The following is a 288,358-nucleotide window of genomic DNA, read 5'->3' as shown; positions in this document are numbered from 1 at the left end:
ATGACACTGGCTGGTTTAATTTGTTCTCATGCTCTCTTGATTTAATTCAGTGTAGTTCCTATTCTTGTTTCTATGTTGTTTATATGTACAGCGTTTCTTTTGTTGTTGATCTGGCTAATAAGGGTATGAAGGTGATCGGATAAGAAGTGATACTACAGAGGATGGGCAGCAAAGGCATGCATTGCTCTTAGTTCACTCAAAAAACTAATAATACAATAAAAATGTGTCCATATAGGGAATTTACAGAGAATCCACCCCAATCCGAAGGTCAGAGGACCCATTTGATGTGTGCATGACTGATTGGTGTTGGTTGGAGGGGCCAGCGGTGCAGATTAACACCCTCACTTCCATCAGTCTACCCCAGGGCAGTTTTGGCTAATATTGGTGCTTGCTACCACTGAGTATGGAGTGAATGATTAATGTGCACATATTATGCCATTTTCTGGTCTATGTTATAATGTTGTTTCCTCATCAAAAACATACCTGGAGTTGTGTTTTGTTTCATTCACACAAGCCTGCATATTTAGCCTTTGAGAGTTCTACTATCAAACAGAAAACATTCTGTTCCACTTTGTGATGTTATACGGTAATACAGGAAGTGGTTTACTATGTTTTTAAACTCCTTCACTACACCTTCACTGGAATCATTTGGATAATTTCAGAATTTCCAATCGCTTCTAAACAAAAGGTAAAAGGCAGCTCTTAGTTTGAAAACTACCACTTCATGACATCATCAGGTAAAAAGAGCATTTCGAGCTTGGGAGATGTAGAGAGACTAAAAATGCACAATTACTCAGACATGTGTGAATGAAACCATAAACAACTCTGGCTTTATAACTCGGCTTAAAGCTCACATGAGTCAATTTTGCATAATATAGGACCTTTAATGATCATAGCATTTTGAAGCGTTACAAGCCTATAAAGCACACGTGTAAAGCATTATTATTATTATTATTATTATTATTATTATTATTATTATTATTATTATTATTATTATTATTATTATTATTATTATTATTATTATTATTATTATTATTATTACACCAGATGCCTTCCTCTTTTATCCAGGCTTGGAATTGGCCCAGTGGTCCCGACTACAGAATGACTTCTCTTCTCTCAGCCCTGCTCCCTCTCTCTCTCTCTCTCTCTCTCTGTTTCATTCATCTTTTTCTTTTCCTCTCCTCCTCTGGCTGCGTTGTTATTTATTTACTCCAGTCGGCTGGTGTCTGTCTCAATAATGCGTCTCTGGCAGTGGGATAAATAAAGCCGTTTGTCTTTTATAGCGCCCCAGACACTTACAGTTAATGTCGGCTCAACTGCCTCAGCTATTTATCAGAGTGTAGACATGTGTTTACTGTGGAGGGAGTCCCCCGCGGCCCAGCGCTACACAACCATTAGGCTTCATATGGTGAGAATAAACCAGCACTTTAGGAGTAAACAATGTAAGCTTTTTTTTTCTTTTTTTCATACTGTACATGTTAGCGTTACAGGGTAATCGTACAATAAAATATTTTGTGTGATATTGGGTTCCCACAAGAGCGTAGTGATGGTGTGAGTAAATGGCTGCTACTATGGGCCATGGGCAGGGTACGTTATACAAAAATAAGTAAGGTTTATGGACATATTCATAGACATAATTACATATATCAAATTAATTATCTAGAACCAATTTCAAAATCCACATTAGAATCGTTATCATGTAGAGAGAGGCAGGACTATTTATCCCACTGTCCATCCTGATTTATATGTACACCAGAAATCTGAAATGTAAAGGGTTATACTGTATCTGATGCCTCCTGCCCAAGTACTAACAGACCAACAAACAAAAATTCTGGCAATAAGAAAACTTAAAGAGAAAATGCTAGCCTGAAAGAGTGATTCTAAAATTCATTGTACTTTGTCTTACAAATACAACAGAAAATCCATGATTAACAAATTTTTGATCAGATGTATTTTGTGCTACACAGACCAAAAATAGGAAATATCTGAGTTATCTACCAGTCATGTAAACACTGCAAAGGCATTTTACAGTATAGTTTTCCAATACCAGTTTATCTGTAAATATTGTTAAAATTGTCTGTGTTTTATACATTAAATAGCTAAATATCAACTTCTGTAGGTATTAAAGCCATTGGTGGAAGAAGAACTCGCTTCTGTTACAAAGTAAAAAGTAAAAGTATCACTTGAAAAAAATCTACTTGAGTAAATGTTATGTTATATTTTTGTTTGTTCAAATTATCTGTTGAAAATAAACCCTCAGCCTTTTCTGCTTTTCTCAAACAATAATAAAAAATACTGTTACTTTTCAATCTTGTTCAAAATGTAGTGGAGTAGAAAGTACAGATATCTGCTCTAAAAGTTAAAAGTATCCACTATAAAGTAGAGATACCTAAAAATTGTACTTGAGTATAGTACTTTACTTTTTTTTGTATCTAAAGTATATCCAGTTGTGATTTACTTTTGACCTCGTGGCAGACAGAGGCGCTGCTAGACAAACCCCTCCCCTCCCGTCCCTGTGTCTGATTAGAACCTTAAAATCTGATCTTCTGTATCCAGCTGTAACAAAGTGTGCTGAAAAGTTGGACGCTGAGTGATCGACTAAAATCAGTGGAATCTGAGCTCCTTGTCTCTATACTTAATCTCCTCTTGTTAGAAGCACCCATGGGACCCTTGGGTGACATTTTGGGGAGGTAAAAATCTTACTATGATGGTCTGGCAGCATCCTTTCACGCTCTGTCCAACACAGTTCGTATGGACATGCTTGACTTAAATCACCTTGTTAACAAAAACGGGTGGCGATTGTAGAAAAAAAAAAAAAAAAAAAAAACGTTATCTAAAAATGACTCTACTACCATGTAATTTTTCAAGCACATTTCTTTACCATAATAGCTGTCACGTTCCTCTGATGTACGCTCAAGTAGTGGGAGCTGCGGCGGCACGTAGGGTTCGACTCTTTTTTGCATTTTTTGAAGCCATCATTCAATAGCAGGATCTGTGTTGTTCCACATCAAACGCCCGAGACATCTGCGCCGTCACCTGCAGAGCCCCGCGCCAAAGGGATAAAGCGAAATATCTTCAAATCACTTGTCCAAGGCATTTCCCCCCATTAAGGCAGCCTCCACGCGGGTTTGAAGGCGGGTACAGGGGCCTCTTCAGATAAGCTTTTCCCGAACTCTCCTTGTGTCTCAGCCTGGAGATCACAGGCGCACGGAACGTTCTATCGCAAAACTCCCTGACGATGGCGTCCCATTAAAAACAAACCAGAACAAGCTAGGTCTTGGCGCGGTTAAATTGTTAGATTGCTGTTGTAAAAGAAAAAGGACCTAATGTGAAGCCATTATAGTGCACGGGCGCATTTGTAACAGAAGTGCTGATGCCACAAAAGGGAGCTACTGTCAGCGAATAGGCTACTGTTCAACACTGTTCAAACAAAGCTGAATATGTTTAACAGTTTTACACTTCATTCTGTGCTTTTTGAAATTCACAAAATAGAGCAAAGGGTCATATCGCATTGTTTAGCTTTGTTAATGTAGCGCAGTTTTAATGATGTCTTCCTATGGGTTCAGTGGTAGCACAAAAAGTAAGTAAAGTAAGTTTGAGACCTCCTGTATTCACATCATGGTAATGCCTAAATGTTATTACCTTTCTCTTCTGATCATTTTTCAAACCCTAACAATAGAACCATGACCGGTATTGTTGTAAGTTAACTCATATACTGTCGAGCATCCTCTCATATACTTATGCTTAAGTGTGATTGAATTATTCATAAATACTTCAGTGCTGAAAATCCCAAATACTTTGTTGCATTCGTTCACATGCACTGAACACGTTTGTCTGTAATACTAATATGTCCATGTGAATACAATACTATACATGTATTTATCTCATTATTAGTAGTAGTATTTCTGGTAAACTACTTTGAGTATCTGAACAAATCCAATCGAATTTATTTTTTTATTATTATTTTTTTTTTAGACAAGTTAAAGGCAAGAAAAATAACATTGAACACACTTTTATTTTTGTCCAAACACAAAAATCAGTACACTTTCGACCAGTTGTGTGTATGCAGGACTCCCAAACAGTGCGTATATGGTACAGTGCTGTGTGTGTGTATTTGTGTGTGTGTGTTTGTGTGAGAGTTGTAATCTCAGCAGCAGATCATGTTTTCCAGTCCTCAGATGAGGCAAAGCAGCTTTGGCAGCAGGCCGTTTCATCTCTGGCACTGGGGCCCAAAACAAAGAGAAAATGATTGATTGGATGATGAATTATTTAGAGGTGGAGGGCTGAGGAACCAACCAGCCTTAGTGGGGAGAACGAGCCCGTGAGTGGTCGAGAGACTAGTGCAGCCGGGGAGAGAGGGACTTTTCACTGTCTCTGTCTCTGCGCAGAAGATGGGAATCCGAGTAAAAACTTGGCCCTAATTGTACTAATGCGTGTCACCGCAAATTTGCCAAAATAAAATATTGATACGGACGGCGTGACAGGGCTGTGCAGTGCAGAGGGCTGATTGGAGCCGAGAGGTGTTTGCTCAGGGATCTATAGGACGTTTGAACCTACAAGTAACACTACACCGGAGCAGCACAGACAGGGGCACCTGCCATCTGCTGCTCTGCTTCACGTTCCTGTCTCTGCAGCCTGCTTCTCCCTTTACAGAAACACTAGTTAAGTGTTTATCTGTAAATAAGAAAGTGTCATTATAAAGGCAGCGTATGAAGCAAAATGCAAAATGCGTGAGTGTCTGTAGGTTCTGCTTGATGTGACCACAGGGGGCGCTGCTGTGATATGTGAGAGACAGTGGCAGAGAATAGGAGACAGGGAGGGAAGGAGAGGAAGGGAAGGAGGCGGGAGAAGGATGCAATGAGGCAAGGCTACAGGGATGAACGCAAAGCCACTCGCTGCCTCCACTTTTTCAATATCCCCTCCTCATGAAATTTCATTTGGATTGTAAATGTTCCGTAATTTACCATCATAAATGTGTAATGGGGCCCTGAATCCAATGACATTGTGCTGGCTAATCAACTCATTTGAAAATGAATATAGATCTATTAAAGAGAACTGAGCATTTCCCTTTTGTTAGCGCTGGCATGCTGTCAAACACGGGGACTCTCCCTAAAAGACGCTTTGGGATCCTCTTGGGGGAGACGTAATCTAATCAGATGTTTTGATCTTTAATGGAGATGATGAGTTAGATTAGAGCCTGCGCTAAACTCTGATTTGTTTTGTCATTACAAAATCTGACAAGTAACCGACTTAAGAGAAAGAGGCTCATTTAAAACCCCATCCACATAATAAGAGCTCTGATACAGTTAATGACACTTCATTTCAGATGGGAAAATACAGAGAAATTAAAATTTGAAACACTTTCGGGCTGAAGCAGAGGAGCGCCTCAAAATCCCAGCAAACACATAGCACAGTCACAGCAGGATTGCGACTGCTTATCTACGAGAGACAGGGCTGCGGGCGCCACCTAAACACAACCAACTTTTACACTACCACAGCCTTACAGTGACAAAACTGAATTAAAAAATATTATTCTGAAAGTTAGTATGTTGGTCTCTAGATACAAAACCACAGTGTTCCCTTCAAACACTGACTCAATTTTAAAGTAAAAAAAAAAAAATGTCACTTAAGGGTCAGTTATGAAGGTTGTACCTTAGATAACAGAACCTCATTCACTGGGTTGGAAGAAAATGGTAGTCATTTCTGGGTTAGCTCAAGTTAGCCACGGCTTTCATAAGGATAACAAATTAAGATCATTGCCTTAGCAAATAACAATTTAAAATGAAATATTATATCTCCTGAATGGTGAAACGTCTTTAAAATGTTGCTTATGAAATCTGAAACCATGGATAGCTGCTACACATCCCTCATCATTAGGAATGTCAATGAACAATTCACTTAAGGGCAACTTTGATATTCAAGAAACACTTGTTTAAACACGTTTGAGACGGTAAAGACAAATGATTTTTCTTGATACAAAAGGAAAAAACTAACAACAAGAAACAATAGATATGTGCATAGTACCATGTATCTAGTTTAGCCATACAAAGATTTTAGATTAGTTGCTCAGGCAAAAATACAAGAAGGAAGTTTAGTTTTGGTTGTACTACTACCAATTAATCATTGTAATCCTTACTATTTTATTTCAAGTATTTCATAACAAAGTGTTTGCCCAGTCCCGCACGGCCTCCTTCTTTACAAGAGTTTCTTGCCAACTTTCTATCTCCACGTCCTCTCCCTCCCTCCGTGCTCCCTCTCTTTTCCCATTGCCCTTTCTTGGTCGTGATGCAGCAATCAAGCAAACGCCGTCATTTGTGGTTTCTGATGACAGCGGGGGGTGTATTGTGCACAAGGCCGATCGCTCAGTTAGCTTCTATGTGTGTCTTTAGGCTAGTGCCCCGCTGTAAGGTCATTGTAATTAAGTCTTGGCTCGCAGTGGCCAGCCGTGCCTTTGAGCTCCAAATGTCTTTCCCTGACATCCCCACAACTCCTTCCCACAACCATTCGCTTCCAAGATCCGGCAAAAGACTCATCCAACTCTAAATATTAGGCTCCGTGTGTGAATATTGATTTATCTGTGCACAGCAATGGGTTTTGAATGAGTTAGATTCCTCCAACTTCCTGACTGATTACTTTGTGGAAATAGAATATTAGACTGTCAGAGATGGCAGCAGATAGACCGTGCAGTGCTCGACCTAACACTTAAGATTGCTAATCTGGGGCCCTAAACTTGCGCTGACTTCAATTACAAGGCTCCATAGTAAGGAATGGAAGATTGATGAACTATTTAAAGTGCATTTGGATATCTTTTAGTCCCTTCCATATCTTCTTTCCTTTGGGCCTTTACATTTTAGAGTTGGTACTGCCTCTCAGTGTGAAGTAATTGGCATATTTTGTCGAAATAAGTTTTAAACTGAGGGATCTCACTGTTTATCTGGGGTTTAGTGTGCCACAGATAGCACATTGGCTTATATTAATCATGTTTGAATTTATTCTATAATGTAATAATAATAATAATAATAACACCACCAATAATAATAATAATAATAATAATAATAATAATAATAATAACAATAATAATAATAATAATAATACATAAATAACACTTGTATAGCACTTTTGATGACGTTCAAAGATGCTTCACACAGTTAGATAGATTTTTTTTTAAAGGAGATGCAGTTATTTGAAAGCAATTTTAAACAGTTGAGTTTTCAGGGCTTTTTTGAAGATGATGAGTGTGGATGAGGATGGGAGCAGTAGCAGAGAAGGCCCTGTCCCCAAAGGTTTAGCCCTGGTGGGAGGAGGCAGAAGGTTGTCATCATCCGATTGGAGAGCACTGGTGGGTGTGTGGTGGAGGAGCTCAGAGGTAGTGTGGGCCAAGTTATGGAGGGAAAGTTTGATCAGTCTGTCGTAAGATACTACTTGAGTTGAAAAACATTTTGCAGAACTAAACTGATGAAATTGTCACTCTGACCAACACAGAGAATTTGCAGTACACAACTTTGCCTCATTTAGAGCACTGGGTGGCCTGCACTGTTGAATTACAATTTATAATGAAACAAAATATAGAAAAGAGTGAACTGACTAAATGGCTAAATCACATTAGAATCATTGACCTTAAGATAATGAAATACCCACCCCACAAATTCCGTCATTAGTCTGGGATTAAATTCTTATTTTAGAAAACATCTTAAGCAAATGTGGATCTCCTCATAAGCATTCCTCCCTTTAGGCACCGTGGCCCAGATGTTTGGACTTTGCCACCAAGCGCTCACTCTCTTTTTCCATCATCATTCGCTTCTTGTTGCTTTGACAAATAAACACTTTTCCATTTGCTTTGCCCTACCCTCCAACCTGTGCACTGAACCCAAATATTTCCTTTTGAATCTCCAACTTTTCACCCAGCCGACTGAAGTGACATAGTCTGTGTGTCAGCCTGACTGTGGCATGTCTCTGCTCTTTTGTTGTGCTGCTGAAAATGCTCATTATGACAGTTCAAATTCAGCAGTTTTTTTGGTCATTTGAAGCTTGTGGCACAGTGTTATTGCGAGTATACTTTTTAAACAAAAGAAAATATTTTTTGGCGTTAAATTATGCATAGCACGAAATCAACTCAAAATAGTCAACATTTGAACACTATTTTTTTTTTACATAAACCAGTTCACAATCTATTCTCTAGTAATGAGACTGAAGGGTTTTAATACAACACTCTTCTCTTTTAACATTAATTTCATGATGATTATTTATGTTTGATTTGTTTGTGTTGTGATTGCAATGTCTTTCTTATTCTATAAAGCACTTTGAATTACGTTCTGTACAATTTGTCATATAGAAATAACCTTGTCTTGCCTTGATGGTTGATCTATACCTCAATATATATCGATACTGACTGAAGAATTGAAAGAAAGTATTTATTTTCGTGGAAAAAAATGTGGCTGTTTTGAAATAAATAGCTTGGATTTTGATTTATCTGGAAATAATTAAAGTTTTATATCAGTGAAGGAGAGTGGGTGGGTGCAATCCTTTCATAGAATTACTTGGTATTTGATCAAAACAAAAAATCACCAGTGTAGCCCATCATTACTATTCATCAAAAACAAATCTTACTGAAATGTTCTACTTTTTTCTGTTCATACTACAAAATTCTGCAATTTACAGTGTTATATTACATTCAAATTTAATACTTATTCAACAAAACACTGCATATTTTTATTCATTGTATCAAACAGGTTTTAACAATTGAATTTTGATCTTTGTGACTCCCCTTACATAACATGGAGGTTTGGAACGCTTTCCACTTCTCCCTCAAACCTCCCTCTCTCATCTGACACAGGCTGCATTTCAACCACAGCAGTGTACTGTGGCGTATCTTTGAACAACCAAACAACTCCACTCAAGAACCAGTAGTCCTTTAAGCACTTTATCCTCTGAGCTTCATTGGGCAAGAAGCACAGAAAAACAAGACAGAAATGGTAATGAACTCTCTGACATTCAACATTCAGTTACCAGAAAAGAGGATGTATAAAATGTTTTAGGATGCTAGACACAACTTTACAACAACACAAGATTTTGAATGTTCCTTTTGGAGGCACTAGGGACTCCGCAAGTCTTGTTTAGAACGTATTAGCCGCCAATGACACAGCCGGTTCCTTTGTATCGCTGGAGTTTTCTTGTTGTCAGGGAAAGTGTCCTAAGGCAATAACATCAGCAGCACTCCTCCTCCTCCGCTGCCTCCTACATCTCCTCTTCATGCCGAGATACGCCACAGCCTAATTTTCCATCAGCAAAGCATGAAATCAAGAGCGAATGCTGCACAACAAGCATTCATAAGAGAGGACACTTTCACAGTTTGCCTGCGATTAAGTACAAACACCAACACAAGCGGAGAGAGGCTCGGAGTCGGAGGGGAAGGATCGACTCAAGTGGCCACAGAGCAGGACAATCAAACATTTAGATTCTCAAGAGCAACAAAGTGCTACCTACGAAAGTCTTGACGGGTTTGTTGTTGATACAAAGTGGAGTTTGATTTCTCATCGGGCATTCGTTTAGCCAAATCTGATTATATTAAATTCTCTTTCTGTAATGGTTTTAGTGGTTGTGGTGGGAGTTGGAGCGTTGGAGCTAACTATGATCTATCATGCACAGCAACATTATTATCATTCAAACAAGGTCAAATGACGAGGACATGGAGACAACTATTTGCACACAAGAGTTTGCCAGAATAAACCTGAGTGAATGGTTTTCTACTGGTATAGAATTGGCATAGAGAATAAAACTCTATTTTGGTACTCCTAACCAGGAAGAGGGAGCATGTTGCCCCAACTGCATTGAAGTTTGGCTCAAATGCAGAGGATACATTTCCCTTCTGAGACAGTACCTTAACCATGACTGACTGTTCTAAAACATACTGAGGTTGGCGATTGAAATTATTTGGTAAAAGTTAATTTGCATTGATTAGCATTTGGCTATGTGCTTCCAGAGACAATCCTTTTCACTTATCCAGGCTTGGGACAGATTCACAGGCTGCTTCACACATATCTATTGCGTCTAAACTAGAACTAAACCCATAGCTAAACCTGGACTATATGGAGCGACAGTAGCTCAGTTGGTAGAGTGTTTATCCACTGATACGAATGCTGGCGAATCCCGCTTTCAACATAAACATCACTGGTATCATTCCAGCTCCTACAAATGAATACTGTCGTTGAGTCCTTGGACAAGACACTGAACCCACCTCGCCCCCGGTGTCTGTGTACTCTGGTATATAAATGTGTGTGTGAATGGATGAGTGGTTTCTTGATGTAAAGCTCTTTGAGTGTCTAGAAGGTGGAAAAGCGCGATATAAAAATGTGACTATTTACCATTTCCTGTATCGGGACTAAAACATGACTAAAAGGACCAAATGAATCAGAACTAGGGTGAACTAAATCCAGAGTACGTTTTGGTAGCACTGTGTTGAACTTCTGAACAACTTTGGCTGGGACTAATTTCAGTAATTAATTGTGGTAAAAAAAATATATTAAAAAATCAAGAATGAAGGGAAAATAATAAGGCCAACCCTGAACTAAGAGTAAACTATTAGCATTCAGCAGCCTTAACTCAACTCTATTCTGTAGCCCAGTTTCCCAACAACTGAAAAATAAGGCAGTTAGTTTTTAGGACACTGACAAACACTACAGAGAGGCGGAAAGCTCTTCTCTGCAGCACACAAACACAGAAGAGAAGATCGCACACAACTGACTGACAACGATGCCCTGCAATATAGATGACAAGAACAAAGCCTCCCATAACAAACTCCAGTCATATTGAGACCATTTCCTTTTCAATAATGAATCGCCATCAGCATCGGGCGTCAATACAGCGGCAGCCTTTGTGTGTGTATGTGTGCTTGTGTGCTTGTGTGTGTGGCAGAATACAAAAACAGATCTATGCTCAACAAGAACAAAACTTCTATATTTAATCTGCACTGAGAACAAGCAGGCATGGAAAGTCAAAAACAAAACGCTAGGATGGAACTGCGAGGTTTTCTGTGGCATGCAAATCACATCCCCATCACACAGCAGCGCACAGCTTATCCCCACATCTAAGTGATTGACAGGATTTTTAAAATGTGTAGATTATAAATATTTATAATTGACTTAATATTGACTACATTCTCTATGTTTGGTTGGACTTATAGAGGGAAAGAACAGAAGAAAAAAAGGGCTTAATTTCTGCACAATACCACATTCTGGTTCATCTCAGCTTCTCACAAATAACTCTCCCTACTACCCATAATGCATCTGTGTGAATTTTCAGTCAATGTTTTCCACTTGCAAAAATAATGAATAGCTTTTTTTTTGTTTTGCTCTTTTTTGGCAAAGGTTGATGCTGTGACTTTTTGGAGCAAGGTCGATACGGTCAGAGAGAAGTCACAGCTCAGTTACACAAGGTGGCAGTTGGAACATGGACCGGATCTGCCCAAGTTTCCCCCATAAAAGTACCACAAGTGAGGCCAATCATGGTCTGGACTCAGGCCCAGTCTGGGGAAGCAATGGTGTACAGTGGTGCTGCCGGGCAAGCAATGTCCATTCATGAACTTATGTAATAAATAGTGTTGGGCTGGGCAATATGACAGAAAATAAATCACATTTTATTCCTCAAACTGATGCAAAAACTCACTCAATTATATTCCATTTTATTTTGTCTGATTTGAATAAAATGTTTTTAAATATTTCAAAACATAAACAATACAGACTTTTAATAACTGCCACCTAACACAAATAAATAGATACGTTTCTCATGACAAAAGTATGAACTCTGCTCAAACCACATGCTTCTCTTGAGAGATGACTGGCTGTGAACCTCTTGATAGACCTAAACATATCATTGGCAATTAGAGAACATATAAAAATGTCTTAATTAAAAGTAAATTGAACGTTGCCAACCCTATAGTGACTGAAAACCTCTTTTGGAATAGGCTACCTGGTTGGTTGTTATCATCTCAGTGCCTTTGAAATGAACTTACTCCTAAGTTTAGACAACTAAAAGCATTTGGAACATTCCCCATATTTTGATTTGACAAGATAAAACCAAGGTGTGTATGCAAGACGTTTCCAGTGTGGTTAGTAGTGCTTTTGATGATTTGATGATCCAGTCACAATGAAAATGGTAGAGAATAGTTAGTAGAATAGAAATTATGTATAGGTCTGCCTAACTTGTTTATAGCTCTCAATAGCCCTTTAACACGTTGCTAGTATTCACATGCATGAATTGCATATGCAGCTTTAGAATAGCTTTTTAGAGTTTCCATGTATCCTGGAAATTCTGGAAAACCAGGGAATTCTGGAAAACCTGGAAAAGAATTGTTCTGGAACACATGGAAAATGAGAAAAATGGCCAAATGCAATGGAAAATGTATATTCTGTCCTTGAAAAAATCTCCACAGTTTGCTTTGCTGTATTACTGGATATCAAATTAATAGAGACTTTTACTGCCACCTAATAGAGTAGTTTGTTAAAATCCTTGTCTAAAATCCACCAAAATGCAGGAAGTTAAAAAGTCCTGAATTACATATTTGCAGTCTATGAGATGCAAAAAGGTGACATACATGTGGCAGCTAACAGGGTAACATGTTGATATCATTTTCACATCTAAATCAGGGTTGAGAATAGGAACTGCATGTTGCATTTCACTTCAGGTTAAAGTTGTGAAGGTGTCATGACTTGGTGCAGTTGCAGTAGATTCAATGGGCTGCGAGGAGGCCAGCGTCAGACCAAAGTTCACCATCGACTTGAGCTCTGTGAAATTGAAATGGCTTTAGCCTTTGATTGAATTGCACAATGTGGGTCTAGTCTTAGGCCGGTCTACTCCGCCTGTGTCTCTGCCCATGTACCACATCAAACAGGCCATCTGCAGTGAAAAGGCCAGACAACTCATGGCCCTGCTCACTCCAGATCCTGCCCTCTGCCTCATCCATTTTACTGTTTGATTTCATCACATGAAAGTTGAAAACTTTTTATTTGGCAGGAGATAAGTTAGTACCACTTTATAATAACTACACCTTAATTAGCCGCAGGGGAATCAACATGGGGGGACAAAGGGGTCCCAGGCCCCAGGGTCTTAGGGGGCCAGAATTAGACCCTTTTCCAATTCATTTATATTAGAGGGGGGGCACTGTGAGACTTCTTGCCCCGAGCCCCCATTTTTTTTGTTGACGGGCCTGATTATAATAAAGCTATAATAAAGCATGGGCAAAGACTTATTTCATAATGAACAACTTAATTGAGTGGTTAGGATTAGGAGCTAGGGTATTAAAGAGCCTGTATCCAATTTTCTGTATATATTTGACCAAAATTAGTAGATATTGTATGAGCAGTTTTTGTTCTTGCTATGTTTTGTTGTCTGAAAATCAGGAAGACGACATTGCATTCTAGTTCTTGTTAGCTTTACTGTGATGGAGAAATTACACCCTGGCCTCTGAAAGTTGTGAAAAGTGCGTATAAACTCATTGTGGTAAACAATTAGGATGCTTGGAAAGCATAAGTTAAGTGCGGAATAACTTGGACCACTGCAAACCGTTTAAAGTAAACAAATTATATTTGTACAGCACCTTTGAGTAAGTAGATATTAAGCCTGAATCATTCATAAGTATTTGTTCATTATGAATAAAGTCAATGTTAATGCTTTTTTTTTAAAGTGTAGCCATTATAGTGTTACTGATAAGTCCCACCACTCCAAAAACTAAGATGATGAAAGTATAGGGGATTAAAAGTGTGCTACTAAACAAGGCTTCATTTTTCTGTCGCAATAATACAAAAACTGCCACCAATCCCGTGGAGTATTAGGATTTAAAGTGAGCATGAAACACCGAGCCTTCAAGCAGATTAAATTTCAAATCAAGCCGGCCATGTAAATGATGTGGTGACAGGGGGCCTGGTACAATTAGCATGCCAGGCTAGTGTTAAAGCAATTAGGCTAAACAGACGGCTAGAGCACAGGGCTAAGCGCAGCAGTGGAGGAAGGCCGGGTATTTCCATATTGTTCTTGAGGACATCGATGTGCGTCTGTGTTGACTCTGTGTCTGTGCATGTACAGTTTGTTTGAGCTCTTCCCGCTCTCCACTTGTTTGTGGATTTCTCCCTGGGAATCAAAGGTTAATGGGAAATAGAGTTTGTTTACAGACAGCCAATTCAGCCATTTTCAGGGAGAGCGAAGGGGGGAATTCTGAACAAATGGATCTTTCAACAAAAAAGACAGCAGAAATAGTCTCAAGCTGCATGGGGGAAATCGTAGTAACATTTAGCAGTAAACAAGCCCAGAGCGCAATGTCGACAACGCACTTTGAGGGAAGAGTCGGCGCATTTGTGTTAGTCTCTCAGGTGAAACCATCAGCAGCGGTTCGTACACCCGTGGTACAAGGGCCACCTGGAGACCAGCAATCACACTCAGTAACACAGAATTACCCACAACATGCCAGGCACAAGTGGCATTTAGAGCTGACGCCTCCCTGTGGGGAACGGAGCCGTGTACTGTTAGGTTTTATTCAAACAGTAACAAAAACAAACAGCTCACGTGTGGTTTTATGTACAGCTGGGGCTTATGGGATGGAAAATGGAGCAGCCAGCTAGTCGTAAACACCGGGGAACACTTTAATTGCTCGTTACTGCATAAATCAGGGTTTTCCCAAAGTTTCTGTCTCATAAATGTTTCTTGCGATGAGAATAAACAACTGAATCTTTACAATGCACTATATGTCAGAAAATAAAGTCTGTTATGGAATAGCAAAAGACAAATTCAATTCGGTCAACTGGACAAAACTTCTAGAGTCAAGAAATTTTGCCACAGATCCAAGTGGCTTCTTCAGTTCTGGTCAGATTTCTGGTGGACACTGCCTTATATCTTTATAAAGGGAGGAGCTAACTACACTGAAACTAACACACCTATTTGTTTCTGTTTGTTAGCTAAGTCTATTGAACTGCACTAAGTATGAACTGTCCCCGAGTCATATTTTGCATAATCGTTCAGGCTCCTAATGGGTGCTCTCACAATTATTTGCATACTGGCTATCACTATTGTTTTCCTTGTTTTGATAGGTTTGAAGATGGAATTATAAAAAATGAGATAAATGATGTCCAAGCCACCCTTTCCTGTTCAAAGATGGATTGTCTTTCCTAACAAAAATTGCCTCTTTAACTCCCCTCTCAAACCATTTCTTTTCTCTGGCTAAGATCCGTACCTCACTATCTTCAAAAGAGTGATTAGTTGTTTTGAGATGGAGATGTATGGCAGAATACTGTTATGGAGGATACAGATGATGTATTCCAGATACATATTTAGCTGTTAGGAGTTTCTATTTGAATTGGACACTTTGCAACTTTTATATATATATATATATATATATATATATATATATATATATATATATATATATATATATATATATATATATATATATATATATATATATATATATATATATATATATATATATATATATATATGCTTTGCACAGTGCTGTACGTTTATTCTTTGTTTACGATAAATTGTAACCACAATGTTGCACTGTTGGCCTTATTACTGTGACCAGGACAGGTTTGTGGTGTGGTTTAAATAAATGTGTTGTCTTGTTGCATTTGTATGTGACCTGATAACACGGAGGCCCGGTTGCTGGGATACAGGTTTTATCAGAGGTGTCAGCTAATTATGGGATAACATGTAGCAAGATGTGGTAAATAAATCACACCACAGTGAGTGTTAATTTAAAAGAAGTGTGTGTAATATTATTTGCCAAGAGGACATTTTGTCATCAGACTTGTTGGAGGAAAAAAAAGGAACCAAATTTGTGATGGACAAACCTAAAGCGTTTCCAGTACTGCCCATCTTATGAAATTTTCCTTCTGCAGAAGTCAGATCAGAATCTATTCATTTTTTTTCAGTTTTCTTTTGTGGTTGCCATTTTGAGGACTTTTTACCATTAAAAAAAACAACAAAAAAACGTTTTGAATTAAGGACTGTATATATAAATGGACATAGTTAACCTGCTAGCCGACTCGTTCCAAATAGGAATAGTATGGGTGCGCTTCAAGCTGTATCGACTCTAGCTCCAGTTCACTTCCTATTGAAAACCTGTTGGCCCTGTCTCTATAACTGTTGCTGTCAGGCTTGTCCTTTTGGTCTTAAAATAGTCGTATTAACCCACCCTACCTGATCCTAGTATTTTTATTTTGCTATTGTGTCCGTAAATCAAGATAGGAACATTAACAACAGACAAATCAGGTGCCTTCTTTCCCGAAGATCGCTCCCACTAGCATTAGCAACAGATTTGATTGTCAGCATTGCTAAGCACCCACTCCCTGCTAACCCAGTGGTGCAGGTGGGACAGGGCGTTACCTTCAACAGCCTCGCTCCAGATTGGCTCTTTGGTTGCTATGATACTCGTGGTTTGGATTCCTAATATAGAACCAAATTCGCCACAGTAACTCCGAGCCTTGATGAGCTTCATTTGACTGGAGCCGAACACTGTAGGTGACATCACACTTCCTCAGTCCACTTCTTTATGCAGTCTCTGTTTTGAATATATAGTTTGGAATCATTAGTTTCCATGGCATCAGTCACAGCTTCACAACACGCTGAAACCTATAGACAAGAGGTAATCCAAGTAAATAACAAATACTTCTGAAAGGCCTGATATATGGCAGACAATACATAAGGTAACAGAAATAAACTGAAATTAAATACTATTAATTACTTGTATATTTGGCCACTACACACAGTTCATTACACCTACCAATCTCTTTCCCATAACACTGGGACCAAATGATTAATATGCTACACACCACGGCTGCTCGACGAATAACCCTAAAGGAGACATTTTCTTTTAAATTCCCTAATACAAGTCCATTAAGTAACATTTTATTTAATGGAAATTCCAGGGGTTGTAGGCGACTAATTAGTTCATCATATGTAGTACAATCTATCAGAGAGTGGAGCACCATATGCTCGCACTGGCCTGTGGGGCTGGGGAGACTTATTCCATTACGTCCAGGCAAAGCAGGTGGACAAATTACAGACAAAAGAAAAAAAAATCATGACTGTTTTTATTGGAAAAAAAAAAAAAAATTACTGGAAGAAAACATCATATTTAAAACATTTGTCAATTTGGGAGTATTTGGGGTCACTACGTTTAAGGTGGACTATGCAACTTTTCTGGTGGAGGTTTCGACGCAATTGTCTGCATAGAGATGTTATTGACTTATCTGGAATGTTCCACAGCATGGCATTAGACCTATCTATATGCATTCTTATCCAAGTGTAGCAAGTGACAAGATGCGGCCAAGAGTGGTATCCTGGTTACACAAAGCCTCAAGACAAAACAGTGTTTAATGATTCCTATGAGGGTTGAGATGTTCCTCCAGATGGCAGTAGACAGGAAGTGTCAAACCTATAACCATATTAGCATTGTTCACACTAAACAGGTAAGATGTGCCAATACACTGACTTATTTACAAGCAGCATATATTAGGCTATGTTATGAACAATTGGAATACATCAAATCGAATTAACATAGAAAAACAACTGTGACATGTCTGTAAATGTGTTTCGAAGTAAGGTATTTAAATAGGTTGTCCAATTATGAAATGTTAAACAATAATTGCAGTTTTATAAAGGGTTTATACATGTCTTAAAAATGGAACAGTATCACTTATATAATAATATAGTAATATAGTAAATAAAACATATCCTGAAGATCATTGATCCTAACCTAAACCATGATTGTAAACTTACATAACTTTAACCTAAATCCTTAACTAATTTTAAGATCCTACATTATGCAAAATTGACTCTGCTGCCGCCTCAAAAACCTAGCTGGACTTGTGTTTTGTTTTATTCACACTTGAGTAATCCTGTATTATTGGGCTGTCTACATCTCCAATGCTCTAAATGCTGTATTCCACCCTTTGATGTCATGTAGTAGTAGTTTTCAAGTTAACAGGTATTCTTTACCTTTAGCTCAGTAGAGATAGGCAATTACGGGCTGAAATTATCCAAATGATTCTAGTGAAGGTGTATGGAGTTTTAAAACACAATGGAGCACATCCTGTATTACCACATGACATTAAAGAGGAGGGTTTTCTGTTTGAGAGAAGAACTCAACATAAATATTCCGGGTTTGAGTGTTAAACATTTGTAAATGAAACAAAACGCAACTCCAGTTTTGTTTTTGACAAGGAATTTTGACAATGCTTTTTGACGCATATAACTTTTAGTCCCCACAATGTGATGAATGCCTATCATATTAATAAAGTAAACTGTGCATTGTATATGTATTATTAGACTTGGACATACTTAGACTTAGATTAACTTTTGCTTTAGTCTACTTCAACAAAGTCTTTGCTATATGCATTCAATTATATTCCAATAGAAAATGTCCTCTAGACTGTTTGCAATCCTAATCCTTTCAACACTGACATTTTGACCCAAACATAGACCAAAAACTGTTAATTTTCCCCAAACACGAACAAAAATAACTTCAAGGCAACATTTAGCTAAACCTGCAACGACTCTGAGACTTTGTTAAAATCACTCAAAAGATTCTTGTAGAGTCAAAGAGGGTTAGACAGCGTGTGTTTGCTTTCACCTGTCAGCTGCAGACATTCTCTAATTTCCCGACTATCATGAACAAGGCTGTGGCTCCGAAACAAAGGGCCCGCTAACAAAGCTTCCCATGGAGAATTGACTACGGACTCCACTGCTATTTACATACAGATGCACTGGAAGGAATTTGCATAATGTTTTTTGTAGCTGGGTGCTCAGGGGAACGGCATTGTAACATATTGGTGCCTAATGAACTCTGAAAAAAATTGATTTTCCACAGAGTAAATTAAGAAATGCATTATAGCTGTTAAAGCAATCTTGGGGGAAATGGGAGCCTTCCTTTGCTAAACTGCGCTTGATAAGTCATAAATTACACGTTACACTTATTTGCTTTAATTCATGCTAATTTTGCCCAATTAATGTATGACTGTTGTTCAGAAGCTAGTCACTGGAGATTTCATTATTTATCAGGGTTTTGGGTGTGCATGGTGTGGTATAGTATGGTATACACACACGCCATGGTTGGTGAATATTACAGAAATTAGTGTGTTCCTGTATATACAAGTTTTAGGATAGAAGTGGATCTAGTATAGTTAAATCCCTTGTCTATGGGGACTTCCTAGCGGTGGCCTGATTGTCTGATGCCTTCCGATCTTTTACACCAAAGAGAAAGAAAGGAAGAAGACGCTTTTTATTGTGTTTTTCGCTCTCTCTGACAGTTTGGCATGACTTTTGCTTGAGGTGACATTGGCATTCTCATCCTCATATTTGTGAAGACTTGATTAATGTAGGGGTGACAGTAGGAGGAGTCCACTGATCCAAAGGTTGGAGGTTTGAATCCCACGTTCGACATAAACCTCATTGATAGAGCAGTCAGAGTCTCTGACCCACAGTGCGCTTCCAGGTCCCACAAATGAATATTGTTGACACTTAACCCGCCTCCCCTCCAGTGTCTGCTTACACTGGTGTATGAATGTGTGGATGAATGGGAAAGTGGTTCGTTGATGTAAAGTGTTTTGAGTGCCTTGAAGGTAGACAAGGGCTATCTCTTTATATATATATATGTTTTGGCCACTGAAAGTTGAGAAAAGCACTAATAAATTCATAGCTGTAAATAACTTAAGATGCTATGAATGGATGCAACAAAGGAAGGAATAACATGGACTGCTGAAAAACATTTAAAATGAACTTGTCCTGTTTTTCATTTTAAAGACAGTGACAAATCATGTACAATTCTACCCCCCTTCTCTCTCTCTCTCACTCAATCACGCACACACACACACTCACGCACGCACCCCCCCCCCCCACACACACACACACACACACACGCACACACACACACACACACTTGAAGTGTCTGTGGCCTCCTTCCTTCCTCTCCCTCCCTGTACACTGTTAACTGCTGAGGGTGACTCATTGTTTACAGGCCTCTCACTCTGCTCCTATCGCACAGAGCTGACTGCACTTTTCCACTGACTCACAGCTCCACATGAGGGACATGACTCCAAACCAGGACGTTCTACTGGTCATTGGCCTTGTCCTCACCGATATGTGGCTGTGTGATATGTGGCACTTATCAAATCTTTTCAACTCTTTCCAAGTGGAATCCAGAGTAGCAACAGGGGCAAGTGTGGCATATGATGCAACTAAAATTACCACACTGAAACTTTAACATAACAGTTTTTATCTTCAAATAACTCAGTAACCATTGTTGCTTGTTGTAACGTGCACACAGCACCTACAGTAACATTGGCTACAGTACACTATTCTGTCCTGTGGAGGGGACAGAAACAGCTTACAGTCTGTGCAAGTACAAACTTTATAGAGGGACATGTGTTTTTCCTACAACTTTCTCCCATACACTGAATATATTTTATAAACCATATGCATGTATATTGTAAATCATATAGACTCTGGATTGTAGCCATGAGCAGCTGTATATTACAACTATATAGTAGGGTTAAGTGTCTTGCTCAAAGAGATAAGTGACAGTGAGCTGAGATTGAACCACCATGGAAAACTACTTTGCCACTAAGTCACCAGGGTCACCAGGGTGACTTATGATTTGTGATATAGATTTTTTATACCAGTATTTATACTCTGTTAATTTATTTTAATAGATTATTTTTTTCTGACCAAGGTTTGGTTTGTTTTCATACCTTACAGTTTTGCCTGCCCAGGTCTTCCTCAGAGTGATCACGTGATGTTGCTGTGATGTGTTTTGTGACATAGGTTTTGGCACTTTCTTCCTAGCGCTGGAGGCAGGACAACAACACCATCTGCAGTCCGACTTCTTCAGAACAGTGTCCCAGGTGTGCGAGAGTAAAAAGGCTCGTCGTCCCGGTTTAGAGTCCCATGGGCACATTTCCGTATTCCAATTTCTTTCTTAATCCAGTGACAATGTTTGTTGTCCTCTGTATCAATGACATTTGCGTTGTCCCAGTTCATAATGTAGTTCTCTCTTATATATACATCCCATCCCAGAACTGCCTGGTATGAAAACAAACTACACCTTGATCAGAATAAAGAATCTATTAAAATAAACAACTTATACTTAGCGTAACTTATGCTTTTGGAGACAGAATAGTTTAAGATGTAAAAGGTAAATATAAAGGTTAAGGTTAACAGTGTGATACCTTCATGTGAATGTAAACCCAACTTTATTTAAATGTACAAGTATACCAGCTTTGACTATACTGAACACAGTTTTTTTTTTTACTTAAGTCTTAAGTCAACCCCAATGTGAATTATGCAGCATTAATGCCACTTTGTTTCCTTGAAGAAGTCCCTGCTCTCACATCTGACACACTCTTTAAGTATCTGCACTCATCACTCCAATATTAAAAAAGCTTAACTGCCAATGGTTTTTCAAGTAAATTAGAGAAAACAAAATCTCTCCGATTAGTCAATTAAGTGGCACATTAGCCCGGGACTTAATTAAAAGATAGCAGGGCATACAGTCTTTAAGGATATAGCAAGGCGGTAGAAGTGTTTAACCAGCAGATTGAACAAATGGCACTTATTAAAAACTTGACTGGGAGTCACTTGACACCTGGCATATCCGCACACCTTCAGCTACATAAACACTGTGTCAGCTCCCTCGGTTCCTGCTATGCAAATCTCAGGGCTGAGCCAAAGAGAGGCAGCACATGCACTCCGTAAAGCGGCTTAGTGCCCAAAGCATCCAGAAACATAGCATCTACTATCTCTCACCAGCGCAACAACATCACTCCACTCAAGGCATTATCAATGTTTTTCAGGCAAAAGAGAAATTAAAGTCCTCTAAAGAAAGTTGCAAGGACGTTAGCTTTTATGGAAAAATACTGTTTTTAAAAGTGCTGAGGGCAAAGGTTGTGTGCAAAAGTAGACGCAATGTCCTAACAATAACAAAGAGATGGAAATTAATACAGAAAAAAATCAAAACTGGATGAATGTGGCTTAGGAATTAGAGCATTTGTTCTCTGATCATTTGGTCGTTGTGCTGAATTTAAAGTAGACATAGGCAAAGTATATTTCTCGATCACCTATGGGTCAACACTTTTCATTAGCATATTAGCATAGAGTTGTATATTAATTGGTTCGTGCATGCTTGAGTAATCCTGCATTGTCCTCCATTTGAGTTGGGTGGGATACAGAATATACACTTCTTCAATACTTGTGAATCTGGTCACCACTGAATACATATATATGAAAACAAATATAGATGCTAGATGCAAAAAATAGGAAAAGAATCAGTAGGTGAAGCACTAAACTCTGTAAATCTGAGGTAAGAGATATATAATTTTGTTTTCTAAATGATTTGATGACCAATGACCTCCTTCATATCAAATACATCACTGAAAAAAAAATCTGATTACACAATTATGTTTGGTTGGACTCAAGAAGCGACAGAGGGAGTGGAAACCAGACTGATATCCATCTGTATAAAAAAAAAATACAGAGAGATCTTGTTCTGGATTTGACTGGCAAACATTTGAGGCTTGAGCACTCAGGCCTACTGGTCTGGACTTGCTTGTGATTACTGAACAAGATCAGACTTTAAATGCAGATTTTAAAAAAAGAAAGAAAGAAAATGGATTGTGTAGCCATAAAAATAAATAAATAAAAACATAAAAGTAAATCCTCTGCTTACTACAATAGAATGCCATGACAGACAGGTCTAGCAACAGAGAATCAGTTCTGCAATTTTAAACAAGAAGCCAGTGGTCCCACGAAGTCAAAGAGGTACAGAATGACGGCGGGTAGAGTAGCGAGCCTACAATTGTCTGTACATTTCAAATGGATTACATCACGGAGACTACACACCTCTAGCTCATCACCGATTCTATTTTTCAATGGCAGAGCAAAGGAGAGACTTAACTTACAAAAGAAAGTTAGAGATAAGTTCCTGAGTTGGTTTGACTTGCAAGGAAATATGTTTAGTTTTTTTTTTCCCCTCAAGCTCGTATTTGCACAGTGGTGTATGTGTGTGTGCAAGCATAATGTCAACCAGTCCTTGAACGGCATCCTTAATTAAACCTTTTGTTCTTCCAAATTGACAAAAAAGCCGAGGCAAGCGAGCAAAAAGGCAGTTATTGTGTCAGCGCGTCAGAGTGAAGAACGCGGTACACTAAAACATCACAGTTCAGCGCTCCTGTTGCCATCCCAGCGTCACTCTCTATCTGGAACAATGCCACAGCCGACAGCTCGCACCCAAGAATTATCACGCTAAACTGAATTATTTCTGCCACGTGCTAATTTATTAACAACCTGTGCATGCTCTAATGTAGCCGCCATTTGCATATACATTTTTAACCTGCAAGCTCAATCGTCTTGAATATTCTTTCGGGGGGCTGGGAATATTTCAAACCACCTTTTGTTGCGGCGTGTTTGAATTTTGAAGAATGGTGTTGAAAAAAGAGGAGGAACGCATAAATCTCACACGTCCGCAGGGCACGTATTCTTTAAGGGCAGATCGTGCACTTCATCACCTTGTAACATATGAGATGTGGCGGTGCGATGTGCAGCCTCCTCCTCCTTTTCACTTGTTCTGTGCCGTGCTCCCAGCTCAAAGAGGCACCTCACTTCAAATACTGCAGCGCTGGCTTGTTTAGAAGGCACAAGAGCATATACATTCACTATTAATAAGGGCCAATGAGTTATTCATCGGTGTTGCATGTGGCTTAAACAATAATGGTGATATTGTTTTGACAAGAGAAGATTCATAAATTAGGTGGTATTCTCCTATAGCTTCTCTTCTTATATGACAATCTTGCATTACTTTGTTTTGCTTGACGGTCTGTGAGCTTCTGAAGGTGAAGGTGTGTGGAGAAATTCTTTGGACACTGGGCTGAGATGGTTGTCAAACTCATGGAGAAACATTGAAAGATGAATTGTTGGGTTCCAGTGGTGCATCTCTGCTGCTACACAGGCTTCTTAGTCCTCTTTTATTTATTCACTTTCTGTCCAACACCGTCTTATTTAATCCATGTGCGTGGTGATAAAAGCACACAATGTTCCCTCTATGTAAATACCTCACATTCCCATTGCGTCTGTTGTCATTTATATCGTACTTCTTGAAGCGTGGTCCAGATAAAACCTAACTGTATGACACACATTTAGAAAACACAAGCACCAAACAGATTTAAATGAATGTAGGTACAAAATTATAACATACAATTTCATAAATATAGGCCAGGCAACTAGAGAGTAACTACAAATAAAAAAGAAAGAAATGACAAAACGTCCTGTGGGTGATAATGTGACGTGGTCCTGTGTTTCTCAAACTGTGCTACTGCCCCATGGTGGAGCCCTATACAGTTTGAGTATTTAGAGACAAATCTATTAATGTATATCCTTTGGGCTAACCATTTAGAACCTTACCCGTGGTTTAACTTAAATTAAAATCTTGTTTGGACTCATTTTATACCATGTTTTGTCCAAATTTATTCCATATAAAGTCCGGTTTAGATCTTTTGGTACTTGGAAAGCCCAGTATGATCTTATGTTGCATTTGGTGTAAGGGTTTAAGAACAGGAGGGTGACAGTTGGGGTAGCAGTTGCATTTCTAGCTCTCACTGTTGAATGCTGTTGTTGTGTCCCTGGGCAACACACTTAACCCACCTCTGTGTACACTGGTGTATGAATGAATGTCCTTGAAGATGGAAAAGCCATATAAAGGTGTGACCATTTACCTACTACTAATATAACTGTTTAGGCAAAATGTACATCTTCAGATAATTTTTTCAATCCCACACAAATCTTACTGATGTTAACAAGAAGACTCTGAAACAACAAGCGCTACAAACTGTTTTCAATGAACAAAAAGTTTCCACTGAACACATCCTAAAAAAAAAAAAAAAATCTTCGCTCAAATCACAAAATAAACCAATAACATCCCTTGTATGTGCTAATCGAATGTGTGAAGCAGCACCGCCATCATACTGTCAACCCTGACTTACCCACATGCTAATTTACACTTTACAAACTTCCATCTTCTTCCCAATCAGGATGCAAGCAGATGTTGCCGATGCACACCTGTTAACTTTCTCCACTTATCCAATTCCCTGCGGCAAATATGAACACAACAATATCACAGCGCTCTAATCTCCGCCGCTTTATCTGCTCACAAGCATGTAAAAAGATGTGTTTATCAGTAGGGCAACAATTACACTAACCTGACATGGAAATAAACACTTTGTAATAGACTTAGAAGTGGAGCTATGTTGCCGTGAGACAGGACCCGGAGTAGAAACAGCTTTAGTAAACAGACCTGACAAACAATTATATCAATGCTTGTTTATGGGTAAAGGAAAAAGACAAACTGCTGCTTTTTTCTCGAGTTGAAAAGAAAAAAAAAAAAAGGTTGGTGGTTCAGTGTTTGATCTCATGTTGTTGTGGAGGAGTGTGTTTGTGTGTACGATGCCGACTGTCACTCATGTTAACTCAACGTGAAGAAGCGGAGCCAAGCGGAAAGTTAAGTCCCTGAGATTTGCCACAAAGGCTGGGGTTATTAAGACCTTGTGTGCTGCTTGGACTTTTTGGGGGTAAAGGGGATCAACATTTTGACTGTGGTTTAGCTGGAAGGAAAAAGAAACAGATACTGCAGTCAAATGTAGATACAGTAGCAGAGAATATATTTAGGAATGACAATAGCTAGGGCTCAAAATGCTTTTTCTCCAGATACTTCTCATTTGCAACGTTTCTGTCTTTATTTTTTTCTTCCTTATGAGTGAATGGCTTTCAACTTTAACAACAAGGATTTCCCAGATTCTATTACCAGTTTATTTTGCATGTTCTCCCTGTGTCTGGAGTTCGCGTGTTATGGATCCAGCAACCCAAAACACTCACAGTACCCTCCAAAGACATCGTGATCAATAACATGTATTGGTAAAGTCTCATTCTATCTTTACTTTTAAAAATGTTAAGTAGTGACGTGTTTTTTAGGCTGTTTTGCCAGACAGTAGGGGGCATAAGTTCCCCATACTGTCTGGCAAAACAGATACCGATGCTTTCTCCAGGATTGTGTCCCATGTGTGTTATGACGTGTGGGCTCCTTCGTCTTGATTTATGCTCCTTGGACTTTATTTGTTAATCTCAATTACCTCCAGCGGTGGTTTGAGGCTTCCAACACTAGATCAGAGATACCAAATGAGATGAGAGATCAAATAATGAAGCAACTCATTTCCTGGCCATGCTCAATATAAACAATAACACCAGCAATTGTGTGCTTCTCAAACAGGCAGTCAGTCAAATGGCATATTTAAATGACTGGAGGGCAGCTAAGACCTTGTTCATTTAAGCAACGTTAAGAACAAACAATCAAAAGCCATGTTCTCAAGGCGCCAGTGCTCCCATCAGCCAATGACATGCAACAATGGTGACATCTCATTTATAGCTCGGTGAGTAGAAGCAAATAAACAAGCATCCTTGGCCCTCGCGTCCGCCTTCATCTGCCTCTCCCATGCTCTGTTGCCTCCAATACACTACGTAGAGAAACAGAAAAAAGTTGAAAGTTCACAAGTTACATCTGATATCTTATTTACTACTCCAGGATGATGTTTCTGACAAGGAACGCAGGCATCCATAAAAACAATAGCATGCTACTGTAGAGAAATATTCATGTACATGCGCATATTAGGAGGCCGCCACATCTGAGCGAGGGGGATCTGAGAAAAACAGCAGGAGTTTTGTACATGGCAACAAAAAAAGAAGGATTTGAAAACATGTGTCTTTTCTTTCATTCATATCAGGTTGTCGCATTCTCCCAGGCACATGTCGTCAACAGCATCTTCTCTGGAAAACTTTGAACCCTGCCTTCTGCCCCCTTACAGAGGGGGGAGTGAGCTAAAGAGTTAAGTGTAGCTTGCCATCGTCGTGGTGACGCCTCAAGGTAACAATGAGATTAGAGACAGTCGGAGGCCCGTGTACCATAGCAAAGCTTTAGCAAAAGGGGGTCTTTAAATATTTAAGGTATGAGCACGATCACACGTTGTTACCCAAAGACGAAACCAGAACAAAGAATACAAATCTTTCACTTGGAAATAATTTACATTTTATTGCTCAGTGTTGAAATTTTGCTTAAAAAATGCACATTTTTCAAGATTTTGTGCAAGGAAAAATGGCAGTTTTCACCATCTTCTCTGCATCTCGTCACACTTAATGTAATTTTCATGCACATTGACATTGGGGAGCTCATCAATTATTTGTGAAATAATAAGTAAACAAATAAAATGCAGAATAAGAAGGCATGCATCCACAACCGCTTGTCAAAGTCAATTATGCTCCACAGGTAATGACCCTATTTGCATTGTAAACCAGGCGGTGTGTGCAAGGGCTAATGGGGCCACTAGCACTGCAGATTAATTGGAAGCGACATGGGCTGAACTCCAGCACAGCTCCTCTGTAAGATCACCTCATCTAATTTTAATGTGGACTCGTGAGTCTAAACAAGGAGGTCATGTCTCCTCAAACTTTGACACAAGTGGAGAGGTGGAGTGTTGGATACAGAGCACTGCGTTCAAGAGGGAACAGGCGCTGGATGTTCACTTTTTAACTTTGTGATTCTTTGTTCTGTACGTTCTCTTGAATAAAATGGATGGTTCAAACCGTGTTTCTAAGGCGGCAAATCCTCTAGCTAGTAGTGCTGAAAAAGATTCCGACTCAAGTGGATTTCAAGAATGGGTCAACTGCAGATACATTTTCCTAAAGAGAAATATTTAAAATTTTCAGTATCAAATTGTATGGTTTGGATACAATAAAAAAGGGCTCACATACAGAAAAAATAGCTGGAAAGGGTTTTGATTCCATAATACAGGTTTAGCCAATATCCAGTTTGGACCTATAAATTGAGATAATAAGATACTTTACTAGCTGTTGTTGGCCCAGAAAGTCTCGTAATATTTGAACTTTTATTCATGCAAAGTTGTTCTATAGTTACTTGAATAATAAATAACAGCTCCATGGCACAGTTTGCTCAGGTTAATCTGCACATTTACCACAGGTCGCTGGTATGGACGGGCTTGACCTGGGAGACGTGGAAGGCCGGGTGGATGCGGAGAGACGGGGGCAGTGATAACTGGACGGCGGACGGGTTAATGATGCTGGTCATCTTGAACGGGCCAAGAAAACGGGGGGACAGCTTGCGGGAATCGGTCTTCAAGGGGATGGTCTTGGATGACAACCATACCATCTGGCTGGGCCGGTACTCAGGAGCCGGGACACGGTGACGATCAGCCGCCGCCTTGGTGCGTGCTCCCGCTCAGAGGAGTGCGATCCTGGTCTTCCTCCAGATCCTGCGACAGCGCTGGAGGTGAGAAGAAGGCACAGGGAAAAAGGCGGTTATGAGGGTCAAACCGTTGGGACAGGACGGCCCCCACCCCTGTGTCCGACGCATCCACCTCCACAATGAATTGGCGCAAGGGGTCAGGTTGGTGGAGGATGGGGGTGGAGGTAAACGGTTTCTTGAGCTTGACAAAGGCGGATTGCGCTTCCGGAGACCAGGAGAACTGTAACGAGGGAGAGGTGAGTTTAGTAAGGGGTGATATGACTCGACTAAAATCTTTAATGAACCGTCTGTAAAAGTTGGCAAAGCCGATGAACCGCTGGAGCTGCTTGCGAGTGGTGGGAACCGGCCAATCGGTGACTGCCTGGATCTTCTCTGGATCGGCCCTGACCTGGCCCCGCCCCACAATGAACCCCCAAAAAACTGACCTCCTCAGCATGGAATTCACACTTCTCAGCTTTAATGTAGAGTTTATTCTCCAAGAGGCGTTGCAGCACCTGGAATTTATTTATTTTTAACTGTAATGTTGTTGAGGCCCCGGTAATCGATGCAGGGATGCGAGGACTTGTCCTTCTTGGCCACAAAGAAAAATCTCGCGCCCACCGGGGAGGAAGACGGACGAATAATATCAGCAGCCAAGGACCCTCGTATATACTCCTCCATGGTTTCGCGTTCAGACTTGGACAGATTATAGAGTCGGCAGGGCAAGAGATCAATCGCGCAATCGTACGGGCGGTGAGGGGGTAGAGAAAGTGCTCGACTCTTACTAAAAACCTCCTGGAGATCGTGGTACTCCGCCAGGACAGAGGAGAGGTTTGTGACGTCCGGGGACGGATCAGAGACGGGGCTGACCTCCCCCGCGGGGGTCAAGGCAGACTGAAGGCACTGGGCATGACACAGGGGGCTCCAGCCTGAAATCTTTCCTCTGGCCCAATCAAAAACAGGGTTATGTGCACGCAACCAGGGGTAACCCAAAACCAGCGGAAAGGAGGTGGTGGAGAGAACATGAAAACGCCAGGTCTCACGATGGTTGCTGGATAAAACCACCGTCACGGGTTCCGTGATGTGTGTAACACGAGCCAGGAAACGTCCATTAAGAGCCTGGGCGTTGAGAGGCTGTTCCAGGACCTCCAGCTTAATGCCGAGTTGTTCTGCTAATTGTACATCCATAAAATCCTCTTCCGCCCCGGAATCGACGAGGGCTGAGACAGGTAAAGTGTCCGAGCGCACACACAGGGTAGCATCCAGCCGCAGTCGGCGCCGTCGATGCTCCTCGGCCGATCGGAGGGTCCGGTCCAATTGCATAGGTTCTTCAGGGGAAGACGGCACAGAGCGTGGCTCAGGCCGGGCCGGGGACTGGCGACTCTCCCTCCGGCGCGCCCGAAGCCGATTATCGATCCTATTTGTCAAGGAAACGAGGGCGCTTAAATCGGCTGGCTCGTCGCGGGAAACCAGCTCGTCCTTTAAGCGTTCGATAAGTCCCCTCAGAAAAGCTGCCCGCGATGCACTATCGGTCCAGTTGACCTCTGCGGCGAGTGTCCAGAACTCGATGGTGTAATCCGCGACGGACCTAGACCCCTGGGCGAGGCTTAACAGGCGGGCAGCAGCATTGGCCTGGTAGTGGGGGTGATCAAACACTAATTTAAAAACGGAAACAAAGTCATTAAAGTTCAAATTGTCCACAGGTGTGTACGAGAGCCGTGCCTCTGCCCACTGGAGAGCCCTTCCCCGGAGTAATCCACAGATGTAATGTATTTTTGAGAACTAAAACGGGTGGGGCACTGCTGGAATACGAACATACAGTGAAACAGGAACCCCCGAAAAAGGCTGGGCTGACCTGAATACGGCTCGGGGTCCGCGCCCCTCGACTCTGGAGGGTGTGGTGGCGCCGCGGTCCCGGCGGCAGCAGAGGTGGCAGGAGGAACTGCAGGCGTAGTGGTGAGCAGCGCGGCGACCTGGTTAGTGAGCTGAGATACTTGTTGAGTCAGAGTTTGGTTATAATCCAGCAAGGTCCGAATGGATTGGTTGTGCTGCCCAATGATCACACCGTGGTGGGAAAACGCCTGGCGCAGCGACTGGTCCGGTCCTGAGTCCGCTTGGTCCATAATGGCCAGACCGTTCTGTTGTAATGGCAGGTGCAGGTGCGGACCAAGGAGTTCAGACTCGGGGCAAGTTCACAGTGTTTATTCACAATTTGTGCAGAAATATGAGTCAATAGTTCATTAATGACACACAGGGAGCGGGAGGCAGACCAGACGGGCGTAGTGCAGAGCGGGGATGGGAAAGCCAGGACCAGAGCGAGGACAGGATCGGGACGAGACCAGGGCAAGCCGAGCAGGAGTAGTCCAGAGAGCGGGGGCCAGGGCAGCAGACGGGAAGCAAGCCGGAGACCAAGACAAGACAGGAGGCGAAGGCAAAGGTTGGACTGTACCGGAGCTGGGGTGCGGAGTCAGGAGCAGGAACGAGTGGGAGAGCAGGAATCTGGAGAGTAGCAAAAATTCCAATTAGCATCGAAAAAGTCAAAATAACAGAATGTAAAAACGAAGCAAGAGTAGTCACGTTGACACGCGGACGGTCTGTCACCGAGTGTCTGAAGCTCGTCCATCTTAAGCTCCGCAGCAGGTGGAGGTGATTGCGCTGATGCGCTCCAGGTGCGCGCAGGAGGAGCCAGCAACTCCACCCCGCTCCGGACTCAGACAGGTGCGGAAGGGGGAGAACACACAGGGAGACAACAAAAGAGGCAGATAATGCGTGCCTCATGACAAAATCACATATTCATCTAAAACGACTTAAATAAAAAACACCATCACAACAAAGAGCCGTGTAGCTGTCGGCCCCTCCGATGGATAGCTGCAGATCACACTAGTGAGGAGCAGATTTTGTGTATCACTGATTAAGAAAATAAAACTCAAGAATGTCTGTAAAAGTGTGTAAGTCACAGTGGATGCCAGTGCCGGTGGCAGTGAAAATGGGGATAGATCGACAGTACGTATTCTTGAAAATAAACGATTAAAGATAGCTCAAACATGCATGAATCACTCCAAAAACAACTTTGAGAGGTTAAATGAGAAGGTAACAACTATAATATGGTTAAAAGCTCTGAAAAGTCAATGTTGCATAATAGGTCTGTTTTAAGAAATATGGAGGGGTTTGTGTCTTAAACGTGTGAATGAAACAAAACAGAACTCTGGGCATGTTTTTGATGAGGAAACAACATTGTAACATAGAACAGAAAATAGCGTGATATGGAACTTTTAATAAACATATCCCCAATTATTACAGTATGTTGAATTGATATATCAATTATACAGACATCTGGACTATATTTCTGGCTATTGTATTATCAGACTTGTTGCACTAGAGCAGTCTGCATAAGCTGCATTAAACCCCTAAGCAGAACCATGTTGACAATCCAATCTGGCACATGTCATAATGAAGGCAATTACGTGTATGATTCATAATACTATTCTAAACATATGAAATGTATCAAAGTGAATCACCTCCATGCTAACAGCCTGCTAATGACGGCTATTACACACTGTATGGGTGCATGGGTGGGGGACTCGTTCTGTCTTATTTTCTGCTGTTGATCAAAAGCTGCATTGATGTTACATGTATGAAATAAACAGATGGTGAATAAAAGCAGGTTGCACATTACAGACACCCCTCTTGTCCTGTTTAATTAGTCGTATTATGGCCACTAAACATACAACAACTGTGAACAGGAGGGGACAGGGGCGCTGGCAATAATGTGGCCATCTGGTTTTTCATATAAACCACTTCATTTGTGACTCAGAGACTAGAAACTCTGCAGGAAGCATGGGTGAGTGGGAGAGAGATTATTACTGTAATATGTAGTAAGTAAACAAGGTAATTACATCTAATTACGATTACAATTAAAGACACGTAAGCCCAAAACATCACTGAGGGTTCATTTTAGACAGTAGCGGTTATGAGAGATTTGAGATTATGAGAGACCATGCAGATTTGCCTTTTTAAATAGTGAGAGTTTGAAGTTAGTAGAAAAGGTTACAAACTTAAACTTACATTCAATATGATAATTAATATTAGTGCAAAGTTATTTAGTATTTAGTCTTGTCTTTCATAAAAACCGCTTGTGAAAACCTACCTGCTTACCTCAATACTATCTTTTATTATACCACAATGATAATTAAGAATATAATATAATATAATACAAAATAATGTCATTTTCAAAAATATTAACTGATAGGAAAGGATTAAACTCTGTGTACTAATACTATTACTATTATTAAGATGGTTTTACTTCAGTACCAAGAAAGATTGCTCATACTTCATTTTTATGCTTCCTCTGCCCATTACGCAATAGTGTTATTTTCAAATTAGATGGTCTTTTACAAGAATTGCTTACAGTAGCTCAGTTCACCTGATCCGAGGGATGGCCGTTTGAATCCTGCTCTCAACATAAATATCGCTGATACTTGTTGTTGTGTACAAGACACTTAACCCACCTTGCCTGAGTGCGTGCATGAATGGGTGAGTGGTTCCTTGATGTAAAGTGCTTTGAATGCCTTGAATGTGAAAAAGCGCTATATAAAACTGTAACCATTTACCATTTACAACTCCTGATTTCTTACTTCCAAAATGTGTATTCTATTCACAACACACACACGTTTCAAAATTTGGTGTCAGGTCTTTCCATCTTGTTTCTAACTCCAAACCTATTTCCCCTCAGAAAAGCTGGTGCTGTGACAAAACGGACCACCGGAGCCTCGACCCACTCTCATGTATTAAATATGGTAAAGACAAATGACCTTGAGATCACAGGAGCACCAAACAGAAACAATGAGGCCGCCCTAATAGAGACATTACAATCCGCTGCACAGTGACTGATCAGAGGGGGTCTGATTGGACGAGTGGAGAGGTGGGCGACATTGTGAAAAGGTCACCGCACACTCTACCTGAACATTTTAATATTCCCAACTCTCCACCGTGCACATGTTGAAGGAATAAAGTGAAAAGTATAAGAAATAAAAAAAAAAAAAAGTTCCAACTCCTCAGTGATTACAGACTTTCGGGGACGGCTGATATTTTTCCAAACGCATTAGTGAAATAAGATGGTAATTTCCAGTGGCCAAGGTGTATCCAGGCAGAAAATGATAAAAGGAAGTAAAGATAGGTGCGGGTGGGGTTGGGTGGGGGGTATACGGGGGTTAATTGAGGGGTTAACGGGGGGTGGTGTAGGTTGAAGGTCAGACTGCTGTTCGCCACGACAGGGGGTCCGTGCTCTCTGAGACCTTTTTTTGCAGTGGAGGTCTGGGGATGGTGTCGGGATAATGGTGCAGCCAGGTGAACAGCACGCCGTATAGATTACAGACCGGAGGGACAGGGGAGTTGTTTTTAAATGTATTTATACGAGTAGAATGTGTACAGGGTGGCAGAGGTGAAGCAAGGGAAAGACATGTTCAGATATGCCAGATGTGATTGCGATTGTGAAGGTGTGGTTAGGGCACTTGTTCATCAATCATCTTTTTTTTTTTTCATTTGACTGGGGTGACGTAGCGCAGTTGGTCCTCTGATCCAAAGGTTGGCAGTTCGAATCCCACTCTCAACATAAACATCATTGGTTGAGCAGTAAGATACGATACGATTCCAGCTCCCACAGATGAATCCTGTCGTTGTGTCTTTGGGCCTAACAATGAACCCACCTCGCCCCCAGTGTCTGTGTACACTGGTCTAAAAAATATCTCTTAATCTTTTTCCACTTAATATATGTAAAAGAAAACACACTCCTGTTCTTCAAATTTCATTTATTTAGATTTTTAATTTTTTTTTTTTATTGTAATGTACACATTTTTTTTTTTACATTTTTTTAAATCTAGAAACATTGAGTCTCTGAATAACATTATAATAACCAGGTCATAAACTGTAGAAATGTCTATAATTGTTCTTTTGGATCAAGTCTTCACATTATCTGTTTGAACCATTATAACCAGTGAAACGTGGGTTAACAAAACAGAAAATGAGGTTGACTGTTCAGCACATCATGAGTGGAGCCTATTCTATCTCCCGAGCCTATAATAAAAAGCAGATTTCCTAGCAAAGAGTGTATATGATATGTGTATATGACAGTAGATGGGTTAGTAACAGGAGTGGACAGTATCAGTTAATGAGTCCAGTATTCAAAATAGAATCATTACAATAAAAAGAGGATCACAAGGCGGAACAGGAAACAACTCATGTACAATGTGACACTCTCTGCTTCCTCTGAATGAGTCATGGCCAAATCTCCTTATGAAGCAACTAACCATTCCTATCACAGCCTCAGTTACAGAGTCCAGCAAGTCACAAGTATACATACAAGTTCATTTATCATGTGTAATATTTGATTTGTTGTAAAACATTTTGCATTATTTTCCAGTTTGACAATTGATTTAGAGTGAGATGAATTAGTCATATTTTCATTGACATGTTTTGAGTGCAGTTTTTACTTCAAATATCATGGTTCCTAAGAAGAGATTAACCTGATAATGGTTTCATTCCTACTGTAAGTACTCATGCTGATATTTTGCAGCTGATGACATCAACATCCCCAGTGCCTTGAGTTGCCTAACTGAAGGCACTGCTCAGTCTGAAGCTCTATTACTCAAGTTAGACTTTAATCTCAGCTTTATTTCAGCACAATCTGGCCATAAACTACTAAATTGGAAGTACAACTGGTGATCTTACTTTGTACTCTTAAACAAGGCCCAGCTAGCTAGCTTGCAAAGGTTTTTCAGATGGTGACTTTCAATTTTTGTGTCAAACACCTAAATTGGACCATGCATGTTTATATTGATCACATGATTCTGAAAATGTGTTGTTTAAATCAATTTTGTATTTTTTTCATGAGTTTTCAGATTATCTTGAAAATTTTTTGGCACTGTTCACTACTGTGTGCTTTGAGTAACTTCTGAACATTCAGTCATAGACATTCATTCAGTCCCCCCCAGCGTGATATCACTGCAGTATATCAATTGTACATATCTACGGTCGCTCATACCTATATCCGGTCTTTAACTGTTAACAACTGTGTAAAACTACCCTAAAATAAACAAATATTCCAAAATCCTATACAAGACTTTAATGAAAGTATTCAAGAAAAAAGTGAGACTTTTCTACTTTGCCCTGATTGAAATTTCACAAGTTTGTTCTACAGTGCTATAACAGATTGTTTAAGATAATATCTATTCTATTGCATATGATTTCATCTAAGTATCACATACAGAGCTCAGGAAAAGTATTAGCCCAGCAGTCATAAAAACAGCATTACACATCTAAGTTTTTTATTACTTGATACACATGAAATTATTTTACTCTTAACCCAATTTAAATTGTTTATAAAATGGAAGCAAGTTCCTGCTTTATAACAGGTGGTCTAAACATTTCCCAAGCTCTATAAACCTACAGTGTTGTAAAGTCATCTTCAAGTGAAAGATCCATTAAAGTGAAAAGGATGAGTAGGCTATGTTAAGTGTACATATCAGACCTACAAATACAAAACCAAAACATTTACAATATAATTAGATTTTCTGTTAAACATAACTATTTAAAAGAAATACTTTTTTCACAAACTGAAAACATGCTTCTCTATTTGTTTTCTCTCTATGCTGTCTATATCATTTTCAGTCTTACGCCATAAGGCAGACCTCATCATACTTTAGTTTTTTTCCAGAACGTTAAAGGATAGAACTCCACTACTTCAGAAAGGAGACCCTCTAACCAGATGGTTGGTGATTCATTACTCACTGCCGGTACAGCATACTGATATTGTGTCACATACGATGTATCATCATCAATATCATTGTGATTGTACACTGCCTGGACAAAAAAAAGTCGCCACCAAATAAAAAAAGGCCACACCAATATTTGGTTGTTCCGCCTTTAGCTTTGATTACAGCACGCATTCGCTGTGGCATTGTTTTGATAAGCTTCTGCAATGTCACAAGATTGATTTCCATCCAACGTTGCATTCATTTTTCACCAAGATGTTGCATTGATGATGGAGTCTGACCTCTGCACAAAGCCTTCTCCAGCACATCCCAAAGATTCTCAATAGTGTTAAGGTCTGGACTCTGTGGTAGCCAATCCATGTGTGAAAATCTCATGCTCTTTCACAATTTGACTCGGTGAATCCTGGCATTATCATCTTGGAATATGCCCGCACCATCAGGGAAGTAAAAATCCATTGATAGAATAACCTGGTCACTCAGTATATTCAGGTGGTCAGCTGATCTCATTCTTTGAGCACAGACTGTTGCTGAACCTAGACCTGACCAACTGGCGGAGGCTTGTACCTATTTGCTTAGTTAAATCCATGTGGCGACTTTTTTTTGGCCAGGCAGTGTATGTTTGGTATTAGTAGCATGTTGCTTAATGAGGCTTTGGGTTTCTAGGAGGTCAGCATAGTTCTAATTATTATAAGGTCTGTCACTATAATTACTATATTAAAATACTGATTTATCATTGAATATTATAAAAGATGGAACAATCACTATTGAGACTTAGCTGTAGAATATGTCACTTCTATAACTCATAAATACTAACACTAGTACTAAAGTGTTCCATTCTGGCATTCATTTATTGCAACAGGGTCTGTGCACAGCAGCAGGCTAGCTAGCTCACTGTGTCTCTATTAAACCTTTATTACAATTGGAAAACATAAAATAAATAACCTATTAAAATTAAAATTCATTAAAATTAAGACTACCCAATCATTTTCTTATGTAGAATACTTCCGTTTGTGGTGTGTTTTAATATTTATTATGTCTCAAAATTAGCATTAACATTAACATTGAGACACAAACTATCTGACATCTATTCGCAGCTCCCTGTCCACTGGGTGGGTGCTGTTGTGCACAGAGCCTTTTTTTTTTTTTCTTTTAATCAAATTGTTAATTAAAAAAGTTTACTGGGATTATCCTGCTTTAAGAGATTGTGTTGGTCAATAACAGCATTTATTGCAATATTTTCAACATTAGTTTTATTACGCCAGGCCTTATTATCATGGGAAATATAGTCTAGTTTTGTGGATTTTTAGTCCATCTGCTGTGTTTGAGAAGCACAGAATCTTTAGTCCATCTTCAGTCCACATTGTTTTTGTCACTTTTGATAAGCCTCTTCACTTTGTTGTGTAAGTGACCAGACTTCCATTCTCCTCATTGTCCTATCTGTAGTCTATGTCTATGTAGGGAAGCAGATTCCACAGCACTCCATGCAGATCTCCAGGCAGTCGGAGGACTCGCAGCAGGCATCCATGATGCCACAGTCCATGTCACAGGGGCAGTTACAGTCATCGCCCAGGTCGTCGCCATGGCAGCAGCAGCAGCATGCCTCTGAAGTGCACGTGCCACAGGAGGCCTGGGCCACCACCATGTTACACAGGGTCAGGAACTCACAGAACAGACAAGCCAGGATGCAGTGCACGCAGCAGTCTGCACAGAAATAACAAAAAAAACAACAAAAAAAAACACACACAATGTAGGTTATATTATCCTACTCAATGGTTTCATCTTCCTGTTAAAAGCAAACATTTTGGGGACTTTTTTGGGGACTTAAAATAATATGATATTCTGTTTTAAATTGCTAATTACTGTGGTAACAATCCTATTTTTTATCCAAAACCCACAAATACTTTAAAACAATGAATTACTTTTTTACTTTGTTACCCATATGATTTACATAGTTTGAGTGTTATAGAAAATAATACAAGATTTGATTTAAATTGGCCACATTTTCAAATCACATATTCATCACATATTCATATGTACATTATATCTTTATTACAAATGACTTGGCAACTCTTGAGAATACCCACTTTTAGCAAAGACGTACTTAATAATACAACAAACAGTAACTACCAAATACCTGACCCCTACCCCCTAAACCTAACCATTTACTTAAGTTATTTAGTTTTACTTGAGTAATTATTTGGATTACTCATTTTGACATCCTCTTGGGGGATATTATTTCAAAGTAACAATACTGTGAGAGTTGACTAAAATTTAGAAGAATTTTTGGCAGCTCAACTCTGAACACATCACAATATAATTATGTACAAAAAGTGCAGTTGTGTTGAGCGAAGGCAGGGGGTTAAGAGAAATCAGAGAAATTCAAAGAACTGATTCCGGTCCTGCTGCAGTGATTAGCGGCATGTTAAATAATTGTGACATTATCATGCAAACTGCCCGCATGATCACACTAAAATGATTAGCACAGTCCGAGAGTGTCTCTGGCAAATAGGGCCTTAATGCTTATCAGGCTCACACCACTCATTAACATCTGACCTCCCCACTCCTCATCTCTGAGGCATGCCACTGAATTTTTATATGCTTTGTCAAAACAGTTTTTACAGATTTTTTATTTTTTATTTTTTTTGCAAATCCACAAAGCCCAGAGTTGGTGGTTCAAACCCTGATCTTTAAACAACATATTGCTGTTATGTTTTGGGGCAAGACACTTCACCCAACTTATGATATATGTGGTTGCACTGAGAAATACTCTGATTCATCCAGGAGTTGTTCATAATAGTAAAGGTTTCAAACTGATTAATCTCAAAAACCACTGTTCTGTTTACATGTTTCAGACAAATACCAAATATATCAAAGCACTGGTGTATTTGGTATTTGTCTCAATATCCCTCTCTCAGAGCTAACCTATCTCCTTGAAGCCCCCTAAGTTGCCGCCTCTGGTCTGTGCATTAAAGACATGATTTGGGCCGATGCAGAAAAATAGCATTACAAACAGGGAGCATTTGCATAACTTTCATCAGCCCATCTGGAGCTGTCAGAGCGCTGTTACTGATTGGGTTAGAGGGAAAGTGAAGGAGGCCAGTTGGAGGATGCCGCGCTAAAGCAGTACAGAGGACTGCTGGATGCTCATGTTTGATTAATCAAAGTGGAGAACATTTTTTTTCCTGCTTTTTCAATGCTCAGGGCTGCGGCACTGACCAGAAGCACCCGCTGCCTGTGATACAAACAAGACAGATAGGGAACATGAAACGAGCCAGTGTATGTGTCAGGGAGTCAGGGAGCCTGCCTCAAGTTTGAATGCATCTTATTATCCTTATCAGAGGCCGTAACACTGCGGTGATGGGGGATGCATTACAATTAATCTAACTTTCTCAACATCTTGCTTGAACTCACAGTCAGATCACACTAAAGCTGATTTAGGAGTTGTTTCAAGATGGCGACTGAGTTATAAAACTTCACTCTCTTTCTGCTGTGTACCGCCATCTGAACGTCTACAAAATGCCAATGGGAATAATGAACAGTGCCCGGGCAGCTCTGAGCACAAAACCTCAAAGTTCAGAATAACAAAGTTTGAGGGCCCAGAGGGCATAGCCATGGCAGCATTCACAATGTTACAGTCGACTGCCAACACCATCTAAACACAGTACATAGGCATTAAACAGCAGCCGGCCGGCTCCGCTATTCACTTGGATGTATAATTCAACAGCAGTGATTACTGTGGATCTTAGAAATGCCGGGGAGAAGGAGAGGAGCGGGGGGCAGTACACTGTACACAAGAGAGCTGGACACAAGGCACATCTGCAGCAGAAAACAGAGGAAGATGGACAGATGGACAGAAGGAGAGACAGAGTGAATCCAAGCAGCACACAGCACAGCGGCTGACACTGCTGCTGTTTAATGTCAGCGTCACTATGAAGTCCATGAGATCCAGGGCCAAAAACAGTCCGGCGCCTCTGAGGAAATAGTTTGAGACATCTGGAAAGCTAACATCAAAAAAGACACAAAACAAGCTGGATGGGCCTCGGAGCAGCAAGCTGTGCAAAACAGTCCAACTCACAAAGAGCACAGAAAGTGCAAGACAGCCAGACATCAACACACAGAGAGATTGATCAGCCAAAGCCTTGGTGGCCAAGGAAATGGTCAGAGCGCATACAGAGCCTGCAGTGGACTGCAGTCAAGTCCACTACATGCACTGTCAGAGCGCTGTATAATCAATAAGACACAAACTCCTGCCAGAACTCACTCAGCTCATTATTAGACAAGGCTAATTGTGCATGTGTATTTGCTCTATAGTTTACACCACGGATGAATGTGATTACACACAATTAAAACAAAGCAGCCTGGTGTTATCACAGCCAGGCTCTGGTGCCAGCAGCCTGTGCCAAGAAACACAGAGATCTGCCCAATCCCCTGAGCTAACCCCTGCTAGCTTATGCCTTTTATTTCCAGTGTTCAGGGGCTGTTTAGGAGGCTAATTTCACAGGCAAACAGATTATGTTAATCCGTGTAAACATTCAAACACAACAGCTTGGCTGTTTTCCGGGGGGAAATAAACAGTTGAGAGTGAACATATTGATTTGGAGAGGTGCTGTCTGCAAATAGAAAGACAAAAGCTGTAATGAGACAGACTTGTTTAGCAGTTGTTTTTTTGCACTCTCGCTCCTCTGTTCTTTATAAATTAAGATGTTCAAAACAATATGTCTGGAATATTAACGTAACCACTCTGTTTGGGTATTCCTCGATTTATGCATATTTCAAGTGGAATAAAGCTTTATGTATGGCAATGTGGTGCATTAACTTTTGACTAAAAACAAGAGTAAGCAAAAGCAAGTGCCTTCTTCTCTAAAACGTCGAGCAGAACCACCACATCAGAGAATACGTGTACACAAACTGAACAACAGACCACAGGTATCTCGTCAAACAGAGATGCCGAGGCCGTGTTAATGATAGCCAGGGTGGTGCTGACGGGATATGGGCACGTCAGAGGGGCCCACAGAGGTGTGAGGGCCACTCGAGGGCCCAACATGACTTTTAATAGGCCCCCTGTGCTCTCTGGACTCGTTAGATGGTCACACCTACCTCCCCAACACAGAGCCCAGCCAACCACCTTCATTACTGGACTCACCTCAGCCTTGCACCTGACAAAGTGACGGCCTCCCTGCATTGCAAACGCTCCATTTGACTTGTTGTTAAGGCAAATAAAAGTCCTATGAGTTGCCGGAGTTGTCATTGGTCTGACAGGAGTGATAAATATGAGAGGTCATGTTCTAACGTCATTAAAAGGTGAGAGAAGGTAGACCTGTGTCATCAATACGCTACAAATTAAACACATAGATAATGTATAAAGGGCTAACCTATGGCTCTTAAACTACATTTGAAATTCAAAGCTTCATAGAAAGTGTCGGATTATAATAAGACCTCTATGTAGACGTCAGATGTGGAGGTTAGTTTTGTGACAGTTGAGTGGTGGGGAGAGGGCTGTGGCAGAGCAGTGGCATAGCTTTGGTTTTGTCTTCAACTATTTTTTTACGTAGAAATCAGGGGTGGCCAAACTTTTTTTCCTTGATGGGCCAAATGAATACATATTAACATACCAAGGGCCAAACCTAACTGTATGTTGCATTAAACAATACATTCATGAGGTTTATGATTCAACTTTAATTATTGTGTTTTTTTAATGGAATAGACTGGTTTTGCTTCCTAAGGGCCACACTTTGGGCACCCCTTTTAAATCTTTGCTTTTGAGGTGTTTTTTTTTTTATTATATTTTTTTTTTTTTACTTTTTTTGTATTCTACTTTACATTGTGTTATGTAATTTTTAAATTATTATTTTATTGATCTTTTGATTATCTTTTGTTAAAAAAATAATACCTTTAAATAAATACTAACAATATTGTAACATAGTAGTTCCCTCATATACCTTCAGGTAGGGGAGGCTTCTGGGAGCTGCTTGAACTGGACTTGCTGCGGCGGCTGCTGTCACTATTGACCGACAAACTGGACCGGAGCTTCTTGTGCATCTTGTGGGACACAGAGCCAGAGGAAGGGCGGGGCTGTTCTGTCATGGTGGAGGAGTGCACCATTGCTGTCCGAGCTCCTGGACATGGGACGGTATTGAAATTTTGTGTTAGGATTAACCAGCCAAAATAATAATCACAAAAATGATTACAATTCCTGACCATTTAAAAATGTCATGGATATTATGGCTAATAATAATAATAATAATAATAATAATAATAATAATAATAATAATAATAATAATAATAAGAAGAAGAAGAAGAAGAAGAAGAAGAAGAAGAAGAAGAAGAAGAAGAAGAAGAAGAAGAAGAAGAAGAAGAAGAAGAAGAAGAAGAAGAAGAAGAAGAAGAAGAAGAAGAAGAAGAAGAAGAAGAAGAAGAAGAAGATCATCAATGAATAAGCTACTTGTTTAAACGACTAGTTTAAACACAAGTAGTTTACACTGAGACTATGGTGCTCTCTATTCACTTCCTCAGAGTGGCCATGCAATCACATCACATCATGAGTCTGGTCAGCTGATTTTGACGCTATCTTCAGGATCAGGAACACTAGTGAGCAGCTGTCAGGTCTAACAACAAACTAAACTTTGGTCTAAAAAAAAAAAAAGGTATCTATTCAAACTAATTAACAGAAGACCAGCTGAACCTCCTTGGACTACAACCTATAGTTACTTTATCATAATATTACAAACATAATTTGTATTACTGTTTTCTCGTTTAATGGAATACACTGAGAATTGCACATTTTTATAATTGAAAAAACTAGAAAAGAGCATCATGCATTAGTGGCTTTTTCTGGCACAATCTGGTGGTTTGATGACATATATCTTTGTTGCAGTGCAATGCAAAATGTACCACAAATATGATCAAATGATAAATATTGTTAATTATCCCATGCCTACCTGCCACTGTGCCATTTCGGCTAACATTGGCCCCACAGCTACATGTACACCCGCCTCCCGTCCCATTCTGTCCGGAGTGCATCCCGTTGCCATTACTCAAGGTGGCCGAGTCGACACTGTTTTGGTGAAACTCATTTTGGTCTTGGGTCTCATCTTTCTGGGCAGATTCTGTCGACGTCTGGCATTCAGATCGAGGCTGAACTGCAAAAGAAACATGAAATAATAAAATGATTTACTTTTTCAACTAAAATTTTAAACTTTGTCTGCAACCTCAATGGAACTCCACATATTAGTCAGTGCAGCTGTTCTTACAAAGTGAACCTGGAAACAAAATTCTCAGCAAGTCCTATCTCACAACTTCTCATCAAGAATATCGATTATTTGGCATTTCAATCGGGAACAACCAAAAGAAGAGGAGATGTGGACGTTTTGTGTGAGAGAAGCAAAAAAGCCAGCCCTGTAGGCAGCAGTCACATTTATGAAGCTAAGACGCAGGTGAGTTAAGAACCAGGAATGCGAGATTAATGCAGAGAATAGAGAAGAGGATCCTGTGATAGTGTGCGTATACAAAACCGCTGCTGTCTGCTAGCGTAATGATCCACTCCTGTGTTGAAGCTTCGGAGATGGCCTGAACTAGTCTTTTTGACAGCCTCAGACACTGGGAGACAGCACCGACCTGTCTGATAAGGAAGAAGTGAGTGAGGAAAGGAGGTGGCATTTCTCTGCACATTCAGCTCTACTGGGACTCCTCGACATTACCTTCACTCCAGATCACAGCCCTGGATCCTGCACGCGCCGCCAATGCAAGAGCAACTTCACATTTGAATTATTCATTCTTTTTAAAGTCTGACTCTGTTAACTGTTCCTATTCGGAATTCCATACTTTGGCTATATACCTTAAACAGATGGGAAACCTTGATAAATGTACCAAGGAGTTAGAATACTGTCAGAAATTTGGGAAGGTGATTCATAAGAGGAATTCACATCCAAATCAAAAGCTACATCTGTGTCCACACTCGTCTTGGTTTGGTCCTGGTTTGATCTTGGTTTAGTCCCCACGTAGACTTGATTCTGACCTAGCCCTGGTTTACTTAGAGCTGGTATAGTCCAGATTTAGTTTAGTTTCATGTGTGTGTGTGCGCGCGGGTGGGTGGGGGTGTGTGTGTGTGTGTGTGGGTGTGGGGGTGTGTGTGTGTGTGTGTGTGCGTGTGCAAGTGTCATAAATGTGACAAAACAATGGTCAAATGTGGTCCTTTCATTGATTCAAAAGTCTGAATATCACTGATGGTTATATATAAACAGGATCAACTGGAACTTTTTCCCCAATTGAAATAGTACATAATCCATTGAAAAACCCCAGTTATGGGTGGGCCAGATCACAATTTCAATTTTATCACAATTCATGTCAACTTCAAGTGGTTAAATCCAAATGCCACTCACTCAGGGCCTTAATAAAGCTGACCAAAAGTTGGATGCCTGGGAAAAGTGTGTTTGAGCATAAAGTTGCCTTCAATTGAAAATTTGTGAATCATGATGTGGCACTTCCACCAAAAAAATAGATGACGGTGATGAGCTCACAATTTGATTTTTATTACCACATTGTCCAGCCCAAACCCCAGTATCTGGTTCACACCAAATGATTTGTTATTGGTCTATTGCTTGTATTTGTTGTTCTTTTCATTTATTTTAACAATCTAAATAAAAGGACATGAGTTTGTTCCACACAATGACCAAGGGCATAATTTGCTGAATGTTTCTCCTCACTGTTCATCCCCATTTCACTCTGCGTACTGACCTTTCTAAACCAGCAAACGAACGGATTACTATATTTTAAAGACATAAAAAGAACTTCAAACTACAGCAGCTATCTGGGTTTTGTCTGCTTGACAACAAATGTAAGAGCATCAACTAGAATGGACTAGTGTGTGAATGGGCCTTTCTCAGCACATCAGTCTGGGAGAGGCCAGACATGGACCAGGATCTAAAACAAAGCAATTAAAAAGGCAGCAGCCCTCACTTCACTCTTCTGCATGCGGCTTCAATAAACAAATATAGACTTAAGGGATCAGAGCACCATGCCATTTGAATTAGACAACCAGCTACCTCCAGATCGAATTCATTATGCAGCGATTTAAAAGCAGACTGGATTAAGCTTTGAAAACAAAAGCCTTGCCATGACAATGTGTTGAGAGACTGACATCTGCTAACAAGGAGATCCATAAACTATATCATACACAAATCTCTTTGAAAATTAGGGCTGCACCATTTGAGACAAAATATGGAATTGTGATTTTCTTTCCACTTGCTATTCCATTTCTTTATTTCTGTATTCTTTTTATACCAGGGACCAGATACAAATATGATTTGTACCAGATTTAGCTACTGCTACTTTCCATCTGCAGTCCCTGGGCAGGTGGACACACATTAAAACACACATTTCATTACAATTACATTATAAGACTATCAGTTCATTCTTAACATTACAATAAAATGTCCCAATGTCCAATACATGATGTTTGTACAATCCATACCAGTATAACAAAAATCATTATGTGCAGGTTTTAGATTTATAAAGTACACATTTTAAATACATCCAGGAGAAGTGACAAAAAGACTGAAATGTCAATGAACAAATTAATACACGAGTGGTAATAAATCATGAATCACAATCAATTTCATGACTGACATTTTTAGTCATATACTTATGAAATTTCAAATTCACTTTGAAACTAACAAACACTGATTCTAAGGATGTCAACAAACTCATATGGGATGCATCGCCCAGTGTTTATAGATAAGGCGGGCCCCCTAAATTCAAAATTCCCCCAAGCCTGGACCATACATTGGAATAAAAAAATAACACTTTGTTGCCCTAAAACATAGAAAGTAACAATATTATAAATTAAAAGAATGCTTAATATACAGTAAATGGTTGCATTTTTATATAGCATTTTTCCACCTTCAAGACACTTCAATCGCTTTTCATCAAGAAAACACTCACCCATTCACACACACATTCATACACCCGTGTACACAGACCCTGGGGGCAAGATAAGTTAAGTGTCTTGCCCAAGGACATAACGACAGCAATCATCTGTGGGAGTTGGAATTGCACCAGCAACCTGTGGATTAGTGGATCTGACCACTTTAGCAATGCGGTTTATGTTGAGAGTGGGATTCAAAACAACAACCTTTGTATCAGTGAACAAACACACTACCAAATGAGCTACTGTCGCCCAGTCTCAATATGGGTATTAAGTGACCTTTATACTTCACAAATGCCCTGAAGAAGAGAAAGAGACGAAACTACATTTTAACATAAAACAACAAAATGTGAGAAACATGTTCTGAAAAGCTTGTGCTTGTTTTAACAGTTAATATTTCTGTTTTCTCTCCTGTAAAATTGTAAAATACTGAATCCCAATTTTAAGAAGATATAAAGTACACATATATTCCGATTTATACGTCAATTTTTCTTCCAAAACCATTGAGACCTATTTATTTTTACTTTTTATTTACCAGTTTTATACAGTTAAGGATATTATACAACATCTGTGTCTTCCTTTTGGCCCAGTCCTGGCCACACATGCACACAAACTGTTAGAATTGTGCTCCAAAAGGCCAGAGTCTACTGAAGGGCATAATTACAGTGAAAGTGTAGTCTTCAATTGAACAGCATAAATAGTTATTAGGAAACCGCTACTTAGACCGAGGACAGAGGCCGTGACGCGGAGAAGTGTGGCAGCTCCCTGGATGGATGGGCCAAGCAGTTGCAGACTTATTTTTATCCTGATGAACACGTTGACAAAGACAAATGGTCACAATGGGGTAATATTCATAATCATTGATCATAATAATGGTGATACTGTCAGGGATGGCAATGACAGACAGTAGAGCCACCAGCAGACAAATGAAGAAATAATGAGAAAAGCTGAATTAAGTCAGTCCTCATAAAACTCAGCCACTTTTACTGTATAATCAATTGACTGGAGTGTGCTAAATAGAAACAGAACAATGCCAAACGTAATTTACCAGCGCATTCATTCAAAACTACCTTTCTCAAAAGCATTTTATTATAGTGTACTAGAAAGATAATACGGATAATTGTGATTCATATTCAAGTCACAGTATATGAACTGAAAAATACTAATTGTGAGAATTTAATATATACTCGAAAAAAAGTAAACCTCTATCTTGCAGTTTATGCTACATTAACTTCAGAAGGCTGGATTTCATAAAGTTTACTTTTGTTTCTCCATGGCCTAGTAACAAAGTACATCTCCAACATGTTAGTGCCATATGAACCATCTCACACTCTGAGGACCTCAGGGTCCAGCCTCCTGCTGGTGCCCAGAGTCAGGACTAAACATGGAAAATCAGCATTTCAGTTTTACACAGCTAAAACCTCGAACAGTCTTCCTGAAAGATGTGGGACAGGCCTCTACTTTGACAATATTTAAATCCAGGCTCAAAACGGTTCTGTTCAGCTGTACAGATGACTGAAAGGTCTTAATTCTGCAATCTTCTCTTTTTAATGTTAATTTTATGATGATTATTTATGTTTTGATTTGTTTGTATTGTGATTTTAATGTCTTTCTTATTCTATAAAGCATGCAAATCTTACGAATCTTACAAATTGTGCTATACAAATAAACTTGCCCTGCCTTGCCTGGCCTACTTGTCACAGTCTGACTTTATAAATTTCTGTTGGTTAACTCAACAATTTTGTTAAACCCTACAAGGTGAATGATGTTGCAGTTTTAGAAACCTATTTTTTAATGTTATGTGGTCATGTTATGTGGTAATTTTGTAATTGTAGCACACATTTTGATATCATATGAAGGGATGGGACAACACTAATAGACAATATTCATTCATGGAACATTTTATATAAACATGACGATCGCCAGCAAAAAATTGCCATTATATGACCAGAATGTGTAGAAAAAAAAATACTCCATGATGTCTTCTTCTAGATCACTGTTGTTTTCACTTTTAACAAAGTACAATACTATAACAGCAGTTTAAATATGGAACTTATTCATGATATTAAAATTATAATGATTCATATCCAAAATATTTAAAAACTGTCAGCAGTTTTAATAATAATAATCACAGTTATTTTTGGCCATGATAGTCATGACACCAAATTTCAATATCATCCCATGCCTAATAATAAAACAATTTATAAATTAAAAATTCTAGAAAAAATATAGAGCAATAGTATAACTGTTACTATGACAACTGAACTGAATATTAAAGAATATAGTATAAACTTTGTCTACTACATAATATGAATTATGTAATAGGAAAACAAAATAGTAATAATAATAATATGTTGATGATTAAAAATAACACCTATGATCATGATAAAAAAGGACTACTAATGATTATTATATATACAAATATAAATCCAGAGGTAACCGTAAATATATAAAAACAAATGTATTTCTTCTGTATTGTATACTGTATATTATTCTTTATATGTGGAATTAGGCAGGCATAAATAAGCTTAGCTTCAGCCTATGCCTTTCAGTCACAATGAACAAATTCTATGTATGTGACTGTGACAATGTTTTATTTATTTTTCTGTGTGTGTCTGAATAAACAAACTAACTAACTAACTAACATGTACCAGCCCTACTGCATACAAAAACAGCGAGTGAAAAGTGACAATGAAAAAGCATTTGATCAAAACAAGTTCCAATTAGTTTATTTTTAGTCCGAATCAGCTGCTCGTGCAGTTTGTGGTGGCCTGGGGTGCTCCCTACTGCTCTAGAGCTGATAACTGAGCGGTGAGCCTGACAGTTTGCATTAAAACACGTGTTTGCAGCCAGAGCCGGACACATACACATTTCAAATTGGACTTGTAAGCGCCCTATTTCCAGCCCATCAACAACTGTTGCCAGTGTACATTTGTAGTTGAATAAAACATGCTTTCTCTACACACGCTGTCACACATATCACAAGGGAAACTAGGGGCTGAGTGCTTCTTGACTGTCTAAGCAGCATCCCAATTTGGTCCCAGTGTCTCGTAGTGGCTGACAGCCTCAAATATCTGGGGAACATTTTTAAAAGGCCAGTGTTTGATGGATTCATGAAGAACACACAAATATAATTGCCATTTGTCACTGCGTGTTGAGCGTCTGCACCACACAGGGATCGGGAGCGCGGGTACCCGGAGAGAGCGCAGCTGCGAGGGGGAGCGCCCGCTATGTAAAACGGAGCACATAAACACCTCCGTTTGTGTCACAGAAATGGGTCCTACAGGAAAGAGAGGAAATTGCACCCAAAAGACGAAGGCTAGAACTGCTGTAGATATATGTCAAAGCTGGATGAATCTCCCATAAGCCACGCAGCGGTAATATGCATGCACGTCAACCAATTCAGACCCATATAAACAAGAATCTAAAATAGTCCTGAACATGAAAATATAACAGAGAGGTCAAACAGGGCAGCTAGGAGATCCTCATTTGTACAGCGCTTCCTCTACAGTCTCAGGTATAGGCCGCGAGCCGACTCAACAAAACGCAAGCTGCTTCTGAAGATGGCTGCTTTTTAATATTAATGCCCCTGAGATGAGGCTAGAAAGGAGGAGAGAGGAGAGTGCTGTTTGCCTAGGCTTATTAGAATGCCCATCAGACAGAGCAGAACAGTTATTCAAATGTCACATCACGTCGGCCAAATAAACACACATCTGCTCTTCATCTGCTAATAACCATTATTACACAAAGCAGGAGTTTGGCTCTGATATGGGTTGAATATGACAGTAGGGTTGCATTCATTTTGCTCCAATGGAATAAATAGGTCTCCTTTCAGCATCACTACCATTATATTGTTTATCTTTATGTGGTGTGAATTAGAAAAACATGTATATTTTGTGCTTGACTGGCCATGTACCTGGATGATTGAAATGCTAATTTGTAAATGTGCAATGACCTAGGCAGGCCGCTCTTACCAGCCCCACTACTACTACCCCCCTTTCTCTGTCAAAACAGCCCGGGGTGTCATCTCTCCTCCCAACAAACAGGAGCAGCCCCAGCCTTCAATCCAAAGGGATATATTTTCTCATTAGAAATTATACGTCTTGCCTGTCCATATTTATAGACGCAAAACCAGGGGAATTATGCTGCGGAGAGAGGGAGACAGGGCCGGGCAAGGAGAGGAGCACAATGAATGTTATTACAAAGGCTTCTGATTGAACATTTCCTTGGGCATATCAAAGCCTCGTTTACCGTTTGACCTTCCAAACTCTAGCACAAGGACTTTTATTGTCTAATAGGATGCATCAGAATATACATACAGCCACTGGTCTATGGCAATTTCAAAAATACAAGGGAGAGTGGTTAAAGATGTGAGCAAATTAGTTCTGCGTCGTGTTGCAAATGCATATTAGCATACAAAAACTCACTGTTACCATAAAGTTATGATTTTTCTATAAAACTGAATGGGACAGTGCACATTCACTAACCCTTAAGTAAATTAAGTAAACATGTTTAAATCAAATGTTGCTTTTACTGATAACAATAATAATGGTGATTTACAATGAATTACAAAAAGCATTGGTCCTGATGGCCAATGTTGTCAACTGATATTTTGGTTTGAAAGATGATCATCTTATCAAAAAGCAGAATGACTAAAACTATTCCTGATCTGAGTACTCCAAATTCAGATCCTGCCAAATCTCAAAACTGAAACTCAACTTAACCATTAGATTAGATGTTGTGGCTCTAGCAGGATAAAGAACCATGGGGAAAGGACCCATGTTTTTTTTTTTTTTTTTTTTTCCCTCAAAGAAAAAAATAGTTTGTTTGGCAAAATATATCCCCACTTTTCTACTAAATATGAAACTGCCCTGATCATGCTGCAATCCTGGTCCTGTCAGTCCTCACCGTGATTTGCATTCATTCAAATCATAACGACATACATAAAGATGAAGACATGGCTACGATGATGATGATGATGGTATGAGGAGGCTGGCTAAATTAGCTCCAATATTGGATCCTCATCAGCCAAAGTGACAAGCTCTATGCATTTGCAGTGTGGGCGTGTTCCAGTACAGCGCAACACAAATCTACAAGCTGTCGCCACCTGTCAAGTCTGATCACACTATGGATCGTCTCATTTAGGCAGGAAATATCAACTTTTAGTCGACTTTTCAAGCCATCTCCATGACACCTCCCTCATGCTGTCACATGATTACAATAGTTTTCGGTTACATTCAGTTATTGGCACTAATGAGAAAAAGGCATTAAAGTAAAAATATATTTCTGAAACTATTAATCATGTTAAAGAAGGAGGTGAGTCAAAAAGCAATGCTTTGGGTAATGACTGAAAGGACAAGATCACAAATGCAAGGGGTCAAAATAACTTTCCTCCGCAGGGTGGCTGGGTGCTCCCTTAGAGATAGGGTGAGGAGCTCAGTCACACGCTGCTCCTCCACGACGAGCCCAGCCTGAGGGTCCCAACAGAGGAACTGGCGGAAGTGTCTGGGGGGTGAGGGAAGCTCGGGAGTCCCTGCTTTGACTGGTGCCTCTGCAACCTGGCCCCGGATAAGCATATAAAAATGTATTTTGAAGTTGTAAGTACAGTTCTTAGAGGTTCTCCTCACATTATAGTCACTAATTACCACATATATAACTGACCTCAAACTCTTTAAGCTGCATTGCCCAACATTTCTCTTGTAAGTCTGAAAAAGTTAAGCTTTGCATGTGGACAAAATATCATGCATGTGAATACTACTAATACGCCAGAAGGTTTGTGAGAGCTAAGAGCAAGTTGGACAGATTTAAATACCTGCTTCTGCTCTTATTTTTTTGTCCATGGGAAAATAATAATAATAATTAAAATATAAATTTCTTAAAAGAGGGTGGGAGTGTAAAGCTCCATAACACAGGTTTTTAAGCACTTTTAACTCTCAGTCATCCATATTTGGGTTCTTTAAGTGATACTTGAAGACACAGATTAATATTATTTTCCAGCCCCCTCCACCCGCTCCATCACTCCCTCCTCCTGACGAATGGGGAGTCAGGCGTCAGGGATTTGGTCGTTTCAGAATTTGCTGCTGATTGAGTGGAAAAATAACCCCCTCGGACCTTGTTCTGCTTAATTACATTTTGCAGTGGCGACGGCAACTTGAAAGAAAAGATCCTGATTTGACGGCATGAGGCTGGTGTATTGTACGCACGCTTCAAGTGTGTTGTGGACATGTAGTAAATTTATTTTATTATTATTATTTAATGGCCAGATTTATTTCGATACATTATATTGACATATTTGACAATATTATTTAATGTAAAAAGTAATTCTGCTATTTCATTAGAGCAGCAGCTCAGATACATTTAGGATAGTATTAAACTCCTGTTACTGCCAAACGATGCTGTTGTTGTGTCCTTGGACAAGCCACTTGACCCTCTCTGCCTACGTGGAATGTGTGAGGGTTAGAGTGAGAGTTACACTAAGTGAGACTGTGCGGTAAATCAGGGCATGTCAGATGTTTTAGGTGTTTGGAGAAGCTATTTATAAGACTAATGCTAAATATTTGATAATCTAATAATGTGTTTCTCAAACTTTCATGGTCCAATAATACAAATCAGAATCAGAAGACTTTTATTGCCATCGTCTGTGAACACAGTTCACAAACTAGGAACTTACTGCGGTGATAAAGTGCAACATAAAACACACTGAATAAATACAAATACAAATAAGGGCATGCACGAAGTTAAAAAAGATATGCTTAAAAATAAAATAAAATATTTAGAGGTTGAAAATATATACAACAGCAGCATCAGAACAACAAAATACAAACAAAAGTGTACATAAATGGAAAATCCTGTTAAGATGAACCCACCTGCTTTTCAAGATTAGTTTGTCTAAATGCTAATATTCTGCGTAATATTTGTATTTTTCTCTGACATGGATGACAAGGTGAAGAAGACAGCCGCAGACTCAGTGCTGGAGCAGCACAAGTCTCTGGTCACTGATGTGTGGAATTTAGCATGCTGCTAATTTGAGGCTTCTAATGCACCAGGACATACAACATCAGCCTGTGCTCAGACCATTACCATTCCTCCTCTTCAGTCCATTCAATTTTACTCACTCTATGAATTTTTTGTATTTAACCTTTTGATTGGTTTCCATGCTTCAGGTGTATGGGAATTCTTAACTGAAAATAAGGATCTTGCCAACAGTGCCTAATATTCTCAATTACACATGCATTTTTGATTCAACATATTCGATTAAATTCTGGTGAAAGCTTTGTGCAAGCATTATTAATTCTGTATGGGCGACATCGTGATATTGCGGTAGCAAAATTGCCTCGATATTGCTGTGGTCTCTTTTTGGTAATATGACATGTATTTGTGCCCAAGATAATAGTTTTGAGTTTGTATCAGTAAAAAAAACAAAAAACCAATATGACAACACATACTATGATCCTTATACCATGTCATGTATACCTGTCAGAGCCGCGGTTTGAGCCAATAGGACTGCATGCTACACGCTTTTGTGTTAACAACAACAAAACAGCGACACATGGATGGCGGCATTTGCGAAGAAGGAAGAATGGATAAAGAGGAAAGCTGAGCAGAGACACTGCATGCCCCCGCTGCTTTTAAGTCCCAGATGCATTTCCAGACCACAAGCACTAACGGAGAAAAGGAGACAGACGAACAACAGCACAGTAGTAGCGTTAGCTACTACTGTGCTGTGCTGTGTCTGTATCCTGGGGAAATACAAGGAGGACTCACTTGGCAAAATGACACTGAGAAAAGTTCCACAAATTCATCAAAAATAAAGTCCATTCCAGGCTAAAAGACTTCAGAGGAACAGAGCTGTGCTACAACACCTACAACAGCAGGTGGTACGCTGCAGAACACAGCCTGTGATTCACGTGTTTTCTGATGGTGACAAAAAAACTCAAATATAAACTTTACTACACAGTTTTATTGGACGGGCAAGGGGAAGTTTGTTTGTAGAGCACAACAAAAGTTGGGCCTTATTCAAAAAACAAGAAAGTGTTAAAACTATACAATAGCAATGTAATTAAAAGGTTTAGTTTAGTTTGGACATTCTTTTTTACTACTCCACCAGGCTCTTCATATCACAATTATCCTTAAGATACACTGGTATTTTGCATTGTAGAAAAGGTATCATGGAAAAATGCCTTATATTAGTGTAAGCGTTCCCACAATATTGCAATATCGTCCCATGAGGTTCATACCAAAATGATATCATACCATGAGATTTGGATATTGTCAGATCTTCACCACTGAATTTTGTGTAAAGAAGGGAAGTTCATTTATGCTGACAGAGAAGACGTTGAACTTTGTGCCAGTTTTGTTTGAATTATAGATATTAACCATAAACCAGGTCAACAAATGTGCAAGCTCACTGACCTGTCCTCAAGTCATTAATGCATATAGTACGCATATAGTTCAAAATGCATTTATTGTTGTAAATGCCGCGATATCACATCCATTTGTGTCAAATAATGATCAAGAATATGATTGCAGAATATGACTTTGATTGTATTTTGTTCCATAGTTCAGTAGCCCTGTTGTAAAGTACACAGAGCTGCCTGTGTTCTAAATAAACTTAATCTGTGTTTTGTCAAATGTTCACTTTCACTTGCTATTATCAGTTTGTTTCTTTATTATATCCAAGAGGGACAAGTGAATGTATGATTGCTGGATTTTTGTAAAATTGAGTACATCTTGCGAGGATTTAGCCCATACACAGATAGCTAACACATTTTTCTAGAAATATAAATTACGATGTGACTCAGAGGAGGCCTGAGGGAGCTGCCAGCTTCTGTACTCCCAAAAAGTGCTCCACCCTCTGCCTACTGACGGTTCACAACAAAAACCAAAGCAGAAAAGTGAAGTCAAGTGAACAGGAGAGAAGGAGGGAGGTAGAAGAAGAGAGGGAAAGGGAGAGAGAGCGAGGGAGAGAGAGACAGAGAGGGAATGAGAGAGACAGAGGATGAAGATTGGGAGAGAGAGGGTGACAGAAAGTGTGAGAGACAGAGAGAGGGAAGGAGGGAGATAGAGAGAGAAACAGAGAGAGAGGAAAGGAGAGGCAGAGAGAGAGGACTAAGATAGAGAGGACAAAAAGAGGGAGGGGGAGAGTGAGAGAAGGAGAGTTGGAGGGGTAGAGGGAGAAAGATAGAATGGGGCATAGACAGAGAGAGAGAAAGGAGTAAGTGAATGAGAGGGAGTGAGAGAGAGAAGAGGAAGAGAAAGAGAGAGAGGATGGAGGGAGTAAGGGAGAAAGAAAGAAGCAACATAGAGAGGGGGAGAAACAGAGGGAGAGAGAGGCAGGAATAAGGAGAGAAAGAGCGAGAGGGAAGGGAGAGAGAGGAGCAAACTAGGGTATTTTCAGTTTCAGTTACATCGATGACTCAAAAATTCCGCCGACTTCAAAATCTCCTCAAAGTACAAGTTGCACGGGAAAGTCTCGTGTTTGAAATTCAGTGGCAGCGGTTCCACACGCGCCGAGCCAGTGAGGAGCAGGAGCTGTACACACAGATACACTGAGACACAGACTTAGACACAACCACACACTAAATATACAGGCTGCACAGTTAGAACAGGCAGCCTACTATAGTCCCGTGTTAAATAAAGAGCATGTTCTTGAGTCATTGCTGTTCCTACTTGGACAATATTAGATGAACGTTGGCTGCTGCAGACGGTCGAGATGTTATGACCTAGTTAAGCCAACACAATATGTCCCTTGTCAAACTGTTTTAAGCTCATCCATTCTTTCTGCTTCCAAACAGGTAAATGTATTTATAAATATATTTTAAGCAACCTTTTTGGACTTGAAACAATTGCGTTAGGGTTAGGGTTAGATATTAGATATGTTAGATGTTACATATGGATATTAGTTAGAAAGTAACCGGTTAGCCTCTGTGCTGCCTCTGAACTCTTAATAATTGAAATCGATGGAAAAATGAAAATTTACAGAACCTGAGCAGACTGTCACTGTTGAGCCCCATACACAACTTTTGGTATGAACACGATGTACTTTTGGGGATTTGTTTGGGTTTTTTCAGTAGTGATGCTTAAAGATCTTGTATTACACATAATTGACTCTTTTGAGCACTAAGCCATGTTAAAATGTTGTTACCTCATCAAAAACATACCTCAAGTTTTGTTTCATTCGCACATGTTTAGGTAATACTTTATTATTAGTCTGTCTACATCTCCCAACCTTAAAATCTGCTCTGTTCCACCTTGTGATGCCATGTAGTGGTAGTTCACAAGTTAACAGCTACCTTTTACCTTCCGTTGAGTATTCAATCAATAGATGTGTAATTCCAGCATTGAAATTATCCAGATGATTCTAGTGAAGGTGTATGGAGTTAAAGAACACAGTGGAGCGCTTCTTGTATTACCATGTGACATCACAAGGTGGAACAGAGTGTTTTCTGTTTGAGAGAAGAACACAGCCTAAATATGCAGAATTGTGTGTTAAACTTATGTGAATGAAACAAAACACAACTCCGGGTATGTTTTTAATGAGAAAACAACATTATAGCATGAATCAGAAAATAGAGTAATATGGGCCCTTTAATACTACTCAAACCATGTGGGAGAAGACATTTCAATAAAAATATAAAACAAGTTAAAATTGGCTCGAAACAAAACACAGGACACAGATGGGTATATGGATCTTTAAGTGCCTTGAAGGTAGAAAAACGCTATATAAAAATGTGACCATTAACCAAAAATGTTACCACTGATGCAAAGCTTGAAGTGAATTGCTGAACCTGCCTTATTGCGATTCATTTATCTAAGATTTGAAGCTTTGCTCTGTGTGGAGGCCAAAATCCAGCATCACTGCAGGTCAAAGAGCAGGCAGACAGTCTATCAAACTCCCCCACATCAAGTTCCTTTTGTTTGGCCCGTATCAATCTGCGCATTAACCCTGTGCTAATGGGACAGCTGTGGGTCAGTGCCTCTCTCCTCTTTGTGCCAATCAGAGCCTTAAGCTGCAGATCAACCTCCAGGACCGGCCTGCTCGTCTGCCTCTCAATGGCTTCTTAAACGCAGAGACACCCCTATCGATTTTAGCTCTAGTCTCGGAGAGGAGGTGAGGAGGGAGGGAGGGATGTTAGTGTTGGATGCCTGTGTGTCTGGAGCTCCGATGGTCTCCCTTGGCTCTCCCCTGGCTCTCCTCGGTCACCCTCCACTGAGCAGGGCCTGTCAGACTGACCCCTCTCTGAGCCACTCAACCTGCAAACAGCGGAGGGGCAGCGGCCTGGAGCTCGCGAGGGCAACATCAACAGCGCTTGGGGTAATAGAAAGGGTTTTAACCTTAATGTTGGAGCCAAAACCCGGCTAGAGGCCAAGTAATCCCCCCAGCGCAGCACTTATTTCAACTGCATGTTTTTTCTCTATTCACTCGCTCCAAGTCAAAGTGAAAGACACTGACAAGGCTATGGTGGCTTTGGAAGTTGGGGGATTCAAATCAAGTTCACTAATTGGACCTTTTACTTGCTGGGGTTTATAACATTATATGGAATTGTGTATTATCTTTCTTAGCAGTTACCCATACCTCAAGAAGGAGGGCTGCAATGTTTGTTGCTGATCAATTATTCTTTTGATTAAACTATTAGTTGTGTAGATTGCAAAGGGCAGACCTGTCACAAAAACACATTTTGAAGCAAGATATATTTCTACAGAGAAATATTGCAATAAACAATAATGAAACTACTTTATGCCACTGATTCAGACAAGAAAAGTACCCCAAAAATCCTCACTTTTGCGAAGAAAAAGTGCTCATGATAAATACTGAGGCCCAAATTATATTCTTCCAGCTGCCATATATTATAACAATAAGTTGATACAGCAAATATCGTGAGGGTACAGCAAGGGGGTTGTAAATATGAGGGTTGTTTTTTGTTTTGTTTTTATACCATATGTCCCTGCCTAAGCTAAAGAGATGCCGCTAAAACACTAAATCTACTTCCTTGTGTCACTTTGATGTAATTACTGCTCTGCACATGGCATGTTCTGAGTCTGTGCATTGACAATAATCTAATAATCGTTAAATTGTAATTAATTAATTAACCTGTTTCAGCTACAGTGGTGGAACGAAACAAAGTCATAAAGTTCTGTATTTAAGTACAAATTTTAGGTATCTGTACTGGACTTAAGTAAAGTGGATACTTTTTACATTTACTTCACTACATTTGAGAGGAGATATCTGTACTTTCTACTCCACCGCATTTTTGAACAGGACCAAAAAAGTGAAAGCCTTTTCAGCAGGTCTCAGACAATAATAAAAATACTGAGTGGCTTATTTTTCACACTTTTGTAGTTTGAGCAAACAAAAACACAAATTAAACACAGCTTGGAAAAAAAAATCAATTCCATTGTCTCTGTTGAACAAAATTCAGCATAAATCTGTATCAAAATCACTACATTTGAAGTTTTATTAGAGCTGAGAATTATATTATTATATTATATGATAATTATATTTTTAAATGGGTACTTTTTTCATGTAAAAGTATCACTTTTTTCACATGATACTTTTACATTAACTTTTTTGGTCCAATATCAGTACTTTTAACCACTTTTCAGCTCTAACAAGAAGGTTAATTATTTTATGTCAAGTGTCAAACACAGCAAACATCGATTACCATAGTTTGAATAGCCAATAGCACGAAAAGGTTTAGTCCTAAATTGTAAGTATTGTGCAGCAGGGGTCCTTCATGGAAAAAGGTGTTTCCAAATGATTCCCATTTGCAGTAGACATATTGACATTTTAACTATGAAAACTTGATTATGATAATACTTCATAAAGCCTTATTGTTATTAATGAAGTGATATTTTTATTCTCATGTTATAATAGTTGCCATGTACTTTCTTACGTACCAAACATGAATGGAATTGTTCCCATTGTCAATATATTTTACAGTGTAAGAGCCACTTCAAAAAACGGTCAAAAGACTTTCAATAGTTCAATTGTCTGAACTAAAACGGCACACTACAGCTCAGTCTGCAGCAGCCTGTGTTTCCTGGTATCTAACATAGGCTCTTGAAAGCCCACAGCCTATGAAGTGAGGTATGCATATCTAATCATTGGACTCAAGTATTTTGAATATCTTCAAAAAAATTAACACTGAATAGGCCTGGCCACTTCGGGTAAAATATGCTAATTAACACACTTGAAATTTCCCATATGAAATCTATCTGCACCAAGACAATGAGAAAATAATTACAACAGAGGTAGAATTACAATGGCCATTTTAATCAACCCCTACACTAGCATTTCACCCTATTTATACCGTTTTTGATTCCATGACCCACTGGTAAGTAATCACTTGAAAATTATGGCTCAGTTTATAATAGGGCTACGCTTTAGACACATTATTTCTACAGAGACAAAGCTCCAAGGATTACAATAAAGATATGAATCTTGCATAACAACAATCGCCATGCAGCTCCTATAGATGGAAAATATTCTCAAAATGTCTGGGGTTAAAAGGTTGTTCACAACTTGAGGAACTTTCAAATATGTCTGAGGCAAACAGGGCAGTTCAGGAATAATAATTAATCACATTCAGCTCATCTTCTTTAGCTTACACAGGCAGCCCAAGCCTATAAACTGTGCAGTGGTCGAGAATTTGAACCCTCAACCTTCTCACTATAAAGCAGGAGTACAAACTGTTCTGTACCATTACACAAATGCCAACATTTGGGTTATCAATATATCCCAGTGTGGCTTATACAATTCTAAAGCCTACTGATAGTTGGCTGCTAAAGGCCAGCAGATAGTCTCCACAGAAACATGTGTGTTCATTGACCTTCTTGTCTCACCACTTCTCACCACAGATAAAAAACAGAACCCTGCTCTTAAGAAGCTTGTAAGGTCATCTTTATCCAGTTCAGAAGCGCTAACAACTATTTCAACAATCCAATGAATAATGTGACGATTAAAGTCCTCAAACCAGAGCTCTTTGATGCCAATTTATTTCATGGCTCTGTTTTTAGCAGATATCAGCCCAGCATGGTCTCCAGAGGAACCTCTGGATCTCCCACCAGACTCCTCCTCCAGAGAGGAGCTCGTCCTCAGGAAGTGCCCGCTGAAAACAACCTTAAATCAAGGGCACTCGTTCAACTTCAACTTCATTGCAATCTGGACACATTTATATTATATTTTTGAAACAATAACTAGGCTGAGTACACAATGAATTCTGATAGCTGCTAATAGGATTTAGCTGGAAGTTAAGCATGTCACCAGATAACTACTATATCGACTTATCATTCAATATATGAAAGCTGGAACAACATATTTGGGGCTCAATATTTATCGAGGGTACATTTTCTTTGCAAAGTAGGGAGATGTTTGTTATTTTTGTTGTAATACGATAAGACCTGAGCTGTAAAGGGTTGAATAAATAACTTAAATGGCTAATTATTGGTTTATCCCTTATTTTAAAAAATGGTTTGCAAAGATTATCTTGCATTATTGTGTCAGTGACATTAAGTTTTTTCAATATTAGCATTTATCACAATATGTCTTATTGTTTGAAATCAATGAAAGAAACCTGTCCAAAAGGAAAGTTCCTTGAAGACACAGGACAACATGCCCTGTCCACTTACAAAGGCCACACAAAGCTCTACAGCACTCAAATATTGTGTTATATTATATTGCCCAAAAAGCAGCAAAATAATAACAAAGATACATTGGCTGCTCATTATTTTCATAAAACCTTTGCCAAAATCCTCAGCTTCTAAAAGTTAGATTTAAAATGGACAGTTATCCATACAGTTTTTATATATTTACCCTTTTGTAAAATGCACAAACATGTGCTTGTCAAAACATGGTTATTGAAACATTATACAGGATTTATTCTTGTTGTAAAAAAATCTGTCTGCAGCACAAGGCTTCAGCATTCCCCCAGGTTCAGAGGGAGAGCTGGGGGGCAGGACTGGGGCAGGAGGATGATTTCATATTGATTTCCTGTTTGTGCGGTAAAGAAGACTCTCAATTATAGCTGTCGGCAAGGGATGCTACTAGATGCCTTGAGAGAAAATATTTTGGATTGGTAGACTAAATTTCAGGCTCATGGCATAAATACATTCTACAGGCTTCAGATCAGGTTTATTCACTCATTTACCTCCTTACACGGAGATCTGGGGCATAGAATAGCTATCAAATGTTTAGCACTTGTTTATATGCATTCATTTATATTTACAAGTTGTAGTTTTGACATAATTAGTAATAGGGATGTCAGCAATAATTTGCTTAATTGTTTCTGATTAATAAAATGTCTGATATTACAAGAAAGTGATGCAAAATTGACCCTTTAAGCCATGATATGTTACCTAATCAAAAACATACATTGTGTTTTGTATCATTCAAGCATTCCAGCATTTCAAGCATGTTTTTCAAGGTATTTTGAGCAATGAAACACCCATAATTGAAATATGAATAATTTCAATATCAGATTGTGAAACATTCAATGTAATACAATAACATCTCTATGGAGACAAGAAAGGGCCCTCAACCAGAAAAGTACACCTTTAAGTCCAAATATTTTACAAGCATATAAATCATATTTAATTTTCTCTTTTTTTCTATCACACAACATTTATTTTACAGAAATAAACTCTACCAATTTTAGATTTGTTCAATATTTCATGAGCTTTGTTACCTAAAGCATCCAAAATCCCTCCTCAGATACCTCAGACTGACAGAAGAACGAGAGAAAGTAGAGAATGTGGCGAGGATGACATCAATAACAACACAATAACGACACGGGGGCCTATCTGCTCACATAAAACACAGACAAGCCTCCAGAAGAAACACCTGCAGAGCTATAGGGACCTCCTCAAACATGCACGCAACATATTAGCAACAAAATCATTGTTCTTAAGCTTATGTAAACAAGCCATCGGCGAGACTTTCAACTCAAACCAGTGGAGAGCCAAGAAAGAAACGTATTCTGGAAAAGTTAACAACAGAGAAACAAACAAAAAGCAGTTACTTCAAGTTCAAACACAATCCACTAAAGGATGGAAGCAATCAGCTGCTGTTAGACCAAGCCAAACTCAAGTTAACCCTTCTCTGGAACAATAGACACATACAAAAAATATAGAATGTTTTCAGTGAATACATTGACACCCAACAAGGACAAAAACATACATGACCTTACACTACAGCCCGTATTTACAATTTACATAGATGTAAATAATATTTGCAAAATAAAAAGCTCCAGTTCACAGAGGTCATTTAGATTTAACTTGCTGTCATGTAAATGCTGTTTTAGAGAGGATTGCATTTCTCCAAACTCTCACACATAAATAATACTAATGCATTAGATTTATACAGCGTTAACGGTGCATTATTCATTCACTCCACATTCGGTGGTGGTAAGCTACTATTGAAGCCACAGCTGACTTGGGGCAGACTGACGGAAACGAGGCTGCCAATCTATGCCAGTAGCCCCTCCGGCCACCAATAACACTAACACACCACATTCATACTAGGCAATGTAGGTAAAGTGCTTTGCCTACACAATGTCAGTTTTTGCCATTAGTGCCCAACTGTGGCTACTAATGTTCTCAACGTTAGAATTCTCATTGTCAGAAATATACTATACATTTTCTAGTCAGATATATATCACAATCAAATCAAAATTTGCCATTTGAGTTTGTTGTGCAATTACACAAAGCATGAACTATTCATGTAATAGAATGCTTAGAGGTATGTGTGTATATATATATATATATATACGAAACGTGGACGCAGTCTATAAGAAGGGCCAGAGCCGCCTCTATTTCCTGAGGAGGCTGAGGTCCTTTGACATCTGCAGGACGATGCTCAGGATGTTCTATGAGTCTATGGTGGCCAGTGCCATCATGTACGCTGTGGTCTGCTGGGGCAGCAGTCTGCGCGTGAGGGACACTAATAGGCTCAATAAGATCATCAGGAAGGCTGGTCATGTTGTGGGGGAGGAGCTGGACTCTCTGACTGTTGTGTCGGACAGGAGGATGTTGACCAAAGTCAGGACTATTCTGGACTCTCCCCTCCACCCCCTCCACGAGGTGCTGGCCAATCTGAAGAGCTCGTTCAGCCACAGACTGTTACTGCCACGCTGCTCCACTGAGAGACACAGGAAATCTTTCCTGCCTGTCGCCATCAAACTGTTAAACTCCGTTCTCTAACCAAACACTTCAATACTCCAATATTCCACCTTGTACATAGATGTAAATAGTGTGTGATTTTGTGAGGTGATCTATTTATTTATTTTGTTTAACACTGACACTTTAGAAACACTGACACTTTATTTCTTATTGCATGACACTTTATTCTTATTGCACAATTTTATTCTTATTTAAATGACTTTTTATTTTTATTCTTAAATTCTATCCTGTGGTTGTGGCATCTGGTAACTAAGAGAATTTCCCTTCGGGGATCAATAAAAGTGATTCTGATTCTGATATATATATATATATATATATATATATATATATATATATATATATATATATATATATATATATATATATATATATATATATATTTTTTTTTTTTTTAATTAATTAATTTATTTTTTTATTTATTTATTTATTTTTTCAAAATTGTGCAGTTCTTACCGCATGCCCTTTGCCTTGAGAACATTTTTAGGGGGATTTTCACAACCTTATCATTGTAAATTTCCCTTTCCAAAACAAACACATAGGCTCGTCACGATATCGATTAATTGTTCAAAAAAAGCTGGAATAATATTTTTTGGGGGGGGTCAATATTTTTATCATGTTTACTTCTTTGCATCACTGGGAATTTTTTTGTTATTTATTTGGGAATCTGAGATTTTGAGTTGTGAAAGGTTGAATAAATAACTTCTATGACTCATTACACATGCAAACTAAGTACTAAAGAGTTTCATTCTGCTATTTATTTATTGCAGCTAATGGCTTTTTAACAATACTGCAGATTTAGAATAGCTTTTGTGGGATAAATCTGTTTTAGGGTTATTGTGCCAGAGGCATAAATTTGTTTCATTATTATCATTTGTCATCTATATTTACTTCAGCAATGTATTGCACTTCAAAATTTGTTATCGTGACAGGCCTACCAACACATTCATACCACAGAAGCCATCTTGCCTATAGCGATACAAAGTTATAATCAAAAGTTTAGTAAAACAGGATTGGACAAGTTAAGCACTAACTGCCAGTCTTACCAGAACCATTAAATTATATCTTTTTTTAAACTGTAAGCAAACCTTGCCCCTTGCATGTTCATATGTGACAACAAGCCCCCCGGCAGCTGGAAAATGTTAAATGGTGTCTGAAATTAGAAGTTCCTAAATTTAAATATCACCTTGCTTAACACTCACTACATGACTTAGCCATCTCTTTGTACAAGCCAACTACAGTAATTATTTTGACTACATTTTAACAGCTCATTTCTCATACAATCACTCAGAGATATCCTACAGTTTTCCAAGTTGTTAAACTTACTTCTAATAGGTTCGCAGTGATTGGTCTCCTCTGTCACATGACCTTCTGTGGGTAGTTTCCGGGACGGCAGGCTTCTTCCAGTTGATTCAATATCAGAAACATCTAGGGTCACATGCAACATTTGATAGTTAATAAAACATATTGAAAAAGTCTGTTTTAGTTTAGATATTGAGAGTAGAGCTGTGCAAGTAAGAAGATTGTAACTGTATCAAGAGCCAGTCATTTGAAGTTGTCAATGACCAGGTTGGATTTTATTAATGGAGAGGTTTACAGTCAAACCTCTACAAAATAAATCGTGTTTATATTTAAGAATTTAGAATGAAAATGTATTAGCTTTGTCCCACCCTGGTTCATAGAGGTCAAGGCATTTCAACTGACAATGTGAAAATAGGAAAGCTTTAGCCAGATGGACTCCACCAAATTTAGGTAAATATATTTTGTTTTTGGTGGCTTTAGTTTTGCCTGTATAAATCTGAGCTGGTTATGGCCATGTTTTTTTGTTGTTTTTTTTAACAACAGTGACTAAACCGCACTGTGTAATGCACAATGTGAGACCTAGGCTGTTCAGGTAGGCCCTGCCAGAATCTGGATCTCATTTTCTCTCCTCCCGCTGCTCCCGGGTGTGCTCTACCTGCCAAGCTCCTTTTTACTCCCATAAAGGCTGCATTCATGTGCATTGGAAAAAGTTAGTGAGCAAAGCTGTAGCCTGATAGCTGTGCAAAAACAGGAGAGACACATCCACTCATCCCTGTAAGACATCGACTTCAAAAATAACAGTTTTTTGGGGGGGGTTTTTGTCATTGAACACTAGTGCTCTGTTCTGTTCTGTTGTTATTAACCATTTCATGCCAAATTCCTGAACCCTGACTTAAACTTATCCTTTTGAAAAATACTTAGCTATGACTCAGCAGAATAGTGTATGCATAGTACTCAATTTGTTAATTTTGACAACAAATTTTAATTTAGCCTAATTTCAGTCGATGACAATGAGATGCCAATTTAGTCTATGGTAAATTGTATTGCATGTCTTCATGGGACATGTACAAACAAGTTCCCTGGATAAAAAAACAAAAAAAATCAGTACTCTTTGTCAACAAGTTTATTCATCATTTTAACTGATAAATATGTATGAAATTTTAGTAATAGTTTGCGCAATTACTTTTTTTTTGTGTTAGTCACCAAAACATGACATTGACGAAAAACCAAACAAAATCAACATTGGTAGCACTTCTCTATAGCTGCAGGTAAGTGTGTGATTGGCTTAGTACTACAGTGGTGTTTGTACGCAGTGATAGATGGCCAGTGGGATGAATGGGCCCGGCCTATGCCCTGGTTAGATATGGCACTTCTCTGAGCACAGGCCAGATTTGTAGACCTGCAGTGGCTTTAGCACCACTACTGTGTGATGCATCGCAGTATTTAGTGATCACACTTAGAAATAAATGGCTCTATTCTCAGAACATCTACAGTCCCCAGAGACAGAGGCTGGGACAGAGTCATAACTATGAGTGTTTTTGAAGGTTCACTGAAAATCCATTCGCAATCCAGCAGCTCCACTGATTGCTTACTCTGTCCTACTTTGCTATTTTTTGACAGTGCCATAATGACGCTTGGTATAAATAGGATAGTTAACAGTCCATTGCTTGTTGAAAAATAAAAAATAAAAAAAATGAAAAGGGGGTGTGGAATATAAGATTATTCTGCATGTGATAATCTTAGGGGCAACTAGAAAGTTAATTAAAAAACTATAATTGGCTGTGGTTACTGTTAATAGTCACCAGGGTTTATCCAGACTGAAGAAGTGAGGAATACAGTAAAAACATTAACTCTGAACACTGAGGCACAAACATAGGCTATGTTTAAATGTCTCATTTGTCTATACGACAGTGAACTTCCAGATATCTGATATTTTTGTTCAAGCATTCTGGTAATACCACTGTATTTAACTAAAACATGCATTTGTGTGTGGTAGAATTAGAATGATAAGTTTGCAATGGTAGCACAATGCTTCTCTAAGGCAACCATAACCTTGACAGTAAACATCCAGTCAACATTGTTTGCACAAGGGCCATGCAATGCAATGCACTTTTTCTGGTTGTTTTAGACTCACCGTGTGCAGTGGACAGCAGAGGTTTTGTCTCCAGCTGTGGGCCCTGTCCCGGCCCAGCTGGCCCATCCGGTGGACGCACGGTCTCCTTGGACATGGAACAGTCCTCTTTTAGGGACACGCGCGCACGAGTACCAGTTCCTCCTTGTCCTCACCCCTCAGCGCTATGAAAAATCAACGTTTCATGATGAGTTTAGACGCAGGGAAGACAAAGTAACACGACAGATCATTACTCAGGTTGAGAAGTAGTCTGCTTATTCACGCGTACAAAGTGACGTCGAACCGCAGTAAAACTTAGTGGAAATTTCCCTTCACCCGCTTTTACATAAACTTGTTGAAGGATTCCATATGTAGTCCAGATTTCGGTTCCCTCACACCCCCCTTTCCTTTATCAAAAACGTCCTAAGTGTTGTATATAGCCTGATCGGACGCACTGTTTATGAAGCGTAAACTTACCTTTCAAACATGACAACTCCCTCGCTTCAAATCTGAATTATTTCCATCCTTCCTTCCTCCAACGCGCGCGCGAGACGTTTAGAAGAAAAAAAAAAACACAAAGTAAGTGAAAGAGTAGCTCGTCCCAAAACTTTCTACAAGTTTAGTTGCCAGTGTGTACCAGTCCCACGTCTTGGTAACGCCGCTGACGCATTGAGAAATAACAACAATAATCGTCGCGACGCACTCGACGCTCAGTGGCGGTAGTTTGCAAAGGAAAGTTGTAGTTCTGAAACATTTTCATCATATCCGGATTCCTGCAGTAAGCTCCAGCCTCTAGCACTGCTCCGCTCTCCTGCTGCCTCCCATACGAGCAGCACAGACTCACACAGGCGTCTCTGGTTCTGTGCGCAGATTTACAAACAAAAACAAGGTAAACAAAGCCTGTAGTGGCCTAATTAAAGCTAGACAATTGTGTTAATATTAAGTTGTATTACAAATTCACGTGGGTAGTAGAAGTAAAAGTAATTAAAGCCGCAAGCGGCATCGAACGGCCCTCGCGGGCCGTGCTTCGCACTAGGCCGGCCCCGCACTCCCTGTGGGTGGCGCTGACGCGCCACTTGTCCCTTTTTTATTGCGGCTTTGGGCTGCACTTGTCACCAAACAAGTCAAAACACATCGGAAGTGCTGATGCACAAAATGCAAAAACATGGGTTTTCCAGGCATCGCCATGGCAACACCGTGCGAAATACAAACTTGGCCCGTTGGACTTTTTTGACGGGGACGACCTGAAGAATCACTGTGCCAAATTTGATGTTCGTCGTTGACGGTAATAAGTGGTTATAAGACTTTGAAATATACGAAAATTTGGAAATTTTCCCATTAGGATAACATGGGCGCTCTCGCGCATCGCCATGGCAACCCAGTGAAAAATACGACATGGGTCTGATTGACTTTTTTGATCAGGATGACACGAAGAGTCATGGTGCCAAATTTCACATTATTCCGTGAAACTAATATTTTTCCCATGAATGGGAAAAATCGGGAGGATTCCCATTAGGATAACATTGGCAGTTTGGCGCATCACCATGGCAACACGGTGCAAAAGACGACATAGGTCTAATTGACTTTATTGATTGGGATGACCCAATGGAATTGTGTGTCAAATTTGGTAACATTTGGGAAAACTAAATTTTCGGCCTTCCATACAAATTTATTACATGTTCTGTAGGGGGCGCTATCGCGCCAATTTAGTTTCTATCATAATGAGTAGCTTTAGGCCCGAAAGTTTTACAACTGATTCGAATTTGAGTGAAATTGGACTTTGCATGCGCAAACGGGAGCAAATTTTGACTTTTGAAAATTGCAAAAATTCTGATGGAATTTTGCGGCTTCGCCGCACGGAAACCGTAAAAGGGATCATCATAAATTGGATAACTTTTGATGCCCCACTTGTCTAGATGATGTACAGTGATTTTCAGCCCTGCAGGTGAAGTGCCTTCAGAGGAGTTGACGAAAATGCGAGGTCAGTGAAAACGCTGACTTTGCATTTTGGAATTTTCAATCCAAGATGGCCGACTTCCGGTGCGTCCGAGGGCGTGGCCATAATAATCTTTTTTGTTTGGCATCACTTGAAGAATGCGTGTACCGAATTTCGTGGCTCTATGGCAAAGTTGACGTCGGGACGTCTCCCATTGACGCAATGTATTTTGACTTTTGCAGGGGGCGCTGTCGCGCCATTTTTTTATGCCCAATGATGCACCACATAAAAAAATAAATTTTTCGGCAGACCTGAATTTTGGGCAAAATTTGGTGAGTTTTTGAAAATGTTCAGGGGGTCAAATTACTGCTCAAAGAGCAGAAGAATAAAAAAAAAAAAAATAATAATATTTTTAGCAAAAACAATATATCCGAAAACATTACAATGGCATATTATACGTTTTTTGAAAGCTCTCAACTTTCCCCACGTCACCGTGGGGTCAATGGCGAATGACGAGCGCTAACACGCTCGTCATTCGCCATGACGTCGGGGTCCGCCATTGACCTCCCATTGACTTCCATTCATTTTAGCAGTAATAAGTATGGCCCATGCCTGCGGCATGGGGGCTTGGATAGGGCTCAATGCCAGGAGTGTGTTTGGGGACATGAGCGCTTCGCGCTGCGTCAGCGTCAACATTGAGTCAATGGGCTTCGCCCATTGACTCAATGTTGATGCTGACATGCTAGCAAGAACAAATATGCATGTCCCATGCCTACGGCATGGGTTGCTAGGACACAGGAGTCTGTGCAAGGTCGCGGTGCTGCCACGAAGTTGCGCGCTTCGCGCGCAACTTCGTGAAGACAGTCTGCAACGATGAGTGCTTCGCACTCATCGTTGCGGAAGCAATAGGCCCTACGCCCTGTAGGGGCTCGGGCCTAATTAAGTTTAGCCTTTAGACATTTTATCTGAAGCATAATTTTGTGATTTTTTTGAGGATAATATAAAATATAGATTTATGTATATAATTGTACTGATTTATTTATCAATCAATCAATCAATCAAACTTTATTTCTATAGCACCTTCCAACAACCAAAGCTGCCCAAAGTGCTGTACAACATTAAAACACGATTAAAAACAATAAACATAATACAAATCAACAGAGCACATTACACCATTAAAATAAAGAAAAGTGTCACAGGGCCACTAAGTGCTAAAAGCCATTCTAAATAAATAAGTTTTAAGTTTGGCTTTAAACAGAGGCAGGTCACAGATGGAATGTAATTCAATGGGCAAAGAGTTCCAGAGTTTTGGACTGGCCACTGCAAAAGAACGATCGCCCCTCTGTGTGCACCGGGACAGCAGATGTTGCCCAGCAGATTGTAGAGCTCTGCTGGGCTGGTGAGGGGTCAAAATGTCACACAGATAAGAAGGTGCAAGACCCTTGAGTGCATTTATTTATTTATTTATTTATTTATTTGATTATTATTATTGTTATTTATATCTGTATGCAGGGTGGTTGGGCAGTGCCGCCAAGGAGAGGATCTCTTACATTACTTATACAGGCTGAGGCCAGACTGCAAAGAGTGCTTAGACTTGGGACTATTTGGATTTTGGTATAACTTTAGAATATTACCAAGAAACAGTACTTATACTTTGGTTTAGAGTTACGCCTATTTAACCCTCCCTGTGTGCCGTGGGTCTGTCTGTGGTATTGTTAGCGTCTTGCTGATTGCCATCATAGCCATTGAACTGTATTGGTAACAGTATAAGTGAGATTTGCGCGGGGCTAACATGAGAGTGTGCAGGTGATTGATGTGAAATATGCCCTCCCTCATTGACTGGCTGAACTCCATTTTCTGCTCCTAATGCAGAAATCACTGCGGGTCCCCAGCATAATGATTTACGATGAATCTGTGTCAATGTTGAACTCGGCAAACCCCACGTAATCCATCTTGCAGATATACCTAGCTACACCCCTCCTTACCCGTGCCTTAGCAATGGGAAGGTAAAGAATGCAGCCCTCTCTCTTTCTCTCTCTCTCTCTCGCTCCCTCTCTCTCCGTCTATAAGTGTTGAATCCATTACAAGGCTGATGTGTAATCACAGAGGACCCCAGTGCCCCTCAAACTGTAATTACCTGAATACAGATACTCCCTCACTCCAACCCCCAGAGCTGCTCAACGCCAAGAACTCCGTTAACCAGCATGCATTGCTTTCGTTTGACAATATGGGTGGCAATATATATATATTATATTTGAGAGACGAGGCCTCTAAGAAAAACTTATGGAGCAATATTGTAGCTAAAAAGAATGTGAACTTGCAGTGCTGGTTAACCCACCATCATGCACAGTACAATTCTGAGAACTTACTTCCAATATTAACCAGGCTCTAGAACGAGGGAGTAGTGGATATACATACAAGCAAATCACTTACATTTTTTTTCCTTTCTCTTAATTAAGTAATTAAGGTAGTGTCTTGCAAAAAGTTAATGTTACAGAAAGCCAACTTGCCAAAATTCTACAGTAGTTTAACTGACGGTAATGTTTTATAATAATAATAATAATAATAAATTGTATTTATATAGCGCTTTTCAGGACACTCAAAGTCACTTCACAGTGGATACAATAATAAAATATCACAAAAATTTACAACATAAAATCAAGCATTAAAAGCGATTTTGAACAGGTGAGTTTTGAGTTCTTTCTTGAAGGTGGGGAGGTCAGAGCAGTCACGGAGGGGTTTAGGTAGTGAGTTCCAGAGGGTGGGGGCAGCGATGGAGAAGGCTCTGTCCCCCCAGGTTCGGAGCTTGGTCCTACAGGGCAGGGACAGGAGGTTTTCACTGTTTTAAAGTATTACAAACAGCAATACAATACATTTTCCAATTGTACTTTTTGTCCTTGTAACATGTAAATTCTCTAATAACATGTTATCATACATTTTGGTGCTCATGTGCACCAATGCAATATGTATTGATATAATGAAAAAAACAGACTTTGAATTACTGTGCAAATGTCTTTAATGCCTCCATTTCATAAACCTTATTTTAGTTGTATCTAATTGATCTTATTTTGCCTGGCAATCAAACGTGAACATGCAATCAGATTTGTCTCTTTTCAGTGACACATGTGAAACAAAGGAGCTTATTGGTCACCTATGATTTACAAATTAAATCTAATTTATCTCACCTCAGATTAGCAGAGTTTAGTGCTTGTTTTTCAGCCCCCTGTGATATTTTTGTTTCCTTCATTTTTTCTGATATGCATGGACCATATGTGTCCCTGATTGGCTAATCCACCTGTCAATCACATTCAGGAAAACATCTGGTGACCAGACTCACATCTTTGTAAAGTATTATACAGTAAGAAGTGTGTATTCTGGGTTCCAGGAAAGGTCTTACTGGGAATTTGGGGAAGAATCCAACAGGTTCACGTTGTATTCTGCACCAACATTGTAACTAGATAAATAGGTAATATAAGAGTATCAGACTTGCCAAACCAATCTGCAGACACAACAGGACTAAGGGACTGGTGATTGTCTGAGGCGTCCCCAGAAGACGAGAGCCAAAGCCTAGTTTGTACGTTCTGAGCAGCACACGCAATATGACTCGACCATGAAATCAACCTCGTCTCTTTGTCTCTGTTACACGGCGATACCGCTACTGCCGCTGCTGACAAACATTATCCGCTGTGTGATCAAGTGCACCGTGTCAAACACCCCCCCCTTCCCGAATCCGAATCCCCCTCCCTGAATCCCCCTCCCTCCGCACCACGAGTCAAAGCAGTGGGCTGTCACACGGTGTCAACTTCAGTGTCAACACTGCTACAGTCACATCTCACAAGACACAAGGAGGAAGCATCTCTCTGTTGACTTCATTTGTTTGTTTGGCAGCCGCCTCCTGATTGCCAGAGTGTGTAGTGGGGAGCAGAGACAGTCTTGCTCACTGGCTGTAGACAAGCCTAATCCTCCTCCTTGGCTCGGATGGTGGGGCCTAAACAAACATGCGTCTTTTGTCTCTGCCACTGCGCTAATACCACACGCACAGCCCTAGACGCTCCCACCGCAAACCCCTGCATTTGTTATGAGGCCTGGTCCGATGTCTAATCCTCCAATCTGTCTTTAAGATGAGAAAGTTGTGATACTGAGTTCAAGTTCAGATACATTGACAAGATAAGATGGGCTGTGTTTATTTAAAGGAGACATATTTTGCAAAGTCCTTTATCATTAGCTTACTCGGAGTTGTATTTGGACAGATTCATGCATATGGTCACATTTTTATATAGCACTTTTCCACCTTCAAGACACTCAGATTTGATTACTCTAGTCCTGTACCGTCTCTTTGGAAATTTCCATTTTAACCTACCCCAAATCCCCGCCCACAGCTCTATACTAACTTCTAAATTTGTTGAAAAATAAAATGTGAAGAACTTATTATCTTTTCAGCGGGTGATTAGATGCAGTCCATTGTGGTCACATACAGACAGTATGAGATCAACAGGTCCTTGTCAGTCACGTAACACAAACTCTATGCTAAGAAACTGCTTGTGAATATTGGATCTGCTCTAGATTCACAGCTTTCACAGCTTGGAAGTCCATAAACAGCTGTCTGTTGAGAATGAGGATGCCAGCTGAGTGACAAAAGTTTGTGTTCACTGATAATGTATTTAGCAGTGAAAAGGCAGTATGAAAGTAAGGACATTTCTAATGGTTTTATTCCTCACCTATGTTCACTATAGATTCCTTATGTTTAGGCGTTGGCCATGTTAGAAACTGGTCACTGGCAGAGCATGCAGAAGGGAGCAGACTTGTTTCTTTTATTAAGTAACTTTACATGAATATTGTGATTTTAAATGTGCAAATTGTAACATAATGATCCATGGTGTCATAGATTATAGCTATATAGCAAACACAAGAAAAATAATTTAATTTAATTATTGCTTGAATATTGTTGGTTTGTTGTGTTTCTTTTATCATTGAATTTTCATTTACTTCCTTTTTTTTTTTTTTTTTTTTTTTTTTACAAAACTGCGCTTTGAGAAGCGAAGGCTCTATTTCTTTTAATGTGCTATATAAACTAACTTAGTACTTAGTAAGTAATACAAAAACTACACAGAATTCAAGCCAAAGTATATCTGCATTTTATTAAATGAGGCGTAATTCCTGCAGCCAAAACAAGTTTTATGTGGTCCTCCACCTGTGTCAATTACCACAAGCCTCTCATTTCACCACAGACTTGCACAAATTGTGGTGTTCAGTTACAACGTAAAACTTTTCCAGGATTTTTCTTAAAAGGAAACATGACTGTGGGGAAGAACAAAATACCTGTAATTATATCTAATGAGCTTTTCACTCTCTGCGGTCCAACAGAAATGCTAAATCTGACCCACACTGGCCTTCTCCTGGAGTTGAATGGTCGATCGTGAGATGTGGCATGGCTTTGAACAGCGAGGAGCAGCACCTGTACATGATCAAATCTTCAAACATTTTACACAGAGTCGGCCCGGACTGAATACAAGTTAATAAGTAAGGCCTTTTGAAGCTAACCGTGACACCGGCTGTACCCTAACGCCCTTGCATGATTAATAGCATTATGGCAAAGTAAGAGAGATTTTTTTTTTCTTGAATTGTTTGAGGCAGCTTGATCAAAACATTGAAAGCTTTTATTGGTCTGTGAAAAGAGATGAACTGGTTTTGGTTCAGTGAGAAAAGTCAAAAAAGCAGATGGATGATTAGATGATTTTTTTGATAAATAGATCTGTGATTCAAATGAAAGAGTTTTTTCCAAGTTATTAGAACAAACAAATAGATGATATAAATGATGATGATATGATGTATTTCTGTAATAAAATGTAAAACCAAAGCTGCTTTCAAGTAAAGATGAATTTAGAGGGTTGATTCAGAAAGGGCATCTGACATAAAATCAATATGCAAATTAAAGTGAAATTCAAGTAGAACTGAAGGAGGGGACAACTGCAGAGGACACATTTTTCTATATGGGACATCAAAGGAGACCGTACCTGATCCCAAGCCTGAATAAATGCTGCCTCTAGAGAAATACTAACCAAGGGGCATCTGATTTCTACTTTCTGATCTCTGTTATAATGTTGTTTCATCATCAAAAACATACCTGGAGTTGTGTTTTGTTTTATTCTATTCACACTTGTTTAACACTTAAAGAAATATTTAGGCTGTGTTCTCTCAAACAGAAAACACTCTGTTCCACCTTGTGATGGAATGTGGCAATACAGGAAGTGCTCCACTGTGTTTTAAACTTCAGCTTCACTAGAATCATTTGGATGATTTCAGACTTGGAATTGCCAAAAGGTAAAAAATAGCCTTTACATTGAAAACTACTCCTTGATGACATTACAAGGTGGAACAGAGCATTTTGAGTTTTGGAGATGCAGAGAGACTAATAATAAATTAAATTACTCGAACATCCATTCATCCATTTTCTCCCAGACTTCCCTCACCCCATCTTCCAGCACCTCCAGTGGGACCTCAAGGTGTGGGACCCCAGGCCTTGGGGTCCCACTGGTGGGACAACACCTTCCTAGAGAGGCAGGTGTAGATTGACCGGTAAATCTAGAGCTTTGCCTTTCAATTCAGCTCCTTCTTTACCAAAACAGACCGATATACTGCCTGCATCACTGCAAAAGCTGCACCGATCCACCTGTCAATCTCATCCTCTATCCCATCCCTCACTTGTGAACAAGACTCCAAGATACTTGAACTCATCCACTTGAGGCAAGGACTCACCACACCACACCTCACCACCCGGAGAGGGCAAGGCAACTTTGTCCGGTCGAGAACCATGGCCTCAGATTTGGAGGAGCTTATTCTCATCCCAACTGCTTCACATTCAACTGCAAACTGCCCCAGTGCCTGCTGCAGGTCCTGGCTCAATGAAGCCATGGACAATTGGAGAGAATATGTCTCTCGGCTGGCCTGGGAACACCTTGGGGTCCCCCAGAGCCAGTCTCCATGTCCAGAGATCAGGTCGTCGAGGCCTCAACTGCCAACCAGATCTGTCTGCACCAGCCCTTCACAGATCCTCTCGCAGGTGGTGGGTCCTCGGGAAGACAGACCCACGCCACATCACTGGGCCCAATGGGGAAAGGCCTGGCCACCAAGAGCTTGCAGTCAAGCTCACACCTCAGTCCTGGCTCCAGGGTGGGGCCCCAGTAACACCCGTCTGGGCGATATAGCTGGCCTTGTTTTTTGCTCTTCATGAAGGGCTTCTGTACCGGTCTTAGTCTGACCCGTCCCCAAGGACGTTTGCCATGGGAATGAGCTACAACATAGCTCCCAGGATCATTCTGGTGCTCAAACCCATCCACCACATTAACGTGGTGGTTCAAGGAGAGGTTACTCGAACATGTGTGAATGAAACAAAACTCCAGGTATGTTTTTGTTGAGGAAAGAACATTGTAACATGGCTTAAAGCTCACAACAATCAATTTTGTGTGATATGGGACCTTAAAACTTTATCAACAAATCCTCATACATACTTGGTACTGTGCAAGCTTCATTGCTCTGCCTTAATGCAATAATATCTTGTACCCTACACAGATAAGTGGACACAGTAAAGGCTGCTTAGATAATACAGTTCAAACAAGGCTTTATAAATAGAACTCACATACGAATCCATCAGTAGTGATATACCATACTGTAGTGGCTTGGCTCTTTGTGAATCCCGCATCACAATACAAACACATTATGCATTCTGACATTTATGAGTTAATACCTGCCACTTAATATTACACAAGCGCCATTCAGGCTTACGGGCGCATTAGAGACTCCACCATATTGTGACAAGTGACGTGATATGAAGCTAGTGACAGGATTGACGCTTCCATGGGCTGCTTATGTGATCTGAGCAGTTAGTGAGACGTTGTCAAGATTGCTGAGAGAAAACTCATTTGTTGTCATTTGTGTTGCCATAATTCTCAAGCAAAATCTTCCGGCATTTGGAGAAGTTTGCGGTTTATACTTTGTCCTTTGTTGCCTTTGTTGTGGAACATGGCAGGATAATCAAAAATGTCAGACAGCATGGATTTGCGTGATCCTTTTCAGATTTGCATAAACCGTGAGCTAAAGTGGCTAAAATGGCAGCAGGGGGCTTATTTGTTAAAGCGTGATATTTCATACGGCGTGTGTCCTGCTATAAGCCGTATCACATTGAATCGGGATGTACCTATAAGTTATGTTGGTAAACCGCCCTCAAATGTTACCCAAAGGCATGATCAGTCACAGAAAAGTGCACCCAAACAAAGGTATACAGGTAATATGTCTAAACTACAGTGACAGTATGTCCTCTGATCTTAATGTTGACAGTTTAATACCCACCCTTGACATAAAAAACATCATTTGTAGAGCAGTAAGGTCCACTGACCCGTAGGTTGACGGTGTGATTCTTGCTCCTACAGATGAATACTATCATTGCGTCCTTAGACAAGATATTTAACCCATCTTGCTCCCAGTGTCTGTGTACACTGGTGTATGAATGTGTGAGTGAATGGGTGATTGGTTCCATGATGTAAAGTGCTTTGAGTGGGTGGAAAAGTGCTGTTTCAAAATGTGACCATTTAATATTAAACTACTGAAGAAGTAATAAATATATTTCATTGCAAGCACTAGCCAAAATATGCAGTAACATTACTCATATTCTTTTGCTTGGGATTTAGAATACACACTTTTCAATACTTAATAGATAGCTATGAGTGAATCTCCCTGTTTTCAGATGGGTGTGACTGATGGGTGGATTAGCCAATCAGAGACACACATGGTTCAGCCGTATCAAAACAAATATGGCTGCTTACGAGGGAAAAAATTAAGGAAAAACACACAGGATTGAAAAACTATAGCTTTCAGCAGAATCAAACAGCAAACCACTAAACTGTTAATCTGAGTTGAAAGAAAAATAATTTTATGTATAAATGATAGGTGACCAATGAACTCCTTCATTTCACGTGCACGGAAAAATACGATCATGTTTCGTTCTGACTCACGAGGCAGCTGAGGGACTAGACTGACATCATTTTGTATAAAAAATGCAGAGAGATATCATTTTGGATCAGGCAACATATTCTTACCATTCTGTCCTATTATTTGATTTTAAACTTAATTTTAAACCATTTGTATTTATTGTAGCTTAGATCCATAATTATGAACTGGTACTTCTCTGTAATATTTGCAGTGTACTGCTATGCATATAGGCCCATAACAGCAGCAAAATTAAATAAAACGTGAATTACTCATTAAATGGCCAACAATGTTTTCTTTTGCTCTCGTTTTCTTTCAAAACACAAAAATATATTATTAATAAACCAGAATGCCATCGCTGGCTCTATTCTACAGTTATCATTTTTTATTACTCTATTGACTTGATTTTGCCTGAAAAACAAGACCAAAATAATGACTTTCTTTCTTGAGTTTTGTGTTTTCATCACTCTTTTCTGATGCAAGACTTCAAAAAAATAAAAACAAGGTGATGTAAACCTTACTTACGCCATCAAACTACAGCACTCTCTCTGCTTGCATGCGCTCCCCAGTCCACAAACACACCTATTCCTTGATTAATTGCACGCCCTGCCTAAGCTGCCCAGATTAGACCTCCACATAGGTTATAATTAAACAAGACAAATTCTGGAAGAGCATAAAAATCTCTCATTTCCACCACCCAAATCTGACTTTTAATTTACCGCATGCAGAGACGAACTGTGGTCACCTGCCGAGACCCAATTCACGGTGCATCACTTGGACCATCGTTAAAATCAAACCCCCAACGCCAATTTATGTGAACACCGCTCAAATATTTATCCAGTTGATGAGCTGGTCTGTGTGTTCCTGCCCGACAATAATTAAAGACAAACCAAAGCGAAAGGTGAGCAGCTGCTATGACACCGGCCCATAGTGCCCACTTGGTCCGTTTTGAATAAGATTATACAAGATGGCCTATAGTGTGTGGTGAGCTCTTTACTTATGCAGGCTAAGCAGTAAAGGTTGTTTGGAGGGGTTGTTTCTGCCTGTTATTGCATGTGCCAGTGCATGCTAAGTAAACAGTGAAAATGTCAGGGTGGCCTCCTATTCAAACTGTGTTAACCTGGCCCACACATGCGTCACGCTGGTAAACTGAAATAAATGAGTTTGCGTTGTTGATCTAAACCGCTCACCTCTGCAGCACACACATCTCTCACACATTTCAAGTCCAATGGGTTCTATGCAAAAATGCCATGTGGAGAGCAAAGGCCTGCTGATAGGCGAGTAAGGCCCTATGAGGCATTTATGGCAGCCCAAAAACAGATACTCCTTATAAAAATGTATCAAATGTGGGTTTGAAAAAGGTCTTGGGTTTGATTCCTGAACGTTGTGGGGCATTTCTGTAGTGTGAAGTCTGTATCTTTCACCACTGTATCTGGGTGGGCACCTCAATTTCAGGTCCTCTAGGTATAGTCCCGACCACATTCGAGATTTAGAGATGGGTCCCCAGGTGCTGGTTGCAAACTTCTCCTAACAGGTCAAATGCAAAGGAGAAATGTAACCCACTGGCAATCAATAAAGATATCTTAACCTTAACGGTGCAATTACCTGCTTGTCTTCATAGATGGTTTTGATTTGTCAAGAATATTTCATGGTATGGCATTAACTATCTTGGATATCTTGGATTTATTCCAGTTATACTTATTCAAGTTATTGGAGTTTCCTACTTCGTGTCTTGAGATATATACACGTGTAAACCCATCATTGTTACATAAGAATTTACCAATAAACTACCTTGAGCGAATTTGACAGCAAATGAAAATATCAGTTAACAATGTCCCTCATCCAGTGGTGGATGAAATACTCAATTATGTCATCACATGAAAAATGAAAAAAAATCAGTGTGGTTCCAAAAATGTAGTGGAAAAAGTAGAAATACCTAAAAATTGTATTTAAGTATAGGACTTTACTACTTGTGCTTTGTTACTTTCATTACCTATCTGTTTTTCAACTTACTCTACCTAAGATTTGTTGTGACAATTCCTGCATTAAAGAGGAATGTCAGTCAGCACCAATAAAACAGAAAAACAAAATAATTAATTCTGTCAACCTCATTCTGTGAGATGTGTGTGTTTTTTCATAAATGTCACAGAGACGCACAGTAATAGACACAACATTATGACATCCTGCCTGTTGTTGGCAGCTATAACGTCATATGCTGTTACCACCTGCCAAGTATGCATCCACATTATAAAACAAACTGCACAGTGAATACTTACACTTCTATCACAACAGTCACAGTGTTTTCAGCTTCCGTAGTAGTGTTGCAGTGTTGACAGATCAGTTTTAAAAGGTTCAACATTACACATTATTCCAGTTATGAAAAAAATGTTTTCAATACCATAGCACTGATTTTCATGTAGTATAACTTCACGTCCACGGGGGGCATCCGGACTACATCTGCTGAAGCACTGAATTAAACTGAATGAGTTCTGGAGCTAACTCATGTAAAGGAGACATTATGAGCACTAACATCTACAGAATAAGTGCTAGCTATTTTGTGAGGGTAATTTCCTGTGAGAGAGACTTTTTTAACACAACAAATCAGCTCACCTGTTATAGTTCCATTTAACCAGTCCATTTTGGTCAGATTGTGTTAAAACAAAGCTCAGATTAAAGTCTCAATTGAGTAACAGAGCTTCAATAAACGCCACCCAAATGCCGTGGTATCTGCTTGCTAGCATGGTTTAAATGTAAGGTGACCAGACAGCCCTATTTATCCGGGACAGTCCCAGTTCTGAGCCCTGTATCCCCTGTTTCAGCAGATTTATCCAAAACCAATGATTTGTCCCAGTTTTATGCAAGAAATGCCCCAAGTGTCCCTATTTTTGACAAATTTGATGCCCACCAACAGTATAGGGGGCAATATATTTAGTCATTTGTTTGGCCAAAATACAGAAAAATCATGCTTGAAAATAATCTTAACACAAAAAACAGGTGTGAACAAGTGCATAATAATATTCTTAATTACCTGCTTTTTCATCGTTTTATTATTACCAATCATTACCAGTTACCATCCAATCCAACTCGGGTGTGTCCCAGTTTTTCATTCTAAAAAATATGGTCACCCTATTGAACACCCTGCGCGATCAGTGACAACATGAGTACCTTGTGAACAGGCCCCTGCTTCACGGCCTCAGATTTGACCTGTTGTGAGGACTGTGTTTTCTCAGCCTGAGATGCTGCGTGTGTCCAAAGAAGCGCTCGGCACCCTGGGATAGCTTTGAGATCAGCGCAGTTGTGAAAATCAATAAACCGCTGGAGCCCTCTGGAGCCTCCGTCGTACAGAAATCAGCACTTGCCCAAGTCTATTTGTGTCTCCATCTCAATCTCACCATTCGCTCTCTGCCATCTGGTTTTTCATAAACATAATCTCATAAAAATCACATTAGCTAAAGCAGGTCATGGTATATTCTGTTAGTAAATACATTCTCAATTGCTTTTCCAAGTTGAGAATATTTTCTGTATATGGCACAGATAAATATGGCCTTATAAATGTCAAATCTAATCCACTGCCTGGTTGCATTAGCTGAAGATAGCGATGTGTGCGAGGAAACAAGTCAGGGCCAGAGAAAGGAGGGATTTTGCAAAGCTCCCATCAAAGTTGTCTAATTATGGTAATGAGGAATTCTCCAAATGTCAGTGTCATTGGCGTGGATGGGATTTGGAGATGTGATGACTGTAAACGATCCCACCAATCAGCTGGACCTCACTTGTAGTAGTAATAATAATTGTGTTAATTAATTAAAATGGGATGTACTGAAGAGGCAGGCTTAAATCACACACGCATTTCAAGTGCTGGATTAATATCAAGAATCACATTTTGGAAAGATAAATATTTGGCATAATTTGCATGGATAATGAACTTTAGCACAAATTACAGTATTTTTTTTAATCATTTACAAGTCAAGTTATCTTTATGCTTTTCAATCCTAATATATTAGTACAATTATCATAGTGGATAGCATTTTCCCCCTTTTTTTTTATTATTAAAGGCCCTGTGCCTGATTGTGTCCCATGTATTTGAGCAAATTTAGTTTTGCAACAGTACTGATATATTTTATAAGCAGATCTTGAGGTAAAAAAATGTCCACTGTATGCTGTCTGTATCTAAATATGAAGTGTATTATTGTCTGATAATCAGGAAGTATGTGTTAATATTACAATATATCACTTTTCCCGATGCTTTACAGTTTAGTGCATTATTCATTCACTCCACACCTAGCAGTTGTAAGCTACTATTGCATTCACAGCTGCCCTGGGGCAGACTGACAGAAGCGAGGCTGCCAATCTGCGCCATCAGCCCCTCTGACCACCTCCAACACTCACGCACACATCACATTCGCATTAGGCAATGTGGCTGAAGTGTCTTGCCAAAGGACACAACAACAGTTTTGTCACCGGCATGCCACTGTGACACTAGTATTTCCAGAAGTCTCCCATCCCAGTACTAACCAGGCCCAGCTTTGGTTAGCTTCTAAAATCTGACGCGATAAGGCTTTGACACAAAGGTTCGGCCTTTATTCTGAGTATCATTAGGATACTCAGAATGCATAAGGTAGGTGAGGAATAGTTTTGGACCACTGCAAACCATTTAATATGAACTAGTTCTGTTTTTCACTGTTTTGAGATAGCAAAAACAGTTAAAGTGATTCTTTCTTCCATTTCCAAAAAAAAAAAAAAATGTAAATAATATTATGGGAAGTTATACATTCAATCAACATTGCCAGAATGTGATACACTGCTGTGTGAAAACTGTGTTTTCTTGTTGTTAGCAACAGCATCAACATTTTATGTGGCATTGTGGTGAGGCTAATGACAGCAAATAGTTGCTAAGCCTGGGAAAGGACCTATAAATCTAACAATTGCATTTAAATATAATGTTAAAACTGTTAAACTTTTGTCTCATTCATTCATTACTGGGTGTATAATAATAACATATTATGAAATATCAATTGATACAAATTTCATAGAAAAAATTAGAAAACGAGACATTTGTACACATAGCCGAGTGATTCATTTGGATGCTGTTCTGTGGATTGGGGGCTGGGCTCTGAGGAGACATGAAAAACAATCAAGCTGTTTATTGTGTTTGCCATAATTAGATCTTTAACAGTGGGACGCCTTCCCTCTGATTCAATAACACGATACAGTAGCGTCTCGTTGCGGAGCCGCAGGTTAGCCACATAGGGAGGACGCATTAATCTAATCTAACACTTCATTGGAAACTCCAGGGGATAAACGTCTGCTAAGCGTTGCAATCTGTGACTATTCAATTACTGTTGTTGTTTGTTTCATGAAGAACAAATAGGATATGCTTCATAAGGGCTTTCCTGCAGCGGAAAATTGCACCGCTTAAACTGTGCGATGCTGTGAATACTCATATAGTCATGCATTACTGGATGATATAAACTGTATTGGGGCTCTTCCTGCTTTGGGTTACTTATGTAATCTATTTCTCAAGACTTGATGACTATGAAATAAAACTTAAAATCTTTATATAATGGGAGTATTTTTTCAACAGTATTTCACGTCAACATTTCACAGTGATGTAAGTAGCCTAGATTAAATCACACTGAAGAGACAGAGACACCACAAAATAGAGCAACACCATACAAAATAGTTTAGATGAAAAGCAAAAAAAAAGCAAAAAAATCAGATTCATAGTTCAAAATCATAGATATATCTTTAGGGAAAAAAACAACGCGATACGTGGTTACATTAAATCAGTAGGCAAGCACATAGAAGCACCACAACCCCAATGAGTCCTGATTCCCTAATTGCAAAAATCTACCTGATGAGATCAAGCTTTGACAAGGAGGTCTGGCCCAGCTAGTATTTTTACCCTGATGACAAAACTACACTCTGGCCTGGGAACACGTTGGGGTTCCACCGGGGGAGCTGGAGGAAGTGTCTGGGGTGAGAGAAGTCTTAGACTGCTGCCTTCATGACCCGGCCCTGGATAAGCAGAAGAAAATATATAGATGGAAGATTCATATGTTCTACATCTACACTTACTGAGAATAAGTGAAAACATATTTTATAAAACTATATTTACTAACTCCATCTAATACACCTATTTGCACGTACCACATAACAAACTCATATGACCCCCATAGGACACAAAAGCATACATTCTATTCCCCATACACAGTTCTGTGGAAAAGGAACATTACGGGTCATTTGCATCATTAGAAACACAGAGAGGCCCCTCCTGCTGCGGCTTTAACCCCTTATAAATATATTTAAATATATAAATATCATGAATAAATTAATCCTCATTGGCTTTACTGTTCTGCTAATGGCGTACTGTTCTCCTGCTGTGTCCCTCTCCCTTTCATGCTTTTGAGGTCAAATGAACATACACCTGGAAAGAACCGCACAAATAAAAATAGTCTGAGCTTTCTCTCCTCCCTCATTCCTCCCAAACACACACACCCTCTATAAAAAAAGAGCAGGTCTGACACATAGCGCTGTCCCGTCTTGACTCCACGGCGCAGCCCTCTGCCTGTTTTCATGGATCAGTGGAGAGAGCAATTACATCAGCTGTGGTCTGGTGGTCTGCAGATGAAGCGCTGTGTGACTGTGGGCAAACACCTGGACACAGGAGTAGAGAGAGGGCAGAGGCGCAGGAGGAGCAGGAATGAGCAGACAGGAGCCGGTAGGAACAGAGGCTGAGGCAGGGAGGGTAATAGAGGGAGGAGGATTGGGGAAGCAGATAGGAGCAGGTAGAAGGGTAGAGGCAGAGGGTGAGAGGAGCAGGCAGGAGCAGACAGCAGCAGAGAGAGGGGCTGAGGTGGAGGGTGAGAGAAGCAGACAGGAGCATAGAGATAGGCAGAGACAGAGGGTGATAGGAGCAGGAAGGTGCAGACAAGAGCAGAGAGAGGGGCAGCGGTAGAGGAGCAGGCAGGAGAGCAGAGAGAGGGGGAGAGACGAAGGGTGAGAAAAGCAGGCAGGAGCAGAGACGGGGTAGAGGATGAGAGGAGCAGAGAGAGGGGCAGAGGTGAGGGGAGGAGCAGCAGGCAGGAGCAGAGAGAGGGAAGAGGGTGAGAGGAGCAGACAGGAGCAGAGAGAGAGGCAGAGATGGAGGGTGAGAGGAGCAGGAAAGAGTAGAGAGAGGGCAGGGGGTGAGAGGAGCAGACAGGAGCAGAGAGAGACGCAGAGATGGAGGGTGAGAGGAGCAGGCAGGAGCAGAGACAGGGATAGAGGATGAGAGGAGCAGAGAGAGGGGCAGAGGTGAGGGGAGGAGCAGCAGGCAGGAGCAGAGAGAGGGAAGAGGGTGAGAGGAGCAGACAGGAGCAGAGAGAGAGGCAGAGATGGAGGGTGAGAGGAGCAGGCAGGAGCAGACAAGAGCTGGTAGGAACAGAGATGGAAGCAGGGAGGGTAGCGGAGGGAGGGGAGGTTGTGGGAGCAGACAGGAGCACAGAGAGGAGACAGGAGCTAAGGCAGATGTGCATGTAGACTGGCAAAAAAGATTTGAATACAAATGTGGGAATGGTGAAGAAATCTGAAGATAAATGATTACTATAATATTTGAAAACTGAATAATGTTATTGTAATGAAGAGTATTTTTAATGTGTGTTCACCTGCCCTGGGACTGCAGATGGAAAGTAGCAGTAGCTAAATCTGGTACCAATCGTCTTTTATTTTGTAAGATTAATGAATGAATTTGTATATGGACAAATAAAGAAAGAAGAAAGAGGAAAGGTCAATATGACAGTTTAAAATGAATTAAGTAAACTCATTCTCTAGGACATTGTTATATTGTGTTTCTGTGTTTATTAATGCAGCTCTGTATTCCCTAAAACTGTCAGAGTCAACAAGAAAACACAGATCTTTAAAGTAAAATCTTTAACCTAAATGTAGAAAAGGCATATGTGGTAAATGGTCACATTTTTAAATAGCGCTTGGCCACCTGCAAGGCACTCAAAGCACTTTACATCAAGGAACCACTCACCCATTCACACACTTCATACAACAGTTTACGCAGACACTGTGGTCAAGGTGGGTTGAATCTCTTGATCTAGAATGCAACGGCAACATTTATCTATGAGAGCTGGAATCACAATCCAACTGAACCCACTATAACATAACCTCATCCAAACTGCTTGGGCCTCTAACAGTTTGCTGATTCAAACTTTATTGTATCCTGCCATTGTATCCTTTAGCAATTCACAGGCATTGGCAATCCACTTTACATACTACACTCTGGCACTGCTGTAATATCAACATAGGTGTATACTGACATTTATTATTGTTAGATTTTACCAATAGAGAATTCAAGAGTATTTTCTATGCCAAAATAACATTGAGAGTGCTCCATTCATCCATCCATTTTCTTCCGGTTATCCGGGGCCGGGTCATGGCATTGAGAGTGCTCAAAAAATTTATTCTAAAACACTTACAAGATGTTCACCTAAATATAATAACTATTTCAGACCAGGCCACTTTTCACCAGGATTATTTTGCTAGAAGTGTGATGGAAAAGTTGCAGATTCGATTCTCACTAAGCGAATTGCATATATTGTCATTGTATATTTTATTTTACCATTAGGGGGAGTCAAGAGTCACCGTAGCGCTCCATCTTTCTTTGTCCAAACACAACTGTAACTTTCCAGCTTTTGCCTCAGTTAAGTGTATGTACAGAGCACCCAAGCCCAAACGTGAGAACCCACAAGGCGTGCGTGTGGATGTGGCTGTCAGCGAAGCCTTTAAACAGCCCCTCTATCAAAAGCAGTTAACATTACACTTCCTCACAGCTGCAGTCAAAACTCCAGCTCAGCCAAAGTTTGGGGCCATCCGTGCCGCGCCGTCTGTCTTTCCGCTTATTGACGGGGCCAGGGACATTTGCATTACAAAAGGAGGCTGTTTGAAAATATGCACAAAACATGTCATCTCTGATAGGGCTTCAAAAATGCTTCAAACATGCCCCAAAACACTGGCGCTGAATATAAAGAGGACAATAGGATGTTAAATAGATGCAACGCTGCCATTTCTTCTAATGTGTAGCTGTGGGATATTTAACTTTAAAAGAAAAGGAGCAGGAAGACAAGGGTGTGTGTAAGAAAGGCATGGGGGGGGGGGGGGGGGGGGGGGGGGACGACATAAGGCAGAGAAATAGGGCAAAGGGAGACTTAAGTGTACAAAATGTGTCTCAAAGTAAAAGTACTACCAAGGTTTCGTTTGTTTTCATATTTGTACAGTTACAACTGCTCAATAGTGGTCTTCCTCAGAGTGGTCACATGATATTGCTGTGACATGTCCGTCCATTCTAATTTAAACAGATTTTGATGCTGTCTTCCTACCAGTGGAGCAACTCAAATCGGTCATTTCTGAGCACATTATGGACAGGGACGGAGCAATGGGACAGAGGACAACAAACATCGTCACATGATTACGGAGGCAATTGAAATATAGAAACATGCCCACGAGACTATAAACCGGGATGAGGGGGGCCTTTTTACTCTCACACACCTGGGATACTGTCCTGAAGAAGTCAGACTGCAGTATGTCAGTGTGTAACATTCATTCTTAAATACAAATCTATTTCTTATAACATTTTTATACATTTATTTATCCTTTGGTTAAAGTACTAGCCCATTATTTATTTGTCATAAAGCTAAGTTAGTAAAAAACGCTATTCTAAATATAAATACAGTGTTTCCCAATCAGAGGTATGGGGACTTGGAATGGTTTCAGATGGAGTTCTAAAAGTATTTCCATATAAAATGTTCTCTGCAGTACATTTTACATCCTTAATAATGTTTCTGTATGATATTTTTGATACCAGCATCATTATCAGTAACAAGAAAATACAAATTAATTAGGTAATTGGATTTATAATTAATAAAGAAACCCTGGTGAGATATAATGTGTGAGACGCCATATTAGTGGATCCCTGTTCGGACTGGGGCCCTATTACATCTTCACATCTACGCTTATGCCACAGTGTGTAATTCCTTGTGTCGTAAGTAATGTTTTTAGATACAGTATGTAAAAAGGGGGATGAAAAACACTTACATAAATCTATCAAGTGAACTGAAAGAGTGTTGCGTGAGGATCATAGAGCTGCACTTTGACCTCTGACTAACCCGACTAACCTCAAACAAGCCCCAAACACATGTGTTAGCCATGTGTGCTCACCCTCCCTCATACCAGCTGATTTATTCACAAATGGCACTTATGTTGTGATGCTATGTCTAAATTATCTTAACGTTCTCCTCATGGTTCACTGATTTGTTTATAAAATCTGTTTTTTACATTGAATATATGCTTTTGGAACAACATGAAGCACTTTGGAGGTACATTTGATACAGACTTGAATACGATTTGTAAGTCTACCCTGTACTCTGTAACAGTATACGGCCTCGGATCCAGTGTTTATATGTGCATATTATTAAAGTCAGACACTGAACAGATGTGTAATAATAGAAAGCACTTGGGATGGATGTGACCGCAGATCTTGTACAGGCCTCATCCAGACAAGAGTATTACATAAAATGACAACATGCAGTATTTAAAGGAGGAAAATGACCTGGCACACCACCAAACAGAGGAAAGGTGCACTACTTCTTTTTAGATTCTCTATATGCAATAGAAACTAGAGCATCAAAACACGGACGAGAATTGAAGATTTTTGATTGCTACATATATGTTTATATTGGGTTTAGCTCCAATGAGGACTCAAAGGTAATGTGTACCGTGTATGCATTGGTGGAGGTTAGAGTTGACCCCCCCTGTCCTGTTTATATAAACTCGCAGCAACAGAAAATTACCATAACTAATTGTGAGCTTACAATAACATATAAATCCAAACCATGCACAATAGGTTAAAATCCCCCAGCAAAGATTGTCATGACCAAACCTAGTTCAAAATCTTCAGATAGGTCCCTGGGTACTGCACTGTGACATCCGTTGCGCCTGACTCCAGCAATATGAATGATGGGTGAAATGCGTGCATGAGTACAAATTTCCCAAATGGGACAGTAACCCAAATAAATGCAACTAATGCAAACATCACAACATGTTTTTGTGTTTGTTTTTTTGTTTGTTTGTTTTTTCTGAGAGATAGTGAAAAAGTTAGCTAAACCTGAACAGTTTTGAGTAGAGCTGCTACTCCTCCAACTATGTCAAGCCAGAAGGTCACTCACAAACTTCGATGGACCTTGTCTCTCAGCAAACTTATGAACAGCTTGAGATACCCTTTACATGCAGTATTCATCTGTGTTGTATGTGAATTTTGGTTGATGTTCTGCTCCAGTCACCATATTTTTACACCTATTGCATGTCCACGTGTCCCTTATCTCATGTCCTCTCTGTCTTTTCTTCTGTTTATCCTTTCTTTCTTCCCTTACACATCTCTCTCTCCTCCGCCATCCCGCAGCTTCCCTCCTCATCTCCTCCGAGCCCGCCACTGTGTCAAATCCAAATAACATCTTTAAAAATTCAGTCAACATTACCCCTACAAACAGCCGGGGCCCTGCTCTTGTTGTCTATTCATGTATTCTGGTGTACATTGTATCATGACGGAGATGCATTTGGAGCACAGGGAGCCCAACACAGTTATTCCATTAAAATGTGATGTATTCATTCATAGGCTCTAGTAAATGCTGTTTGTTTGCAGATAACCCACGTGTTTACCAGCAGGAAAGGCAGGGACAGACAAATGCAGAAATCTCTTATCGGACGCTCTGTGGCCTAGAATCTTCAGGTCTGTCAAACCACTTGTGGCCCCAATATGAGCCTATAGAAAAACATTGGCCTACATAGTTTGTTTTGAATTCATATTGCTGCAATGCTGTCCCGTCTCAGTGTATATTTGTCTGTGCACCTCTGTGACAAACACCATATGTTTGGACCAATAATCTCTTTCTACCTCCTTCTTCTTCTCAACCTGTATGGCGCATTTTAATTTGCCTTGTATTATTTTACTAATGTTATAGTCAGGTTTACGAATATATAAAAGTGGTTTGTAGTAGAGACAGTAATATATGGTGTATGATCACATTTTTATATAGTTCAAAGCACTCAAAGCACTTTACATCAAGGAGTCCATTCACCCACACATTCATACACTGGTGTATGCAGATATTGGGGGCGAGGTGGGTTAAGTGTCTTGCCCGAGTATACAGCAACAGCAGAATTGATCTGTGGGAGCTGGAATCGCACGTCCAACCTGTGGGTCAGTGGCTCAGACTAGTGATGCTTATGTCGAGAGTGGGTTTTGAACTGCCTACCTTCAGTGGACAAACACTACCAACTGGGTGCCAATCTACGCCATCAGCCCCTATGACCACCACCAACTCTCACACAAATGCCACATTCATCTAGGCAATGGGGTGCAGTGTCTTGCCTAAGGACACAATGGCAGTTCTTACAAGAGCCACTGCTACCCCACTGTGGCACCTGGTATTCCCAGCGGTCTCCTGTCCAAGTATTAACAAGGCCAGCCTTACTTAGCATCAGAAATGTGACATTATCAAGCACTGACAAGCAGTTATGGCCAATAGAGGTAGTCTGGCACCTGCTGGTCATCCTAACGTGCTTGTGGCCCCTATAGTGGAACATGAGCCAACAGAAAAGCATTGGACCACATGGTTTGTTTATATTTCATTATATTCCCCCCACCACCTCTGCACTGCCTCGCTGTCCGTCTCAATATATATTTGTGAGTGCACCCCTGTGACAAATACCATATGTGCTTGGCCTATGATTACCATCCTAACCCATATATCCTTGTCTCCTTCCCTAGTCCCTAGCCCCTACTCCCTCGATCACTCTGTCTTTCCTCTCACACTATTTACATCCTTGTTTAGTGTCACATTCTTGGGGTCAAGCTGAAGTGCCATTGCCTGGGGCTTGCTCTGAGGCTTGTGTACCAGTGTGTTTGCTGATGGCTTTCTCAGCCTATCACAGTCCACCACATTTCTGCTATGATGCCTATGATAAAATACACATTTGTAGTTAGATTTTATGTAAATCACACTGGTATCCCCCCTCCCCTAGTTTCCTCAGTAACTTCCTTGATCATTTCCTCCTTCCTAATATGTCTACCCTTCTAGCTCCTGATGCTAACTTCTCATCATGTCAGGACGCATTATAGGCATCAAAACATTTGTGTTTACAGCATTGCAGTCGTGTCAATTAAATGAGATAAATTATTCAAACATTTATCTTCCCCCACCATGCCAGGGGAATTTCTCATCAAGCATCCTATTTGCTTTAAATTAGCACAGTCAAGTGTGCATTTGTGTAAAATCCCTGGTATCATTAAAGATTTATCAATTGGAAATGTGTTTGGGTTGATTTTACTGTTAATTGGCTAGGAGGCGTGATGAGGCTCTGCACACCACTGCAACAAGTGCCTCCCTCTGCAGTGTGGAGCAGCAAGGCACAGACATCAGCACGTTCAGCTTGGAATGGCTAGAGTTTTAAATGCATTCTATAAAACTAACTAAAAAGTCAACAATGCAGAGTCAAATATTACAGGAAAAAAAACTTGCAACTTGCGGATTATTTATTGTTTTAGATTATACACCAACACTTTCTATTGTCTTGAGTTTTCAAAGGTTTTGTTTTTAGTTTTGCCATACTTAATGTCCACTATGTAACTTTGCTGCTGGTTCATCATCTGCTTATCATTTCGTTGCCTGGAATGTTCTATGGTATAACATTAAACTTGCATTTATTCAATTACAGTTGTTTTTTTGCCAACAGTATTTTGACAAATACGCATTCTTACTGTGATTGACTTACCTTTCCTCAGATCTGACCTGTAACTTGGTGGTGCCATCTGTTTGTCTCCATGAAGATCATGTACATTTAATGCCATATTGTGGAACGTAATAGGCAAAGCAATTACGTCTCCATAGAAACAAACATGGGAAACTAGAAAACTTGACACGATTGGCTAAAACAGTCATGGTAGAGGTAACTAGCTGTTAAAATTCCTTTGGGCTTTTATTTTATGGTCACATTTTTCCATCTTTAAGGCACTCAAAGCGTTTTACATCAAGAGACCACTCACACATTCGCACACAGGATTCAAACCACCAACTTTCAGATCAGCGGACTCACTCTACCAACTGAGCTACTGTCGCCCCCATTTGATCAAACACTACAACCACGTGTGAGCACTAGAGAGCCTCTGCCTCCAAGTCAGAAACGTAATTGTCACCATTTGTTTGCTCTTCCTCCTCTCAATTTATCCCCAACAACCACATAACAATTTCAAAACACGCAGCACGCCTTCAGTGTACCGCAGCCGAGAGCTAACACTTACACATGCATTTATGTTTCCTGACAATGTATTGGCCTCACATCAAAGCAGGTCTCACCTATCTCCACTCTGAATAAATGGTACCATAGACTTTATTAAGTCTCAGTCGATAAACATGCAGTGAGTGCTGTGGTAATCAGGAAACTGCAGCAAATAGCTCAACAATGTTTCAAAGCCATTGCTCCGAGGCAACACACAAACTCCAACAAGCATTTTATCACCAAGGCTGTTACTGGCATGAAACAAAACCAGGAGATTTAATAGAATAAAGAATGAACCTGGGTATAAGGCCTGGATGGGTGAGAGGGTGCAGTCACCATGTTAACTACGTGGGAACTAAAGGGGCGACGGTAGCTCAGACAGTAGAGCATTTGTCCATTGATCTGAAGGTTTGTGGTTCAAATCCTGATCTTGACATAAGCAGTGGTTGAGCATCAGTTAAGCATTCCACTGCAATTTAAGCTCCAATGGATGAATGTAGACAAGACAAGATTTAGCTTTTCTGGTGGACGGTCTGCTAGCAGTTTGTCTCCATTTAATATTTTGCCAGGAAATGTCCCACAGTATGGCATTAAACTTATCTACCTCAAATACAGGTGATTTTATTGCTCTATATATAGCAAAAGAAGTTTAAATCTGTCAACTGGAGAAATCATTCCTCCTACAACGGATTACACAGACATTGCACTATATTGTATCAAAAACAGGCAATCGTTTATGACTGTAACTGCCTCTCCACAGATATGACCTGTAACTTGGCCTGCTGACGTCCACTCCATGCAGCTAGATCATTTTCAAGCTATGCTGTGGAACATTCTAGTTGCATCATGCATTTTAAATAACAAAGAGGGAATAGAACAGTAATACAAAACAAATCTGACTTAAAATTGAAAAAAAAAGATACATGTAAAAAATGTAGCATAAAATGCACATTCTTTTAAAGGTGCACTCTGGAGACAGGTGGTGGACCCATAAGAAAAGTGACATAGTGCACCTTTAATGTCAAAACAAACAAAAACAAAGAAGGAGAGAATTGAGGTAAGAACATTTCTCGCTGCCAACAGAATACACAAGCATATGTATCTGATGTTGTGAAGTGTTTAGCATTGATTGAAAAAGTCCTCAGGGCATGCAGTGAGTCCACGATTTCATGAACTAGAAAAAGCATCATTTCCTCGCCGTGAGGCTGGGTTTAGAGGTGTGTTTTACAATAAACTGTGTTGTGCAACTCAACAAAACATTTTGCCTCCAGACATAATGCAAATATCTAGGAAAATGCTGACATGACAATATCAACACTGGATAGACTTTTGTTTGTGGAAGGCTTTCATGGAGTTTATGGTGAAAATAAAAGATGTGGAAACTGTGTGTTGATCTTATGGTTTGAGCACAGGGAGAGACACCAGGTCAAGCTGAAATCTGGAGGGCTAAGCTTTTGTGGTCTATAGGGCAATATAACTTTCCAAAGAGATAGAAAGAAAGATAGAAAGATAGATAGACACATGAAATTAGACTAAACTTTTGCTGTGTTCGATCAATTAGGATTAACAGAATTATTTCTATTTGCTAAATTCCAGAATAAGGAGATAATTTTTCATTACTTTCATTACAAAACAGGAAACATTTCGTCTAATTTCATGTTGGACACTGAGAAAAAAAATGTGTCTTTTTATATAGTGTAGGTAAACATCTGGTTTCAACTGTAGACAGACAGATGGACCCATTTTCTCCTCAACCGTACAATGTTAAAATGTTAAACTTGCATTAGTGATGGGAGTTAAAAGATCTGAATCTTTTGGATGTGAGAACTCATTTTAACTACAAAATAATCACTGAGAGAAAAGACCAGGGCTCAGATGTGTTTAAAATGGTTTAAACTGAGACTTTCCCATTGAAATTATGAATAATCTAAATAAAATATTGCACAATAATAATAATAATAATAATAATAATAATAATAATAATAATAATAATAATAATAATAATAATAATAATAATAATAATAATAATAATAATAATAACAATAATAGTTCACAAATCTCTCACTGGTGTTTCCTGCTCTGCTTCTGCGCTGATTCCTGTGATGATTTAAGGTTATTTACTATAAAAATAAAATACATACACATTTGAAAAAAAAAAAAAAGATTCAGTTCTTTTAAAAACTGAGATCCAATTCACATTAAGAAACCATTTAAAAGAGCTGACTTGTTCTCTGACGTCACATCATTAACAACTGAATACAATATTTTAGTGTCACAGACCTCACTGACTACTTGAAATCATTGCACTAAAGTGTGGCTCTTTGCTGATGCATTTTTAATTACATTTTCATTTGTTTTAATGTAATATTTTCAAGATTAGAAGAATTTGAGTTACAGTGTTTATATTTCTAATTCTATATTTAAAATACCAATTAAAACATAGTATTTAAATGTTTAGTTCACACCATTGTGAATTGTAATATAATTTTGAGTCTGTTTCTGATCATTAGAGAAACATCAACATAACTTATTACTTAAAACATTTGAAATAAGAAATCAATCCTTAGCCATACTCATCGTTCAAACTAAACCGATAATATACATATTGCATTAGATATTATGGATGCTAACAGGAGGTCAGAGGTCATGACTGAAGTGAATCCTCTTGGTATTTCCCTCAGTAGAGTTATGTCCTAAAGACCCAACACCCCGCCCCCCCAGAGGACCCCACCCAGGTGAGGCGCCGTGATTGAAACCCGCTCCTCCTTCAGCTAATTAGTTTGTGTGTGCGTCCAGGGGCCTGGCTGATATTAAAAGGAGATCTAGAGCCAAGGGGAGCAAGGGATGCTGGGAGGAGAAAGAAAAAGAGAGAAAGAGAGATGAGTTTACAAGCCTCAGGATGGGCAAGCGAGAAGATGCAGAAGAGGAAGAGAGAAAGCACGTGTTGAAAAAAAAAAATCTCATCCAAATAATTTCCAGCCCGTAGGCGCTAAAATGCAAATGCCAGATCAAAGAGGTTTGGAATGGAAACGGCGAGATTGGGGCGAATATCATCAGGCCAGGGTTATATATGTATGTTGTGGATGTGAGAGAAACATGGTGGACACAGGTAATGGGGCTGACCTGTACTTCAGCACTGCCCCCCACTGCCACGGCAACCAGCCCCGGGATACTACAGGATTACTGCAATATACTGTATACTATATAGATGTAACGCCTGAGTATTAGATTGTCTCAGCGCAACGGTGTGAGGGAGATGTCTGTATGAACGGTGAAGGGGAGACCTGTCAAGCTTCCATATGTGAAGAATTCTAATAGTTAAAAAAAAAAATGGTGATGTCAAAGGGTTATATTTATTTGCAGATTGGTTTGAAACTACAATGTTAATGGTGAAATGCAAGTTACTTTCATTCTGAAGTTCAGTTTTGTGGACCCCTCTCTTCATGTCTCAGTTCTGTAAATACAATTTTCTAGCAACAATTATAGCACTGTCCTACCTCAATGGGCTTGACCAGTGACTTTAATGCAAACACTGAAACATTGATAAACAAGCATGGGCATTCTATATGTTTGTGTCAAAATGCTATTTATTTATTGATGTATATATTTATTTGTCTGTTTGTTTATTCATCTCTTTATTACAATGGAAATAGAGCTTACTTTAATTCTCATTCTGAAAACACATTGGCTTGAAGTTTACTGCATTTCCCTCAAATGGTGTTTCATACTAATTTACATTTATCTCATCAACATCATGGGTCCCATTCATTGTGATGTATTGTAGGGTAAAAGTTAAGCAAGGTTAATATTATGTTGAAAGAGTTGCCAAGAACATACAGAAGAAAAATAATTATATCAATAATGTTGTAAAAAAGTTAATAAACAAAAATTATATAACACTGAAATATGTCCCATAGCTGGGGGAAGTAACTTCAAATAGACAACGGTGAATCCAGAGTGGAGATATGCCCTTTCTTCCATATTGTGTTTATAGTATTAGCATGGTGCTTTTCAAACAGGAAGGCACTTGACTTAATGGAAAGTTGAGTCATGAAGCGAACAAGTCTGATGTTTATCTAACTTCTGTAATATGTTTGAAATACTCAAGAGCTGTTTGATTCACTTCTACTGTACAAGACACAAGGAAATTGTCCCAAAATGCTCCACACTCGGAACAAATGGAAATATCAACATCCAGTCTAAATATGGGAGATGATACAGGACATGTAGTGGGCGGAGTCAGCCAACGTGAGACATACCAGAACAAGGAAGTAACTGATGATCTGGGTTCTGCTTGTTAATTAATGTTGTCCACCCATTAATGCATAATTATTTATTTATTTATTTATTTATTTGATAGGGGCAATGCACATTAATGACCATCTGTTGTGAACAAATGTAAATATGCCGGATTATAGCTACAGAGCTAATTTACATCCGCAGTCCCTAGGCAGGTCACGAGTACAACAAATACATGACATTAGTACAACATATGAAGAGTTAAAAAGTAAGAAGGGAGGTACATATTTTGGCTAATGATCACATGACTGATTTGATTTCAGCCAGAGTTTGAGTTGAGTTTTAAAAGTGGATAATGTGGAGCACTCTCTTATTTGAAGAGGAATGCCGTTCCAGATCTTACTAGCCTTCACAGAAAGAGCATTTTGTCCAAAGGCAGTTTTTCTATAGGGCACCTCACAGTCTCCTCTGGACGAGGCCCTGGTCCTCATGCTACGAGTGTTTTTTGTTTTGAAAAGGTCTGACATGGGAGGTGGGGCTAATCCATGTAGCACTTTGTAGATAAAACATGCATATTTAAAATGTTTAAAATTATCAAAACTAAAAAGATTATGCTTTTTTTAAATATTACAAACATGGAAAGAAAGCGGTTTCCTATCAAAGACCTTTAGGGATTTTTTGTAGAGTGATTCCATTATTTTGAGTGTACTTAAATTTGTTAAAGACCAACTTGTGATACAGTATTCAATGTGAGATAATATCATTGAGTGGAGAAACACTCTGGCAGCATCAAGGGTTATAAATGGCCTGATTTGCTTAAAATTTTGGAGATTGAATTTAACTGTATTGGCAATTCTTTTAACATGATTCTTAAAACATAAAGTAGAGTCAAGTGTGACACCAAGGTACTTAAATTCAGTTACATTTTGTAATTCTTCTCCTCTCAAGAATACTCCTGAATGTTTAAAATCTTGTGGCTGCTTTGTAAACATCATACAAACTGTTTTTTTAGTATTTAGAAATAGACAAGATTTAAGCAGCCATTCATTTACAGACTCCATTGCTGTAGTTAAAATGGAGGATGCCTCTTTTATACTCCTCGCATGCGTGTAAATCATGGCGTCGTTGGCATACATTTGAAAGTCAACATTTAAACAAATTGAAGGTAAGTCGTTAATATACAGTGAGAATAAAAGCGGGCCAAGTATTGATCCTTGAGGCACACCAACTGGAACATCTACAAGGGACGATTTGACACTGTCAATATGTACACATTGCTTCCTGCAGAGTAGGTATGATTTAATCCATTCAATTGCATCTGGAGAAAAATTGAAGTTTGTTAATTTTGTCAATAGCATGTCATGATTGACAGTGTCAAACGCCTTTTTAAGATCCAAAAACACTGCACCAACACATGTATTTTTGTCTAATTTGTTTTTCACCTGTTCAATAAAGAAACTATTTGCCAATTCAGTGGAATGATTTACACGGAACTCAAACTGCATCGGGTGTAGAGCAGAATGGTGTTCATTTATATTAATAGTTAAATCAGGTCTGGTCTATAGGTCGGTATCTTTGCCGAGATACAAAAGGTGAAATAAAAACAAACCAACAACAAACCTGTTATAATATTCATATTTTGGTCAGTATAAATTTGTTAAGTGACCAGTTTGTGATGTTGGAAAGTCTTGACTCAAACATTGGTGATTCAAAGAGTAATTCTAGGCAGGGCCGTTAGACTGGGAAGGAAAAGGGAACTGTTTACACAGGGCCCAGTGTGGGGAGGGGCCCATCACAAAGTCTTTAATTTGCATTTTTCATAAGGCAATATGTAGTGTGGCCCCCCAAGATTATTTTTACTTAGGGCCCAGAATTTGGAGCTACACCTCTGATTCTAGTATTGGGTTTATAATGAAAACTTCAAATAAGACTATAAAAAAGGTAACAAGTAAGTCAGACTTTTAAAAGAAGACTTTTTATAAGAATAACTGCACATAGTTATTTGCAACCTGGAGTAAATTAGTGTAAACATGTATAAATGTATTTCTAAAGACTATTTTACCTCTGCATTGGCTCCTGTCTCTCAGTCGTGTGCATTAGTGGCTCACATCACTTTGACTTTCACTGTCACTGTGTCTGCTCTGGCTGCTCAGCTAACCTGTTCCTCTCACTCATTGTCTCTCATACTTTTGAATGTAAATCCACTGCCCCGGTCGTTTCTTTTAACTATGTCCGTGTGTCCTCCACCTCTCCTCCGCTGTCCATTGCTGCCCTGTGTCACCTGCTCTGTTCTGTCATTACTCCTCTAAAGAATCACTATGTATATTTAATGCCATTTTTCTCTTGTGTCTTTCTTCTTTTTAAATCTTGATGCAGGGCGACTGAAGGCGGGTGGGGTTGCTCTCCTTGCATGTCTGGCGGATATGCCACGGCCGTGCTAATAAATGACAGCTGATTTATGCGTCTGTATTCTTTTATTTATATAAAAAAAATAGCAAGCGGGCTGATTTCTGATATTAATAATACAAGTGGATCCACTTTGATTAGGCTTCTGTGGAGAGCTGTGCATATTCAGCATTACAATTAAAGGCTGTGATGTGAAATAGGAATGACACGCTAATGAAGCGAGCTAGCGAGCCTGAACCGCGACTGTCCAACAGCATTACGGCCCATCGCGGATGAGCAGTAATTATAGCAGGAACACTGAAATGTCGTTAAAAATCTTCAGTAAGTGATTTAACCCACCATTCCTCACTAACACGGGATACTCTTTCTTCTCCAACAGCCCCCGCCATCATCCGCTCAACAAGGTTTGCCTTTCTTAATTCTCTTCCTCATGACCAAACTTTTTATTGTGCAGAAGTTCCACAAACATGAGAAAAGGGTAAAGAAACCTGACATGGGCTGGAATCTAAAATACTCTTTTTAAAGGGTAAAAGGGTGCTTTATTTACTGAGACACAACATAGATCCCACAACAGTTCACTCATGTCTATTGCTTTTTGTTTATTTTGTAATTCCAGCAAATGAATATAAATATGCATACATCATTTTGTGTTCAATAAAAAAAACAACAAAAAGGTTTGGCTGTAGATGCAAATTCAAAAGCTACATCTGAAGGAAACCATATTTAAACTGAATCAGAAAACTGCAAATTTGACTTTAGTTTGGGTATTTTATGTTGTAACCTCGTGCAGTAATTCTCACAATATCTGTAAGTTCATAAACTCACAGAAACCCACATTATCAGGCTCCCGCTGTTGTGATTCACAGGGCAGCACTGTGGTTTGGGTGCAAGTGCCTGAACAAACCAAATCAAACATGGCGACACCAATGGATGTACTTAAACTTATACAAACAAGCAGAGTGACATGCTTTGTGTATATGTCAATGGGAAATAAGTCACTGGATCTAACAAAAGTTTGATTTCTCGTTTTGTTCTGCTGTTGTGAGGCATCACCGAATGATTTTTAAATATTAGTCTGAATGCATGTTAGATTGGTAAACTGTCAAAAAATGTACCAGTGGCTTCTCTCTTAAACCCAAAGACTGAAGACAAAGGCGTCTGGTGGCATTGTCCTAATTTAATTGCAGAAGTGGGTGCCAGTGGTGCTGCTGTAATTGAAACGATTCCATTAGAAATTCCATTATGAATTGGTGATTAAGGCCAGATGTGATTACCATGGATTAAAGATGGACATTTTCTCTCTTTCTGAGCTGTAACCTCTGCAGCCACCTGCCCAAAACATGTTCCAACACACAGCACTGCCAACTCCCTGTGAGTTCATAAGAGGCCAAGTACCGAAAACAAGCACCGTATTTCTAAGCAGTTGTTGCAAAGAGGATTTAGCTATAATCTGATGATGTTTTTGATACGCCCATTTTCTGTGCCAAGTGATTCTGTGCCACGCAGCCCGGAGCGTTGTTGTTGTTGAGCAATGAAGGACAACAAAAAGAGCGATCATGTGAAATGCGCTCATCACGGGTATTGTGTGAAACAAGAAGTTGTGGAGGCAGATACCAACTCAGCACTTTTCCAGATCATTCCATGGTTTCAGTTGGAGACAAAATGAGAGTCTTGCTTACATTATCGCAAAGATGACAGTTCTAGGCATGATGTGAGCAGTTGAAAAGTTGAGTGGTGATTGCAGGTGTGTCCGGTCACAACACAGAGAAAACAGGGAGATTTAGTCTACTTTGAGATCATCCCAGGCAAGAGGTTTATGAGCTCCATGGTACAAAATTATGATATTATATAATATAGCTCCACCTACATTGAAAAAAATAAATAACAAACAAACTACTTGATCCACTCATCCTCTGTGAACCAAAATTGCATAGTTCCAAAAAGGTCCTCAGCCTTTGCTCAGACGTCCGTTTCTTTTCAAACCATTAGACAGTGGAACCGGCTGTCTGTAGATCTTAATAATTTTACAAGAAATTTTAAATAGCCCATTTTAGATAATCAGTGTGTCAGGTTGAGTGTTCTGTATTCACTGTAAAAAAAAAAAAAAAAATTGCACATAATGATTTTTAATATTTGTATGAACTGTATGAAACATAATGTACTAGACATGGTGACATTTTATTGTATTTTACTGCTAATGTTAATGATGAACTGTTAGACTTATAATGTAATTGTAATGAAATTAGTATTTTTAATGTGTATTCATTTGCCCTGGGACTGCATATGGAAAGTAGCATTAGCTAAATCTGGTACAAGATCTTTTCTTTTGAAAGATTAATGAATTTGTACATGGTCCCTGACAAACAAAGAAGAAAGAAAGAAAGTACACTGTTACAAGAATACATTTGCATCCCTATAATACAAGGTTAATACGTACATTATTTCTAAGATTGTTTTGAGTGGTTGACACCCTAGTTGTTTCCATGGAGATATTTAACTTTGCCTGGAATATCCTATAGTTCGGTAGTATAGAATTAAACTATTCTATCTCCATGGACACAAGCAGGTAACAGTTACAGGTTATAGGTCAGATCTGTGGAGAGAAAGCCACGCACAACCACACTGTCCACCAGCAATCTGACCAGAACTGAAGAGGCATGGACGGATGAGCAGCGAAACATCATCACTCAAATAACTTTTTGTCCAATTGACAGAATTTTTCTTTTACTATGCACACCTACAGCAACAATCCATGTTTTTCAAGGTTCAGCAATAGAAAACCTGCAATTGAACACATGAAAGAGTTTAATGCCGTACTGTGGAACATTTCAGGCAAGGTTTGGCAGATGCATATTCTATTTAGTGTGGTTAACTGTCCAGCAATCAAACTGAAATAATTATAATTCATATAAACACTGGTTTCGAAAGCACTCTGAGGTCCCATAGGAATCTTTGCTGTTTTCTATGACCCATTTGCAGACCATCACTTGTGCATGTGTGTTGTCATTTTGCACAATTATTAGACTCCTCCACATTTTTCCATCTTTGCATTTCTGTCACTGTAACCATGGTCACCTATGCAAATAATGTCAATGAAGGACACATGGGTATTGTCGATTAACCCAAACACGTCGCTGCCTTGACATCCTCTTGCATGAAGAAGCGTCCCCTCTTGTGTCCTGGGACGAGCTCGTGAAAGAGGGGTGAGACAGGAGCGCCAACTGTCATCTCTCTCGCCCACCACTGAACCCAACGCCATGCCTCCGAGCTACGCAATTATTTTTACTCTGCGTCCAATATCAACTTGAGAGCAATGCAAATTATTTAAGACGCGCTTTTCAGGCCTCGCAATTATAATAATGATGATCTCAATTAGCGTCGCCATTGCCCCGGACTATTTAGCAGGCAATTTGGCAGCCTGGGGGGCTGAGGGTCTTCTAAAGGGTCTGACACGCATGGTCAGGTTAGGGGGGGAAAAGGAGGGAGACAGAGACAGGACTTAGAGAGAAGTGTGCGATAGTAATCAATAAAGTCAGACTGGAAATATTTACCGGACTATACCGCCACGAGATGGTTCATAAATTGGACTAATTGGTTGGTGCTTGGGTTTAAATGAGGGAAGTGACTTATTCGGATGAGCAGGATCTAGTCCATTTAGCCCGGCCAAACTGTCAAAAATGATATTATATGTCTGTCTGCCTCTATCTAAATGAGTGTAGTTCAAAGTTAACTTTTCTTTCAGGTCAGTGAAACTGTAGAAGTAACCAACTTCTACTAAGACAAGTCTAATACCTCATAACACTACTAAAAATAACACTTATTCAATGCATGGACTGCAAAAGACATGCTTACATACGATATTTGAGAATCAGTGCACGGATCATAGGTACATCAGTCTGTAGCTTTGCCCTAAGATCCTTTTTTTTTTTCCTCCTTATCACTCTGTTTAAGGTTAGTTGTTTCTTCTTGGACAAGTGGTGGCACAGTGGTTAGCACTCTCAACGCACAGCAAGAATGTTCCATATTTACCCAGGCCTTTCTGTGTGGAGTTTGCAATGGGGCTCCTCTAGGCACTTCATTTTCATGCACTATAGGCAAAATCCCCCAGCTAAGGTAGTCCTGACCAAACAGAGCTCAAAATCTGAAGATAGGTCCTTGGGCACTGAAAGATGGGTCAAATGCAGAGAATTATGGTATTTATATAATTATGGTATTATATATTTTACTATGGTGACAACGAAGTCATTGTCAAACTAAAGAAATACTTTCATAAAAGGAATATATATGTTGGCATTTAACTATACACAATCATTTTAAAAGGATGTCAAAAAGCCAATGTGCATAGTACACTGTGTGCCTGCCCTTTAGTTTACCAAAGGAATCACAGAGTTGAAAATGAACTCCTCTCCCACAGACTGCAGTGCCACTGTACATTAGAGAGCCTTCCCTCTCCTCATCATTCATGTGGAAAGCGCTCGCACCAGCAGCCCTCCTCGCCTCTTTCTTTTATTCATCGCACTGTAAATAACTCCACTTTATGAAAAGCAGCCACTGTGACTCACCGATACCTCTCTTAACCACAAGCCATTATTATTTCATGGCCTTTGAAAAGAAGGGGTCTACAGTATGGGAGCCACTCGCGCACTCTCCCCTCTGATGTTGTGTACTACATAGCAGGGCCCTTGTTGCTCTCCCCTCACTTGAATTCACAAACACTTCCAAGTGCATAAATAGCATGGAGGAGCAGAGGAGGAAGAGGGGCCTCGCGAGTGATGGCTAATGCCTTGGAACGCCATCCCAGACGAGATAACAGGCGTCTGCTATGGCTCAAATGTCATTGGGGAGGAAGTGGAGAAGTCCTTTTATGAAAAATGCTGTTGTTTTGGTGCCTCTCATGGGACATCATATGGTAAAAAGAACATGCATGAGCGTTACGACTAAATGACTGGTGTCGTCCCCGGGCACCGGCTTGGAACGTGTCGAAGGCTCCCAACATTCAGACGGGCTAATGGCCAAGCTATTGGTCATGGTAGAGTCAGTTTGAATGGTAATGAGGATGTCAGAGAGCTGTGCTGTGTGCGGGGGGCTAGCTAACATGACCGACAAGGTGTGGTAGGCCTGCTGGAGTTGATTTAGCCGCGCGGGCCTGTCATAACGTTTTACCAGTCAACATCCATCAATCCAGGGCTAAAAAGGGCTGTGTGTTTTTTTCCTCTTTTGAAGTGTCAAAAAGCAAAGTAAAGGCGAGAAGATGGATGGAAAGTGCAGTGCGTCTGATGAAATCTTTGTTTTCTCTACATGATGCTGAACGCTAATAGTGGTAATAAGCCAGATGTGTTTTTGTGCTTTTACACAAGCATGACAACAGACTTAACAATGTGGCCGGTGTCAGAGCCACTTTAAGAAAGTCAGAGCTCCAGGGCTATGGACAAAGAATGGGCTTTTAATGTTGAATATTTTCAAAAGAAACAGAAAAGAAGCACTGGAGACAACAAACCTTAGTTAAGGCAATGGTGCAATCCTGCAATGGTGAAAACAAATGTGTAGAAGTGTTTATCACAGGTAACACTCTACACCATTATTACATTCTAATAAAAAGAGATGAATTAAAAGTCCATGAATACACAGTTAAAGATTAACATATGGAATATACATTTTAAAATGTATTGAATAATGAAAGCCAAATATTCTAATTTGCATTACTTTACTTTATTTATGTCTTTTTTATTATTATGAATTATTATTGATCATTATTGTATGCCAAAATTACTAATCTGACAATTAATGCACAATGATCTTTCTACATAATAACTACAGTTCCGGGGGGTGGTCAGGGCTCTGCTTCATCTTGCTCCTCGAGACCTCATTTTAGATGCCCACTGCTGGAACAGACGAAAACGTATATTAAACTGAAATGTGTTTTTTTTCCAAGTATGTAGTCTCTGTAGTCACTGAGGAGTTTGGAGGTCCTTTGGCTTCTATCTTTGTAGAATAAAGAACAGTTTTTGCACTCAGTTTTGGATTGATTTATTTTCATTCTGCTTTGGTTATATATATATTTTGGTTGATTTATCGTGATTGTTAATTCCAGGTCTGCCCACCATACAACCTCTGGGGTGTTTAATAGGTCATACGGTGACTAAAAATCAGTGAATCTGAACTTAATAAATGAATGCACAAGAGAACGAGTGTTTGTGTTATGCCCTGGTATATTCCTGCAACCCACACTACACAGACAGGATGCAATCACTCCCATCCTATATTTTCAGAAAGAGATTAAGAGGAGGAAAAATAATAGACACTTTGATGCAGGAGGTAGACAGTTGCTTTTCAAATTTCCAAGTTTTGGTCCTTTATTTTATTCAGCAGTGAAATGCCATGGATACAGAAAATAATATCGCCTTTTACAATTCTCAACCATGACCTTCTAATGTCTGAGAACCTTATGGACACAGTACACAGTAATGAAGAGTATCAAAAGAATGTATCTCAAAACGAAAGGAAAATAAAAAAACAGAAATAAAGTATTCACCAATTACATAAACATATTTCTGCTACAGTCCCAATTTACTGTATACATATGGGGGTCCGATTCCCATTAATTCGAGAAGGATAGCAGTAGAAAGGATACATGACTCAACTGCCAGACATAATGCTTGATAAAGTATGCACAGAGGTACAAGCAATAAATACACACATTAGGTTAAGCCAGCTACGCAAAGCAGATGCAGAAAAAGCAGGTTTGCTATTCTTAGCGAGCAATGAGAGAAAAACAGTAAAAATTCATCAGAAAAGAAACACAGATTTTTTTTTCCTCTTAGAAAAAATTTTATGGGTCCACCAACATTTTTACATAAGTATGCACAGTTATCAAAATACAGACAAAATCCAGAAAAATCCACACAATCCTAAAATCTAGTGGAGGAGCAGATCGCAGTTCTGGAGGTCTTTCTGGTATCATGTGCAAGCAACTATTTTAGACATTTTTTTACTTAATTTATACAAAACCCATGCAAATCTACAGATAATATGCATTCTGTGGCTGACAGGTTTCATCCCTCCCATAACAGTTTATCTGAGGTACTCTGAAGCATTGTACGTACATGTAGGCCATCGTCCCGAAATGTTTAAGTATGAAGCTCTATTATTATTTGTGTTCCCAGTCCACCAAATGGTTTTAGACATGCATTTTAAAAAGACAATATTCCCTTACAGGTTACTCTATACATTATCGCTCTACAAATGTTCGCAGACAATCCTAATACAATGCAGATCTTTCCATATCTCGACTCTGGGAATGTAAACGTTGGTATTTTTTGCGAGCCACGTTTCTATGAGACAAGTAGTATTATAAAGTGTAACGTTGACAGCTTTTGAGTGGCGCTTTGAGAATAACTCGTGCAATCTGTGGTCATTGTTCTGAATTGGTTTGGTGCAGAGGTAGAAGCCATTTTTTTTTTTTTTTTGGGAGAGTGGTAAAAGAACCCTTTTTTGTATTTTTTTTTATTTGTCAAAAGACGCAGCGTCCTTGGTTATTTGGTGTGGTAAGTTTATTATTAAGAACGTCGTCTTCAAGTGGTTCTGCGGACTCCAGCTATGTATCGATGGGATAAGCTTTGCTCGTTTGTTACGTTGTCTGCATGTAAATATGGTATCGTAAAGTGCTGTGCAAAAGTCTTAGACAATTTCTGAACCAAAAGGACTCACAAATGCAGAAATGGAAATCTGAAAAATTATTTTAAAATCTAATTATTATGAAAATTACACTTAAAATTACAATCAAAAATCCATATTTTTCACAAAAAAATTCAGTTATAACAGTGAGTGAAGTTCACGCCTTTGTTGGACAAAATTGTACAGGGGTCCCTCAAACAGCATAAAAAAAACAACTACATTTAAAGCACTTTCAAACCTTACCAAGATTTTGGACAAATTACTAAAACTTTTGCAGAGTACATGCTAAGTGTTGGTGCATTGTATATACTGTATTGTGTAATGTTAAGCTCTTAAAGCCAGTTCTTTTGGCTGAAACAACATCTGCACAGTGTTTCGTTTTTTGGTCAGAGCACCAGTTGTTTTGCTCATGTGTGCATCTGTTGCTGTTACAATTGTAAGTCCATGTTAATGTGTGTGCATGCGTGTGTACATCTCTTTGTGTGTTGTACTTCCTTATCCCATCCAGGGGAGGCAGAATTTTGTGTAACTTTGGTTTACTGAAAACAGAAATGACCCTTAAAGCAACAACATTTTTGTGGATGAGTGGATGAGTTTGCCAAGACAGACTCCCCCCTCCCTCTCTCGCTCTCTGGTCTGTATTAAAAAAGCAGGCCCTGTACATAAATAGTGGGTTTATTTTCTACCGTGAGTGAATGTAATGAGAATCTGATGAATTTAAAGCAAATATCACCTTGGAAATAGGTGACTTTTGACCTTAGAGATCCCCGTCTGCATGGCTATAATTAATTGCTTTGACACTGTAACCAAGCCATATCATTTCAACTTGAAATCATGACTTATTTGGCTTCACTAGATATTTTTTAGTTTGGTTAGTGATGTTTTTAGGTTTTCTACAATGCGGCTCAGAACATAAAACATCCCACTTTACATCACCAGAAAGCAAATAAAAAAAAAAAAAAGTAAAAAAAAAAAGTAAACACTGATGTGAATGTGTGATGCATAGACAAAATAAAAATAATCTTACAACAACACAATGACTCTGCACTTCCATTGAATACACAAATGTTTTGTTTTGGTCATAATCCACTTTTTAGCTGCGCTCTACCAGTCTAATCAAAAGTCACATCACTTTTTAACCTACAATACATCTGGCAGAAAACCTCCTCTAGTCTCCCAAGTGGACAAGTCAAATTACACATCAAAATGGTACCTCTCTCTTTGTATAGGGCTAAATGAAACGATCCCAGAGGTTTGTCGAAGGTAGTTAGCGGAACAAAGCTTCTTCTTCTTTGTACTAGTTTAAAGTTACAGAAGACGGACCAAGTAGAGTTTGGTGGCTTCTGTCGGTAAGCTATTGGCCATTGCTAGTGTTGGCTTTGGTTTCTAGCTGTTGCCTGTGACTGTTTGCAGGTAGACAAAGCTTTCGAACAAGGAGGTAAGAAGAACAGTGAGAAAAGGATGCAGAAATGCATTTGTTTTGTAAATGGTTTGTTAAACATAATTTTTTCCTTCAGCCTTTTGACAAAATCAATCATGTTAAAGACTTGAAGCTAACCCTTTTTTACTTTTTGTCTCTTTTTGGGACAGCTGCAAAACAGTCTTGGTACCGCCGTTCTGTGTTTGGGGAATGGCATTTACAGTTGGTGGTGTTGAAATGTATCTGGAAATCATAATAAAAAGCTGAAAATAATAATATAATAATACTGTTTTATAATAGCAACATACAGGCAGTGACACAAATTCTGAGACTACTCCTGTGCAAATGAGAACAGAGCAACAACTTGAATTGAACCAGCAATTGTCTCTAGACATTAACAACTACTGTGGGTTGGATTATTCACAAACATAAAACGTCTTCCTTTTTGGCAGTATATGAGGCCGCTAGCTTTCAGCTCAACATGTTTTGTTCATTTGTGTTTTCCCCGTTCATGAGTCCATCTTTATCCTGTGTGGCCACGCCATCTCTGTAACAGAGTCAGTTTTTCAGACATTTAATGCCTGTGGTGTTTGGGGCGTCCAGAGGGCTGCAGGACAGTTCCTGGGGACAGTTCCTGGGGACAGTCTCCGTCCGGATGCATGCTCAATAAATAGTCCGAGTGGTGCGAGTCACTGTGGTTGTGTGGAGTGGTTTTAGGAGGTCTGTGAGTAGTGTGGCCTGGTGGAGGGACACACACATGGGCCCTAGTCACTCCAGGTCCTGCCCTCCTCCGATAAGTTCCCCTCCTCCAGATCGCGCTCCTCCTCCAGCTCTGGACTGTGATTGGCTGTCGTCACCAATGACATCGGACAGTCCTCATCGTCCATGTTGAGAGGCTCCTCCTTCACGTGAACCGGAGGCCTGCGGGCAAGCACAGTTACAGTTACACACTTAAGTTGATTTATCAATTTTATGATTTCATTTAAATACATTAAATATGGCAGTTTCTTTTTGCATATTTCTGAATTTGCATTACTGAAATCTTTCTTGGTATAAAGAGTGGTCTAACATCCATTACATGCATTATCTTTTCCCAAATAACAAGCATGTTGTTGGGCAGACACTAATTCGACATGATGCCTCATGTCTACTGTAAGTAAGTGCATAAAAATTGCATGAAAAACAGGGCCCCTGTAAGGCCGATAAGCTGTGATGTTCCAGACATGTTTGGCATTTAAAAGTTTACTGATGACACCAGGTTGAAATACATGAAAAAGAAAAAAGGGAAAAAAACAGGCCACATGATAAATAATGGAGAATTTCTCATCCCTGATCCCCCTGGAGCAAAGGCAGAGGAGAGGCTTTTTTATCTAGTTAATAGAAAGCACAGCCACTCGTTAATATGCAGGGGCTGTGCGTGTCGCTCCTCAAGAGGAAAAACCGGCAGCTAGGTTCTGCCATTAATCAACTTCAGCTGCGGCAGTTGGCTCGGACACCATGATACATGTTTTTAACTCCAAATGGATGAATATCTTTAGCCACTGTCAATAAGCAGCGGGCAGGAGCTGGACCGCTGTGCTCTGGACGCCTCTGTCTTCACCACAACACAGGAGTGGGCGGAACAAGTGGTGTAGAGACCACTAACAAGAATAATAATACTGTCACATACAAACAAGGCACACTGTGATCCAGGGCCCGAGTCGCGAGAGGGGTTTGTGCCACGATGATAAATCTGACAAAACCTAATTATTTCTGACACATCGGATGCATCAGAAAATCCCCTTGGACTTTGAAGGAGGAGAGAGGGGAGCGGGCCAGTATGTTAGGACTCGCCTCGTAGCCGCTCTCCAGGGCTGTCTCCACCAGCGCTGAGGGAGGAGGAGGCCCTTTGAATTTGAAAATAATTTGAAAAGGTACAGATTTTATATTCAAAGCCAAATACTGTAAATTAATATTCTGATGTGGTGGGATGAACAAACCTCAGGATGCAAGAGTAGTGATAAAAAAAATCATGTTTGTGAGACCAGATTCACAGTGGTAGAAGAACCAGCTGACCTCGCACTACATATAAAAAACACATGATTGAAATGTAAAATGTTTTAATTTAGAACATTATTATTTATTGTTAATTAGTCATATTTTTTTATTCATAAAAGGCACAAAAAACAGCTAAATGTGACGCATATTTATATGTGTATAAATATAAAAAAATCCCTCTTTTTAGCTAGCCAATTTGATATGTTTTTTTTTTTTATTACTTAATTCAACTTTTAATGTATCAATAGATTACATATTAATACAATTATATGATTGATTATATTAAAAACTCTACTTAAATGAATAGAACATTGATTCAAGTGGTATTAGATGATAAATATGGCTCTTTCATTTAGTCAAACCGCAGCAATGCTTGGACATAGTTTTACACAGACTAGCCAGTGGTACTAGTAGTAGTGGTAACAGTGATAGTCGTGGACCGAATGCGTCACCCTGATAAACTGTACTGTACGCGTCTTGTGACAGATCAGGAGGCTGCTGTCTTGTCCGCTCCCGTGTGCTTTTAATATGCAGCTCATTAGGTGTTTGTGGGCCTTTGAACAGAAATATGCAGCGCCACATTCGCCTGACACTTTATTAAAATATGTGGATGAGCCATTTAGTACTTAATAGCCAGCTGCCATTATTGAGTCACTTAGGAGTAAACGCTGGACTTTGCGCTGTAATAAATATGATTTTTGTGTGTGTGTGTGTGGATGCGGCAGTCTCGCATCAGTCCAAGATTAGCACTAGCAATCATGCAGAGGTATGCCTGGGATGCAAATAAGGTCATTAGTCCGTGGGTGTAATGGTGGATCGTGGCTGGGGGCATGTTAGAAAGGTGCGGACGGTGGGGTGGGGGGGGGGCATGAGAGTGAGCGTAAGGGGCAGGAAGTCGGAGGCGAGGAGATCCATGGGCACAATCAAAGAAGATCTCACCAAGATTCATTCATTAACTCGGACCAAAGATGGAGGTCAAGACACAATTAGGCCTGACAGAGCTAGTCCTGCCTGTGAAAATACGCCGGCTTCAAGTAGATTTTTATATGCTTTATACTATAGAGGCTAACAAGACTTAAACGGATGTTTTAAGAGCACTAGATTGAAACATTTATTTTCATACAATTTACGTCATCTGGCTGTGGAAACAATGATGTTGTTTGTATTTATATTTTATTGTTAACCTGTTATAGATCATTCAATAAAAGTGGCATGACTGAGGAAGCAGTTTATGACAATTTATTAAGTACTGTACTTGGATCGACTAAAAACGGTCTTTTTGCCTGCTTTTCTTAAGTGCATTTGAAGTAATGCAACTGATTTAAATATGTAAATTGTGAAGAAATGTATAGATTGATCAGCACTCTTAAATCTTATAATGGTTTTATTGAGGATATATTTTTTAAATGTTTGATGTAAACAAATGCATTTAAATTTTTTGTTCCATGTTTGAAGTCGATCTTCTCCTCTGTAAAAGACTTAAGCGATAAAGTGTTGGTTAATTCACTTTCCCTGTGTAAGAGAGCATTTGGGTTTGAAGTGTACCCCTAAGGGTGAACATGTAAACACGTTGCCTAGCATGGCCCGGGGCGATCTGGTTTGGGTTTGAGATAGCATTAACCTTTGCACTGGGGGGCAAACCCAAAGTGAACGTAGTCTAATTGCTTAGATTTACTTGCTTATACCGGCGAGCCCCTCTCATGAGAAAGGCCTTCAAGGTGATGTGCTATTTAGTTTAGTGCTACAAGCCGTTACATTATTTAAAACCATCTCTGGTCATGGAAAACACATTTCTTCCATTTTGAGGTTGTCGTGGCTGTGTACGGGGAAGCGCGGGTGGGGTTGGGGAGTGGGAGGGCCAGTGTGACGGGTGCATCTAGCCTTACTCTACCAGTCATGTCAATGCCAAAGCTACGCGGACCCAACAAGGGGACCGAACTAGCACTAAAAGTTTAAATGGGAGAGGAAATACAGATTCTGTCTGGAGCTGTGCAGATTTTGCTTCACTGAACTCCCCATTTCAGCTGTAAACACGTCCTAATAGATTAATGTATATAGACGCGATAAACATTACTTTGCTCTCATGTGAACATAGGAGTGCATTCTTTGTCCATCTCCAAGTGCTTTGTGAACATGAGATTTTGATGGACAGCAGATATGTGTCATAAATATGTAATTTCTAAGTGTTTGTCTCCTTAAATGGGCACTACGTTAGCATGGCCCACTGTCACCATGGTCTGGCCCAGATCTTGTTTTTTCTCTCACAGTGGCATTACCAAAGCGATGGCAAGCGAGCGGAAGAGATTTAAAAAGTAATTAATGCTACGGCTGCTAAATATTAATAGGAACAGCCCTGCATAAAATATCGCAGCTAAAGCCCCGCAATGCATACAAGGGTGTAATTAAAGAAGAATGTGTGATCTGGACTATTTATAGAGCAGAGTTAAGCACGATTCAAAACATCAGAATCACCTCTAGTGCAGTGAAAGAGAGACAAGCTGTAAATTGAACCTTGCCCTCAGGTCCTTGCAAACCCCAGAAAATACAGCTACTGTGGGTTAAATATCAGGCAATTAAACTAACAAAGGGCACGAGGATGGTAAGTGGATTCAGAGCAGGGTGGAGGGGATTCGAAAGAAGGGCTCATAAAAATGTGAAGTGAAAGATGGTACGACAGAGAGATCCAAGGAGGTGAGTGAGTGTGTTTAAAATGTGCTTCCAAATAAAAAGGAAAGGCAAAAATGTACTGACTCTATAGTAGCATAGTCAAAGCATAATCGATACAGATACAAACTGATACCAAAACTAGTATCATAATACTCACTTGAACATTGATACTGAAAAAAAATTACATACACCATTCCTGAATAGTTTTAGAATGATCTTGATCAATATCAGAACTAGTATTAGACCAAACGGTACTAGATTGTGGTTTTTGTTTTTTTATGTGTGTTATTGTATTGTAAATTAATATTAAAGTTTTTGCTTGATAATTTAGAATCCTGTCAACAGTCCTGCATACTGTTTAGTAAACCAAGTGAATACATTATATTTAAGTATCATGAAGAGCTCTGTGAAAGTTATGCTTGTGAACATCTCTCAAATGTAGTCTATGTACTGGCTTAGGATTAATGTCGTAACTATGGTTACCTGTGGATGTTTAAAATATGCTGCATAAATACATTTGACTCTAAGGTTAATAATTTGTGAATAGTTTTTAGGATTTTAGTATATTTTTTGTATCAGTAACTGACACATTGACAACACAATGCTGTATCTGTGCACTCACATGTGTACAGGTGGGGAGTACCCGGGGCTGGAGTGTCCATTTGTGTCCAAGTGATCGAGCGTCCCGTTGAGCTCTTCGTGTGTGGACTGCAGCAGAGAGGGGGGGCTGCCTCTCAGAGTACCCGGCGGGCTGCCTCCTAACAGACCAGGAGGACTGCCCCCCAAGAGGCCAGGGGGGCTCCCGGCCAGCCCGGACGGATCTCCACCCAGCAGCCCGTGACAGCCCATGGGCCCTGTGGAGCCGCTGTTCATCAGAGCAGGGTTACCGAGCAGAGGAAGGGAGGTCTCTGCCAGAGCCGCCTGCAACAAGACACAGGACAACTTGAGACTGTAGAACTTTAAATAAGGAAACATACCCACGGCTGTGCTTTACATAGAAAGTGTTGAAATAAATCTCTCTAAGCTCAGACATTATGTACAGTATGGGCAGAATTCATGTACACTCATTCATTTACATTAGGGCTGCAGTTATTCTAGTGAGTGATTTATTTTTTGATTGCTCAACTCGTCAAACAAGAGCTTTTAAATATTATCGGCTTAACTAAATAAATGTTGAAATATGCTGACTGAAGGCTTCAAGATAGATTCTTCCCGAATAAAGTGGATTATTAAAGTAAATCATAAAAATATTGAAAATAGCAGTAGTATTTTGATAATCATTATCTGGACTATATAGACTCTAAACCACACACAAAAAAGACGTATTTATAACAAAGACAGTAGCATTATCAAAATATTACCATTACACATTTTTTATACTCAACCTGTCATGGTTAGTTGATAAATCATTTCAGCCCTATTGACAACTGCATGTATATATGTGGTAGTTGATTGAAACAAATCTCTCTCTCTTTATATATATTATGGTAGTTCATATCCATGTACATCACTCATTACATTTATGTTTCAGCCGTCCTTGTCCTTCTCCTATATATATGGAAATTAGCATTTTGCTAAATCTGGTGCAGCTATCTTTTTCATGTATCTGCATACTGTCCTTCAAATAAATAAATAAAATAAATAAAAATAAATACACACGCACACACACACCCACATATATATATACACACACACATACATATACATACACACATATATACACACATACGTACATATATATAATGCTTTTATATACACTAAATCTGTGCTGTGAAGAGAGCAGGCGCTTGTGACAGCTGTACAACTTAAGATTTGTGGAGAAATGAAGCATTGTGACACAGAGGCGAGTGGGATTTCAACTGTGACTTTATGCAAAGAAAGATGAATGTTTGATTAAAGTTAAACAAACATCGTCAGGGAGGAAGTGATGTCCGCAGCTAATAATGTAGGAGCAGACTAAACACAGAGATGCAGGTGTCAGAAAATGTTGAAGATTACTCAAATATTTAACAAAGTCATTATTAAAACACACTTGTCTCAGCACACATTTTTATTCTGTTGCAAGCTATTTTCTCTCCTGAGACATTTTGCTGACAAGCGCCTCCCCCAGGTGCCATTCAGATACCCCTGTGTGGTGTGGCTATTAAAAAAGTCCCCCAAAACTTTACCTCAAAATAATAAAAACTCCTGACACTTTCGCCTGCTGCGCATTAAAGTTATATACAGTGATTAAATTTTTAAAGTTTTTGCCATGAGCACCTCATCGGAGTACACTATGAAGCCAAATCATTTATGACAGCTTAGATAAATATTAATGCACATGCCCTTGCATTTGCACATCCTGCTATCAATCTAGGAGTGTCTGCTGCAGATGAGAGGAGGAGGAGAAGGAGGAGATGAGGGTGAACCAGTTTGGGGTGGTTCCTGATTTGACCACAGGGTGGCCTTGTGAGTCTCACCGTGGTAGTGAGGCAGACACAGGCAGATAAGGGAGAGGTGTAAAGAGAGAGAAAGAATGAGCGAAAGAGAGAGTAACAAACAAGAGAACAAGAGTCCAGCCTGCACATGAACTAAGGCTGTAGGTGACTAAAGGAATTATTGGTCGACTAAGCATCTCTGTACATTAATTAGTTGACCTCAAGGGGGACTTGTATGGTTCTGGTGGTGCTCTTAAACCTATTCTATATAAAAGTGAACTTACAAAACCACAAGAGATCATACAATTACAAACATTTAAGATCAAAACTACTACTACTATAAAACAGTGTAAAATGCTGCTAAAATGCAAATTAAAATCATAATTCACTCCAAAATTGCAATGTCAACATGCCTTCTCCTTTCTGTTGCGGATATAAATACTTTAAAATACCCCCCCAAAAATAACATTTTTTTTTTGGTTGATTAAGACACCATCTACTGATTAATCGACTAAATGACTAAATGTTTTTATCCCTGGCATGAACAAGAGTCACTCAGCACTTCTGTCTGTCACATACACACTGTGTTATGTTCACAGCTGAGGGCGCATACCTGTAAGCTGGCGTTTAGTGCAGTTCCATAACCAAGACTGGAGGGCAGGTTCTTGACAAGAGAAGGGCTCCTACACAAACAACAAACAAGTACGACAGGAAATGAGTCCAGAGTGCTCAAAGTGTACATTATATTACTACAAGGACAAGCACATACTTCAAATATTACAATCTGTACAGTGGATGCATTATGTCTGTATGTGGCATAATAAATAAGGAAACATATTTACAGCTGTAGTGCTTTACATACAAACTGTTTCTGTGGTAAAATAAATCTCTATAAGCGCAAAGAATTACATACAGTATGGTCAGAATTTACATGCACTCATACTGATGTACATTACTCATTAAAGATTCATGTCAGTCTTTCATATAATTAGATTATGTTATGGTATGAAACATTTAATATACACATTAAATTTATATTGTATGTCTATTAAACACTAAATATGTGTTGTGCAGAGAGCAGTTCTTGTTTTTGATCGCAGCCCTCCTCCTGCAGTCTCCACACAGAGAAACCCAGCCTTACCCTGTGATCTTCTGCGACCTGCGTTTCTGGTACTCCATCTCGTCCACGGTCCACACTGCGCCCTTCACGTTCTCCACTCGCACAAAGCACTTGTGCAGACTCAGGTTGTGGCGGACAGCGTTCTGCAGGCACAGGATAGACAGGTCAGAGCAGGGGCTAAAATGAATCACTTTCACTCATTAAACACCACAAAAAGGTCCAGGAAATAGATTTTTTTCTTGCATTTTGAAGAATTTCTCAACATTCACGCATCATTGATTTAATTAGTAAAAATTGAGTGAGAGCGAATGCTCTTACAAGTCCTGCACACAGTACATATCAATCAGAGTAAGTAGGCTAAAAGGAGGTAATCAGCATAGCGAATGGCTTATGGTAGTGACAGAAGTGGTAATGCCGGCCTTGATAATGGTGATGTCAGTAACCCTTTCTGCTCCACAAAAGCATTGCTCTTAATGGACATATCGCTGTGAAGATGACAGTAGAGCAGGAATAAAGACACTCATCAGGAACCTGGTGTGTGTGTGTGTGTGTGCGAGTGTGGATGTGTGCGTGTGTGAGGGCAGGTGGGGCTGGACACATCCAGGATTAGCCTGATCTGACATCTGTCCAAATATGCTCCTTCACACCACCTCTGCCCTCCCTGAGTATATGTCACACACACACATGCATGAACGCGCGCCCCCCCCCCCCCCCCCCCCCCCCCCCCCCCACACACACACAATGTCTATATCTGTCTATAAAAATCTTCATCTTGTCTTCATATTTTAATATGACTGCCTGTCCATAATTAAAACACATCAAACCTCACAAATAATAAGCTCAGCTTTAATATAGCTGCTGCCCATATTTATCATCTGCATGGCTTTCTGTGTACTGCTCTTCCAAGAGAAAAAGGGATTCAGAATAAAAGAAAAAAAACCTCATAAGCAGATCTCGCATCTGACCTGAAAATCCCAGGATTTGATTGATCTTAATGCCCATGGCTCTGAATATGATAATTTTAATATTAATGAGCAAATGAGCAGTTTTATTATGCATGCTATATAGTTAGAAGTAATACGCTTCTGGAGAGAGAAAGAGGAGATGTGGGGCGGGGGTAGATCCCTCTTTTCAGCTGATGAGACCAAGCCTAGATATTAAACTACCTTTCATTTGGTTCTTTTTTCAGACACATTCTCAGTGTTAATCAAATGACAAGCCCATCACTGATCATTGCACTAATGCTGACAAAGGACATTGTGGAGCCGCAGATGTAAATAGATCACTTTGGATATTGTGTGGGGAGGTGGACTCGTCTCACATATCTCTTTCTATTGTGGCAGGAGGAAAAACTTTTGTACCATTTTCATTAGTCATAAAACTCTAGAAACAGCAAGTCTTCTATGTGGCTGTGTTGTTTCTATAAATGTAACTACTGCAGTAAAGTCAGGGAGAACATGTCTTGTCCAAATATAAACTGTACCTAACAAACTGGAAAAGGGCACTGCTCTTTTTCGCCGGCCCTCCTGAATTGTGATCACACGCCCATGTGCTCATTTGCATCCCAAATCCAAATTAATTCACTTTGCTAAATCTAGTGCCGTGCCATGGTTTGCATGCAGATGAGAGGGGCTGCAGCATTCTCTCTCTTAGCGTGCAACAAAGGCTAAAGGCGCTAACATACGACGCACAGGGACCATAGGATAAAACAGAATGGACAGTGAGACGGGCTTCTTTATCTGCCAGCCTACATGCACCCGCTCCTGACATGGGGGGGGGGGGGACATTTTTAACATCTTTGTGTGCGCAGACAGGACAATAAAGTTGTACCGACAGATTTACAAATGACCTCTTTTGTGTAAGTAAATAAAGTATGTCTTTTTCATGACAGGCCAATTCTCACTCCCCTTCGTCTTTGGTTCCACGTGACCAGCCCCTTAACTCCTGTCTTCAGTCTATAAGCAGTATTTGTGTGTGGACTAGATGCTACACTATGCACATGGCAGGGAGCTGGTTAACATTCAGGCCGCCATCTTTCTTCCTAATTAACCAATGATATGCAAGGGAAGGTGGATCTGGGCAAGAGGAGGAGGGGTGATTCTCTTAACAAAAGGTGCTGATGATGGAGTGGCTGCTGTATAATTAGTGCATCAGAGCCCTCTCCTCTCCACGCCAAGCCCCTGCTATTAATTGCACTAAATTAGAAAACGATATCTGAGGCTGAATAATTCTTTGGGCTGTCATTTCCAAACAGAAAAGGCGTAATGGTGGAAAAATAAATAACAGGAAGATTGGGCTCTATTACGCCGAGAGGTTAAAGAAGGGGAGACGAGTGCTTGGAGCTTGCCACATGTTAATATCAGATTTCTTGTATTAAGATAAAGGGGCTATGTATTCGGTAAACTAGGTGCATTTGTGTTTAGCTGCAATACATTCATTTTTTGTCCATCTACACTTAAAGTAAAGAATGAGAAAATACAAATAGTTTTTAATTATTGTAAAATTCAGATATTTTGTGTTTAGTTCAGAGCTGACACCTTTTGTTGTTCTCGTAACTGTTTATGTGTTTTTGTTAATGTAACTGCTTTTGTATGTGACACTTTGTTGCTATGCCGACAAATTGATATGAAGGTTCTCTTTGTCAGTTACTGATCTGTTTTGGAGACTCTAGTGAGTTGAGACTGCTGTTGTTTTGCTCTTGTTTTGGCGTTGGTTACAGCCTACAATAGTTCTTGTGTTCAGAAACAACAACAAATGTTTATTTTCTTTCCAATTCCAATTTCCAATTCAATTTCCCCCCCCACATTTTTCAGGCAAATTAGTTCTTCCTGGTTTGAAGTATTTTGTGAGGACCATTCCCCATTCAACAGCTATAATAATTTAATTTAAATGCGTTATTTCTATAACAACAGAGGGCTGTTACAATGCCAAGTCGTTCAAATCAGGAAAGCGTTATGCTTAAAACCCATGAATAAGTAAACTTATTGCAACATTGGGCCTTACATTCGTAGTAAAATATACATTAAATATAGTTTGTGATTCCTAATTGTCCAGTGGATGACATCCAATGAAGTACAGTGTAATTGTGCATAGATTATGCCTGTGGTCTGTACTGCCCGATGAGTGATAGGTCATGGGAGTGTGGTGATGCAGAGGTGAAAGAGCAGAATTACCTTCCAGGTGGCAGCATTGCGTCTGAAGTAAGCGAACGTGCGCGTGAACCAGCTGTAGATTTCATTTAGCGTTAACTGCATGTCGGCAGAGTCCATAATAGCCTGAAATGAGATGACATCAAATAATGGTTTACTAACGAGACTACATAACCAGCACACACACACAAATGGACCAAGCAGCGCGCGAGAGAGCTGCCATGATTCATGCAGCAATTAATTTTAATCTAATCAGGCAAAGTTAATTTATTTCCCACTCACCTGTCTTATGAGGGTTGCATAAGTAAAAGGCGGCCTGACATCTGCGTTCTTATAAAACTCGTAGTTTGGGGCAATCTCTGGAAAAATAAATACTGTGTCACCACCTGAAATAATTGGTAAATTTTATTCCTTTAGGTATAGAAATTGCTCAAGGTTTCAACAAATTAAAAGGGGGAGGGGCTGGAGGGGAGAAACACAAGGGAGGGGGAGAGAGGAGGGGTGAGAGGAGCACATCAAATCAACATTTTCCATGTCTAACAAAATGCATTTTTAATTAATCTCCCTCACGAGAGATCTTAAACACTAATACATCCATAAAATGAGATCCATGTAGTTAGTTAGGCTGAACTTGAATAATTTATGTGTCTGCACGCTAAACACACTGCAAGTAAATATAAACATCAAAGACCAGCCGTTTCAAATGCAAAGCTTAACACACGGAACGTCTTAATGTAATAAATATTGTATTTTTAACTATTATTTGAACTTAATTAACATTCATGTAATATTTATGCATAGAGGAAGTTCATGTGTATTTACATATAGAGTGATTAAGCAGGCATGCTTTTATAAACCCAATAGACATCTCAGTACGTTAGACCAACTCAAAGCTGGGTCTGTGACTGTTTATGTCAGCATGTTTCACTGATGCATGCGCCGCCATGTTTGTGTGTTTGAAATCAATTATAGCCATTATCGGATGTGCAATATTTATAGTACAGTGCCCAGGGTGAAACTGGCTCATTTGCAAATTCAACAAGTTTGTATAAGAAAATTGAATAATGAAACATACATAGTCAGCACATTGGAATTTCAAACCAATGTTTGGACACCAATAAGAATTTGTGAATGAGAGACTAAAGAATATTTTAAGTTAAAGGCCCTATATTACACAAAATATGAGCTTTTAGCCATGATATAATGCTGTTATCTCCTCAAAAACATATCTGGAGTTGTGTTTTGTTTCATTCACAGATGTTTCAGTAATCCTGTATTATTAGTCTGTCTACATCTTCAAAGCTCTCTCTTTTCTATCTTGTGATGTCATGAAGCAGTAGTTTTCAATTTAACAGCCATATTTTATCTTTAGTTTAGTAGAGATCAACAAGTGAATGAGCTGAAATTATGTAAATTATTCTAGTAAATGTGTATGGAGTTTAAAAACACAGTGGAACACTTCCTGTATTACCACATGACATCCCAATGTGGAGTGTTTTCTGTTTGAGAAAAGAACTCCTAAAGAACACCTAAATATGCAGGATTTGTGTGTTAAATAATGAAACAAAACACAACTCCAGGTATGTTTTTGAGGAGGAAACAACAATATAACATAGATCAAAGAAGAGCCTAATATGGGCCCTTTAAATCTATAATCTCCACTTTTCTAAAAAATAACTTGAGTAAAAGGTCTTAAAAGATGAATGTGAGAAACGTCAAAGTGCAAAAGTCAGCTATTTGCCATGTTGAAACAGTCTGACCATCTGTTCATGTTTGTGTGTGCAGGTGCAGTGCTGAGTAGTTGGTCCTACCTGACGACAGAGGCATGGAATATTTGTCTGCGTGGCGTCTGCGCATAGCACCCATACTGGGCACGTTGGCCCCGCCCAACACTGAGGGCACCTGTGGCATCGCAGCCATGGGCGTGATGGGTGCTGTGGGCGTGGTGGGTGTCTGAGGTAAGTTAGGGGGCGACGCTGAGGGCAGGTTCTTTGACATGGTGACACTGGACACCAAGTTTAGCTGCAACGAGAGACAGGGACAGAGACAGGAAGAAAGAGAGAAAAAGAGAGAGAGAAGGAGCGAGAGGTAGAAAGTGGGAGAGAGAGAGAGAGAGAGGAGGGGGCAGGGGATAGAAAGAGGGACGGAGTGAAGGAGTAAGAGAGAGACAGATAGGGGCAGAGAGAAGAGGAAGAGTTATTTTGTGGTTCTCTGACAGAGCCGAGTGTGTGCTCCGCTCTGCTCTAACACAGCTGTGTTTCCACTAACAAGGCTTGTGGAGAGGAGCCAGCCCATCGCCACTAATTACAACCACCAAATTGTATCATAAGAATTCTAATTAGAGCACGCTGTTCGAGATTATCCAACGATCAGCCGGCATGTTATCCTGGCCCCATCTCTCTTTATCTCTCTATTTATCAGTCGCCCACAGCTGCCCCCCTCCCTCCCCTCTCCTCTGGCTCCTCTCCACACAGCCGTAATCCTTCCACTCGAGCAATGAGTCCAGAAAAGTCTTGTTTGCTGTAGATGTCAACTGGTCAGCGCGTGCTAGTCAACCACAGTCAACAATTTCAGGCCATCTCCTTCTGGACACTGAAGGTGTTGGACACTCTGAAGTCAACCCACTCACCAAGTCTACTCCCGGCTCAAACAAGAGCTTATTTAAAATGCAAACTATATATTTTTTTTCACTGGTAAGTTTCAGATTTGAATTGAATTAATCAAGCCTACACCTCCATTTACAGAAGCCATAACACGTGCACTAACAGGGACTAATAGGTTGGTTTAAAGATGGTAAACTATGTAACTTTAGGAATATGTTATTGCGTTGCCTTAATGTTTCACAGTATGGCATTAACCGTAACTATCTTGCATTTATTCAACTATAGGTGTTTTCATTTCTCCTAAATACCTTAAAAAATATTCTAATAAGTAGCAATATCGCTTTTCCACAAATCCTACTAGTAACTTGGCAATTGTGGCGTCACCTTCTTCAACATACAGTTAATGCAATACTATGGAACATTCTAGATAAATTGATAACCAAAGAGAGACACGCAGGTGATGGACGATCCTCCAGAAAAGTTACATAGAGAGATTGACCGAAATGTGTTTTTTCATGGCCGATGCCAATTGTTTGAAATACAGAGCAACGGATGACTGATAAGTTCTGCTGATTTTTTTGGGCCAATATATAGAGCTGATTTTGATTATTTTGCCTACATTATGTAATTTAAATTTTTGTAATTAAATGTTTAATTTTGTTTTTTGTTTTTGTTTTTTTCAAAAAACCTAAGTAGTATAGCACATTTTGTATAGTTGTCTCTTTGTATTAAAGTGTGTATCTTCTAGGCAGCTTATCGACCAAAACAAAATATCAGACTGTGCTGGAGATTTAAGGCTGATAGCCAATACGATAAAGTTCAAATATCGCCCCAATATATTGAAAAAACAATATATCGGCAAACTGATATATCTGTCACCTCTAACATGGTGCACCTTTAACATTTGGTAATACATTTAAAATCACCACATACAAATGAGAGCCAAGAAGCACAGACGCCAACAACCAAAATAAGTTTGCTAAAGCCAGCTGTCCCGGCACCACAATCACATCTTATCTTCATTGTTTTGTCTTCATGTCATCAGTGTCTAAAGTGCCTGCTAATTGTCCAATTTCTCCTCCACTTTTGCGTTCTTAGATGAGAGAATCTAACCGACTGGAAAAATCCTAACTGACCTTTTAGACTGTGCACTAATTTACTTTCGAATGGTAATGGCATTGTTACATATTCAAACCAAATTGGCCTAATTGTGAAATGCATTCCCTTGCAGGAGTTTGAATTAAAACCAAGATGAAAGACGGCGAACGAGGCAGTTTTGAGTGGTCATTTGTGCTGTGTGTTGATAAATAGAATCAAATGTCAAGTTTGAGACATTCCAGGGCAGATGGTAATTAGCTGACCACTTGGCGTTAATGAGCTGGTGCAGAAATAAATAGGGCTGACCGCATTTGGTATAAAGAGCTTTTGTTGAGTTGTGAGAAGATATATCGGTGAGGAAGCCGTGTGTAGAGGCAAATTCTACCAAATTAGCAACAGGTATTTTGGTTTTCAAAATGTACTTGTAATTATGTAAATATATAAAGGAAATGAAATACACAAAGTTTTAAAGATAAAAAAAAGCACTATTAAACTTGTAGTCTTACGGTTGGCTACTAGAATACACTCAGTTTCAAACTATATATGTATATATATATATATATATATATATATATATATATATATATATATATATATATATACACACACACACACACACACCCCCCCACACACCCCCCCACACACACACACACACACACACACACACACACACATATATATATATATATATATATTTTTTTTTTTTTTTTTTTTTTTTTTTTTTTTCAAATGTACAGATGTAAATGTCTTTGCCCTTGAACTTGCCTTTTCAAAATCTCTATTTGAAAATATTTTGGGTCATAATCTATTCCACCTTTTTACCGGATGCCATACCTTACCTTACTGTTGATTTACCGAGGCATAAGACATATCTAGATAACATTCTGTTATCTAGATATGCCGGAAGTTGAAAAAAGTACAATGTCACACTGTCTAATTTCCGTCTGCTTTTCTGCATATAACCCAGGTTTGGTCAGTGAGGGAGACTGGTTTGCAGAGATGGTATTACTCTAAACTTGCCGCATTGCTGACTTTGATTCTCATCCATCCATAGCATGGCCAAAAGGTAGCATTTAATGAAGTGCAATTCGGGGAATAAATGGGGTCATATTGGAGACAGTGCAGCTGTGGTGTCTAGCATTAGCCTAGCGTTGGGGAAAATAGGGCTTATTTCTTGTCCTGACAGTGTAATAAATGGAGACCTTTATATTTATCAAATGGCTGCTTCTATCTCGAGAAATGTGGCGACATGCGGGCAATTGAAATAGTCTTTTGTCTTAGGCCTTTTCACTTGTGCTGATGATACACTTGCAATCATCTAGTGCATTTTGCCTCCTCTTAAAAAACGGGGCCGCCTTAAAACTGAGGACTTTAACTGTGCGTTTAAGGATTCTGTCTGAATTGCCCCCACCATCAAATGCAATTAGCTGCTCTTTCATGTGTGCTTTATGTAATGCAATACTTCATTAGCATCATTCATTCATATTCAGGCTCGGATTATAGGCAGCAAATTCTTTATTGGACGAGATGGAACCAAGCTGCTGGAGTTTTGAAGATTAAAAAAAAGGCTAGAGAGAAACGCAGTGAGAGAGATTGAATAATAAAAAGGGAGTTTGATTCCTGATGGAATTATGGGATAATTATGCTGTGATTATCTGCATTCCATGATGAGAGGTGATGAGGAAAATTATTCTATTGAAAGTAGACACTTACTAAGCAGCAGCAACATGCTAAATGCAATTTAAACTCAAATATTTCAAAACATCTAAAATTGGAAGACTAATGTTTACAGAAACGAGTTGGTTGTTCGAAGTCATATAATTTAAAGTAAAATACAACAGAAAGAAACATTATTTGTATTACTTCAATGACCTCTTTGTATTTGGGATTTTTTTTCTTGAGCAACCAATTTCATCCAGACTGCGGGTTTACGTCAACACTGCACTGTCTTCAACACTTAGGTGTAATTTTCATGTGTTTGTTGTTAAAATGACATGTCTTTTTCTCAATCATTGCACTTTTGAGAGCTGCTGCGGCCAGTGAGCCAAACAGCTATCAGTCGCCAACAGGTTGTTTTGGCCATTATATCTATCACACAGAAATAACCCAGAGTTTGAGCCAAGGACTTACAGCTCTGCCATCTAATACACTTCTAAACTCTATTGTCTCCTAACAGCGCTAAATCACTGATAAGAAGCACATGCAAGTCGGTATTACAAATCCCATTCTCCTTCCATCTGCCTCAGCCGCTGCCTGCTTCAACTGTTCATTTTCCATCGTTCTGTCTCAGTCTGTTTATGGGGCCAGAGCAATATGCACTCACTGGTTTGGGAGAGGACTTGGGTTCCGAGGGCCGCATGTGCAAGTGGGCCATCATCGCCTGAAGACGTTCACGTTCCTTGGAAAGCTGATAAGAGAGGAGAAGAGAGAGTGCATTAGAAAGTATTAGGGTGAGAGGGGTAAGGCAGAGCGGGAGGGACACACAAAAATACATATCATGAGATGGTAGGACCTGAGATAGAGCTGGGGCAGTTTCTGTAGAATGAACAAAAAAGTTGGATGGAAGCCAAGCGTGAAACAGACATAGGCCAGTTCTCCTGGTGATGTAAGGAGAACATGAGAAGCCAGTGGGAGCCAGGGAGGGGGTGCCGACAGGTCAGGCAAAACAAATAGCATTTCATCTTTTTGTCAATAGCAGAATTTAGGTCAGCGGGGCCCTGACAGTAACAAGCTAGTTGGGCCATAAATTAGGCGGTCCTGAGTGTCTGCTCAAAGTCCTGTGGACACAGTTAGGGGGATGGAGCGCAGCCAGCAGCTGCTGAAAGGTGAAGGGGTCTTCCAAACAGGGTGCTGGGCAGCCCCGCCTCCCTGGTCCAGTTAGTGGCCCCAGCCATCGCCTATCATCAATCTAACTCAGAGGGACTGACAAGGAGTGGACCCTGAACGGCTCACCCCCCACACCCTCATAACCACCCTCATACACACTGTGTAGACCAGCGCATGTGCACGCTCAGAGGTGTGCACGGACAGAGCTGGGCCTCATTACTATGACGGCTCTCATGGAAAAACAAGAGGGAAAGAAAGGAAAGAAGGGAAAGAAGGGAGTGGGCAATGAACGAAAAGGGAAACAGACAGACAACACCAATGCACCACAGTAATTGGTCACACTGTAAGTGCAGGCTTCAGTGGTTGCAATGTTTTCATGAGTAAGATCACAGAATGAGACAGAGTAAACAACATGCTGCTCTGAGCTCCTGCTCTGCATTACAGTATAAGGGCATGACATGTGAGAGTTTGACCTAAAGGAACAGCTATGTACAAAATATAAGTCTCATACTTTAAAGAATAGTCTGTAAATACTTAATGGGCTTTTATAAATGAAAACCTCCAGCAGCTCCCAGTCAAATGCCTAGGTTTAAAAAGAACTCCAACAATGAGCCCTGGTCTTCTTTCACTGCTCATAATGAATACTCCACCTCGCTCTCAGTTTGAGCCCACTTTAAACATACATATCTATTTGTTTCTAAAGTCGACGGGCGCATGTTGGCAGTGCTGAGTAATAATGTCGCTCAATCAGCGCTCTCATTATCTCGCCAGCATGACTTCTTAATAAGGTCACGCTCCACCTACTGAAAATAGTTCCCTCCTTTTGAGCTTTCTTCAGGTGCAAAGTGCAGTTAATTAACACAGCAGACCGAGAGAGATGCGCTCGCTATTAATTGGATGGAAAAAGAGGGGGAAAAGAAAGCAGAAAATAAAGCACACATGCTTAATTCAATTAAAACAGCCATAATGGCTTTGGTTGTAAGGCTCAGGGATTCTTTTGTTTAGTGTCTTTGTTGGATTCTGCAGGTCCTGCTTGTATGGAGGTATTAGTCAGACCACATGGTGGCCATTCTCTGCTCATACAATAAAAAATATAAAGTTTGACTGGGTGATTAGGCACTTAAATTAAACATCAGCTTTGGTGAAAATGACACAATATATATTCTTTATATAAAACTTTCATACAAAATGTGCAGGTAGGAGATTATTGAGAAAGAACAAGGAAAACTCTTACTTGTATTTCCAGCTGCTGCACAACCTGCATCTGGACTCGACACTGGGCCGTGCTCCTATCGTCGAGGGCGTGCTCATTGTTTAAGTGTCTAAAAGAGACAAAAACAACATGTTAGGCACCAAGTCCTAAAGTATAGTAGGAATAAAAGAATAGAAGTCCTTTTCTTTTTCACCTGATCAGAAATGTGGTGGATGATAATTACAGTATCAACTCTACTATTGTTTTGTTTTCACAAGAATAAATCTATAAAAAAGACAATTATCTATAGGAACCAATAGGCACCATTGTCTCTGAGTGAAATAATGTAATTAGAAGTAACATGCCTGTGTAGTGCCATGTTTAACATGACAATAGGCCTGCACCAGTTTAGATGGCTAACTTCAGTGCCCCCCTGAGCGTAGCTTTCCACAGAGAATAAAAGATGCTAGCCCTGCAGAACGGCTTTGTCTCCTTCGTTTACCGAAAACAATACACACAATTTAACACCAGCAACATCTGACACACAAAGCAGCTCTTCAACTGGAGGTGCATTATCCAGAGGCAGACATATTAAATGTATCTGGTGTGTTCGCCTCATTAGAAGGAAAAAGCCAGTCACACAGCCATAACAGTCAATGAGGGTTTTTGTCTTGATTGGATTTTGTCTGTAGGACACAAAAGAGCCTAACCATTAAAACAGACCTCTATTCCTTTAGCACACATGCAGACAACACAAGCACACACACTACAGTGCAGTACACAGATATGGGGCAAAAAGGGCTTCTAAAGTGTTGTGATGCTGGGTAATGAGCCTCTATCTAAATGATCATTGGTGACAAACTCACAAAGCAGGCTTTGAGGAGGCCTATGTATGAAATGCCAGAGCTGCCACTATATCTGCAGTAATTATAGGTTAGCTTGCAGACCCTTCAATGATCATTTACAGCACTGCCTTCAGTGCATTAGTGAGTACAAAATCCTCCTCTCGCCACTTTTCACTTCTAACAACACACACTTGCTTACATTATTGTGAACTTGGAACAAGCTTCAAACACTCTGTGCCACAAAATACTCCTCATTCTTGTTTATCTGCCTTGTGCAAAACAAGACAACTGAGTGAGGAGGTTTCATGGCCTGCCAATCAAAACATGAATGCCGCCACTGCAAACACAATAGCCCTCAATTATAGAGCGCACATTTAAAACCACTACATCTGCTTTCTGTTACCATTTCAGCTCTAATGCGCAGTTATTTTTCATTATAAATCAAGAATGAGGTAGCCTTAAAACATGGAAAGTGGGTGGAGGGGGTGAAGGGTGGATGAGTGAGGGAGGGACAGACCGGTGGAGTCTCCAGCCCGCTGCCTAATTGCTGTTTCAGAATGCGCATGCAAAAAAGGGGCATTTCATTAATCATTTAATCACGTCCCTCGCAGGATGAGGGAACTAATGTTGCAAATACCCTTTTCATTTCACTGCCCATAATACTATCTTATGCACTTGATGTATAGCGGGTGTCATGAATTACAGCTGCTTCAAAAGCACAGAGCGAGCTGTGCGTGTCCCTGAAGAAACCTCATTACAAAAATACAGGGGGAAATCTTTATTAAGTTTAGCTCTTATCAACACCATGTTTTTGTCTGTTTGTATGTGAGTATCTGTGTGCTCATTGTGAAAGCAAAGCTCTCTCCAGGCTCTTCTTTTCCTCCACACACACACTCCACTAGCGGCCAGTTAGCAGGACGATTACAGGCAGATTACTACATGCATTTATAAAATATTCAAATGGCAGCGTGTCCTACTGTGCATTAATAATGCCACACAAAGACACAGGCAATGGGATGGACACAGATAGAACAGAGGAACGCCCAGGCCCTGGTGTGTGCACTCTATGTCTGAAAATGCAATTAAACTATAGGCCAGTTTTTAATTACTGCCAATTAGCTTTATGTGAATCAAAGGGGGAATATAAGGTGATTGTTTAATGACCGTGTTGCCAGTGGGGTTGCAACCATTTAAAGCTATTGGACCCTGCTGACTGCTGTTTATGTTTACAGTTTATGGCTCATTTCAGCAATATTGATTTCACTGTTCAAGAGGGTTACCCATGTGAAGACTGCATGAGGGCAGCAACACCGACTGAGCCAGATCTGGAGGCATGTTAGTTTTAGAGAAATCAAAGTAAACAACACAAAACACACATATACAAGTGTTTTTTAAGCTAACACATGGTTTAGACAGACATACGATACAACCACTTTTTTTCAAATCCCTGATATGGGCTTCTTTGTTATTACATCCTCATGTTTTAAAGAAAGGGGAACAAAAACATCTCATAGGCTTTTCCCCACAGCCTTGCGTATGAATATGTATACGCCATCAACATCCACTAAGGGCCTTATAATAAATCTACTCAAGCCAAGTGTGTACGGAGCATACAGCTCTGCTAATTGTCTGTGTGTATTATCAGGGGCTATTGCAACGGCCCCAGAAGAGGACAGCAACTTCCCGCCCCATACACAACAACAGAGGTAGCTTCAGGTCTGAATCCACACACATTCATTAGTCAAAGGTATACAAATGGACACCTATGCGACTACACAAGCATAATGGTATGTACACAAGAATCCACACACACACACAGATACACTCCCCCCATGGTGCTAGTGCATATATAATGGCCTTCGTTTTAAAGGTCTTGTCACAGTGCACAGACATGTGGAGGGGTAGAGGGGAGTGGAGCTATCCAGGGGCCAGGGTCTGTCTGCCTGCTGCCTGCCTCTGTATGTGTGTGTGTGCGTGTGTACGATATATAGAGACGAAGACACTTGGCTGCTGCCTTGTGGGTTTAATTAGCAGTGGGTTACAGACACTAGCGTTCAGGTTAGCGGCGGAGCTTGCCATTTTAACATGGAGCCTGCCTTCCTGCCAGTAATAAGGAGAGTGGAGTGGTGACAGAGAGTGGAAGAGTTAAGTGAGTGTGTGTTTATGTGTGCACTGGATCTACTGTTTCTCAATGAGGAGGAGGTCAGTGATTAAAGAGTGTGTGGGTAAAAGACAAGTGTGTGCTCGGTGATCAACAGCTAAGTAAAAAGGGCTGGGCCCATTTATACTTAACGTACCCTTACTGCCACAACAGATGCTTACATTATTTGACTTGCTTTTGATTGGTCAATAAATCTATTAATAAAGTAAATACAATCATCATATGCTTAAAACATCATTATGAGTTCAAATTAAAGGGGAGAAAATACTGTACTAAAAATTGGATGTATTTGTTTTGTATTTCATTGGGAGTTTTATAACGTAACTTTTCTGGTGCAGGTTCCATCACCTGCTTGTCTCCATGGAGATTTTGTTGCTTTGCGTAGAATGTTTCACAGTATGGCATTAGACGAATCTACCTCCAATGAGAAAAGCAGGTAAAGCAACCAAGCCCAGTTACAGTTCAAATTGGTGGAGAGACAAGCCTGCTCACAGTAAAAATGCATGTTTTTCAATTGTGAGCTCTAAAATACCTGTAATTTAACTGCAAAATAGATATTTTTAACACAGTGCTGTGGAACATTTCAGACAAAGCAATAAAATTTCTATGGAGACAAGCAGGTGGTAGACCTTCCTTCAGAAAAGTAACTCATTTCACCTTTTATCTATTCAAACCAAGATCATTTATAAGTTATTTTTAAAACAGGGCTGCTGTACTGTGTTGAAGTTAACATAATCTGATTGGCCGAAGGCATGCCCAAAAACACATTTGAAAAGCTGCTGCCTACTTATGTCTTAAATGCTGACAAAATAAAATGTATCTAAAAACAATTGAGGTTGTGCTGTTTTGCTGCATCTATAACAACCATAAAAGAGATCATGCACATACATTAGCATCTTTTCATTCTCTAACACAAATAGACACACACCCTCCGCACAAGAAACACTCCCGACAATATTATTTCATTTTGAACTTCAGAGAGATAATTCAGGGAGCCAGCCACCTCGCGGCTACCTTTTCCAGGTGAAAACACTTAAAAGAGCATTGAAGAGCTATTAAATGCTGATCTTGACAAGTTTCTTCATGCAACAAAACAAAAGATGACTAAACGTGTCACCGCCGCCGCGCTAGTCTCCTACAGCGAGACGCCAGCTCAACTCGCCCCCTCCCTTCGGCTCGTAACACACACCCAACTACCAACATCTAAACTGTCATCTGAATGTGACACCCTCTTTATGTAACCCCGTTTAAACTGTGTGTATGGGTGTGCGTGTGCGTGTGTGTGCTGGCATCTCCGACAACATGAAAGCCCTCCCTCTGACACCGACAATCACTGCTCCAAGGCACGCCACCGAGCAGCCATCTTTGTTCTGATGACGGAGCCTGCCTTCTTTGTTGGAGCGTGTTTTTCAAGTGCTGACTGGGTTACAGTATGGAAGCCAGCCTCTGACTTGCAGGGCTGCGTTGAAGGGGGGGCTCATTGTTCAGTTTTGTAGGAGCAAATGTTCTGCCAACCTGTGCTATCGCTGTGTCTTTTAAGTATCAAGTCAACCTGCGTTCTCTTCATCTGCCTCGTTCAACCACTCAGTCTGGCTATGCTAGGCCTGTCACGATATCACATTTTGAAGTGCGATACATTGCTGAAGAAAATATAGTTGATAAACGACAATACTGAAACAAAATTAGGACACTGACAATAACTCTAAATCAGGATGACCTCATTAAAGTTATTTGTAAGTTTATTCGTTTTTCTGTTACTAATAGATGACAGACGTAAAGCTTCTCTCCCCTCACCTGGTCTTTGTGTTTGCTCTCTGGTTTTCTTCTGTCAGGCCAAAGCTGGCACATTACCAGACAGCGGGAAAGTAGATAGCGTCTAGTGTTGTTATGTGAGAATACAACAGAGCCAGGTCAGCCTAATTACAAATTGTAGCTTTAAACTATGTTCTACATGCAATAGGGTTAAAAAAAAAAATTAGCTGAAATAAACAGAATGTATATATTCAACCCTCTACAACTCAAATCTTGATGTAGTACAGAAAAATATCAAAAAGTTCCTTAATAGTACAAAAGAAAAAGCACCTATGATAAATATTGACCCCGAAAAAACTCATTGTTCCATCTTATTGAAGTCGATATAGTATTTATTGTAACAGGCCTATTCAGAGTTGTGTCTTCTTGTGCAGTGGCTTACCAGCTTACCTGAATCAGAGCTGTACACCCATTGGTACAGTGAAGCTTTGCCCCTCACCTAAATAACCAGTTAAGCTACCTATACAGTGTATCCGCAGAGCACACAGGCTTATGAGGGTTTGTGTGCTAACAGAGCGAACAGAGCATGATGTCTTCTTTAAGTAAGTGTAGCGGGGTGATAGGACATGATACCGCCAAAACTGCTAATCCGATACAGCCATGCCGCCTCACACGTTTGCTGCTCCAAGCTGCAAGGCAAACTCTTGTACCTGAACTAGCGCACAAGCAGTAGACCGGACATCGTATTGTATGTAGGATTTTGGTTTGAGATTAAAGAGTGACTTAGAGAATCATCCCAGATTATTCCAATGAATGGGATGTACTGGAAAGTGTGTGGCGGATTTTACTCCCAGGATAAGCAAGGGCGAGTTTGAGTACTGGCTGCGATAAAAGTGGTTGCAGCAATTGTAATTCTTGGAGCTTTTGTGATGTGCTAATAAAGTGTTAAAATGCAGCTAATGTCCTGTCATTCTATGTTTATAGGAGCAATTTATTTGGCGGCTAATGCGGAATTAGCAAAACATGACCTAAATCCATACACTGTCTCCCTTGGGTGAACTAGTTTCGAGTATCACTTTTTTCCCCTCTCAAGCTTATTAACGTCACCACTGTAGAGAAATGCATAATTTGGAAAATATGCCAGAACAATGTCCTGATTTCGAGAGTTTATATGAATTCACATGGACATTTACAGCCTGTGAAAAACACTCACCAGATCGTTATTTCACAGTTAATTACAAATCTAATTAGAATATTCAAATTAAAGCTTTCCCTTTCTTTTTCTTCTGTGTGTGAGCAGGGGGCCAGGGAAAGAGGGATAGTGAGAAGAGACAGAGATGGAGAAAGAGGGGAGAGAGAAAGAACGGATATGGCAGCTAGACTCTGAGTGAGTGGCAACGTGATAACCTGTAATCGCCAACGCCGCAAACACCTTCTTCCTTTGATGTCCCCCCACGAACATCCAGGCAACAAAGCCGGCCAATTACAAATGAGCTAATTAACTAAATTGTTGATGGAGCATGAAGAGTTCATTCGCTCTGGCGCCTGCACCATGACAACAGTGAATGGGGGCTTTTGTTGAGGAGGTAAGTGTACGGCCGAGCAGGTTGCCATTGGCTTTTGACGTTGTTTTCTCACACAAACCTATCAGGGCTATGAACAGTGGGAAACAGATTTGTTATAGCACAAGCTTGACTCCTCACAGCTTATATTGAACTCTACAAACTGTTGTGTTGGGAGGTCAGTATGACTTTTTATTGATGTTTTTTTTTTTTTTGTGTTGGGAGGTCAGTATGACTTTTTATTGATGGTTTTTAGGTTCTCAAATGTGATGATGACACACTCCTAGATGGGGCCGGCTAAAATAGAGCCTACTGATTACCATTACCATGAAATTTCCAAAAAGTAAATTCACATATGCTTAACCTGATCATTTCTATTAGTGACTAGACCCAAGAACATGCTGCATTACACCAAATATCAACATTTTAACAATATTGGCATCCGTATTGGCCTATAAAATTTTATGATGCCCTCTGAAACTCAGCAGATTGTAATCGTGTCTTCTCAATTGTCATGAAAATCATCTTCCTTCCTTCAACCCTGCATACCCTCCCTGATGTGATCCCCTTTTGTCTGGGTATTGAGAATGTATTTATTTATTTGGCTATTACCTTCCAGGGGTTACCACATAATCGACATTAATTTGCATTGTAATTTGCCATAAGTTGTACACAGGAAAAACATCTTCAATATATCTGTGTAAGAAATAGTCCACTTCCTTGTGAGTCCGTGTATTCCCTTGTATTCTTAGAGTCCACCCATAAAATGTAGTATAGATTGAATTTATGGTGAACTGAAACATCCACTTACTTCAAAAACTGTCCAAAGTCCTCACAGATGCTTTCACAGCCGGGCCATTTACACACACCATGACCGTAAAGAGGGTGGGTTCCTCCATTTTCTTCATGTAGTGAACTGGAGACATAGTAAAAACACAGACATATAATAGTTAATAGGGGAACATATACAGTGAAATACAATGGATGAGGTTTCCTGGATATTTTAAGAAGGCTCGTGTCCACTTAAAATCAATAGAAACAGGTCAGAACACTTCAGTAGTTCAATAGTCAGGGTTACTAAAAGATTATGAAGAGCAGTTTAACAAAACGCGTAAGGAATCTGTCTTAAGCCTTCACTGCCTTTGCGCCTTGTAAAACCATTATGGGGAGGAGGGGTGGAGTCTTTCAAGTAAACATTAAAAACCCAGACAGCCATATAATTTTCATCAGGAGATTAATACTGTGTGTAACTTATGTTCTTTGAGGACGGGGGGAGAGATGGAGGGGGGGGCTTTTTCAAATGGCACCCAAATAAGTTACGACCCTGCCTAGACAGCTCATCCTATTAAAGATGACAGTTTAACCTTTAGGCTTGGCACGGGTGCGCGAGTGTCTGCGTTCTGGGATGTGAATGAAGCTGGGTAGTGTATGCTGGTTGTACAGGCATTTGTTGTGTATGATCTGTAAACACTGTGACAGAGCTCAGAGTGTGTTTTTCAAAGGGGCTTTCCCCACATCGATTGGTGGCATGTTAGTAAGCACCGCTCCTGACAATACTTCTTGTTCGATCATTATAAGACACCACACAACCCCCCGGGACATACGCTGCTAAAAACTGTCTCTCATTCCTTCTCTACCTCTCTCTTTCTCTCTCTCTCCCTCCTTCTCAAGATATCTTTTTCAAGCCTCCTTTTCGACGTAGTGGAGAGATAGCATCTACTTTAAACCAATTACACAGCACTTCCACCTTCAGTGCAGGTCTTTACTGAGCGTCTACGCAGACACACATGTCGCTACCCCAAAGTCCTTATTATAATATCGCCCAGAAAAAGCCTTTGAATAATGCATGGCTCAGATAGGCAGATGTATCAGTCAGTGTTTTGGTGCTGGCTGCGTTTATAAAAGACGCCATCACGAGCATAAACATCCCGGAAACGCCACTCAGGGCATCACGTATTCTGTTTACATGACAACCAAACAAGGAAGGTAATTTACAGAGGATAAAAAGAAGAGAGGAGGCACTAAATACTTAATGTACATGCGCTTACTTTGTCTTGCTTGTTGTTGTAGAGTGCGTCTGCCTACTGTTTGATATCTGTGTACAAGCTAAGTGTGTTCCTAAACTCCCATGGGGACTTGTTTTTGAATATTACTAAGATGCTAATAAACTATTGAGCAAATAAACAAAACATTCTATTTTCCCTGAAGTAACAGTGTCTCAGTTTTAACAACACTCGGGATGGAAAAATCTATCCTCAGATGTATGGCTTTTCTAAATAAAATAACATAACAGCAAGCTAAGTTTGAGTTGTGCGAACACGTAAAATGCACAAATAAACTTTTATCTCTTCTCTGGGAGCTAAAACAGTGGCTGTGATTTTTCTGACAAGTATAGTGATTGTGATTAGATTAACAATTTATGTCTAAGAAGTAAGATTCTGTTCAGAGTCCACTGACATAATGCAAGAATGCTTGTTGTAAAAAGACAGGATTTTGTTCTTTGGACAATTGGACGAGGACATTCTATTATCTAAATAACTGCAGCCTTTGTGATTTGATAATTGTGATTTTGATTGTGATAAATTGTGCAGCCCTAAACACTGGTGTACATTTGAGTTCCTTTACCAGCAGAGGTCTAAACTACAGGCTCAACAAAATTGTCCTAATAAAAGACAAGATATTTAGGTTTTTTGATGAGGAAATTCTATCTAAATAACTGCAACATTTGCGATTTGGTAACTGTGTAAACTCAAATTGCGATTTTGATTGTAATATACTGTGTTGTGTATATTTGAGTCCCTTTACCTCTCGCGCTCCCTGTCCCGTTCTCGCTCCCTCTCTCGTCTGTGGTTGAGGACGGGTGACTGTCCGTTGGCGAGGGTGTGGTGTGTGATGGGAGGTGAGGCTTTGGCAGGGTTGGAGGAGGTAGTTGTATTGGTGTTGTTGGTGGAGAGATCCAGCCCACCCGCTGCTCCTGGACCAGTGCTGTTACTGTGTTTGATGCCGTTGTCCTCCAAGCCGTGGCCACCACCTCCGGTCACGTCTTTCCACAACTGCTGCAGCTCTGCAGGACTTAGGCCGCCTGGACAGGCAGAGAAAGAAGGAGATAGAAAATGTTAAGATTTACTAGCGGCGCAACTAAGAATTATTCTGGTAGTTGACTAGTCAGCTTTTTTTTTTTTCCAATTAGTGTAGCAGGTAAGCAAGCAATTATTTCGACTGCACTTTGAGAAATATAATAATACAAGTTGAAAAGAAAACATATTTACAAATAAAGTGATTTTCTTTGTTGAAAATGAGAAAATGGGTATTTTATTTTGCTGCTGTCTATAGTCTGAAGTCCAGTTAACAATTACAATAATCAAAATATGATTGTGATTATTATATCAATTAACTAGTAATGATTATTCCAAAGTAGTATTAATATTAATAGTAGTAGTAGTAGTAGTAGTAGTAGTAGTAGTAGTAGTAGTAGTAGTATAGTAGTAGTAGTAGTAGTAGCAGCAGTAGTAGACGTAGTAGTAGTAGAAGTAATAGTTCTTCATAGGGAGAGAAGCAGACATAGAATTGTCAGTGCATCTCTGAATCTAGTCATAAGTTTATTCTTCTTTCATTACAATAAAAAAAGTTCCTATGATTTAGATGTGTATCTTTTTTGACTATTTTACTCACAAAACTACAACTAGGAAGTCATTTTGCACTGAAAATGGTGCCTCCTTTTCACCCAGTGCCTTTATATAATGTGTTTATTCTCTCTTGCTCTCACTGAAGGCAGTAAACAACAACAACCCAGAGAAAGCAGAGGAGGGGGGAGGGAGGGCTGGGGAGCAAGGGAATAGATATAGAAACAACAAACACGGAGTTGAGAGAGAGTTAGACAAAGATGAAGCCTAATCATAAAAAGAGAAAGGAATAAAGCAAAAACAGATCATGTGGAGAGTTAGGGACAAAGTGGGTGGCTCCAGAGCATACCAATGAGAGGTGCAGACAGACAGAAAGACACATGCACAGATAAGGCAGGGGCCACAGGTGAATACTGATGATAGAAACAAAGACAAGCAAAGAAGAAGACCACAAACATCAGTCCAGATGCAAGATGGAAATCTGGCATCAAGAACAGAAGGAAAGACAGTGACAAAAGCATTAGCATTTAACACACAGACACACAGGCCAGTGGAGCAGATAACTTCAGAATACCAATCACTGGTTGAAGAGTGACCAACTATAGTTTTAGTCAACTACTAAACATAGACAGATAATTCTCTGTGTATAAGAAATACTGTGAAAAAAACAATACATGCAGAGATGACAATTTGAAAATTAACAGCATTTTATCGCCTTGGTTGTGCCCTTGCCCCGTCTGAGAGATGGTCTGAGCATGCACAGAGTAAAAATAGTACGAGTGACCAGCTCTAGTGGTGCCAGCGCTGCAGGCCTTACCTGGAGGGGGCAGGGCTTGCCCAGGCAGTGCGGCCTGGCCGGGGGCGGGCCCTGGCAGGGACAGAAGGCCCTGGCGCTGCATGTTGAGCAGGTGCTGCTGCTGCTGGAGCTGCTGCATCTGCAGTAGCTGCTGCTGGAAGACGAGCTGCTGGGCGGCCAGCTGCTGCTGCTGCTGCTGCTGCTACAGAGACACCAGGCAGAGGGGAGATAGAGGGGAGGGAGGGAGAGAGAGAAATTACAGAAATTAACAACTAAGACAACTGAGTGGTGAGCGGAGGGAGAAGACAGGGACAGTCTGCAGCATCTGAACTCACTCAGCTTTGACCTGAGCTACCTTTGCTCCGTCCTCCTCCTCTGTCTGCTCTGAGCTCTCAGTTCTGTTTTGGGTTGTACCACAGTACTGTTGCCTATTCCTGTTTGTGTGTCACATACACACACTCCGATATACCCAGCCGTCAGTGTACGTGATTGTGCATGATACTAAGCCCCTGGTATAATCCCCATCCCACCCCCCTCCACACCACCCATGATAGTTAATTGTCTCGCCTTCGCTGATGGTCTGTTACAGCTTATGTGGCCAGAGGGAGCTGGTAGGATGAGAGATTTACAGTGTCACATGAATGTAAACGCATAGACACAACGACTAAACCACACACATATGTACACACTCCCTTCTCTCCCCTCCCTCTCCTCTCTCTGCTCCTCTCAGTGTGCTGTTTATCGCTGGGCCAGACAGACTATTGCATAAGCCCTGTGCAAAACAACAACAACAACAACAAAATGAAAAACATCAAACCTAACCACTGTGTCATAACAAGAAAAAGAGAGTGTGTTTCAGAAAGAGAACAGTCCTGGCTCTGGGCTATTTTAAGCATTATATTTAGCAATAACACTCCTCCTTTTGCTTAATCTTATAAGTGGAGTTTTCTATATCTCGGTCTTAGCTATCGCCTAGTGTATGTGCATTGTAATGTATATGTGCATGCAGCGTGTCAAACTAGGCGCGTTTTTATATCATAGGAGGATCTTGAAGTGAAGGGGGGGTGGGGGGGTGTAAAACTTGATGCACTCACTGGAAAACAGTCTGCATAATGTAGTGATGAGACTCCCCTCCACCCAGCCTCAAGAGAAATAAGGCAGCAATTTCTATTCCATATTTGATGGCGGGGGCCCTGAAAAACTCTATTCACAAATCCAAACAGAAACAAAGCCGCCGGGAGGTCAGACGCGGCGTTCTGTAGGGCCAGCATAATGGGCTGCTTGAGGAGAGGTGCGACAGACAGCGATAGACAGGACCTGTTTTTTTGGATCAATTTAAAGTGCCAGAGCTTGTGCATTATTTCCTGGATATAGCCCAGGACTCGGCGCTCCGGGTTCGAGAGAGGTGTGATGCTCCAACACGGCTATGCAAATATAGCTTGGGCTGTCAGGCTTGTCTCCTGTCCTCTGATAGCCGAAGACAACGGGACGGAGCAGTGTCTGTCGAGCGGCTGCCTGTCAATGTGATTTATGTGGTCTAACTTGAGCTGGAGCGCCCTGTTTGGGTGTGTTTGTCCGCCCACAGAAACACTTCATTAGGGGCCTTTGTCAGTGGGCTTTCTCTTAATAAGTAACTGGGTGTGCATATGGTTTACATAAAAGAGCAGATAGCTGTGTTGTTTCAGCTACAACTACGTCTTTTTGTGAGATAAACAGAATATGAGGCCAAATGCACAACTTTCCACATTTGAGATATGGGATCACAAGTGCTACAGTGTTACATACAGTATTTTGTACGGGCTGACACAATCAATACTATATCGGCTTCTTGTTCAATATATGAAAGATGGAAGAATAATTTATGGTTATATTTCTTCTGGGTACTTTTTCTTAGTGCTAGTTGGGAACTTTTAGTTATTTTTCCTGTTCTATGATTAGTTTTGAGCTGAAGAAGGTTGGACAAATAAGTTCTATGACTCATTCTAGATACATACCAACTACCAAAGTGTTTCAATGAGCTATTTATTTATTGTAGTTTGTGTTTTTTAACCATATCCTACATTTAGAATAGAAATAATTCTACTTTTATTGTATCAGTGACGTAAATTTGTTTCAATATTATCATTTATTCGTCATCGTGACAGGCTTAGTATTTTGTCCCAATTATTGTGAAATACATTGATGATAATTGACAATACAAAACAGAGCATTGAGCAACTCTTTGTGATTCACAAACTTCACAAACTTTGAATTGATTTTCTGTCAATGACTGTCACTGTGCATGACACAATCTTTGCATGACACTTGAACACTTAAACATTAACCATGGCAATAATCATATTTTATTTTTCTTTCTTTGTCAAATGGTTGAGTCTGGAAATTGAACCCACAATGCCAAGATGGTACAACATACGTGTAACGCCTTGAGCCACTATCCCACCAGTGAGCACAATTGTAAAGTTTGTAATGTCTTGTAAATGTTTTGATGGTTTTGATGAGTCTATTGCACTTCGATTGATGATTCTACTGCACTATTACACTGCGTATTATTATCCTGAGCCAGTAATTATTTAATCTAATTATTCAACCATTTGGTCAATATTTAAGTATTTAAATTTGTTTTTAAGTATACAATTTTCTGCTTTAAAATGTCCAACCAAAGTAAACTCTAAGTTATATTCCATACCACATAAACAAATATCAGGGGGCCGACTTGCTGTACCTCTTTAGCCTGTTTCCCGGGATGCTGCTGCTGGAGGAGCTGCAGATGGAGCTGCTCCTGTTGTTTCTTATAGAACTCCTGCAGGTGTTGCTGAGGAAACAAACACATTCACACATGAGACCACCACAAGCACACTGTCAACGTAGCAACGTGTAAACAAACTGTTGTGAATTTGTCTAACTAACAAACGGTGTGAACATAATGCACCAATTATTTCCAAGTGTGTCACAAAAGCGCTAGAGGCCGTGTTCTTATTTCATAAGCTTATTTTCAAAGCTACAATATGAACTAATACATGTCAACTTCATTTTTCACTTCTCATTGCAACTAGGCCTGTCACGATAATTACTATATTGACTTATCGTTCAATATGTAACAGATGGAACAATATTTTAGGGGGTCAGTATTTATCGTGGGTACTTTTTCTTTGCAGTAGAAGAAAAATGTTGATTATTTTTCTGTACTACAATGACATTTGAGCAGTAGAAAGTTGAATTATGAACTTCTATGACTCATTATAGATACAATCTAACTATGCTGCAACTCATATTAGTTTTAACAATACTGTGCATTTACAATAGTTTTTGAGGATAATTTTTCTTTATGATTTGGCTTCAGTATTGACATTTATCATCTATAATTACTTCAACAATATATTGCACTTCAAAATTTGTTAGTGTGATAGGCCTAATTGCAATATGAATACAACACAATTCAGTTTTTCCACAATACAAAGATTTCAAATTTAACTTCATTACCAAGAAAAAAAGGTTTGATAGTTGATAATGATTTTGATACCACACTAATAAAATAAGCACATTTTTTGGACAATAGACCCCAATTTCAACACATAATCATTTCATACTACTAGATCAAGGAATTTCTGACACTGTTCTAACTGGGTCCCTTTTATCAGATTCCTTTTCTGTAAAGATACTTATTCCAATGTGTTTTGAACTAGTTTTAATATAATTTGTTTTTTTATTTATTTGTTACCAATAATTTTCACAATCCTAATAGAATTACAAGTTAGCGCAGTAACCAAGTTGCGAGCCTGGTATCTCTTAATGAAGAAGAATGTGATTGACTGACGTTCTTAATTAAACAATTCTCTTTGCCTTAATCAAATCTTTGAATGAGATATGCATTTCAACTCCGACACAAGACTGCTCCAAGTGTGTGTGTATGTGTGTGTGTGTTCTGGAGCTGATTCCAAATATTTCATCATCCATCACCTATCATTCAGTGTGGTGTTCAGCCCAGTTGTGCCCTACTCTACGGTCCCTGATGGATGCTTGTCAGGGAATTGATCCTGTGACACACTAGAAACAGTTAATTAGAGGTGACATGAACAAGTACGTCAATTTTCATATTGCTCTCTGTAAACGTGTCAAGGACGCAGGGCTGTGGTGAGCTGGCAGGAGAGGAGTGGCCGCTTTATGTCCAAGGGTGACTCACATCTTTAGTTCTATGTAGTATGACTGTTGACTATGTAAGCTACATGGTGGTCAGCAGTAGGTAGTATCTATGTCAGCACTTTTTATTGCATTATTTTATTTATAAATGACAATGACAAATGTTCTCACAATTATATTATAAATGATAAATGAATATACTAATGCTATGTTTCCATGTATTTCAGAAATGGTGGCCATGTTCTTTCAAATTTTGTAGTCGAGCATGCAAGTGCACAACTTTTATACTGATATTAGAGTTCACTCTACAAAGGCAATAGTTAAAGTTTGATCTGACCCTGTGAGAATCCAAAATCTGGAGAATTGCTGTACTGTGATTCAGTGGTTTATTGATTTATTATTATTATTGTTTTTTGCTTAAAGCAGCTCTATATTCAAACTCATTGGTCAGCCTCCACTGTGTGAGTGACATACAGATTTACACAGTGAAATATGGACTCTCAGAAGAAACATAGATTTAGTAGGCTCTTAAGGCAGCACAAAGCCACTAAATGTACAATTAAAAAACTAAATTGTGAAAAACTCTAAGGAAATGATAATATTCATAATCAAAATGAATAGTGAGAAATATTGTGTTATTTTTTTTTTTCCTCCCTGTGGTATATATAGTTGATAATTTTCACTGCAAGAGTTTAAATGCAGATGATTTAAATAATAATGTCTGCCAAGAATTGTAACTTTAGGGTAAACAGGCTGTCACATTCACAACACTGAGCATCTGTAGCCTACCACATACAGATGGTTAGAGTATAGGTGTATAGTGTGTGTATTGTCTGCTCCACTGTTTGAGCCCTCTGTGCGTGTATACTTGTGTGTAAGTGTTTGTACCTGTTGTAACATCACAGCCTGCTGTTGCTGGAGCAGGGCCTGGAGCTGCTGAGGGGAGAGCACCTGCTGCTGGAGGATCTGCTGCATCTGCTGTGGGGTGATCACCTGGGGACTCATCATGGCCACCGACACTGGCACCTGCACAGATTACACAAAATGGACTTCTGTGAGCTTTAAGCCATGTTATAATGTTGTTACCTCATCAAAACCTGGAGTTGTGTTTTGTTTCATTCACATGTTTACCTTTACCCTTTATTAGTCTGTCTACATCTTCAAAGCTCAAAATACTCTGTTCCACCTTGTGATGTCATGAAGTGGTGGTTTTAAATAACATCTATACCTCAATGGTAGATTCAATGTTTTTGAAAGGACTAACCAAAATCTATGCTTAACATAACCTATACTTAATTATGAATTCCTTCTGAGGGTAACTGACCCATCTTTTAACCCATCCTATCCACCCATTGACAGTGCTTAGGGACCCATCTTCACATATTGAGCTCTGTTTCATCTAGACCAGAGGTCACCAACACAGTGCCCGCGGGCACCAGGTTGCCCCCAAGAACCACATGAGTTGCCTGCAGGCCGGTTACTTACTAATGAGCTGAATCTAAAATGTAATTTTATTATGTTGTTCTTTTTTTTAATCATCCTTGCATTTATATAGATTTAAAAACGACAATATCTTAAAAATATGTTCATTATACATTAAGTTTAGATAAGTTAAGGTGAACTCTGACCTACTCAGTTCAAAGGTTAAAATTTGTGCGCATGACAAAACCAGTGCTCAGCTCGTGAGCGCTGTGAAGATACAGTTTCTTACCCCAACAACATGGCAGAAAAATGATCACTTTCACAACAAACTTTATGACTGTAAAAGAAATCTACCTGTGTCTCATCTGCGGGGTGACTGTGGCAATGGCAAAGCGGCACAATGTGGAGGGACTTCACTATGTGTCACAAAAGCTCCACGCTAACTACCCACCAGGACGTGCACTACGGGCAGAAAAAGCCCTGAGCTAAAGGCAGCTTTGAGTAAGCAACAGTCTTTTTTTCACAAGACCGGCAAAAACGTCACAAAAAGCAAACAAGAATTATTTAAAAATATGTAAGTTGATTTTTCTTTAACATTACATAATTGATAACTTTTTGAAACATGGTGCAACCTAGTTTATGCTTTTTAAAAGTTTGTCTATGGCTGGTGAAAATGGCACACTTTGATAAGTGATCATCTGAAAATTTAACAGTTACTAAGATTAATAAAGTTAATGTGCTGAATGTTGATATCTGTTTCCCACCTTGCTGTCACTGTTGATGATTGTGAGATATCATTAACGTGATCAGTGTCTTCACATAGATGATTATCAATCATTATTAATAATGTAGAACTAAAGGCAAACTGAGCAAATGTGTTATTTCAGAAGGGTGTCTCAAACTGGTAGTCCTTCGTATAACTTAGTACCCATGAAGTAGCTCTCAACTTCAAAACGGTTGGTGACCTCTGATCTAGACTGATCTTGCTAATTGTGCAAGTTTTGGGAAGATTGGGACCATATATTTGCAATATTTGTCTGATCTGCTAATTCAGTTATTTAAACTGAAGTTTAATCTCCATACACCTTCACTAGAATCATTTGGATCATTTCAGCCCTGGAGTTTCCAATCTCTACTAAACTAAAGGTAAAAGGTAGATAGGCCCCTTCTCACCATCTGAAATTATTAAATTAAATGTCAAGAACCAAACGCATTCGCTGTAAAGGAAATATAAAAGAAAGGGTTAAGAAAGGAGAAAGTCGTAAAATGGAGCATAAGAGGTATATGTCAAGCCTAGTGGCATGGTTCTATTGGGAGTGTAATAATTGGTGAGTGGCGTTGGGGAGAGCGGGCCTCCTATGGTCGTGACGCTTGGCAGCCTGGAGGAGATGCTGAAGGACAGATGGGTGCTGTGCCTTTGTGTTCCTCGCCTTATTTTCCTTCCTGTGTCCCGCTGGGAACAGTACGGGATTTAAATAGATGTAGACCTTAATTAGCAGGACCCTTGAACTCCCCCACTTCGGCGCGCCTATCAGTGCCACTACGGCAGAACAGCGTGAAAATGCAAAAGTCTAAAGTTGATTAAAAGTACGCTGATGAAGTGGACAAGTGGCGGGCACAATCAGCGTGGTGGGGTCGGCCATGGCTGTGAGGCTGGGGTACATCCCGTGTCACTCATTACCTGCAAACTAGGGCAGAACATGAAGCAAAATGGATCATATGTTTATAAAATATAGACTGGTTGATCAAATATGAATGCATGCTTTTATACACATGTGATTAGGTTATGAACTACCTGTTTTTACTAAATCCACAAGCAATTATTGTTCACCTTAATAAAGAAACGTAAATGAACTCAAATGCAGCTAGCGCACATTGATGTAACATATTTCTAAATTTAGCGTAGTGCAAAGTAGTGGTCACACCGCTCTCCAAAGATAATTAAAATATCAACCTGTAGTAGCACCTTCAGTGACGCTAATTGTGCTGGTGTTTGCTGTGGAGCTAGCATGACAGTAGCTAGCCTTTATGGTGTGTCAAGGGGCCAATAAGACATCCCTGTCCTCATCGGCGGCTAATCAAGCTGCCTTGATTACTTTCCATGCATGTGTGTCCGCCTCCTCCCTCCTTTCTCTGCGCTCTCTGTCAGGCCTTGACACGTCCTTGTTTAGCTCTCCTCTCCTCGACGCCGACCCCCCCACCTACCCCAGGTTCTCCCCCCTCTTTGATTAGCCGAGACATTTGCATGGTCACTACACATTTTTCATTTTAGAAGTCATTATGCATTAGTGGCTCCTGATCGCCCGCCTTGACTAATCCTGATGAACTGAAAATCACAGCTGAAGGTCAACTTCCAGCCGGCCCTGCTGCACATTCATATTCATATTCAAACAAATCCTGCCTCCATTGTTCATTAGGGTCTTAGAGAGAAGGGACTCCATCGAAGGTAGAGGAGGAAGAGGAGGAGGAGGAGGAAGATGTTGTGGTACATCTCTTTTCTTCTCCGGACCCTCAATGCAAAGAGTGCAAAAGGAAATGCGTTCACAATAAGCTAGGCGCTGAACAAAAGCCGTCAAAAGTTGCAAATTAAACAGTCTGTGTGTAATTATGCAAATGTGGTGCTTACACCTTCAATGTTATTAACCCTTAAAGGTACATTTGCAAGGTAAGTAATTACCCCTGCAGTCACTCCTGGTTTTGTGTGGGACACTGTGACAATGGGTCCAATGCAGCTGAGAAACAACATGAGATGCACTCATTAAGGGTATTAATTGGATGCCGGCTTAGAGATATTTGGGCTTACGCAGAGATGCAGACCAGACGTATGCTAGTTTTAACACAAATGCTCATGAATACATTCAGTGGCATTAAACATACATTTCACATGCAACTTCAAACGCTTTCTTTGTTAAATGGTGAAACTAAATGAAACACCTGCGAATGAATAATGCAAGACACCGACCACATATGAAAAATAACAAAAGAAGCAAAAAACAAAAAAAGGTAAACAAAACAAAACTGCTTTTACTGTTGTATTAGCATGTGGAGGTAATGGCAAGTAATCATCTTCATTTCGCTGGATTTCCAAACAAAAAGAGGTTGAGGGAAGGAGTGGGAGAAGGCAGGATGAAGAAAGAGGAGTGCAAAAAGCCACTGGCCCACGTTCATTGTGAAGTGCAGTACAATGCTAATTCCAGCGTTTAACTGAATGCTTTTTCTGCTTGACGTATCAGAGGCTCCGAGATGAAAGCAGATAAGTAATTGCTCTCCTGGTTCTTATTCTTCACTGACAACCCATAAATTTAATTTTACACACACGTTCATTTACATTTTCGAGTATATGACATGATAATTGCAGGAATATAACACCTCCATTCTGCGGGATAGTGCAGGAGAACTTGATTGACGTGAGCGCTGAATTGAAAGGAACAGGAGGCTGAATTGCTTCTCCTAGAAATGATTTTGCCATGAAGGGTTGAAATTAATGAGCATTTACAAGATGATGGCAGTGCCGTAAACATGCACATGCCACGAATAGTGGTGGAGGAGACGCCATGATACCCAATAGAGCGCTTGTTTGTTCCTAATCCAAATTAATTTATTACTAATATGGCTGGACTGGAACTCGTTTATTAGAAAATTTGAAATTAGCTTCTGGTGATGTGAAAGCTGGAGATTTTAATAATGCAACAGGGACTCTTAAGTCCTTATTTTCAATTTTCAATAAGAACACATACTTGTTTATCTGCTTGGTTAAGATCATTGGAGATCATGACTTTCTATTCTTAGTAAACTATATGTGATCTGTTTATACCCTGACTATTATGTACAAGAATGATGGGCAGTGCGGTTGAACTTGTAGGCCTTGTGGTTTGCCCCTGAAGTTGGAGAGCAAAACAAAGGACCTTTAAATTGGCTCCTGATGTGAAAACATTGCTGAGGCCCACACCAGAACAAGCAGATCATTACAGCACTCATGTGACACCCGCAGCCTGTAATCAGCCTCTCCAATGGCTCGCCAAAGGTCAAGTTTTTTACTCAAACGCTCAGGTACTATCTCCTCCAGGCAAATCTGTCAAACAGGCCCTAGTTAGCGCTAGTTCTGGCATAAATACAAAATACAACCATATAGCAAGTTACAGTCACCAATAGAAATCTACTTCTTCCACAAAGTATGATACAACACAACATTGAATATGCACGGCAATTTCCCAGCCCACCACACTGCATATATTTCTCATACATATAAGTTTGTTTTTTTCTTTCTTTTTTATTACTAATATAATTTATCTTTGTTCATAATTTTTGTTTTTCTTCAGACCAAGGATGCGCTTGAAACACAATTTCAAAATTGGACTAAACTAGGACTAAACCAAGTACATTCACACTCGCTTCCTGGTTTGAGCCCAGTTTAGTCCTGGTTTGGTCCTGGTCTAGTCCCAGCTTTAGTCTTTGAACTGCACGGAATTGTAGGCTTGTCCCAATAGTAATTCACATGACCCATAATGCCAAAGTGAAATACAGGTCTTAACTGAGGTGTAGTATGAAAACAATTAAATCATCTATAGGTATTAGAATTAAAATAATTAGAACAGAAAGTTAGTATAGTTTTTATACAGATGCACTTGTTGTAATTGTGTTGGTATTGACTTTGCTATTTAAATACTGACATAAAAGAATCAATCAACGTCTTTCAGAAATCCATAGGCATTACACATAGAGTAAAATGAATGACACTCAAGTTGCTGTAAATTTTTAATAATCTTGCCCGCAATAACGCCTGCAGCCTCCTGATGCTTTCTCAATCACTAAAGTGTCCCAAGGGTGAAGGGACCAAACTCATCCCCCTTCACGGCTACAGCACTTTTGACCTCTACAGCCTCTTTACATTTGACTCTGTTCATTTACTAACCAATTACTGCCAAATGCAGCTAGGTTATTATTGATGCATGCCCCCCCAACACCACCGGACAATGTTCATATATGTAAAATCACCAGAACATATGTTAAGCCACACTCCCGCAAGTGAAGGCGTGTACTCAGCTTAGGCAGATCAATACCCAAGATTGTCAGGACTGAAGCTAAGTAGATTACTGGATGTTTTCCTAAATCAATTTTCATAGCAGTGCATGGGGATGTGTAATTTATCATAACATAAAGAACCATCATGTGCAAGGCAGTAATGAAAAACCTAAAGAGATTGAGATGGGCGTAGTACAATTTCCATATAGCTTCTAACTAACATGTAGCTGGCACTGATGAAGATTCTTGGGACCTTTGTACGACTATAATCAGTGGTAGTATTGTTACCATCGTAGTAACTGTAATTTTTATCATATCTATTATAAATGGTTCTCAAAATGTGGTAGACATATAGAAGAATGTGGAGATCTTTTTTACATAAACAAACAGCATTACATGATAAACAATTTCTGACAGTCTTGGGTCGAATTCTGACACTTTAAGATCATTTGCTCATTTATTCACCTAGATTGGTTCCGAATTGGAACTAAATCAAGAAATTAACTTAAACCAGTACTAGAACAGAGCCAAACCAAGTCCATATTAGGACTTTAGGGTTAAAGCGGGACTAAATGAGGAAGTATGAACACAGTCCAAATAAATTTATTAACCTACGTTGCACATTTTCATAGTAAACTGGTGGATGGTAGGTAAAAGATGTGATGCAGTAGTAGAGAGAAACTGCACAAGTTGTAGAAGTGTGTGTTAAGGTGGGGGCTTATGGAGGGGATAGTTCACGTTCCTCTGATGTTGCAGGTAATATGGCCTCCACTGGATCAGCCTCTTCATCAGTGACACACAGTAAATTACAAGTGCTTCAAGCAGCTCAGTGAATTATAGTTCATCACTTGGAAAGGCTTTCCCCTTCACCACCGGGGCCCAGCCGTATCAGATCTGCCGGTTAGGATCCAATTAACACCCTGGCCAGAATCATCTGATTGCATGTGTAAGGCCTGGTATAACTCGTTTATTGCAGCCATGTATCTTCTGTCACAAGGTAAATTTGTTGCTGCTACATCAAAGGTCTGTGCTAGTTTTTTTCTTCATATCCCTCCCTCCTTCTCACTTCCTCTTGATCCCCCAAACTCAGCTACCTCGCCTTGGGGTTGCATTTCAACTTCTTTTGCATCACAATGATGAACCTGCTCTGTCCTCGCAATTTAGCAATCTTGTCCTGTAGGTGTTGTAAATGCAAGTGAAAAAAGAGGAGGCAAGATGGGAAGCAAAAAATAAAAAATAAAATAAAAATCTTGTTTTCTGGTTACAAAAGCAGTAACTGAGGGTGTTTGACTTAAATGTGCTGACTTTTTTTTTTCTTTTGGTCTCCTTGAATCAACACAAGTTTTCTCATGAATAACATAATACTATTTTTGCCTTCTGTTGTGATTTTTATTTCCTATTTCCAGATGAAACCCGAGGGGATGCACTGGTAAAATATATTCCTAAATGTAAATGTGAAGATGCTTGGTTTAGCATGTGCTTAGTAATCAGCTAACCTACACTTGGAGCCCTTTTCAGCCTGTGCCAATACACAGATGAGTGTCACAAGAGATGGTCTTGGCTCAGAAAATGTGGACCTGACCTTTAAAATTGAGACGATTCAAAAGATGGGCCAGTGCTCAAAAACTGTTTCAACAAAGTCTTTACAAAAAGGGATAAAAATGACCAAAATTCCAACATGATCGGTTCAATATGGTTTTAAGAGTGGTTATCCTGCTCCTGGATCTTCTTACTAGACATAGCTGGCTTTACTCCACAGCATAAAGACTTAGACTTGAAAATGAATGTGAGAACAGTTGTTTGTCACATTTTTATAAATAGATTTAGTAATTTCTAATTGTCAATCATATGCTTGGGTCTTTTTTTCAGTAAAACCATGTGCTTTGGATCAGAGTTCAGTTTTTGGACGACGAAATGTGTTGTGTCAAATTGCAATGACTAAAAAATGTATATAGCTTAAACTCAGGAAATTAATATTGAAATTGGGATAAATCAATGTGAGGGAAAAAAGATGAGTCTGTTTCTTGTATGGTGAAAGAACAAAATCAACACCATTCTTCTCCATTCAAATGTTTTCATTCTTACTAAACCTGGACAGATGGGAGAGTGTTTAATGGTCACAGCTTGACAGTGTGAAGAGGGCAGTGGTAGGAGTTGCTACACTTGCATTCAAGTTTGGAAGGGCTAAGATTTAACTACCCAGAGGTGGATCTGGGTGTGACATCACATTGTCAGGACCCCCGTTTGACATGCTCCGAGCTGGGGTCAGAGGTCACAGGCTGTTTTATGTGTATGCAGTGACACACAATGAGAGCCGCAGGGTAACACGTCAGGAGGCAGGAAGTGTGGTCTTAAAATCTAACATGAATCAGTCAACCTTAAGAAGATATAGACCGATAAGCTGAAGCATTCCACCAATCTTATTTAAGTAACTAAGTCTGTAACAATTAATTGGAATAATCGTGACTTGTAAACTATTAAAATAATTGTAATCGTATCCTGATAATCATAACCGTTATCTGGACTCTACAGACTCTAAAAGACATGCCAAAAAATGTTATAACAAAGACAGTGAAATTATTAAATCAAAATGGTAAAAAATAAACAATTTTTGATTTTAATCAAAAATACACTTGTGAATATTCTATATATTCAGTCACTATATTTCATCCTTTGTTTGATTAAAAATGTATTTATAAATTTCAGTCTACAGTAACTGTCGACTAATAAAAAATAAAATTATATATATATATATATATATATATATATATATATATAAAAAAGCTGACTAGTCAACTACTAAAATATTTAGATCGTTAACTGCAGCCCCCTGGGTAACCATATGAGTTAAAAGCATTTGTAATTATACTGAAACAAAACAGTTTAAAACAACCTTTACGACAACATTTAGAATACTTTTTTGGAGCAAGAAATAATTTGAAGTCCATAAAAATATAGGCACAATCTCTGTAATGAAAATCTGCCTGACACAGACCTATATATACTTTATATTAAGCAATTCAACACATGTCAAATATAAAACTTTTACTTTGGGACTTGGTGTTTGTGCATGAGCATATATAGAATAGGCTACAGCTCGGTTGCATTATGTATGTATGTGTGTGCACAAATGAAACAACTGTCACATTCAAAGGCCTCTGTAATCCTGTCTGCCTCTCCTTGTCCGCGTTTCTTTATTTGTATTCCAAATGTCAGTGTATAAATGCTTTTCAGAGGGGGATATTGCCACAGAGAAGAGGTAGACAAGGGGAGAGAGAGCAGCTCACCGAGGCTGTTGTGTGCCTTGGGAGAGCCGTGTCTGCAGCATGGCACAGGCGCAGGGATTTACAGGGAGAAATAGGTGTTTATTGAGTGCTCCCGTGGGCTTACTGTGTAATAATAGACCTGTCACATTACGCAAATGTGAAGAAGCAGTCTGTGTGTGTTTGCGTGTTTGTGCCTCTGTTTTTTAGCATGCCTGCCTCCGCATCATCAACTCCTGAGTAGCAGCGATGAGCGAGCGGATGGAATTAGTCAGCCGAGAGCCTTTAGCTGCTAATACGCGTAATTAAAACTGCAAGCTGAGGCACTTAGATGCTTGTGTACTAAATAATTTACATGCCATGATCTATGGATCATTTCCCCGCTCTTAAATACCGAAGATGGGGAACAAGAGGAAAAAAGACTGGCAGAGGATTTATCAGTATCTGTGCCATAAGCAGGATGTCATGGTAATATTAATCCTTTCTACTGTGCTAATCGTACAAGGGGATCAATCCGCTTGATTCAGCTTGTGGAAAACATGTAACTAGATTGCTATTGACTCATCAAGCCTTAGAGCTAATAAAATACTGGAGTACAGCAACCACTGTGGCCCGATAATCTCAGTAAATAAAGCAGATTTACATGGTAACCTCCCTACGGGCATGATAAAAACTCTGGTCTGAGGTGCAAAAGAATACTAATAATAAAAATGGCTACTGTTGATAAAATGCTCTTAAAAAATGAGTGGATTAAAAGAGCCACTATAACTGTCCTGATCATACAGCAGCAGAGTTTTTGGTGACATTCCGTATAAGTAGGTTTAGGCAGTATGGTGATGAAAGTCAAATCGTGATCTGATCCCTGACAATCTGCTATCTTGATCATATCGGCATATCGTAAGTCACTATTTCTCTACTTAATGCAGCTATCTACCCAGACACTTTAGTCAATCACTATGAAGTGTGAATTGTGATAAAAACAAAATCCTAATCTGGCTCCAAGAAAATAATGATGTAATGTTTTTTGCCTTATTGCCCACCTTTTGTATAAGGACTTTTAGGGACAAAAAGGGGACATGTTAATAAAGGCTGGCTCAACAGATGGATTACCCGAAGACGAGGACAACCCAGTTAGCAGCCCTCCTATTCGTGTTGATTCATATCAGGCAAGGAAGGGGTAAGCAAATGTAAATATCTAATATTTACCATGGACCGCTGTTATTAGAGGAAGGGGCTTGGACATGGGATGACGGCCACACTGTTCTCTTTCAATATTGTTCTTTCTGCCATGTGTGTATTGAAAGCGATGGAGGCATTTGTAAACCAGGTGTTTGTATCTATTCACTAAACACAAGAAGCACAGTCAACCTAAACCTATGCTACATGTATATATTTGTACAACAACTTCAGGAGCTACAAAAACCTAATAAATAAAACTACTTCATAAAATGCTCATCATCTTGCCACAGTGGTGTACAAATATGATAACAATGCTTATGATGAGGTGAATTATTTAAAGGCATGGCGCTCTTATCGCTTTGCCAGTGCGTAATTAGGTACACAGGGGTGCGACTTCAATTGGAGGTGTTGCCATTGTTAGACTCTGCGAAAATATCAACGGGTGAGGTTAACGCCAATTTCCCTGTCATTAATGAAATGCACAGAGCCCCTAATGAGCTAAAGCATTTCTCCTTGATAATACGCATTAGGCAAAAGGAGGCCACAAACTCACACACTTCCATTTCAAAAAGCTAAAAATACAAGCACTAATAAAAAAAACAGAGGGCATATGACGAGGTGCTTTATATAATCAGTGATGAAAGTGTTGTTGACTAAAAAGTGTGATTTGACAGTGCGGAGTGAAGCTTAACACCATAAAGACACGGTAATGCAGGTGGCATATGTGCAATGTGATAATACAGATGTGAGAGTGCAGGGCCGCTGTGTGCCTGTGTACAAGTGTGACCTTTTCCAAATCACTGACAACAGAAATAGACAGCTTTACGAATCAATAAGGTAAATTAGCGTTGCAGAGTGGATGACAGGCAGTTAAAATTAGCTGTCTGTGTGAGCTACTACTCAGCCTGACATGCCTTTCATATAATAACTCTCCTTGTCAACAATGTTATACATGCACAGATTAAAGATGTCCCCTCATTTGTCAGTCTATCATATGGATTTTAGATCTGCTTGGGAGAGTAATTGTCCATTTCGAAAGATAAGTGAGCATCAAGAGACAGGAGGGGAAATAATACCAGAAATGACGGTGGCCTTTAATAAAACTTGTGTTTTCTTTGTGTCTATGTGACGCTTAGCTTTCCAGGGACCGGCTCGTACAGCTTTCGGATTCCAATGACAGGTCCGAGGATTGCGCTGGTAAATCAAACACACTTGTGGAGCAGAGGAAATGTTCTTTTCGGAGAGGCATGTATTATGGATGGACTTAAAAGATTAGACGGGGAGCTGCTTTACCTGCAGTGGACGCTGCTTGTCCTGGCTCTTTGGAGATTTCAGGCCACTGCCTGGCTGCTGCAAGAGTAATTGCCTCGCTGCTTGTAGGGCCTGCGAAGAAAAGAACACAAGACAAAAGATGGTAAGAAAAAGAGAGTAAGCGAAGATGGGAAGGTGTAAAAGAGGCAGTAAAAATAAACTATTACAATTCTCAAAGACGACAGCGAGGATAATTCAAATTCCTATGGACAATACACTCCTCTGTGTGTAAAACCGAGTCAAAATTCCCCAGTTATTTGCTCAAACAGATTCTGACATGGTTAACAGTATGCTGAAAATATGTTTTAGTAACAATTCACAGTCCTGTGATCAAGCATAAATACAGTTTGTCTAGTGCGCCCTGAAGAAGAGCGCGGAGGAGGGAGGGTTGACTGAAAAAAGGAGGCATCAGCATCACTAGAATTGACCTGTCTAGTGTGTGCTCAACTGAAATACCCACTTCTCCCTGCAAATTACTGCCACATTTGCATATTCATAATATCAATTTGAAGTAGAGGCAGCACCATGTGAAGTGTCCCTGGGAGCTGTAATTAAAGTTGACAAAATCAACATCAGATTACATTTAGAGTGAATTAACCAGCAGCACCGCTTTTACACTATGCATTAAGAGTGCTTATGAGCAGTGCTGACGAGTGATAGATACAGAAAAGGATGGTAGAAAACAGCCAAAAAGAATGCAAAGTCAATAACCTGTTTAATGTTAAAGCCTTTTCAGACATTTAGACTGACAATATTTTCTAATAAATTTTATAGCCTACTTATGATGAATGGGGCACTGAGTAACTCACAAGTTGTGGCTGTAGTTAGTGCATTAGCATTCCTTCACTACTAACAACAACACTAAGGTGAACCACGGAGCAAAACTAATTACAAGTACCGCAGAATCTTAAAGACATAGAATCGCGACCCTTTTAATTAAATCTTTTTCGTCACCCCTATAAAATGGATATACCTCCATGGTGACATGTAGATGATGCCACCAGGTCAAGTTACAGCTCAGATCTGTGGAGAGGCAGGCTTGCTTAGAGTAAGAATACATTCTTTTCCAAGCTATTTTTTGGCAATTAAAACACCAGTAAATTTCAGTGCCCTACTCATGAAAGTTCAAGGCAAAGTAATAACATTTTTAAATAGAAAAGCAGGTAAAGGACCCTCTGCTAGAAAAGTTACGACATTTTTAAATAGACAAGCAGGTAAAGGGCCCTCAACTAGAATGGATGAAGTTACGCTGTGCACCTTTAAAACTAGAATTCTCTATGGTAGGACTATACACCCGTCCCTTCTGAATCTGTTTGTGACAAGCGAGGTGCTGTCTCTTCACAGGTAACAGTGGCATCTGGGTGAGCAGCCTTCTCCGAGTCTTCAAGTACAGACGGATGAAAGGGGCTGGCAGAAAGAACATTGTGCACAGCTGCTGCTACTACCGCTGCCACGCGCCTTCTCTGGGCCCACGAGCATCAAGTGGGAGCCAAACACAACACAACAGACAACAACTTCACACAGAGGAAAAAAAAGCAGGGGACGTCAAGAAGGAGAGGCAGGAAAATAGTGAGGAGGAGAGTGACACTTCTTCAGGAATCAGGGTTCATTTTATTTTCCTGTGCTTGCCAGTATCCATGACAACAGCTGCCTGACAGGGCGTGCATATGGCGCCGCTCTGCCAGCTGGTGGGAACAATGTTTGAACTAGTACATTGAGATCCTGAGCAAACAAGAAGAGAAGACAGGGGGAGAGAGAGAGAAAATGAGGAAGAGGAAGAAAAAAAAAAGTTGCCATGTCTTAACCCCTTGGGATGCACAGCCGCCCTCCTGATCAATTATGAAAAAGCCAGTGCTCGGGGAGGTGGTGCTGGAGGTTGGGGGCTGTGTCTGTCTGGCTGCTGCTTGAGAGGAGACAGGCTTTCTGAACTCACGTAAACAAACACATTACACTGCCACTGAGTCCTAACGCCATTGATCCGTCTGCTCGGGACAGGAGCCGAGTCGCCACCCCCCCCCATGGGTGTGTGATGTGTGTGTGAGTGAGGAGAGCGAGGTGAACCGGCGCACACAATAGTAAACCAAGACAACTTTGTATAAGGAAGATATAAAGCATGTAATGGGAGAGCAACCACCGGCCACTCGATTCGTGTGTTTCAGCTTCCTGGTTAGAGGCGATATCTTGAGAACTTGCCCATTCAAATGATGTCATATTTTTTTAGGAATGAGTTATTGGTGTTATCAGAGGGTTTACTCAGATACTGGCATCGGTCCAATATTGAAAATTTTGCTGATATTTAAAACTGATGTTTTTTTCTGCTCTGCCTGTATCTGTCCTCAGTGCAAACATCAGATCTGTCTTTTTGAACAGGTTAATGTAATGGGATCAAATATGTCTGAATGTTTGCACAGTCATAAACCAAATGATTTCATATCTCAGATAAATACATTTTGTTACTGCATACCTGGATGACGTTACTCCGTCATCCAGGTATGACCCACAGTAAACATTACTATTTAACTTTATTATAACTTAACATAAATTGTAGTAGATGTAGATGGACTAATCATCAGATATCAGTTATCAGTCATATATGCAGACAAATATTGGATATTTAAGCTCAAAATAACTAACTATTTTGTTTGAATCGTTAATTGTTATGGCAACGGTCCTAGATTTTATCACTCTGAAATCCATGGGCAGCACAATGGTTATAAATGCATTCTACTTACAAAAGGGTTAGTATGTTATGATCAAAACATTAATTTGACCTGAGCAATAAGCAGGTTTAGGCAAGTACAATCCACTTTCATGAGCAGCAATTATGTCTTTACACTGTTTTTAAGGCAAGAATCAAATGTAATCTACCAGTTACATCATATCCTCCATCACTTCAGAAAGGGCAAGAGGTGAGACATGACTCTGCAAGTGCAAGAGTTCTTCCCATGCACCTATAGAACTAAACAGGTTGGAAGAAACTTTTGCCCCACTGAGCCACTTTCAATGGAAAAACAAAGGCCCTGTTCGTCTCTGGGGAACTGCTTCAAATAGGAGGAGGAGAAAAAAAAAAGAAATGCAACTTAACACTTCCTGCCTCAATACAAAAGACTAAACAAATTCCTTGAATGCAGCCAATCACTTTGCTAATTAAAACACAGGGGCTAATTAATCTCACCATGATTGGTGAATCAAAGTAATTATAGGGCTTATTGAGTCCTGCACACAGTAGTTAGAGGGAAGACTGCTTGATGAGTGCCGCCCTAGGTAGCTGTCAGGAGGAAATGTTTATCCATGTGTGAATCAATAATGACGCGCTATGCTGAACCCAAAGTCAAGAGAGGCACTCCATTTATTACACGCGGCCAAAAGAGTTTTAAAAGCACTTCCAATATCCACAGCAGGTAAATACACAGGGAGAAGCAGGTTTGATAGGTGACGAAGAGCAGAAACACAAGCCAAGCAGGCCCAGCTTATTAGCAGCCAAGTCTGCAGAGGCTGCATATTCCCGACATAACACAGACCTTATCAACACCGGCCAAACTTTTCAGAGAGCTTTGTCATGCCTGAAAGTGTCACCTCCACTGTAGAGGTGGGGTTAGCTGTTTTTGTGAAATAGAAAAGAAAAGTTCTGTCCCCTCTTTTTCACTGGCTCTGAGTATTCAGCCATTATAGCAAAAAGCACCAATTTGTGCCACCCACTTTCCACTCTACGTGGATGGCAAACTGGAGCCCATCTCCAAGCACAAAAAAAGCACCAAATGCCAAGAAAAGTCATCAAAAGTTTGTTGAAGAGCTGGTGAAGCGGACAAAAACACAGAGGCGAGCGGCGCACCATCTATTTAACCTGGGTTGCTATGCACAAAAAATGACATCCCCAGTCTATTAATGCACACATTGTATAAACAGCACAATGTGACACATTCTTCAGAATGAGTCGACAGAGAGAGAGGAGAGAGAGAGCAAGGCCCCTCTATATAAATAACAAGGCACTCAGAGGCATATTTGATGTTGATATCCATCACTGAGGTTGGAAAAGAGGAAAAAAATAAGAGAGGGAAAATAACACACAAAGCAGGCAAGAGCGCGACATGGGGATCCTTATGAAAATAAGATTCAGTCCAAATGGATGTGGTGTAATTGGTTTCAGATAGTGAGGTCAGGAGAAAGGCGATACAGGCAACTATTATGCGAAACGGACGGAGAAACAAGAATGTTTACACAGGCATTCCTCTGCTACATTAATAGGCATGCAGAGATCACTGGAGAGGCAGACGAGACTGACACAGAGGAAGGAGAGAAAAACCACCAGCCAGCCATTCAACTCCCCCAGTGCTCTGTTTAGACTCATACAGACCAGGGTAATAAGGAACACCAGTCACAATGCACCTTTGGAAAGAGCATGCAAAGATCTTAAACAAGCATGAAATACATTAGTGCGTCCTGCAACAGAGGCGCCGACCATTACAAATCCACAGATTGCTTATTGTGTGCAGAGGGGGAGGGATGGGCTGGTTGGGGAAATAAGCCATCGACTAAGAATGTCACTCTTTCAAATCCACCTGGAGACCACGATATGCCGCCATGACATCGGAATTGGATACATCAGACGAGCTGTAAGATTGTGTTTGGACAGTGCAGATCAGCGCCTGGCCCAGGTCATGTTGGGAGTTGATGTTTATTAGGCGACACGATGATGACACAGGTGTGAAATAAGGTACAGGCGCATTGTGGGAGACTAGAGTTGTGGTACTTGCATCAAAAGCTGGTCAATAGGAAAATACATTGCATCAGTGGTGGGCTTAACAGCTGTAGTGTGTGTGTGTGTGTGTGTGTGTGTGTGTGTGCGCGCGCGTGGGTGTGTGTATGTGTAAGCTTGTGTATATTTATTAGTAAATGTCTGCTACTCAACCCCAGGCTGTTGGCCAGAACAACTCCAGTCAAGCTGACAGACTTGACAACTAGCACACATTTTTGTATTGTGTTGAAGCAAGGCAACAGCAGGCTTATCTTTCTAGTGACTGGGGGAAGGAAGCCATAAGGAAAAAAGTGACAATTTATCAATCTGGGAGTCACATTCCACGGAAAACAAGCCACAAACAGTTTAAGCTGAACAAACAAACATGGCTGATTGGAGTGAGGGCCGCTGGCAAGGGAGATATGCTCTGGCAGTACACGCCAAAATATTTACACCCCATCTCGTGTTATAAGGGGATTCTGGGTAGATGGATAAAGATTTGGAGGGGGGCGGATGGAGAGGACCGACAAATGGGAAGAGAGGGGGACAAGATACAAGAAATACAGGATGCAATGTGCTGAATATAAGTGAGAGGAAAGAAATATGATGCAATGAGTTTTACAGCAGAAAGTAAAACACAAATGCCGACAACCCTAGTCAATGTGCATTGGTGTATGTGTGTGTGTGTGTGTATATATATATATATATATATATATATATATATATATATAGAGAGAGAGAGAGAGAGAGAGAGAGAGAGAGAGAGAGAGAGAGAGAGAGAGAGAAAACTGAGTAAAATTTTAGAATAGACCAGTACATATATGAAACAACCCACTATAAAGTAAATTTTAAAGTGGATACTTTTTACTTTTACTTCACTGCATTTGGGAGAAGGTATCTGTACTTTCTTCTTCAGAACATTATCAAAATCACTACATTTGAAACCTTATAAGACCTCAAAATCTGCATGAAATACTTAAATAAAAACATCAATACTTTTTACTCTTTAGGTACATTTCCAAAGAGGTACTTAAATACATTTACTTTTACTTTAGTATTCTTTGCTCCGGTATCTGTACTTTTACTTAAGTTATACAATTGAGTACTTCCTCCACCACTGCCTCTCTGCAGAGAAAATTATTTTAAAGGAAAATGTATGTTAGGTAAACAAAATTGTTGTTCCTTTTTGCATTATAAATAGGCCAATATGGTAGTGTCCATAAAATGATGCTGTCACTTTATACATGACATATTATAGCTGTCTTACACAGAGTTAGTTACTGTGTTTGAGTCTGCTCACTATATAGTGTTACTGAACGACTACCTTTAAAAACTGCTTAAAAAGTATGGCTAGACTGATGGCTTAAATATTTAATCAGCTCCTTGGTGTTGAATTTGCTTTGAGTTTCCCTATAGCCTCTAAAAAGTCCAAGAAAAGCACAGAGTTCACCTGGATGTATCTATACTTGGCTAAAACAATGTTATAACTGCAATTTCCTGGGTTGTTTTTAGCGTTTAACATAGTGGCAAACCCAAAATGCACACAAACTGTTTCCGAGCCAGGCCAGAGGAAAGAGGCAGTGTGAAAAAATGAAACAACAATACAAAGAATTTGGAAAGTATGCAGGGGTAATGAGCATTTTAAATATATGACTCAATAAATCAACAGCAGTGGTGTACAGGGCGGCGGGGAGGAGAGGGGCAGTGGGTCCGTGGAGAATCTGCCTGGGCCTCTGGATGAAGGTAAAACCATCCACCCGAACAATGGAGCTCTGTGTCCCGTCCAATATTTTTTGCTACTTCTGCTGGCGTCTCATCCAAAAGAAAAATATGTGAGGGTTTTTTTGTGTGTTATGCTACTTTTAAGCGAGTATAAAACTGTTTATATTGATCTCCTGGTCTCACCCAATCCTTCACCTCTGTGCACATAGCTCATATCACATTATTCATTTCATCTCCGTGCTGCCTCCATCTCCCACGTCTCTCAGTCTTTGTTTATTGATTCTCTAGATTAAGAATTCCTGGGGCGGAGGATTGTAACACACAAGCATCGAATTATTTTTGAGTGTGCTTATTTGCTTTTCCCTTGCATCTATTTGGCCTGTGTCTGTAGACAATTATGCCTACCCAGCGCTAGACTCAGGTGCTAATAATGAAGGACAAATAGAATCATATGTGTAAACTTCCCCCACTGATGAAAATTTATATTAACTTTCTGCCACAGTAAACAGAGGTGCGCGGCGACACCATCCCTGGAGGATTCACAAGATGAATTTTCTTACCCCAGGAAGAGGGTCTGAATATGGGGGAGAAGAGGTTATGAGGGTGGTCCGGGGGTATCTATTAAGTAAACTGGCTGATTTTTCGAAGAGAAAACACGATTCTTTTTTGCCCATCACAAATAAAGCAAGTGGGTTTAAGGGAGTTTTAAGGGAGAGAAGAGCCGTAATATCTGTGTTGAAACATTGGGAGTCCATGCCAGCAATAACACGCAGCGCAGTCGGCTGTCAGTCACTGAAGGCTAACATTCACTAACTTCCCAGCTCCCACTGTTATCGCTATGGAATTTTTGAGCAAATACAATCATATATTTGTTCTAGCAGGAGAGAAAAAAAGAGTTTCGGCTACTTTTACTGTGAACTTTGGTACAAAACCCCAAACTGAAGTGCATTCTTTGACTGGCCTTCTTCCTAATGAGATGCAACAACCACACGTAAATCAGACAAGGCCATGCTAATTTTTGTTTAAAGTTGAAATCGATGTGTGTGTGTTTAAATTTACTTGTATACAGTTCAAAACTCTGTCTTAAAAAGCTTCACTTACTCCACAGAAAGTACTGGAAGTTGGTTTTGCATTGTTGGCATTGCATATTTTAATGTTAAAGGGCCCATCCTACACTATTTTCTGATCTATGTTATAATGTTGTTCCTCATCACAAACATACATGGAGTTGTGTCTTGTTTCATTCACACATGTCTAACACACAAACCCTGCATATTCAGCTCTGGAATTGCCAACCTCTATTGAAAAAAATGTAAAAGGTAGATTTTAACTTGAAAACCACCACTTCATGACATCACAAGGTGGAAAAGAGCATTTTGAGCTTTGGAGATGCAGATAGATAATGCAAGATTACTGAAACAAAACACAATTCCGGATATGTTTTTGAGGAGGTTACAACATTATAACATGGCTTAAAGCTCACCAGAATCAGTTTTGTGTAATATAGGACCTTTAAACTGTATAACAGGGAAGGGCTCACACTTGTTTCTGAGCACATTTTGTTTATTTGCCTATTGTGTCCCACACTATGACATTCAACTTATCCAACTCAATGAAAAATGAGTGGTCAAATCTATGGAGAGGCAAGAAGCACTGTAAGAATGTATGATTTTAGGGATAATTTCTGCCAGTTGCACACATGAAATTCTTGTGTTATTAACCTTTTTTCATAACATTACTCAACATTGGAAAGTTCATTTGAGATTGAGCAGTCATCCATATGTGTAACTAATCACTGCCTGGGGTTGAGTGTTATTTGGCAAAGTGTCTCTTAAAAATGTTGTTATTTTAAATGTCATGAGATCAGCCCTTTGATATTCTTACATTTCAATGATGCGCCCTCATTGACAAGTTTACACATGGCTATAAAATATGTATAAATGGCAGCTATGTTTGCTTGACCCATTGTTTGTGTCCATTTATTCATTTGGTTTTCTTCCAATGAATTTCTCTCACTTTACATGCATTACACACATGTAGTCAAGGGTGATATGCTATAAAATTCTCATAGGCTAACACCATTTCAATTTTATCACCATTTTTATACAACTGAGAGTCCACACTTCACTGTGACTGGTTAAATCCACCTGTCGCTCACTCAGAACATGACAGAGGCTGAGCAATATGAGAAGAGAGAAGAGTAAAGTTTAAAGAGTTAAAGGTTGTTTGTTTTTTTGTGATATTGTCTAACTTATACACACAAGTCTCCTCTTCTCTCCTAATGGCTAGAGTGTTTACTTTGCCCTGCACTGTATTGGTGTGTTTAGATAAGAAGACAGCAGGCCCATTCAGCATTGCTCTTTATCTACTACCGCTCTTACAGGGAAGTCTTTTCCAGCCAGACAAGTGAAGGCTACCACACTATACTATCACAAAGAGAAGAAAAGTAGAGTACAGAGGCGAGGAAGGTATTTGTGGAGGTGGAGAGGGCGCCGAGTGGGGTCAAGTGTTCTCTTTGAAATTGCCAGAACAGCTTTAATGTAGGTCTGTATATCAAACCATATGAATGTTATTATGTTTGTTTTGTATTGATACTTTCATTTTAGTTTTGGCAAGGCATACTTTGACTTTCTATTATCACTACTATTAATTTTAGTCAACTATGCACTTTCAGCTATTTGGCATGGCTGTGTTTTGTTCTGAATACAGTTGGTATATGCAAATTATGACCACATACTATTTATTGAATCTCTAAAACATGCATCTAAACATGACTTTCAAAATTTTCAAAATGATAAAAAGTCTACATTTTTGTTGGTTTCTTTAGGCATGTCACAGCATAACAGATTGTGAAGCATGATATATTGCTACAAAGGTATACTGCAATAAATGTTAATACTGACAACTGACATAGTAACAATACAGGGTAATCCCAGTATTTTATATATTTATTTTTTTTAATAGAAAGTATCAGTAAGAGGCCTGAGCTGCATATGAACAACAACAAAAATCTCCAAACTATTACAAAGAACATGTACACAAAATAAATATTGACCCCCAAAATACATTGCTACAGTTACCATGTATTGAACGTTAAGTTGATATAGTAATTATTGTCACAGGCCTGGGTATATTAATAATCATAAATACAAGAAGTAGAAGAAGAAGAAAAAGAAGAAGAAGAAGGAGGAGGAGGATTTGGGTGCACATTCCTTTGGTCTTTATAGACAATTTGTTCTCGAGGTGATTATAATGCGGCTTCTTCTCACAGTTCTGGGCAGGAGGAGGTCACACAGCTGGATGAATAGCTGATATGTAACGTTGCGTCGAGGCCAGTCATTTTTCATCCAAGAAGGAGCGGAGCCAAGTGGAAAAACTTGAAGTGCAGACAAGCTGCTTTGAAATGCTTTGAAAGGATCCCACCTCTCGTAAATGACAAAGTAATAAACAAAAGCAAAAGACACATGAAATTATTGCTTTTTCCCCACTAGGGGGATAGAGCGGATACAAATGAAGCTGTTTGTTATGGAGGTTGGTCGGCCTTTGTTGACAAGGTCTTATTAAGGAGCTCCCAGTCCAAAGCATGGCTGCAGGCGACTAGCTATCTGTCTCATAACAAGAGAAGCAACTGGGGAAGAGTTGGTTTGAAGTGGCATGCCAACATAAATATATGGTGCTGTAAGAGATAAATGTCCTCACACAAACATGCTGAATTCAACAATGCAAAACATAGTTTCTGCAATATTTTGTGTATGGGAGGACTACATTTAAATATAGTTAAGTGTTATCAAACAACAGGGTGTGTGCTAAACAAGTTCACATAAAACAGCAATTAACAAAAACAAGTCGTGATTACAGCAACCTGAAACTATTTGAAAGTCAAGTATTTATTTGTATGGGCAGGTATTTGGGACTGTTTCTAGTCAATAGATAAAGTGTCTGTGGCTGTCTAGACTGGAAGAGCTCAAATTGAATTGCCCTGCCAGGCTGCATACAGGGGTCAAGTAAAGTGCATCCTAACTTCCCACATCCCACATATAACTTGGCTGAGCTGCTATAGTTGACTTGTGGTCAATAGTTGCCACGTAGCTGATTACCCCTGAGCATGCTTTCTAATTTTTACTACCGGTATTCTTTTTTTTTTTTTTTTTCAAATCAATGGGAAATTTTGTTACGCCACTGAAAAAGAAGCGAAGGGTGGGGTGAGACATTCAGCCTATTGTAAGAGGTAACAATTCAACTCATAATGCTGAGACAAATTTTTGGTGTGTGTTTAAATTCACAGATTAAGCCTCATCATCAAAAACACCTGGTGTCGTCTGCTAGATATTCATTGCATTTTGGAGTAACTGTTGTATTTGGAAGAAAAAAGCAATGCATTTTAAAATAACATCTTTTATATTTCACATCTTTTTAGTTTGCCCTTTGTGTATAATCTTCCTTGTCAAAATCTGCACAGGTGTGAACATTCAGAAAGAAACCAGATTACTGACTTCTGAGATCACTATTTACGTGACTAGGCCTGTCACGATAAATATTAAATCAACTTATCATTTAATATATGTTAGATGAAACAATACTTTTTGGGGGGGTCAATATTTATCGTGGGTACTTTTTCTTTGTACTAGTGGGAAATGTTTGGTTATTCTTCTGTACTAAAATAAGATTTGAGCTGTAGAAGGTCAAATCATGAACTTCTATGACTCTTTAGATACAAACTATATCACACAAAATGTGTTAATGTGGCAGGCCTATACAGGCCTACACTTTTCAATAATCTGATAACTCCAGAAATCAGATAATGATCATATTTTTGGAATGCATGTAAACATAGTCCATGATTTTGTAAAAAAAAAAAAAAAAAAAAAAAGAAAAAAAAAAAGTTAGTAATATTGAGACAAATGTACCCTTTCTCAGGTTTGTACAGCAGTGTGAGTCCTGAAAACAACAACACAATCTCCCCATGTGCCTACTCGATAAATAGCCACTACACATCGCAGTAGAAGGCCCATGCATCACTCTCATTGCTTATGTAACATCCGTCTTTCGCTCTCGGTCCTCCTCTATCTTCCCTGTTTCCTGCAATGTACGGCGGTGATTTTCTTGTGAATATTTCAATTACGCCGGCGTGTGTTTGACCTTTAAGTGAGCTGCAGAAGATATAGTTATCTAGCTTCCTCTCTGACACCCAGCGTCTATCAATCACCCACACCCCCGCGGCCCCTCCCTCCCTTACCACAAGAGCTGCTTGACTGCGCTGCTATGCTCTGATGTTTTTCTGTGTGTGAGTGACAAGAAAACAGACACAAAACACAACAAAGTCAGACTTGTAAAGCGGTGGAGATAAGAAAGTGACGAATGTATAAATGCATAAGACATATGCCCAAACACTGCGGCAGATATTAAGCCTTTTTTTCCCTCTTTAATCTGCAGCGATCCGACCGAGCCACACTTCCATAAACAAAGCCGTTTCCAGCAGCATCCTATATCACGCTTCCGAGAACAAGCAGGCGCGGGCAAAGTCATACTTCTTTAGTTTCATTTTTGTTCCCCGCCCTTTTCCAGAGGGCTAATCTACATCTTTCATTGAATCAAGAATGGAAATTCACCAGAAATGCTTCTTTTTCAATTTCATGCTGAAGTAGCTCAAGTTAGTGGATGTAATTTCTCCTAACAAGAAAATTTATCACTCTGTCGCACACTTAGTCCAGCTGTGTAGGAAAGGGGCCTTCTTATTTCTATTTTCTTCAATGCGCTTTGATAAATGTGCCAAAAGCATCACCCCCTTCATAGCATTCAATACAGTATAACGACAGAACAATTACAGAAGTTATTAAAAATAAAAACTCTGCTTGATAGTGTATGAAAGATAAATGACATATCATTTGTGAATACAGTATTACACATTAAAGCAGAATAACCCGAAGGATGGATGGGGGCAATTTTGCCGTGACCTAAACTTACGTTGTTATGCCCTATACAAGTGGCCTGGCACCTGATTAGCTGAGTAGTTCAGAGAGGGATTTGCTCCACTCTAGGCCTATCATGATAATTAGTATATCGACTTAGCGTTCAATACATGAAAGCTGGAACAAAATTTTTTGGGTGTCAATATTTACTGTGTCTATATTTTCTTTGCCCTACTCGGAATTTTTTCTTCTTTTTTTTTTCCTTTGGCTATACAATAAGACTTAAGTCGTGAAAGGTTGAATTAAGAACTCGTATGATTCATTACAGATGTAAACGAAATACTAAAGTGTTTCATTCTGCTATTTATTAGTTGCAGCTCATATTTCTTTAACAATGTTGTGCACTTAAAATAGTTCTTGTGGTTTAAATCAGCCCTTTGGTTATTGTGTCATTGGCATAAATTTGTTTCAATATTATTCAATATTTACTTCAGCAATATATCACACTTCAAAATTTGTTATTGTGACAGGCCTACTCCTCACACATTAGAATCTCAAGCCAACAAAGATGTGTTTTCTCGCTTTCTTCCAAAGATTAACCACACAAAAACTGTTACCCATTTGAAGTTTTTGTTCAAATTATGATTATCAGGTTCACGCTGATTTGGATGATGAAGTCCAAACAGGTGACAGGGAATGCATGCAAGAACAGTATCGCTGAAACAATACCACGCATGGCCAAACCCTCTTTCTAATATATATTTATCATGTAAACTTGTGATAAATGCATATGCAGGAACAATCAAATCTTGGGCTTTCCATTGGAAGATTTTTGCACTATGGATTCAAGCGTGAAAGCAATATCAGCTTAGTGTCTAGTCAAGCTTGAAGTGTGCGGCGGGCTCACAAAGCATGTTCTGCATATGCTTATGGCCGTCGCCGTTATCGGGTTGGAACGAGCAGATTTTCGGTGCTAGCGCAGTTTGTGTCAGTTAAGTCGCACCAGTGTGGGTAAATAAGCGGTGGTTAGGTTCTGATGAAGAATGGCAAGGCAGAGTTGGGTAGAAACACAGCTCTCTCTGTCTATATGCACTGTGACTTCTATCATTAGCTTGGCATGTGTAAATCTCCATCTGTGTGCACGCTCAAAATAAATGTGCAGTTTACACTTCCCAAAGAAACTAAATGCAGATTTGGTTTGAAATATTTGCTTCGATTGAAAATAGAGTCAATATTAGGGCGAAAGTTGCCCCTGATAAAGATGTCAGCTTATCATGTGGGGAAAGTTGAGAGGGAAGTGGAAAGACAATCCAGGAGTTATTTTTTTGTGGATGATACGTATATTTGTATTTTTAATTGTCTATTTTTTGAATATTGTTAGTGACTCAATAAACATACATATACAGTATTTTTGGCTTGGAAATGAGACACATTTTGTTAAGTACATTCATTTTGGGAATAGTATTACAGTAATTCATGAGTATTACAGTAACAGTAAGTTCAAAGTATATACCTATTTGTGTAAAAATCCAGTATCTCTACCTCGAAACCTGTAGTACGAGTACCCATAGCCAGCCTAAGTGACATATCAGTTTGTTTGGAGCCTTCCATTCCCAGCGGCCTCTTATTTACTGTGTTTTATATGAAAAGCCGTGACGAGTGCGGAGCTGAGGGCCTGGCTCACTCTCCTACATATGTATACAGCTGCATAAAGAGCATCTCCCCTTGCAACCCGCTACTACAAACAACTTGAAAGCAGGACTGAACCATTTATAAATTCAAAAATGGGTCAGGGATGAAGGTAATCGGAGCAGCGAAGTGTGTTAACAAGAGCAACCAGAAAAGTGTGACACCAGGTTGCACAAAAAGATGCTACCATTTCTTGCTAGTCATCTTGCTAACCCGATTTGAAGTCATTTTCATATTAGTTGGATGACGGGAGGGGGGTGATACACAACAAACCATCGGGCATGCGTTTCAGGGTCTGATTTGTTACTATTCATGGCTAAAGCGAAGAGGAACTGTAATACTAGACATGCTTGTTAAATTCACAACACTCCAAAGCTGCCTTCTAGCAAATCCTGTCTTTTGGTTGTCAGCTTAAGACACCCCGGCATCTGCATATGTAGAATTTTTAAGCTCTGTTAAATGGATAGCAGAGTCGCGGCCTATCAAATGACTATAAGCCACTTGGGGTTTTTGGGGGGATGGGAAGTATTTGGAGAAAAAGCAAAGCAGCAATGCGTTACCTTGTATGCATCAGAGAGCAAGCCACAAAACCACACATTTACTATGGTTTTTTTGTTAACGCCATATTAGAAGAAAACAGAGCTATTTGCATGTATGTATTCAGTGTAGTCTGACAGTAGCTCTCCGCCCTTCATATTAACAGTTGGTACTCAGTTTAAGCCACCGACAGGGGAGTGGCAACAAACAATGACAGAATGCCTGTTTTCGATTGTGCGACCACAAAAGATGATACACCATTCAGTACAAAGGCAGTTTGCAAATAAATTATTGTGGTGCGTATTGAGCCGAGGCAATTGTTGGGACCCTTAGTGTCACTGTGCAGTGTGGGATAGAGACAGCGTGAATGCCTGTCTGTATATGTGTGTGTGAGTGGACTTATAGATCCAGTGCCATTTATTTCCCCGAGCTGGAGTCAGGGCAGTTAGGGAGGCGTAAAAGGAAATGAGTTGTGAAGTGGTCATTGATCCTGGGCTGTACCGGCTGCAGGCTGGAGACACAGGGACCATCGGCCGCAGCTCCATGGGCTGCTGAATGGCTGCCTCTTATTTACACTGATGCTTAACCCCAGCTCAGTTCATTTATCACTGACCTAAGCACAGTGCAGAGAGGACAAACTGACAAGCAAAGACTTAATCCAGTCTAAATCATAAGATTATGAATACAAGATTATTTATTTGGCCTCATCAAATGTTATTTAATAAACAGATAAATCAATTTAAAAGTTGTATATTTGAAAACAATTATGTAGCAGGTGGTAAAACCAACTTTGAAGCTTGTCATTTTTCTTAATCTATGCCCAATGTATTTCCTTTATAAATTATAAATAATAAAAACTATATAAGAGCATAGCTAGTATATCTGTGTCTGCACACCTTCCTTGTCCAGAGCTTCTTGAGCACAATCTTAAGTGTTTATTTCCAGAAGCCCGGTTCACAGTGTCTATCTCTCTGCTCCTCTCTGTCCCTTTCTCTTCGTGTCCCTTTCAAGCCTTGCAGCGTGACATTTCGCCGTGCTCTCGGGGGACTCCTGCATGAAATGGAGTTACTGGGAGAGCGCCACTGTAAATTCCAGAAGGCCACGTGTAATGTGTCTTAAACATGGATGGACAGGCCAGGTTTCAAGGTGCCGAAGAATGAGAAAAAGAGGTGCGTCGTCTTAGATAATAGAATAATACTGTGTTTTGTCTGGGGAAGGCAGAGCAAACAGGACAGTGCTGTCATTCACTGCCTATATCTTTAGTGTCATCGCCAAGGGAAACTGTCTATATATGTCACAGGCCGGTATGTACTATCCTGCAGGGAGCGTCTGCCAATGGCCACCCTTGAAATAAAAAGGATGGCTTTCATTGTAAATAAGCCAGCCACAAGCATAGCCAGAGCACGTGTGTCTTTTTTATTGAAGGGGGAAATTATTTCACAAAGACATATAGTCCACAGCGCATCCCTAATGCTCCTCCTGCCTTTACAAGAGCGGCTTATCTTTGGCCAGATGATGACGGTTAACAAAAGACTCCTTTATGAAATCGCTCATATTTCAGGCGCGCTCTTTCTCCTGTCCTGAGAGGTGATGGATGCGTCACACCACGACCAGTGTCTTATTTACACAGTTGAGTGGGGCAATCTCAGGCCTGAAAGATAAACCTAATGAGCTTCTTTGTGCGAGGGTGCAAATGAGGGACACTGTGCCCCCTCCCTCCTTCTCTTCTCCATCCAAAGGGACAGTCTGGGTGATTAGGCCTTTAAATTATGCTCAAGGGCAAAGCACAGATTTGCATCTTAGGTGCGTGTGTGTGTGTGTGCGTGTGTGCCCTGAAATACAGTACAGTGGAGTAGCAGGGGAGACAGGTGAAGGACGGCAGAGACACAGGGAGATGCTTGAGGCTTGTTTGTGAAAGGTGATGGGAGGTGAGCGGAATGTGTCAGATTTTTATGGAGCGAGCGTTTACTGACACTAAACAATAAACTTGACTTGTTATAAGTGAGAGGTCGGCGCACAGACACACATGAACACACACACACATACGCACACACAGGACTGGCCCTCCTTGTGTGTGGGGTAACTTCTCTCTCTAATGACTTTCATTTTAGGGAGAATTTCATTTGCCCCTAAACCCTAAATATTACCCATCACTGGCTGTCACATTCCCCATCCCTTCCATTTCCTCCAGCTAAACAGCTCGGAAGGCAGGTTAATTGCTGTCACTCTCAAGTTGGACCACTGCCTAGCTCTCATGTAGCGACAGGGGTAGCCTGGAAGTAAGATGGCACCTTGGCGCACTTATTGTAATTTATGTCAAAATGCAGCAGTCATTTAAATAGGGTTGGAGAGTTTGCATTTTGCTGCATCATGTGCCTCAGGAAAACAGAGCCAAATCGCACAGCTAAACAGTTTACCAACACACAAACTTCTGCGAGAATCTGCTAATCTCTGCAAAATCTCTCTCTAAAAAAAGCCCACATCCGTACAAACAAAGTAAACATATTTGGAGAAGCATAAACAATCAAGTTATTAAAGGCTGGGTGTAGCAGTGCACTCATATTCAGATGTTTTTTGGGTTTTTTTTTGTTTTTTTTTTCACATTTGAAAGTTCACTGTAATAACTATTTTAATATACTTTTAAAATTTGTATTATTATTATTATTTGTATATTATTTATTTATATCTGATATTTCAATAAATTGTTTCTATGCACTCAGTTGTCTTTTTAGTTGAATGATATCTTGTACCAAAACGTGATACCGGGGGCTGTTACTGCTTTTCTTTTTCCATTATTCATTTATATTACATTACACTGTTACTACTGAAGGAAAACTTTGGGTTTTATTTAGAACTGATGAGTGCTTCCCGTTATAGGCATCATGTTGAGCATTTTTCACCATCCGAAAGATATACTATTGTGTTTCAAATTCATAATCGCCATGCCAATTTTCTATCACTAGTCTGAAACCCATGAATGAATGAAGTCACACCCTTGCTGCTCTTCTCCTCATCTGACCACAGTAGATACTTCTTTGGGGCTAGCTTTATCAATGAACTCGAGACAGAGCTGATCCCATTTAGAGAGGCTGGTGGTCCCGAGTATTGGCTCATCAATCGCACTGATAACCCTGGAAGGATTAAGTCTTTGGAGGACTGTAATCAACTAACAGCCTCATTATAGGACATTATGGTATAGATCCAGCAATCAATGCAAGCCCTACATGTACATACACCACTATATTGCATTATGGGCAATGACAAACTGCCTGCTAACACAAGTATATGACTTTTTCCTTACCAAGCTTTTACTATGATGATTTTTTTGCATAATGACTCAGGCTGATGATTTGCTTTGATACATATCTGCGGCTGGTAAATTGCAATCAGATTCAGTGGGTATCTAATCTCTGATCTCAAATCAAATTAGGTCTATTTAGACAACCTTGGGAACGGGGCGATGAAACCCTGGAAAAATTAAGGGGCTGGAAATTTAATTGTGACATTATTCAGATAGCCGGATAACGAAGTGTGTGGCTTTTATAATAATATGCAAGCACCAGCACAAAATATGAACTCAAAATTACTCCTGAAACTGCAGAGTATGGCGATTTCATCCATAAGTACGATTTTGTTGCTGTAGAAAGTAGGTTGGTTAAAAATATCTTTATATATATTTACTAAACAAATCAGTAAACCAACAGAGAAAATATAGTGGCATGCATTTACACTACATTTAATTTTTGTCCAATCATACCACAAATAATATTCAAATTAGCTGCATTTCCACATTAGCGTTCTTTAACTTGCCCTGATATAGACATAGTATGGTCGATGTATTATCGGTTTAACTAGGGATGGTCTGATATGGATTTTTTTCTTTTTTTCTTTTTCCATAAATTAACATAATCTTTAGTCTGTTCACAAAGACAAATCTGATACACTGAGCACAAAAAATGCCAAACATCAGCCACATTTTCCATATCAGACTGATACCGATGTCTGGAAGAATCATGAAACTGATCTCCCAATTGACCCTTGTTTTAAACCTTGACCTTTACATTGCACAGAAGTATAAACACATAGTTATGGGTACTTTCAACACAGATTTTGTGCATCACATGGTCTGCTAATATCATGCATCCCTAGTAAAAAAGTCAAGTTTAAATATTTGACTAAGCGTGATTTGTTCATGGTAAGGGTGCTCCGCGCCTTTGGCCCTGATGAGGCGCAGAGACCTTAAGACGGTGCTTTTCTAATTATAGCTGCAGGTAGTATTTTGGAGCTGCTAGGTAATGGCTGAACCCACAGGGACAGTGGAGAATTCATCAGTGCTTATTCTTAATCATCCCCCCAGCAGCATGATGAGAGACCGGGCCCCCTATGCCCACCGGACCACTCAATGTCATTCCAAATATGGGCGGAAAATTACACCCAACAGCCTTCTTTCCGAATGGACACAAAGTAGATGTGGACTAGAATTTGATATGTGCTCTTATATAGATGTATGACTATAGTAACAGAAATGAGGCTTCTAATTGTCTACTACATGCATGTTTAATGGATGTAATGGTTAGTTGTATAGTTGGTGAGAGTGGACTCGCTAAAATGTTAAAACCAACCCATGGGACTACAACTCTTTTGAAGTTCAAGCAGCAAATCACAACCAAAGCACCTTGTTTGGTTTATTTATTTCAGAGATCACAAATTTGGTTGTCAAAAGTATCTCAAATTAGACTAATCCATACTAAAACTAGTACTAAAGTATCAATACAGGATGAAAATGTTACCTTCGCTGAACAGTTTTAGAATCATCTTGGGCGTTCAGGATATAGTACAAGTAAAGTCCACATGGTAACACAAAGACAGTACTATTATTTTGTGTTGAAAATACAAAAAAAACAAAAAAAAAACAAACATTTTGTTATTACCTTTGTGGTATAGAAATATATATATATATTTTTTATAAGAAATCCTCATCAAAATTATAGAGTTTGAAATTTGGTAACACTCACAAACTCATTCTAGGAGACTGTTAACACTATTGTGCTACTATTACTTTCAAACATTATATTTGCTGTTATATCAATAAACTCACAATATATCACCTGCCTAATTTAAACACCATTTTGGTCTTGCTCCTCACTTGTCCTTACGCAGAGATCCAGTGCGAACGCTACAGGAAGTGTGTGTGAAGTTAACAGCATTGGGCCCCTGTTTTAAAAAGCCTCTGGAGACCTGTTAACTGGACTGCTTATTTCAATGTGTCTGTCTGTGGACCTGTGCAGAAGGCTGAGGCTGGGATCTTTACTAGACACACTGTCATAGTCAAAACGCCCCCTTCCCATAAGCAGCTGCAGCAGAGTCCCCCCACCACGGGCTCATAGTAGCATGTCTATCTCCCACACTTAACTAGACACTTATGCTGACAATGCTATTCCACTGCCATAACACCAGCCTACATATTCAAATTCAGTACAACTACACAATGTTGGAAAACATGCACAGTGGTTATACAACAATGTAATGAGGACAAATGGGAAATTAGTTAGTATTTTTCTTCTTTTATTAATTTAATCCAAATGTACATTAGAAAATCTGCCATCTACAGACTGCAGTTCTGTTTCATGTATAGATACCTCACAAACTATATTAAGAAAGAGATTCACATATTTTGTTTGTCTAATGTTTAAGTTTCTATTAGGGCTGAACGAATTGGAAAAAACATATCTAACTGCAATTTTTTCTGTTAAGCATTGCGATTTCATTTGTAATGTATATTTTAATAATACAATTAAACTATGAACTGAAAAACTAATACAAGAATCACATTTCAGAATGTTATTATATAGCTCTAAACAACAGGGTGAGCAGTTTTAATGCAGAATAAAGGGTATTTTGTTTTGTTTAATAATTGCGTCCATTCAAATTGTGATTTCAGTTCAATTACAATGAATCCCGGAGCCTTAGTTTCTATGCTATAAAAGTTTCAACCTAATATAAGTGCCTCATCTCTTTTAATTGTAGCTTCAATATAAACTATGCAGACAGGAGCCTGTCCACCATCGGACACCAGGGAGTTGACCCCAGTCAGGTGTCCGTGTGTGAAAGAATGGCAGAGAGGTGATAAATGGAAAAAGGCCACAGCGGGTGCATGCAGTACCAGTCACCAGCAGGACCACTCACTGGGCAGGGGCCGGGCTGGGAGGATGGGTGTTAGGGTGGAAGGGAGAGTTGGTGGAGGTTGGTGGTGGGAAGTAACAAATACCAAGCAGATTTTATATTGCTATGGTATATTTCTATTGCAACTTTTTCTTTTTCTATTACAAGATTTTATGAAATTCTGTATCTAATTTGTAATACATAATGCCGACATTAACAACAAAAATGTACAATTTTGATAAATCTCGTTGAGCTGTATAAATGGATAGCAGAATGAAACACGTTAGTATGTGTAATTTTAGTTAATAATTCAACCATCTACAGCTCAAATAACCAAAAATTTACCACTACTATAAAGAAAAAGTACCCATGATAAATATTGCCCCCCCCCCCCCCCCCCCCCCCCAAAGTTATAGTTTCATTTATAATATACTGAACAATACGTTGATACAGTAATTATTGAGACAAGCCTAAACTAGTGTGCATTACTCTCTTGTGTCTAGATTAGGCATGTAGTCATTTATTTTGATTATAAACATGCATATATAAAGGTCAAAGGGCCTTCAGTTTGGCTCCTTTCAGATAATGGATATATACTGATGTTGTCTGACATGAGTCAAAATCAATACTTAAAATTATGAAGTTATGAATTTATTAATGTATACATATTTAACTTTTGAAGTTCATAGTGCTACTTTCACATATGATCGGTGCAGTACATTTTTGGCCTACTTACAAATTCAGCTTGGGATAAGAATGCCCTTTCCTCTCTCTAATCCAATGCAATGCAACAACTACTGCCCCTGCCCAAAATGACCGGAGGGCTTCAGCTGCCACCATGTGCTTCTTCTATGTGAAAACTCCCATCCAGTGCAAAAGAGAGGCTCGCGATACATCCTAACAGAGCTATGGTGATAACCCCAAAGCAGAGCCCTCTAACCCTCTAACCCGGACCCCCACTGCTCTTTTGGCAAACTGTCAAAACCATCATTCACCGTGAAAAGACACGAGAGACACTTGACTCCTTTAGTCCAGCGGCGCCTGACTTTCACCACTCCTGCCCCCCAGATCAGCTCAAACAATGCACCTCCCTCCAGCCCAGAGAGTCCGAGTGAGCGCAAGAGTCCGACTGAGCGCAACACCCCTGCAATATGACATGAATGTAGCACAAGAGATAAATATTTGTTTTATTTTTATTTTTTAATATGATTAATTAAAGACTCATTGTAATTTCAACATATGGTGGAATTTGTATAGCACATATATTCACATACAACTAGCAATACTTGACTTGTATATATGCCAATAACAATTACATATAAATAAATCTATTACTTTTGTTGCTATGAAACATTTTTTTGTCAAGCTGATCACCCAAAATTAGCTGAACAGTGCCATTCTATTATGCATATGTCAGGCTTTTTTTGTTATAATAACTGATGAGATTGATCATTTAAATCATTCCCATTGTGTTACTAAATTAATCTTAATATTGAATGTCTTAAATAGAAATTCAAAATGTGCGTGTGTGTGTTTTTGTTTTGTTGTGGTCAAATGTTACTTTGGTTTGTTTCACACTGTAACTGTACTAGAACGAGTTAGGAGGCCCTCTGCTGGTTACACTGCTGCTATGACACACATACACGTTCACACACAGTCCTTTACAACTGACTTTTTTCTACTTTCTCCCTCTTTCTCTCTATACACATCCGCTCACCGCAAACCGTCACATGGCCCTTACTATACGCAACAAACAATCTCTTTTGAAGCGTGCACAAAAGTATCAAACAGCAGCAAACCCTGTGACAACAAAACAAAAACAACACTTCCCTGAGTCAACAGCTACGAGCAAAACGCCATGACAGCACAACAAACTCCGCTGACGATTATGTAAACAATCGCTCAACGAAAACACAAATCCCTCTGCCTCTCTTTCTTTCTTTGCCTGCCTGTTCTGCCGCGTGTGCCTGCAGTGCATCCCGAGCGCGGAGTGTGAGCCAGAGAAACACAGCGGGTGAGAGAGAGAGAGAGAGAGAGAGCGAGGCGGAAGGAGGAAGAGAGGGAGAGAGGGAGAGAGGGAAGCGGAGCGGAGGACGAGAGAGGCACAACTTACCTGCTGTTGTTGCAGATGCAGGAGCTCGACTGTGCTTACTTCGCTGCTCGTGTCACAGCCGCTTGATCTGGCGTCTCTACTGCCAGCCTCTAATTGGTTGCTGCATAGGCTGCTCAATCCATTTTGACTCATTGAACTGTTGCTTATTGTCTCTGTGGCCGACTCCTGCATCATCATGATTTAAAACCTAGAAGTGATTAAGAGGCACCAGTTAGGGCTCTTTTCTTGTTACAATTTCCACACGTTTTTTTTTTTTTTTTTTTTTAAATCCTGTTTTTGTATGCTTCTTCTATTATCAAGCCCACGGACGGTCACCCCCCCCCTTTCTGCAAATTAAAGCATTTAAAGTAGTGGGAGGGGGTAGAGAGAAAAGGGAGGATGCAGGAGGAGCAATTATGCATTCATTGTGTAAATGAAGCAATACAAAGAGATGCACGTCCGTCCGGGTGCTGTTTGAAAAGGGGGTGGCTGCTCAAACCTTATGTTCCTGAGCGATAGATTGAAGCACCACAATATACTTTCAATGAAAACTTAAACCAAATTTTTACAATTTTAAAACATAACTAAAATTCATAGCATTTATATTCGGATGAGCCGTGGTTAAAGGGCACTAGTGAAATATCGGTCAAAAGTGTGTCACAAATTTAGCTCGTCATATGTGACTGAAGTTGCCTAATGACGCAAAGCTAATCATGTAAAATTAAAATTTGGAGGATAGGGGGAAGTGGAGGGAGGAGACAGCGGATCACATGGTACAGGGCAGGCTGCGCTGATGAAGACTATAATGGGTTTGTCATCTTTGCTCCAGTGAAATAAAATGTGCCTCGCAGGCTTCCATAGAGGACGGACGCTCGTATGTCAAATTATTACCTTGATCCTTTTCTGCCTTAATCAAACCACACAGATTCATTTATTTTGGGGCAGCATAGAATTATTAATAATTACTGGGCTTTAATGGGATAGTCTAATGCAGCGCTGAAAACTTGAGGAATTGATTCAAACCGCAATAATGTAAATAAATGCAGGCTATCATGCAAATTTGCTGTGAATGCATTAGTACAAAGATATAAAAAAGAGGGAAAGAATAAAAAAATAAAATTTGCTAATGATTGTGTTAAAACAGCATAAATTATGTATATTACTGCCTCTCTCTCTCTGGTAATAAATGTTTTATCATTTTTGCCTACATTTACCTACACCCCATCGACACTCAAAAAAAAAAAAAGGATCATTTTCAAACAATTCAAATTCTGACTTAGCCAAGCAACTAATAGGAAGCCCTCAGATATTTTTTTCATTACTAAAGTGTTTATGTGGACAGGCAGCAGCGGAAGCCCGTGTGTCTTTGGTAAACAGCAATTTAATAGAAGTGTGAGTTTGTGAGTGCGGAGATTTGTGTTTGACGAGGGCCAGGCGTGGGACAGGCCTAAAGGATGTCCACAGCCCGAATAAACAGGATCCAGGCAGCCAGAACAAACAAGGCCTGCCTTTTACACAGAGCAGGGCGACAGCTGCCCCGGACAACACTAAATAGGAGGGATAGAGGCCAGGACGGCGCGCTTGTGAACACACCGGCCAATGTTTAACACCGCTACGCTGATGGGGAGAGGGGGGGCGAGAGAAGGGGGGAAAAGGGGAATATGACAGAGAAGAGGAGATAGAGGGAGAGAGGGAGAAGAGAGGGAGCGAGGGAGGGGTAGAGGTGGTGGTTTTGGTGGGGAGGACTGGCACAATGTGACATCCAATCCGATGATGAATCTCAGCATAAGAAACTCAAGGCTGCGGCCCGAGATCAGCCGGCTAATAAGTATTCAAATTAGGCATAAATTTTACATGCTCGATGTTTAAAATATTCAGAGAAAGACTGTCTGATTGCCTTTACTGCCATTCTATGAACATTCTAATGGAGCCGGGATCTTTCTTTATTTGGACCGGCGACGGATGTTCGGAAAACTTGAAGCTATACGAGACAAGGAAATGGGATTTTTTTTTTTTTTTAATATCTAAAAGCAATACCAACCTCTAGCAATGTGATATGAAACAGCTACTTTGATATTAACAAACTCCTGAATTCTGTCCAATATAATTACACACACAATTATACATACACAAAGAGACAAATACATAATTCAAAATATTATAATGCCAAACAATGCTATCTCACTCAGTCTAAAATCCACACAACATGTCCAACTGCAGCGCGATAACAATGCAGATATATGCTAAGTGTATTCGCAGAGATCAGATGGTGTCTTAACCTTAATGACAGCGGTGAGATAAATTAATTAGCCATCTAAAGTCGGCATTCAAATCTGCCAATTAGAATGTCAATTAGAAACAGAGGCGGGCTGCATTGACGAGGGCCTCCTGAGCTGCCCTGGCTGTGGGTGATGGGACTGTCACTCCACACAATAGCAGGGTGACATGCACTTGGCACCTTGGGGGACACAAAGCAACCAGCAGTCCCACCCTAGGGTAACCAGTCCTGACCCCGGATCGGCCCGCCCATAAACCAACTGGGTCGGAAGGAGCGTGCCACCTCCGGCTATGTTCGGCAGCTTTAATGCAGCGTGAGCGCGCTGCCAGTGTGCCCGCGCGTGTGGCTGACATCCCATAAATTGCCGGTGTCCTGCGTTTCAACACTCCCGCTATTTGATGCCATTTCCCCAAGCCATAATCTTCCAATGAGAGAGAGAACTTAGACCACTTATTATCGCGATCGGAAACACAGAGGAAGGCTGTGATTGCCGGGTAATACACTGGTAATTCTGCAGATGTATAGCTTTGGGAAGGCTGATGATAGTGATACTAAATGGTTAGGTGGTAGAGCGATCGCGAGAGACGAGATAACTTCATGCTTTCTACATTTACTATAGGCTGATAGTTCTGACAATTCTATTTAGGTATGAGCTCAAAGAAAAGAAAGGTATTTCTAGATAAAGAAAAGATATTCAGACACTGTATTTACAAAAGCTTTAAACCAACTCCAGCTTTTGTCTCATTCCTTGTGCAACCATAGCATTGCTTGCTATTCCTCTTCTGCTTGAGCAAATATTTACTCTTGAATCTTGCACTTGGCAAATCTGCCTGTGCCATCAGGTACAGAATCAGAGGAGGAGTCCTGACGACGCATTTGTCCCGGAGATTGTGAGAATATCTTTTCTTTTTTAGGCGAAGTGACAAAACAAAAGTGTAAGGAGTACAATTGAACCTGCACACACTGGTACACAGCAGCCACACTCGCACACCTATCATTAAAGGGGGAAGTAGCAGCCCTCCATCTTTGTTTGCGAGCTCTAAAAGCCCCTAATGTAGCCTCATTACCTGCCCTGTCTCCCATTCGATCATGTGCGGTAAACACACACTATGACACGGCCCATCCATCTAGGGGGAATAGTGCGCTGTCTCCGCTGCGGTCTGAGCAGTACCAGCGCTGTGCTGTTATCATACAAGCAGTGTGACAGAGGCAGGGGCTGGGGCTATCCATTCTCACATGTGCAGCTCTACACTGGATCTATCAACAACATGGACAGTCACAGTAATTATATGCATGAGTTGATAAAAGTATTTTCATTAGAACAACAAAAAGAGAGAGAAGGCATCTGAAATGCTCTGATCCTCATCAATTCATTATCATTTCACATTTCAGGTGGCTGGCTTGAATTTCTCCTGGTTTGCAAGATCAAAATAATAAAATAATAATAATAGAAATTACATTTCACAGTCTGCTGCCTCCTCACAGCTCCCTGATCAAGTCATGATATGGTTACTATTTAAAATAATCACACATTCTGTGCTTGAGTGAAATTAATTCATCATTGCCATAAGTTACTCTGCATACGAAATAAAGAAGTAACTAGAGAAGGGCAGGGGCGCACATATTCCATACTTCAGATTGCTTAATAAATCAAAATGCCACAAAGCCGCTGACTTCAAAATGGTGCTTAAAAACCAGTGCATTTAAAATTAAAAATCTCATCTTGCACCAAATATAAGAAGGTGAAAGTTTAAATAACTTCTTAAATAATTCTAGCATTTTTCCAATGAGGCGTTAATCTTTTTTGTCATATGTATGTTTTGGGTGTGTATTGTTTTTGGTTGTAGTGGGGACAGTGATAGAGATATAAAAAGACCTCATGGAAAGCCACATTCGACAAGGCCCAGTCTACCGGATTAAGTAGGCTACTGCTGCTGTGCCTGAGAATTAAAAGCTTCCTTTTTGGCACTAAAGGGCCACCATAAAAGCATTAATGACTACTTCTCCTAAACCTGTGTATGGTAATGGTTTCTGCTCTGCGATAGAGGAATTTCAAAAGTGCTTTTCGGTGAATAAAGATTGCTTTGGAAAAAAAAATGGGGTCTGAAGAAATCATATTTACAAAATCAGGAGAGGGGCCAAATGAAAGGAGATGAATGAATAATGGACTTTTGCGTTTTTGGGGATTAACGTTATTCAAAGAAACAGAATCAAATGCGGTTATCTCCTGTCCAATGAGCCCTACAGTGACAAAACCCTGTCATATTTCAATTCCTCATTTGAGCCGACAATAAAATGTAGTTCTGTGATAGGGCGCATTCAAGTCTAGAGTGTTCAGAACTTAATTCTCTTCTATTTACAATAAGGAGATGAGACAGAATAAGATAAAAGGCAGACTATTTGCCTGGCTGTGTGAGTGTCCCCGAATGCAGCGAAAAGTGTGCGTCACCATCTGTGTTTATGAAGAAAAGCAGAAAAAAAGACGACAAAGAAACGCAGAGAATGAGTGGAAAGAGCATGTTCAATTGTACGGTCTGCACAATGTCTCCTTAGAATCTAATGCATGAAGCACTTTTGAGCAGTGTGCATGATACAGACCTAATACAATTTATGGGAACAAACGAAACAATGGCTCAAGTGGTTCTGAACATGTTATCAAATCATAGGCCTAGATCATGTTGAAATGATTATTCTTCATTGTTAAGTTAAATTTAGTAGGAAAATACAGTTTGGAATATGTGAGACAAAGCAATACCAGGAAGTACATTGCTTAAAAATACTACAAATATTTGTGCTACCTCAAGTAATTCTTATATTGTCAGTGAATGGTATTTTAAATTGATAAACTTTCCGACAATAATTTGATTGCGTACATGCAGTGGATTTGATAAAGCATACCGTCATCTTATAGAAGGGTAAAGACATCGATATGCAATGCATAATACAACTAAAAAGGGTAATAGTATGAGTTACAAAAAAAAAAAAAAGTTAAGTTATTTTTATGACTATGACCCATCTGATTGTCTAAAATAAATCATCTTTTTAAATACACGAGCTGGCGCTGATTCTGCACACATTTTTTTGCTAAAAGAGGAGAGAAAGTACCACATTTGGGCTCGTCCCATATCATTTACATACCCACGAGGTATTTGATTCAGACAACCCCGGCATATCCTCTGCTACTGCTGCTGCTGGTGTGGGTGAGGCAGACAGTGACGAAAGCCGATCAGTCTGCTCTCATTTGCATATTTGCCAATTCCATTAATTAACTCGGCCCACCTAATCAGGGCTAATTGACCTATAAAGAGGGGAGGCTTCATTGTCTAACCCAATCATCTTCACACCATGAGGAGAGGAGGTGCACCGGCGCAGGGTATTTCCGACCTCAGTGTATTTATAGTTATAGAAGTGAGGAGATTTCTTTTATTTTAACGACTGAGACGAAACGCTTTGACACCCGCGGTTAGAGCTGGGAGAATACTGGATTCTTTTTATTTTTCCACAGAAGAAAGACAAGAAACAGGATAAATTTGAGTATGGGATATCCGATGTGGTGTGTGCGCGGTAGATCCAGCGGACAGGACAGGAGGACAGGGGCACGCAGGCTGCAGATAGAGAGACATAGCTCATAGTGACGTTTCTAGTTATTTCTAGTTGATTAGGGCCATTATGTCTCCAGCTCTGATTTATGTTGTCATTGGCCCTCAGCAGTCCTGCATCGATAGATCTTAATGAATTGGTAAATAAGGGTGAAGATTACAGTTGACAATGCCGCAACATTCCTCATTCATACCAGACAAGATTTATGTAACCAATTAGGTGCAAAACAGGGGAACTGGTCAGGGGGAAAAATCATCTTCTGCTACCAAAAAAATTACCAGAGTCAAAGCTACGACAAGAGAGATTTTAATAAAGGAATTGTCACAGTTCCGAAACAGAAAAGTGTTACATAAAAATATAACAAAACCCAAATAACTTCTGTAAAAAAAAAAAAAAAAAAAAAAAAAATCTAAAACATATCTGACAATTCACGCCACGCTGAAATTACGTCCGAATTCAAAATGACGGAATCAACAGATTAAAAATGAAGCCCTCACCAACAAAGTACCACTTTGATATGTAAATAGTAAATTCAAGAAGCAACTCTCCCTGTTTCACGAGGCTTCCCAGACACCGGCGTGTAGGTGTGTGTGCGCATGGGGGCATATAAAATCAATTGTTCTCATGATGTCTCGCACACCACGCCAGCCACATTCATTTGCATTTTTAAAAAGCCACCCCTTTCTATGGTTTAATCACCCTTTCCAGACGCTGAAAAGTGGACAAACAAAAGGCCGCGTGCAGTTTGAAATATTCAGATAAAAGTGCAGATCATCAGTAGCCTGCGACAGACCAGGAGGACCCATAGGGCAGCAGTGAACAGAGGTGGAAAATTAAAGCGAGTGATACGCGAGCTGCCTGCTTTCAGCCCCTCTCCCTTCAAGCACATGCAAATGAGGCCGAGCTGCTTAACTGCATCATTTATGTGGATAATAGCGGCATCATCATTACGGGAACTCAAATTAAATTACATCACAATTAGCATAACAAAGTGATTGGTTAAACTTTCAAAACAAATAACGCGGCTCGGCTAATGAACAGTGTTAATTGGCCAGTGTGCATTCTAAATAAAACATGTAAGTAAACATGTGTTTTAGCCTAACAAATGTAAATATTTTTATTTTTTTCTAAATATGAATAAGAGGGAAAAAATAAAAATGCTGAAAAAGACACAAAACTGACAATTGCCAGGGGGATTTGTAAGCTGAAATATAAAATGTGTAGCATTTAATTTTATTGCGCTAAAGAACCTATTATATGCCAGGCTCTGGAGAACAATGTAAATTATCTGCCTTCAAAATGGAGTTTGGCCAATTCTCCCTGTGAACTAATCACATAGCTCATTATGCATTAGGGTATTAAATTATGAAGAGGAGTCCCTTTCGCATTCCTGCACAAAGCCCTATGAAATGTTAATAATATGCTCACAATAGCCCAATACCATGCCTTGCTCTGCCTCATCAATATTTAAGTAAACAAATTATCCCATTCGCCTTTGATAAAGATAATTAGTGCTTCACCGATTATCAGTCTGGTGACCCCTTTCCCTCTTCAATCCCAACATCTGCTCGCAAGACTTGGAGACTTTCCCCCGCAAAACAAACAAGTCAAACTTCAAGTACAAGCTCTGCTCTGTTAAAACACACATGTGCAGCTGATTAGAAAATATTTGATTATAATTTCCAAGCAAAGGCTTCTACTCGCTCTGTACCTGCGCAGTGTCGAAATCCAGTCTCCTAATTTTAATAATCAATCATTACCGCCAGAGCACGGTGACCGACTAAGGCAGAAATAAAGTGACGTAAAACACTGGTGGGGTGACACCGACGAGGACTGGAGCGCCCACGTGCACACGCCTCTCATGCACGCTCGCACACACACACGCACACACACACATAGGAGCGTGCACGAACCAAGCCATTCATCAGCACTAATTAAGCAGCAGATTAACAGAGCCGGCAGACCTGGACAGCACGGTTACACAGTGAGACAACCAGCAAGCAAAGACAGCCCAGCAATCAAACACAACAATTCAAAATGCCCAAACTTAACAACACAGAAGATGATGGACAAATGGATGGACACACAAGTTAATGGTGGACTTTTTTTCTTTTTCTTTTTTTTTTTTACCTGGAAGTTTGGAGCACCAGGGAGCAGAGAGAGCAGAGCCTGTGTCACTGCCTCCGAGGGGGATCTAGCAGCCGCGGCCCCTAAAGTCGACTGGTTTGAGCGGTGCCGCGTGGAGAAGGCAACACTATCTGTGTCATCACTTCTGCCCTGTTTATGGGGGATGGCATCATAAACAAGCCAGCCCCCCCATCCTGTCCCGCGATCCCTCCGCTACCTCCACCCTCGCCCCACCTCTCTCCTCTCCCCTTTCTCCCCTCTCTCACCACCACCACCACTGTGCCATTCATGCATACTTAAATCACCGTCGCCCCATTAAAAAAAAAGGAAAAAAATCCTAGACGCCTCTCCTGACAATTATTCTATCATTTCAAGTTGTCACCAGGGCAATTACGAACCGGGCCCCCCTGTGTTTTGCAGGTTGGACAAGCTAGGCCCGGCTAGAGCAGCTCAGTTTAGGGGGAAAAGGAGGAAGAAGAAGTGGAGTTTGGAGCGAGTGTGTGAATGGAGAGGGCTCAAGTAACAGAATGTAAATTTATGACAGAAACGGTAGGCAGCTTCCCTGTCTTTACTCTGGTAATAATTACACCATCACTCCTGCCGCTTTGAGCTGATGAAATATCTCACAATTAATGGAAGACACTAATCTTTTCTCTCTGTGTTTTACGAGAACAAAAAGATAATTGATGCTTTCAATTTCCTTTGATTTATATTAGGAGAATTAACTTACAATGTTTCTAGTTTTAAAGGTTTTAATAAAAATGTGTGGTGCGGGTGTGCGTGCGGCAGTGTGTGGGTGGGTCTTGTGTGTCACTGGAGTGTGTGTATGAGGGGACGCTCTACACACGGGGAGCGCCCAGTCTCCTCGCAGGACGCTCGCCGGCTCTCCCTCCGCACCGCAGCGAGCAGCCTGCCAAGCGCTACACAGCCGCTAGTCCCAAAACGCAATTCTCTTCCACGCACACGCACACACACAGCTGGAGCACATACGCAGGCAACCACCGCTCCGGAGTCCTTCTTTTGTCAACCGGCACCGCGGAGTGGAGAGGAAGGGAGAGAGGGATGCCGAGATCACTATACACAGAAGGTAGGTGCGTGTGCTGTGCTTCGGGGGTTTTAGCTTACGTTGATCTGAAGCGTTCAGGGTAGCGGTAAAGTGAATGGGATTGGCGCAAAAGCTGTTTTAATAACAATTAGCCCTGATTCTATCTGTAAACTACAACAAGTAAAGTTTGAAGAAAGACCTACCTTTAAAACAACATCCACTCTCTCCAGTAAGAAGCATTTGCAGAAGTATTCTCAAAACCCAGGAGGCAAGTTCAAAAACAAAAAAAGGGGAAAAAAGGGGGTAAATACCACTCGAAGAAAAGTGGAAGAAAGGAAGCAAAAAAAAAAAAAAGATGCGTTAGCTGCTGCTTACTGTCAAATACATCACCGCAGAAGTATTTAGAACAGTATTTACAGTAGTGCAGTAAGTACGAGAGCAACCTTTGCCTGGTCACGTCTAAGAGACAGTTGCCGTTTCAGTCCCGCTACCTAATTAAAACAAGTCAGGCAGCCCCGCCGGATTGTTTTGACGCCCGAGGACCAATAGTACACAAAAAAACCAGTGGCTTGATCGGACGGGTAGGGGGGCTGGTCGCAGGGAGAGGGGAGGAGGGGGTGGAGGGTGGTGAGAGTTGGCAAAAGAATAGTGCTGCATGTGATGTGTGTGTGTGTTGGGGAGAGGGTAGAGGGAAGGGGGGTGTATGTGTGTACGGGGGGGCTCAGAAGAGGCGTTTTGTGGAGGAATCCGAAAGGGGAGAGGGAAGTCCACAAAGGTTCAAAAACTAGGGAGACCTGCAAACGTAATGCACTTCATCGACTAATTGTAAAAGTAGTTGTCAATGTATGTTTTAGAAAAGAAGAATTACTGAATGCAAAGTTAATCACAGCTGAAATAATGAATATAAATAGAAATTGATAACATAAATCTTTGGAGTGCCAGGTGTGTTTTTTGCCCTACTTAGAAGCAATCATGTTTAGGCAGGTATAAGTATACCTTTCACATGACATTTTCAAAAACCTCGTAATGACTTTTTTTAGAACAGTTTCATGCCACGTGTAAACAAATGAAATGTAATTTTTTTTTTTTAAAAGAAAACAACACAAAATATGTCTTTGAATTGATGATCTTTGTTAATCCCATTGTCTTTTTTCACTCACTCTCCCTTTCTCTCTCCCCTCTCCTTGCTCCCTCTCCCTCGCATGCCACAGATGTTTTTCTTAGTCGCTCCAGCAGACAGGAATCTACTGGCGAGAAGAAAGCCCCGTCTTCCCCAGGAGAGAGGAGTACAAAGCCCCTAGTCTGTTCACGGCAGATGCAGAGAGCCAGTCCATCTGCCACCAGCCCACCGCGCCACATGGACCTCCGAGACTCCCTATAAGAGGCGACGTCCCTCCTCACATCTGCTTACAAACGTTTACGCACATATACATACAATGCAAACCGCTAAAGTTGCTAAAAATTATCGCCACGCACGCGACTTGGATCTACTTGGCGCGCTGAAGGATTAGAGGAACTTTACTATTTTAAAAGAAGGCCATTCAGGGCAACCATGATAGATTTATTTGGAAGAAAAGACGCAGCCCCTAACACAAGGGTAAAGACCACTTGAACTCGCGGCTCAGAGCAGTTCACTGGTGTGATTTAACACCCACTGAATAGCACATTATCTCGGCTTCACTGCGGCATATTTCAACTGTATGATATCATTATTAAGTCACAAACATAGGCCAAAAGATGTAGCATTTTCATTAGTGCCAGTTGTTTGAGCTCCGAGGACATAAGGGTAAACACTAAACAACTGTGACAGAGAAAGTGGAGTGAGAGATGACAGGAGGGAGAGAAAAAAAGAAAAGATAGTGCCAGAGCGTCTAGCGTTAAACAACTGCTGTTAATTGCTGTAAGCGTCCACATTATGCCAGTAATTTCAACCATTCCTCTCTCGGCACTGACGGCTGCGGGCTAGAAAGCTCCTTCACCCCCTTTAATAAACTAGTCAGAGCGCCTCACTGGAAAAGACAAACAAGGGGCCCCTAGCCTTAGAAACACGGCTCTTCGCTGGGGAGAATGCTATGCTTATTTCTACACATCTGTGACAATTGTATGCCTCCTCCCTTTAGATATTTATTCCCCGCGTCTCTTCTCGCTGCCAAGGTCAACGGAGACAAATAGGCCCACCAGCGCCTTGATGTGGTGGCAGCCCGAACAGTGAGAGCGGAGGGAGGTGGGGGTGGTTGTGGGGGGGTGTAAAGGAGGGGGGCAGCAGACATGTGTAGCAACGGTGGGCAGAGTCAGCGGGGAGGGCGGGTGGCAGCAGCTGGTTACGGGCCTGGGTGAAGGCTGAGGCAGGGAGGTGCAGTGAAGGGGCAAGAGGGGGGTACTCGGGATGGGAGGAGGTGAAAGGGGGGGGGGTGCTTGGGATAGGAGGGGGGCCTTGACAGCAGCGGTGACGGATGTTGGTTTGCCTGTCTGTGTGGGACCATCACTTCCTTACGTTGTACACGCAATTAAATTCAAACCACCACGGACCATAACGCCTTGAGGGCATTAGCAAAGTCAAGAAAGTGGGGTTACTTCTTGGTTCTCAGAGTGGCTACGTTGATAAGAAGTCTGACCAATATAAAGTCCTTTATGACAAATGCCAACCTATTTAGAAATGATTTATCATTTTAATTTGTTGCAAAGCTACAATTAGCAGAAAAATGTGTTTACTTTTTTTTTTTTACCAAAGATAATCATTGTATTTAATTTCAAGTAATCAGAAATTTAACTTTCTGGTAAGATTCAGCAAATCGCAAAATCAATATATAAAGTCTAGTTATTTTTCTAACTTATTACTATTATTATCAGCAATATTTGGAGGTAAATAAATGATAAGAGTATGATTTGATTTAGGGTAACTGCACCTGTACCAAAGTATGAAGGGCAACTGGGACTGGCGCCCACAAGAATAAAAAGGTAGATCTGGTTTTGGCTGGAGCCTAAGTGCCAAAAGCATCACTGTTGACTTTCATTTAGGCTATCCATTTGACATCCCCCCTCCCTGGTCCATTTCCACATGTAAGAGCCAGTCAGACTAAATGAAGTGATTTTAACATCTGCTAAAATATGCTCAACTGCTCCTAACAACTACCACATAGTGATAACCAGCGCTTTAAAGAGCAAAGCACCACACATGTATAACACACACACACATCAGCACCATTCATTAGTTGTCACGCAAATGTTCCACAAGCACAATTCACCAAGCACTTAGTCCTGCCTACTGAAAAAAGCCAAATAAGGCGTAATGAGTGGGTACGTTCTTTCAGTCCAGGTTCAGTGTTGATCACATGATATGTTGCTTATGGCCAAAGAGCACAGCCCATTACGGACCGGTGATTATATAAGTGGTTAGAAGGCGGCACCATTTTAATATACTGTACTTAAGCACCCAGGTATCCATGGCAACTTGCCTTGCACCGTGCATTCAGAAAAATCCCTCATGAACTGCCTATTAAATGGCTGACGATGACAATGCCCAGATTTATTAGCATTTATTTTATGAGCAGGAAATGCACAAAGCAAGGACTTTGATTGAGGCCACTTGAATAAAAACAAAATGATTCTATACATTCAGAGCTGTAAACAAGTACACAGCTCAGAGATGTTTGTTATATTTGATGAGGATAAATAGTAGCGATGGTGTGAAGTGGGGCCGGCCTTTCCTCTGGGAGTCTCCACATGTGACTTCCATTTGCGACTTTGGCCCAGTGCCCAACAGGACATCCCTGAGAGAGTGTTTGCTCCACTCAATATCAACAGCCCAGTAAGCAGCCTGAGGAGGGGCACTCTGGACCAGCCCGCCTCAGGTTCCTATTGAAAATAAACTCTGCTGTATATTCAATGGTCTCACAAATATCCAGACGCACGGCGAGGAGCCACGTATAGCACTCAGCAGTGTTCCGCCAGAGCCTCTCCAAGGCTTAATGATACCTGCACCTCCTCCAGCTGCCTCTGCAGACAGCAGGAGTCCAAATTAAAGTATACATTACAGCAGAAAAATAAAAAGAGATCGAAATGACAGAAATCAGACAGTTCAAGCTGACCAGCCTCTTCAAGCGGACTACAGCAGACAAGCGACAGACACTCAGGTTAAATTGGCTCTTCTGCGCCTCCTCTCATCTCCTCCATCACCACACCTCATGCTCTACCCCCCTCCGAAAACAAAACCAAAAACATTTTCTTCAAAAGTGCATTTGAATTAAACGTGTCGCTGATATCAAAGGCTCTGTTAAGGCGTGTAAATTTAAACAGTGTGGCTCCCAGCGGTTACCTGTTCCACAGCAGATAGGAAAGAGATGAAAGGGTCCACCATGTTGTAAAAAGTGTCTTTAGTCTTAGATTTCATCTGGTTATAATAACAGCCATTGTTCAAATGTAACCTCTCCTACAACACAAAATAGAAGCCAATGATTTATTGTTTATGTTAACCGTCTTGGCTACTGCGATGTCAAGATGTTTATAAAAAATGATCCACGTGTCATTTTATGCCTTCAGACATTTGTGTTAAGGAGGAATTCGAGAGCCGTTTATGACAGTGATGTGTAGCGTCTGAGGATCCCACGGCTGAACCTCTGCCAAACAGATTATCATTCCCAGAACCACAGCTACACACTCACATGGAAGCAAGACAAGCTCCAGTGGCAGTCAAAAGAGCACAACACCTGTAGATGCAATTGGCTGCAATTTAGGGATGCTCCATAGAGGCGACGCAAGATGCAATAAAATAATATCTAAATATGGGAGATTAAAAACAATTAAATATAATAAGGCTGGAAAAAAGATGTCCAAAATAGAAAAAAGCAGGGCATCCGGAGAGTGAACTTTTGAGTTTGCCTTCCGACTTTCTGCTGACATGAGGGCTATACAGTCATGACTAAAACACCATTCAACAAGACACCAATTACACCTAAAAGGCCCTGATCAAATGAATTCAGGAAAAATGGCATTCCAGCAAAGAATAATAAACTCATTACATGGAACTTTCAAACTCGTCTTTTCTCCACACCACGGCTAATTCAAACCTAATTTTTTACTAGCCACTAATTTGAGGGCCAAGGGCGGGGGATAGGAATTACATCTGGAGGTAATTCATTGTGTGGAAGTGAGCCCAGAGGAGGTAGTGATATGGCCACCCCCAGCCCCTAAAATGAAGAGAAAATAGAAAGACAGAGACGACCTGGAGAACGAACTATTTAGGAGAGTGGGACTTCCGGAGTGGAGGAATGACACTTCACAAAAATGTTTTCATTGTGCTGTCACCAGACATGGGCTGGAGAGGATATGGGTGCAGCCGGCTCGGGCAGAGAGACAGACAGACACAGTGATAAATAAAAAAGAGATATTCAGGAACTGTGGGATTTTTTACATATGCAGCAGGCTTTTCCACAGCTGTGGAGCTTCTGGCCTCTGTAAACAGGCGAGCGTGAGTCGGGCCGAAGCAGCCAGTGCAGTGGACTTTATGAGGACGTCGCACTCTCCAGTGACCACCTCCATCTGGACACATCTGAGTAGGCTGCCTCATAAATGGCACTCTCTGCCCATGATCTGAGTTTCAAAGCTCTTGGTATATGGCTGTATCAATTTCACAGCACCGATGCACACTTAACAGGTATTTAAAAAGGAGGTGTTTGGAAAAGGGGAAAAGAGGAATACATTTGGGGAATAGTTTGGAATATTCTGAGAGTATGAATAGTCCGAGATGGAGGTGAGAAGTTTAGTTCCAAACGATGTTGCAGCGTAAAATTGCTACAGGGGGACATTGACGTGTGACAGAAAAAGTTACCTCTGTCCTTTGGACACGAGAGCCCCTACTCTCTGAGCCGCTGCCACCCCTCCATCACTAAATGTGTTTTCCAAATGAAAATAAACGCAGTCTGGTCGGTCTGAGGCAGACATACGCGTGAATATGAGATCAAATAAAGGCTTCTGTGGAGGCTGAAAAGAAAAATGAAATGGCTTGTGAAAGGAGATGTAGCGAGTAATAAAATGACTCCTTTATATGTGCCTAAACAGTGCATGTTCCCCAGGAGAGAGTGAGGGCTTCACTTTGGTCAAACACAAGTATGCAAGTGGCAATTTTTCCTGCAGGGAAGATTCCTTGATACACTTCTTGAGACTTGGCGCTCTGCAATTTTCTTGAAACCGAGAAACTATTTCAGCAACAAGTTAAGCGTAACTTTGGAAGTTTTACTTTGATGATGTGGAGGTACACGCTGTCATTGAAAAGTATGTTCCATTAAAGTGGAACAGCAATGATTCAGAGGGCTTTTTGCTTTTCAATGACTTCAACCTAGGCATTTTAGACTAACATATACAGTTGACTTGGACTGACCATGATGTACCACAAACAGTCAATCATCTTTGGGATGGAAATATCACTACTTTGAAATTGGTTTGCTATTGCCGTTATAAAAGCACAACTCCATTTGGCATTGGGGGAATTCGTAACAAAAGTATGAATATAACTACTTAAAATCATCCAATTGATTTGTATTCTTAAAAGGCTCGTCACAATAATATTCAGATGGACTTTTATGCTACGGCAGAAGGGCTATAGTACGGAAAATTTGCAATTGGAGAGAATACATTATAATTCATTATACAGTAGTTATTAAACCTTCAGTAAAAAAGCTTTAGTACAAAGATTGAGCCACTTATCAGGCCTACTCACTACCTTTAAAAGCTGTCCATGTTCAGTGCTCTGAGTGGCAAAAAAGCAATCGCTGATGACTTCGAAAATAGGACTAGATGTTCAATTTATCCAAACAGAAATGGCTGCTAGAGATTTTAGAGAATCAAGCTATGTAACTGTTTATTCAGAAACCACAGTAGAATGGATGACTGCAATTTGTGGAATTAAAAATAAATTTAGAGCAATTATTCTAAGTTGCCAATAGCATATTTTGAATCTGAAGTGTCTCTTTATTTGTCCCTGTTGTGAACTGCATCTGCATCTTCAACCTTTCATTGGAATCTTTGTATGAAGTCAATCTTTCTAAAATTGTGTTATTTCTTACTTACTGGCATGTAATTAACAGTTTAGCTGCACTTGTTGACAACATCTGAGATAAAAATGAAAATAATTTGCAACTTTATTTGAACTGACAGCATGTGCTCCTGCTCTTTAAAGATATATACAAGTTATTAGAGAGCTCATAGCATGCTGCCCAAATGTAGTGCAGAGAATCAGTGGCAATAAACACTTGTCATATCATCTCAAATGACTCTTAATTCTCACAGAAAACACCCAATTAGAGCTGAGACAGTTTTCCACACTTTGCCAACTTGGGAAAAAGAATGACATTTTTGGACTGGCTTTTGCCCCTCTCTTTCTTCTCATGGATAGGAGGGGGATGTTTGTGACAGTTCAAAAGTGCTGCTGGACTCCTGAGAAACATCTCCCTGCACACTGAACTTCCCTAAACAAACAGCCGCTTGCACTTCAAATACATAGCAGGACTATTAGGTAATCTTTTCTTTGTTCACTTGGCCTCAGCCTGGTGACTAACCTCAATCTCCCTCTGTTCCACCTTCTGCTTTCAAACTGACAACACAATCCTGAATGCTGCAAGTGCTAAAGGAGTGCACCATGATGAATGGCTAAGAATTATCTGCTAATATAAACATGCTATCATGTGTGTTTGGACAACTTGTATTTGTTGTGCTATGATGACAAGAACCATATGGATTTAAGAAGAGAGAAGGAAAGTGTGGAGTGAGGAGGCAGTACAAGGGCTCTCTGTTTTTGGACGGGACAAATCTGAGGTTTCCTCTTGGATATCTAATATCCTGCGAGGTACCAAAAGTCTTACAGTAGTCTAGTGTCTGGGATTTTCCTTGCAGGACTTTGCTGCATATGGCTGAATTGTTGCATGCTTCTAAGTCGCTATATGGCTTGCGTGAGTCTCTCCCAACAAAGCCTGGGAAATCAATCAATCTGCAAAGTAATACCTCTAATGCCAGATGTGGCATTCGGGAAAAAAAGACTTAAAAGACTTGTTTGCTCAGTATTAGGGACCCCATGGATGAAAATAGTTTGAAATCATGTTAAGCCAAAGTATTTACTGCAAATGAATCGAGCCGTCAAAGTGCTACTTGTGTTATTTGAGAATAGCTCTTGTTATCTTAGGTGGCTTCTCTAAGGCGAGCATGTCAGCTGTGTTAAGACCGTAAACTATATCTTCTGTTTACTTTCCAACTTTCTGAGGAGAATTGATGACAAACGTTTTCAGCAGGTGACTTTGTTTGCTGTGTCTTTTATACATTTCAGTAGTTAGCCTATTGACACATCCACGCAGACTGTAATTATAAATGCATGGTTTGCTATAGGGAGCTGAACTTTTCACACCTTTCAAAGCCACAAAATTGGATGGTTTTGTGGTTGTGCAGCTGCCGCTCCGCGCTAATGCAAGGCGGTGTCATATGAAAAATATTCCTCTCCCCAAACCACAGGGCTGGTCATTAATGAAACACAGGCCGCGCAGTGAGGTCATACAGAGTCTAGATTTCAGCAGCCACACTTAAAAACCGCTCAGAGAGAATAGAGCAACATGAACACAAATCAGATTCCGAGCTCCAAGGACGGGGAAAATAAATAAATAGAGAAAGGGACTGGCCCCTCTCACTTTTTCCCCCCGCGCTCTGCAAACAACGTCAACTGCAGCTCAGAAACAGCTCACAATGAGAGCAGACTAAACAATCCGGTTCAGGCCAAGGAAAACGCTAAGCAACCCGGCACACAGGATGTCTCACCCTAATTGCCAACTATCAAATCTCACAATGGAATCTATCCATTTGGCAATATCTTCACAGCAAACTTGGCAATATACATCTGCTTTTAAAAGTGTCAACGCAAGATGGGACGATGGAAAAAATCTGCAGCAAAGTCTATTGTTGGAGAGTTCTTGGATTAGCCTATGTTTATTGGGAAAGCTGGACAAAGGTGCTAGGGGTCTTGTAAATGAGGGACTCAAATCTTCAGCATTAAGATAAACAGAATAAATAGGTCTCAGAAGGCGTGCAAACTCAAGCCTTAGCCAGACTCAGCGGCATGCAGCCACTGACCCGCTGTGTACAGGAGTGAGGGCATATGAGCGTAACAAGAACTTTGGGAGAGCTCGGAGAACTTACCATGTGGGACTAGCGTCTAAACAGGAAGCTAATGGGATGGTCTCCACCTTGCGCCAGGTGGCATTGTAGCATTTTCCAGTCGGTCAAAGCCTCGCACACTGAGACCTGGTGACTTCAAACAGCCAAAATAGCAGTGCATTCATGAAACAGAACAGAACTACTGGGAATTAAAAGAGGCAGGGAGAACGAGAAACACACACACACAAAAGGTAGCAGGCCCCAACAGCAGATGGTAAAATTAACATTTCAACAGTTGCTTCCTTTCATGTAGGTCTCCGCAGAACTTTTTTTTTTTTTTTTCCTTCTTTTTAGGGGCTTGGGTTTTGGTAAGATACAGTGGTGGAGGCATCTGGAAAAGGGGAAAAAGAATATTGGCTTATTGCTCCTGATGGTCCACCTCTATGAAAAATTAAATAGGGCTGTTTCGCAGGTTTGGCCCCTCTCTGGAGTGCCCTAAGATGTGTTATGGAAACATCATCTTGGTAATTTATACGCCAAAGAACACCTGGTGATGAAAGAAAATAAACTATTCCGCTCGTTTTTTATTTAAAATGCACCACTTTCGCTCTGAGGCCACGGTCTTTGATGTTCTCTTTCTACCGCGTTAATGTCCATCCATTTTGGCTGATTTTGCACGAAGTTGGCACCTATTGTAGTGTTAAGTTGTTCACAAAGTGTCTGTCAGATTCCATTCTGAAGTCCTGCTATACACTTGAAAGGTGCAGTAGAGATGTTATCGAGGAGACAGATGAGTGAAGCATCTGTAATAAAGACCAGGCCTGTCACGATAAATACTGTATCATTCAATATATGTCACATGGAACAATACTTTTTCAGGGTCAGTATTTATCGTGGGTACTTTTTCTTTGTACTACTGGCATTTTTTTTTTTTTTTTTTTTTTTTTTTTCTACTACAATGAGATTTGAGCTGTAGAATGTTGAATCACAAATGTCTATGACTATTTATAGATAAAAACTATTACTATTATTATTATTACTAAGTGTTCCATTCAGCCACTAATTTTTTCCAGCTCATATTTTTAACAATATTGCACATTTAGAATAGTTTTAGGGGGATAATTCTGCTTTATGGTTTGGTTTCAGTATTATCATACTTACTTACTTACTTACATATTTACTTCAGCTATATATCACACTTCAAAATTTGTTATCGGGATAGGCCTTATAAAGACCAAAACAATGGACATCCTCTCTTATTTTCAGCACTGTCCAATGGTGCGTCTCAGTAGTACCCATTAATTTGGACACAGTTCTGGCTAAATTACATGTGTTCCACCTCTGTGACATTTTAAATGCAATTAAAAGCTGGTTATGGACGTGCGCACGGACTTCCCTGTGATGAAGGGAAATCACCGACGTGATTAACATGCAAACGAGCTCACGCTGGCAGACTAGATTGGGGTTTGAAAACCTCAATTACTTTTGTGTGATTATCTATTTACCAGTACACAGATTTCCATTTCTCATCTCCAGCCGAGCTCCCCGCACGCAGGCCTCAATTATGCACGGCACACCTTTATTTATGATGCGCGCAATGCTGAAATACAAGCCGGGCTTATTTTTCACTATGATGTATTGCGTCTTTACGGGCTGCTTATGAGGCTAGACAGCGCCAACGCTTTCTAATGCGAGGCCATTTTCTATCTGAGCACTTAATATGAGCTTGACCCTCACTACCCCACACACCTCCAATTCATCCATCCAACCTTTTTAACAACGCCCTATCCAGCCCTGCCCAGCGAAAGCTTTTTATTTTAGCTTTTATTTATTTTTTTTCTTATTTACTTATCGTATTTGCCAACAGTCACATCACCATGCACGAGCAAAAAAAAATCTGAAATGTGAACCTTTGAAAGTGTGAAAGAAATTGAATAACACATTGCTGACTGGTGCAGAAATTCAGAATTTTCCAGTTTTACCTATTGTATTTAGTAAAATTATTTACCCCTTAAAAACATACCTGGAGTTGTGTTTTGTTTCCTTCACACATTTGAATAACCCTTTATTATTAGTCTGGAGTTTAAAAACAGAGTGGAGCACTTCCTGTATTACCACATAACATCACAAGGTGGAACAGTGTTTTCTGTTTGAGACGAGCACGGCCTTAAACATGTGTGAATGAAACAGAACACAACTCCGTGTTTTGATGAAGAAACATGAAAAAATGCAGAATGTTTTTCTGTTTTTTTTTTGTTTTTTTTTTAGTTTAGTTTATTGACACATCTTATCTGCATGATCAATATTGTAAGAGTCACTGCATTACGATGGGTGTAAGGTGTGAACTTGCAGTCTACAAGGGGCACTGTGAAGGGGGTGGGGGCATAAGATGAAGATTCCCCGATCTCCTATATCAAGTAGTAGTGTAACTAAGGTGTGAATTGTAATAATGTGCCCTGACACCCCAGGCTGTATAGTGTGTATCACTGTGTTGATGCTATTATTAAAGCAACACCTGGCAGCACGGGAGGAATGCAAGGAATGCACTTTAATTAATTTAAATGGCTGGAGACTTTTTGCTTAAAAACATACATATTGTAGCAGGTTTCATTTTTTGACTAGATGATAAGATTTTTAGGTTGAATAAATCACTTTTATTAGAGATGCAAACTAAACTGTTGCTATTTATTTATGGCAGTGCATGTTTTTTTTTAAAACAATATTGTACTTTTGGGTTACTGTGTCAGTGGCATAAATTATTTAAATATTATCGTTTATCGTCTCTATTTATTTCATCAATATATCACACATCAAATTGTGTTATCATGAGAGACAAAGGTTTAAGTCACTTCTTATAAAAAGAAGTTAAAAAAATACCAAAAACATACAAAAAATTAATGAACTTCTTTACAGTACCAAAAGTCTGCTTGCTTTTTAAGTCTTTTGGAAGTTGCATGATTTATGGAGGGGAAGAAAAAAAAAGTTGAATATGATTTTATTGTTTGTCAGTATTCCCGCTCGTTTCTCTAGTGCCCAGGGACAGGAAAAGAAGAGACGACACGCAGATCAGTGGCACCGCCGGGGTTTTTTTTACATTGTGCCCGGCATACATAAAACATGCCCTGTTGCTTCAGCTGGAGCAAAAAGGAAAACAGTGCCATCAAGTGAAATTTCCGAGGATTCCTCAAATGCCTCGGTGCACGGATCCATCACCTCATCAAACCTGGCCGGGAAAAAAACTTGGATTTTTCATCAAAGTCAAAGTCTGCAGACAGTTTCAACTCATAACTTCCCAATAAGAAATTATTTTGTACTGTAGTTGGTGGATATTAGTCACCAGAACACCTCCCGCTGTGAGATGATAAGACAAGAAATGAACATGGCGCTTTGCCCGCTACATTTTCCAAATCCTACTCAAAGGTACAGCAAGAACAAAGGCTATCATTACTACTATTTGAACTCGGTTGCCAGGGCTCGGTTGTGTTAGAGTAGTAGAGTAAAGGGAGGAAAAAAAAACATGGCGCAGTGAGTGAAAGTATGACGGCTTGAATTATGAGTGAGAGAATAAAAGAGGCCGAGAGACTGAGAGCTTAGATAATAGTAGATAATGGACAATTAACTCGGGCTAGTAGTGCCGGCTGCAGCCAATAACAGCTCGTGGTGCGGCAAGTCCCCGATCACCACTCAGCCATATTCACATTGGGAATACAGGCGATATCAAGCTGCAAGCTAGCCGGCCTCCGAGGTGTACACGCCGCATTAGCAATCTCCACAATGCCTTCAAACAATGCTTGATACCAACAAAGTGTCCTGAAGTGCATACGCAAGCACTCTGCCCATGGGAAGAGTGTGGTGCCATAACCTTGTCCATTGTTTCACGTCCTTTCACCATCAAAATAAACCCAGGAGCCGTGAATCCATTAAAAAGTGGCATAGTGCAATGGCCGGATATATGCACAGGAATTAGCATAATTAAACCTATATAAACGCTAATTGCAAAAATAAATGAGCGGATGTCACCACAGTGCATCACAGAAACAATGCATGTGTTCATATCAGGGGCCTCAGAAGTGTTTTTACTGCCCACCCCACCCCCCACCCCCTTCAAGCTTCATCTAAATCTATTGATCTGTGAAACACGGGGACCCAGGGGATGCAATTCACTTAATATCATACATCTAATGATGAGATGAATAACGATTATACCATTTGGTAATTAAACGTCTTACAAACCATTTAACTGAGTGTGCGTCAGGAAGGGTCAGAGGAGGTCGCCGTGATGTTTTTCATTTCTCACTCGGTGCTGAAGCAAGAGACACACGGGAGGTAGGGTTCGAGCTCTGATGGTGGAAAACAGCACATGACACAACGCTAAAAACACACTAATGACTGCGAGCAGCTATGGCACTAATCCCTGATGCTGTCAGGACTTTGAACGCAAACCAGTTTAGAGAGGGGCTAAGAGAGCAGAGAAAAATAAGGTGATCTAAACATGTACGCTTTTCCAGGAATAAATCTTATTACCCTGCTTATGTGTTATGTGTCCTCCCACCTGGGTGGATAAGAACATGCAAATAAGCCTTATTTATTAGTAACACTTGACAGGAAGGATGTGAAATGAGAAGGGTTTATGTACATGCTAAAGGATGTACATAAAGGTGTGGTAAACATATGTTCTGTCAACATCCGTAACCCTAATCCCTCATTATTCATGTCACTCTAATGTTGATACATGCAAGCTCAAGTCTTGTTTGAATATAACATGGCTTTCAGGCTTTCATAGTGGGCAAGCATTTAGCTAAGAAACTGTGTCATGCTCCTAGCTCCTTATTGAATGATAGCTAGTAAACATTGTCATCTCAAAGAAGAGACAGGATTAGTGCCTGCTTTGCTCAATGAGAGGAACAGGAGGACGCCCAACAATGGCCAAATGGAGGACAGTATCACATGGGTCCAGTGTGTGTATGATGAATATGTGTGAGATTATAAGCCATTCCATCATTTCCATAATGTAAAACTCCTCTTCTTTCTTCTCCTCCAAGCCGCCGACTATTCACTAAATAAATGAGAAAACTATCATCGTCGTAGAAATATGTGACAAAAGCAGAAGGAAGGGGAGAGTGCGTTTTGAATGACCCTGTGCCTTTGACAATACGGGCCGCTGTCCAGAGACATTCAGAGGCAGCCAAGTGAGTAAGACCTGCCACAGTATTTATCACTGGACACAATGCAAATGTATTACCATGTCACCTATACCACTTTGCAGGGCAGAATAGAGCCGCAGTGAATACAGCGGAGTTTGATATAATACAAGCAGAAAATATGAACGTCCAACACTGTAAAGCCTGAAACCTGAAGAAGGTTCATTCAATAGACAGTGCTTTGAAGCCATAGAGTTAGCACATGCATATTTAACTAGCGTGCTAGCAAGTGGTCTTTTGGCTAGCATTGTGTGAAATTATGCATGTATTCTGAACTTTAAAATAATGGAAGCTCTTAATAGCTGAGTGAACTTTTTTCCCAAACTTTTTTTTTTTTAATTATTACATTTAATTTGTGCCAGAGTGAGTATTTTTCCCATTCAAAGTCCATGAGTTGGAATATGCAGGAAACGAATAGTATAGGGACAAACCAATTTTGCAACCAACTATTTATCAAAATGTAATAAAAGTAGCATGCAAAATTTGAAAAAGTGATAGTGATCTCCCAAAAAGTTTATGAAATTCTAGATCACTACATCTTCCAGGTATTTTTTAAGAATGATGACATTGGTGTAGACACAGGCCTGGAGTGCATGCACCATATAGAGCTGTATATACGATCTACTTACTGCAAGCCTCCACTTGCCTAGAGGTCTTTGAATGCTGCTGTTACATTTCTAGAGGGCTCCTCAAAAAACATTAAACTTGTGAAATTCTTGAGCCATATACAATATCTGCAGACTTGACTCGCTTCTCACCTCAACATCACTGACACAATTTCAACCAATCACTCTCCTCTCAACGCATCTGTTTGTGGGCCTGCGACTCATCTTCCATCTAACTGCAGTCTATCCCGGAGATTTCTTCCAAGCTAACCTAGTTTATTTACTTTATCTACAATATAATGCTTCAGTGAGCATTAGCAACTTTGCGACGCAAGTTTCAATCAGTTATCCAGCCACGGCACTGTGCGTGATAGTGCGCGTGTTCAACCAGGTGAGGAGCAGAGATGAGCGCTGCCCGCCGTGGAGACAGCTGACAAAGAGGTCCCAAAATAATACAAAATAAAAATGGACTAGGAAAAAAGTAGAGGGAAGAAAGAAAGCCTGAGAAAACTGAGACAGTGAGGGAAAAAATACAATATATTGCTGAACAAAATATAGACAATAAATGACATAAAAGCAGAATTATTCAGAAAAACAAACAACAAAAAAACAATGGTTATTATTACAAATTACATGAGCTGCAATAAATACGTAGAGACATAGAAGTCATTTATTGAACCCTCTAGGTCTCAAATCTTAATTCAGTAAAAAGTAGTACAGGGAAATGACAAAATGTTGGTCATAAGGTCCGGGAAACTAGTACTAATACAAATACCGTAAATTTCGGACTACAGAGCGCACCTGATTAAAAGCCGCACCAGCTAAATTTGAAGAGAAAATCAATTTTGTACATATATAAGCCGCACCTGAATAAAAGCCGCAGGTTTTCATATTGTAACATGAGATATTTACACAGAAAGACGGTGCACTGACACGCTTTTTTTTAACTTTGCCTGAAAATTGGAACCAACACGACATCAACACGGGATGAACACATCTGCAGGTTTAGAAAATAAAACTGCACCAAAACGGAAAATCTGCTTTTATTTCCTCTGAAAACTTTTGTCGTCTTTTACATTGACCAAGTTGGATTCATTGATGTCGAGCTTACGTGCAGTGGCTCTATTTCAGGAGTCGGCAACCCGCGGCTCCGGAGCCGTATGCGCCTCTTTCAGCCTCATACTGCGGCTCTGCGTGGCTGAAGTGTATTTTATTTGTGTTAGCTCTTTTTTGTTGTAGTTTAAATTGGAAGATTATTATGATCTTACAATAAAATTATATTTTCTTATTTTTCGTTGCTCAAAATAAGCGTCACACTCGCGGAACAATGTTCAAAACAAACACCGCTCACGTCTCACAGACACAGACACAGACACAGACACAGCTCACAGTCCTGCGTAAAGAGCCCTGATTTTCAGACGTTGTGCGCACAGGGGTCAGGAGCAACTTTGGCCCGTCCCTAATGACACACTAATAAGCTCGTCCGTAGATGTATCATGAAAATCCTGCTGGAAATCGCCACAGAAATCTATTTGATGTAGTAGCAAGTATATTATCTGCTCTTGTCTCCGCGGTGACGTATCACGTATAACACATCAGACACGACGCACAAAAGTAGAGCCACAAGCGAGTGAAAATGAGCCAAAACAAAAGTCTTTGGAGAGCTTTTAACAAAGGGGAAAAGGACAACTGAGGAGCCAGAAGAGGAGACTACACCTCCAAGAAAAAGAAAGATAAATTTAACAGACAATGCCCACTTAAAATCTGGGTTTGTCGCTGCAGGTGACTCACGCGCACAGTCCGCTCTACGTAACATACGGGAAAAGCAAATAAGGCAATGAAACCTTCAAAACTGCTTTGGCACATGGAGAATAAGCACCTGGGATTAAACAATACGCCTTTAGAGTTTTTGAAAGAAACTGCGGAGCAGAGTAGACATAATCACATAATCAGCGCAGGGCTCCCTCTGATGCAGCGGTTTGGTGAGTTGTATTTTTTTAATGCACTTAAGTTGTTTTTGCCATATTTATCTGCCACGTGTAGAAGGCTTGTCCGTGAAAATAAAACCCAGGGGCCGTTATCCAGTAAAAAATCCATAAATAAGCCGCACTGCTGTACAAGCCGCAGGGTTCAAAGCGTGGAAAAAAAGTAGCGGCTTATAATCCGAAATTTACGGTAAATATATTAACCCCTCCCCCAAACGTTATAGTTCCTTCTATCATTTATTGAAGTCGATACATTACTTATCATGACAGGTCTAGTAAAGAGAGAAGTAGATAGTAGTAGATGCGGAGATTGATCGAAGGAGGCAGTAGCAAAGCAAAAGGGGAGAGTAAAATTCAGGAAGGCATGGCACTCTCGCCGGGTTAAAATGGTGCAGGTCTTGTCCAATAAACACAGGTGAGCAGCTCAACAGCCCGGGACCACCGTGTTTGACTGACAGCTCTGAGCTCATGCTGACCGCTGGCTTTATGTTACACGACAACTGAGCTGACAAAAAGGGGGTCTGCTTGCACAACACACACACACAGACAAGCAGTGTACACAACTACTTAAAGCAGCATCCACGCATCATGAACATAACGCTGCAAACACGAAAATATCTCACACGTAGTATCTGGACAATCCCTGGCATTTCCCTTCACAGGTGAACAGGGGCACGGTAACACCCCAGTGCTCCGGTTATGGGGTAGAGAAAGCAAGAGGAGTCGGGGGGTGGCGAATGTATGCGTAGTGCCGACTGAATCTTTTCCACATGACGGGCCGCGGGCTGTTTTTGTCAACTGCACTCTTGAGCAGCGAGGAGTCAGGTAGTGTGACCACATGATTGCCCAAGAGGGTCCCAGCGTGGTGTGAGAGGGAGACGGTAGGGTGAAGAGAGAGAAAGAAAAGAGGGGGGAAAGGGAGGACGAGAGAAAGAGAGAGAAAGGCAGGATGGAGGGGTTTTTTTTGGGGGGGGGGGGGGGGGGGGTCAGCGACAGGAGCGATGCAGCACGCATGATGAGGTGTAATCACAGACCCCATTCACAGTGCAGTGGAGTTTGTCAACATACACACATTCGCATTCCACTGTCTGTCAACTCTCTGACCCAAATCGAGGCTGCTGCTGCTGCTGTGTTCCTCCATGCACACTCACATACACACACAGTGGAAGCTTTCTGGCCATTTCCCAACCAGGCAGGTAGCAGACGCCATCTAGTAGGGCTGTCCACCTTTAATTGTTTAGCCTTAAAGCCTGGGTACCTATAGGCCTGTCACAATAGCAAATTTTATAGTAAGATATTTTGTTGAAGTAAATATATATAAGTAAACAATAATACTAAAACTAAACTGTAAAGCAGAGTTATCCCCCAAAAAGTATTCTATATGTACAAACTTGACAACCAGGAAGTAAATGTCAAAAGGAAAGCTATGATTGGCTGCGTTTGGTTGGTCCATCTCAGTTTCACCTCACCATCTGAGAAGAAGTAGTTCTAAAACTGTGTACATACCCAAAAAATAAATGCATGTGGATATTACCAAGGTGCCAAAAGTTGATGAGCAAGTTAGATGGACTTTGCCTCCTCCTTTCCTGGTGTGAAAATCAGGTACCCCAATCTTAATTAGTCCATGGTGTTTTAGTCTACCAAAATCTCATGAATTTCATTTCATTTATTTATCTATTTGAACACAAGGTATAAGTATACATGTTTTCAGTACACTTAATGTACATTTCACTTTTTTTTCTTATTTAAGCTTGAAAAGGAGTGAGAAAAAGAAAACTATTTGTATTGGTCAACAATAATATATTTTTATATTAAAATTGAGGGACTGATTTATGAGTTTAATCTGAGATCATATATAGTGCTGTTGTATATATATGTTCATACCATAAAGATAATAAAATGTTTTAGGAGCTTATGCCAGTTTCACGCAACAGTCCCATTTATTCAACAAATTGATCGCCAAGATATCAATAGTCGACCACAAATTTCTTGAGTGGATTTACACCCCTACTGTCTGGGCCTGTGGTTTGCGGTGGAGAGGGTGGATTCCAAAGCTGTTGTAAGATGTCGCTGTTGCTGGTATCTCTTTCAAGGCCCAATAAAATGAGCATCATGAACAAAAGACTTGGCTTGTTGCCTCTGGAGTAAAAGCTTTTGTCAGTGGCTGTGACCAAGTGGAAGAATGTGAAGCTCATCCGCCATAGAAAATATGGGGTGTTGAGTCAGTAGACGATTGCATGGATTATAGGGCTTGAATATCATTGTAGAATTCATAGAAAAGATTAGGGGTTGGCAATATTGACAAAAATGTAATTTTTTTGGCATCTTGATAACAAATATTCTGATGATATTGTAGTGTTCTGGTGTAAGGAAACAAATCTCTTCTGGTTGTTTATTTTCTGAACACAAGGGCTATTGTAGGCCAAGAGCAAAACAACAGCAGTCTCAACTCAGTAGAACCAGTCTCCAAAACAGAGCAGTAACTGACGAATAGAAACTTCAAATCAACTTGTCAGCATAGCAACCAAAAGTCACATACAAAAGCAGTTACATTAACAACACATAAACAGTTACAACTAAACAAAAAATGTCATTTTATAACAGTATTTTACGAATCAATGCATCAGGAATGTGCTACAATGTCTTGGTTGATGTCCAAGTATCAAGTGTGTGTGTGTGTGTGTGTGTGTGTGTGTGTGTGTGTGTGTGTGTGTGTGTATAGGACTGCCTTTAGCTTTGATTACGGCATTAATTCGTTGTGGCATTGTTTCGATAAGCTTTTGCAATATCACAAGATTTATTTCCATCCAGTGTTGCATTAATTTTTCACAAGATCTTGCATTGATGATGGTAGAGTCTGACCGCTGCACAAAGCCTTCTCCAGCACATCCCAAAGATTCTCAATGGGGTTAAGGTCTGGACTCTGGTGGCCAATCCATGTGTGAAAATGATGTCTCATGCTCCCTGAACCACTCTTTCACAATTTGAGCCCAATCAATCCTGGAATTGCCATCTACGAATATGCCCGTGCCATCAGGGAAGAATAAATCCATTGAGGGAATAACCTGGTCATTCAGTATATTCAGGTGGTCAGCGGACCTCATTCTTTGAGCACAGACTGTTGCTGAACCTAGACCTGATCAACTGCAGCAACCCCAACCTATTTGCCTAGTTAAATCCAGGTAGCAACTTTTCTTGTTTTGTTTTTTTGGGCAGGCAGTGTATGTATATATAATTATCAACAATATACTCGATATGCTCATTTTGCATATTACACTATTTTCTGATCTATGTTATAATGTTTTTTTCTCATCACAAACATACCTGGAGTTGTGTTCTGCTTCATTCACACATGTTTAACACATTTAGGTGTTCTTCTCCCAAACAGAAAGTATTCCTGTTCCACCTTGTGATGTCATGTGGTAATACAGGAATTACGAACTTTGTTTTTAAACTCCATACACCTTCACTAGAATCATTTGGGTGATTTCAGCCCTGGAATTGTGTGAATCTCTATTGAAAAAAGGTAAAAGGTAGCTGTTGACTTGAAAATTACTGCATCATGATATCACAAGGTGGAACAGAGCATTTTGAGCTTTGGAGAAGTAGCCAGATTCATATCGTAGGACAGCTCAAACATGCATGAATGGCATAAAGCACAACTCTGGCTATATTTTTGATGAGGTAACAACATTCTAACATGGCTTATAGAGCACAAGAGTCAACTCCTGCCTCCCGCAGACCTGAGTTATCCACTCTTAAATGTACAAAAGAAATAAAGGCAGCTAGTTAGCTAGACAGTTTCTGCACACATGTCCAGTAGGTGTGATTGATAAATGCATTGAATTAACTCGGCAAAAGATCTTTGACTAAAAGATTTGTCAAAATAAAATACCGTAGTCATACTGTCATATAAAGCTATAGCGCAAAGGACAGCCCATGTAATTTAATCAAGCGTAGATGAATGGTGAAAGAAAAACAACTCAAGACCAAGTATGTAGTGACTAAAGACCGCTACAACATCTAAGTATCCCCAATCAGAGCAGGTCAAAATAACTCCACTTTCCTTCCCCATGACAATACTCCTATAAAACACTGCACTGTGAAGGGATAACGTAAACTAGCCGAGGTGCAGGGACTGAAAAATTAGCCTGCGTGACAGTTTGGTGATAACACACAAGTTCAATCTGTCAAGACAATCAGCATTTAGACCTTGGGCGAAGAATGCTGGGCTGTGTGCGACCGTTTCATTGGACACCATCACCTGTGCGAAGGAGCCTCTCGTAATTCTTCCCACCTGAAAACGGGGTTCAAGCCAGTGTCAGGGCGCTCCGGTGTCATGCCCGCCGAGGCTTAGGTTTCACAATAATCTCAGCTACTTGGAGAGATGCCATGGAGTCCAGCTACAGCAACTAGATTTCTGCAATTAAACCTCACAGAAAGAATAACAACCCAAACTATGTATCTTTCAAAAATTCAACGTCAGACTGTTAACAGCAGTAGGTAGCAGTGAATTACGTTTTCTTGGCGATATGTACTTAAGCAGATGTTCTATACATTGCAACACAGTACTTGCATAAAAGCTATACTATGTAACTTTTCCAGTCAGGGATCAGCTACCTTCTTGCCTCCAAGGAGATGTGATTGCTTTTCCTGGAATGTTCCACAGTATAGCATGGAACCTATATTGCATGTATTCCATTACGTTGTTAATGTATTACACAAAATTGACTCTTGTGATAATGTTGTCACCTCATCAAAAACATACCTGGAGTTGTGTTTTGTTTAATTCACACGTTTGAGTTATCCTGGGTTATTAGTCTGTCTACATCTCCAAAGCTCAGCAGTAGTTTTCAAGGTAACAGCTACTTTTTACCTTTAGTTCAGTGGAGATTGGCAATCTAGGGCTGAAAGGTGTATGGAGTTTAAAAACACAGTGGAGCACTTCCTGTATTACCACATGACATCACAAGGTGGAACAGAGTGTTTTTTGTTTGAGAGAAGAACTTAGCCTAAATATGCAGGGTTTGTGTGTTTAACTTGTGTGAATTGAATGCCAATTTTGAAATGTTTAATGCAAATACTATAACTGTATAAACTAGTACGAGCTAAACAGTGGTGATCAAATAGTTTTACACCTCAATTTGCATTTTTAAAATAAACTATTCCACTAAGTTACGCACATCTGGCTATTTCTAGAAATTAACAAGTTTCCTGTTGTATTTGCAATTAGCCATTTCCATACCCAGTCATCTCAAATTTGTGAAGTGCAGAACTTTTGAAGGGGCCCCAAAGTATGTTGAGGCCATAACCTTTTTTTCCATTCCCAAATCACAACACCTTCTCCCGAGTCTATGCGCACAATCAAAACATTTTTCAGCCAATTCGACAACTTTAAACTAGCTACTATAGAGAAAGAAAAACACAGCCAGCCATATAGATCAATACAAACGGACAGGATTGCAATGTTCTCCTTAAAGAATAATGGCAAAACTCACAGAAGGCCTCCAGCAACTGCAGCCTGGACACAAACATTTGCTCTGTTACTTTTCTTTTTTGTCTCAACTGTAACTTAAAGGTCCACTGCATAACTTCTTTGGTGGAGGGTATGCCCCCTCCGTGTCTCCATGATGTTATAATGATTTTAACAGATAACAGACTGTTTTGAGCAATGACACGTGTAAAAATACATTTTCATCAGTTTCAGCAGTTCAGTTAGGCAGTGCACTTTTAAGTCAGATTTTTATTTATTTATTTTTCATGTGAACCAAATAAAAAGTGCTGAAATATACTCAATATTCTGAACATTGTTATCAGGATACTCAAAAAAATCATGACGCTATGCCATTTGCCATTTGGCTTGGGACAGGTCCAGAAATTCTTGTAGATGGATTGTATTGTTTTTATGAATATGCTTTTCTAAAACATATTCAAGAAATCTTAAAATTATATTTATGGTCCTACAATCTGAAGAGAGCACAGAAGAATACAAAAGTGATAAAGTTTGTGGTGAAATAGCCAGGTTCATGTCAGCTAGGCCAGTGTAGTAGATAATTAAAAGCAGCTGATTGACTCTGCTGACCCCTGAAAGGAAACGGCTGAATGGAAAACTAAAAGAAGATATACTGAGAATTCCACAACAATATCTCAAAACAAAAATGCATAGTGTCAGCATTAAAATCACCCAGCCATATTTCCAGCTGGTTTTATTTATACTTTCTCATAAATAAGCGCTTGGTTGAAACATGAGGAGTACACATGGAGGTGTGAAAAATATTGTGAAAAAAAGTTACATTCCAGAGTCTATTAAAAACAAGTGAGTTCCTAATCCTCAACCAGGCAGGGCATCATTGTTCACTTTACGACTGACCCAATTTGCTCACAGCACGATACTATCAAACCCCAAAACCAAAGCTTATTAAATTCAAATTTGAAAACTCTAGAAACTTTTAAAAACTACTTCCCAACTGTTTCGACACCTCTGTCTCTCCATGTGTGAAGACAAAACAGTGGACCGGCAGATCTGGGAGTGGGACCGGGCGCCAAAGGAAGGAAGGAGAGGAAGCAAGGGAAAGTGAACCTTTGATGAGTAAGACTTTTTTGTTAAGCAAGAGGGCTTAACTTTAAAATATTCTGGGTGGCAGAGAATAGGATTGACCAATGGGGCTGATCTTCGCCACACACTGGGGCACTGGGGTTAATGGTGGATAAAGATTAGGGAGGAAAAAAAAAAAGGGGGGGTTGCCTTGCCTGATCTCAATCCCGTCCCTTCACCCTGTACCCCACAGCGCTCACCTTCTGCGCCAATCCCAAATGGGACACACAATGGACTCCTGCCAATGAGATCCAATGATCCAAGTCCCTTTGATTTCCGCCTATAGCCCCCTCGACAGCTCCAAGTGCCCAGGCTAAAGACCCATAGAGGTTTCTGCCCACGACACTTAGAGACTTCATTGGGGAATTGGAAAGAGGGAATGACATGCACTCTGTGATCTATGACAAAAAATCAATTGTAGAGTGAAAATGTGAGCGCGGCGCTGTTTCTGTCCGAGAGCCCTTTAAAGGAGTCAAAGATATACTTAATTGCTGTAGGTTTTGATATATGTGTCAACGCAAGGAAGTAGAAGGAAGCGTGCGGTGTTGCGGCAATTATGCTCTCCTGCAATGATTAGAAGGATTTTTTAGGCCAGCAGATAAGCACTGAGAGTCCAGCTTTGAAGATTTAAGGCCCTACCTGGCAAATGAAGAAGAAATATGGCTCTCTATTAGGTGGAGATAGATAGAAGGAGCTTTTGGTCCCAGAAATGAGGAAACTAGAGGGGAGGTTGCCCAACTAGAACTTTTATTTAATTGAGACAAATGGATTTCTCTATCACGATCCTTACAACTATAAAATAAAGTTAGAAGCATACAGTTACAGTTTTGTGTAGAGATTAGATATTATAATTTACATGGTTAGTAATGTGGTGAAATTTTTTTTTTTTTTCAATTTCAATTTTTCAAATACTCACCCTTGATATGTAGCAATGTAACAATTTAGCAATGTAAAAATTATACTCAAAATAAATAAATAAATAAATAAATAACTTGCATAGAATTAAAATGATACTGTGTTCCCAGTATTATAAGTATACAGAGTTAATCGTTGTTTATATAGTATGTGATGTTATGAAATGTATAACTGGCGGCACAAGAGTCTTCTGAGTCATTGTGGTACAGCTTGGAGACAAAAACTGTTTTGTCATTAGCAGGAGATGCAAGTCCTGATTTAATCTTTCCATTTGGCTATCCCCTTGTAATTGTATATTGCTTTAGCTTATGTAGGTTTTAACCCAAATACCCATCCTATTTCTCCCATTTCATTTTGGGACGGGCAAAACGACTAAGGTTGTGTTCACACTTTTGGTCCTGGTTTGAGTTCAATCTAGTCCTGATGTAGATTTTCTTAAATTCTGTTCTAGTCCTGGTTTAGTCCTGTCATAGCTAGATCTGTCATGATAATTACAATATCGACATATCCTTCAATATATGCAAGCTGGAACAATATATTTAGAGGATCAATAATTCTTGTGGGTACTTTTTCTTTGCAATAGTGGGGAGGTTTCTGCCATTTTTATGTAATATGAAAAAGTAAGATTTGAGGTGTACAGAGTAGAATAAATAACAGCTATAGCTAATAATCAGTTCTGCCATTTATTGGTTGCAGCTTATGTTTTTTTTTTTTTTTTCATGAAACTGTCTATTTAAAATTTGGTTTACTGGGATTATCCTGCTTTGTAACAGTAGCCTAAAATATTTTTAATATTATCGTTTATCGCAATATTCCTCTGGAGCAATATATCATTCTTCAAAATTGTTATCATGACAGTCCTAGTTGTAGTCCAGGTCTAGAGGGAAGTGTGAATGCAGCCCAAATGACAACAGAAACGAAACTACACTAGTCACAACACAAAGTGTGCTGGGATATACCAATTACTTACTGAGTTGTAGTCTTCTTTACAGTGCGTGTCTTCTGCTTGTCCTCACGGGTGCAGAGAGGGCATATTTCACCCTAAACAGAAGCAAAAAACATGACATTTCGAACATCAAGTTGAGATGTATGCAAATGACAAGACAGAAGTTATGCTCGGCTACAGCAGTTAATTAAGAAACAACTGAATAAATCGCCAAATCTATAGCTGCTGCGGAGATTTGTCAGCAATAATATATATCATAACTTTTAAGCTCGGCTAGATTGAAAATCCCTGGTGTGTGAAGACCAAACACGGCCACAGAGAGGTTGCCCAGTGGAGGGGGGATTCTATCAAGGTAGACAAGATGAAGATTTGTTACATTTGAAGAGAATGGCGATCTCTTGACCTCTGCGAGCCACTGTATCAGCTACACAGTTGAGCTAACAATAATATTATAACACCGGTCACAAAATGGAAGAACAAAATAATACCTCTTTATTAAATGCTTTTATTGTTTTGATATTGAGAATTTAGTGTAGTCATAATACGGAAATTTCAAATCACACTTCAAAAAGGCTCTATGTTCAATTAGGGGTACGTGATATTGACGAAAATGAATAGTATCTGACAATATTATGCCAATTCAACAAATATGTGATAAAACATGTCTTTGAATCTACTGTTGTATTGCATTTATAATGGTTATATGGTTATGGTATAAGGTTTAAGTATCTCAGATGACAGAGTGCTTGTCCACTGATCTGAAAATTGGTGATTCGTATCCCACTCTCAACATAAACATTGAGCAGTCAGATCCACTGACCCAAAGATGAATGCTGTTATTGTGTCCTTGCGCAAGACACTTAGTCCACCTTGCTCTCAGTGTCTGTATACAAAGGATGTGAATGTGTGTGTGAATGGGTGAGTGGTTCCTTAATGTAAAGTGCTTTGAGTCCCATGAAGATGCAAAAGTGTTATATAAAAATGTGACCATTTACCATGCTCCAACATACCATAACTATACTCAATACCATTTTTGATACCAAATTGTAATAATTTTTTCTTTGGACAATAGGATCTAATTTCAACCCAAAATAATGTTTTGTTTTTGTTTTTTTTGTTTTGTTTTATTTTGTATGACATAGATCAAAGAACATGGTTGTCCTGTTTATGAGATATTTTTTATTATTATTTTTTTTACATTTGATCACATGAGTTTGACACTAGTTTGAGTATTGATTTTTGACACCCTCACGAGAAGTATTTTGCATCATTTTGTTTATGCAGTGTTTGACAGATGGTTGTTAAGATGTAAGGGTGTAACGCTGACCTCGAGTAAGAGAAGGTGCTGTAGCTATCCAACGCTGAGTAGAAGGGTCACCGTCTGTCAGGTCTCTGCAAAAACAACATGTGTAATATTAGTTTACATATTTTTTGAAGACTCCCAAGTTTTAAAAGTTCATTTTGTTCTGGCGCAGGCAAGTCTGTGCTAGCTACGCCTGTCTTACATAACTGTTTTTCTGTATGAATTGTAGGTGAAAGTAATAAAGTTTAGAACAACAAAGTGCACCTGGATTTCACAGTGAAGCCGGAGAGTGTTGTGTGTGTTTGAGTATGTCGCCGTATACTTCCACACACACATTTAGTCCTCACTCTCTGAAGTTAAAAGGTGCAATGCCTGGAAGGCTCGAGCTCTCAACTCTGTGTAAATCACAGCGTTAACCTGACACCATTGATTTCTCATGTACGCCCATTGAGCTGCCTGCATCAAAGTACACAAGCAGTGGCATCCATATAATTTAGAGGCCATTAGTATTGATGATTTTCAAGAGTTAGTCACAAACTGCACTGTAAAACAAGAGCAGCTGCAGATTGCTACGGACAGTCTACTCCACACTTTCCTTTCACGACATTAGGAAATAATTAGTGAGGGCAGGTTTGTGTTGAGGGGGCACGAGGGGCACTAACTGGCCTGGATGTTGTTTCCTGAGTTGTTTTTTTTTTTTTCTTTTATTCTCCCAGAATTCCAATGACCCCTACAGGCAACCAGCGCTTGCAAATGCTGAGGAATGTGCTCTCTGAACTGTACAAAAAGGCCTCTGCTCAAAGTGCACTGCTGAAAACAAAACATGCCAACTGCTATAATTTTTCACTGTTGTGAGTTTGTGGAATATGTTGCGTAGATTCTGACGCTACATTTACTTACATACATATGACGCTACATTTACTTAAATACTAAAAAATAGCATTAACAAGCAGACTTGTTTGACCATTTAAAAATGACAAAAAATATAAAAAAAAGTATAGGAGTAACGTCCAACAAAGCGCAGATAAAGAGGAAAGATTTTGATTTTAAAACAGCATAAATTTACACATTTGCTTAAAATTATTTTGCATGAAGTTGACTTTGCTATGACAACACCTTTGGGCTGTGCAGATGCTATATTTTATTCACAGTAAAAGCGTTAGGAAGGTTATTAGTCTGCATGACCTCCAATTCTAGGGATTTACAAATACCACCCATATCTCTACGCCAACTATAAAACCAATGGTAAATTCTATCGACTTATAAATATGGCAAACGTATTCAAGTATTCATGAAGGCCTAATAATGCTATAGGCTGATATTTACATAAAGCACTAGCAAGCTAAGTCAAGATAAACTATTTAAGACCCGCTCCACAAATACCTCCACACAGCAGAGAAAGGAGGGTCCAGCCATGAAAGAGGACATTATGCTAACAAGTCAGATTACTGTACACAATAACTTTATCTTAAAAGTAAATACCATCCGTGGCGTTGGGAGAAAAGGGGGGGGGGGGTGGCATTATGGAAAGTCACTGGCAATATTTCTGTGGGGACCAAATGCTTCTTATCAGTGTTAGTCGAGCAATTCAGGCCGCCCCAAGAAAGATGAGTCTTCAAACTCATTCTATTCATGGTCAGACGTGTAATTACCCTCCGCTCACAGTCTAGACGTAACCGCTTTCAGAGTATTTAAGACCCCCTATGCAACGTGTGGACGCCTGCTCCTACCACCGAGCCCCGCACGTTAAATCTGAGGCCTGATAAATTAACGAAGAATGCAATAAAATAGACACAATGAGGGGAACTTTATCCTCCCTGCTGCTAAATGAGATTTCTTTGAAATGCAGATCAGTGCTTCTAGATTAGTGAATTTTAGCTGCTGTCAACATCATAACAAAATACAAATGCGATTGTTCACTGGTGCCTTATCTCCTTGCTTCCATCTGCTAGCTGGTTATTTACTCCCCCCTGATTTACTATGCAGATCTAAATAAGTAGCATCAAAAGGAGGGCTTACTGCACAATGCCTTCTTAAGCTTCTACATCAAGGTATTTGAAAAACCGGTAGTCACATGAAAAGGCTGCCCATCAAAGGCACATCTCTAATGAACTCTCCCGTATCAGAGGGGGCTAGTGGGGCCTGGCTTTAATGCCGTCTGCGCACTGAGAGAAAGAGAGAGAGAGAGGGAGACACACACAACTACAAATCAGACCGAACCAAGCCAAAGATGCAGAAAGGGGAGGAGGAAGACAGAGAGGGAGAAAGGAACAGGAGAAGGGAGGAGGAAGGCTTGTGTTATCAGATTAGATTAGTGCGGCACACGGACTAGCCTTATGTCCCTCATACACCCATCCAAGTCTAAAGTGTCCACACATGAAGGCACTCTTAGCAGACTACAATAGCACTAGATTAGAATTTAAATGTTACAATGGATTAGACCTGGTAGGCTCAGCAGCTACAGGTTTGGTCTGAACTAGAAAAGGCAAAATGTAAAAACTTGTGTAAACTTGCTGTTGTACTGTTGAACTATAAATAGCTCGGGAGAAAAATTAAATTTGTATGGTGTTTTGCAAAGACCAAGATGGCAATAGCGTTTCAGAACAAGCAGATTGGTGGTCTTTTCATTCTGCTCAGGTCTGCAAACAGCTTGGGTAATCTCAAACAGAGTTTTTGCATTACGCTCCTGCAATAACCTTTAATTTCATGGTATATTTGTTACATTCAGCACATGGGCCGGATTACAACTGACAATCTCAGAGACTTGTACTGGGGAAAATAAACTGCATGAACACATCATGATCTGTAAAGCCTGTTTCACCCACCCACCCGCCCACCCCACCCCCCTCCCTCCACTGTGATCGGCGCTACCACCATCCTCGCTTTGTACAGCAGCAGCAGCGCGTCTGGTTTGGAGGAGACACCCCCACCAACAAGCATGCAGTTTACTTGTGAACAATTAGCCCCGGAGCAAACGCGGGCCGGGCTCTGGCACATGTGGTTAAGAGGCGAGCGCTGCAGGAGTGCACCAGATGATGAGGGGGTGAGGGGAGGGGAAGGGAGGGGGGGTGAGGAGGAGGAAGGGGGAGCATAGACGTGTGCCATACACGCGAGTGCCAGTGTGCAGCTACTGGGCATGTCTTTGTCAGTCTTCACAGTGCGGATGCCTTCACTGTAAGAGAAAATAGCATGCAATATGTGATTATGCTCAATAGTGTAATAAGGATATGACTGCCAATAGAGTTGATAAAGTTATTTGGTTTTCCAGGTGCTAGAAAAGCAAAGCAAAACTTGATGCTTTGGAGCCACAATCGCTATTTAATAATCTGGTAACAAACTTTTATACACACACCTGTTTTTAAAGTTTTATATGGACTTACATACTTTGCATACTTTTTACATACTTACATAATTTGTTTTGTTAGTTTTTTGTGTGTATTTATAAAGGGTGGCCATGAAAAAGAGAGTGTGGGTACTCTCATTGGGTTCCGCCATATAAATAAATATAAAGCAGAAAGAAGAAAGGAGAAGGGATTTGTTGGAAGCTAAACTAGAACTGAATGAATGAGAACACAGACTTTTTTGAGATTTTTTTTACATTAAAATTGCTATAGTGCATGCTGACATAACTTTATATAAATTAACTTCTTCCTGGGACCCCACCGATGTGAAGGCATCTGATACCAGTGGGTGAGTTCTGACAGAAGCCCAACTTCTCAGCCCTCCCTCACCCTGCCTCGAGCCTCTCTGCTGTGGAGCATGCCAAGTGGGCGCAGTGCCAGTCGCATTTGCAACCACAAGGGACCCTTGTCTTTTTGCCTTGCCTAATGAAATGACAAAACAACAGATTTGCATATGCAGAAACAGGTGTTGTAACAGGTTTGACTCCTCTTGACCTCCACAGCGTTTAAGAGAGAACAAGCGCAGGAAAAATATGCACTGAAAAAAGTTTATGACCAACAGCTGCCCGGAGGTATTTAGGCTCTGATGGGCACTCCAATATGCACCATCTGCCCTGCTGCTCGCCAGAAGTGACAAACTAAATTAAAAACCACTCATCAAACAACATAAAAATAAACCATTGTTTTGTTGCGCCCATATGTTGTGGCCGCTTCAACTCGGTCCCGCAGAGGATGGGAGCTGGAGGCCTGTGTAGCTGTGATCCAGGGTAAACCCAGAGAGGCACACAGTAGCCTGTAATTACCCTCCCACCGATCTGCTGTCTCCTGACCAGAGCCCTGCGTCATCCTCCGCTTCATCCAAGTCCATCCTCTCCACATCATAGAGGAGAAAGCCTCACTGATACTGTGGTCAAAACACAGCATTGTTTACAGTAGGATTAAGGTTCGCCTGCTGAGTGTTTAGATGAGGGAGAGAAAAAATTACATCAACACAGCTTGTTACTAGATTGTATCTTTTTATGCAAATTCCCACTCCATATATTTAGATTTAATGCTTTTCAAAGGTCTCTGAAACCTAAAATAACATGATTTTTGGAAATGTCAAAAGCTGCCAAACTGCGTCTTGGCCTGAAGATTTATGACTACAAGTTCCGTCTATGTCCTCAAATTCTCGAAAGACACTGAACCACACTTATGCCCAACAAATGCCCACTAAACAACCCAAAGCGATAAAGCAACCCCCCACGATTTCCTCCTGTTTTTATTTAGACGAGTGAGACAGAAGGACCAACCTGAGACAGCCGTGACCCAGCGCCAGTGCTGTAAGTTGGTCTGGAGCGATGCCGGCAGAAGGCAGCACCATATGCCCTGAGCCCGGAGCTGGATGCTCTTTCTGCAGCCTAATGTGCCTGTCAAAAAGGGTTACTGTCACAAGCACCCACCCCCAACACCCCTTGTTTTCTCCTCCATCGCAACATGTTTCAGATAAACATTGCTCTAACACATAGTTCCAGTTTGAGAAAAAAGAGCTGAATATGGCAGTGCTACTTTCACTACTAGCACTGCATGGCTTACAACCCGGCAACTTCTCAACTACACCTGTAAGTAGGGCTGTGCACTTAATCAAGTTCTAATCAATATCAAAATTCAGTCGTATAGTTCTAGATAGATATTCTTGGTCTTTTTAATCGAGAGGTCTACAGCCAGTCCTCTGTCAGAAACAGCATTGGCATTGATTGGGAGTTCAAACTTTGGAGGAAGAAATTTGACTATTTCTGGTAGTAATAGTAAAGAGTCTGTATGGCCTATTATTATGTTTACAAAATTAACAACAATAACAATATAAATGTGTATATCTTTTTAATTAAACAAAATTAAATCTAACTCGCCAGGCCCTAGCTATGATGAGCTAAACAATCACTATACATAGCATCAAAATAGAATGCCATAAATTAATAATATAACAGAAACTGCTACAATTGTCACATCTCTCATGAGCTGTTTACAAGTGCCCAGCTGATGGCTGGATGCGCTCTGAACAGTTCCGACCTTGCCTTTAACTACAAGTGGCCTTAATGTTATAAATCCAAGTCATCAGCCTATAACCAACATTTAACACCATGGTGGAGTAAGTGTCTGAATAGAGCATGAATAAAAAGTGACTCGCAAGAAGAAGTACTTTTAAAACTAGACTACAAATATAAACATACAAGATAATGATTTGTGGATGCTTGATGACAACAGACACCAAATAAACAGACCTAAATGTCAGATAGAGTTATAGGACTTGCTCGGGGCATCTTTGAAAGACCTTTTTGCAAGGTCATAGTCAACACATTCAAAATACTGCTCTTTCCGTAAACACTGGTAGAATTTGTCTTATAAAGCAGAAGACGATATTCACAAAACAGAATATATTTTGTAAATTCTTCTAATTTCAGGGATTATCCTGTAGTCTATCCAAAATTTAGTACAGTGTGTGGGTAAATGTTTTAGATGAGGTTCAATATTGACCAAATGTGAATAAAATAAAAAGTTGTTTTTGTACAATGTTGGAAAATTTACAAAGCAAGCACGTCTTGCTTCTATTTTGATTTAAAATTTTGCCTATACTCACTATTCTATTATTCAAAAGAGCTATTTCCTATGCCCACTTCTAGTTTCATACAGAGACAACAACTTCCTGGCTTCTACAATTGGAGCTTTTAACACCTGATGTTTCTGCGTCAGTTAATAAGTAACCAGACATTTGTTTTAATATGACCAGTAAAAACCTATAAAAACTCAAACAATCGCACTGTAGTGGCCAGTGTGGAAAAATAAGTTACTGAGTGAGTGTGTGTTCAGATAGCTGTTAAGTCAGGCTTTTGTAGGCAGCCCACAATCTCTTTCTAATCCCTATCCCCTGACCCCACCCGCACCGCTTTCTCCGGCCAAAAAGTCACACCGCTTCACACTCACGGAGGTTCGAGTCCAGCTTAAGAAGTGACCCGGAGCGTAACTAAAAAAGTCTGAGCTGTCCCAAGACTCTTAGTAACTGGGGCACACAAAACATCATTACTCTGATGTTGGATAATTACAGTGCAAAAGGGTGGCCTCCTAAGTATGTAATACAGTCTTTTATCTCAAGAAGTCAATCTCTCGAAAGCTGACAGGCCTGTAGCATATGATCCCGGTAAACAAATACTTTCATAAGTACCATTAAAGGCCAAAACTGTCAACACAAATTCCATTTTTACAAGTGGGGGGAGGGAACCATAGACAGTGGGAGGGATGAAGAGAGGAAGAAAAAGGAGGACGGACTTGATCACTTCTGGTGGCTCTAACTTGCATGGAGGTTGTCATGGAAACATTTCTATGTAGTTAACAGGGATCAAACTTGAACATTTGCCATTTAATTGTGTTAAAGCTTGGCAACCGGGCAAAGTTAGCTCCGTAAGAATACACAGTGAGTGCAGGCGAGCCTTATATGTGAAACGTTTCAGAAAGTGAAGCTGATTCACCACTGCCTTGGTTTCTCCTTTGCCATTTTCTCCTCAAACGCAGCAACACCTCGAGGCTTGAGTGAGCAGTCCGTTTCATTACAGAGGTGTTGGGGGATGGGTCACGGTGCGATTCGAAAGCTAATCCAAAAGTGAGCAAGTGTTTCATTGCCTGAGAAGTAGTCCGACATCTTCTATATTATCCATAGAAATGTATGTTTCATTTCTGTCCACTCCGACCACCATTGACAGGAATTCTCGAACTTCTCACACTTGAAAGCATTACAAGAGTGGGACTCGACAAGGTCTAAACCAGGTGTAAGCCCGTACTAAAACTAGGACTACAGTTAAATAAGTCTTAATCAGAATTAGTAAGCAGCTGTCAACACTTACACCCAGAGGAGGAAGAAAATAGTTCCCACATTTGCATGGTATGAGAAAAAGATTTGATATTCAATAACTGTAGATATTAATACTTTCTGACACACTAAGTTGAGATAAATTCAAACCAATACATGCCTTGATTATTTACAAGTTAAACTGTGTTAACATAAATTTATCATAGACTAAACCAAGATCCAAACAAACAAGACAAGGAAAATAACGAATAAACATTCATAAAAACCTGTAACTTTCTGTCAGATGAAATTCTTTGTGTTGTTGCAAAACATTTATTTTCTTTATTATTGTGTTACTCCATATTGCAATATTGCTAATTTTGCAATATATACTGTGCAACCCTACATTTATAGCAGTTAATTAACCTACATTATGCTCACACACCCCATTTTGACAAACTTTGCTTAGGGTGTTGAACAGATCTGCCTCATATATACAAGTACAGAAAGTTCCAATATTGCAACTACATCATCTTTGCAGGAAGCTCAAGTATTTCCATATCTGAGATCAAATCATGAATCAACCATTGCTCATTGGGTTGAAAGCTGAATCTTAATTTTGATAAATGATTGAAACATATGACAAGGTATACACATTAATCCTGTAGAGGACATTCATTTTCCAATTACCATAATGTAGAGCACGACCGCCCAATGATAAATGCAGCAATCAAAAAACTGATGCAGTGTGGGGAGACTGGGTGTAATAAGTCCACTGCTCCCGACTATACGGTCAGTGCTAACGGAGGCTATTTTATATTAAATTTCTACTATTTGCGAAAAAACTATAGAGCCCACTTGCCTAACAACCAAACACATAAACAGGACAGTGGGAACAGTTATAACATGTTTTAAGAAATAATTACAGGGGCACTGGAACAAAGGGGCGGCTTGTGCACTGTCGCTGACATATTTCACAGGGGGCATTTATTGGCGCTTGGTCTTTGAAGAGTGAGAGGTGCTGAGTGAGGGGGGAACCGGCCCACACCTGCATAACTGAGGAGGGAACACCTGTGCACCCTGCGGCTCAAACAAGGAGGCTCCAACCCCCCCCCCCCCCCTCAATCCACACAGGACAGGCCCGGAGAGTCCACTACCTCCTTAGCCTTTCCTTGCCACACCAAAAAATGTCACATGTATTGATTTTTAGGACCACACTGCAGCCTTAAAAGAATAGGTGCACGAGGACACACACAGGGAGAGAGTGAAAGGCGAAAACAACCAGTGCTTAGAAGATTTAAATTTTACTTTGTTGCTGTTAATATTAGATTCATCATGTTGAAAAATGACATGCCACCAGCAACAGTGTTTCTGGGCAGCGAAAAATGGATTTTAAAAATGGAGAAGCAAACATGCACGGTAAGGTGTTGACTGCTACACTCCTAGTTATTCTAGAATTAGTACAATAAATTTTCCTTTTTTTTTTCATTTAGTAATATCTTACTAAATGAAAAAAACATGTATTGTACTAACTAATTTGATATTTTAACTAAGCAGGCAATAATCAAATAATATATATTTTTAAAAGTATTAGATAAATAAGTTTTGACATTAGTTTTATTACCTATTTATTTAATGTTTACTTTCTATATGCGACAAAAATACGGAAATGTAAATTGTAAATTAAGATTTTTGACAACTAAACAAAATTATTTTTAAAGACATGCAAATAATATTCTTTACTGCATTTTATATAAGAGAAATATGACACTTATAATTTGTTTATGACTCGTTTTGCGACCGGTTCAAAAAAGATAATTTACAATAAAAGAGTCCGTTGGCACTGCACAGCGAACGCAACTTGAAAGAGATAAAACAATGTGCACACGCGTAACAGAGGCGGCTGTGCCAAAGTCTGCGCCAGAAGTCCTGACAGAGCAGCCGGGAGGTCCTGACCGAACACACGAGGTCAAACATTTACCCCTGGAAGAACGCTCCTCATTTGAGCGAAAGGTAAACTACATTGTTGTAAGATTACCCGTAAAACGCAGGACAAAGTTGTGGCTACTTCTCAATAGAAGCGCACTAGACTGAAGGGGAAAGTCAAAGCGTGCGCAGGAGAGTAATAAGCACTTGTCCAGAAAAAAAACTTACCACAACAAATGGCAGGTATATCTCCCTCTCGGAAAAGTGAAAAGGACACGCAGGTGAGAAGTCGCCGTCCCGTAGTCTGCTACACTTGCGGAGTTCTTCACACGTGACTGTCCAAGTTCACCATAACGCTGAGAAAACGAACAACAAGCTGCAGAGTAAATAAAAAGCTCAAATTCCTCCGCTGGGCACCGCTGTCTCTCCTGCTGTCTCCCGTCCACGCCGCTGTTATTACTAATGCAACAGAGGAGAAAGCCGTACACTGCGCTCTGTTTGAATGACGCGCAATGCGAGCAAGAAGAAGCGCCTCTTGTTTTTTTCGTTACGATTCAAACACACATCAAGCTGCAGCGCAGAAAGCAAGTCTATTTGGGACTAGAACCCCCCCACCCCCCCCACCCCCAGGGAAGGCACTTGCTTGTGCGCGGAGGTGTTATTATTTTTGGGCGTACTGCGACCCCATGTGACGTCAAGCCACCTGCTTTGGTAAACAAGATGAACATTTTCAAAGTTTGTTTTCTGTTTTACAAAAACTTTGTGGTCTTGTACTTCTACCTGTTACGGCTTTTTGTTCGCGGGTTCACGAAGTCGAAGGGGGTTTTAGTTCCTGCAATAGCCACATTAGGTCTTTGTGGTGTGATTGTGGAAAGCTCCTGACAACCCTTTTAAGAAAATAAGCAATTATGAGACAAACTCAGGACAACGACCAGCACGAGAGGTTTAAGATCCGCACAAACACACAGTGAAAACGACACATTGCGATGTCTTTAGATGATTTCTACTTCTTCAAATACAAATATGAAATTCGCAAACTGATGCGAAAAAGCGCATTTAGGAACACCTACACGAATGGTCAACTACGCACAGAGAAACCAGTGCTCTGTATTTTACTTACTTGTGTAAGTCCAATAAGTCTGTAAAACTGAGTTAAAGGAATGTAGGACAAAAGATAAGATCACCTGTCTGCATTTTGTACTAGACGAATAAAATGAATAGTGCTCAATGCACGCGACAATTCACACATTTAAATGTGATATTGATAAATTGATAATCACAATATGTTGTGAAATGGACAAAAGTAATGCTTTAAATAACATATTATGCCTGCCTATGCAACCTCGTAAAAATATCTTGCGATATTATTATTATTATTATTATTATTATTATTATTATTATTATTATTATTATTATTATCTTTTGTAGCCTACACTTCGTTGTTCAACTAAACGTGTCAAAGTATTATTATGTTTTATTCCAAGTCGAGATTAAATAAAATACACAGTCACACAATCACATTTTCTTAGATGATAAATGATGATTATACACTGGTCAGTGCACGAGATATAGATAGGCTATTAATCACCACCTTTAACTAACTGATGATTATAGTTAATTATTAACAATTGTTGGCTATATCGTGCCTAAAACAATCTTATATGAATTCGGGAAAACAACAACATTTACTTCGGAATTTATGCGGAAATGGATTTCTTTGTATCTTCTTGAATTTTCCACAGTACTACTGGACTGTCAAATATGTCATATAAATTCAGTCAATTTATGTATTTATTATTGTAATGATTAAAGGAAATAATGTGAATAATAAACATTCATTCATGATATAGCTTCTAATAATAAATATAGTCTCATTGTATGCACATACGTAAGCTATTGTCTAGATGTTCTAGAAGGACATACATAAACCTTTAAAATACTATTTTTTATGTTATTAATATGATTTATTACTGATTCCTAAAGCCGATAGGAAAATACATCATTTCTATAAAGAAGGGACTGGGTCTTAGTGATAAAAGGGAACGAAAAAGATGAGACTTGTGATAATTTGCTGCCACCTGCTGGCCATGTGAAGCATTGCAAAACAGACAGAATTTGTAAAGACTTCGTTTGACTCTCAGGTAATTTAAACCATGTTTGTTTTTGTTTGTGCTTATTAAAGTGCATAGTTTGCGCCTATGCACTTTAATATGGGTTAGAATAATATAATCCAGAAGTGATCCTTATTACCAAACGCCAAATTATTATCCTGATATAGTGTTTCATATGGCTGTATTTATCAAGGCCATCTCACACTAGCAGAAAAAAGACATGCAGTCTCTTATACATTCCTGTTGAAAAACATCTTTGCAAAGTCTCAATCAGACCTGCTTGAAAACCTAAGAAAACTAATCAACTGTGCTTGTGTAAGTGGCCTTTACTTTCATCGATAAATGTATCTAGTAAACATTTAGTTATATAATAGCTGTCTAGCCTTAGTCATGTATCTTGGCTCTAATAATAGGCCTGGCTTAGAGTCACAATGTTCAGCTGTAACCAAACTCCATCTGTCAAGTCACGTCCTCCACGTGCTCTGCCTTCTACAGTGTCTCTGCAGCCGGGACAGGGCCACTCCATTCTGTCCCACTCTGCAAGCCAGACAGAGAGCACCAAATTCGGGCAGTGGCATCTCCGTAAGCCCTGGGACATCATGGAGGCTCTGTGCATCCAACCTGGGGAAGTCAATGGCTTGAACATGGAGGAAACTGAACCAGCAAAAAGTTTAGAAGAACAACAGTGTAACAGCTCCACAGATGATGACGATGAAGAACCCCAACCTCCTCCCATCATACGCAGAAAGGTGTCATTTGCTGATGCATTTGGGCTCAATTTGGTTTCGGTGAAGGAGTTTGAGAATATTGAAATTGCAGATTTGGTCAAAAGTGAGTCATCTGATAGGGAGGAGGCCATTTCCACTGAGGACTTCTACATGTTCTGTCTGTTTACTGTCCCACCAACCCCAGAAGAACTGGAAAGGAAGGTCGAGGAACAAATGGTTGAGCTGGAGAGCATTGAGCTTCTTCCTAAAACGAGTACTCTCCGTGGCATTGTTCGAGTGCTTAACATGTGTTACAATAAGCTGGTGTACGTTAGAATAACATTAGACAGATGGAGGAGCCACTTTGACCTACAGGCCGAGTATGTACCTGGATCCAGCGATTGGAAGACTGACAGATTCACTTTTCAGTATACTCTCATACCCCCCTTTGACAAAGAGGGGACCAGAGTGGAGTTCTGTCTGCGCTATGAGACTTCAGAGGGGGTTTTCTGGGCCAATAACAACCAAATGAATTATGTGATGTTTTTCCACCAGAAGGTAAAAGAAAATGTGCCTCAGATTCAAGATGAGAACAACCACAAGAGCAAGAAAAGTTGTCTCAAAGCTAACAGGTAAGCATGCGTTTGCATGCATTTTTTTAGATCCCGTATGTAAAATGTAACTTAAAACAATGCTATATGGGCCATTGGAGTTCAAACGAGTGTTATAATTCCACACATTTAACAAATAATACGTTTCACATTAAATGTTCTATATTACACAAAATTGACTGTTGTGAGCTTTAAGCCATGCTATAATGTTGTTAAAAACATACCTGGAGCATTATTAGTCTGTCTACATGTGTCAAACACATTTTCACTGAGGGCCACATCAGTAAAATGGCTGCTCTCAAAGGGTCAAATGTAAAATAAATCTAACTAATTTTATAACTTGTTAATGAACTGTTTCTGTATGTATTACTTATTCAAGTTACAAATATTACATATGCATTTGCCTAGATGTAAAAATATGCCTGTGTAACTGTGTATCTGATATACTGAGATTTTAAGACCATCATACCTTTTAATTTGCCCTGTTGAGGGCCACATAAAATGATGTGGAGGGCCACATTTGGTTCACGGGCCTTGATTTTGACACATGTGGTCTACATCTTCAAAGTTCAAAATGCTCTGTTCCACCTCATGATGAAATGGTAGTTTTTAAGTTATCAGCTACCTTTCACCTTTTATTCAGTAGAGGTTGGCAATTCCAGAGCTGAAATAGTCCAAATGATTCTAGTGAAGGTGTATGGAGTTTAAAAACACAGTGGAGCACTTCCTGTATTACCACATGACATCACAAGGTGGAACATAGTGTTTCAGTTTCAGAGAAGAACTCAGCCTAATTATGCAGGATTTGTGTGTTAACCATGTGTGAATGAAACAAAACACAACTCCAGGTATGTTTTTGCTAAGAAAACATTATAACATAGGTCAGAAAATAGTGCAATATAGGACCTTTAAAGATCCACTATGTAGAGAGTCCACCCCCATCATGTATCCATGGCAATGTTACTGCTATGCTGGGGATGTTTTGCAGTATGGTATTAAACTTCTCTATCTCCATGAAGACAAGCAAGTGACACCACCAGGCCAAGTTACATGTCAGATATGTGGAGAGGCGATCCCACTCACAGTAAGAATGCATGTTTTCAAAGACTTTGGCACTAAAATGCCTGTAATGAATAAATGCAAGAGTTTGATGCCAATACAGTGGAGCATTGCAGGAAAAGCAATAACAGACATGCAGGCCGCAGACCCTCCACCAAAAAAGTTATGTAGTGCAGCTTTAAGCGAGAGGCTAATTATGCTAGCAGCTATCAGAAGTAGCACTCAAGCATTTAAGTTAAACCTATCACATCACTTTTAATGCTGGTAAATTTTTTAGAACTGAAGAAAAGCCATTGTCCATTTAAGGTCAGGTGCCTGTCCAGGTTTCCATGACGCTGGACCCAATGTGGACAGATCAGCTTACTTAATCCTTTCAGGCATGCATCAACAATGTCTTTTGTTGTGCTTTACTTTCACCCCCAGGAGGGAGAGTGCAGAGGAGCTGATCAAAGAGATGCTAAACGCAGCTACATACGCTACAGGTCTGTATTGCTGTCTCTACTCCCATTGACATGTTTGGCTTTGGGTCAGAGGGCAAAATCTGCAAGTCAGCATTCACCAAACACATTTTAAAGTGGTGAATCATATATTTCAGAGTGCACGAGCAAAACAGAAGCACCCGACCAACCCCATAGAATAGGGGCGAAGTCAACATTGCATCTTGAAGAAAACAAAAATACTGTGAGTTGTTCTGAAGAGCATGGGAACTGTACAGTGCACTGCAGGTTTAAACATGTTACAGCTGCACGTGTATGTCTTGGTGTGTTCCAAAAATATGCAAAGCTAGTTTACATGATGCTTAATAACATGTTTAAATTACTTCACATACATGCTATTCATATTCAGTGTTTAGTAATAAACACTGAATATGAATATATACATAGATCGCAACTTTATCTAAAACAGATTCATAATAGAAACTCCACTGAATTCTTGAAAAAACTACAAAAGTGATAGCCCCCCGCCCCTTCATATGTGACATTTCTGAAATCTGCTTCTGACATTCTTAAATAAATACTAGTAAATAAAAAGAAGAGGGTAGAGATACGGTGTAGGTGAAAAGGCAAATTTTCTCAAGCCTTTACTCAAGCCCTGAGTGCATGACAATACAGGATTCATTCAGTCAATGGAAATACAACTTTGGGTAAACTAACATGGTTGCAAAAATCTGACCCCTTTATTGCGTTTTGCTTTAAAGCAGCTGACAAAGCAACCAGTAGTGCTAGGAGGATCACTGTAGGCTCAAATAGATCAAGCATAAACATTTGGTCTGACCTTTGACCTTTCTTGACAGGTGGAGAGCATAAAAAGCCGACACAGAGCAGCACGTTCAGCACGTGCTCTGGACCACTGTCCCCAGAGCAGGCTGCACGTACCACTATCAGGCTATTCACATGACTTACCCCAGCGCCAAAAGGGCTCGCAGCCAATTTCATCTGCGCACTGTAACTCGAGCAGCCCTCTCCATCCAGGCAATAAAGCACAAACTAACAGTGCACAGGTCCTCACATATCATCAGATTCCTTTGGCAACACTGGACTGGAGCAGTGACAAACCACAGCCGAGTGGAAATGACGTTGCAGACAAGACGTGGACAGAAAGAGCTCAAAGCACCTTGTCAAAACCACAAGAGGAGAGTGTGAATGATACAGCTGCAGTTACCAATAAATGGGAGACCTTTGCTAATGGGACAGAAAAAACTAGCACTAAAGAAACTACTGTGTTTGATGTGTGGCAGGCTTTTATCAACGGCTCTGACTTTGCAACCCAATCTGGTGTCCCGGAGTCGCAATGCCTGCAGAAAGTGACACCAACGCCTCCCTCAAATAAGGAAAATCCCTCTGCACAATGTGGAACAAGCAGGCAGGTGCATGTGGGCCCAGATACACCCAACTTAGAAGCAGCTAGCTCAAACGCACATCACCTGCTGTCTGACACCACTGAAACATCATTGGCTGAGGTTGCCTTGAACGGTGAAGACCAGGAGGCGGCAGCAGCACTAGCATATGTCACGAGCCCCAGGGATGACAACACAGGCACACAAGATGCACCCCAAAGGTCAGAGACAAACTCCGTAACAGAAACTGCGCAGGAATTTAGACTCTCGGGGGCACCGCCTGTGTCCAAGGGCTCCGTTGACAGCCCGAGTGAGAGTCGCGAGCATGAGATCTGGGAGCGGGAAGGGGCAGGGATAATGGGAGGAATAGGTGGAGATGAGCCCCTCACAATGCACAGAGCTGACTTAGTAACAAGCTCAGGGGAGTCACAGACAACAGACATGACAGCAGTGCCAGAGTCTGCGAATGCCAGCGGTGTTGATACCATCTCACAGGGAGCAGGGCTGCAGAGGGGTCCTTCTTACAGCAGGGATGGGAAGGTTACCGCTACTGCATACAATACACTGGATGACACGCTGGCATTTAAGGAGACAATGAGACAGGGGACAGCGGACGGGGAGAGGTTTGTCTTTTCCACGCGCAGACAAGGAGCGGAGGAAGGGCTGACAACAAACTGTGCAGGAAATAAAGATTCTAAAAAAGAAGAAATAGTTAGGCCACGGGAAATAGAAAAGTGTCAAGTCTCCGGGGAAGGTGGAGGAGGAGAGCAACAACGAGATTTCAGCCGGGAATGTGATTCATTAGGACAACACGGGCAAAATGAGACAGTCGCATCACATTCGGATGGATTGTGCGCAATACAAAAATGTGAATGTTGCTTGGAAAGTCTGTGCATGGATAAGGAATTTAATTTGGAAAAGCAAGATATATTGTCAAATGAGAACAGAGTTGAGGACAAAAAGGAAGAGAGTGCTGGTCATAAACCTAAGATTGACACAGAAAGTAAAATTATGCAGGTATTGGATGGAGTTGAACTGCCGCATAAAAGCCCTGATTCACACAATGTATTATCAAACCTTAATGAAAACATAGCACTATTTCCAGAAATGAATATCAACCAGACACAGTCAGAGCCACTAGCTGAAAAATTAAACGATAAAGATGAGATAGAGGAATCAAAACTAACTGGAATCGAGACAAATGTGACAGGTGATGGAGCATTACAGATAGAAAAAGATTGTTGTGAAATTATGCAGGGAAGACAGGAGCCCAGAGAAGAAATACCCCCATCAGTGGTGACAAAAGAGGAGCCATTTTCAACTACAGCGAGAACATTGGAGATCTCTCAAAGTGCTACATCGCCATCTCTTGCCAAAGATGAATACAACCCAGAGGTGGTAGAAATAAGTTGGACTCATTCACACCATGTTATAACAGCTCGCAAAGAGGACGCAGGCAGCCGATTGAGCTTAGAAGAACTTGTACTTAAGGAAAAAGATGCTCCAGATTCGCTCCAACCTGAAACATTAGACGGAATGGGGGAAGATATCAGTCAGGGAGACAAAGATGAAAGGTTGAGAATTGGAAAGCTGGAAATAGCGGCGATGGGGGAGTGGATGGGTAATGCAGAGAACCCTCGGGGGGAGAGTAAAAATGCATCGAAGAAATTGAAAGAACTGGAGTTGTCAGCAGAAGTTGAGAGCACTCCACGTGTTGAATATCAAAAAATGTCGGCGCGAACAGAAATCACTATTAGAGATGATGGCGTTGGAACACTCGAGCAAGAAGGAGACGAGATTTTTCTGGAAAGATTTGGACAAGAACTGGTTAGGACGGTTTGGGAAGAGGTTTTTGATTGTCAATTCAATATAAAGGCCCCGAGCAACAAGGGTGAAGAAGGTAGGGATATAGATGACAGCCATTTTGTAAGGCCTCTAATAGCTATTGACGATAAGTGTGTAGAGACACTGTCAGCGGATTGCAAGGAAGGTAGACCCCTGGAGAGGACAGAAGAGGAGATTGAACTTGCAACTAATACAAATACAAGTAGTTACAGCAATAATGATCTAAATTACGCTTCAGATTCTCAAAGTATTGCGTTGTCAACTGGATCAAACTGTAGTTCTCGAGTGGAATCCATTGAAACCAAACATAGGTCAGTCACACTTGAAGAAATAGATGTCAAAGTAGAAGACGGTGAAGTAGCCTATATCGAGGGTTGTAATAAAACACCTTTGAGACACCCAGAGGCCTCCAGTAGGATATTAAATGAGGTTCCAATATGGTGGAGTATACTGAACGTCCTCTTTCACATCACTCGACTGGTAATATGTGTCTTGTTAGTTCTGGGATTCTTTCTTATATTTTTCTACTACGATTTCACAACATTTTTTGTCCTCTACAGCTTCTCAATGTGCTGTTGGATTTATAAGTGGAGGAGCTATCAGTTCATTCAAAAAGAGAAGAACAAAGAAAACACAGATCATTTGTAGCTGAAGTTGTAAAACAGGAGATACAGTTATGTTTGTTATTTATTGGTTTTAGGTGTGGTCATTTTTATGTTTTGAATGATAAATCCTACCAAGGGCTTTGAATAAAAACACATTCACAAAAACACAGAGGATTTGTTGGAAAAGTTGATCAAAGTACCTGCCTTTCCCAAATATGGGCATTTGATGAAGCGTGTTAATGTTTTAAATTGCATATGTTTTTATTCTTTTATGTGTGTAGGTGTTCATACATTGTGGTGACTGAAGTCTGTATACACAGTCACATCATGGGGACCTTTGCTTTGTGGGGACCAAAAATCTGGTCCCCAAATTAATCAATATTAGATCAGTAACAGTTTACTGTTAAGATCTGGGTCAGTTTAGGTTATGGTCAGGCAATGAATACAGTGTAATATCCCATAAAAACATATCAATTGTGTGTGTGGGAGTGTGTGTATTTGCTGATTTGGAGCAAACAGACAATGGGTGGTAGTAGAATAAGTTTTGTTGTTGTTTTTTAAGTTTTCAGACACAAAATGTTTATTTAAAAATAAATAAATGCATTTCCAGACAAGTTATTGTGAATTGCATTTTTTTTCTATAATAAACCTGCATCTGCATACATTTTAACTAGTTAACACAGTGCACAAGTACATTGACACACCCAGCACAACACAAAACTTGTTCATAAATCTACTGCCAAAGAAATGAAAGAATATATTAAAAAATATCCAAAATATCTCAAATCCATAAGTATAATAAGAAACTACTTTGCTACTTTCACTATGTAAATGTGGCATTACAAGTGGGAGGCAAAAGTAAATAAAACTAAATTATAATAAGCTAAAAAATAAACCAGGAAAACCAACAGGTTTAACCTGTGTTACGGCCTCTGGCCTTCAGCTCCTCCTACTGTCTCCCTCTTCTTTCTCTCTCTCTCTCTCTGCCCCTCCTAGTGTGTCCCGCAGCTGGCACTTCATTGACGGCCTGCTCTACTTGTGATTGGAGGGACAATTAATGGCCCGGCCAATCGTTGCTCTACACCTGTGGCACCAGTTTAAAAGGACCCTCCCCCTGTCAATCCGGGCTGCCTGACTTCATTTGCTAATTGGCGTGCCACTTTACTGACTTTGTACTTTGTGTTTAGTGAACTTTGAATTTGAACCTGTAACAGAGAATTTTGACCCTTTTGTGTTCAGCAGTACCTCCAGAATTTTGTCCTCTGTTTAGAGCCTCTTTTTGTTAGATTTAACCTTAACATTCCTTTTAAATAAATTATAAGTTTTAGTTTAGTTTAGTTTAGTTTAGCTTTAGTTTTACAATTTCCATCTTGTTTTGTTACTTCCTCTTTTCCCTAGCTGAGCTGGGTCGTAACAACCTGGAAAAATAAATAAACACACTAAACTAAAGCATAAGGCACACAGATTCTCTCATTGATAGGGAAACAAGTGAGTTCCAGTTAAATAATAGCATTTATTTAAAATTGCAAAGCTGTTTGATTTGATTATTTATGTTCACATGTTACAATTATTGTCCAGCCATTCCATTACAAGAATTTAAGTTTATTTATTTGAATTTAAAGTTCAGTTTGACATCAGAGCAAGAAGGAACAAAAAGATGAAGCCAAGACAGAACAAAAAAGCGGAGGCATGATGGATCAAAAAGGTGAAGACAAGACAGCAGGATGCACTGCAGGGTGCAGCTGATAAAAACACAATAACCATCAAACTCATAGACATGCCATGGCTATGAGTTTGACATGAGTTCGGCCAGGCCATGATGCCCATGGAGCGATCACCACAGACAGTAGAGCATGCTATTGCCTACAGTAGAGGGCTATGAGGGCTGCAGAGCCGGGCCCTCAGCTACACCTCTGGTGTAGCATCATGGAGAACAGGGCAGACAACACAACAGGTGAAAGTGAGCAACACAGAGGAAGACCAAAGACTGCAAGGAAACCTTGATAGTTTTTGCTCCACTGCCACCTGCTGGTTGCTCAACGCTACTACATAAACACTTTTTGTACTTTTGTAAATAAAACAAATTTGGTTTTCCCATGTACAAATACCCAAGTACACAAAGCAACAAACCAGATATTAAAATGACAATTACGTCAATAAAGTACAAAATTATATTTTTACTATTAAGTACATGCTTTGTGAAGTTCACATCTGTAATCACACACTGAAAGCAAATATATGTCTATTAACTTCACAAGGAGAACAATCTAATCAACGCTGATCTAAGGTTTGTGTAATGCAATGATGAATGTTGATATTTGTACAGCAGGCATATCTTTAGTTTATTCACAGGAGAGTCTTAAAACTGTAGACTTGGTTTGGTGTTGGTCTAGTCCCAGATTCCATACAGGTTATGTGACCTTAAATGACTCCTCTCAATGACTGGGCACAGGGGTCTGAGTGACAGGACAGCTCAGAGGAGGTCACCAGAATCCTCTGCTTCTCCGTGACCTTTCGTATCGTGGACTCTGGCCCACACAAGCACTGCATGTTTATTTGTTGACGGGGCCTGGACATAGAGGGGGTCTGGAGCTGGCAAACAGGAAGGAAACTTCACAGAGAGCACAGTCACAAGAGGTACAAGCCAGACCTGGAGAGACATGAGAACAGAATCTGACTGAAATGTGATATGCATTCCTTTACTTCAACAAGTTTATGTGATCTACAACAAACTGTACTTTATAACCATTACCTCAGTGTGGCTGCAGCAAAGCATTGTAATACTCAGTCTACCATTGTATCACATATCAATAATATTGCATAAAAGATATTTTAAGAAAGTGTGGTAGGAAAGAAAGAAAAGAAATATATAACTAAATAAATAAATAAATAAATAAGGTTGTAGCACAAGTGTTGAAAAAATAAATACCAAATATATGAATACATAAATACCAAATAAGTGAATACATACAAACTCGTGACCTACTTGTGACCTTGACAAATAGTTCTGTTAGTTTGTCACTAAGCCATTGTAAACTTAATTTAGAAGGTTACCTAGGTAGTTAGTTAGCTTGCTAGTTAGTCACTAGTTCATTGTGAATTTTCCATGTACTAGGTGATGATAGTTACTATGTTTGAGGAAAAGATAGCATTCAGTTTGAACAGTTTATTTACAAACTGTATATGTCAATGATGCTTCCTCGGTAAACTTACAGACACTGGAACAAAAAAAATCAAGTAAAAGTCAAAGTATCACATGAAAAAATCATATTAAGTAAAATTATTAAAGTATCTGTTGAAAATGTACTTAAGGAGTAAAAAGTAAAAGTATTTTGTCCAGATATTGAGATCTAATACAGCTTCAAATGTAATGATTTTGATAAAGATTTCTGCTGACTTTTGTTCCACAGAAACAAGTGAATTGTACAATTGTTTCTGTAGTTGTTTTTGTTTGCTTAACTTATGAATTTGTTTGAATAAAAACTTTCAGCCTTTTCAGCAGGTCTCAGACAATAATAAAAATACTTTTACTTTTCAGTCATGAATGTAGTGGAGTAGAAACTAAAATGTATGCACTCACAGTAAAGTACAAATACATAAAAAAGATTTATACAATTTATACTTAAGTGCAGTACTTTTACTTTACGTTCCACCACTGATGATGCTGATATACTGATATATGTTTTACAGGACTGAATAAAGAGTGTGATGTTTGAGCAATCGCATAGCCATGTAAGCTAAACAGGGAAAATATAAATATGCCAGTGTTGCCAGTAGCTCAGAAAAAATGAACCCAATTTTTTACTTAAAGTTTTAAAACTCAAAAACAATCATATGTATGCTTGACCTCAGTTACTCTTATACTTACACAGACTAAAGTGGAAATTTACTACTTGAATTGTGAACTAGTTAAACAAATAGCATTACTTTCCAGCATGAAGACTTTGCCTGGGTTCAGATGAGGTCCTTGGGGATCGTAGAGCAGGCAGAGATAACTGTGTATCAGGCTCATATGTCCTTGTATCTTGTGATTCACATCTTCACTATAGCAGATGAGAGCTGGATGCTATCCTTAAACCCCTCTCCCATTTCAGAGGGGCCAGAAGTGTCCTGGAACGAGGCTCCTCAAAGTGCAAATGACCACATGCCAGAAACAGAACACACTGTTGTTTTTTATTATAGATATTAAGTTGTAATTTACGATGAATGTATTTTATGAATAAAAAAAATAAAAATAAAATACTACAGGAATTTTCTACATTATTTAGACATCATACAAGGAATAATATGGTAACACTTTCTAATGACTACACTTTTAATACACTTAGTTTTGACTTAGTAACAACTTGAATTTCTACTCAAAACTGCAGAACTGAGAGGTGGGGTGACTTTACTTTGTGGCATTTCAGTGAAACAAGGACCAGATTTAATATGGTTGAAAAATGACCTTTTTGAAACCTCCGTACCTGAAGTTTTAATATTTTGAATCAGAATCAGAAGCAGAGGTGGGTATTACTCTACTTACTACTTACTACTTACTACTTACATTTACTCTGTAAATTACTTGACTAACTTTAAAGAAATTGTACTTGTCAGAGTGCTTTTTTAGCAGCATACGTTTACTCCTACTTGAGTATTTTTATTGCGGTAACACCTTCAAGACACTCAAAGCACTTAACATCAAGGAACCACTCACCCATTCACACACATTCATACATTAGTGTACGTAGAGAGAGGGTTAAGTGTCTTGCCCAAAGACACAACGACCGCATTCATTTGTGAGAGCTAGAATCGCACCACCAACCTGTGGGTCAGTGGATTTGGCCACTATACTGAAGATGTTTATCGAGAGTGGGATTCGAACCACCAACCTTTAGATAACAACTGTGCTACTGTCCCGCAATATTGAAATGCTGTTATATTTTTCTTTGATTTATTTTTGCTTTATATTTTCATACACCAGTGTACACAGACATTGGGGGCTAGATGGGTTAAGTGTCTTGCCCAAGGACACAACGACAGTATTCATCCATGTGAGCTGGATTTGCTACCCATCCTGACCAAATATCGCCCCTGTGTAAGTCTACAAGTGACAAAAGCTTTATGTTGAAAATATGAAATGGTTTGAACATTTTTGGTTTCTTGCACCACTCCTTCAGATATGATCTTTTTTTTTTTTTTGGTCACTCTTACTTGAGTAGTGGTTTTCCCCAAATACTTTTTACTTTCTGGGACTACTTTGTCCTTCTACTTGAGTAATATTATTTTGAAGTAACGATGGTTTACCCACCTCTTATCAGAACTAAGTACAGAGATGTGGGCAGAGATAGGGAGAAGATAAAATTCCCTGAGCACTCAAGCCTCAAATGCAGTAAAATGGGCATATGAATCAAAATTCCATTGCATAATTTATTTCTGTAAATCAGGAAGACGAGCGAGACTAAGAGACTAAGACTAATTAAATGTAGTTTATTTAAAAAAAACACACACACAAAGATTTAATAGCAGGTCCCTAAGATGAATTCAATGGATGTAATGCTGCAGGTTGGCCAGCAGAGGTCAATGTGGTACCATCTCTGTAGCTTTGATTTGATTTTCCGCTGCACAAACACAGCTTACGGGTTGGTTCTGTTCAATAACATCAATTGTGTTTTTCACCTCGAGCAAACACCCAGCGCCATCTGCATAATCCCTAATTCGAGATGTAATTTTGCGTAGAAGCAATCCTGCAGAGAAAGCAACAAACATCTAACAATATTTTTTTTTTCTTTTTTTCTTTCTTTTCTTCTTACCCCAGTAGGTTTGTAGAGGGTGCATGAGGACACAGTGAGTGAGTGAGTGGATGTGGAGCACAAAATGAGGGAGGGTTGCTTTGCTGAGGGCCTGGGGGAGGCTTAGGCGCTGTGCTGACAGACCACAGACCTGACAAGACCGCAATGCCCTCCACTATATTCAACCCAACAACTAGAGCTGTGTGGAATGTATTAAGCATATGGGCACAATGGTTTATATTGTAGTAACACTAGATATGGCACAAAAAAAAGTTGTAATTTTAAGGCAATTTATATTATAGAACAGTGTTTTTGTGGAAACTCCCGAAGCTTTACATCACACTCCCAGTGCAACTCATTTGTTTACTCGTGCAGTGAAAATGATCGCCACTGCATTTTCCAGTTTCAATAATGGTATAAACCACACTACACATATATCCTTTCAGATATACATTCAAATATTCATAATCAAATCTTATTTTAAATCTGAAATCCGGTTATACAAAAGTATAATTGATTTGAACAGATCAGGACAGTCTTGCTGACTTTTAAGTCAGATTTAAAGATGCTCTGTGGGATTTTTCTGGTGGACGGTCCTACCCGCTTGAATGAATGAATGTTTATTTGGACAGTAATATGTAAAACATGCGTAGAAAAACCTAAATGCACAGGTATGATAAATATAAATAAACAAATATAAATAGATCTTTTGTGTAACGAGCACACAGAAGTAGTTGTCTCAGTTTGTTTTATGTCCGAAAGTTAGTGGAAGGAAGTAAAATACTTATTTAACCCCATCCCTGTTTCTACTGTCTTAAATTTAACTAATGAACATTTAGAATCCTTATTTCCTGATTAATCAGCACAGTATTACACAGTATAATGCAAAATACATCATAGGCTATAACTTTAACTGCCCTTTTAATGCATGTATATTTAGACAGTTCTTGAGTTCAAGGAGATGTTATTACTATGCCTGAAATGTTCAACAGTACGGGTGTTTTTTATAACTGATCACTCAAACGTGTATTTTCACAACAGAGCCTGGACTAATGAAGTCACCTGCTTAATTGTTTCCATGGAAATAGATAAGTTTAATGCCATACTGTGGAAGATTCCAGGCAAAACAATAATGTCTAAAGAAGTACCGGTAATAAGAAATAAGAAATAAAGTCTCTCTATGTAAGAAAAAATACTTTGCATAGTGTATTTGGCAAATGTGATATTTTCCTGAACTTTCATTGTTTGTTTCCTTCTTAAAACATACCCACACATCATCATACATACACATATACAACGCAATCTCTACTGACCTCATGACGCCATGGCAACACCCAAACAGCTGCTGGACCCTGCCGTCCACTGGCTCTTATTGGCATGTGAGATGTCTTCCTGCTCGAGGCACCATCACCTCCCTTTCAGCCCTGGTAGCAGCTTATTGATTGTGAAAGAATTCCTCTGGACATCAAGAAGATGTGATAGAACAGATGTCATGACATAAGTCCCAGAGCATGTCACCTTCAAAAACATGTCATCTCATCCCCAAAGCCACGGTCACATTGGTGTTTTTTTTTTTTTTTTTAAGCGCTTTTCCACCTTCATGACACTCAAAGCATTAACATCAAGGATGAAGCCTGACGGCTTAACCAATGATCTTTATGTCGAGAGTGAGATTTGAACCGCCAACATTGAACAAATTGTAAACAATATCCTCAGTTCAGGTCATCTGTTTTATGTATTATGTCTTCTCTATGTTGTGTTGTGTGCTTGTTGTCTTGTGAAATGACATTTCTTTTGTAACTAACTAACTTTGTGTAGCTTCAGTGCACTTACATTATTATGAATTTATCTGTATTTGTAAGCAATCACAGAAAAAAACCTGATCTTTATATACTCTCAATATACACCTTCGATAACATAGAATAAATTACTCTAGTCATTGGTCACAGTGCAACACTTCAGAAGAAATACCGATGCAACAGCCAAATGTTCAAACACACTCAAATTTTAATAATTGATTGATGTAAAGAGTTTTGAGTGCCTTGAAGGTGGAAAAGTACTATATAAAAATGTGACCATGGCCATTTGACCATTGACTGAATCTTGTAAAGGAGAGAGAGACAAAATAACATGGGCACATAATGGCTAATTAACTACTAACTTCTATCCCTATTTTTATTTTCACAAAAACACATTTAGATAGAGTGTCATTCTTGTGATAACAGAGGTTTTTGCTTCAAAGTTAAAATGTTTCCTCTCAGCTATCACAAAGGGGACAGTAATGTTGGATATTTGCAGGTTTCACCATCGTACTTTAAATTCTGACTGGTCTTCAACATCTTCAACATTGTCTTAAACAGTGCTCGAGGACACAACCACGACATTCATCTGTGGGAGCTGGGAGTGGATCTGACCGCTGTACCAATTATGTTTATGTCGAGAACAGAATTTGAACTGCTATCCTTCAGATCAGGGAACAAAACACTCAATTGATCTACTGCTGCCAAAACACATTTAATAATTGGTCTAATTTAGCCTGAAGTTGTGAACACACTTCATAAAAAAAAGTCTAGATTCCATGTATATTCCAGTTCCCAATATCTGTCAGTCATAGCAAGAAACAGACAACAGATTCTGAACATCTACCCAAAATCTAAATTTGCCATGACTCCTCAAAACAAGATACATAATGAATTTGAGTCTAACTAACACAGAAAAAATTGGTCTGTTTAAAACTTTATCTTATATGACTGTCAAAGAATGAAGACACATCGTTGTGCTACTTTTGGTTACCATTACTTTTAAATATTATAAATTCACTTTCATTGACAAGGCACAACAAAACTTTTCACGGTTAATAGCTTTTTTGCCTCTCGTCCATAAATCTCTGGTCACGGGAACACAGTATATCTTGAGCTGTTATGACGCTCATTACGATGCTCCTACTTCCTTTGCGTTCATTTGCGGCATTACGAGGAGATGACAGCATTGTTTGTCATCTTTAGTGCTGTCGGACGAGTTTGCTTCATCAGAGCGAGGGAGGTGAGAGAGGCGGGAGGATGGTGAGAGGAGGCAGAGGATGTGGGGGTGAGAGCGGAGGGATGGTTTACGCACACAAATGGACTGGAGTCAGATTTAGTAAGGACGGATGAGTGTACAGGTTCCAAAGTGCAGCATACTACAAGACATACTTTACGTAATAGAGCGAGTGAGTCTCAAATGATGCAGCAACTACAGCCTGGTCAAATATATAGGGTTTTTCAAATGGCATTTCAAAAGATGAACTGAAATATTACCCTTTTGTCTGCTATATAGTTATATCTAGAGTCTCGAGTTGAAAGGCGAAGTTCTTGATTCACCGGTTAATCTACTTTCCTACCCTCATCCATGATCATGAGCTTTGGCTAATGAGCGAAAGGACAAGATTTGCAGATACAAGTGGTCGAATTGAGTATCCGCCGCAGGGTGGCTGGGCGTTCCCTTAGACCAGGGGTCTCAAACTCGCGGCCCGTGAGACGATATTTTGTGGCCCGCAGGACAATATGAAAGTTTAATGTTAGTGTGGCATTACTATGTTGCGTGTACAAGGTTCCAGACACACGTGTCACTCGCGCTGTGTATTCCTGTTGCAAAAGATTCAACAAATAACAATGTACATCCATAAAATCCACAAGAATTGGTGTATTTCCTCATGTGTGTTGAAAACAGCAATGACATTTTAGATTTTAACAAAGCTTTTTTGTGGAATACCTGTTGCGGCCCAGCTTCACCCAGACTCTGCTTCCTGCGGCCCCCAGATAATTTGAGTTTGAGACCCCTGCCTTAGACGTAGGCTAAGTTCCTCATTTACTTTCTTTTATGGAGCACAAAGAAAGTACAGAGCAGTGGAGTGGTGTTTGGTGCTAGGAGAAAACATTTGGCAACTTGATTGCAGGAGAATAAAGATGTTGTTTATTGTGTTAAAGTGTTATACCCGAGTTATACCCATATATAAATATAATAACATTGTAGCGCACATGAATGGTAACTCTCCCATCTGGTAATCTGGTTGTTCTGACAATGGTAATAAGTCTCTTGAATTTTGGAAAAATAAACAAAAAATGCATTGTGAATTATTTCTGAGAATTGGCCAAAAAAAAAAAAAAAAAAAAAAAAAGTTAGAGAGATATTTTATTTCTCAGTGAGTTCCTTCCTCTCAGAGAGGAAAAAAAAAAAAAAAAACAGGATGCGATTGCACTGCAGTTGATGACAAAAGCAAACATCTGCTGTAGATAATAAGCCCCTGTATTTTCATGGCTGAAATGTTTCCTTGAGCCAATTGTCTCTTTCCTTGAGTGCTCTATTCTTCCACCAATGAAATAAAAAAGTCATTAAAATAAGTAGAAAATTGAAAAAGTCTCAGTCTCACAGAACAAAACCCAAAATTGTCATGTGTTGTTGGAGCTTATTATGTGCTCCAGTGCTGTGGGCAATTTTCAAGTTTCTAATTAGCAGCTTTTAGGCACACTGCTACAGGCAGTATTTCAAAACAACTTAAGCCTTTTGACAGATACAAAAGTAAGACATTAGTAATGGTCAAAGTCAGGGCTGTCAAAACGTATTTATTTTGCAGCAAGAAGGTTCTTCAAGAATGGGTCAAATGCAGTAGACCAATTTTTTGCCTCACAGTAGATAGATTGTATTAGCAGCTCATGAGGTCAAAATAAGTCAAAATTTATAAAGCATCTCATGTAAGTTGTTGTTAGCTTTACCTTGATGGCAAAACACTCCAGCCTGTAAAAGTTGTAAAAAGCACTTATAAACTAATTGCTGTGAGTTATTAATATGCTTGGAAATCATAAGGTAAGTGGGGAATAACTCTGGACCACTGCACAGCATTTAAAATGAACTAGTTTATGTTTTTCGCATAAAATTCAGGTACAGCTTTACCAATTTTGGAGAAAGTGAAGGAACAACAGCCTGCTGGTTCACATAAGACTGATTTAACCCTTGAGTTTCACAAATGGATGTCAGCCCAGACAAGCAAACAGACTTGTGCTCTCAGTAAATCTGTCTGTAAAGTCTGAGGATCATAGTTCTGACAGAAATCTCAGACCCACATTTAACATCTCTTTTGCCTTCTTGTTTGACTTTTGTACTTGTTCAAAGGCATTTCTGTTGATAACATTTTTAACTAACTACACCTTCATTAGCCTTAATAAAACATAAAGAAAGACCTAATTCATAATGAAGAAACAGTATACTAAGAATGATTCAGATTGCAGTAACTACTTGATAAATACTCTAAGCCTAACTTCTACATTAAAAGACATATATTAAACTAAATTAATTTTGAGCTTTAAGCAATGTAATAATCTTGCTAAATCATCAAAAACAACACAAGTTGTGTTTTGTACCTGGAGTTGTGTTTTGTTTCATTCATATGTTTGAGTAATCCTTTATAATTTTCTATAGCTCCAAAGCTCAAAATGCTCTGTTCCGCCTTGTGATGTCATGAAGTGGTAGTTTTCAAGTTAACAGCTACTTTTTACCTTTTGTTCATTGGAGATTGACAATTACAGAGCTGAAATTATCTAAATAATTCTAGTGAAGGTGTATGGACTTTAAAAACATAGTGAAAAATGTCCTGTATTTCCACATGACACCACAAGGTGGAACAGAGTATATTGTGTTAGAAAGAAGAACTCAGCCTAAAAATGCAGGGTTTGTGTGTCAAACATGTCTGAATCAAACAAAACACAACTCCAGGTACAAAACACAACTTGTGTTGAGAAAACAATATTATAACCTAGATCAGAAAATAGCTCAATATAGGCCTTTTACACAGTTATTAATCCTGAACCAATCTTAAGAAACACACTTTCTATATGATAAAAACAACCCCACTATTTTGATGCATGCAGTGGATTAGGATTTGACACTGAGACTTTTGGACAGATAGAACAGCTTTCAGTGATTCATTCAGCGAGTGTGGAGCCAAAGTAAAGTGTGTCATGTGGCCCTATACCAGTGAATGTGTGCGGGCTCCCACCCTCTCGCGTGTGGTTCCATGACAATACGGCCGTGCGTGGGTGTCCATAATACGGGCATGTGAAATGTTGCAAAATGTGTAGGATATGTGTGTCTGGAGATGCATAAGGATCTGTTTGTGTTGCGTATTATCTTGCTCTGTGTGGGCAGTGTGGATTACACAAAAGTGCACCATATTGAGAGGCAGCATATTGTTGGCTGCCAGTCTGCACAAATGGATTTCATCTGCGAGCCTTTTCTCGTTCTGCCAGCCTCCCTGTTTGAGGAAAAGGTCATACCCAGAGCACGGCCTGTCTTACTCTGCTCATATTGCTTTAATCTTTCCCTTATTTCAACTTTTCTCTCAAGTTGCCTTTTTATTTCAGGCTTCATCCTCTCCCAGAAAACAAAAGCTTGGATTAGATAAAACGGTGCACTGCTTGAAGAAATTTGTATACGATTGTTGTAAATGTTTTTCTGTAGTTCAAAAAATATGTGTCATATTGTGTCGGTTTCACGAAGAGAACAATGGCAATGGGTTTGGATATATTATTACAGAATAAAATGACATAACAAAACAGTTTTTCAATAGTTTGGATCTATATCAGAACTAGTATGAGACAACACAGTAACATTTAAGTAACTACACTATTTTGTATTGCATCATATTGTATGTATAGTGTTTTTATCATTGCATTATCAAAATTGGTATTGTTTCTTTTCTAAATCACGTTTAAAATTTGAGCATCTTGACAGGACTATTATGAAGTTAACTAACAGCTACTCCATTTATCCACACTTGAAACTGCCACATAAAATAGTCATGGGTTTCAGGCTAATGATTCTTTCCAGATCTGTTTCCCCATTCTAAACATAAAATATTTTGAATTATTCATAAGGTATCCAGGGATCACTGCCATATTTTAAAATGGAAGAATAACTTTAGACACTGAATTTTACACCAAACTTGGCAGAGGAAATAGTTTGAGTTAATGGCCCCATCTCATCATCAACCAAAACAACAGAGCGGAGTAAGAGGAGAGAGAACTTTCCTGTTGTATCTTCAGAGATTACATGACTCATCCTGGATGCTGTCTGCGATGCCAGGACACAGATGAGGGACACTATGCTGATGAATCCTCCTGTTGATCTGCACTCCAGTCTAGGTAGTCCTGACCAATCTATCTAACAAATACAATAGTCTAGTAATTCTATAATTCACTGTTTGGTTCTAGATTATGATTAAACACCTTACAATGCAAATCTATCTATTGCTACCCTCTATCTTTTGTGTTAATCTTTCTTCTCCCTAACCTACCTTAAACCCAATAGTGTAATCTGTCTAAACTGCCACACGGGTTACCCACACTATGTACTGCCTCACGTGAACACACAGGAACACTGCTGTTAACAACACAGCATTGATTACATTGGAGACCAGTGATGGAGAGAAGGATTAAGAGAATGGGGATAAAGGATTGTGACACAGGTGTAACGAAAGTATAATTTATGGTAAGTGGAAAAAAAACCCCACACACGACGGGTTCACATTCCAGAGTTTGATCATCTAATAATTTCAAATGGAGGGCAGGGGACTGTATATTGCTATATAGTCCCAGGTTCACAACCATAAACCATTTTCTGATCTATGTTACAATGTTGATTCCTCATCACAAAGACACCTGGAGTTGTGTTTTGTAATATAGGACCTTTAAGCAGTCAACATCACCACAGAAACCTGCCTGTCCTCATTTTTACACTATAGAATGATAGAATGTTATGATGTCACTTGAACCCAGCAGCGCATATAGCGAGATAAGGCGTGACGGATTTGGTAACACTGAGATTTATTTATCACCAGTATGTATGAGGTGACTCTCGTTGCAATCGATTTTTATAGCCCCTCTACTGTAAATTACCAACCCACTGTCTTCATGTTTGTAAAAAAGCTATAGAATGTAATGGATGTCGCCCAGGCAATATGGAACTACAAGATCTGTATACAGTACAAACACTATTCCTATATTTTTACATTACTTTAACAGTAGATAAGGTAAAACCATTGGCTGTTATCACCACCACACACACACTCTCTATCATGTTACAGAGCAGAATACATAACCGCAGCCTGTGATCTGTTTTGCGTATGATAGATGCAGAATTTTTGATAAAAAAGAAAATGATTGAAGAAGGTACTGAAATCATGAGTTATCTAATTGTACTGTGTCTCATAAAGCTCCTTTTGGTCTAGTTATCCCGCTTCAACCTAATGTGCAAATTTTAAATATGTGTACAACCAAACTGCAACCTTATTAAATTATAAGCGCTGTAATTGACTATTTACCATTTCTAAAGTCCTCGTCCTCACTTTCGTTATACGTCTTCCTGGAACATCCTAATTCATCATTGCACGGTTGAAGACGGGGTATAATGCAAACTTTTCTTGAGCTTTCCACAATGTTATAATGTTGTTCCCTTATCAAAAATATGCCTTAATTGGTTTTAGATGTCATCCATGCATGTTTGAGCAATTTTGCGATCTTTTCCAGGCCCTATTCAAACCCTCCTTATTTGACAAACCTGATGTGATCTGTGGTAGTTTAATGAGTGGGATGCACGCTGATTGTGTTGTAATAGCGCTCTGAAGGGGAGTGATTTTATATGGGAGCAAAGGGAGAGAATCAGAGCGTCAAAAACAAAAGTAAAAATGGCAATACGTTGTAAATAATTTAGCATTTTCAATACAATAAAGGTAACATGGTGATCTAAATATGTTATATGTTAGCAGTTAATACCCTATAGACTATAACTAGTGTCAAAAAGGAGTTACAGCACCAATGCTTATGGGTGTGCCATCGAAAAAAAATAGTCATCTACCAAGTTTACTACTCTAGACTGCATTTGATCGATTCATTTGTATAACAAAAGAAACGTGCAGCTCCCCTAAATAAGGCTTAGGACAATATGGTCACATTGGTCACATGTGTTATGTGTTGTTATGTTATTATATAGTGCTTTCCCACCTAGAAGGCACTCAAAGCACTTTACATCAAGGAACCACTCACCCATTCACACATGCATTCATACATCAATCTACATAGAGAGGGGGTTAAGTATCTTGCCCAAGGACACAACAACCGCATTCATTTGTGAGAGGTAGAATCGCACCACCAACCTGTGGGTCAGTGGATCTGGTCACTCTACTGAAGATGTTTATGTCGAGAGTGGGATTCAAACTACAGATGTTTAGATACCAACTGTACTACTGTCCTGCAATATTGAAAGGTTGTAATATTTTTAATGATTAAAAAAACAACAACAACAAACTATTATTGCTGTTATCTGTGTTGGCGATTATGTAATATATACCACAAAAAAAAAAAAAAAAAAAAAGATTGTCAACCCTGTTTTTTGTCCCATCTCTACCCTAAACACAAATCTTCTGTCAAAAGTTTCACCTAAGCAGTACAGACTCCTATAGACAGCACTATATGCCATTCCTATCGCTCTTCTGTCTTCTAGGTGTCTGTCAAATGCAGTCACTTCAACTCTGTTCCCCCCTTCTTTCTCTCTCTCTATCTCTTTCTCTCTCTCTCTCCCCTTTTCTCCCTCCATCCCTCTCTCTTAGCCTCTCTCATGGACCATGTCAAGTCCCAGTCTGAGCCCTGGTTCCTGTGGGTCTGATTAATGCCCTCAGCAGGACTCCTGGTGGGGGATCTGTGACATGGCACATACTACTCCATGTACTGCTCAGGTGAAGCCTTACACTATCCACCACACAACACTGCAGTTAATAACAATGCACAGCTAATAGGGCTATTGGAGAGGGAGTTTCATAATACCATTTCTGTATATGTGTTTGAGTGTGATAGTGATTTTCACATCAGCTAAAATGGGGTTTCCATAATAGGTCAATAATTCATACACTTACTATACTGTTTTCCTCTGACTCATTTATCGGGAAGTAATTTATCTGCAGCTTGTTCTGTTCATCAGTGGGCAGAATGGGGCAGAATGGGACAGAATGGGACAGAATGGCTTCTTTGATTGAATTGACAGGATATACATTTTCATACAAAGATGTTGGATAAATATATTCAAAAACATTGTAGCCAAACAATCAAAATGATGAAACCATAAGAAAATGCGTCAGGTGATTTTTATTTATTTTATCTATACTATAATAATGTTTCCACTTCTTCTTGTGTTTTCTTTCATTCACACATATTTGACACATAAACCCAGCATATTGAGTCTGGGGTCTTCTTAAAAAAAATGAAAAACAGGATTTGTTCATTTCAAAAAGTTTCCAGCGGTCCAAAGTTATTCTTAAGGCCAGAGCCAACCTTTGCTATCATGTTAACCGTGCACCAGTATTACTTCCTGGTTCACGGACAATAAAACTATTTCACAATTAGATGCAGACAGTAAACTAAGAGCTGCTTTTCAATTCTATTCAATTCAGTTTATTTTTGTAAAGCTCAAAATCACAACAGCAGTCGCCTCTTAGGGCTGAACAAGATCATTGATTTAACCAAAAGAAAGTTAGAAAATCGACAGTGAAACAGGCATTGGTCAATAACAGACAAGCAAATGAAGAACTGCCCCAGAGTGCCTCGTGTCCTTAGACCCTCCTTCTCTGCAAGAAAAAAAAAGTAAAAACAAAAAAACAAAACTAGAACAAAACTAGAACAAAATTATTACAGCATATCTACATATCTGTACAAGTGTATATTCTTTTTCATGAGTGCCCTGTTAAACAGAACAATACAAACAAAAACAAATAACTACATAGGTCCATTTAAACATTAAAAACAGCAGCAGGTGTGATTATAAATGTTTATCATCAGATTATTTATTAAAGTGCATTAGTGGCATCAATGTGTCCAGTTTGCATGCCATTAAATTGTATTCCATTTTTGGGTAGCAAAATAACCAAAAGCTTTTTTTCCCATTTCAGTTCTGGTGTGGCCAGTTTTTAAAATGTTGAATCATCAATTATCTTGTATTAAAAGTTCCCTATCAAAGTTCAATAAGCAAGTGAAACTTTCAGACAGTCTATCAAGTGTCCCTTATAAATACATTTTTATACAGTGTTCTCTTCTGACAGATAGCAATGGCCAACTTTCTTTTTCATAGTGTTCAGTAATCAGTTTTAAATTCATCACCTGCTATGAAAAGATGGGCTGAGTGAAAGAGGTTTCAAAGTAGAAGTACATAAAGTCTGCATGTTTATTATATCTCTATAATCCAGTACTGAAAAAAGGTTGCTTGAACAATTGTCTTTCTGTAATTCAATGGGATACAAGATTTGTTTCTGTAATAAAGTGGTCATTTTAAAACTGTTACATAATTCTGAGTTATGTATATTATCGTCCACTAGATAATAACTGAGGTAATTCACTTGTGTTATTTCAAGGCTCTCTATTTCAACTGAATAGCTGAGAGGACTTCTGTGTACTGTGTCAGTGAGTGAGAGCCAGCCCAGTCCTTTGAGACAAGTGCAAAGAAAGAAGAAATGAACTGTAAAATTCTGTACTGTTAAACGAGTGAGGGGAATGGGATTCATTGTGGCATGTGTGTTTATATTTGACTATATTTTTGGAAAGTGAAAAATAGTATGGATGCTGCCCGGGTCCGGTTCCCCTCATTGCCAATTGATTTGAGTTTGAGTGGCAGGTGAAGGGGAAGCAGCACCTCAGCCTGCTCCTGTCAGCTTATGTGAATTACTGTCTCTCCACTCTCTTTCTCTCTCTCTCTCTCCCAGACATCCTCCACTTCTTCTCTTTTTTTCTCTCTCATACCACAAATTCATCTTTCTCACAAACAACTCAGACACACCAGCAGCGCCTGCATTCATCGTGGCCTTCTTTACTGCAGCATTTTTCAAAATCTTCACTGGAACTATGTTTGTCAGCGTGTCAGGTGAGAGGGTAGACAGGTAGAAGGCAAATAAATGAGACAGATGGGGCAATATTACTCCCATAAGTGAATAATAGCATGCCTTGCCTTTTATTTTTGTGTAGAAACCTTAAAAATGTTTTAGAAGTGAGATCAAAACAGGGCACCAAATGTTTCCTATTTTCAAACCATGAAGCGAGGTTGGTAGTTCCAATTAAAACATGCCTGTGAATGTTGAGCATTTAGAGTGCAACTAAACACGTAAACTCCGCCCACAACCACATTTCAAATAGAGCTGCTAAACTGGGCAGTGCCTGGAGGACTGAAGATGAGAGTGAGAGAGGGGCACTAAACACTGCTCCTGTAGCCAGGTGTTTGTAATCAGAAACACCTGGCTGTAATCAGGGTTGCTCTGCGTGATGTCACCAATCACCTGGAATTGCAGTGGCCACTGGCCCAGGACACACCCATAATTTGTACTAAAATTGCTAAAAAAAAGAACAAAGAATAGTAAACAGTGTTATTCAAACACTATATACACAATTTGGTGGCAAAAAATGTCACCATGAATGTCACCCATTCACACATGAGTCTAGGTGCGAGGTAGTGTAAGTGTCTTGCCCAATGACACAATGACAACATTCATCTGTGGGAGTGGGATTTGAACCACCAACCTTTGGAGCAGTGGACAAACACTCTACCAGTTGAGTTACTGTCACCCCACAGTAGTTTTAAGGGCATTTCCCCAGATTTCCAAGTGATACGATCCATTTCATTCTTGATGTTTCCATCAGGAAAAAGGAACATGAGAAACCAGAGAAATCCCAGGGCTCAGAGAGGAGCTGGAGAAGGCCTGGAAGATGAAGGCTTCATTGGTGTCCGTGGGCATCGGAGCACTCGGGGCAGTAACCCCCAAACTGGAGGAGAGGCTACAGCAGATCCCAGGGAAAAAAAAGGTCCTAGGAAAGAAGTTGTAAGAAGTATTTTTTTTTTTTTTTTTTATGAATCGACAGTGTCTCCACAGTGATACCTGGTCATATCATGAAGGCTGTCAGAGGTAGCATGTACACACCTTATTGTTGACTAGCGGAGCAGGAGGGGGGTGGAGACAAAGAAAGTGAAAAGGCGCTTACAGTGGGGGCTGATGTGTTGCCATGGTGACTGTCTATGCATTGAATCCATAGAAAAAAAACAAGGAGCTTTTAACCATAGGTTTCATCCTCGCCTTTTCTTTCTCGAAAGCATGGACCACCTTTGTTGTTGAGGGAGTTGTTGTCGTGCACGTTCACGTCAATACTGAAAACACTTAACAAATACTGAAGTAAAGCTGAAATCTATATATTGAGTCAAGACATTTTCAAAAATGAAAAAGTAAAGGTTGTGTTCTTAATAAAAAACTAAATAAATAAAAACATTTTGTTTTTATTTTAATAGTATTATATATGATGTAGCAAACTAGAACAGAATGCAAAGAATGCTTTTAAACATAGTCCCCAGTGTAAATCAACAGATTAATTTAATTAGACAGCTGATCAACAACAATTTGTGGAGTTTAGCTATTTTGAACTATATTATAAACTAATATATTACAGTTGCATTTGTAGTATGATATTTTTGTGCAAATCAGGGCATGATATCAATATTATTTTCTTCACAAAAGAGCACTAATTTACAGAGATTGCCGAAACTTGCCTTTTTAAAGAGGTGTACTGGTGCATTAAGTCCTTTATTAAATGGAGATACGCCAAGACATGCTTAATAATGGTAAACTAATAAACCTTATATTATATGACAAGACCTTAACCTATCATGACCAGACAGCCAGTTTTAAGCCCTGTGTGCTCTGCCCCAGCATATTTATCCAAACTGTGTCAGTTTTATTCAAGAAATGTCCCAGGTGTCCCTATTTTTGACCAATTTGATACTTGTCAACAGTAAAAAGGGGAACATTGTCATTTGTTTAACTAAAATACAGAAAACCATGCTTGAAAATGACCGTAAGGATTATGACTGACCCTCAGATTATGACTGACCCACAAGTGAGTTGAGAATGGACACTGTTAGCACTCTTTTCACAACTGCATTTATACCAACCATCCCGACCCACGTGTGTCCCAGTATTGCATTTTGAACATGTGGTCACCCTACCTTAACTGACTGAAAACCACTGGCAGGTAATTTAACTGTACTAAGACCTGGTTTAGTCATCTTCTAGTCCTTGTTTAGTTCCAGTTTAATCTGGGTTTTGATGGTGTGTTTTGAAGTGTGAACACAGCTCAAAATAATTGTAATGCCTGGTATGTTTCAAAATACAGATTTATATTTTGTGCATAAAGATGTCATCTAAAAATATTTGCGTTAGATGCTAACTAATCTGTCAGTGCCTCAGGTATATAAGTAGTTTTTCCCTGCACAAAATCTCTTAGTTTTATTGCTTGTAATATCTTAAGAAATGCTTATCAATGACCACCTGTTAGTTCTTGAGCTGCACTATTATCTCAGAGACTGTTGACCACTCAGCCCACCTCTGTCTAAGCCTCTCCAACACGATTACACTATGAATATGACGTGTAAACAGACATACATTTGACAGCGCTCCATAATTAACACTGACTGGAAAACTGCTAAATGAGGCCTTCACCATGGTAACTGCACAATCTGATGTAATCCGCCTATTTCCATGACAACCGTGCAAGTCTCAGCCGTCACCTCTTCAAATGTCAAACAGAAGTGACAGGCTAATCATCTGTAATTGTATTATTGTTTTATAATAGGATAAAGGATGAGCAGGTGTATGAAAATAACTATTGAAATGTCTTAAATCAAGTTTCCATATTGCCTATATTTATTATACAGAAGGAATAACAATGTTTGTTATTGTTTCAAGATTGTGGTGTAAGGTCATTAAAGCAGCTCAATACAGTAGACATTATTGTTTTGATGTTTAAATGTATAATTACTGTCATATTAGCTAATTGCAACAGCTTTATTTTCTTTACTTAATAAATGCAGCTAACGGTTATTCTGAAGACCCTTTGGAAGAAAATATTTAGAAATAATTACATAATGAGCGTACTGTTTTCCTCAGGTGCCATATCGATGTGATAACGGCTCATTTGTAATAAAAACCTCTTCTCAGTGTGGTTTGTCCAGTGGTGGAAAATAAGTAAGGCAGAAGTAGTAGAAGTAGGAATGTACTGTACTTAAGTACAAATTTTAGGTATTTGTAATTTACTTAAGTAAATTTGAAAGTGGATACTTACTTTTACTTACTTTTAATTCACTACGTTTGAGAGAACTGGACTGAAAAGTAAAAGTATTTTATGATTGTTTGAAACCTGCTGCAAATGTTTTTTGTTTTGTTTTGGGTTTTTTTGTTTTATAGTTTTCTGTTTTTATCAAGTTCTTAATTTGAGCAAACACACATATACAAATTGTTTTTGTTTTGTGTTTTTCTTTGTGATTAGCCATGTTTTTTAGCATACATGTTCTGATCAAATAGTAATAATAAAAGTGATTGATGGTTTTGTCAGGATACATACTTATATGTTAGACTATTGATAAGGAATAGGAAACACCATCTAAAAATATGAAGTTCTACCATTCAGATCGAGCACATTTCCAGCACCATATTATGCAGGTTCAAGTAAGTCCACTTCCGTCACTGTGCCACATGTGAACAAGAGCATCTGCAATTGTGTATAAACACGGACATAAGGATGTACACACTCAACTGAACGGCCATTGAGTTATATTATTACAATCCTGGTACAGACAAGTGAGATCATCCAAGAAACTACAGCGTACATTCATACACAGTTCTATGACAAAATCTGTCCCATTTCGCCTGCTCTTGGTTTGGCCTCATTTGTGAAAATCTGTCGAGGGGGGGAGGGGGATTCCATTTGAACAAGCTGCCCCTGCACCGCTCGTGGGAGACGCTTGAGTCAGAATGAGCAGAAAAGGAGAGAGAGAGAGAGAGAGAGAGAGAGAGAGAGAGAGAGAGAGAGAAGGAGAGACACAAGAAAGAGTAAGAGGAGGGAGACAGAAAGAGAGAGAGAAGGAGACAGAAGGAGGGAGATAAGAGAGCAAGATAGAGAGAATGAATAGGAATAGAGAAAGAGAGAAAGAGAGAGAGAGCGAGAGGAGAGAGCCAGGACAGAGAGAAAGAGAGAGAGGAGAGAGAAGGAGATATAATGGGAGACAGATAGAGAGCGAGAGAAAAAAGGAGAGAGAGGAGAGAAAAAAGAAGAGAGGAGAGATAGAATGAGAGACAGAGAGAGAGGAAGAAAGAGAGAAGGCGAGAAAGGGAGAGGCAATGAGTCCATGCAATGTGTGAATGCAATGTTGGGAGCATTTTGGACACAACCAATCGCAGCTCACGCACGACGCGACGCAAAGAGGGTTTCCACGGATACCCCCAGTCTTCCTCGCCATCTCTCCATCCCACCTTCCAGCTCCTACCACCTTTCTTTGAGCCTACACGCTTTCACTCATCCGCCATCCTCCGCTCCTCTCCCGCTCTTTCTATCTCTATTTGTCTCTCTGCCTTTGGGATAAATGTCAGATGGGTAATAAACACAAGCCAAAGCGTGAGTGCGTGAGTGCGTGCCTCCTCCAAATGACCACCAGCGCAGCTCCATTTGTCAGGATTCACCCACTCGCTCACTGCATGCCTAAAACTGGCACATGTACAAGTAAATTCATACACAGATTATACAGAATATATAGCAAATGATCTAGAATTATCTGGAAATACAATAAATATTTTGGTTTCTAGAATTGTCTCCTAGTGAATGGTAAATCCAATCCTATGATATTATGTAAAGAGAGGGATTTGAACTGCCACCTTGAGATCAGTGGACAAACACTCTACCAACTGAGCTACTGTTGCCCAGAATATTGGTATAGGCTGAACCATCCATGTCTGGTCATCCCCAGCTTCATACACCAATTTCCTTAAATGTGTTGATAGTTTGTTTAGTGCTATATAAACATTAGCATCTATTCTGCAGGGGTAGAACTCTGATTATTCATGTTTAAGTTGGCTATGTGTAGTCACATTAGCATAATAGGTCCCAGGGACCATAACTATAACTCAGTCAGCAACAGCCATGACATATCAATTGGGTGTGAAATAGTCATGGTGCATCTCTAGTCTTAAGCATGCCATGTGCATGTCCTGCTTAACAGTTGACACCACAGCACACTCTCTGCATACAAAATGTTTTTCATACTTTGCATATTATGCCATTTGAAAGTAATGTGTGAACAATCTTTGCCTGCAGAGCTTTGCAGTTTGACATGCAGTGCTCCTTGAAAATCAGTTTGGCAGTTTTGTAATGGCACATTTACACAAATGTCTGACAATGTTTTATATATATATATATATATATATATATATATATATATATATATATATATATATATATATATATATATATATATATATATATATATATATATATATATATATATATATATATATATATATATATATATATATATATATATATATATATATATATATACTGTACTGGCAACAGTAGCTCAGTTGGTAGAGTGTTTGTCCACTAATCCGAAGGTCAGTGGTTTGAATTCCACTCCCAAGATAAACATCATTGGTAGAGTGGTTAGATCCACTGGCCCACAAGTTGGCAGTGCAATTCTAGTTCCCACAGATGAATGCTGTTGTTGTGTCCTTGGGAAAGACACTTAACCCACCTTGCCCCCAGTGTGTGAATGGGTCAGTGGTTCCTTGATGTAAAGCGCTTTGAGTGCCTTGAAGGACGAAAAGTGTTATAATGTGACTACATACTCATCATGGAGCTCTATAAGATACAAACGTAATTTATTAAAAACAATGTGATTTAGAAAATTACCTTCACCAACTTGTTATCAAAGCCAAGATATTTTGTATTTTTTTTTGTATTTTTTTTTTTTTTCATTTTTTCTTATTAATTAATTTATTTTTTATGATATCCCTGTTGAAAATGTCCATGCTTCAAAAAATAAATTAATAAAAATACATTGCCTTTTCCGGTAGCAACAATTTCAGTTTTAGCCACTATTAATGCCTTAGTAATGGCAGCACTACTATGAGCAGATGTATGAACTCGCTCTCAAATTGGCTTGGCCCTGGGCACATCCCTCTGCGTGTGAGCTCTCGGTTTATACAGAAAGTTATTCATTAGGTTCTCTCATTACTGATGGTGAATGCACTGACATAAAATATGCAAGCTGTGAAATGCCATGTATGGGTTTGCATGACATTCAGAGGTACATGTATCCTTATGGCCCAGTTAATTCATGCGAGAAAAGCAGTGGTGCATATAGAAAACATATACAGCAGCGACATAAGGTTTTGTTTTTGTTGTCGTGAAATGTGAGATTTTCTTGCATTTGGATGGTTGATATGGGTGCAGGCAGGAGGTCTTTTGGGGTGCTGTGAGAAGTGCCACGCTCGGATCATTAATCAGACTTGACGGCGCAGTGGGTAGCGGGCTAGCCATGGGAGAGCGTTAATGCATGCAAATGTATACCCGTTTTGAGGGCAGGTTGAGCCAAGGACAGAACCTAGTTGGCAAAGCAAAAAGATAAACCAGGCAACCAGGAAGAACCAATCACGGCTCACGTTGCTCGTTCATTCGTGTGGGGTCTGGTCGCGCTCAGGTGTGAATGTGTTTTAAATTATAGTGACAGCGGCACTAACGTAAGAGTGGAAAATAAGGTGGAAAAAGGTTGAAGAATAGACATTTGACTGGTCACATCTTCTATCAGGGGCTCTATTATCCCTAACACATGATATGAGGCTTGTCAAACAGGGCAGCGCTTAACAAGGCGAATGTAGAATATGCACCGATTCTGTGCCAGCCAAGGGCACCGCTTAGCCCCAGCACGGATCTTATTATTCCAGTCAGAGCTTGAGCCTCATTATAGTGGGATTGTACCTTGGTGCAGATAACCCTACATGACTTTTAGAGATGAATGTTTTACAAAAGCAGCTTAAGAGTTGAATGGCTGATGATATCGACACTGGTGGGCATCAGCACCACCCAACCAAACAAAGGCATCTGAAATCCTGCTTAAGGCTTTACCTTTGGGCCTTTAGTGAGGCAAGCAAAAGTTTAGGCTTTTTTTGTGTGTAGTGCATTGCAATTGCATGACTTATGACGACTATTTCCCTTATTTTTTTAACTTAGTGAAGATTGTGCGTGAATAAAATCTAGCCACAGGTCTATGTATTGTTTTATCATTTAGTTTAGCTATGCAAGGCTGGAATCAAAGACAGCTCAAATTTGCATTGGGAATTAAACAGAATTCTTGTGAAATTGCATGAATCATTTTGCGTCATTAATGACCATCTCATCATTTGTTATAGTTTAGTGATATGCGTAAATATTGGATTGTACTTTATGTACTTTGTACTTTACATTATTGGTCCTGAACCATATTACAATTGCCACCAGAGTAAGTTAGCAGAGTAGCCCCTGCTTTCCCCAGACATGGCCCTATACCCAAAGCTTTAAACATGGAAATGGTTACTGAAGGCAAGCCATCTATACTACAACAAATCTGTAAGAATTTAATATGATTAATGTTTTTGTTGCATATATTCATACAAGATTGCTTAATTTAAAGATTACTACCTAGAAATATTCGTCCTTCCGTGTACCATGAGACTACACAATTGTTTAACCAGACTAACCAAAAGGAGGACAAAAATAGGGATTAAACTGACCCTAAATTCAGCAAATATTTAAACTTCAGAGGAATCCACATACCACCTTAGGAGCTTGTATACTACAGCTTAGGTTAGAAGAAGCCCAAAAAGTAGATTACTCAGATCTGATGAAAGGGAACATAAAGTTGGTTGGCATGAGATGACAAAGGGACAGAATGATTTTTCAATTTTCTGTGGCCTGAAATGGAGCAGCCATAAGGAAAAGAAGACCAGATATAAATATGAAAACTCAAAATGCCAAGAGGAAAATGATTTGTGTGGCAACCCCAGAAGGAAAAAGCCAAGAGCAAAGAAAGGCTGCACACAGGAGGACTCTTCACTCATAAAAGAGTGCAATATGAAAACACTGCCACTTGTTTTTATTATGAGAAAAAAATGGTTGCAGTGGAGTGGTGATAATGCATGAGCAATTGTTCTGCTGCTGCAAACAGGCCATTCAGAGAGAGTCCCTCGGGATGGGAGCTTTTTCAAGGTTGTGTCCTACTCCGTTAGCTACCTCTGCGCGCGTGTGTGGGCGTGTGGCTCTACAGTCCTCTGGGTCTCAATAACATTCTGTCATACTGATATCTCTTTCATTGAAATGAGTGCAAACTGTAGTGTAGTGTGCAGAGGGCACGTGAGAGAGGGCGTGCTGACTGTATGCACAAGGCACCTAGGTCAGAGGGAAGGTCAACCTCCGGGGAAAAATAAGTACTATGTACAAAGGGAAACATGTAGAAGGACTGGAAACAAATAGAGAAATGCAGGAACTATTCAACTTAGTGAGTGCATGTATCCTATACCTATCAATTGGCCCTGTGCATAGTGGCATCCAGCTAGTTCTGGTTGTTTGAGCTGTATTCATAACCATTTCCAGTCTATAGCAAAAGAAAAATTCTATTCTGTCAACTGGACAAAAGCTTTAGAGTGAATCATTATCCAAGAAGCTTCTTCTTCTTCAGTTCTGGTCAGGTTGCTGGAGGCCCAATCTAACCAGAATGGAAGAAGCCACTTGGATGAGTGGCAAGACATCATCTTTTCTCTAAAACTTTTGTCCTATTGACAGAATTCAATTTTTCTTTTGCTATGTATTATACCTGAGGGACTGAGGAATTACACATAACATTTCCACTTGATGTATATGTTTTTTGCCCATTTGTGCTAAAATCAATAAATATGGACAGGTCACAAAGACCTAGCTTTCTAAACAAGAAGTAATCTCCACGGGATCTGTCAGTAATTATTGATTTCAGCGTGACTCGGCAAAAAACCCATCGAGAGAATAGAGAAGAACAGAGTGAAAATGACCTGACCAGAACTAGTTAGGTTCTATTGTGGACAGATTGCCTGGAATCCAGAAAGCACATTTCTTCAGCACTCACAAAAATATGAGTCTGGTCACCTGAGAATCTGTCTGTTTTCAGATGGGTGTGATTGACAGGTGGATTAGCCAATTGGGGACACGCATGGTCTGTCCATATCGAAAAAATAAAGGAAAAAAATATCACAGGGGACTGAAAAACATAGCGGATTTCTGTAGAATCTATGAGCGAAGCACTAAACTCTGTTAATCTGAGGTGAGATTAATTTGATTTTATTTGTGAATCATAGACGACCAATGAGCTCATTCATTTCAAATGTGTCACTGAAAAAATCTAATTTTTCAAGATCACGTTTGACCAGGCTTGAGGTGCAATGGAAGGCATGGGGACTAGACTGATATCAGTCTGTACAAAAATACATAGAGATGTCATTCTGGATTTGCAATCATCCAGGCAAGTGCACAGAGCCAATTTACCCAAAAAAGAAACTGGACAGAACATGCACTGGAGAGTTATAAAGTCAGTGGCTGAGCAATTATACAAATAAATGCTGAAAGATTTAGACTTCAACTTATTGATCCACAAGGGAAATAGCTTGGACACAGCAGCTCACAAATGACAATATGCATAACAAAATGACAGATGGAAAATGAATATCATTGCCATGAAATTCATAATTCAAAACAAACTGTCAACTTGGAACGGTTAAAAGTACTCAAAATTGTGCGTTCAGACAGGAACTTGAAATCCATTAATAGAATGGCAATACAACTCTAATAACTGATTGTAGCAAGAAAATAAATTCAAATGTTCTGTTTGTATTTTCCTAAATAACCCAATGATAATACTTCATATTTTATCAGAGAAGTGTTTTGTTTGATGCCAAAAATATTTCCTGCCATATTTTGTTCAATTTCACAATAACACTAAGGTGATGAAAATAAATGTACTCTGTTCAGTGTAAAATGAATGATTCTCGGAGCACCAAATGCCACTTGGTGAATGTGAATGTGAGGCGTGTAGTGATTGTACATAACAAAAACACTTGCCATCAAAAGGTTGCCGGCTCTCAGGCTGCATAATGACTCATGTGATAGGACCATGCTCATACGCATAGCTCACCCAGAGCTAGGCAAGCTTTAATAAGGTTTACAGTCAATCCTCCATCACAGTACACCAGCTTTACACCTCATGTAGTATTGCATTATTTAGCTACAGTTGGTGGAAACAAATGAAATTCCACCCATGCAGCTGTAAGTACATGGTGTTCTGAGAGTGTATAGCCACAAGCAGAACAAATTATACTACAGTGCAATAATCCAAACTATGAATAATCAACTCTTTGTTAGCTGACAACTAATCCACTGGGTGTACATAAAGTTTACGCCCATAGAAACAATTTGATGTTAGCTCAATTATCGGTTAGCTTGATGCTGTAATAGCCATGACAGTCAGACATTTTATTATGTTCTCTACGAGGTTCACATTTCATTCAAGGAGTCTTGTGTCTCAAACCCCCCAACTTTATCACATGTGAACTAACAGGGACATGATCGAGACATACAGTAGGTAGGGATTTGAGTTTATTTATTTGGCAGAAATTCACAATGAGTTCCACAATCCACTATGGTCATATGATCACATTTTTATATAGCGCTTTTCCACCTTCAAGGCACTCAAAGTGCTTTACATCAAGGAACCACTCACCCATTCACACATACATGCATACATCAATGTATACAGACACTTGGGACAAGATGGGTTAAGTGTCACTGGACGCTGGAATCGCCCCGCCAACCTGTAGGTCAGTGGATCTGACCACTCTACCAGTTTTTACATCGAAAGTGGGATATGAACCTTTGAATCAGTGGACAAACACTGAGCTCTTGTCTGAAATTCTTTTTTCTGTTGTTTTTCCTCATAAGCAGCCATGTGTGTTGATACTGATAGGCAATGTGTATCTCTGATTGACTAATCCGCCGGTGAACAGCGCCCATCTGAACTTGGGGGAGATAAAGCCAGTGTCCATATTACATGTCTTTACAAAAAAATTGGAGGAGTGTGTATTCATGGCTGCCAGACAAACCAGATGCTAATCCAAGTGTTTTCTTCAAGGTAAAGATGCTTCTTCCAACATATATTTCAAGACATAATTTGTAAAATAATGCTGTAAAAATGTCCAAATGTAGCTCTATATATATATATATATATATATATATATATATATATATATATATATATATATATATATATATATATATATATATATATATATATATATATATATATATATATATATATATATATATATATATATATATAACCAAAACAAATAAACAAAAATGTAAGTTTAAAAACAAACAACAAACACAATCAACGTTGTAAAATGATTCCTAATGAAAAATGAAAAACTGTTATGACTATGACTATGTTTCTAGTGGCTGTATGGCAACATTTATACAGACATTTCAGTAAACAATTTTCTGTTCACAAATTGTTTTCTCTGGCTCTGCGTTGTTAAAATGCATTATTCCACTGCCCATTTATTCGCTGCCTACATTGTTTGTTACTCACGCTACAATGATATGGAAATTGGCCTGAAGGATTCCAGAGGATGGCATATTGTGTCTCCAATCAATGCTCGGGTTTTGCAAAAAATCTATGTAAGCCATGTGTGCAATGTCATGTTGTTATGGATTTCAGTAAAAGTGCTTACAAACGAAGTGGACGGAGCAGAGAGGAGGTCATTATTTCTGAGGATTGTAAATATTTCTTGAGGCACGGATGGCGACTGGTTACAAATGGGCTCTGGAACAGAAAGGGAAATGAATTAAGAGAAGAATAGTGTGACTATATTATATATTGTTTTGAATCAGGGTCTGAAACCATCTTCTTTGTTGATACATAGAAAACAAAAGTACCAGACTGAACAAATCTTGTTATTTTAGATGCGGTAATTCAAGCCTCACCCAAATAAACCTAATCCATACGGAAACTAGCTTAGATGTTTTCAGGTGTGTATGTTTTAGCTGTATAATTAAAAAGTCATTGATAATAAAATAAAATAATATAGAATGCAGGGCCTATTTATTGTGCAATTTAAAGTGGAGCTAAACTCATAAACTCCACCCACAAGCACAATTCAATTAGAGCTGATACCTGGAGGACTAAAAAAGAGAGTGAGGGGGGGAGGAGGGGTGGGATCTGAAGGTTTAAAGAACAGTGTGATTGGTTTGACACTTCAAGCTCCGTTCCTAAAACCAGGTGTTTGCAATCAGAAACACCAGGTTGTAATCTGGCAGTCATATGGGATGTCACTACATACTTACTTAGCAATAGAAAAGTAAACCGGTCTAGACGACAGGAGTGTTTGTATAATCCATACAAAGTTTGGCAGTTCAAATTCTGCTCTTGAAATAAACATCATTGGCTCACTGACTCACAGGTTGGCGGTGCGATTCCAGCTCACAGATCAATACTGTCAGTGTGTCCATTGGCAAGACACTTAACCCCCCAGTCTGCGTACACTGGTTTACGAATGAGGGAGTGGTGTCTTGAGTCCCCTGAAGGTGGAAAAGCTCTGTATAAAAATGTGACAATTTACCATTTATGCCAAACTGAAATATGAAGAAAAAGTAGTGCTAATCATCTAATAAGCTTAGATATCTGTTAATGTCCCTGCAGAAAAATCTACCCTTTGCTTTTGAATCATCTTTTAATGCCATTTGGAAAACCTGAGCAGTGGGAACAGTGCAGCACCCATGAACCTTTTAGCTTAAAAAAAAAAAAAAAACACTTTAAAAAAGCTACGTTAAAATGCATTTCCATGTCCACCTCAAAAGAAAGATTTAGCATTGACATCTCTTGCTCCTGGACCCTTTTCATGGTTTTCTAATTCAGCTCTGCACTTCAATGATTTTAGGAGGCTGTGTGAAATAAATCTTTAATCATAAATCACGTCTACTGGATTTATTGCTGCAGTAGGCTTTCAGACCATGCAAACGAGAAAGTCTATCAACCAATCGCGTTGCTTCTTCACTCGTCGCCTAATGGTAAAATGATGTAGAGTACGTTGCTGTGTATGTGCTAAGAGCCGTCTAAGCGTGAACCATGTGACACTGTTCCTTTGTCATGAGGCTGCACTAAGGTGTTTTTAATGAGATACAAGTAAATTGAAATAATGATCATGTACTCATAGTAAACTGCTGCATATGTGTGCATATACAGCCAAATATAACAAGTTTCAATTTACAAGTCGAATTTCACAGGATAAAGATTAAACAAAAATCAATCAGTTGGAAACATTATGGAGATAGTACTAGGCAAGGCAAGTTTATTTGTATAGCACCATTTGTACACAAAGTAATTCAAAGTGCTTTACAGAATAAGAAAGACATTAAAATCATAATACAAACAAATCAAAACATAAATAATCATCATAAAATTAACATCAAAAGAGAAGTGTGTAGAATAAATACCTTTCAGTCGTATGCACAGCTAAACAGAACCGTTTTGACCTTGGATTTAAACAGACGTAAGCTCAGAGTGTCTTGCCTAAGGACACAATGACAATGACAGAAGTTGGTCCGAGCGGGATCCTCCAACCTTCGGGTTGGGGGACCAAAGCTCTAACCACTGAGCCACTGTTGCAGAATGACTGTCACACTGTACAATCATGTACAGTGTGTTCTTAGTTTCCAGTGTGTGTTTGTTTACATTTTGAAGTGTGTGTTTGTTCACTGTTTGCAGTGTGTGGTTTGTAAATATATATTTACTTTGACCCATACCACTTGTTTTGACTATATTTTATATACAAATATACATTTTATATTGTGTTTTGATATGATATGTAAATGTACACTAATAGAGCAGCTGGGTGTGCAGATACAGATTCCTCTCAGTGTGAGTTTTCAGTAGAGCCCTCACTGATGTCTGTGTGTTGAAACATTCAAAAGTTATTGCAGTTTTTCCAAACGTTCTCCAAATGTCTCCATTTGGAGAATGTTTGGAGAGGCCTGGACTTACTGATGATAAAATGAGTGTAAAACTAAAATTTTTATAGGTATTGACCTCAAATTTGAAATGTAAGTGTTTAACAAGATTTTCAGTTGAGATATAGTGTATTTTTGTCCCCAGAGACCTACTGTAGCTTTCTACACCTTTATTTTCACAAAAAAATTTAGGCGAGGATGAGAAAAACATTTTTTGTGTGTGTGTGTTCCAAAGTGTATAAATGCTCAGCAGACAAACTTACAGTGATTCTGACACCTGTGGGTAAAACTATATGGTGTTACCTTTACAAAGACCCCAAACTTGTGCATTTACTACTGAGGGTTCAATAATGGTGATCATTTTAATTTGGAGAGGTCAGAACAAAGGCAATTTCACCAAAATGACCCGGAATGCTAAGGGGTAAAAGTCTATTCTCTGAAGCCAGTGTAGAGACCTGACCACTGGACTTATGTGCTCGAACCTCCTGGTTATAATCAGGACCCAAGTAGCATTCTGGATGTACTGCAGCTGTCACCCAGAATGCTGGTAGATGACTGGATTATTGTTTTGTTTTTTTTAACAAAATATTTCATCAGGAGTTTTATTTTGCTGTTTACTGATCTTAGATTAGTAGTTTATCTCTAAATCCATAGGTTTCATCTTCTCAGAGGATATTGAGCGTCTTTTGCTCACAGACCAAAACAACCATAGCACCAAACACACACCTCTGACTGCCACATGTGAGCTCATAGAGAGGAGGTTATGTAAAACTGGTCATCAGAGGCAGATTTGAGTTGAAATACAACAGGGACACTTCTACTTGTTTCTCTAAGTCATGCACACCATAGCATGGTATATAGCATAGAATTTGGTTGTAAGACATTTGAGGTGATAAAGATATGATGGTCTAATGGTTATATGCAGTTTGTAGTAAATAACCACGAATGTTTGTCCTGCTGATGCCCTCATCCAAAAACTCAGGAAGGGTCAAAGAACAGCTTCTCTGACATTTTGTTTTGTCTGGGTGGAGTTATTATGAGGGCCAAATCAATCCTACTCTGCTAAAAAGAAAACAACATTTAGCCAATACAAGTAAATAATGACAGACTCATATGCTCCAGTGAGTGATGATACAGATGAAAATTTCATATACCACACTGAATAGGTGTTTGGTTTTTTTTTGGTTTTTGTTATTTTTCTGTAGAAACAGTTTGCGCAATCTCAAGCTTGGTCAAGTTGTCTGTAGTTGTTATTGTGTGCCTGGTAAGTCCAGGTGAAAGCTGAAGTGTTCTGACCTTTTCTGTGTAAAACTTTATAACAAGTTGTTGACAAAAAACTCCATCTGCTGCATGTCTCACCCTTGACTTACAAAAGCAAGTGGCAAAGACATAATTCTTACACTGAAAAGACTGCGGTAGATTTAACTTAAAAACAACCAAAAAGAATTACATTTACTACATATTAGAAGTGATTTCAACTAAGGCTAAGATTAATCAGTGACTGAAAATCTAATGGTTTGCAAATCCATATTCACTGTCTATTGTCTATCACCTTGTACTGGGACAGATAAAGTGCTTTGTCTGGATAGGAGTCTGGATTTTTGTCAAATTACAAGGATCTGTTTGTATCAAGGCACACAAGACTAAAAGTCTGTGATGAACTCTAATATAAACCTTATATATTTAATTTATGTTTTAAATGAAAATGAATCAAAAACTGGAATCAATAAATCATCAGGTGAAAAAGGTTACAGAGGTTTTGACTCATTGCCGAAAAATGATTGCAAGGTAAGTGCATAAAAAGTGTTTTGTTAAGCAGAACAACAAAATCATTTCCAAAAGAATGAAACGGTTTTCACACTTACAATATTCCAAGCTAATACCTGCCGTGACAGACTCAGATAGGCCTGTTACAATAATGACTATATCGATTGTTTAATGTGTTATAAATGGAACAATAATTTTTGGGGGTCAATATTTATCGTGGATGCTTTTTCTTTAGAGTAGTGGGACATTTTTTATTATTTTTTTCTGCAATATAATAAGATTTGAGCTGCAGAAGGTTGAATCAATAACTAAAATTACACAAATTTAAGTGTTGCATTCTGCTATTCCTTTATACAACTGAACAATATTTAGTAGCTCAATTGGTAGAGTGTTTGTCTACTAGAGTGGTCCGATCCACTGGCCTACAGGTTGGCAGTGCAATTCCAACTCCCACAGATGAATGCTGTCGTTGAGTCCTTGGACAAGACACCTCAGCCCCAGTGTCTGCGTACACTGGTGTATGAATGTGTGTGTGAATGGGTGAGTGGTTCCTTGAAGTAAAGCACTTTGAAAATGGAAAAGCGCTATATAAAAATGAGACCACTTAATATTCTTAGTGTTTGGCGTCCTAACCAGGCTTATATAGACAAAAATTGGGACCTCACAAGCCATGATAAACCAAGTACTATGGTGATGTCACAGTGCTCCATGCCTGTTTTCCTATACCCCTTCAGAGGTTAGTAAAGAGCCTTTTGCTGATCCTGAGCAGAGCATTACTTGACCTGGCTGCAAGAGGAAAGGACAGACGTAAGCTTAAAATATCTGGAGGCTTGACACAGCAGCGCTCCAGCTGCACTCTGTAATTACCAGCAGTGCAATCAGCAGACTCGTTAATTTCCCCTGACTGACAGCAGCTGACGGCTCAATCACACAAAATGCACCGCTACAACTTCATAAGTAAATGGAACCGCATTCTTCAGGAACAGCCACTCACAAACACAGAGGGGGGACCTAAGTCTGGCCCGTATAAACCCTAATTATGGAAAAATATATATATAGTGACAGTGGGACTCTCACATTGTATTGTAGAAATATCACTAATGTGATTGTGATTCATGGCCTGTCCCTTATTGAGTTGAAGCAAATGTTCTGAAATGACTTGCATTCTGAATAGGACTTTTCTGCTTGCTGACTAACACAAGGCATAATCTTGGTTGTTGTACCCCCAACATCTATAAACTTTGTTGTTTTTTTTTTTGTTTTTTTCAATTTTTAGACAAAGGGGAGGAGCAAAGCATTTACACATTATACTAGGTTATTCTGAGCATTTTGCCCCTATCCAGCACCCCGCTAGTTTTTTATTATAATGACAGCGTAATAGATTACTGTAGCTAATATTTTATAGACATTTCAGGAAAAAAATAATTGCCCACTCCTTGGTTAGGTTAAGGTTGAGCTGCACTCTAAATTTTCCCTCTGCATTTGACCCACTCCACCAATGTTTGCAAATCGCCAGTCTCTTCATCCTCACCAACATTTCTGCCCAGTGATAATGACATTTTTCTTCCTCATGTACTATTCCAACACATCAATCCTTTTTTTAAGCTCTATGATAGTTTTGTCCTTTTCTCTAATCATTTTTTATTTTATTTTTTTTGTTTTTCAGGTGCTTCACCACTTCTATGAGGCCTGTTAGTTTAGTCAGCTGTAGGATTATTTTGGCCATCTCCCCCATCATAGAGTTTAGTGACTCACAAATTTCCTCTATATCGTTCTCCATTTGAGCATTTCTCTTAGGGGGCATAGCCAGCAGTGCTTTGTCAGTTTGTTTGTTTTCCTAGGTTATTTTAGCACAATTTCTTAGTTTTGTAATTTAAATTTGCTGGCATCTCACAGGTGCACCCATCTTGAACTGAGTGATTACACCAACACAGTATTTTTGACTGTCTCACTATGTTATTCATGCATTTATTTAATATGGAAATTTGTCGTCTCCATTGGACCCATCCTTCAATGCTTCTGGGGCAACCTGTCAGTAGCAGAGTGCCCGGAGAATGCCCATCCAGACAAAGGGAGAGCATGCAAAATTGTCCTTGTTGCTGTGAGGTGAGTGTGCAAATATGCACAGTAATTAGAATGGCTGCACCAGGTGTATTGTTGCTCATTTTCAAAAAAATAAAAATAAAAATAAAAATAAAAATAATTAAATATAGTTTTTGTTGTATTGGTCCATAAAACATGGTAAATGTTGATTGCAACTTGACACTGTGTGTGCACTCAAATGGTTTGGAGGAAGACAACAGTGAAAAGAGCATCTTCTCTGAATCACCTCAAAGATGTGTAGAAGTAATATCAAGTGTGTCCAAATGATCGAAGATGTGAGATATGAGCAGCATGTCTGATGAAAAGAAGCGTGTTTTTATAACCCTAAATTCGTGTACACATCCAGATGCACTCCCCTGCAGTGACTCTTTGATATTATATAAAACGTCTGGTGCCGTGTGGAGAACTCCTGGGAGCAGCCGCACACAAGGAAAAGCTTTCAGTCTCTGCACAAGTATTGATTTAGGTGTAAAAGCAGCGTGAAGCGGTCCAGGAGAGACATTCCCCTGCTAAAGTAATTGGATAGAGTAGATACCAGAAGTGGCTGAGATAGGTCACTTATATTGTTGTTTACAGCGACCAGTTGACATAACCCACAAGTACACACAGGTCTTTGGTACAAAGCAGTTGCATCCAGGAAAATAATGCCTTACACAAGTAATTTTTTTTATTTCACAAAGTTCTGCTTTTCTTTTGGCAGAGCAGGCTGAGAGCAGCGTGGGCACAAACTGCTTTAGAAATGTAATGAATGTTACTCACACTGAGGTTATTTCTCTAATAATCCCAGCTCTGCCAAGTCTGCGAGGTGATTTAATTTCTGCTTTTATTACGTTCACCTGTCACAAGCTCTGCAGAGGCTCTTCTGTATAAGAAGGTTTATGTAACAAGGCCAAAGCAACTTACAAAAAAAATTATCTGCCCTCCAAGAATTTAATGTTTAAATTTGTTTGTGTTTTGTGGTAATCAGTCAATAGTCTATCTCTAGTGATGGGCGGTTCAAGTGATTTTTGTGTCATTCCTATAAGTAAGTGGCAAATATTGCAATCACTATGCGATACCAGTGAATTTTATATTATAAATGCATAAAATTATCTTTGTGCAACCCCAACTTGAACTGATATAACAATTATATAATATATCTGCCTAGATCAGGGTTAGGGTTAGGGACTTTTTACAAAGAGGGCCAGATTTGGTGAGGTGAAAAGTGTTTGGGGGCCGACCATTTGGCCTGATCATTCTTTGAACCATTAATATTAACTGCAAATTAACTATGTTTTTTACTTTTTATTGCAAATGGCTTTAACCTTTCAAAAACAAAATTAATGTAAAAAAGTAAACATTTAAACTGTGGTTTTGATAATCACAATAAAATAAATTCCCTGAGATTTTAGGATTTATTCACCTCAGAAGGAGAACAAATAACTTGCCTGCACTCATGTGAAGAGTGAAACTGAGATCTGGACTGTAGTAAATAAACTAGGTCTGACTCAAAGACAGTGGTTTTGATGCGCAAAATGTCATGCAGGTGAGAGTCAGTTAGATTTGTCCTCACACAGTTCTTGTTAAAGTTCATAACCAAGAATGTCTTCTCACACAAATGTAACCAAACAAACTCAGCATTTTCTTAGCAAAGGTTTGAATTTCTTTAAACCTGTCTTTATCCAGTTGGCGATAAAAGTTAGCGAGCTTGAACACGTGTGTTTTACACTGGTCAACAGTGCTGACAGGCCACACATAATTACACTGGGTTACAAAAAAAATATTTTTGAAAGTTGTCTGTGTTTTTTCAACTGAATTAGGACCATTTTGCACTGCAGAATCCAAAAATGATATCCATTTTTCTCAATCAGGTCAGGTTTTTATGCTAATTTGATTTAGAAAAATCCGTTCTTCTGTCTAAATTGATTACAATTTTGTGACATTATCAGTTGATTTTCTTTAATATTTCTCATCCAAAAAATGTTTTAGGAGATAAAAAATAGTTTTCTAACAGAATGTATTAATTAAATGTTACGTTGTGTTAATTGATAAAGGTAAGTACATGTAAATTGGAACGTTACGTTATCATTGTGCAAAATTCAGGACATGAACTTCTGTTTCTATGAACCCCTTGAATGCTCAGCAGCAGGGATGTCTCTCTTCAGAGTCCAACAGTAACCAGCCATCATGACTGCATCCCAGCATCCCTGATACCTGGTCTCCATCTCTTTTATGTCCTGATGGAATCTCTCCACCTGCTCATCACTCAGTGATCCCAGTTTCTCAGGAAACCTGAACATGTAGCTCCTTTTGGGAAAAAGGATGTGGAGCATCATCATTAAAACCACACTGGAGGAATCTTTGTCACTGATGTCAGGAACTTCTCCAAAGACAGGTACTGGAATTTCATCACAGTGAGCTACAGGACGACGTGCTGATTCACGGTCAGGATACTTGAGGCTGCTTCGGTTCTTTCTGTTGATCCCAGTCACATCAATAGTACAGAAGTAGCAGTCAGTGACATGGTTTGTCGGCTCTCTCCAAACCATGGGAATTCCAAACTTCAGACAACTCTTCTTGCCTTTAGTCCACTGACGCAGATACTCGGTTGCATGACTTGCATACCATGTGTGGCACCAAAGCTTTATCTTGGTTACCAAGTTTAATCCCAAAATAAGCATGGTAAGCACGCTTTATGCTAAACTTGTGACTTGATTCCTGTTAGGATCATTGGTGTATTCACCGCAGATGCAGCAGAATATGTCAGGCTTATTTTTGCAAGATCTTCTAGTCAAAGCCATTTCATTCACTTGTAATATATATAAAAAAAAAAAAAAAAAAAAACTAAAAACAATTAGTCATAAATTGGCACATGCAAAATCTTCAGAATTTGTTTATAGCGAGAAATATAACAGAATTTTGCATCATATGACGTGAAAATACTCATACATGTAAACAAAATCGTTAAAAAAACAAATATGTAGCTTAGTTCAGAAAGTTGACCTGATTGAGCAAAACCAATATGATTTTTGGATTCAGCACATCAAAATTACCCTAAATCAGCAAAAAAATCTTGGACAATAAATTTAGTGTTGACCAGCGTTATTTTTATTCCAGATGCTGCGGGCGAGTGGAAATTTGTACACGGGCCGCAATTGGCCCCCGGGCCGGAATTTGGGTATGCCTGGCCTAGACAATGCGATGTAAAATGATCACTAAAATGTAAGGGAGGGGGAATTAAAAAATAAATAAATAAATAAATTTATATATATATATATATATATATATATATATATATATATATATATATATATATATATATATATATATATATATATATGGGGGGGGGGGGGGGGGGGTGATACCTCAGTCAATATTGATATATCAATATCGTTCCCAACTAATATTAAAGTTTCTAATAGCGTTCAGATACAGACGACATATATAATGTTAGTGTTGAAGATTAGGTATGGAGTAGGTAGTTTGGGCTCAGATTATGAAGATGATAATTTAATAAACACCCAAAAATGTATCATTCAAACTAAAAGAAGCTGACAGTCACATTCTGAAGGTTAGGAGACTCAGAACAAGATTCATTTTTTAATTATTGGAACAGTTTTGGAGCAGCTGTAAATTCACATAAGACTTAATAATTTGTGAAATCAGATACCACTACATAATCTCCATGGTAATTCAGGGAGCACATGCAGGCACATGTTTTGCCCCAGTAGAGATCTTGTGTAATAGAAGCACTTACAGGGTCAAAATGAGACCGCCGTGTGTTGTCTGCATCCAATTATAAAGCTTTTTATTGTCCGTAAACCAAGAAGTAATGCTGAAGCGCTGTTAGCATGCTAGTTGTAGCTTATGAACTCATGTCGCTAGGAATGCATTAGGAAATAGAAGAATAACTTGCCAGTTTGAAATAAACTAGTTTTGTTTTTCTCATCTTTAAGACAGCAAAATTCAGGTACACCGATTTAACCTAGTCATTAACAACAAAGGCTTTTAAAGTACATCTGTGAGAGGGAATTGGACAGAGATTGCTTTTCAAAACATGTTCTTTTACATTCATCTTTATACTACCACAAAAAAAACATTTACTTCACATAACAAAGTGCAGTGGAGGGGGCTGTGTATGAGTCATGAGCTTGGCGAGCAGTAACAATAACACCATCAGGAGCGCTGCACCTGACACTGCTCTGTTAGCTAAGTAAAGGTTTTGAAGATAAATGCAAATATGAATGATTTTTATCCACTGAATCCCACAGCTCAGTTTTATTTATGTATGTGTGAATTGACGAACAATTACCTTTTCTGGCCTTTTGTCTCTCATTTAATATCTAATATAATAATTTAATATTTGATATTTAATATAACACTTTGAACAGATTACTCACCCAATATATCTATATATATATATATATGATATGATATGATATGATATGATATTATTGTACTTGTACATACAGTAGAGTTGTCACGATACTAAAATTTCAAACTTCGATGTTGATGGTAAATGGTCACAATTTTATATATATCGCGTTTACACCTTCAAGCAACCACTCAGCCATTCACACACACATTCTTACACCTGTGTTCACAGACACTGGGGGCAAGGGGGGTTAAATGTCTTGACCAAGAACACAACAACAGTAGTTATCTGTAGGAGCTGGAATTGCATCGCGAACCTGTGGGTCAGTGGACCGCTCAACCAATGATGTTTATGTCTAGATCTAGAGTCGAACTGCCAACCTTTGGATCAGTGCACAGACTACTCTACCAACTGAGGTTCTGCTAAAAATAAAAATTGAATGTGATGTTCAACATTAAATTATAGTACTTTCTTTTATATTACCATATGGGATTATATCTATGCAATTCTTCAATCATCCATGTAGGTTCCTAGTGGTCCATGGTGTATACTAGTCTATGTAGTCTGATACTTCTGATACAGCTCAAGATCATTCTAAAACTATTCAGGAAATGTTCATTTCTGTCCTGTGAATATGACTTTTTATCATTGATATCTGCTCAAATGAGTATCTAGTTTTGGTACAAGTTTTAGTAACAGATAGTATCAAATTTTTGATACTTTTGATGACCCTAACATACTGTATAGAAATTCGTATTTGTACCTAATAATCGCTACCTTTAATCACAAAAAAAAATTGAAAACTAGCGTGGGTTTTGTTTCAGTGTAGTTAGCTCCTTCCTTCAGAACAGATTTAAGGCAGTGGCTTAAATATGATCCCTGTCAGAACTGAAGAAGCTACATGGATGAATGGCAAAACATATTCACTGAAGAAAAAAAAAAAAAGAACTTGAAGAATTCAATTTTCTTTTGCAATGAAACCTACACAGACATCTACCTTTGCTACATTAATTATTTTAAATTGTACTGACATCAATTCATTTTCTATGCGCTCTGCTATATGGGCTAATGCAAGAGTTTGTGTAGCATCAGTGCAAGGCAGCATTTCCACTGGTTTATAGAGGCCAGTGCTTGTATGAATGTGTCTGCTGTGATGCTATAAAGAGACCTGGGGTTTAGAGTTGTATGTAACATCTGCAGTCTCACACTTTCATTTCACTTTTAGGGCACCTCTGTGGCCTTCACTGCACCAAGACTATGGCAGTCTCCTGTTCATCTCTCACATACTGCATACAGACGAGGGCACTTTAGGAAATAAAGGAAGCAAAAGTAGTTTAAGTAAGAAGTGGTAGTATTACATTACAGGTGTTTTTATTGCAAAACAAGAAAAAAAAATACAGAAACATAATTTCCTACTCTGGGTGAGGTCACTCCACTGTGGAATATTTTGGAAAAGCAATAACATCTCCATAGAGACGAGAAGGTGGTGGACCCTTCATCAGAAAAACAGACAAAGAGAAAATGTCACCAGGCCAAAAGAAAGATCTATGGAGTGGCAACTCGGCACAGTAAGAATGGGGAAATAAACAGCATAACTTTGCTATTTACTATATTTAGTGTTGGAAGAAGTACTCAGTTTTCTTACTTAAGTAAAAGTACTAAAGATACTACAGATACTAGAAAAAAAAAAAAAAAAAAAAATCACAAAAACGTTAAAGTATTACATTACACATATAAAAATGTACTTAAAGAGTACAAAGTAAAATGATTTAATTTTAATCATTTAAATTAAAATTCACTTTACTGCTTTTACTTTGTTATGTTCCACCAATGACAATATTATATTCAATACACAATAGGTAGTGTATCAGTTTCACTTATGTTGTTAATAGTTCATTATTTGCATCTTTTTAAACTGGTTTCTATGACAAACATTTAAATTAATTCCAAACCAGGTTTGTCATTGTGTTCATCATCATGAGCTTGAGGGCTGACATTTGTATCATGACAAAGAATGTGATGAGCTATCAATCTCACATGTGTATACTTATAGACACACACGTGCACACAGACACACACGCTATTGTGATGTATGCAGCTGTTGGCCATGTTGGTGAAGGTATAGAGATAAATATACCACCTTGAGTAAATCAACTCTCTTTTCATTTATTTTCAATGTGGCCATTCATTTTGTTGTGGGGAGGCTCGTCATCAGCATATGTTAATGAAATGTACACATTCCAGGTCCGCTGTCATTTATAATGGAGGAAATATGGCACAGCCTATCAGCACCTGTCTCAGAGATGTCAAGAATGCATGCAGCAAAGTGGCGTCATTTGTACACCCAACACCGAGGTTCATTCACTGCACAGAAAGAGTGATTTCTTTTTATGATGAGTTTTCAGTAGATGTATGGTGTCTCGTTTATCAATATGTCAAGGTTGTGCTAGCACATGGGTGAACATTGAAATATAAAATAAGATAAGATTTTTCACCAATAAACTACAGATGATGCCTCACATGCAGCAGACCATTAAACAGGTTTTCATGTCTTTTAGAGTTATTACTTTGTTTGTGTTATAGTTTTACATCAGTTTGTGTGGAAAAGTTGAAAATGACAGGATGTAGCAGAATTCAAAAAGGAATCTCTCTATTTCAACCAAAATATAGAAAAAACTGTTTACACACAAGGAACGCATTTTCTGATTTACAACTTCAACATTTTAAAAACAACTCCAACCAATAAATACTAGTATACTTTGTAACGGTTCTCTAGAGTCTGTGGTGGTAAAGAAGGAGCTGAATCGAAAGGGAAAGCTCTTGATTTACTGGTCCTACCTCACCTATGGTCATGAGCTTTCAGTAAGGACGAAGGGAAAGGACAAGACTGTAGATACAAGTGGTCGAAAGAAGTATCTTCCACAGGGTGACTGGGCGCTCCCTAGGGTGAGAAAGTCAGTCACACGGGAGGAGCTCAGAGTAGAGCTGCTGCTCCTTGACATCAAGAGGAGCCAGTTGAGGTGGCTCAGGTATCTGTTCTGGATGCCTCCTGGACACCTCCTTGGGGAGGTGTTCCGAGCACGTCCCACTGGAAGGAGGCCCCCGGGAAGACCCAGGACACGCTGGAAGGATTATGGCTCTCAACTGGCCTGGGAACACCTGACTCCCACTGGAGGAGCTGGAGGAGAAGTGTGGGAAGTCTGGGAGCCCTTGCTTATAGAGCTGCTCCCGTGACCTGACCTTGGATAAGGGGAAGAAAATGGATAGATGAGTTTTCTAGAATCAATGAAGGGGAATCCATCTAACCCTAGTGTAACAAAAAGAAGTTTTGTTAGACCTATAGCACAAATCTGTAACTTTTTAATGGCATATTGTTTCTGGCATTTTCAATATTAGCTATGTTTTTGTATAAAACAGAAATCTCTTGAATTCTCAGATATATATTTATTTTATATATATATATATATATATATGCAGAAAAACACATCCTCAACACCACAGGAAGAACCTGACAGGAACTCTCTCCAGACTATGAGCATTGACACATAGAAATTATACAGTCATTTTTTGACTTAGGTCATTTGAATAACGTGCTGCTTAAAATGTGAAAAATGATCAGGCTGTGCCAACATGTGGTTGTCGTATTTGTTTTTGTTGATTACAGGCCTTTTATTTGGTCTTGTCATGACTTTCCACACTCATTGGCAAGTATGTACACAAAAGTAATTATGAGTTTTTCTTTTGTTACTGTTTTGGTGTCTCATCTCAATAGAACAAAGATTACAATGGCAACCAGCATCACCCTTCCCCTCGGTTAGGAGTGTGATTAAATTTTTTCTTTCCTCAAAGCAAAATCCCAAATACTCCAAAGAAAGGGATGAATTGATTAGTCTTTAACAGTTGTAGCGTCCTATAGCGTCCTATACAACTGTTGACGGAGCTCTCCAAATCGTGATTTTCAAGCACAACACCCACCCTCGCACCCTCTAGCCTTTGAATAGAACAATTACACTGACTCATTCATCTTTCTGCTGATCTGCCATGTGTTTTGACTCACAATCTGACCCAAGTGAATCAGCTGACTCCAACCAAATTGCTCTACTCTGAATATCTTTCTATTTTCTACAATAAATGTTACGCATTGTTCTTTAACTACGACGACAGCACACAAAAGAGAAAATCAATTTTTATTGTCCTTACAAGTACAATTCACTATGGCAGCAGCAATGAGCGACCACCACAAAAGTTTACTGCTTTTAGCTGATTTTTACTGTTTTGTGAGAACCAATTTCAAGGGATAATTCATCTTTGTGTGAATGTTGTATTGGTTTGTAAAAGTATAGCAGTCTTTAAAATGACACATTGTTTCGGGATGGAAAAGGGCAAAAGGTTAGCCTTATGGACACAATCACATAGCATTGAAAAAAAAAAACAACAACTATTAGAGCATCATATTGATGTTGGGCTGTTAGTAAAATGGAAATCCAAATACTGTTGATACTAAAACAAGTATTGAAAGTAGATACGCATTTGAATAAGAATAAAAACTAAATTGCACATAGCCAGAATTGTTTTTAGAATCCATAAGAACTAAAAGACAATATGTCAGTACTATAGAAACTGCTAGTACTTTGTCTTGGAAATTGTATTTCAATTTTATTTAATTTTAAAAAAATATCTGTGTTTGTTTGTGGTATGCTGCCAAAATGCGGTATTGCCAGCAGTCTCCAATCCAAGTGCTAACCAGGCCCAACCTTAGCTTCCAAGATCTGGTGAGCGTACTAATTATCACATACTTGAATTTTGTTATTTTTACTACTGAATATTTGGAAAATATCTTTAAAAAATTATTTTGGTACCAATACTTGCATTAATTCAATTCATTTTATTTTTGTAATGCCCAAAATCACAACAACAGTTGTCTCGAAGGGCGTTCATGTTTTGGTTGATGGGGGAAACCGGAGTACCCGGAGGAAAACCATCCAGACATGGGGAGAAACATGAAAAACTCCACACAGAAAGGCCTGGGCGACCTGGGGATCAAACCAAACCTTCTTGCTGTGAGGCATGAGTGTTGCCACTCAGCCACCATGCTGCCTACACACAACAATAGTTAATGTAAGTTTTGGTTTGTTAATTAGTTTGTACAATACAGTTCTTGTATAAGCCACGACAATTTTTCAATCTTTAGACATGTAATAAAAAAAAATAAAAAATCATATCACAGTAAATTATATATATATATAAAATATATAAATCCAAAAAGCTTATAATGGAGACGAGTGTGGTGAAAGTGGTGTCTCTAGGGCAGTCTCCTCTTGTAGAACACATAAAGACATACTGTAGTGTATAGATCCAGTCTTTTGAGAGTTCTGTCAGGGCAGCTCTGGGCTCAGGGCTTTCAGAGCTGAGTGCTGCATTACGATGCACAACACAAAAGGAAGATTAATGTCACTGTCCTGAGCTCTTAGACAAACACTGCAGATTCACTCATCCTTCACTGTTCATTTAGACTTGCTGCAATGAGACACTAGTGCAGCCCAGGTACACCTCACGTTGAATCCAGTCCTGTCTCTGCTCTGGAATTGTGTTTTGTTTCATTCACACATATTTAACACACAAACTCTACATATTTAGGTTGAGTTCATCTCTCAAACGAAAAACACTTTGTTCCACCTTGTGATGTCATGTGGTAATACAGGAAGTGCTCCATTGTTTGGAGAAACATTTATTAATTAAGGGTGTACCATAGCATTTCTGGTGGTGGATATTTCACCTACTTGTCTCCATGCAGATGTTTTTGTTATTGCCTTGAATTTTCCCCAGTATGGCATTAAACTTGTCCATCTTGTTTTTATTTCAAACAATTGTGTATTCCTACTGTGAGCTGGCTGATCTCTCCGCAGATCTGACCTATAACTTGACCTAGTGATGTCACCTGCTGGTCTCCATGGAAATAGGCAAAGTTAATGCCATACTGTGGAGCATTCTAGGCAAAACAATAACATTTCAAAACAAGAAGGTGGTGGGCCGATCATGAAGCCCTTATTCAGGTCTGGTTTTCTTCTGATTCAGTGAAAACTAGACTTGAATAAGGGCTTAGTACTTGTTTAGGTTACTTTTGATTTTAGATACAGGTTCTCATTTATTTTCTTTTGTTTTATTTAGTATTAGTATTTAGTGTCACATTTATTCACACATTGTTATCACTGTCATCTTTAATTTATAATTACTCCAAACACCACATTAAAACTTAATGATGGTACTCCAAAGACCAGATATTTTTCAAGCTTGAGCACAGATTTAGGATATTTATTTTAAATATCTTGTATTGTATGTACTTCACAACACATACAATAATTACATAATATGACAAATGTATGTTGCAGTACAATATTTAAATGTGCAAATAAAATGGAACATAACAAATGCATTCTGAAACTATCCCTTTTGGCCATAGAAATATGGTGGCTCATGGTTAAAACAATCAGACATAATTTAGCCTAGGTTTAGTCCTGGCTTCTACCTGGCATTTTGTCTGTTATGAAATAGTAGAGAGGGACTAATTAAGAGTATCCATCACAGTGAATGAATGGTGTTGGCACATTGTAGCGTAACCATGGAGATCAGATGCTCAAAGTTGTATGAGAGACAAATGACCAAACAGCCAGGCAGTGAGAGCGCGCCAGTGTATGATGAGGAACACTATTCATCTCCCCACTTCCAGGAGGTACAGAACTATGGCAGCCTTACAAGGTCAATATTTTACTTTGGCTGGTGTGTGCTAATTAAATTACAGGCAAAGTGGCCCTGAAGAGCCTGCAGAGATACAGCCCCCAACACACACACCCCACAGTGCTGCAAACCAGACAATTTGTATCTAAAGCACAAACGCTGGCATTAAAACACTGGTTTTCAGAGTTAACAAACACGTTTTCAAGAGAGTAAGAAAGAAGAGGGATATAGGGGGAATGTAGATGAAGATTTTGCTAACCTATATGAGTAATTTGTTGATTAGATCTATTATTTTACCTCTATAATAATAATAATAATAATAATAATAATAATAATACATCCGATTTATATAGTGTATTTTTAGACACTTAAAGACGCTTTACAAACAATAAGAAAACAGTAGAAGATGGATAATTGAGTTTTTAATAGTGATTTGAAGTCTTGCTATGAGTCCGAGTTCCTGAGGGGACTCACTCCCACAGCAAGGAGGTTGGTGTCGGCTGATCTGAGGTGGCGGGTGGGGCAGTGCTGATAGGGAAGGGCCAGGTTATGGAGGGACTTGTAGGTGATGACGAGGACCTTGTCTTGAATGGGGTATTGTGCAGGGAGGCAGCAGATTTATTTGAGGTCAGGGGTGATATCGTCTGTGGAGCGAGTTTAGGTGAGGAGGCAAGCGGCAGTTCTGGATGTACTACAGTTTTGGAGGTGGGTAGAGGGTAGACCATACAGAAGACTATTGCAGTAGTTCACTCTGGAGGTGATACCCGTATGAATGAGGAAACTTATCAGGAGCAACAGGGACAGTCATTCATCTCTTCAGCCAGGATATTTGGACATCAGTAATGGTTGGACTAGAGTGAGATGGGAAACAAACAATATTAGTTGATTAACGATTGAAATAATTCTTATCTAATACTTAGCAGTGAGCAATAATCACATTTCCCTCAGAATTCCCCATGTTCAGCACCTTTACTTCTAATGTGTGTATAATCAAACTGTGTTAATATGTGTTTATTCATTTATCTATGGGTATTAAGGACATTGTGGTAAGACTGGATCAATAAAACATTACCTGGTAACATCCATGGATCATGTATCTTCTTTTTATTAACATATGATTTTGCTATCTAGGATTTTTTTTTTTCCTTACAGCCAACTATTATATTAGGCTATACGTTATATAACATAACATTTTAGCAATACGTAAGAATATTATCATGAAAACAATATTCTGCATTCATATTTTTGTGTAGGACCGCTATTTTGAGACAAAGTCCTGAATCTTGTCCTGGATACATGTGTTGGAATAAAGGCTGCGCGCTATTGGCTGAGAGAACGCGGAAGTGCAGCGCTCTGTTGTTGTCACGTGACATGACGCAGCCTACGCTTCTTCCCTAAAGTGCACAGCAACAGCAGAAAATTCAACATGGCACCTAAACTTCAACTCCCCAGCGCAGCACTAAGTCTTTGGCTCTTCCTCGTGTGCTTTATCCCCGCTGTGGAGGCTTACGACGCGGGAGACGCCATCGCTATCCTGCTCGGGTCTGTGCTGACCGGGGTGGGCTTCTGCGCCTGTCTGGGCTGGTATGCGCGGAAGAGGAACGAGCAGCTGTGATGAAGATTTCAGGATTGCAGCCATCTGTTACCTGCACATCTCACCGAGAGCTCTTTATAAGACACGGGCTCAAATGTGTGTCAAGCAGAAGCTGATATCAACTGTGCCTTAGGACGCAGCGGGCGTAAAAACGATCACGTGGACACACTTTCAGGATATCCAGGAAGTGCGAAATTGAGAACTGACGGAGCACTGCTGAGATTGACCAAATCCAGTCTAATTCTGCTTACTGACTGCTCTATGTATTCTATGCATTTTTGTGAAGGCATTTCTTAAGTATATGCATTTATAAGCTTCTAAATCTATGCATTAGCCAAAGTGCTCAATAAAATATGTTTCATAACAATGTTTTGTTACTGGCAGTTCTCATGTTGCCTTTGCTCTGAGATTTAGCTTGAACAGTTGACATAACCGAATGAAGGAATGAAAAGAATATCACCCATTTGCAAATATATAGGCTGCTATTCATGTGACAGCTGATGTCTACATAACTGTTTGTGGCTTATTTACTACAACAGCTGGGATAGATTTGATTTAGGGCACAGTGAGCCCATTAATACAATATGAAAATGTGGGATACTTTTGATACAGTAGCCTACTTACTCCACACTTAATATAGGCTGTATTGTTTTTGTTCATACTCAGGTGCTCTGCAAGACGGGCATTTTCAACATGCGATAGTCATGGTGTAGCAGTTTATGTGCACTGTAATATGTTCTGATTGAATATATAACATGCTATACTCCATACCACAAACCACAGCATGCTTTCCTATAAAATATACAAACTGAGAAAATGATAGCATAACATCCCACATATATAAATATCGTCTCATTACTATTTCATATGTGTTTCAGGTACAGACATTCCCCTCACTGCTGCAGTTTATGTCAACTGGATGTGTACAAGTCTTGGCTGATGGAATCGTTGACTTGTTCCACATGCCTATTGTACATGTTTGAGAAACCCACCTCTATGAATTTGTCATAGGCACACAATACGCCAAGACTGAGGGAAAGTGCTAATCAATTATGTATATTACAGGGAAGCTAAGTTGAACCAACCTGTCTGTACTCAAGCTTGTTCACTGTGAAACATGTATGAGGACCACGGAATGTGTGTTTACCTTTGAAATTGCAGTGAAGACATATAAAGATAGATACGGCCTATGGGTATTTGCCTATTTATGTGGAGGGACATGAAATAATGACGTATGAATAAAGTAATAGTAATAGCCTATTGTAAGATAGACATGCTGCTATTATTATTATTAGTAGTATTAGTATTAGTATTATTATCAGTAGCTCATTTGGTAGAGTGCTTGTCCGATGGTTGTTGGTTCAAATCCCGCGCTCAACATAAACATCATTGGTTGAGCGGTCAGGTCCGCTGACCCACAGGTTGATGGTGTGATTTCAGCTCCCACAGATGAATCCTGTCGTTGTCTCCTTGGGCAAGACACTTAACCCCCCTTGCCCTCAGTGTCTGCATGCACTGGTGTATGAATGTGTCTGTGAATGGGTGAGTGGTCTCTTGATGTAAAGCTCTCTGAATGCCTTGAAAGTGGAAAAATGGTACATAAAAAATGTGACCATTAGAGCAGGTTAAAGTCCTTTTTAAAATGGATAATACAAGTTAAGGAACAGATAAAATTGAGTTATATTGTAATTGTTAGCCTGTATGAGCCTATATATTCACGTTCACGTTTTACATAAGCTGTTGCTGCATTGTTTTGATGCTCGCTTTAGTCTGTTGACAATAAAAGCCTGTCTGTCGCACAATGATGAAACTACATGAAACGTAAGCGCCCATTCCTGTCGCCTATCTGCGGCTGACAGGAGGAGACTACCACGGTGATGTGGAAGAACCGGGGCAGAGCTGTGACTCGGCCCAAAGAGCAGATGTTACCGTGAGAGAGGAGAGAGAGGTGCCGCTGCTGCCACTGCTGCTGCTGCAACAAGACACAAGACGCGTCTTGGATCACAAATAGGGATGCAGAACGCATGCGCACTAAGCTCCGTTTACTGTAGGATATTCACTGTGGAGGAAAAAAACGGAGGCAGGCAGGGAAGGCAGGCAACAAATCGGGCTTTTCAGAAAAACATAAAATGCCGACTGGTGCAATGTAAATAATCTACCAGAGACAAAGGACCCGGGATTATCAACAGGTAGGGATTTTTGACTGATTTGGGCTTCGAGATGAACGTCTTGGTTTGAGCCTTTTCCTTTTTTCTTTTTTGGCCTTGTCTTGTCTGTCTGGGCGATTCACATAGAGCGAAGACTTGGGAATGACTCTAGTCTAATGGACGCACGGATACGTTACAGGGTTTTGGATACAACGACGGCACCGTTTGTTTTTAAGGGGACGTGTCGGATTTAAACGAGCGTAAACGACACGACTGGCACACGGAGGATGCATAATCTATTAACACGTAAGTAGATATTAGCCAGTATTCATCACATAGCACCGACAATAATGCAGTAGACCTGTGATGCTTGTCTCGATGGCAAAGAAACCCGCGCATAAACAGCCAAACGCTTTGGATATGCGGTTTTCACAGTGAGCGCCTGTCCGTCTATTTTCCTCAACTCTTTGTAATCAAAAATGCGGTGTAAAATGGAGGTATAAGAAGGGTCGCTAAACGCTCTAATGAGATCGACGCCTAATAATCCATTTAACCTTTAATCAGACAAAAACACTAGCGCGTTATTACGCATTCGGGCGCTTCGGAGATTTTTTTTTTTTTCATATCGCATAAAAGACGAGAGGGGGCGAGTTATTCCAGACATCCAGCGCTTTAGAGCTCCTCTTCTGTGTTCTGCAGGGTGTGATCCAGAACCAATGCCTGGACCGCATTTCAAAATCCCCAGAAGTCAAAAAGGATGAACGGAAGAAAGAAAGAAAAAAAAACAAGCCTATTTCTGTTACACTTGGGCATCAGATGGGCGCCGTTTGTGTGTGCCTTTTTTCTTTCATGTTGCTTTGTTCTGGAAATTCCGGAGCCCTCATGAAAGAAAATATCAATTTTCCACAAACATAAATACCATGAAATCACAGTTCATCATTAACCCTATAATTTGAATGTATCGTTATTTAAATGAGTAGCTGGGGTTAGGATTTGAAAAATGAATTATAAAGACAGACAGACTGATAAAATGGGTTATTTATCACTTATATAATTTGAAAGATATACAGTTATGTTATGGTACTGAATGTTGATTGGTGGGTGATATTTTTCAGGGATGTTTTTCAAGGTGTGATGAGACAAAGGAACAAAGGATGCCTTAGAGCTGAGGTTGCCTATATGCCTGGAAACCTCTTCAAAGCACACCGCCAAATGGATGTAACGCCTCCCCTTGCTGCCTCTAGATCATGATACTCAGCTGAAGCTATCCCCGCTATCTATATGATCCCTCCTCCATCTATGGCGAACTATAGCCATGCAGGGGACCACACCATCTTGCAGAATGTCTCTCCTCTTGCCACGTTCCTTAAACTGACCTCTCTGGGTTTCATCATTGGTGTCGGTGTAGTCGGCAACCTCCTGATCTCCATCCTGCTGGTCAAAGACAAGAGCTTGCACCGAGCGCCATACTATTTCCTGTTGGACCTGTGTGCATCGGACATCCTGCGCTCAGCAATCTGCTTCCCCTTTGTTTTCACCTCCGTCAAGAATGGATCGGCCTGGACGTACGGCACGCTGACCTGCAAAGTCATCGCCTTCTTGGGGGTGCTTTCCTGTTTCCACACGGCGTTCATGTTGTTTTGTGTGAGCGTCACGCGGTACCTAGCCATTGCGCACCACCGCTTCTACACCAAGCGGCTGACCTTCTGGACGTGCTTGGCAGTCATTTGCATGGTGTGGACGTTGTCGGTGGCGATGGCGTTCCCCCCGGTGCTGGATGTAGGGACATACTCGTTTATTCGAGAGGAGGACCAGTGCACGTTCCAGCACCGCTCCTTCAGGGCCAACGACTCGCTGGGCTTTATGCTGCTGCTGGCTCTCATCCTCCTGGCCACACAGCTGGTTTACCTCAAGCTCATTTTCTTTGTTCATGACCGCCGGAAAATGAAACCGGTCCAGTTTGTGCCTGCCGTCAGCCAGAACTGGACCTTCCACGGGCCGGGGGCTAGCGGGCAGGCCGCGGCTAACTGGTTAGCGGGGTTTGGACGTGGGCCCACCCCGCCCACTCTGCTGGGCATCCGGCAGAACAGCAACGCAGCGGGACGGCGCCGCCTGCTGGTGCTGGACGAGTTCAAAACGGAGAAGAGGATTAGTAGGATGTTCTACATCATGACCTTTTTCTTCCTGGCTCTGTGGGGGCCCTATCTGGTGGCCTGTTACTGGAGGGTGTTTGCTAGGGGCCCAGTGGTCCCTGGGGGCTACCTGACCGCAGCCGTGTGGATGAGCTTCGCCCAGGCCGGGGTCAACCCCTTCATCTGCATCTTCTCCAACAGGGAGCTGCGACGCTGCTTCAGCACCACTCTCCTCTACTGCAGAAAATCCAGGTTACCAAGGGAACCTTACTGCGTTATATGAAGGCTCTCTGGGTCTCTGTGTTCCCAGATTGATCTGTACAGCGCTCTTTTCTTTTCATCCTCTGTCTCTCCTGCTCTGACCCAGGCTTGGAGTTAGAAGCTGGACTGTCGGGCCCTGCCTAAGTGATTGAATATAATGGTATCCAACATGGAGGCTGAGGGGAATAGAATTAGATACAGGAGGTGAGGAGCTTCTCCTGTTTTTGTTCCAGACTTTGTGGAAAGGCCATGCAAATGCAGAGATTAAAAAAAAAAAAAAAAAAAAAAAAAAAAAATGACAAGCAATGATAACCTCTTGCTTTGGATATTTTAAAGATGCTACATTTGTAAGGTGTGACATAACTAAAATAAGAAAAGAAAAAATTCAGAAACAAAGAAACGATACCTCTCAAGGAATCACTGGAAATGTTTTGCATTTTAAGAGTTGCACTAAAAGAAGATGTAAAGATGCTTTTTTGGTCTACAGTTGGCAATTGAATTGCAAGGACAACCTTTTCTCTTTTTTCCAAACTAACATTGAATGCTTTAATTTGCAACAGACTACACAATCGCTGTAAGTAAAGCAAAACATGGTGACTATTGGAATACACCATCTCGGAAGGATAAAATGGTTTTAATGTAAGTGATATCTTTTTCATTTCCTGGGAGGGGGCTCACCGATGGGGGATTTACAATGTGTACTTTTTGAAGTTGCAACTTAAGAACTAGAGATGATTTCTTGTAGTTTTCTGATCCATACGTCCTCAGTGTCTGGCATTGTTGTTTTTTATTATCATCCTTTATTATAAAAAAGAGGAAAAAAATGGAAGTGATGTTTGGATTCTTTTGAAGTTGCTTTTGAAGATCAACCTTGTGCTTAAAAAAGACATTGAAGAAGTAGTTAAATGTTTGGTCATCTCCATGTACCCACACATATTGTCACAGTACTGCTGATGCCACTCCGGGTGTTCTTGCCTTAACGGTTCTGATACTGTCATATTTGTTATTTATTCATGTTTTTTCTTTAGATTCAAGGAGATTTCTGTTTACACCAACCATCAATTTGATGTGCATGTTGATTTGACAAGCTGGTCCACTCCCATGAGCACTAAACAGCCCATATTAATTCTGCATTGGTTTTGCTACACCCCACTATTTGCTCACAGCACTGGGAGACATGTATGAATGGGTGTCACTGCAAATATTACTTTTGATGTATGGGTGCATTTGGAGCATTCAACTTCACTTCAAGACCAGAGCCTTAGTACAAAAAACTTGCACAATTTGTAAAAAATGTAAAAGTAAAAAAAAAGACACTTAAGGCACACTGTCTTGTTATACTTTCCCTAACATTTGCTCTGATTGTTTTCAAAGACTTACTTTTTTCTCTCTTGTGGCCATTTTAATATTTATTATCTATTCTTTTTGTATATTATAGATAGATCGTGTGTAAGTATGTATGTGTCTTTCATTTTTGAAGTCCCGAATGTGAGTAACAGTTTCAGTTAGGACTGCATTTGCTGAAAGTTAACTGTGTAATCTGTTGCTTTTTGAAAATAAAAAAGTTTCAATTTTGCAAAAAAAAAAAAGAAAATTGTCTCTTCAATGGGAGATGATGTGACCACAACCTGTCAAACCTGACCAATCATTGCTTTTAAACTTCACTCAAAAAAGTGCAATTCAAAACATTAATGAATTCTTTTTGACAGGAGCCATTTGTGCCAAGCTGCTTTTTGGGTGTCAAATTATGAAGTATGTTTGAAAGATCTGTTTTGTGTGATCGTGTCACGGTATCCCTAGGTCTCCGCTATCAATTAATGCAAAATGAAAAATGTTTAATTTGCCTAAAGTGATGCACAATACACTAGATACAATCCACACAAAGCTGTGATTTGATTATGGCTTAAAATGGATTAATTGGGTGGACATAATTTCTATTCTATTTATTTATTTGCAGAATCAAAAATCACAACAGCTGTCACCTTACAGGGCTGATTTAACCCAAAAAAAGTCAAAATCAAACATTTAAACAGCCATTGGTCAATAACAGACAGATTATATTACACAAAATGGATTCTTGTGAGCATTAAGCCGTGTCAGAATGTTGTTACCTCTTCAAAAACATACATAGTGTTGTGTTGTGTTTTGTTTCATTCCGCCTTGTGATGTCATGTAGTAGTAGTTTTCAAGTTAACACCTACCTTTTACCTTTAGTTCAGTCGATACAGGCAATTCCAGGGCTGAAATCACCCAAATGATTCTAGGTGTATGGAGTTTAAAAACATAGTGGAGCACTTTCTGTATTATCACATGACGGTGGAACAGAGTGTTTTACATTTTAGAAAAGAACTCTAAACCCTAAATATGCAATGCTTGTGTGTTAAACATGTGTGAATGAAACAAAAAAAAAATTCTGATTCACATGATGATATGACGATATGACCAGATTGCAGATTGTCACAGGGATCAGATCTGATGTAGACTATTACACCCTATGACATATCTGCAGTTTTTATATTATACTAAAGGGTCAATATTACACTATTTTCTGATCTATGTTCTAATGCTGTTTCCTCATTGCAAACATACCTGTAGTTGTGTTTTGTTTCATTCACATGTTTAACACACAAACCTTGCATATTTAGGCTCCCAGGCTCCAGGCTCCCTGGAACACTCTGTTCCACCTTGTGATATCATATGGTAATACTGGATGTGCTCCAATGTGTTTTTAAACTTTATACACCTTCACTAGAATCATTAGGATAATTTCAGCCCTGGAATTTTCAATCTCTACAGAACAAAAGGTAAAAAGCTGTTGACTTGAAAACTACCGCTTCACCGCGTCAAAAGGTGGAACAGAGCATTTTGAGCTTTGGTGTTGTAGACAGACTAATAATAAAGAGGTACTCAAACATGTGTGAATGAAACAAAACAAAACATGGCTTAAAGCTGGCACGAGTCAATTTATATAGGACCTTTAAATGTTAAACTGAATAACATTTTGAACCTTTTTTCATGCATGCCTTAGAAATGATTAAGCACAGTGTATTTTTCTGACACATCTGGTGGTGCTGTCTGTTCAGTTCTTGTGCAGTTTCCATTGTGTCTTTGAAGGCTGCTCTAGCTGCACAGTTGATATGTGCAGCTACACTGTGGAGTTAATGCACAACACTCGGGTTTAATGAATACCTTTCCGTGTGTGCCCCGTGGACAGAAGTGACATAGGTTTGTCCTGCTCTCTCATTTTAAGGTCACAATACGCTCAGAATAACAAGTGAAATGTCCCAAATGATGTGGTGATGAAAATCAAGAATGAATTGCACAGCTCTGAGAATATGGACAATAGAGAGCCCAGCACGGTGACACTTTGAAAACAAAGGGTTTATGTATGACACACAAAGGTTCAATCAAATGTAAAATCGCCATAAGAATAATTTAAAGCTGCGTTGAGTAACTTTTCCGCAATCTGTTTGTTCCTGTTGGAGATTATATTGCTTTGTCTGAAATGTTCAAATGTTCAACAGTGTGACATTCAACTCTTATAATCTTACACTATTCAATTACAGGCATTTTTATAGCTCAAAAATCCCTTGGAAAACATGCTTTCTTACTGTGACCAGGCTCTCTTTTCCACAGATCAGACCTATCTTTTAACGGCCTGGAAGCTTCACCTGTTTTACTTCATGGAGATAGATTAGTCTAATGCCATACAGTGAAACATTCTACGCAAAGCAACACAATCTCCATGGAGACATGCAGGTGGCGGATCCTGCATCAGTTAAGTAAGAATCTTTGGTCAAATTGTTTGAACTGTTCAACATCAAGATAATAGACTTTATTTATATTGCACTTTACATTGGAAAAACAAATCTCAACAGCATAGCAACAATACACAACACAGTAACAAAAACAGATATAAAAATGAGCTACAATTGGAATTACAATGTGCTTTTTGAAATAAGAATGTTTCAAGTTGGCTCATTAGACCTTATCATTACCACAAATGTATTTCTCTCTCACTCTCTCTTTCTGTCTCTCTCAAATTCTCTCTCTCCCCTCTCTCTATCTCAACCTCTCTCTCTCTCCCTCTCTCTTTCCCCTGCCCCTCTCCTTTTCCTCAGTTTTTTCCTGTTTTTTTTTTTTTTTTTATGACAAAAAATAAATAAAAATGCTGAAGTTAATTGAAGATTATATACACTCAAAGATATGAAGCATTGTGAACGTTTGTGCCATTTGATTTTAATGGTATTCATCAATGTGTAACAATTTGAACAAATCCAAATATAACTAAAATACGTTGATCATCTTATGCTGTTTATGTATGTATAGTTCATAGTTCATATATAATGGGAAAACAGGTCCACTGTAAGAAACATTTTACATGCAGTGTCTTGATTTAAACTTTTTTGCTTTAATACTGACATGTACAAAGCCTCCCATTTTGTTTTCAGTTTTGGGCTCTTTGTTTATGCTTCAGACTATTCGGATGTAACAAATGGAATGGTGCTTTTAACTGTCCTTGGCAAAACTGATGCTGTTGTAATGACCATAATACAGGTTCTGACAACGCCTGGTGAATGTAATGGCATCCAGTGTGCTTTTGATGAGCGCTATCTAAAACACTCCATTTTAGGCAATTACACTGGGATTTTGGGCATTGATCATTTTAAACTTGGAGCTCGGGAGAGGCTCCTTTTATGGTACGCAGCAAACTGTTTTGCTCATGCAGGAGTGGTTTCTACAGCTTCTTTGTAAAATCATTCACAACACAAAGCAATTTCTCAGTACAATTTTGGATGGAAAACATATGTAAATACTATGTTTTGTGGTTTCATTTTTAATAATATGGTATGCATAATCTGAACTCATGTTTTTGACTATTGCTTTCTTTTATTCATGTGTTCTGTTAAATGTCTTATATTACACAAATTTGACTCTTGTGAGCTTAAAGCTATGTTATAATGTTGTTACCTCCTCAAAAACATACCTGGAGTTGTGTTTTGTTTCATTCACACATGTTTGATTAGTCCTTTATTGTTAGTCTGTCTACATCTCCAAAGCTCAAAATGCCCTGTTCCTTGTGATGTCATGAAGTGGTAGTTTTCAAGTTAATAGCTACCTTTTACCTTTTGTTCAGTGGAAATTGGCAATTCCAGGGCTGAAATTATACAAATAATTGAAGTGAAACTGTATGGAGTTTAACAACATGGTGGAGCACTTCCTGTATTACCACATGACATCATAAGGTCTGTATTCTGGAGTGTTTTTGAGTGTTTTCTGATTGAGAGAGAGCCTAA

The 288,358-nt window shown here is 39.6% G+C and overlaps 5 protein-coding genes across 10 annotated transcripts; 3 read left to right on the top strand and 2 right to left on the bottom strand.

The window, feature by feature from the left end:
• Positions 1-34,174: 34,174 nt before the first annotated feature.
• mdfic (MyoD family inhibitor domain containing) lies at positions 34,175-67,375 on the bottom strand. Its single transcript, XM_055231733.1, has 6 exons — positions 67,074-67,375; positions 66,621-66,781; positions 64,511-64,612; positions 43,029-43,229; positions 42,030-42,206; positions 34,175-37,791 (listed from the first exon to the last, which is right to left on the bottom strand). Exons 2-6 carry the CDS (start codon positions 66,712-66,714, stop codon positions 37,541-37,543), a joined length of 825 nt encoding a protein of 274 aa, XP_055087708.1. The 5' UTR covers positions 66,715-66,781; positions 67,074-67,375; the 3' UTR covers positions 34,175-37,540.
• Positions 67,376-106,735: 39,360 nt separating this feature from the next.
• foxp2 (forkhead box P2) lies at positions 106,736-222,024 on the bottom strand. Of its 5 annotated transcripts, none has more exons than XM_033989397.2 (19): positions 221,705-222,024; positions 212,354-212,418; positions 211,051-211,121; positions 176,619-176,805; positions 153,734-153,823; positions 142,443-142,580; positions 140,140-140,229; positions 137,439-137,619; positions 135,804-136,080; positions 133,810-133,914; positions 126,721-126,808; positions 124,984-125,067; positions 120,771-120,981; positions 119,242-119,345; positions 118,984-119,085; positions 115,832-115,953; positions 115,304-115,373; positions 112,896-113,194; positions 106,736-108,490 (listed from the first exon to the last, which is right to left on the bottom strand). In XM_033989397.2, exons 4-19 carry the CDS (start codon positions 176,793-176,795, stop codon positions 108,334-108,336), a joined length of 2,295 nt encoding a protein of 764 aa, XP_033845288.1. In that variant the 5' UTR covers positions 176,796-176,805; positions 211,051-211,121; positions 212,354-212,418; positions 221,705-222,024; the 3' UTR covers positions 106,736-108,333. The 5 variants fall into 5 exon arrangements, with proteins under 5 accessions (XP_033845288.1, XP_033845290.1, XP_033845291.1 ...); XM_033989399.2 differs by having other exon boundaries at positions 119,242-119,318; XM_033989400.2 differs by lacking the exon at positions 176,619-176,805.
• Positions 222,025-224,018: 1,994 nt separating this feature from the next.
• ppp1r3aa (protein phosphatase 1, regulatory subunit 3Aa) lies at positions 224,019-231,499 on the top strand. The gene is made up of 4 exons (XM_055231520.1): positions 224,019-224,926; positions 226,388-226,446; positions 226,560-226,645; positions 227,259-231,499. Exons 1-4 carry the CDS (start codon positions 224,019-224,021, stop codon positions 230,292-230,294), a joined length of 4,089 nt encoding a protein of 1,362 aa, XP_055087495.1. The 3' UTR covers positions 230,295-231,499.
• A 46,795-nt stretch (positions 231,500-278,294) lies between these two features.
• Positions 278,295-278,803, top strand: LOC117391950 (small integral membrane protein 30-like). Its single transcript, XM_033989902.2, has one exon. The coding sequence runs from the start codon at positions 278,354-278,356 to the stop codon at positions 278,540-278,542; it is 189 nt and encodes a 62-aa protein (XP_033845793.1). The 5' UTR covers positions 278,295-278,353; the 3' UTR covers positions 278,543-278,803.
• Positions 278,804-280,524: 1,721 nt separating this feature from the next.
• gpr85 (G protein-coupled receptor 85) lies at positions 280,525-284,450 on the top strand. Of its 2 annotated transcripts, XM_055231613.1 has the most exons (3): positions 280,562-280,710; positions 280,816-280,974; positions 281,784-284,450. In XM_055231613.1, the coding sequence occupies exon 3, from the start codon at positions 281,950-281,952 to the stop codon at positions 283,081-283,083; it is 1,134 nt and encodes a 377-aa protein (XP_055087588.1). In that variant the 5' UTR covers positions 280,562-280,710; positions 280,816-280,974; positions 281,784-281,949; the 3' UTR covers positions 283,084-284,450. The 2 variants fall into 2 exon arrangements, with proteins under 2 accessions (XP_033846244.1, XP_055087588.1); XM_033990353.2 differs by having other exon boundaries at positions 280,525-280,974.
• Positions 284,451-288,358: the final 3,908 nt, after the last annotated feature.

The sequence above is a fragment of the Periophthalmus magnuspinnatus genome, chromosome 23 (genome assembly GCF_009829125.3).
Source record: "Periophthalmus magnuspinnatus isolate fPerMag1 chromosome 23, fPerMag1.2.pri, whole genome shotgun sequence".
NCBI classification, from domain to species: domain Eukaryota; kingdom Metazoa; phylum Chordata; class Actinopteri; order Gobiiformes; family Gobiidae; genus Periophthalmus; species Periophthalmus magnuspinnatus.
This window is presented reverse-complemented; position numbering and strand designations above follow the sequence as displayed.

Excerpts from the sequence above, each read along its gene's own strand:
- mdfic (XM_055231733.1), bottom strand. The coding sequence starts at position 66,714 with ATGTCCAAGGAGACCGTGCGTCCACCGGATGGGCCAGCTGGGCCGGGA. Across the intron at positions 64,613-66,620 it reads TCTGCTGTCCACTGCACACG|ATGTTTCTGATATTGAATCA; the intron begins GTGAGTCTAAAA and ends ATGTGACCCTAG. Across the intron at positions 43,230-64,510 it reads TCACTGCGAACCTATTAGAA|TTCAGCCTCGATCTGAATGC; the intron begins GTAAGTTTAACA and ends TTTCTTTTGCAG.
- ppp1r3aa (XM_055231520.1), top strand. The coding sequence starts at position 224,019 with ATGTTCAGCTGTAACCAAACTCCATCTGTCAAGTCACGTCCTCCACGT. Across the intron at positions 226,447-226,559 it reads CGCAGCTACATACGCTACAG|AGTGCACGAGCAAAACAGAA; the intron begins GTCTGTATTGCT and ends CATATATTTCAG. Across the intron at positions 226,646-227,258 it reads TTGAAGAAAACAAAAATACT|GTGGAGAGCATAAAAAGCCG; the intron begins GTGAGTTGTTCT and ends CTTTCTTGACAG.
- foxp2 (XM_033989397.2), bottom strand. The coding sequence starts at position 176,795 with ATGATGATGCAGGAGTCGGCCACAGAGACAATAAGCAACAGTTCAATG. Across the intron at positions 119,346-120,770 it reads TTCCATGCCTCTGTCGTCAG|GTGGTGACACAGTATTTATT; the intron begins GTAGGACCAACT and ends CAATTATTTCAG. Across the intron at positions 119,086-119,241 it reads ATGCAACCCTCATAAGACAG|GCTATTATGGACTCTGCCGA; the intron begins GTGAGTGGGAAA and ends ATCTCATTTCAG.
- gpr85 (XM_033990353.2), top strand. The coding sequence starts at position 281,950 with ATGATCCCTCCTCCATCTATGGCGAACTATAGCCATGCAGGGGACCAC.
- LOC117391950 (XM_033989902.2), top strand. The coding sequence starts at position 278,354 with ATGGCACCTAAACTTCAACTCCCCAGCGCAGCACTAAGTCTTTGGCTC.